The sequence below is a fragment of the Pararge aegeria genome, chromosome 14 (genome assembly GCF_905163445.1).
Source record: "Pararge aegeria chromosome 14, ilParAegt1.1, whole genome shotgun sequence".
NCBI classification, from domain to species: domain Eukaryota; kingdom Metazoa; phylum Arthropoda; class Insecta; order Lepidoptera; family Nymphalidae; genus Pararge; species Pararge aegeria.
Window position 1 is genome coordinate 6,180,443 of NC_053193.1, and position 288,358 is coordinate 6,468,800.

Here is a 288,358-nt window from a genome sequence, read left to right on the forward strand (position 1 = left end):
ATTACTCTCTGTGTAAAAAACAAGCTTTACACTAATCATATGGTACTGTAATACTTTCTAACCTACATTAAATTGAAAAAGTAAAAAATAATTATTCGCGGCAGGCGATGGAAAGAGCTATGCTCGTAATATCTCTACGTAATCATATTAAGAATGAAGAGATCTGTAGAAGAAAGAAACAGAGTTACCGACAAAGCTTAAAATGTCCAACGATAAAGTGGCAATTTGCAGGGCGCATAGCTCAGAGAACCGATGGACGTTAGGGTCCCGAGCACCAGACCTTGCTATAACTCCCTACCAAAGAACTATGTCCATCAGTTGACGTCAATCAGTTGATATGCTAATGATTATTCGATATTAGCCCCAGTAAAAATGCATTGCTTTAAATTTATACTTCCCCTTCTTTATTCGGAAGTCGGTTTAAAAGATTATATCTACTTTATATGGCATTGTTGCGAATCAATGTTGCGGAATTTAAAGCATTACCCAATTTTCCGCCGACTGCTTCTTCGGATCGACAAAATAATATTATAACGACAAGTTAAAAAAAGGATCTTTCGAAAAACGCTGTAGGAAAGGAAAAATGTTATCTTGCGATATCTTGTACGTTCGTGTTAAACCAATGGCGCGGAATTTAAATTACTACCCAATTTTCTTGTGATGCCTTCTTTATAAAAGAGAATGTAAAGGGTTAATTTATAAGCGTTTCTTTGCGTTGCTGTGCCCTAAGTAGATCGTACTGTGTTAATTTATGTCCTGTAGATGACACTGCTTTTTCAAAAAAGTTATAATAATACGCGCGTATTATTGAATGCTACGTTATGCCAAACAAAGCAGTTAGAGAAAATCTTTGGAAAATCTTTGAAATTTATTACCGACAAATGAACGCTAATAAACATTTTTATAAAATATTATCTTTCTAATAGATAAAAAATATAGATAAGTTCCGTGACCTGTTTCTATATGAAATACAAATATTAACACACAAGTTTGTAAAGTTTTATAAGAATGGATCAGAATGTACAGGGGCAGATATTAAGAAAACCTTGTCGTAACTCTCTGTATAGAAGCAAGCACAAAAGGCTGACAAATGGCTTAATTTTATAAAGATTGGACTTTTATATACTGCACTGTACATATTTGTCATGTACAAGTACATGCTAATATTCAAAATGTGCACAGTTTACAACACTAGGAATAGAAATAAATAATAAATAATAGTTTAAAAAAAACTTTAAAAACACGCTTTTTATAGAAAACCGAACTAAAAAATAGAAAATAAATTTTAATAAATTTAAATTAATAATAGTGTAAATAAAAAAAAAAATTATTGTAAAAAAGCGTGGTAAAAAAATTAAGTATTCAGTATCGGTAAGCCTTAAATGAGGAGTTCTTTCCTCTATCTCCAAATACATTCAGATCTACACAAAGTTATTTAAATCGGTTATAATTTGTCGGAGTTATGGTGTAAAATCGTCAAACACTTTTATCCCGTCGCCCAAAGGAGCCCAGCTTAATGTCGGTATAAAAAGTATACCTATATTACTTCTAACACTTCCAAGAATATGTGTACAAAGTTTCATGAGGATCGGTTAAGTAGTTTTTGCGTGAAAGCGTAACAAACAAACTTACATTGACATTTATAATATTAGTAGGAATAGGGATAGGGATAGGGATATATATTTTGCAATATACTGTTACTATTACTGTTGTTATATGGAATACCGCATGGAGTTCCGAGTTGGTTTTGGCGGACTATAAAATGTTTGACTGGGTCATTGTGGCCATATAAAATATACATAAAGAACTAAAATAATGTGGCTTCAAAAAATAAGTGGCCCTTCTATGCCACTTCTCCCTTCCCTTCTCTCATACTTTGGCAATTATCTAAGTCCAAATGTCAACTAGTCGTAACCCTTTACAAGATATTGCTTTTCCCGAGGGCGGGGTGTTAATGTTAGAGGGGTTCTCCCAGCACTTCACCATCAGCTTTGTTATTGTGACGAGCAAATAGTGATTTTTGAACGAATAGTGTCAATAACATTTGAAGATTTTTCTAGGACCCCCAATTATTCGTCACCAAATTAAGATGAAACCACCTCTGAAGTATAAATTACCAAACAAAAATGTATGATCAAAATCAAGTATACAAAAAATACATACAGTCTAATTGAGAGAATCTCCTCTTTTTTTAAGTCAGTAAAAAGTAGTTTAACTACTACATCCGTGTGAAAAAAATCACAGATATCTGTTGCTTGCTCTTTGCTGCGTGAACGAAGGATAAACCGACTTACCTAAACTTAACCCACTTTCTTTTTCTCAATCTTTGATGGATTTGAATAGAATTTACTTTAAAATTCTGAGACAGAATATACAGTTTTCAAAGCAGATTCGCTGCTTAGTATTTACTACTTTTAAAGAAACTGAACTTCGAGTGTGCACTAGACCAAAACGCCTGTTCAACAGGTATTGTACCGTTGGCCAAACGAAACGCTGCCTTACAAAGGTTCTGTGAAGCTTGTATGAAGTGTTCCATTTGAACTTTTACTTTGCATGTTTATGCACAAAATAGCGCATAGAATTATAACCTGACAATGAATGCACTCTGCTTAACCTACTTACGGTGACGTTGGAGTTTTTAGGACAGTGCGAGGCTTTTTAGCCTAGTGGTTAGGCTTGAGCCTCGCATTCGGGGTCCGAGTTCGATTCCCGGCATGCAGCTTTTTGGCGCAGTGAGCAGCGACCCTGCTTTCTGAGTCCAAGGCCGTGGGTTCGATTCCCACAACTGGAAAATGTTTGTGTGATGAGCATTAAGTGTTTTTCAGTGTCTGGGTGTTTATATGTATTTTCTAAGTATTTATGTATATATAATTCATAAAAATATTCATCAGTCATCTTAGTACCCATAACACAAGCTACGCTTACTTTGGGGCTAGGTGGCGATGTGTGTATTGTCGTAGTATATTTATTTATTTATTTATTATTATTTAGCTTTAGCTTTTTTTTTATTCTTCTACAAGTTAGCCATTGACTGCAATCTCACCTGGTGGCCAGTGATAATGCAGTCTTTTTTGTGTTTTTAATCTATGCAATTAAATATTAAGGTGAAAGAAAAACATCGTGTGAAATCGTTCTCGAAAGGAGTATGAAGCCTGCCAAATGCTTGGCGGGCTTAGGCCCCTAAGCCTGTGCGGCTTAGGGGCCTAAGCCCGCCAAGCACGGTTTGGTGAGCGGAAAGAAGACCCGTGCCCACAAGTGGGCTGGTAATGGATTTGTCATAATAGTGACAGTTTCATTATTACGTGCAGTAACTGGAGCCAATTCCGCAGTACATGCTCCGGAATTGGCTTACTTCTAGGCAACTCTGTAAACATAACTTAATTGGCAGTAGTCCTGTTTTTTGCCATGGATACAGTGAAAAAATAAGGTAGGTACTACTGTCCCCCTGTCGATTTAGTTTAAAGATACACATGCGTACGTAAATCTGAATAGAATATCCTTATTTTCCAGAATGTGGGTACTTTGGTCTTATAATTATTTGTGTTCCCCATGTACTATCGTTTTTATCGTTCGCTGCATTCAACTTATTTATGCAAAAACATTTACAATTGAATAAAAAACAATGAAATTTAGTACTTACAAAAGCATTTTTATGTAATTATTATAATTCACAAAACGTCTTGGAAAAATATTCAAATGAATTACTAGATAATAAGAAATAAAAATAAATTTAATACATGAATGTCAAAAATTATAAAGGTTTGTCCAGTCTAAGTGTTTCATAGTTCTTTAAGCCTTATTACAATTTTTGAAAGTGAAATCTTCCTCTTAATTTAAGCTTTTTGGTTGTTCTTGGTGTTTTTATTTTCCAACTATAATCATTTTAATACATGTCTGTCATATTGTTAATAATTATTAGTTTTTTTTTCATCAATCAAATAAAACAATCACATTAAAATGGTTAGTATAAAAGCACCGAAAAAACCGCAGAGGTTTGTCCTCGGTGCCTATCTGCAACGATTACTATTATTAATAAAAAACCAGCTGTGGGAAAAACATACTGTTACATTGTAGAACGATAGGAACTAAGTAAGCGTGTAAATTTTAATTTTTAATAGTAGTAAGTACCAAAATTAATGAATATAAACTATACTAGATACAAAAGAGTCAGCAAACTAACTTCGCTAAAAAGTATTCTTTGAGTTTACGCTTAAAGTTTTTAATAATTACATTTTTGTCAACATTGAAGGTAGTTCATTCATGAAAGGTAATAAGTTATGTTTACATGTTCATTCATTTGCTTTTTTTCTTCACTTCACTGCTGCAATAAATTATACAGCAGTGATGTGAAAATACGGCAATAACAGGAGATCTCGCCATTCCTCAATGCGTCAGTGCTGCATACTTAATAATAATCAAAATTCATAATATTTTTTCTAGCAGGCCTACAGTATAAGCACTTTTGAAACGTCAAGTATGTCTGTTTGTAGTGACTCTACCACCGGTTCGGATTCAGCAGATTCTACCGAGAAGAGCCAGCAAGAAATCCAGTAATTGCGCTTTTTACAGGGTGAATTAATCATAAGACATAAGTCGGTATAAATAAAAATATCCTAGCCACTAGGATATTAACGATCCACACTAAGGGAAAGTAGGTAAATCTCTTTCACTATATTTGAGGGTATCTTACTAATTTACAACCTTACAACCTTACGCACTGAATGTAGCGGCCATTATTATTAGTCCCTACGGGGCAGAACCAAACCTCAATTTGGATAATGGCCTGGGCCGACTAATGTCTGAATACGTCCTTAATGATTTATGAATAGGCAACGACGTTGACGTGAAGTCCTTTAAGGTTGAAGGCACATGGATTTAAAGGTGAACGGTGCTTTAAGTTTCGAGTTACAAAGCCGCAATTTCGTGCGTTTAAAATTTTTGTTTCTTTTAAACAAGATAATTTCTCAGAGTAACTTATCAGCACTACTTATCCTTCTACACGTGTAACCGAATTATGAAATACATAATTCGGTTACACGTGTAATAAGTATATTTATTTCATAAGGAATCATCATATTTATTTTTCCAGACAAACGAATTCAAAACATTCTATGTGTTTACTTATGACAACCCTATTGAAGATAAAAGACCGACACGCGCATAGTAACTACGCTACTATGCGCGTGTACGCTACGCGACGCGTATGTATAATAACTTTATTAGCTAGGTAAGTTACGGGACTCACTTGATTTTAATTGTGCATTTGTTGTTAGAGCTGTATTAGATTTCTTTCAGTTAAAACTGTTGCAGTGGTTTACTGAAAAACTATAAGGTTTTCACTTTAACAGCTAAGTCTCAGAGACAGTACATAATGTACCTCTAAAGCCTGTGAAGTAATATTTCGGTTTTCATGTAGACGTTGAATACTTACATAATCTTATGAAAATTGGTAACAAAGTAAGACCTCAGACCCTTAGTTCTTTTTGAAGCGCACGCAGAGATTTGCGTCTTCATTTACTTTGTCCCTTCAAAAATCTGTTTCAATATTTTTGATATTTTGTTTCAGAATTGTGATTCTTAGTACGGGTAGTAGAAATTCCAAATAAACTGTAATTTTAAAATAATACTGCTTTTAACTATGTTAATAAGCTCCTTTTACTAGGTGAGATTGTACCAATTGACCATAAAGTAAAAACAAAAGGCAATAATTTAAATATAAAATAAAAATTAAGGTGATACAAATTAACCCAGACTTCATAAAATAAAGTTAGAACTTGTATAATAATTTCGCTCTAGCGTTTCGTTCACGAAACCACTTCAGCCGAGCACTCTTCATCTAGTCGAATGTTGACCTAGCTCCTTTCGGAGTAATCCATTATCGAGGCAAACCTGAGAAAATATTGTTTCACAGAATCTTTCCCCGTTTACTAGGTTAGCTAATGTATACTCAGATCCATCCTACGAGTATTAGTACAAAGCTTAAGAGATTATTACTTTATATAAATAATAGAAGTTCCCTGCGGCTTCGCCCGCGTAATTTTGGCATTTTTTCAGAAACAGTTTTTTATCTTACGTAATTTTTTTTTCAATGAAAAGTATACTTTATTATTTTTAATACCTCCAAGAATATGTATAAAAAGTTTCATGAAGATCGGTTCTGTAGTTTTCGCGTGAAAGCGTAACAAACAAACTTACGAGTACATTCACAGTTATAATATTATTAGGGATATTCGGGAACATGCTATAGGCAACAAAGAACAGCATATAAGCTCTACATCCTTTTTTCCTACGATAGAAGAGGTATTTGCTCAGTAGTGGGACAATAAGAGACTAAGCATATTGACAATAATAATAATAGGATAAAGATAATGACTAAAGAATGATTATAAGCAAAACAATATCGCGTTGAGAGCCATAGTTAATAGATATAAACATGTTGTATGTAGGACTAAAGACACGGCTTTACGCCTTACCATGAGTTCGAGAATATTGAACACTAAAGTCATGGCTTTCTGACTTACAATCAAATAAGACATGATTATTAAACACTGAAGGCATGGCTGTACGGTTATATACCTTTACCTTTTCCCTATGGGAAAGAATGAAGAAAAAATAAACATGTGGCTACCCAACGTGACGTAGCATAAGGGACGGAAGATAACTTGAAAAACAACCGACTTTCAATACACCAACCAACCACCAACTTTTATCCCCTATTTTAAGCAAAATATTTTATTACGACTTAGTTTTTTTTTATAGTTATAATTAACGGAAAAAGCAAATGGCCCACCCGATGGTAAGTTGAAAACCATCGCCTATCAACTCTTCGCAAGGCATGTCAGGAACACGTCCTGCAACGTGCCGCCCTGTGTCCATCAACCTGAGGCGTAGGTTCTAAGCCTCATGTTCCCGCACTTCAGAGCGGATCGCAGCATTACAACAATGTTGCTTAGCGGCAGAAATAAGAATGGTGATGGAAAGGCAGAAGTTCTCCTTGCCTAAAAAGTAGCCTACATTACTCTCCTCCTAGCCTTATAAAAAAACAAACAAATCCATTTTCGCAATAATTATATCAGTAAGAATAGCAGGTTTAACTCTCGTGAAAAATCAACCAACAAGTCAAGGTCAAACGTAAAGCGGCAACGATAAAAAATACAAAATAATGAACCTAAATAAAATACAGCTCTTGTGGGTTCAAAGGAGGGTGAACAAACGTTAACGTTTAAAATCGAGCGGGGACTGCAATCAAACGATTTGCACTTGGTTTGCACCAATCACGTAGAACTTTCCGATGGCTAAATTGTTATATACTGCAAATAGAAGTCACCGGAGCGAGAGAAAATGCTTCGGTAAAATTTCGACCGATTCAAAGTGAATTTTGCTTTGAAATTATTATATAAATTTAAAGCGTGATTTTAAAATATAACATTTTCAGATGTGACTAAGCTACTAGTTCAGTGGTTACCATGGTTCAAAGGCTGGGCTGAAATACTAAAGGGCGGACTAAATCCCACCCATTTTATATGCAGTGTACTATTTTCTGAAGGCACTAGTGTCATGTCACTAGTTTCATAAAAAGTCAAAAGAAGTATGTATCTTACAATAGGCAGCTTTATCGCTAGAAAGTGATCTCTAACAGGCAACCTACCAGAGGGCATGATATTTAAGAAATCGTGTCTTATTCTCTTAGTTAGCATAGAACCATGCCTACCAGATTAATAATATTTTTTTTCCGAGAAGAAGAAAAAGATACCTAAAGTTTTTGATTGTAGAAAGGTACTCTGTACATCTATAATTTAAGTTGTTGTTGTTGTAAACATGCAAAATGGAAATTTAATATTTACCTACCTAAGGAACTATATTTTACCATTTTATGATTAAAATAAGACCTCACGTGACCTAATTTCGCAATAAATGATTGATGATAAAGCTAGAATCAGATTATTATAATAGTTACAACGAAGTTAAGCGTAGGCGCTATTACTCAGCCAAGGCCGTAAATCATAACGATAGAGGTTGCGCTGACGAGTGATGGGTGTGAAACACTGAATCTGACAAAACCACTTCGTCAGGTGTGGTTCGTCATCTAATCTTTTTGTGTTAAATCATTCGAACGTCGGTACAAACAATACTTTTTTTATTACTACCCTCACTTTAGTAGACACGGATGCCAAAGAAATTATCACCGATATTTTCACCGATTCAAAATTATTGAGGATGATAAATGTCCATGTGACGATTCAAACATACAGACTCTTGAGGACCTAGGAATTTCCCGCGATTTGCTCGCAAGAGATTTGAATATGTTATGCTCTGTGAAAATTCAAAGTTCCGTCACCATTTATCATTACCGGACTGCTAAAAAAGCAACAGGCACTCGAATCGTTTGATGCGCTGTCAAAATATATCATAATGCAGCTTAATAACACAAACCCTGGCGATTGCCGCTTATAGGAATGCTTGCTTGCTTTAAATTTTTAATAATTATTATTCCTCTCTATAATATCAAATAAGTAGAGTAAGTATCAAATAGCGATAAAGGCATGTTTTGAAATTAATCAATGTGTTACAGAATATACATTTCAGTCTATGGGGAATATTGTGGAACAACGAATACGAATAAAAAAACCCTTACTCTAGTTCATTCAATACCATAAATCATGAAACGAAGTGTCAAGCTAAACATTGTTTTAGAAGTCTGCTAGTATAAAATCACTGCCAGATTGTTTAGGATAATATTTATTGACAACTGGCATACATACTCGTATAATAAACTTCGTAAATAAAACTAACAACAGTAGTCATTACACTCACTCTAGGGCAGCCAAAGCCATAAATCAAGTGAAATACTGTATCTAACAAAAACATTCCATGGAATTTGATTAATCTTTCGGTGTTAACTCACTTATGTACATACTAGCTTTTGCCCGTGGCTTCACTTACGTTAAGTTCAATTTTTGATTTGGTAAATTTTAACTACAAAGGTTTCAAAAATGTCTTGCTGCTAATAGAAAAATAATAAATTTCTGAAAAATTAAAAAAAATCCTTTCTAAGCGGATGCCTAGATTGTAATAACTATCTGTATGCAAAAATTCAGCCTGATCAGTCAAGTGATTTGAGCTGTGCGTTGATAGTCAGTCAGTCACCTTTGCCTTTTATACATATATAGATAAGCAAAAATAATGTTTTCTCAAACTATCATTAATACTAATATAAAATACTCAAATAAAATCAATAGTCACCACACTCACGTTACTCGAAGCCAACCGTCCTTTGAGTAAAGAGTAAATATCAAGGGAACCACTCGACTGTATCTAACAAGAACATTCCGTCTGATAAGAAAATAATAATATTATCAGTTATTCGGTCATTAATATCAATAACTTTCTCAACTAACTCTTACAGCAATAGTCACCACACTCTCTCTAGGTCAGCCAAAGCCATAAATCAAGGTTCGCTAACGCCATTTATGGTCAAGTCTTGCGAAATGTTGACCGTTTGGTACAAAATCACTTGTACGAATGCTATTTTTACGGATATACGTATCTACTTACTTTTTAAATGAAATCCACAGCAGTGTTGGTGGTGAAACAATTTCAACAGGTTCGTTTCGTTTTCTTTCATTTAACCGGTAAGGTATATTTTTGTTCACATCGAAACATTATAAGAATCTAAAATATAAGGAAATGAAGAGAATAGTTTTCGAGTAATGAAAGGAACTTAATTTCCACGTTCTGGTTCCTCAATTGTTTTAAAACTTTCCACACTAATTAAGTTTCTGATAGAAATTTCCGCTTACTTTTGATGCAAAGTAAAAGTTATTTCTATTCAAACTAACTAAGAACTGAGTTAAAATTGGCTTAATGAACAATCTCTACTTGTTCCTGTTTTCTTGTGGTTTGCCTTTTTTCAGTAACATTATGTTCGATAGAATTTTATGGAACTTAATGGTTGAACGCAAAAGCGCATTTGAGTGTATCTTCTTTATCTTCTTCACCTTATCCAACGTCATATTATGGGTTTAGTACAACATATTGTCTTCTGTCAAATTTAGAACAGCTTGCTATGAAATTTGTTAATACTAGAGCAATCAGCAAAAGATAATGGTTGTTAATTAAACTTAACATTATTCCTGCCTTATCGACTATAGATTAAAATTACGTAAATTAACAAAAAATCTTATTTTTCTAATTGAAAAACGGAATAATCTTATCGAATTAGTGTATTGTCATCGTACTCCAGTATATCTACAAAGTTTGAACGACTTCAGGCAATTTGAAGAGGGTCAAATTTAAGTTCAAAAGAGTCAGTTACAAACATACAAACAAACACGAAGCGTGTGAAAATTAGGTTACCTACATTTTTTTTTGAGTGGCAAATCTATAGCCAGCGCCGAATATGTATTCAATTAAATAATAGTAAATTATATATTTTAACCTAAGCTTATACATGTTAAACTTATTTAATATAAAATAATAACTAAATAAATTTTTAAGATTTACATGAGACATTTATTTATTTATTAGTTTTTCCAGGGAAACAAACAGTATTATTACACATAAGACTAATGCCGTAACTAAAATTCAAAATTAATTTATTTCAGTAAGCCTAATATAAGCACTTTTGAAACGTCAAGTCTGTCTGTGTGTAGTGACTCTACCACCGGTTCGGAAGGCAGATTCTACCGAGAAGAAGCCGGCAAAAAACTCAGCAGTTGCTCTTTTCCAATATCAACAATTTACATTTTACATTTTAAAATTCATTTTTCTATCTTGTGAGAGATGAAAGCGGAGCTGAATGCTTCCAAGCATGTCAGTCAGCCAAAATTAATTATAATTTCATTAATCTAATAATAGAATCATATTATAAAAGCGTATACTCAATCCCAAATGACTTCTGTACCTTTCGCAGACAATATGCAGATGTCACTAAATTATGACCATTTCTTGTAAGTCGACTGTTTATATCTGCTTTCTGTTTATATAGACTAACATGTTGTCTTATCACATAAACCAATGAAGTTTCCACAACTTAGTTATACATAAACGATAACATTAATCACAATTCCTTAGGGATTAAGTACAAAGGGAAAATTATACAACAAAACTAAATAAAAAACAAAAATTTAACAGCTTAGAACACATATTTTGCCATAATTATATTCCTACAAATGCCAATGTTGACGTTAAAAATGTCCGCCTCACAAGTCATGTTTGTAGACGCCTCTACGAATACTCAGGTATAAGCTTGCTTTTGATGCAGTTCCGGGGTCAATTGAACTGCGTACTGCGCTCTTTGTGAGATAATACGATTAATGTTCATGGGAATTACTTTCTTTAATATGATCTGCATTCATGGAGAGTCCTAAGTCTCTCTCTCTCTATCGCTCCTACAGAAGAAACCTTGTCCAGAAGTGAGAAATAAATATATTGATAGCGATAATAAATGGGGATACAAGATAAAGAGACAGTTTGTGCTTCTTAAATTGTGTGATGTTTTATGAACGTACATAAAATTAGATAGTTTTGATATTTGAAATTACTGCATTTTATTGGAAGTGTCACAACAAGCGGCTTTTATATTTTATATTTAAAATTTAGGTTTTGCAAAGAATTTTGATCATAGTGTAGTTGAATCGGTATTGACCCAAAACTAAATATTTTTTTGTATGATGAAAAATTAGAACAATTTCACTTGAGCTACTACCAAGCTTTGATATAATATAGTAAAAATGCAATATAGTTGTTTTAACATTTCATCACTATGTCTCTTTCGTGTTAATAGAATAATTAAACTCGCAAATTAGATAGGTAGGTACAAAAGTAAATAAACACAAATAACAAATGAACCGTTCTACATCCCGCTCCCGAGTGAATAGCGGAAAAATCGATATTGCAAGTTTCAACAGGTTTCAGCATGGCGCTTTTACAAAAGCTATTTTACCCGAAATTATTATTATACCTTACAGTGATACCTTATAACAATTTATATACCTGTAGTTTGCCTTGCGTGGTAAGGAAAATAATTAATCTTTTAGATACCTAAGCGTCGCATTATCTTTTGGTATATAAATGTTTAACATGTAGAAACAACTTTTACCATGAATAATCGTATTTATATGAAACATCTAATGGCGCGCCTGGGAAGTGAAATCTAGTCGTCAAAGCACCACGGTACACGGCAAGACGTTCTCTTATGCCGTCATGCCACTGCTTGGATCAGTCAACTATGAAATATCACTTTGCTAACGACGAGCTCTGTCATCGGTTCAAAATTATTTACCCTTTTTGCAACACATTTTAACTACGCTATGCATGCTATCTAAATATAAAATTATGAAAACATAGGGGGTGTTTTCATAATTTTATATTTAGACACCATGGAGCTGGACATTCGAATATCAAATCCTCAACAAGAAAAACTAGTTAAGAACTCGTACCTATGTTTAATTTATTTCTCGGAGGATTTACGTTGATTTATCAGCAGTTTTTCTTCCACTTTTCCGCCTTGTCGGGCAATGAATAGGGCAGAAAAAATCAATTAGAACGATCGCTCCATCTTTATTTTGTGACAATGCGGTTTTTTATATGTCCCGAGAAAGCACTGATAAAATTACGCTTTTTTATGGCAAATATGGGTTTGGATTTTGGTATCAAATGAAAAATAATCTATCCCTAATGTTATTTAAAAAAGAGTAAAATTGGCAAATAAAGTTACGCAGTAGTTAGTAAATAGGCACCTATGTCTATTGTTAAGTAGTTAATATATCTATCAACATCCTCTGGAATTGTAAGAAGGTATTAGTGGCCATTTCTATTAACTCCGTCTACATTTCCCATTATAGTGGTTAAGGTATTAGACGAGCACACAAAGCAAATGTACAATGGTCTCTTGAGCTTGATGTAGGGTTTACTGGCAAACCACAATTTGTAGGTATACTAATGTTACCCACTTATATTAATAAAATAAAATTAAACGTTTTATTTTTCTTTAAATAGTATCCGCGGACGCCTCCTAAACCACGTAATGGATTTTGATACGGTTTTCACCATCGTTTAATATTTATCAGTTTTCACATATGGCTATATATCTATAATAAAGCCTACTTCGGATTTCGGCAAGTAGAAAAAAAAATATTTTGCAAACAAGTCGCCCAAAATTAATTGGTATTGATAAAGATTTTATTATTTAGATTATAATGGCACGGATGAAGCTGCAAAAGTAATAAATCTGTGCTGCATCTATCGTTGCCCACAGTGGCGTGCATTACATACAAGCGATAAAGCGCTTCCTACCCTTAACATTTTATATAACTTTTACCGTAAGATTTCATCACGTACTGGATTTTTCAATTTTAAAGCATTTTTTACCTACCATGGGCCAAAATGCTAGTTACGTCATGTCTGAGAGTATGAGTGCGTATGTGCGTTATATTTGATTGTATGGTGATGTTTAACGAGAACTCTCTTATTTCCCGGGATAAAAGATAGCCCATGTTGTTTCCCATGTTAAAAGCTACATGCATGCCATATTTCATCCAAATCCGTTCAGCCGTTTTTGCGTGATTGAGTAACAAACATAACACTTTCACATGTATAATATTAGTAGGATAGGATTTTATGGGTTTAAAAAATAAACGAGTAGACCTCTTAAAAGAAATAACAAAAATATTTCGGTTCAGGAACTAAATGACCTAAACTAAACTTCATTTTGGTACTTTTTTTTTGTTGATTAGCTCAGAACTTTGTCATTTATACACCGATTTCAAAAATTTCGGCTGCTTCTGAAAACAAAACTCGAGATTTAACAACGCAAGTAGCTTTTACGTGCTTGTTTCTATAACATCTTCGTTTAACATTCGTGTAAGTAGTTTCATGCACTTGAAGGTCGACTTTTGAGTTCTAAAGTTTAACCATTCGCTTATCTAAATTTTAGTTGGGTTAACCTATCCCAGAATGGGCAGAGAGGGACTTACTAGAAGGGATAACAATAATTAACGTCTATCTTAAATTAAACTATGCGTGCCCACAATTTTATACATTTGATTAATAATGACACAGTATAAAAACGCATATTTTACGGACCAATGAAATATTTCAATTAATTTTTTAACGCCAACGCAAAAACGAGGGGTGTTTATTTGTTTGAAAGGTAAATTAGTAAAAAGTGTTATTAGCTAGCTTTCGTGAAAATCGGTTCAAAATGGCCGCCCTAAACAAAATGGCTTACATATATTTTCACCATTGTCTCAATATGGGTATCAAATGCATGTTCATTTGATACTAGGTACTCGACTAGTAGAAAAATATACACGATATTGAAGATCGGGGGTTTTTTAAATTTTAAATTAATTATTTATTCATATTTTAGAACCGACCATCAGTAGTACAGTCATCGTCATAATAAGTACTCACAAAAAGGACTTTTCTGATCGTCTCATCGAAACCCTTGGTTCGATACCGGAGTCGGCCCGAAAATAGACACTAATATATTCCTAAAAAAAAACGGTACCAGCCAGAGATAGTAAACTCGCGTTGCTCGTGCATCTTGCTTGTGCGTGCGTGCTCATTTGTAAATTATGCCAGCATGCGTCAGACACAGTTAGCATCACCAACAAGTGGCAGTAGGTAAACGTAACGAAGAAAAACACCGTGAGGAAACCTGAATGCCTGAGAGTTATCTATAGTTCTGCCATACCCCTTAAAAATTACACCGTTGCCATCTTGCAGTCCAGGGCTAACTTGTAGTGGAATAAAAAATAAAAAGATTCTTGGACTGTTCGAAAACACAATAGGACCCGGTAGGAGACGCTTTAGTTGGTATGACCCCAAATTTGATTAATATTGGTCCAGTTGCTAAATAAATTATCCGTTAAATTTAAAAAATTCTCCTCATCATTAATTAATACCCCGATTCTTGATGAAGATTATGGCTATTTATTCTCACGACGCTATTTATGACACGAGTCAGCAGAAGGTGTGCGGTGCGATGAGGCGCGTAATATAATGAAAGATTGTTTTAATAAAAAACATATCCTTCGGTTAATGTTCTTTAAGATTTGATTTTGTATTATTATATTCGTAGCAACTTATAAAGGCAACAGTTTGTCAAAGAGGGAACAAACTACCGTTGCCCACTCACAAAAGTTACACAATACAATGCCAAGGGTCAGGTTTGAGTTTCCGGAAACCAGAGACTTCATGCTTTCAACGTAACTACTTTGTTTTCGGTTAATATAGCCACAGGTTCATTTACATAAACTAACCACGTCTATGTGGAGCTTTTTTAAAACTTACGAGTTTTAAAATACAACATTTCAGATTTTCTGCCGTTTTCATTTAACTTACAACAAGTCTGAACTTGTTCGTGCCTTAGGAAATTTTAATGAGAGCCTTTACGGCCATTTCAGCTTTACTTTTACTTGTTGCTCGGGGAAAAGATTGAAGTTCTCGGTGACCCGTGCTGGCTCTATTTTTTGCCCTAGACATTTACCTAGTCGTGGTTTCTTTTTTTTTATGAACCTACCATTCTTTGACCTAGTATCTACGTAGATTCTGAAACACTGTAGAGTGACTGAAAATAAGGAACTAAAATTACTTCTCGTATGTCACATGTGGCGCTCCAAATGGGGACAAAATAATAGGCTGTCATTTATAGGTATAGATATTGTGCCGTGTGGTGACGGCAGATAAGAATACAGATGTCACAACCCTTCCTTTTCTTCCGAGGGTGACATACAATGCGATTAAGGGAATACACTACTAATACCATCTATTGCGACAACCAATCTGCCCAGCGTTAGGATTTTGGTCAAACCCTTCCGTGGGGTTTAGCCCAGCAGAAATATTAACTTAAATAGTAAAAATAGTATTTATTTCCAGTGGACTGTTAGGGGCTATTGATAATGTTTTGCAGCTGTGTTAATATATAGGACGGAGAAAATAATTTTAAACGCCATCATTTAAACTAATGCTTTGACAGTTTTATTATCAGCATATCGTTATCCCACATTTATCAGGTAGCCAATTAGTTATTAAGCTTATAACAATTTATATCAAGCTAAATGGTAACATTTATTATGAAATGCTGTGTCATGATGTGAAGCTGTTCTCCAACAAAGGCCCTTGTTCACAATAATTACGAGACTAGAATATTAATGAGTCGAGCTCAAAGTATAGACTTCCCAGCTTCCTAACTGTAGCGTAAGTACAAATTACTAACACGACATTTAAGACCATAGATTTTACAGTTAAGATGCTGCACTCCGAAACTTGAGCTTAGAACGTTTTACACCAAAACAGTTTAAATAATGCAAAGAAAAATTCCCGCGCGTTTTACTAAAAAAAATAAACGTTATACTTTAAGTTCATACATTAAAGGTGGTTATAGCTTGAGTCAATGAGAATACAATAATAACCAGCCACCTACGTGTCTCGAGTTATTATGATAGGGGCATCCATATTTATTGATAAAATACAATGGGTACCATATACTAAGTATATATCCTCATTGGTACTTTCTACGGATGAGGATACCACGTCCTATTATCTTTATATAAGCGGCCGCCAGCAAATTCGTACGCACCCAATTTCTGATTAGTAACCCTGGCAAACTTTTTAACGCTATCTTTCACAATAACTAGCCCGTCTGCCTTACTCAAGAAATGGGCTAAAATGTAGGTACTCTAATTTCTTATAACAACTTTTTTAGAAAGGGCCAAATATTTAATCTAGAATGCATTTAAAAAATTGTAACGTCATTGCAATTTGTCATACTCATATCCCTTACCCGCCAACACAAAGGCATTGAATCACGATCTTTTAGACTAAATGTAGATTGTTTTTACTTAATGATCGTAAAGTGAAAATGGAAATTACCCGCTCGGCGTGCCACACCAATTGTATCATCGATCAATTATTCTATAATCTGATATTTCTCCTATGATTTATCAGTTGACGTCACAGAGGACTGAGGACGTCACTACATTAACAACGACATTTTCGTACTGTAACAAACTTTGTGGTGTATTAAACTATTTTTTTTTGTAATAAATTAATATAAATAACTAAAATGAGTCAGACTAGAAAAAATCAGATATTAACAGATATTAGTCGTGTATCTAGATAAACTAAACCTAATTCTATACTTTCCAAAAACCGCACGCAGTAGGATTATACGGGCGGCAGACCCGCAAATATTGAAACTTGTTTTAAATCCGGGACCCTCGCAAACAACGCTAAGGGTCAGATCAGTAGGTATATTAAGAGTTTTTTTATAAGACTACTAGCTAAACCCAACCGCGCCTTGTACTTAAACCATAAGCCAAACCAAAGCTTAGAATTTCCCGTTCCGATGATATCTCAGGGATATCTATACTTATAATAAAACTGTAACTGGAAGATTTCTGTACATTTAATATATTTTGAAAATTTTGACTGGGGGATACTTAATAATTGATACTGAGTCCAAAACAGTTTTTATTTAATTTTGTCTGTCTGTCTGTCTGTCCGGGCATCACGAGAAAACTACTGAACGGATTTAAATAAAATTTGGTGTAGTGGTAGTTGATATTCTGGTTCAACATATAGGATTCTTTGTATACCGATAAACAAAGTTTTCTCCAGGAAATGGAATAATTTTTTTTATCAATTATACTTACTTTATAGCTCCGTTAAATTTGAACCGATTTTAATAATTATTTTTTTACTTAAAAGTGCATACTATCAAGCATGTATGGTCTTATTTTAACAAGGATCTGATAAATATTGTCGGAGATAAAGAACATAACTCTTCACAAATTGCTGTCAGTCGCAAGGCATATGGGACAACGATTAAATGCATGCGTACCATCCTACTAATATTATCAATGCGAAAGTTTGTGAGGATGAATGTATGTATGTATTTATCAACTAAAATAATGACAACTTACTAACTCAGTATACCACGTAAAATAATAGTAGGTACACAGCTAGCCACGATGATTATGATGTTAGCGTCAGATATAGTCCGCTACTTAATTATAAAGTTATAGATAGCGTTTTCTTGTAGTTGTAGTAGCAGAGCTATTCTTGACAGAGCTCGTCCGGGGAAGTAGTGCCGCTATGCTTATTTCTGTAGCCAAGCAGTATTGCTGTGTACCTATATAACACCTATGCCTCAAGTTGACAGGGCAACACTTTTTACGACGTGTCCCTGCATAGTGTTGTTCTTTTTATAGGCGATGGGTATCCACTTACCATCAGGTGGGCCATCTGCTTGGCCCGTCAATTATTACCTGCTATAAAACAACATTGAAGCGGTGATAGCCTAGTGGGTAAGGCTTCGGCTTTCCTTTCGTAGAGACCGAGTTCGAGCCCCGGCACCTACCACTGAATTCTTAGAGTTATGTGCGTTTTAATTTAAGCAATTTAAATATCATTTGTTTTGAACGGTGAAGGAAAACATGCATGCCTGAGAGTTCTCTATTATGTTCTCAGCGGCGTGTGAAGTCTACCAATTCGCACATGGCCAGCGTAGTAGACTACGGCCTAAACCTTTTTCATTCTGAGATTAGAACTGTGCCCTGTGACCTAATGCCAGTAATTGGTTGATGGTGATGATTTTATAAAACATCTGCAGACACTTTTAGGTCCTATTTTACTATTCCCACGCCACAATATTGTCTATGGTTATTGTCTATGGTTAATGATCAATGTACTATTTAGTATTATCTTAATATATATAAATCTCCTGTCACGATGTTTGTCCGCGATGGACTCCTAAACTACTTAACCGATTTTAAATTAAATTGGCACACCGTGAGCAGTCTGGTCCAACTTAAGAGATGGGATTACTTAGATCTTTAATTATAGTCGCAATTTTATTTTATTGCAAATAAATTGTCCATAATTAATTGACAGTCACAATTATCTGTCAACTCCAAAAGATTCTAACAGATGTCGATACTTTTCAACTGGATTGAGTAAGTAATCAATAGATGGCACTGCTATGGTAACGTGTCATAATATAAGCTAGCTATTTGTTATTATATTATATATATTATAATTATAAATGTCAATGTAAGTTTGTTTGTTACGCTTTCACGCAAAAACTACTTAACCGATCCTCATGAAACTTTGTACACATATTCTTGGAAGTGTTAGAAGTAATATAGGATACTTTTTATCCCGACATTTAGCCCAGTTCCTTTGGGAGAGGGGATGAGTGTTTGCCGATTTTACACCATAACTCCGACAAATTATAAGCGATTTAAATAATTATTTTAGTACTATAGAGGTTATAATACGTGTTAAATTTTGCCATTTGCAAACTGTGGGTGGAGATAGAGGACAGAACTCTTCAGCGAAAACATCAAACGCAGACGAAGTCGCGGGCAACAGCTAGTCATATTATAATTATCTAGGTACCTATTTACTCGATATTTTTCCAATGATATTCTTTCAAGAAACAGATAGATGAAAATTCTTTAATACAAAAATCGAACTAGAAATGGGTCTCTATTTTCGTGAGATCATGATCAGCTGGTGCTCGATCGAGTTAAGAATCGTAATTTCCGGTTTTACGAGCACACGATCCGTTCTCGTATAATGGATTCATAGCCCTGCTGTTCTCTACCTCCGCCCTTAATGAGGCGAAGGGTTGCAAGTGAATTATTTCTTCGAAAGAAAAGATTTCGTTCGAGGTGATGTTGGATCGAGTTAAGTGTTCTAATTTATCGAGGATGATTATAATGCATGTCACCACCATCAGCGGCTTATTGTGATCTAATACACACATATTAGTAGTCGCGTCAGCAAAGTTTTAGCTTTAGTAGGTCAATACAGAATACCCATATTTCTGTGAATACAAAAGCTAACTCAGGACACATTAATAACAAAGCATTTATTTGTTACTACCTGACCCGCGCAACTTCGTCTGCACCTAGAAAAAAAACCTAGAAACTAATTGCAGCGCTACCTACCAGGTGGGCCTGTTTTATTTCCAAACTACGTTACTCGCGGCCGTACGTGTTATTCTATACCCGTCGCAACTTCTAAGCGATAGGTTCAATTTAAATATTATAAAACTGAATTTGCAGGTATACAAAGAAACTTAATATTTATATTACTTTTATTCTTTCGCATTTACAATATTAGTATTTACTCGGATGATACGCATGCATTCGATCGTTGTCCCATATGCCTCGCGACTTGCTGTTATCTGTGAAGATTTATGTCCTTGATCTCCGATAATATTTATCAGATCCACATTAAAATTATACAGAACATGCTTGATAGTATACACGCTTGTATACACTTTCACATAAAAAAAGAATTATAAAAATTGGTCGAAATTTAACGGAGCTATGAAGATTGATAAAAAATTTCATCCCATTTCCCGGAGGAAACTTATTGTTTATCGGGATAAAAAAATGTCCTATATTGTTGTTTATGTTGACCCGGGATATCAGCTACCACTATACCAATTTTTTTTTAAATCCGTTCAGTAGTTTTCACGTGATGCACGTGATGCGTAAAAAGCAGTAAGATATTTTTTAAGTGTAAAACATTACTGGTATTCTGCTTGCCACGATATAGAAGGGAACAAGAAGTATATGCCCTATACCTAGTGATTTTCAACGTTTTACTTGGCACCAAAATGCTGTAGAAAATGTTTACGCTTTTCAGTGGCTAGATTGGCAATTAAGTTATTAATTTTTGAAGAGTTCTCTCACCTAGTCGATAAGTGGCAAGTGATGAAGCGGTCTAAGATAGTATATTAAACCCATAGGTACCCCTAATCCATCGTCGTACCAGAACGCTAAATAGCTTAGTGACACATCTTTGTCGGTAAGGTGGTAACAACCCACGGCGGTTTCCTCCCACCAGACCAGACTTGCCGAAATTCGGAAATTATGAATGACCAAGTTTTCCCTACCATGAACCCATACCATCGCACCCTAGACCTCCCACATAAAATACACAAATATTGCAATATTTTATTATTAATTAATGCAGGGCAGGTCAGTGGCAAGTGATGAAGCGGTCTAAGATAGTATATTAAACCCATAGGTACCCCTAATCCATCGTCGTACCAGAACGCTAAATAGCTTAGCGACACATCTTTGTCGGTAAGGTGGTAACAACCCACGGCGGTTTCCTCCCACCAGACCAGACTTGCCGAAATTCGGAAATTATGAATGACCAAGTTTTCCCTACCATGAACCCATACCATCGCACCCTAGACCTCCCACATAAAATACACAAATATTGCAATATTTTATTATTAATTAAATATTGCAATATTTTTTTTAATTTATAAAATAGTTCATAATATCATTGTTACAAGCTATGGAATTGTATCCGATATAAACGTTATTTTTATTATTATTATAACAATATTTTAAAAGAGCCAATTTGTATTTTCTTTTTTAGTATTAATGTTATTCACTGATACCGAGATTTTGACTTAAACAAACCTTGTTTATATAGATTCCAGCTATTTCATACTTTAAAGGTTTCTGTGAGAAAAAGGTAATAAAACTAACTAGGAAATAATGAATAAAACTCATCCCAAATTTATTCTGAACATCATCTAATCATCTCAACCGCTAGACATTCAGGTGTGTACACATTTTTTGTACTTTTGGAATTCCCAATCTAGTCTTGTGCTTTGTTCTGCCCAGTGGCTCCCTGCTGCTTGCTGAATGTTGTTTATGTTGTTAGGATACCTCATACCTTGCAGAATCGCTTGGTATAGAATCACCACTTCCACCGATCCGCACCTTGAGTCCCATCATTTCCGAGAATATTATTCTTTAGTTATATCAAAATGCACTGCTATTACATCAGGAGTTCTAAGAATTGCTGACACCATTTTGACATTTGCAGGTGTTGTGAGATCAGTAACTAATATTTCAGAGCCATTTGGATTCCACCCAGAGAATGTTGCATCAAGAGTTGACTGTTCATATGTCAGAATTTTACATGGTGTGCCTAAAAATTTTGAAAAATTATAATCATACACAGTGTTATAGACATTAATAAAAATAATTTATTCACTACAATTGTGGGTCATAACCAGTTTTATAAAATTTATTACAAAGCAGTGTGCAAATATTTTCTTGATTAAATTATTTACTAAAAACCTATTTAAATAACAGTATCACACGTGATTTTGATTAAATCAATATACTTTATAGGCTAGTCAACAAGTTCATCTCATCATCGTCTTCATCTCAACAACCCAGTACCAGCCTCCTACAGGACACAGGTCTCTTCCCACAATGAGATAGGGTTAATGCTGTAGTCCACCACTCTGGCCCAGTGCAGATTGGCGGACTCCACACACCTTCGAGAACAACATTATAGAGATATCAGTCATGCAGGTTTCCTCACTATGTTCTCCATCACTGTTCAAGCAAGTGATATTTTTATTGCTTAAACATAACTTAGAAAAGTTAGTTATTTTACCTTTCAAATTGATTATTGCTTGGAGAAAAGACTCCCGCAATTCAAACCTTGCTTCTTGATCTGACGTTAATTCATTTTCAGAAGTCATTATCATTATGCTAGAACCAAATAAAAGTGTTAATGTATTGATTTGATTTAGGTTCCTCATCAACACCCTCCATTCTATTAAAGTCCCACTGTTGTGCACAGGCCTCCTCTCTCTTAAGAGAGCTGTTTAAGAGCATAGACCACCCCACAATTATAAGTTGACTTCTATTGAAAGTCTGTTTTAGTTATTAAAATATTTAAAAATAATAGTTTGTTTTATTTTAAGATTTTACAGCTTTAAAACATCTGGGATACATTAAGGCTCATTGCTGATTGTATTTCTTTTGGGAAACAGGAATTTTCTAACTCCGCTTGCAAGGTCAGGGTAGCTAAGTCGCTAAAAAGTACTATTAACTGAAGTTATATGAGTCTATGAGTGCCGGTGGTGAGTGCTATATGATAACCTGTGGACTATGGTATCCCTACTAAAGCAGACTGTGCTGTCGAAGCTTTTAAACGTGGGTGGTTCGATTCCCACAACTGGAAAACGTTTGTGTAATGAACATTAATGTTTTGCAGTGGCTGGGTGTTTATCTATATACCATAAGAATCTATATAATGTATATTATCCAAAAAAAATCTTCAGTCATCTTAGCACCAATAACACAAGCTACGCTTACTTTGGGTCTAGATAGCGATGAGTGTGTCGTAGTATCTATTTTATATAACATTTTAAGCTCCCTGTTTCACATGCTAAAAATACCTTTTTGAATCTTAGTACTCAAGCACCGCCCTGGTATCTTTTTCCGGGATAGAGACCTTTTATCTCACTTTTTCAAATACTCCCAGTTTTGTAATTTTATTTTTTGACAGAAGTGCTTCGGCTACATTTTTGCAGACCAACTCTGGCAGAAACATACTCTATGGGACCACAATTAGTTATGCTGTGTAGACCTAGCTTTATTGGAATTTTGTAGCATTATCATTTTGTCTTCTTTTCAGAGTACGGTTTTATTCCATAGGTTTTATGTATGGAGGGTAGAGGTAAGGAGAGTCATCTGTGTATATGAAAAAGTGTCGTCAAAATGTATTAAAATAGGTTGGCGCCACATTTGCATCAGGGTAACTCTTAAAAGAAGCGCCAAATATAAATATTGTTAGAGTAGGCTTGAAAAATAAACAAGGAAGTATGGAGATACAAGGAAGTAAGGTTATATTTACCACAATATTTTGTACAACGTAAGTTGTTGAAATTCTCAATAATTAACTACTTTAGTCGATAATGACATTAAATTTTTTAACTCTGCATATTTCAATTCATCTACGATTGCTACATTCATACCATACCCTGTGCATCCACCAGCGCCATTGTGGAGGATTTTTGAACTGTTATTTAGCGCAACAACTGGACACTTTTTCAACTTTTCTCCCATATAAGATAACTCTCCTTACCTCTACCCTCCATAGTTTTATGCGTAAACGTGCACAGAGCACAAATATCACTTGCTTTGTCTTTATATCTTAATACATAATACACTAATAATAAATTAGTCGAATAAAACAATGCCTTAATGAGAATTGTCTAGTCTAAGGCGGTTCCTAGCTACGTTTTACCAATTGATTTCCACTTATTTTCTGTAATGACAAGATTATTAACATCTTTTTGGACTATTACCAAATTAAACTAGAAATTTGGACCCGAAACCGTCCTAGCCCAATTTGTAAAAAAAATTAGCGCCCAGGTGCCTCGTTCGATAATGAAGCATACAGATTTATAAGTAAGAAAAATAAAATCAAGTGTGTTACGAGTTCCCTAAGATTTACGATCCGCCGAAGCCCGAATCGGTACCGTAACTTTAGACGACCGACGTTAATTTTTAGTGATTTTTTTTTCTCTAGATATTATCCTAAGTCAAAGTCAAAGTTAAAGTCAAAAATATCTTTATTCAAATAGGCTCATAGATGGCACTTTTGATATACATGAGAAATGTGTACGCGGTATTGAGATGATGGCGATAACCATTTTCGTAAACTTAAATCTAAAGCTTCGAGGGTTCCAAACGCGTCCTGGTCAACGAAGAAGCTCGCAACAAACATAGCGGGGTGATTTTTTTGGTTAGAGCACAAATTCATACTCAAGCTTTTGTTATCGATTACTTAGCCCTATAATCCAATTTAGGCGTTCCCTATTTTTTGTGTAAAGGAACATTAGGCTTCCTAAGTTTCAACGACAATAGTGTTGATTCAGTACCTGGATGTTCGAGACTTTAGTAACTGTAAGTAATAAGTTGTCTATGGCAACAAAATCAAAAATGGCTGATCTCATTTTGTGGTCTTGATATTTGCTAATTTGTTTCAAATGTTTAATTATTTAAAATTATTTGAACATACATTCAAAAACTTCTTTTTAACTTCACAGGTTGTCTAAGAAAGTAATTGTGTAGTTATTTTTTTGTGTTACTGTGTATTTAACAATGGCTGTGTTAGCGGCGGCACAGTTGTTAGACGAGCTGATGGGCAGACATCGTAATACTAATCCAAACGAAAAGATAAGAAAACCCAACTGGGAAGATCCAGAAGTAAGTTACTATTAATTTCAAACTTTAAAGCTAAACTTTAAAGCACTTATTATAACCTAAAAGTGACAATAAAAATTGGATGCATCTTTCATACCATACACACACGCTAACATAATCATTTTTAAACCGTACGTAGGTACAGTCGTACCTTACCAATCAATCTTACCAATGTGGTTGTTCATCTGTGTCTCATATTTATTTGAGGCACAACCAAACACAATAATCAGCCAAAACCTCGAAAACTTGTTTAGTTACGGCCGAAACCGACTATGCAGTATGTATACAGTTTATAAAGTAAGAATTTACTTGAGTTTTCAGACTCATTAAATTAATGTAAAAAAACTAACAATCTCATCGCCTGTTCGAGTTTAGCATCAAGAACTCCCCAATGCCAAACACTTGTTTTCGCCAACATTGGGTATGACCAAAACTGACATGACTATTTAAAATTATCATTATATTTTGTCTGATAAATTCGTTCATCATGAAGATTACAATATAATTTATATTAATAGTGTTACTATTTTTAGTTTTTGAAATTTATATTGTTTTGCAGTACTGTAAATACTACATGGTCAAATTCTGTCCTCATGACTTGTTTGTAAATACAAGGGCGGACCTTGGAGCCTGTCCCAAAGTACATGATGATGAAGTCAAGGATCTGTTTGAAAGAGCAGAGTCTTCGTATAAGAAAGCTCAATATGTTGAAGAATTTCTGCGGTTCTGCCGTCACATGATTAATGATGTTGAAAGTAAGATGTTCTATAATAACTTCAAAGCATTTTAGAGTGTTGTTACTATTATATGACAAATTGTTAAATTATTTTCTATTTTAGGAAAGATTCAAAAAGGGAAGCAAAGACTGGAACTCATGAATTCCAAACCAGAGGGTCCACCAATGACTCAAGCTCAAACAGAGAAAAATCAGGAGCAGGTAACTACTGTTTCTTTTTTATATCCAAATAGAGAATCAGAGTTACACATTCAGATTTGGTCTATTATTAAATAGAAAAAGCTTAAGAATTGGATAATCACAGTTCTCAACTGTTCTATTTAAAATCTGTACAACTCAAATGTTGCATAGAATGTTCAATCAATATTGTGTATTTAGTATTGATTCTGTGCTACATTTTTATGCTTAAGGTTAAAAAGTTACAACTAATATATAACACAACTTATAAAACAACTCATAATCAGATGTTCATGAGTTGTCTTATTTGAGTTTATTTATTAACAGACAATTTACCAACACATTCAGCATAAATATATGTTTCTTGCAATATTATGGAATTGTGGAATTGCTGTACAATTTCTATCTGCATACATAACTTACAGGTACAACTGCTATCAGAAAAGATCACAGCCTTAGTACAAGAAGCAGAGGAAGCTGGTACTTGTGGTAATGTAGAACAGGCCCAAGGGCTCATGAAACTCTGTGATCGACTGAAAGAGGAAAAGGATCAGCTCTTAAAACAACAAGAAAACAGGTTACTACTTTATTTACTGTATAAAAAAATAGGGTCTTTTAAATAAGTGAAGTCTTCATTTTCTTTGATTTTTGATCACATTCGCTCATCAACACACCAATAACATAGTTATATTGTTGATGTTGAATTCCTTAAGTTGTTGCAAATCAAATTTCAATAAACCCCGCCAATGTGAGCCGTTTTCTATGGATATCTTCCATCCTGCCAGAACAATGGAAAACTGCTTCTTATGGCGCTTTTATAACTCAAAAGCTCTGGCTACTTGAAAAAAAAAACAAGCACAACACCATTTATATTCTTTTATTTATTTATTTTCAGCCACTGGTCAATGACAGCAGAACTAGCAGCTGCCCAAGAGAAGCAAATGGAAGTGTGTCCTGTCTGTGGGGCCTTTTTGATTGTTGGTGATGCACAACAAAGAATAGATGATCATTTGTCTGGGAAACAACATGTTGGGTCAGTGAGATGTTATGATCATTTTTAATGAGAATATAAGAGAATCCATCCTGTCAAGTAGGTGGTGAGCTAATATCCTAGTTTTGTCTTCATATGACTGTTGCAATGAATATTTCAAAGCCAAGTCATCTTTAAACGCAATTCATTATTTTTTTATTCAAGGTGTTATACAATGTGTTAATGAAAACTGAATAACTGCACAGGCTTTAGAGGCATTAGTATTTACAGTCTCTAAGACTTATGTTTGAAACCCAAAAGCTACTAAAGGTTTAAGTTAACCACTACCATAGTTTGTACTGAATAAAAACATACAGCCCCTAACATCACATGCAAAATTAAAATCAAGTGTCTCCTGTCATTTATTTAATCTATTGTTAAGGTACTCGTTGCGTAGGTACGTAGGTAGTATGCATAAGGTAAAATAAAACATTCAAACAATTAATTTTAACTGATCTCCACTTAGACGCAGATTAGAGTGCGAAATGTCGAAAGTGTACACATCACTGGCATTGGTATAATTTTCAGTTGCTAATTAGATTATTTGTCTTGCCAAGGTTCAATTGAACTTTAGAAGCTGTCTTGTTACTTCTAAAACTACATACATATACATTTGTTTTAATACATATTTATTCATATGTTATCTGAATACAGGTATTTTAAACTACGTCAAGCATATGAAGAAATGAACGAAGCCCGAGAGAAGGAGCAACAAGAGAAGGAGCGAAAACGACGGGAAGAGAGAGAAAAAGAGCGCAGCGCCCGCGGCGGTGGTCTCGGTTCGGACAGGCGAGATAGAGAGAGAATGGAGAGAGACCGCGAGCGGGACCGTGACAAGGATAGGAGTGATAGAGGAGACAATACAGATAAAGAGAAGGAGCGTCAACGGTAAGCTTTTTGGTCTTAACATTATTAATACTGGTTAGGTCTGGGAGGCATGGCAGATAAAGAATTGAGATTGTGTGGACATTGGACATTGTTAAGAGTGAAAGCTGCTGCTTTTGCAAGGAACTATTATTAAAAAGGCCCAATACCTATGATCCATGAAACATTATAGAGATATTAATTGAGGAAATGAGGAAAAAAGAGTGAAACTTGTCATTAATTTCGTACTTCATGATATTACTTTATATTATTGTATAGACCAAGCAACCCGTACAATATTTTTATTCAAAGGGGTATAGTTGTAGATATTTGGTTTTTCAGTCTGATTTCATTTAAAGTCAAACTTTTTACTATGATAAAATTCGAAGTACGACTTTTTACGATAATGAAAGGATGTCTCGCTTTGGTTCCTCAACTCCTCAAGTAAATTGTGATGTTGATATGTTGTTTAAATCTGTAACATAAATTCCGAAAGGTCGAGTCGTGAGGTGCGGGGCGGCCGTAACGAAGAGCGCGAGGGGCGTGAAAAGGAAAGGGAAAGAAGCGATCGGGACCGTGAACGTGACACTAAGGAACGCGATACCAAAGAACGCGACATCAAGGATCGAGATACCAAGGAACGCGACCCCAAGGAACGTGATACCAAGGAGCGTGACACCAAGGAGCGTGACAGAGATCGCGACCGTGACACCAAGGATCGGGACCGGGATCGCGATCGCAAGCACCGCAGGGAGAGAAGTGAGTAGATGCAAGTCTATAACTACTATCATGACAGCTATGAAGGCTTTATTAGTAAATATGATAACGACGGAGTAGTTTAGTAGGCGCCCGAGCATTAACCTACCTAAAGATTTTAAACTAAGATTTTGGTGGTTTATAAACATTTCTTACATATAGTTCAACGGATACATACCACGATAATATTTTTGGATGAGTCCCGTCGTGACTACAATCCATACAACTGGGTCGAATTATCGACAGATCCTAAAATATTATCGTTAGATAGGCAAAATATACACAAAAAATATAGATCCACATTATAAAACCAGCTAACAAATGCAATGGCTGAGCTTAGTGATCTCCACAAATTTTTCACAAGCCATAATCCTCGTGGCGTATTTCTGTTCTTTTTATGTCACCCTAAAGCGCCGCGGAGCCAACGTTGGGAAGCCCTGACATAGACCAATAAAGTTTCCACAGCTTAGTCTATTGATAACAAGATCCTGTTCTTTTATAAGGATCGTCGCATGAGCGTGGGTCTCGGCGGCGCTCCCGTGAACGTCACTAGTGATTGACTGAGGTATCACAAAAGCCCCTCGAAACGGTAAGCATACAAAAACATTGCATACAATACTACAAAAAATTACACAAAAAAACTCACCTTACATGATCAAACCACACCGTGCCACACTAACCAGTGTTATAGCATCACCTTAACCACTTCATACACAATCACATCTCCAAAAATGTTGATACAATGATGAAGTAATAAATTTTGAACACTGTTATTTTACAGCTTTAGTAACATACCAAAATAAAACTTCGGTTTATGGCAAACATATGGGGAGTAATGCCCCATTGCACTCTCGATTCGGTAGTTGTCGTCACACCGACGGACTTGGCAGGTATTTGATACGTAATTATGAATAGCTGCTGGAGGCCGACAACGAAAGGCTTTTTGGTAAATCGCTTTAATTTCACATGAGATGTAAAAGAACTAAGCGATTTACCAATAAGATAATAGATGAGCTGTCCGCATAAACAACGTCTTGTTTGAGGTATTTTTTATGTATGTTTCGTCGTTGACAATCTCCAGTTACCAGTTGGGACGGTGTACGGTGCAGATTGAATGTCAGGTATTTGTTAGGTTTCGAAACTATTGCTAGGCTCTGAAGAAGAATAACGATCATTTTCGGTTCTTGATTTCGGTTATTTAAATGAAACATATCGTCTAATCGCCTTATTTTTTTTAAATCGAGTATAAATAGGAACTTCAGAAGAGATATGTCACCTTCGTTGTTTTAAACATCTACATCCCATACATTCACGAGTATTGGAGGTGTGCGTTTTTCATACGCTTCTTCTTTCACATAAAGGAGTGCTGTTTATACATCTACTGTGCATTTGCAGGTACCTTGATTATGGCATAAAGTTTGTGTTATTAATTATTTACTTAATTTTCCATATCTACACAAGGCAGAGCAAAAGTATTTTATAATACATGCTTGATGCCATTTAAAACTTTGTGTAAAATACCCTCTATCCCAGATAGAAAAATATATAAATAAAAATGATTGATGATGTGCAAATACAACATTATGTTTTCTATGAATATTATTTTGTATATAAAACAAACCGGTGGTAACATTCTCGTTTTTAGCAAATCGATGGACTTTTCAGTTGCAAAACCATATACGAAGATCCACATCGATGGAGGCGACTCAACCATAGACAATGAGGTACTTTTGCAATTAAGAGAACAGCAGCCAACGAAGAGGTGGAAGCATCGACTATTATTGCCGTCTCTTTGGACATCGGTACCGAGGTGACCTAGCATATTTTACGCGTTTAATGATTTTTTTAATAATTCCACGTGACGTTAAGGCAAATGCATGTATGCGTTACAAATAATTATACTTGTTAAAATCGTTTAGAATGTAAGTTCATGTAAAATGTAGCTCAGCAAAAATTTATCCATAAGGAGTTATTTTCTGTAAACCAGATTCGTCAAAGGAGTGACCTTCAGGTATTTATCGATCTTTTATTTCGCTAAATAAGATTGTATTAATTATTTGTGTATGAGTTAATAGTGAGAATACTAGGGATTTTACTATAATAAAAAATTAAATATTTTATTAATGGTTTTATTTTATACAGAAATGCTGCAACTGTTTTGTAAAAATTCTGCTTTCTCACTCTATAAAGTATATAGAGAACTCCACCGTTTTATTTTTATAAGAAAAGTCCCATCGAGTTTTCAATTATAGAAAGCAATATGTTGGAGTGATAGCCCACTTGAAAATTGGAGATGGAGACCGATCTCTTAACGTTTCGTAGATATGTGCGTTTTTAATTTGACCGATTATAATGTTTAGCTTTAGCTGTAAAGGAAAAAAATCGTGAGTTATCGTGCATGCCAGAGAGTTCTCAATATCGTTCATAAAGGCGTGTGTGAAGTAAACCAATCAGCAATATCATGGATAATGCTATATCCATGTAAAGAACCATCGTGCATCGCTAAATTTATGCGTTCATTGCTACTGCTGATGTCTAAAAATACTACTAGGAAACAATTTCAAATTTCAATTAAAACGCAGAATGAAGAACATACTGAAACCGTGTATCGGTACAACTAATACTGAAGCATCAAAAACCACTCCATAAATGGGAAAAGTTCGAGCTAGCATTTTAGGTGAGACGTACACGGGGCGTTTTGCGCTGCCTGCATAGATTGAGGGTATGGAGGGTAGAGGTAAGGAGAGTCATCTTATATGGGAGAAAAGTTGAAAAAGTGTCCAGTGTATGCGCTAAATAACAGTTCAAAAATCCTCCACAATGGCGCTGGTGGATGCACAGGGTATGGTATGAATGTAGCAATCGTAGATGAATTGAAGTATGCAGAGTTAAAAAATTTAATGTCAATATCGACTAAAGTAGTTAATTATTGAGAATTTCAACAACTTACGTTGTACAAAATATTGTGGTAAATATAACCTTACTTCCTTGTTTATTTTTCAAGCCTACTCTAACAATATTTGGTTTGGCGCTTCTTTTAAGAGTTACCTTGATGCAAATGTGGCGCAATCCTAATTTAATACATTTTGACGACACTTTTTCATATACACAGATGATCCTCCTTACCTCTACCCTCCATAATTGAGGATTATGTTTGTTCCTTATTCTGTGTTTAAAAAACAGCTTCCATAGCCTTTAATATCCTCGCATTTATAAAAATACCTAGTGTTTATATCCTCAATGGATTCAGTACAGAATGCGATCTATTTTAGCAGAAAGAAGTTCCTACTATTTTCGTCTACGATTACAATAATTTAACGTCGTGAAAATAACTCCAATGAAATTATATATTTGAAACATAGAAGCTTGGCAAAACAATCTAGTAACAGAAAACTTTTTTTACTTCTTGCAACAAGAGCCATATTAATGAGATCAGCAGAAAGACATTTGCCGCTCTAGGCTCTTTGCGTCGTCTTCGGTATTTACTTCCTATAGTTCCTAACCTACCAAAATTATGCTCGCACAGACCCTACTCCTTCCCATTCTTGACTACGCTGACACAAGCTATGTTAACTTAACTGAAGATCAGTTAAATAAACTTGAGAGACTCTAGAATTCTAGCATTCGTTTCATATTTGGGTTGCGCAAATAGTATCATATTTCTCAATTTCGGTCTCGTCTCAAGACTTCGCCGGACTTTGCACATTTTTTCTATTCTGTACTGTGTTTTATTTCATCCTTCTACTCCTCTTTACCTGCAAGAGAGGTTTCAATTTGTAAGACTCCCAGACGAACTTCGGTCTCGAGGAAGTTAATCTTGAAGGTTCCTGGTCACAAATACTCCTTCAACGGATCATTTACGGTTCAGGCTATTAAAATATGGAACGCCCTGCCGTTAGATATACGTGAGGCACAATCGAACCTTCTAGAAACTAGTGAAGGATCATTATTTGTCTCTATCAGCCGAACATCGCTGAAGCGGATCATTTTAAGTGTGTAATTTTAATTATTTATGTTATATATTTACATATTTATATATATTGTATATGATTGTTAGTAGTTTACATTAATTATGGGTTGTTTCATGTATGTTTATAATTTATTTGTATTTATATATAAATATAACTATATATATATTATTTATATATTTGTATAATTTTAAATCTTATTTATTCCACCACCTACCTCTTTTCTATGTTTTTTCCCTTTACGCCATTGGTTGCCTGGAAGAAATTGCTATGTAGCGATAAGGCCACCAAATGGTACTCTCACCAAATAAGTAGTTACAGAGATATAAATACATATCAAATGTATTTATATCTCTGTAACTACTTTTTTTTCCTTTGGTGTACAATAAAAGTGTATTCATTCATTCATTCACGAGGTGTTTATCATAATAGATCATTTATCTGATTGTTTAAGCGGAAGTGTCAGTGTCACTACAGCCGTAGAGAGCACAGACCAGTAAATAAAATATAGAGTAGAGAGCTAGTATTTCAAGAACTAAAAGGCGGGACATGATATTTTACTTATATACTAGACAGTAGTAGTCAGTATCGAACAGGGTTTGATTTTGCAGTATAACACTATATGTGGTATAATTTCCTGATGGGTAGCACGTAAAATCACAACGCTACGATATAACTCAAAACTAATATTATTTTACCTCGAAGAGTCATTTTCGGTATGTGATTATGACTTATGACGTGGCCTTCAGGGACAAGGGGAAATCCGTTCAATAGGCTAATGAGAGATATCGCTTCTATTAGGTACACAATAGTATCAATTAATTCCAACGGCCTTTTCTATTTTAATCGCAAGACGCAATATTTAGTTACCACCCTAAGTAATCTGTTCAAGACAGCATGAATAATTGTCTGAAAGAGTGGTTATTACTCTTTGTCTTAAACACAGGTCTGAAAACTATGTACTTCGTCTGTGCTTAGTAATTTTCTTATTTACTTTTTTAGTTACACTTATTGAAATCATAATAAAATATAAATGACTGTACTTTTACGAATATCATAAATAGTGTCATACTCATTCTTTATGTAATGTTTCGCGTACATGCGTACTTAATACTGTGATAGTGATTTGATATACAAACTTACGGTTCTCGTCAGATTAGGGTAAGCAAAATGGGTGGATTATTTAGCAAGACCAAAAAGCCTGTAAGTAGAGTAACAGAGCAGGATAAAGCCGTTTTACAGCTAAAACAACAAAGAGATAAGTTAAAACAGTATCAAAAGAAAATAGAGCTTAATCTCGAAAGAGACAGACAGCTGGCGAAGAAACTTTTATCGGAAGACAAACGCGATAAGGCGAAATTACTTTTGAAAAAGAAAAAATATCAAGAAAACCTTTTGCAGAATACTGATATACAATTAGAAAAGTTAGAACAACTTACACATGATTTGGAGTTCACGCAAATTGAAGTACAGGTAATTTTTTTAAATATTGTTGTATAGACTGAATAACCGTTGGTATTCCGCTTGTAGCAAACAATACACTGGTTCTATTCTTGAGTCTGACTTGCTTTGTCTTGCCTTAGTCTGGTTTTAGTAGGCAGGTCTACCAACACTTAAGTATGGTGTAGATAGGTACACCACTTTCGCACTTTGGGAGTGCAATGCTTACAGTGGAGTAGGGCACATGTTAAGCTCTGTTGCAGCTCCCACATCAAAGGATCTTTAGCTTTCAGCAATTAGGAACCCACCATGCTGATATATTGACATTCTTAATGTTATACACCCTTTATGAAATTGCAGAATTATTCTCATTGTAAATGTATACTCTTTACTCATGTGATTTTATATTTTTTAAGGTTTAATGACAATTTTGTGGCAATAATAATTATTATCATATAATTATAATGTAACTTTTGAAATTCCTTTCTATTCTGTTAGGTTTGTATGGGCACCTTTTTAATACATCTATTTTCAGGTGCTCGATGGATTGAAGATTGGAAATGTTGCTTTAAAGAAAGTTCATGATATCCTCAACATTGATGAAATAGAAAAGATATTAGATGAAACTAAGGAGGGTATTGAAAAACAGAGAGAAATAGATGAGCTCATTTCAGGACAGTTAAGTGAAGAAGATGATGAAGCAATTGAAGCCGAGCTTGAAACAATGCTTGATGTTGAGGATCAACTACCTGAGGTTCCTACTGATAAATTGCCTGATGTTGTTGAGGAAAAGACCCCAGAGAGGCCTTTAAGAGTAAAATCTAGTTCAAAGAAAATTGCTGTTGAGGCTTAAATATTTTTTTGTATTGTTTCAAATTGTAATTAATATATTATATTTTATTAATGCTTGTTTTGTTCTTATTTCTATATAAATCATAAATTCAAATGACAATCAATGATATTGGCAGTCGTAACAACATATGAAATCAATGGATATTTTAATAATTTTAGCAATATTGACACTATCCCTGCACAACACTTCTTTATCTTGTGTCAATGTATTGACATTAGTATTGGGTACTTTCAGCAGGTATGAATTTAAAAAAAATTGTGTGTATATGTGCAGTATGGAGGGTAGAGGTAAGGAGAGTCATCTGTGTATATGAAAAAGTGTCGTCAAAATGTATTAAATTAGGGTGGCGCCACATTTGCATCAGGGTAACTCTCAAAAGAAGCGCCAAATATAAATACCGTACTATTTACTGTTTACGAAATAAAATCACTCTAAACGCACGTTTGGTTATAATAAATCTGTAAGGTTATATTTACCACAATATTTTGTACAACGTAAGTTGTTGAAATTCTCAATAATTAACTACTTTAGTCGATAATGACATTAAATTTTTTAACTCGGCATACTTCAATTCATCTACGATTGCTACATTCATACCATACCCTGTGCATCCACCAGCGCCATTGTGGAGGATTTTTGAACTGTTATTTAGCGCATACAACTGGACACTTTTTCAACTTTTCTCCCATATAAGATGACTCTCCTTACCTCTACCCTCCATAATCTGCAGGTCAGATTCGATGTTAACTAACTAAAACTTTTTTTAATCCTCGACAGGTTGTCCACTCCAAAATGATATTATTTAGACAATTTTTTTATGATTTTCAATCCAAAGATATTTTTAGGAACCAAAAATAAGAGCACAGATGAAATCTCGGACAACAGCTAGTCCATTTTTTAACGTTAAGCAGATAAATGTAAACATTAAAACCAAATTTAAGAACTCATTAATTGATCAACAAGAGATTGCAGTATAGTCAGGATATCGTGCTTAGCAGAAACCACCCCAATGACATATGACATTTTTCTTTTCTAAATGTTATCCAAGAAAATATATGGTATAAGAAAAGCTATTCTAATGTTGCTGTGCTACACTAGTTAATTTTAAAATTCCATAACAGTTTAGCCCATGTCTTCAATCCCACTTGGTAGCAAGTGATGATGCAGTCTGTATTGCAGTGATTGCAAGTTGGTAGCAGACTAAGATGATACCACAAAATTGTTGTATTCTTTGGTCAAAAGTTGAACTTATTCAATAAGCTTATAAAAACAGTGATTTAGCGCCCATATACAACAGTAGCTGGAAACTACAGCAACTTCTGTCTATCATCTTAAATATTAAAGTTCTGTTGCCTCAGAAAGTAGATCTAAACCAATAGTAATTGCATTTTTCTGCATTTACATTGTACATGATAGTCATGCAGTCCTGTAAAGGTGCGGTTATATTAAATAGTTAACAGTTTTGACTTCCACTATGGCTGCAGAAAGGAGATAAGGAAACGGAATAAATAAAAAGGAGAATTTCCATTTATTTTTTAATCTCATTCATACCAAATTACCGAACATAATTTAAGTTTTAGTATAATTCTATTGTCTATGAAAATTTAAGTTCTACTAACAAAATAGTGGCACCATTACATATTTAATACCATTTAAACGGTGCCGTCACAGAAGACTTTTATAAAATGAAATAAAACTTGAACACCTGACGATTCAAAATCGTTTTATTCCAAGTATAATATATACATATCTCATGATTCAGCAAAATTACATAAATGATATAGTTAACCTTAGTAATATTACATACAACTATAGTCAATGTTAATTATGTACAAGTATATAAGCTATAGACTTTCACAAGCTGTTACATATATCATTGAAGTGATTATAACACCACTTCATACATGGTGGGTTGGCTAAGCTAAGCGTTCAGCCACCAGTGTAACATCCATATAAATTTAACCTATACATAATAAAGATTTATCACACTTGTACTGTACACATAAATGGCATAGGATAGCTATAAATGAAAAAACTACTTTAAAACTTACAAAATAATAATTAAATAAATATTGTGAGGGAAATATTTAGGGTAATGTAAGAATATATGTATTTTTTAATAATTTTCTCGATTCCTGGTCCCTCATCCATATTAATTGGGAGAACATATCACTAAAATTATAATTTGGCAGAATATATTAGCACAATACTATACTTACTGGCACCAAGAGTAGAGACGAAAATATGTTTGACTCCTCCTTGGTATATAGGGAGATTTTAGGTGAAATTAACATAGCAGGATTGGATAGTTCACATGTTGATGTAATTTCTACAAATTTCTGGGAAAGGATTGGGACAAAAGTTGTTCTGTAGGAATGTAAGATTATAAATTAGTAAGTATAATATGCCACAGATTCTTTTGAATTCCTTTACAATTGATTAATATACGAGGATTGAAAATAAATAATTCCTTGTACTTAAACATGAATGGATGAACTGAACCTACCGCAGGTATGCTATATATTATAACAATTTCAATTCAAATATATAATCTATAACTATAATAAATCACATAGTAGCTGTGTTTATTAATAATATACATTATCATCAGACTATTTAGTATAAATAAAAAATATTTATTAATGTAAATGTATATTACACTTTATTTTACATATTTAACAACCTATTGAAGATAATTTATTTTAAAAATATAAAATTTCCTCTTGCTTATGATTTCTTTAGAATAATAACATTATATTAGTCATACTGTTTATTGCTTATATTTGTACTTCTTTGTGCATTTTATAACCTATTTACATAGTATTAAGAATTATTGTAAACTGAACATTAACTGGACACAAGAATACTGAACTAAGTTTAAATGGCCGACCATACATACATTATGCTTAGTAAATTATTCTTCGTCATAATTCTTGGTTATCGCTTTTAATAGCTGACATAGATAGTATTTTTTATTTTTTTTTTAATCTTACGCAAATAATGCTTTACGATAAAATGTGTGAATAAATGCAGAGTAATTCTCCAGATGTTTCATAACAATAGACTATGACATCTCAAACATCTATCGAGGTCTTACTACCTAAGTATAAAATATAATCATCATCAAGTTAGGTTGTTATGCCTTTCCAATGATGTGGGCCTAAAGATAAGAATATCTTCTAATTTTCTCATCTTATCTCAGGAATAAAAATAGGATGAACAAATATATACTCATCCACTATGTTTATTTCCAAGACAATATTACAAGTACCAATTTGAATGTTTTCGATCGAGTTCTGCGCTTGCCTTAAGGCCGATTTACACAAACGAGCGAATGCTCATACTATCCCGACTCTTAATAAATTATTTTAGTGTTAACACACTTTTACTTTTGTCTTTACTTTAATTTGATGTAAAGCATTATGTAGTTGTTCTGTCTACGTTCGCGTTGCACCTTTATCGTCCGCATTTTCACTTTGAAACCAATCAGACCCTATTTTGGTAAATTCAACAACCCTATTATTCACACTATATTTCTGGTAAATATATAAATTTAAAATGCATTTATTTGATTACCTCTATACAGGTAAAAACAATGAAATAAAAATATAGCATGAATTCTTCTGGCTGATACAAAGTCAGTTTACAATATTGAAATAGTACACACCTGACATCCCCATAGGAGGAAATCTCAATGAAGATGCAACTGTCGCTGGCACACAAGAGTTAAGTATAAAGATTTCTGCCAACTGGTCAGTTAGCAATTTGTTGAAGTAGTGGTCTTTTACACATGCATTTATAGGTGTTAATTATGTTGGACATAAATCACAAAACTAAACGAAATTGTTACTTTTAGACCAGTCAATGAAGTATAGTTTAGGGACTTATACATTTTTTTTTGTTTCATAATTGTCTTGTATCTGCACTGCACAAAAATAACTGAACAAATATAAACAGTAAACACTTAGATAAATCCATAATATCTTCTATACAGAGCAATAGCAGCTATACAAGATTATCAAATGAGTGATCAGTACCTCAATATATGATTTGCCTGCACACAATCATAGTAATTTTTGAGTATGTAAACCTTATAACCTGGACCAAAACTTCCTCATTATAGAGGCCCATATCCTGCATTACTGAATTTTAATTTTAAATATTTTGCTAGGAGATTTACGGTTTGTGTGTGGATAAACATTAGATTATAATAGAGATAGATTCGATTTTACTATAGATGTTACACTAACAGAGATCATGCAAATTTTATACTGAGGGTAGTGACTCAAATGGTTCTGGAACTGGATCAATTGTATCTGCACTGTATGAATAGTCAACTAGCAATATGTTCTCTTCTAAACAAAGTCAGGGATAATATAACTATTATTTGACTATACATGGATTTCTCCAGTAAGTTCTCCTTTACACGCGAATAATTCCTTAGAAGATCCATTACAATCCATATTTTGAATGGTGAAATATAATAACTCAACAAAGGCCGAAAAAAAAGATAATTAATTTAAACTTTGACATTATTAGCATGCATGCCAAAAGACACTGTGTTCTTTTCTGTCGCTCGTAAATTTAACGTTAAATTCTATTTGCATTCTCTTTTCATCGACTTTTGTTTAGACGTTTTTATTTACACGGAATAACGTCGATTTTTCCAACGCATTGCAACACTGTTTCACTTTACGCTTTGTCTCTGCTATAGACATCCCCTAAACGCACACTAATATCCAATTCATCATACAGTGGCCTATCAGCTCTGCATGAAGAGTATCATCGGATCTGTTTCCGGCGTGGTGGGTGTATGCTAGTAGTTCACGGTTACGGGATGGTGGGCAATGGTCGTGCCAGCGTGGTGCTGGTTGCTGGCCGTGTGTGTAAACGTGCCGGCCGCAACGCTCGCCGCGCTCGAAACCGCACCTGCTCTAACTGGTTGCTGGAAAGAGAAAATCATATTTCAATTAAGGGTGCCCAATCATAAAACAAAGTGGAGAAGTAACTTGGACGATGGAAGCGGTGATAGCTTAGTCTACCCGCATGACTGAAGCCTCGCTATTGGGGGGCAGACTTCGATCCCTGGCCCACCAAAACTTCGGAGTTGCGCTTTAAGTAATTAAATATCACTAGCTAAGCGGGAAAGGAAAGTATAGTGAGAAAACTGGCATGCATGACAATTTTCTATAACGTTTTCAGAGACGCGTGAGATCTACCAATCCGCAATTGGCTAATAAGGAAAAGTGACAGTAAAAATATTTATGTATTCCTTTCATTCTATATATAAACAAGAAGAAGACAGTAGAATGAAACGGCATTATCAGAAGCTTGCTGATACTGTTACTTAAGCTCTGTCAATGCTGAAACAATGTTTGCTTACGGATCTTACAGTCAACCATCAAGTTAGATAAGTGAAATGATTTATGAAGCTACTCACTTGGCTTGTTATTTGCATAACAGTACTCAGCTGAGTTTGCGTCCCAGTGTTGTCATTACTTTTGTTATCTATTGTGGCTCTGCAATGAAAAAAATTATCATAATGAATCATAAAAAATACGAAACAGTGTTAAGGAGAATTCTCACTCCACTTTATATACCCATAGAGAAAAAGAAAATAAAAAATAAATAAAAGGATCTGCTACAAACCATAATTCAGTTTAGACCGGACCACTAACCACCGGAGCAATATTGCTTAGCTAGCCTAGTGGTTAGGACTTCAGCCTCCCTTTCGATAGGGAGCGTGTTCGACCCCCAGCACGATCCTCTCATTTCTCGAAGTTGTGCGTTTTCAATTTAAGCAATTATATTATCGCTTACTTTACAGGGGAAAGAAAACTAGAGCTCTCTATAACGTTTCCAAAGCCGTGTGAAGTCGACCAATCAGAAATTGGCAAGCGTGGTGGACTACGGTCTACCTTTCATTTTGAAAGGAGATCCGTTGCGTGTGATGCCTGCCAGCGGAGGCGATGCGGCTACACTTATATTATAAATACGCGTGATGCGATTTGTTCCGTGGCCAGCACAGCCGCTATTGGTCTGGACGCCTAGAAGTTTTGCATATGGAAGAAGCTACTACTAACCGGATATCGTGTTTCCTCTCGGGCATTTCAGTGGTATCTTCACACTTGGCGTAATCACCGCATTCCTCGTTCTCGGCAGTCGGTTCGGAATTCGTCCCACCATCGCCCCCGTCCGAATGCGTTCGTCGATGGGACACCAAGTGACCTAAGAAATATTTTTCTGTTAAAGCCATGTATGAGTTTTCACGGACGTTACAGAAAAAAAATAGGACCTATAACATTCCCCAATAAATTGGCACGAAAATATAAACGTTAAATTGGAGGACTTGAGTTCAGCACAGTCTATGTAAACATAAAAACAACCTCCAAGTTTATATAATTAGTACCGATTATGTTTCGTTTAGTGTGGTACTACAGAAATAAGGTTCAATTTGCTATGCAGGCAGTTTATAGTCGGACAGAAATAAGTTGCAATCTGTGGGTGAAAAAAGTCAAGTCCAATGGTGATATTTTTACATTTGAGGCCCTAGTATAACATAACAAGTAAAAAAATTGCCAAATAATGATGTTGAGTTGTCTATATAAAACGATGTGACGTTTGTATGAAAACTTACAGTAATTGACTGACTAAGTAATATCATGTGCTTTGTAACAGAACTTACCTTTACACATGAACTCCTTAGAGCAGATTTCGCAGCGGAATTGTTTCGTGTTGCCACTTTTGTGTGACCGTTCGTGAAATAGTAGGTTGCCTTTCAACGGGAACGATTTCCCGCATTCACCGCAACTGTACGGTCGGTCGCCGCAACTGTGTGATCTGTAAAATTCAAAAATCACCATCATTATCAACCTTTTACCGGCCCACTACAGAGGCCAAAGGGAGCTTTACCAATTCAGAAACAATCTTAAGTCTCGTATCCAATTGCAGAATTACATGACTGGTTTGTTGATAAATGCTATTACTTGTAAGTTCATTAACTATGAAAGATAATGATACAAGAGAGATAATGAAATATAATTTATTTAGGTACTAATTTAATTTATATGCTATTTTTTAATTGACATTCCATAATTATAAATTTATTATTCCATACCGTAAAATTAATTACATTTTTATCATATTCAGCAGATATATTTTGATTATTTTGATGTTTTTGTTATTATATAGATGAATTTGTGTAAATAAAGATTTGCATGTCATAGATTTTGACTAAACATGTATGTCTACAAGGTTTTATGCAAATAAAAATAATAGAATTACCTCATATGAGTAACAAGATGCTCCTTTCTGGTGAAATGCTTGGAGCACACTTTACACGCGTGTGGCGTGTCACCTGTGTGCTGTTTCATGTGATTTGTGAGGTGTTCTTTGCGTGTGAACGTCTTTTGACAAAACTCGCACCTGTGCGGAGATTCACCCGTGTGTATCCTGTTGGAATTAGGCAGAGATAAGTTTAAATGTGCATAAATGTGTCAAAAAGTAAATTCTTAAATAATCCTGCAATTAATGAGCAGTGCCACTGCTGGTAACGTATGCGCGTGACGTAAACTTGCCGTTCTGAATTTCCATCTTTCTCAAATAGCATCGTATTTATATGAGTGTGCTTTTACGCATGCGTTTGGTTGCAATTTTAGACTAAGTCATAGTGGAAAATATACGTTAAACGATCAATACTATTAGTACATACATAACTAGCAAGAGTATACGCTTTTCGAGAATCCAGACATTATTATGTGGCAAAAAAAAACCTTATCGCTAATCTTATTAGTCAGTTTTGTTTTAATCACAGCAATTCGTAACGTTATTTTAACTTTATTAAGGTTATTAGAACTTAACAAAATTAATGCAATAATCATGCTCTTCATAAAACAGCTTTCACAAAAAAAAGTTGACTGATTGATATTGTCTTGTTTTTTATAACCTCGCTCAACGAATGTCCACACTAATACGATTTGTAATACAGAAGGAAATCATGCAAGATACATCATGCTCGAATTTATAAATAAAACAGCTGTTATATCATGCAGTAACTTAATTTTCTGAACTTTATTAATCCAAACCCAAATCTAACAATGAAAAATGTGAAAAACATTGAAATTAATGAAATGAATTTAACTAAGATTAGTTTTAGTTAGAAGTAGTAATACAAAAGATTACTTTAATGATCAGGAAGACTAGTTTTGAATTAAATAAAGTGCACTCACCGAACATGGTTTGTTAAATGTTCCCTTCTGGAGAATGTCTTAGTGCAGAAAGGACATTTGTGTGGAGTTTCCCCAGTGTGAAGGTGGACGTGGTTTGTGAGGTGTTCCTTTCTTGAGAAGGACTTTGCACAGTATGGGCATTTGAATGGTGTCTCCCCAGTGTGTTGCCTGCACCAAGACAACAATTTTTAATTACCCTGCATAAGTCCATCAGCGAAAAATATATTTGAATAGCAAGCATTACAAGGCTATGCTTATGTGAATTTGTGCACGACAATATTTAAGGAGAACGCGGAAGTACTTTTGAAGTATGACATGTTCAATTCTTTATGTTAAAGATTTATATTTGATATATTTATTTGAATATATATTTGAAGAATCGAGAACCCGACTTAAGAGTAACAGAAGATTGATGTTTCATGTAGAATATAAAATAAAGAATATAACAAATGATACCATAAAATCCAAAAAGATAAGTTTTAAATATAAAATATAAGTTGTCCAGCAGTTTTATACCGGAAGATTACCTTGACATGTGCATCGTAGGGATTCGCATCGATCGCTAACATAAATTGACTGTTATGATTCCATCATATGAACATTAAAGTGCGCGTGCCTAGAAGACGCCTAGTTAATATTAATTTGAAAGGACCCATATTGGTATTGGGGAAGAAGGATTAAAGTACGAGAACTTTCGATGCTACGCAGTTTGATGGCAGTGACTCATCCAATAGACACCACTAAACGGAGAAGCATGTTTGTGTGCATGTGCCACCTACGCGACCATACTTACCTACGTATTAGTTGATAAATTCCCGATAAAAGTTGATGAGTCGCGGGAGTTCGCTCGCGAACTAAAAGTTTAATGTTTCTAGTGATAGTAGATTATAATTATTTGAAATTTACACACACATCACATCCTGTACTTTTAAAAGTGTGCCTTCTGTGCAGACTGTCCTCTATATTCGTTGATCAATTCTCGGTAATAATTCATAGGAGTGCCTCCTCGCGGGCAAACGTGTACTTGTAGAAACTGAATAAATACAGCCATTCGACACATACCAAAATGTGGTCTTGCTGCAGTTATTAAATGTGTGCGAAATATGTATAGTGTAAGTTTATAATTGGCGCTATTTGAAGTGCCCCTGGTGGTAGAAAGCGCGCGGGCAAATCGAGTGCCTGTGGGAACTTAATACAGAGGACACATTCCGAAATCGGATAAGAAAATGCGTTTTGCATATGAACTTCTCTCTCCAGTATGTGTTGACTATCCTCTATATTCGTTGATGAATTCTCGGTAATAGTTCATAGGTGTGCCGCTGGCGGACAACACTTTTACTGTTGCGAACTTAATACACATTGACACTCTACACATACCGAACATGAGTAACTAGATGCTCCTTCCTGGTAAAGGTCTTGCTGCAGTATGTGCAGGTGTGCGGCATGTTATCCGTTTTAGTTGGTATTAGGTGTTATTTGAATTCCCCTCGCGGGAGAAGGCGCGCAGACAATACGTTTGCTGGTGGGAACATGATACACTGACACATACCGAAATCGGATAAGAAAGGGCTTTTTACATATAAACTTTTCGCTCCAGTATGTGTTGACTATCCTCTATACTCGTTGATGATTTCTCGGTAATAGTTTGAAGGTGTGCCGCTGGCGGGCAAGACGTGTACTAGTGGGAACTTAATACACATTGACACTCGACACATACCGAACATGAGTAACTAGATGCTCCTTCCTGGTAAAGGTCTTGCTGCAGTATGTGCAGGTGTGCGGCATGTCCCCGGTGTGTTGCCTGATGTGTTGATTCAGATGCTCCTTCCGGGAGAACGCGCGCGGGCAATACGTGCACTTGTGGGGAGTCTCCCCCGTATGCTGTCTGCACAACAAAGTACATTCCGATTGAAATACTTGCAAAGCTGTTAGCACTTATATACAGATTCAAGAGGAAGAGGAAGTGTTAGCTTGGGGGAGGTCCAAATCGGAATGCACAATGCTGTGCTATGTGCTAGGGCATGGAAACTTCCCACAAATGGGGTTTGGACTATCACAAAACAATATCATACTGACTAATGAAACCTTACCTTGGAAATAGGTTTTTTTAGTTTTATTTTATTTCATGCAATGGACATCATGCCTCTAAGATAATTATTATAGTTTACAATTTCAACTAGCTAATAGCACAGCATTGTCATTATAAATAATCTTAAAGAAATTACATGCACATGCGAGTTTCAAATAAAAAGAGCATGTTGTTTTAATTTTATTGGCAATTTGTATTTTTATGATGCCTTATTGTTTATATGGTGTAAGCTGTTTTAGAAAGAGATGAAGTTACTACATTATTTACATTATCATTTGCAAAGAACAGAAATGTATTGTTAGTTTGATATCAACTTTAAAATAATATACAACTATATACTGAAACTGCACTTAATAGGTATAAGAACACAGCTCAAGTATCAAGTGAATGTTTTTGAAATTTGCTGTATGTATAAAATGCCAAAAATACGACTATAAGATTTCAAGAAGCATTTCAGTCTCGAGGTGATGTATTGGTACAACAGCCACAACATTTAACTTACCTAATATGATTGGTAAGATGTTCCTTTCTTGTGAATGACTTAGAGCAGTAGGTACATCGATGTGGTGACTCCCCGGTATGTTGGCGTACGTGATTGGTCAGATGCTCTTTGCGTGTAAAGGACTTCGTACAGTATGAACACTTGTGTGGGGATTCCCCGGTGTGTTGACGGACGTGGTTCACTGGAACAAAAAAAGATACACAATTCTTAAATTTGTGCCATTATTATTTAGAAGAATTAGAATTCTTTCACTTAAATGAATGATGTATCATATTTTTACAGCTCTAGGAGTAATTATCTCATAATGCAAGTAAAAATCGAATAATTTACGTATTCATATTCCAGGAGGGCTAGCATGCGCACCACAAGATAGTTATCTCTACCTACTCGTATATATATAATACTCTCGTGGCGCACTTCCAAGCCCTACTAGCCATATTATATAAGGCTGTTAATTTTCAATTATAGTATTTTTAGAACATTTTGTGTATTATGGCAACACCTATGGACACAGGGCAGCACTTTTATTTATTTTTATTTATTTATTATTTATGTACCATACATTTTGATTGTGAACATAAGATACATGAAGTGCACTACACTTTGTTGGATGTGTTACTTGCATGCTCTACAAAAGGTTGATTTCTTTATGGGCAGTTAACGGACAAAAATAGAAAGAGAGGAACATACAGGCAGTCCGATGATATTAAAAAACAGTTTTTAGAAGTAAGTAACGTTTTTGTTTGGATCAATGTGGACATACTAGTTTTTTATAAACTGTAAGAAATCTGTAAATCAGTAATAAAGGCAAATTATTAATATATATAAATATATATATATATATATATATACTTACCGAGATGATCCTTTCTGGTGAAGGCTTTGGGGCAGTAGCCACACTGGAAGGGCGTTTCCCCGGTATGCTGTCGGACGTGGTTCACGAGATGTTCGCGACGCGTAAATGACTTCGCGCAGAAGTTGCACCGGTGCGGCGATTCCCCGGTGTGTTGACGCACGTGGTTGAGTAAATGTTCCTTGCGTGTGAAGGTCTTTGAACAGAAGTCGCAGCGATGGGGTGTTTCACCTGTGAACAAAATTTTTGCTTAGTGTTTTTATACTACCATCACACCTATCAATCCTAGCTGTATGGCTTGTATGATTTATTCCACGCAATTTTTGGAATACTAAAAGGCTTTAGTTTTCTTTCTTAGTAATAATTGACGGACCAAGCAGATGGCTCACCGGATGGTAAGTAAATTATTACTCATAGTAAGTTTACCTACCTTCATTTTAATGTAATTTGTTAAGTTTATTTTAATTGTAATGGAAGAGCGGAGTCTTCTGACACAGGTGTAGTAACACTACTCTTAATAGAAGGCTTCAGCGAAATATTGATACCACTTTGTTTCTTACCAGATGCCATGCTTATTCATATAACAAAAGTAGTTTTACAATGCACTGCTGCATTGATATGCTGATGCATAAGTATGAAATATGATAAGCAAAAATCATCCGTAATACAAAAAAACAAAAATTACCGAAATAAACTATTTTTATTTTATTATTTTATTTAGTAAAAAAACCGTCGCCTATAAACAAAGCATCACTTGACAGGGCATGCAAAAAGCACGTCCTGCAACACGCCGCCCCGTGTCCATCAATTTGAGACGTAGGTGTTGAGACCGATGAGCCTGTAACTACACTGACAACCACGCCCTTCAGACCGGAACACAGCATTGCAACAATGCTACTTGGCGGCAGAAATAAGCAACAGCTTTGTCACAATAATATCTCCTACTAAAAAAGTACTATTACTAACTAGCTACGAAGACTTAGATCGAAGTTTAAAAGTAGTGTTACCCTTTTCCTGCACTTGCCTGTCGATAACTCTACTATAACTTTAATATTTGAATTAGATTGATCGTTATATAACCAACCAAATGCACCATGGTTCACTAAGATAACAGAACTTCACCAGCATCTCAATATAACAACAAAAAAGGAAGAAGTTGAGCACAGATCAAATAGCTATAAAGAGCGAACTAACTCATACTAACCAACTGGCTACTCCTCTCAGTGTCCCAATGGAGATTAGAAGGCTTAAACGTGCTTAATACGTACTTAAACGTATAAAAAATAAGACTCAGAGCCATTGATGGATGGCCGGCCTCACATGTCACAAAACATACGGAGAAAATCTGCTTATAGCTGCTTCAGCTGATCGCATGATGGAATAAAAAAATATATATATATTGATCGTTATCTTCGGACGTAAGCTTGTCAACACACGGCGAAAATTATATATTTGTATCTGAGCGCATATTTTTTAATATAATAATAATCAAGCCAGTGTTTATTTATTCGTACGTGTTTATATTTGGTATGTATCTTTTGTCCTAAAAATCCATACCAGTAATATTTTGTTAGACGCGCGATACCGCTAGTCTGTCAGTATAACTCTCCATAGAAATAACAAACACAACGGAAATATTACACGTTTTCCTTTAAAGTATTTGTACAGACAAACATGGAAAATTATGGACAGATAGATAGGCTACACAGGCGTAGACTAAAACCGCCATATGACGATTGGTGGTCCTTATATAACACAAAAGTGATGTCTGTTTACGGGATAACTTACAGAAAGATGTTCTGTGATTATGCCTAGGTTCAGATGCCATGCTTATTCATATAACAAAAGTAGTTCTACCATGCACTGCTGCATATCAGCATAAGTATGAAATATGATAAGCAAAAATCATCCGTAATACAACAAAACAAAAGTTACAGTATTTCTAGAAATCCAAGCCTGCCACCATTATTATAAAGAACAAATTTTTAATTTCTTGCCTTATTAATAGTATTTCCCTGTGAAATAAACTGATGGATTTTTATACATAATTGCGTTGTAAAAGCATTCAGTACTAACCCGTATGCCACAATATGTGATTGGTGAAGTGCTCCTTCCTGGTGAAGGACTTGCTGCACAGTTCGCATTTAAACGGTGTATCATTTGTATGGGATCGCATATGGTTCACTAAATGCTCCTTCCTAGTATACTTCTTTCCACATATTTGACAATGGTGCGGCGTTTCACCTATTTATGTGGGGCAGAAAATATATAAGTTAACAATCAATGATGCAACTATGTTACGCGACGTAACGTATGCGTGTTATATTAAAATTTTACCAATAAGTGATTGTGTAATGGCATTTCCTTGTTAGTATGAACGTTTCCACATTATCCTTTCTTTTAATTGGATACATGTAAAATGTAATATATCAAACCAAACAATGGAGAAGGCAATTCGTACATTTCGTAGACTTTCAGTGCCACAATATAGGATCGGCGACCGGTACCGATATGTGATTAGATTATGTGAAAACGCTGCGAAGATATATGCTTGATAACATTTTTCAATGAAAACATTCAGGTATATTCAAAGATTGTAAATGCGAAAGTCAAAAAATTTACGTGTAAATTCATTTTGTTTTGATAAATTGATAGTTCAACACTCATGTCTAATATGTAAACCATAATTTGATGTCTTAATAGTAAAATTTAATTTAAGTTATAGCTATTTTTGTAAATCACTCGGATATTAAGTTTTATCACCGGTAAATTGTTGTTCAAAGTTTTGTTATATTATATAAACATATAATACTTCATGGATGATTGTTTCGAACAGTTATCATTTAAGCACTTTTGAAAAGTCAAGTCCTTTCCGGTCCGTCTGTTTGCAGTAAATCCACCAACAGCAGAATTATGACAATTATATAAATATATAATTAGTATTATATATATCAGTCTTTTATAAAATAATTGTTTTACGCCGTTTGAAGATGAATACCCGATTGCTCCTAAAGAAAATGTTTTCGTGCAAGGCCTATTTTTCGATTATGTGTATAAGTCTTATTTATTGTATAATTTATAAACAATACAGTGAATAGTTGAATCATTCAATTGTCCTATTTTCTGCACCACTGGTACTAACCGCTGGTGGTGTTGGTGCAAGCTTGGGGATTCCATAAACCTTATAGGCACGTAGACAAGGCAAGTGTACTGTTAAAATATTAAGTATTGGCACTACGCTACAATAATAACAGCGAAAATAATGGTTATAAAAAAAAATGTGTAGTCATGCTAAATTAACATTTTAATATGTATTTGAATATTTTGATAATTCAATGAATCAAAATAATTACTCAAAAATAATTCATCGAAAGATGTTAAAAATAAACTTATTCTAATAATACTCTAGGCATTAGAAAAAAGCTTGCAAGAGTACAGAAGCTCGGATAATATAAATCTAGGTAGATAGATGATTATCATATATAGCCTATAAAATAGTTAAAATGGTTTTTTTCTGAATCATGCCATTCTCTTGCTAGCTGAATGATCTTGTGTAATATTTATATAGTAGAATTATCCACAGAATTATGACAGTAATAAAGGTAGCCTTTCAAAGCAGCATTAATAATTTCGGGGTTAAGATCCAATGTTATTTGAGTTAATTTTACACTTAGTAAAAGCTAAGGTAAAAAAAAATTGTGTACAAATTTTGTACAACAGCGTACGGAGGTTGGTTGGTGTAGTCCGTAATAAAACATTTTTGTTAATATATATAATAATGCTACAGTGAAAATACTTAGATGATTTTTGTTTTTAGATTAATAAGTGATATTCTCGCATTCCAGACACTGGCATGGTATTACCTTAACGTTTGTGAAAATTCGTTATGTGCCTATTGCAGAGAAGAACCTCCCCTATTGGCCACCGCCACGTAAACTTACGATCTGAGCTACATATGAGCCAAATCTTGGCACCATTTAAGTTTAATTCTTCTATCTCACCAACATTATTTTATTTTAATTTATTACACTTCTTCTATTTTGTAAGAAAGAAGAAGGATTTCAACCGATGCTTCGGTGATGGTCGATTTATGAGCTGGTTACTGTAAGCGTCTGGTGACTGTTCGCCAGTACCACGCACGCATAATTACACTCCTTTTCAAATATCGAAACAGTGTAAAGTCAGAGTAAAATGAACCTTACTTCTTTTTACTTAAAGCATAATTTTATCTGCAATGACTATAACTAGTACTCGTTATGTAATAAAGAATCTGTGGTACAGAATGTACGACTTGCGACGACGCAAATTTGCACGCCAATGTTTGGTCACATTAGTTTGGCCTGTTCTTTGCTTGCGAGTACAAGTACTAAAATTATCGTATCTGTAGTATATAGTACTGGACTTAATAGTACTACGAATACCCTGTACTTTTGAATTGTAGGCTTGCTGATAATAATAAGAATGTATGATGATATTATTAGTTCTCTGCACATGTATGGATAACTCTATTTGATCAAAGTGTGTGTCAACGCACCGGTATGCCACATGACGTGATTCATAAAGTGCTCCTTGCGCGTGAAGCTCTTCTTGCAGATCTCGCAGCGGTGTGGCGTCTCGCCCGTGTGTTTCCGCACGTGGTTGACCATGTGCTCCTTGCGAGTGAACGTCTTCGAGCAGTACTGACACCTGGAACAATCATGCATGGTGCTATAATATTTGAAACTTTATTACATATAACTATTTATACTTTTTTCAAATAAGAATAGAACTATTTTCAAATATGTGCTAATAACAATCAAAGACGCGTCGCAAAGCTGAAGTGGCAATGGGTGGGCACATAGCTCGGAGAACCGATGGACGTTGGGGTTCCTCGGTGTAGGAATGGCGACCCCGCACTAGTAAACGGAGCTTGGACGACCCCCAACGAGGTCAAACGAGTCGCTCGCTTCACACAAGTGGCTCAAAATCGTGGATTTTGAACCCCCTTCTATCTATATCTGGCAGTGGACGTCAATCGCTTGAAGTGATGATGATGATGAATAATCAAAGAGTTTTAAACAACTAGGTTTTTTTTCTGAGCCTCTAATCATTGTTCAAATGGTGATCCAAGAGTTTATGTGCACTTTATTTTTTCTGGGGGTTTAACATTTAAATTATTGGAGCTAATTAAAGTGAACTTAGCAGTGTTTAACAATATTTATAACGTGTAACAGACATAGTTGAAACACTGCTACACTTTATGTACAGTATAGGACTATCAACAAACAACTTGATTATTGGCATGTTTGTTAAAAGGACGGAGAGTAACATAGGCTACTTTTGCCCTGGAAAACGAACGGCTCGCGAGGAATAAAAAAAAATCCTAATAAACGCGTACAAAAATTGCGATCGAGTATTGTAATTTTTATTGTTTTCCTAACTATAATACTAACTTAAAAGCGATAACATAATAGGTATTACATAATCTACTATTCATAGATCGTAAATTATATATTTACCTGTATGGCGTCTCTCCGGTGTGACTCCGAACGTGATTATCGAGATGCTCCTTCCGCGAGAATGTCTTGTGGCACGTGGAACAGGCATACGGTTTGTCTTGAGCCAATCTTTTTGCTTGACGCTCGGCTGGGTCACCCGCTATTGGAAAAAGTTCAATTATATTCATGTATGACGGTATGTATGTACCAGTTCCACAGGTATGCAGATGATATAAAATGAAGAAAATCTCCAGTAAGAGTTATGAAAAACTTAAAGATAGGCATTGTAAGAGTTATAAAAAGCCTACCCTTAAGTATTTTTAACTCTCATTGGCGATTATCTTCATTTTATATCATCTGCATACCCTGTGCACCCTCATACGTCATAAAGAAAGTGACGGGGAGTGGGTGAATGTGGAATCTTTAATGTTATTAACCATTTTTTTACTTTATATACTTGGAAAAATGGTCGTTTTCATTCGCCATTTTTCTGGAAATCTATAAAATCTAATGATTTATATTGGGGGCGATACTGTGTCACTTTTTGTACGCCTGTTGACAGAAAATCATCATCAATTGATAACTCAATTTCCTTTTGGCTTATTAACGAGACCTCGGCGTTGATGTTAATGATTGAAAACTTACATAAGAAACTGAAGACCCCAATAAATTCGTAGTCATGAAATATGTAAATATCTTGGACTTACCAAGGTGACATTTTCCGTGTTTTGATAATTCAACTGCATTGGCGAAAGCGGATCCACAAACTTGACACGTATAAGGTTTGCTCTCGCCGTGGTACCGTCTAAACAAAAAAGAAACATACAATTTTGAATTGGCTCGTTATAAATTGGTCGCTAACACAGCTAAATACTTCACGTGAATGTAAAGTATTAGCTTATATAGCTTCAGAAAGCATAACTTTCTCTTTGGCTTGAAATGTCACGACAATGAAACGAGCGCCAAACATCTGTTTGTTTTAATTATTGGTCCTTCGAGCTGGATCCACAGAAGTAGTTGTAAGAGTAAGTATGAAAGATTTATAATAAAATGGCATATTTTAATAGTCAAATAAATGAATTATTTCTAGATACCTGTGGACAATAAGCTGGTATCGAAACTGGAATATCTTTCCACAGATATCGCATGCGTGGTGTCCGGGAGAAGATTCAGCTTCGGACATAGCTGCACTGGTGCCAGCCACTTCCACATCTACGTCATTTATCACCTGTTGATATCATCATCAATATTAAAGCAATAAATTTGTTTATAATTTGTGTATTTGTGTGTAAAGGCAAATTTCTATTTTTGTAATTGGTAGAGATCGGTTTTTAGAGCCAAGGCCGCTTAGTTAAATTCTAAGTTATTATTCACTGTGAACTTCGTACCACATTAAGAACGCCATCTATTGAAAATAATCCGAAGAAGCATTTTCCCAACAGAAATTATCAATTTCTTTTATTTCTACTTTGCGGCTGTTTTCTTTTTTATGTTTCCTATATTTATTTACTTAACTACCAGAGGCGACAAAAAAACAAATAGGTCGAACCATTATCTAGTTTTTGCGCGACTAACGCTGGCTGGATGGCTTCTTTCAGTTCTAAACAGACTGTGAATTGGCTATTTTAGCTTTCAAGCTTAGTTGCTTAGGCGAAAATGCTGAAGCTCGTTCGCACTGGTGAATAGGAAAATCAGCTGTGTACCTTGCAAATAGATCGATCGATTAAAGACTAGTCACTCAAGTACAACTACTTTAAAAATAAGACAACTAGGTGCTCTTGTGGAAACCTACTATTCTAATGACGTTGTGACAAAAATTGTTTATCAACACATAGTTTATGTCTTTAGTTACAAATATTGTTTTTTATATATTATGCGTATATATTTAAGTAATGGAATATGTATTTTATGGGTATATGTATATATGCACCACCTAAATATTTTCTGTAACTGTTTATCATCGCCATTGGTTGCCTGGAAGAAATCGCTATGTAGCGATAAGGCCGCCAAATTGTATATGTTGTTTTGTTATACTTTTCTTTTTGTTCTATGTAATTTTTGAGGTGTGCAATAAAACTATATACATTCATTCATTCATAGTTAAAACACTACATCAAAGGACCAAATCACCTTAGCTTGCTGTTGTCCTTCAGCACTTAGTTTTCCAAACACTTCATGATATGCCAAGAGTTGGGACAAATCCTCCACATTCACTTTGTACATTGTGTGAAGATCATGCTCGGAGCCCGTTGAAATCTTTACCACCGCCCCTTCCATACCCATTGCGCTCTAAACAAACAGATAATTGAAATAAAAATTTTATTCTTTAAATATTAGGACAAATACATTTTCAGAATAATATCTTAGATATGAGACACCCAAACAATTATTTTTACTCAACAACAAGTATACTTTTATGTAGGTATTCAGTGATATTTTCTACTTTTGTAAATTAACAGCTTAAAAATTTAGGTTGAAATCATTGTAGCCTCTTATTTGTGGACATACGCGTTACCTTAAATTCAAATTTTCGCGTTACCTTATATTCATGTAGGCCTATCACAGGCACTTATAAAGCGTTCATACGTATATGTAAGGGGATGGTGATAACTTCGTACGCCAACTTAAACCTAAAGCTATGAGGGTTCCAAACGCGCCCTGGTCTAAGAAAAGTCCACAACAGACTTAGCCGGGTTTTTTTTTTGTTATCACCATCTCAAAGTTTATTTATATTAAGCTATGAAGCTAGAGCAATTCACACCCAAGCTTATTTAGCTTTTTTAAGTAATCCTTAATATTATAATAGGATTTTTCTGTAAGCTTATGTGTTATGTAAACTTTGAACTTATACAGAGACATCTCAATTGGTAATTTGTTATAAAATAATATACAATTGCCCTTGAATGAATTAGCAATTTTGTGTAGCCTAGTAAACTGCACAAAGAGTTTATTTTTGCTCCTAATATTAATATTGTTACAGTCCTTTTTCTTTTTAAATTTTTATTAAGTACGAATAGTTCCTGGGTCATGTTTTAACAACAAACAAACCTTTAAATCGATTCCTTTGATGTCCTTAATATCGGCGGGTATGGCGAACTGCGCAGAATCTATTTTAGCGACGCTTTTCTCATCTTTGACAAGTAGAGGATCTACGGCGCTGGTTTCTATAGATGTCGTGCCATCAGGATTCTGTGTCACGAGGATATTAGCCGGCTCGCCTGTGGCTTGCTCGATACGGACCACACTGTCGATGACCTATTTAAAAGATAAGGGGTGTAAAGGGGAGGACAATAATAGTAAGCCTCACAAATCGCCAACCTCACAAATGGTCGCCGACGTAGCTCAGCTGGTAATAAATAATTTCAAAAAATCTAAAGAGCTCTTGGGCTTTCTCATGGACATAATTTTACCACCCATTCCATGAGTTTCATTTAATTGCATTCAGTAACTTTATGAATCTTACTTACTTTATTATAAAGGTCGATCATACAGGCGAAAAAAAAACAAAAAAATTAAAAACGAACTTCCATAATGTGTAGTGATTTCTTGCGGAAAACCGCTGCGTAAGGACTTAGGATGCGGAAAACTACACAAAGATTTGCAAAATATAGGTTTCACCAATTCCTATCACAACTGGGTGTTTGTTACTCTGCATAAACTTCAAATTATGACGATTGATTATTGTGTCTATCGTTGGATATTTTGCATATGTATGAACATTTTTTTACAGAATAGCCGTGTGGTGGCGGCATATCAGGATACAGTTGTCACCCCTTCTCTTCACGCCGGTGACCGAAGACCAGCGTGGTGACTATGAGCAAACCCTCCCGTTGGGAGAGGCCTTGTGTCCAGCAGTAGATTTTTATGGACTATTTAAGAGGAAGAATGTAGAATTTTAAATGGATTATTTTCGAGAAATATTAAATATAAATTTAGATTTACTTCCTGGGTTACCTGATGATGCCCCACAATCTGTTGCAACTGGTGCACAGTAAGGGTGTGGTCTGTGGGCATCTTAATAGCTTCATGCAATTCTTCCTTGTCAACCAGTTTTCCACCACCCGGCTCCACCACCGTCACGATACCATCCTCGCTGACGGTCAGTTGGATCTAAAGGCGATTGCATAGATTAGTAAGCGTATCCCAGCATAGCTAGCGTGGAGAAATTTTTCTCCCCACAAAATTGTATCTTCTCCCACAGAATTATCAACTCTCCAAACTTGGGCGCAGGTGTGGAAATAATATGCAAATGATACAAGCTTAAACTTCTATTCCTTTTTATTCCCTGCCAGCAGGGCTAGCACGGGCGGGAGATAAAAATTATATCCCCTGACAAGGGATTTAATTAACGTGCCCACCTGATATATCACTGGAACATGGAATAGGAGAAGTTTACCCCCGTTGATTAATTAATACACATTGCTCTGAGAGTTAATAAAGCTGTGGGAGAAGATAAATTTATATCCTTTCCCCGGGGGTAAAAATTGTTTCCTGCCCCTTCTAGCCGTGCAGGGGCTATGATCGTGGATACAATTTTTGCCTCCTGTCCATGCTAACCATGCAGAGACGTGGAAATCTAATAACATTCTTCAGACTTTTTGGCGATACGAAAATATTGTCATGGTCATAAAGGAGTGGGAACGCCCTTAAAACGCTTTGACAATACGTCCAAACTGGTGCACTTTCTATTGTACAAAATTCTTTAAATTAAATTGATATGTCTTAAAGCAGTGCTATCTATCAGTTACCACGAAGAACATAGTGAAAGGAATAGCACTACATTTAGACTGCCAATTTTATAGTTCAGGATATTGTATACAACAAATAGGCACCATTATTAGATTGACATTACTGTTAATTTAATATTATGACTCTGACTAATTGCGTATTGGTAAATGAATTAGCATTAAATGAAGTGTATTGTTAAAACACCTGTCTCCATGTTTAATCAGGTTTTACAAATCACCTGTTTCTTTTCCATTAAACACATTAGGGTGAGGAAATTAACTGAAAGTATAATTGAGTTAGTTTAATTAGATTTCGTATAACGACAAAATATAAAACAGGAGGCAGATTCTGTATGATGTAGAAATCAAAACAAAAACCAACTAACTGCAGTTTGTGACTTAAATATCTTTATTTTTATTAGTATGAACAGATGTCAATATTGGACGTGAAAAAAAAAACAGTTATCGCATTACAAGTCTTCAAAGCCACGCGAACGTTTGAAGTCGTCGTTTGCTTTTTGTTCAAAAACTTTCTTACTATTTCAAATGATTCTTTGAAATCGCTGTTTACGGCCATTTAACTTTTAGTTAAGAATAGCTGAAGTGTTTTCTAAAGAGAAACTTTATGAGCACCCAAAGTAAAGAATAACATAATACCAGAACTTAGCAGAGAAATCGATTTACATAAACTACCTTGAAGGAACAGTACTAAACCATGTAAAAAACAATAAAGTTTACTAACTACGAGTGTATTTTTACTTACCTCGCTGACCTGATGGTTATTGAATTAAGCAGCACAAATAAAGAAATTGGTGTTTCAGATTATTTAATTATCCAACCATTCTATAACGACCATAATGTCTGTCACTGACAACTGAACATTTAAAAACCAAACAAATTTAGGCCTTGTTGATTTTCGATTGGATTCATAATGTACATTTGGAAAAGGGTTTCAAGGACACCGCTACAAACACATGATCTAGCTCTAATACTCGATATACAGTTAATAGAGACATTTATATTATATATTTACTTCTTTTTCTTCACAGAGACAGTGGGACGACATTATTTGCAAAAAAACTTTTGACACACTTTTAGACCAAATGCCATCTAAAAGAGACCGTGCTCGTCTTCTCGCTCTCTCTGCTAAGGAGTCCGGCTACTGGCTACATGCTCTCCCTTCAGCTAACCTGGGCACTATGTTAGACCACACCACTCTATCGGTGGTGATTGGTCTTAGGCTTGGCGCCTCTATAATTCAGCCTCATCGATGCCACTGCGGTGACAGCGTTGACACCTACGGTCACCATGGACTCTCCTGTTCAAGAAGCGCTGGTCGCTTCTCTCGCCATAGCACCATCAACGACATCATCCGACGTTCTCTAGCTACCGCTCACGTACCAGCTGTATTAGAACCTATTGGTTTGGCACGGAGCGATGGCAAGAGACCTGATGGTATGACGCTCATACCTTGGAGGCTTGGAAGGTCACTTCTGTGGGATGCAACTTGTGTTGATACCCTAGCTGCATCACACATCCAGGCTACTTCGTCAATGGTAGGTGCGGCTGCTTCCAGTGCCGAGCAGGCCAAGAGGCGTAAATATAAAAACCTGGATAGCAGCTTCATTTTTGTGCCTTTTGGAGTAGAGACTTTGGGACCGTGGGGTCCGGAGGCAAAAGCCCTTTTCAAAGAATTATCGAAAAGGGTTATCGAGTCTACCGGTGATCCTAGAGCGGGCAGTTACCTTGGCCAACGAATTAGTTTGGCCATCCAAAGGGGCAATGCTGCCAGCATCTTGGGAACTGTGCCTCGCTGCGGTGGTTTCGAGGACGTTTTAGATTTTATTTAGTTTTTAAATAGTTTATTTTAGGTTAAATTTATAATTTTGTATGTAATAATAAAAACTATATTAACAGACTAAAAAAAAAAAAAAAGTTAATAGAATAATAATTTTAAGGAGCATATATATTATCTAACCTAAAAAAATTATAATGAACTTGTAATGACTGCCACAACATTTTCACTTGGATGGACGAGTGAAAATGTCTAAATCAATGTTGTAGCATTATTAAAAGCACATTAATAGTTTTTCCGATGCCGTATATTAATATCTAGTAATCCCATTTGACCGTCAAAACATCAGCTATGTTTACATATAACTAATGGTTGTCACTGCGTAGTTTTTGATAAAACTTAATGTAATTATTTATCTTCTTCTAACTTTTTATAATAATATATATACTACGACTATACACACATCGCCATCTAGTCCAAGGTAAGCGTAGCTTGTGTTATTGGGTACTAAGATAACTGATGAATATTTTTATGAATAATATACATAAATACTTATAATATACAGATAAACACCCAGACACTGAAAAACATTAATGTTAATTACACAAACATTTTCCAGTTGTGGGAATCGAACTCACGGCCTTTGACGCGGAAAGCAGGATCGCTGCCCACTGCGCTATTCGGCCGTCGATAATTATGTATCCCCTATTTTTTTATAAAGAGCAGGAAAAGACTCATGCTCACCATAACTCAAGCCAAGACACAAATATCCGCATAAATGTTGGATAAAGGCAGGCTTTACTTTGCATAATTTTATTATACGCAATGAACATTAATCTGAATTTAAAATATTGTGATCGCGGATTAAAGAATAATATTCTTTTATATTTCCCGTAACCGAAACAATAACACCAGCAATATGCATAATGACGGGGAAAAAAACCCATCTTTATTAAAGTTACGATTTAGCCTCTGGGCCCGAAAGAAACAATATTATAATGTTGATTTTAATGTGACACTTGGATGATGATGATGGTCATTTAGTTCAAATCTTTTTATTATTGTCTTGCTCGCACTCATAAGCGCTTATGCGGCGATACAGCGAGAGGGGAACTTTATGTGTGGATAAAGGTACTTGGATGTTAACACCAATACTGTAAGAATGTATATTGAGGTAAATTTTTCCTACACTCCATTTATTCTAACTTGTCTTATAAAATAACCAGTCAATTTCTTACCAATCCTATAATGTAAAAAAATCATTTCATTGAGAAAATACAGAAAAAACAAGTACAATAAAATATGACTTTATTAACAATTTAAATAAAATTGACACTAAAATGCAACAAAAAGATTTTTCTACATTATAAGATTGTTAAGAAATTGTCTATAGTTGGTTGGTAGGTGGGTTCGATTCCCACAGCTGTAAGACACATGTTCATCACACAACCGTGTGATGAACATAAATGTTTTTCAGTGCCTCGGTGTTTATCTGTATATTATATTTATAAAAATAGTCATCAGTTTTCTTAGTACACATAACACCAGCTACGATTACTTTGAAGCTAGATGGCGATGTTTGTATTGTCGTAGAATATTTATTTATCTAATCTGTTTGATGGATTTTATTTACTATTCGTATCTTCTGTGGGTTTTTAATCAATTAATTAATAGAAGCAAATAAACAAACCTGCTGGTTGGCATGGTCCGGCCGAGCTGCTGCCATCAGCTGTTGCTGCAACAGATGCTGCTGGGAATGGTGACCCTGGATGTACAAAGAAAAAGCTTACAATGGGTTTCCCTACTTTTATTAATATTATGAATCTCAATTTTATTGTATTCTCTGTTTGAATCCATTACCATGGTGGGAGACCTTAGCCGGGACAGTTCATGCAAAAAAATTTAATCTTAAAATTTCGAAATACCACAAAGTAATTAGAAAGAAAAGTTATTAAAATAATAATTCAAATAAAATATTATTTTCTTTTGTGAAAGGAATGGACTCTCTCATTTCTGTTTTAAAGTTATGAAACCAACCAACCAAATATCTGTCCTGTTATATATAAAAAAAGGAGCATACAGGTAGCTTTAAAAAGTACAGTGTTAATTTTACGGAATAAAATTATAGATTATATAACATTGAAGATCATACTATCATGCAAATAATAATTATATAATCTATCTACTACTTCCTAAGTACAAAGATAATTTTGTAATGGCTACATGCAAAAAATTAGTATATTAATTAATTGTTGCCTTTAAAAAAATTTTTTTTTTCAATTAATGTTATGTTTGCATGGTTATTCTAGAGGCCTTGATTTCTAATTATTGATTTCCACCCACTAATATGTTTTTTCTGAGAGGTAGAAAGCTCAGAGTGACTCAGCAGGTGATGGAGAGAGCTATGTTTGGCGTATCTCCATGTGATCAAATCAGAAATGTGGAGATCCGTAGAAGAACCAGAGTTACCGACATAGCTCAACAAGTCGCGAAGCTGAAGTGGCCTTGGGCGGGGCATATAGTTCGGAGAAAGGATGGACGTTGGGATCCCAAGGTGCTGGAATCGCTGCCCCTCACTGGTGAGCGCAGCGTTGGTCGACCCCCAATGAAGTGGACAAACGACATTAAGCGCGTCGCAGGTAGCCGCTGGATCCAAGCAGCACAAAACCGTGGAGTTTGGAATTCTCTACAAAAGACTTATATCCAGCATTGGACATCTATTGGTTGATATGATGATGATGATGACGATGAATATATTTTTTCTGACATATTGTTATTTAAAAGTTTAAGTTCAATACAAACACATGCCACATACACTTCATATTTATCCAATTTCTACAATTCACAAACAACTTAATACACCAATATTTTCTGCCACACTTGAGCTAGCTTATCTATCTTTCTCTGATAGCAAATTATGCCTTCAAGTCAGTTTAATACAATTTATACATAAAGATTAATGCATACTCATATAGCATGCAAGACTTGCAGTTGGACTGCATTAAAAATAGTGTATTTGTCACGTGCACTTTGTTACGTAGCATAGCTTGCCGGAAATATTCTAAAATGTTGAATATTTAAATTTTCTTGTGGAATATTCATACATAACGATTATCAATTCATTTAATGAATATAGTGGGTGGAAACTTTTATCATGCACCAGTTCTAACCTATAATCTAAAATAAAATGAATCTCTATTGCTACACAGCAACATTTATGCATTCCTGCTATTAACAGAGTGTTACCACATGATTTACCATATCAATGTTATGGTGTTGTACAAATTCCACCCGGTTATTGGGTACCTGCTGGGAGGTCTGGCCTGCCACTGCCAGTTGTGCAGTGTTTGCTGAAGCATCTTGCTGCTGGCTGTGCCCCACCAGACCATCTGTGAAATTAAGTATTTTATACAAACATGCTTGGAAATATTTAAAATATAAAATTAGTTGACACATACACCACACTCAATTTTCTGTTTGTTTGTTCATTTGTCCTACAGATTTTTGGCATAGTTTGGTAAAATGATGGAGAGTAACATAGGCTACTTCTTAATATAGTAAAACAAATGGTTTTTAACTCTTTATTTGTACACCACTATGAAGTTAGGAAAATAAAAGAACAATAGATTCCATGTAATTTTTGAAGAACCATAATAAAAGCTGAACCACAATGCAGCCAACAGCTAGTAAATAATAAATGCTCCAGTAAAGTACTATGAAAATCTGTTAGGTATAACATAATAGAACATTAAGTAGGTTGATGATCATAACGATGATAAACTGCAAGAATATATAGTAAAAATAAAATAATTTTTAAATATTTACCATGGCCAGCCTGTGTAGCAATTATTTGAGAGACAGGAATTTGCTGGCCTCCCGCAGACACAGTGACTTGAGGCTGCCCAGCATGCCCCAGTATAATATTGGGGTCACCATTTAGTATACTAGCATGTGCTTGACCAAGGTCCTGCAAAACTTCCAACTATTAAAACAAACAACTTTATATGATCAAATTTACCAATAAACAGTAAATTTGTTATAGAAAGATTTAAAATTGGATGAATGCATGGTAATACTAATAGATATCACACAAGTTGATATGTTGTCAGGGTTGTCTGCCCTTATAAAATTAAGTGACAAACATATGACATTGCCATGTGGTGATGGTTCATTCCTTCTCATTGTGGAAGAAACCAGTGCTGTAGTGAGCCTGTAATGGGTTGATATGATAGGGCAGTTTATAATACAGTTGTCCCCACTCCTGCTAAGCTTATATGTAATTTGTTATCAATTTATATTTTGCATCTAAGAATATTTCATATACTTGGATTTGACGGCCGATCGGCACAGTGGGCAGCAACCCTGCTTTCTGAGTCCAAGGCCGAGGGTTCGATTCCCACAACTGGACAATATTTGTGTGATGAACATGAATGTTTTTCAATGTCTGGGTGTTTATCTATATATTATAAGTATTTAAGTATATTATTCATCAGTTATCTTAGTACCTATAACACAAGCTTACTTTGAGGCTAAATGGCAATGTGTGTATGGCCGTCGTATGTTTATATATATATTGGTATATACATATAGCAACATTGCAATTATCTGATATATGGTCTGCGAGTTGAATGATATTGGTTTTTTGAACTGATACATAGATATTGTACCTACATACAGCAAAATTGTAAATCAGACTAAATAAAATGAGCATCCAATTTATTGACCATACACTATAATTACTATTTTATGCTCATTAACAACTGTTTATATTTTGATCATGCGCAAAGTTAGATCGAAATGATTACTGATGGGAATAACTTCATACAGTAATATTATTTTTTACAAGATATTAACAGGTGAGAGCCTGTTAATATCTACATTCATAATATACATGCTCTTTTTTGTCTGGCTAAATCTTGTATTTCTTGTCTATTAATAAAAAAATAAAAAAAATAAAAAATAATATGAGCTTGGTTTAGAAGATGCCAGCAGTTTGGTGCACCTGCAATATCCATTCAATAAATTATATTTGTTTCATGCAGTAGAAAGGTTTGTTTAATAAGTAGGAAGGTACTTCATTGGAACAGCAGCTTCCAAATTTCTAAATGCAAAAATTTTAATTTTTTATCATTGCTTTCTTAAACATCGATTATTGTGAATATTACTTAGAGTTACTGTAGATAAGGTGGAATTACTGTTTATAACGATGATAGTTTTAAGAAAGGTAAAAAAATAACAAAACATTTGAATTTGTTCCTATAAGATTTGAACCTGATGTTAGTCCTATCAGTGCTAAACATGAGCACCAAGTTCCTAATGTAGGCACCACTGATGGACACAGCATAGAGGACTGATTTGTTTTGTTGTGCATAGACGGAATTCACAAGGGCTATGCCATATACATTATAGTTTTCCATTATTGTAATGCTACATTATTGCATCTTGACATCTTTGCCATGAAATGACTTATGTAACATATACAATATATATAAATAATGTACTTATAGTATATGCTGAGGTAAAATCAACATATTGAATTGCATAAGATACATTTTGTTTCATAATTTGGCATTTTGTAATTTTGTTTTATATATCTACCTTTGAATAAACCCAACTTATACTCTGTTCCTTTGGGTAATTAAGATTTTTTATGGCTTTTATTTAGTGTTGTTTAATGGAGAAAATTACACATCTGAGCAAAAAGGATGGCACATCTTTGGTTGAGGTCCAACTTATTTGAAAAGTAAGTAAAAATTTAGTTATTTGTGTACAAGTGAATTTATTACATTTTTAAGATTCAATGTCAATTAATTAGTAGATTAATAGACAAGTCCAGATTGCTTAAATATTGTAAATGATCAAAACCAACAGGACCTAACAATTAAAATTGAATGTGGAATTAAGTTGAAATAGTTACCCAGTGTTTTGTTATAAGCAGACATTTAATAGGTGCTTTCAGTTAAAGTGAGACAAACACTAATTAATTAACTATAACAGCATTATTCTACATTTTTAAAGGGCCACGTGACTTATTTGGGTTCATTTTGAAGATGTAAGCAGTGGCCAATCTTACAGTTTTTATTTCAAAATAAAATAAACACCATAGCTCTAATAATTCCAATAAGTTTTAAGTGTGTTTCAGAATGGGTAGAAACTAAAGAAAAAGATATTATATGAAATACCTATTACCTGAACTGGTTTTCCATTTTCAATCCTTGTGCCTGGTAAACCGTAGACTGAAACCTGCGGCAATGGGCCGGGAAAGAGGTTTGTAAACACCCAGTACTTGGCCACGCTTGACAAAGCTACGTTCACAGCTGCAGAGTTAACTCGTAAGTCGGTAGCAGATGTTGTTGGCGTCAAATTAGACTGTTGCTGCTGCTGTTGCTGCTGGGCAGACTGAACTCTCGCATTCTGAGACTGTAATTACGCAAAAAACGCTTTAGTCACTGCCTAATTGGATGGAATCCAGTAAAAAAACAACAAATGCGAACCTCCGAATTGGTTGGAGGCTGGCCACCACCCGTATTTATATTATGATGATCCTGATTCATTTTCAGTCCTTTACTAGTTTAATGTAATGCACTATTGAAAAACTATAACAACCACTGTTTTCATAAGTTCACGTCTCGGCATTGTCATAATTTGACTGTCATCGAAATGGAGGCGCGGGGGACGCGACGGGCCGCCATTATAAAACTTAGCACACAATAACATTTTCCCTATGTTCCTTATAAAACTGTTTCATTCAACACAAAATTATTCAAAGATGTCTCAATAGGTTACGAATATTCATATTTCAATATCACACGCCGCGATATGTTACTATAAAGCCTTTAAAATGTAGATATTAGACATTTTCGTCATTTTTCACACATATTCACCGTCGAAGAGGAATGAAAGTTTGTCATGGGCAATACTGCCAACAATGCAAACGAACGTTCAGTGTCATTACTTTTTTATTTTGAACGAACTAAATACAATAAAACTCAGAAGAATATGTATCCTAAAATGATTTTTAAGTCATATTTATTTGATATTATTATGCTCATGAACAAGTGTTAATACAACGTATCTAAAATATAAAATAAAAGTCTATATTTGATGTTAGACACGTTTCCTATCCTGTAGTGCTAAAAGTTTTACATAGATGGCTCTACTCTTTAAAAAAAAATGCAACCGTATAAAACAAAACAATAATTCGTGTTTGTATTCTCATTGGTGTCACAATCTGCCTACCGAGTACCGATCGCACAGTCAACACAGTGTATGTATGACATAGATTAATATTATATACAACTGAAAGCAATACTAAAAATTAAACCTGGCAGTTACCTAGCTAGTAACCAATGATGACGTGGAAGAATTACTATAATTCCATGTTTTAAACCGATGAATGATGATAGGTTTTATTAACATTCATTGGTTTCATAAAACTGACTGAATTCCTTTTCCTTCTCCTTACTCCCATGGGTAATATCCAGAGGTCGTGTCCCATTTAGTGATATTAATAGGTTGATAATGATGATGTCAGGTTATTAGAATGAACACCGCACCCTTTGTAAATAGGTAATTAATTAATTATTACTTTCGTAAATTCTGGGACTTTCCCGTAGTTGTTTGCCATCTGGCAACTGTAACTAGACTAGGCGCACGAACGAAGAATTTTGCGATAAAAATATTTGCAAAAGGAAAAAATAGCGGCCGAGCCTAAACGAGGCTTTGCATTTTTGATTGTAAAACCCTATGCTGGTGTGTCGATCTATTGTTTTAACGCAGTAGAGACAACAGAATTAAAATTCATGCATCTGCCTAAAATACAAGAAATTTCGAGGCAACAAAATCTGTAGGTAGCTATTATCTGAGACCTGAAGTTGGTTGACCTGGTATTGTACGTACATGAGATACCTATGTAGGTAAAATTTGTAGGTTTTAACTCTCATATATAATGCGATAATTATTTATATATAATCCAGCTGTTATAGTATCCTAAATGGTAGATAGAATTCAATAAAGAGGTTTCATTACAAAACCAAATAGTAGTAGTAGATCATGATCAAGAAAGCGAATATAGATGCTCTGTCTGTCTGCCTTTGTGGTAGATGTAAATAACGTAAAGGGTCAAAATCTGAATACGGAAAAATTCTTTTGTTATAGAAATACATTTTATAAGTAAATTTTGTATAATTTTTACACATTGACGTCTTTGCTTTGATAGCGAACTCGAAGCACTTTTCTAATTTGTTTTTCTGTGTGTACTAGGAGGTACTAGGCTAGTATTTTTTTTACTGACGCATCAGCTGACCGTGTAGTGTATAGACTATTACTCATTTGCGCCAGTGCTCCATAAAATATTGGTTACATCTATAAACTGTGAAACTTGTGACGAAGATGGAATTGATAATAGAATGATTGAAAATAATTGAAAAACGGATCAAAATGACTCAACGATTATAAAATATTGTTTTCAGTTTTTTATTATGTGTATATAATCTAATCGCCAAAATGGCCTCAAACAGAAGCCGATGGAGACAGTTTACCAGCGCGCAGTTAAGATCTCACCATCGTCAGTGATGAAGGATGGACCAGAGAGAGAGAGATATAATTTAAATTAGTTGGAGACCTAGTCTACTACCTAGTTTCCAAGTTTAAAATTAAGATTGACTAGCGGACCCGCGCGACTTCGTCCGCGAATGAGTCGACTTCAAAAAATAGTCGTATGTTGTCGCTGTTTTATAGAACTTTAAAAAAACAACAATTCCGACAATCCGATATACTTACTTCATACTTCCGTCGTTTGGCGTAACGTTTACCGTTCATGCATCGCACGGATCAGAATCTCTTAAAAAGGATATTTTTTGCAGTTTTTGTAACATTTCTCATTAATGATATTAGCGTGATGTTATACAGCCATAATTGTTACTACAAATCGAAAAAAAAAAATGAAAGACCATTTTCTGAGATTAGCGCGTTCAACCAAACAAAATTTAAAAGCCTTATAATATTTCAACGATTCCTATCAAAAAAACCACGTCCATCTAAAACTCCGTTGCACCGATTTTAAAAGACACATGCGGAAAAAATAGTGATGCTATCCTGTAGAAGCTGTTTGCTTTTCCGGGATAAAAAGAAGACTATGAGCTATTCCAGACTATATTGTAGGTATCTCTGCCAGATTTCAGCCAAATCGGTTCATTCGTTGTGGCGTTAAAGCGTAACAAATATCCATATATACATCCAACCATCCATGCATCTATCCTCACAAACTTTCGCATTTATAATATTAGTAGGATGGTACGCATGCATTCGATCGTTGTCCCATACGCCTTGCGACTTGCTGTTATCTGTGAAGAACTATGTCCTAGATCTCCGACTATATTCATCAGATCTTCATTTAAATTAGACAATACATGCTTGGTAGTATTCGAAAATTAATTAAATGTAATTATCACCTGAAACAAATAGATAATATGTGTCGTATGCAACATCCTAATATTTTTTAATGACTGAAGTCCTAAATTAGACAAAATAGTTTTGCTGAAAAAAGGATACAAAAACACAATAACAACAAACTTCACCAAACGACAACAGCACTGCAATGGAAAACCACAGGAACGCACAGTTATGTGTAAACAAGTACGGTGTAGGTAGAAAAAATTGACGGTATCATTTACTTTTTAATGTAGCGGCGAAAATATACGTGGTGCTAGGCTTATAAAATAGCTTGTAAATAAGTAGATAGGCAGTTTTTTGTAATCAATCGTCCTTAGTTAGGTCTCCTGTAAGTAAGGAAGATTGATTACAAAAAAAATTATTAATGTCGTACTATTAATATTTAGATCTCATACTATGAGCAAGCAGATTTTTTTAACAACAAAATTTTGAAACGAATTCATTTAACAGAGCCATATATTCAGGTTTTTACTTTTTTTTCCTATAAATATAGATTTTGAATTTTGATTATTATCTATACATTTAAATATGTACATGGAGATTTACTACGAAATGGTCCCGTTAACCCAATGCAGGCAGTTAAAAGGAACTAGGAGCAACTCCGCTCTATTCTACGGGTACGTTCTACGAACTACGGTCTTACGGAGCAAGTTTTGACTCAGTGCTAACTGTGAGGCTGTCGGGTTTGCGCGCCTCCACCTTCGTACGCCGCGTAAAGATTTACGTGAACTTCGGAAACTTTTGAATCACGACGAATTCTTCTGAAACTTCAGTGAAAGTGATTCTTCGTTAATTAACCGACTCTATAAAGTATTTTGACACATATTCTAACGCGAAATTGGACGTTTTAATAAAACTGGTGACATTTGTTTAGAAAACGCGCTCGCTAAGCGGTCATCATTTCGCAGGTTTGTGTTTATGTTTACTTACCGATAAATACATTGTCATTCAGATCGTTCGAAAATCCTCACGGCTAGAATTGGGGAATAGCCAATTTCTCTTGTAGCATAATAACTTACACGTAGGTAGAATACTAGAAAATATTGTGGTTATTAACCGCAAACATTTATAAGTATTGTCGTAAGCTTAGTGGGTTTGGAAATGTAATTGTATTTTAATGAATGTTCTCTTGATTGTTATGGAAGGTATAATGGAGTTTCTAACTCTGAAAACTAGGCACTATATTTTTTACTAAAATAAACAAAGTTAAGTATCGGTTTAAATTAGATCTAGACTTACCTATATTAAAAAAAACAACTTTAGTTCGTTAGAAATATAGATAGTTAGTTTATTACCATAATCTTAGGGCAAACACCTGCTCTTTCATGGGGGGAGGGTTTAAGAGCAATTGCCCACATCGCTGCTCCGATGTAGGTTGGTGAACTTTAAGGATTATTGAACATGTTTAGTAATAATAATAGGAAAGAAAACCCCGTTACAAATTTTTAGCACGACCCGGATGATAACTGGTGTTCATTGAGAGGTTCCGACGGCTCTTTTCGAAGATCTTCATTAGATCCTTACCAATTAAAATAAAACCAATAAATAATAATTATGACGGATACTAAGTGAAGGACGAACCCTTTGCAATACAAAACTCATGTGTGTGCTTTTGTAAGCACCTAAGAAATTATACTTTATCACAGTTGAATTTTTATACATTCAAATTTATTGTGTATAAAAAGTCTTGGTTAAAATATAGACGGCAGGAAATACTAGGAACCTACGAATATGATTTCAAAATTACTGACATTTAAAATAATTAACACTATTTTTCAATAAATAAATCATAATAAAAATAATTCTCCCTGTAGAAAAACTTGACCCTGTATTTCATTTACAAAAAAAAAATTCTAACTTGTAGACTTCGTACAACTTTAAGAACATTATGTAGAAGTATAAGGCATACACATTTTACGGTATATTCTATTCCCACCATTCCTTCACCTTAAAACAAATGATATTTTGTTGTTTAAACGGGCCTCCGTAAATATCCGAGGCTGGGGTCACAATTACCCCCCCGTAACGGAGACCAAAGTTCGAACCAGTAAGCGTCCAAGCATAAAAAAATCCTGATAGCATTTAATTTTCAAAATTCGACAAAAATGATCACAAAAAATACCATCAAAATGGGTTCGGATTTCACGTATTACTTGGCTTGGTATTGGCTACGAACGCCGGAGTTGATTTTTGAATTCCGGGGTAAGTAATATCACTAGAGTCGGTAGTCTGTAGTCTACTTTGATGTCGTAGAACCATTTACATGAAAAAAAAAAATTAAATAAATAATAGCATTAAAATTGAATAAGATATGGAGTGACGTCGTACGCGTTGAATTAATAGGTCTGTGTGCATTCGCATCGACATTATAAGTTAAGTAAATTTAATAATCGGTAACCGTTACCTAAATTGTTGCACTAAAAAGGACCCGATGCTTCAATTTCATAAACAACATAAAAACCTGGGTATATCCTGGGTAAGTAAATTACTGAGATGGTAGTCTTTTATTTTTAAATAACCATAGTAGAAGATAAAAAAATCAATAATTTCGGCCTGTTTTATGTCTCTCAGGGAATCCCGAACAATATTGATAAAAAAAAAAGATTTGCACAGTACTTATTCATTATTTATTTATTACCCTAAGGTTGCCTGGCAAAGATCGCTACTAAGCTATAAGGCCTCCTTTTCAATACTGCTTCTGTCTGTGTTTTTTTTTCTTCTTCTGCATTTTTTGTGTGCAAATAAAGCAAAAAAATTTCTTCCGCTCTGACAAAGGCTTTATGGTGTTCATGCTGCGTCCAATCACAAATATTAATTAATTGTACGTAGTTACACAAAAATAATCCAGCTCAGTTTTAGTTAGGAAAATTTATGCCTTACAAATAACCGGGTCATAACGTCAGAACTTTGTCACTTGAAATGTAACAAAACACTGCATTACTTATTATGTGTCAAAACTACATCAATATAGGTTGGATCGTTTTGATTAGCTACATCGAATTAGCTGACCTGAGGCTTAAAGAAAAAAAATCCTTTCTATACACTTATTTATAAAGTCTTCCAAAAATGGTATCTATAGAACATCTGTTACGATGCATCATGGGTTAGCGTCATAATGAGTTCTCCATAGCTTACTTTTAACAACTGTAATAAGTTAATTATACCCAGTCTATAGTAATTAACTAATTAATAATACAACTGATGGATCTTCTATATATGGGTTTCTTGCCAATACTTAATCCATTAAGAGAGGTCAAAACTTGTGACATTTTAGGTTCCAGCCTATCCTTTTTCTGCTGCACTATTTTCAGCTATTAATTTATAATTCCGCAATTACCTACTTTCTATTTTGAATTTATTTACTAAGCAATTTCCATATTGTTACATTTCATAATAATATATTTTAGGTAAATTTCATTGTTTAATGTAGCATAATATGAATTCCCAGTGTACTCGTACCAATTTTATCATTAGGTATATAAAATATATAGTTGTAGTATATAATATATATTATCTATAATCTAGCATGAGTTATAGGGAAACCGATTTTGTTTTAAATGGTCTCCAGTATCGAAGAAATCAATTAGGTACCTACTGTGTAAACTTAATCATTACTCAATCAGATATATTGTATTCTTCGTATACCTGGTATGTATTTCGTAGTCTGACAAATGGTTGTAGACACAGGTTGTAGACTTTTATAGAAAAAAGCATATTATGAACTAAAATATTAAGAGTATGGAGCGATTTATTTATTTTTTCCTTTGGGGATTACTATTATATATTAACTATATCGAAAATAATCGGTTTGGCGGACTTTTTGTGATTTTGATAATATTTACCTCGATAGCTTACAGTCTAGGTACGGACACAGCGGGTATAATTCATGCATGCAATCATGCATACATGAGTCTAAACTAAACTAAATATGCAGAACTAAAATAGTTTTATCCTCTTCTACAGCGTACCTACATTGCTAAAAGGATAGCGTTATTTTAGACCTACCAATTTAGTTTAGAGATTTGCGTAAGCTAAATTAGCACCATTATCTGAATCCCCAAGGGCAATCAAAAATTCCACACAGGCTAAGTCGCAAGAATAACTAGTGCCTAATGCCTATACAAGGTCATTTTTTTATCGTCTCACATCTCTGATATTCTAATCTATTCTACCTAAAGTATAACAAATGACTTTATTACTGTAACAATAAAACTTATTACTAGACGAAAAACTGTAAACGTCATTCAGGCCCGCGTGAAATGGTGCCATGAAACTGGCTACATTTCCGCGCTGAACAGCCAGGCTGATTCTTTGCTCAAAAATTGAGCCAGCCCTTCTATCACCAGATGAGGCAATAAACCGCGGTGTCTCGCAAGAATAAAGTACTTCGTAGGCAATAAGCATTAATTTATTTTTTTCACTTTACTATGCATAAGGTAGTAGAATAATTGCAGTTTAGACAGCAGATTAAATTTTGAAACTTAATAATTGTTTCGCTTCCAGTGTATGTTCGTAAAATACACCCCACGCCACCGTAACGTCGTCGTTGCGTCGCTTGCACTTGCTTTAGAGTGTTTTTTTAATGCATTAATTAAATATTTGCTAAAAAAAGGGATACCTTTCAGGCAACTTTTAAATACCCTTGATTTCATTTTTTGAATAGTAGACATTAGATACATTCACTGGACCATAAAAAATCACGAAACATGTTTAAAGTAATGAAGCTTTTTCTATTCTTTTATTTACCAACTAACTCACCGTATCTTAAGTGGAAACAGAGTACAAACATATGCGAAGAATATAAATGCCTCTCAACAATTACGTCAAATATTTCTATTCAAAGGAAACGTTACTATGCAAAGTAAAGCAGCGAGGATGTTATTGTAAACAATCGTTGGCTATCTATTTGTCATCTTATATGTAAACAGCTGTTGATGTTTTATTTACTTCCTTCCATTAAATTTGTTTGAATATAATATAAGTAACGGGAAGATCACTTTTTTTTAACGTGCCCGCAAACCAATTAGGTGGCCAGGGTAATTGGAAAACCATCACCTATAAACACCAACACTTCGCAGGGCAAAGGCCGATCTTTGTCCATCAACCTAAGGTATAGGTGTTAAGGCTCATGTGCCTTTAAATACCCGACTCTACTACTACACACAACCCCAATAAAAATGCCTCACCTGAACCCAGGAATCGAATCCAGGACTTTGTGATCCGTGGCTGAGCATACTCATAACTACTAGACCAACGAGGTACTTATTATTAAAAATCTCATATATTTCTCCAGTTTATTATGCAACGAAGGTTACGATATTTACACAGTTTGACATAGCATTAGTTGGCCTAATGAGTATTTGGCCGATCGTAAGCCATTATCGTTTCAGTTCTAACTTTTACATAATCCTAAACTTGTAACAAGTTGTAGCCCACCTGCCTAGATTGAAACACTCTAACAAACATATAAATAAGGATTATATTGCTGAAACAGTTCGCGTCACCCACCGTAAAACCGGTTTGAAATGCGGTTGTAACTTGTAAACATGCTCTGTTTATAAATTGCATTACTGCATATTTCGTGATTGGTCAATACAATTTGATTGTTCTAATTATTATGAATTTTCTTTGTTAAACCAATCTGTTATCGCATTACTGCATTTTTGCTTTCATTGCCTACGATATGTACCTGCCAACTACGAAGTATACCTACTATAGGTATTTATAGAGTGATAGACTATTATCTATATTTTTAAATACTTCTACTTTCTTTCTTTTTTACCATTCTGTAGGTACACACAGTGAGTCGCTTCCTATGGGCCTAATAATAATAAAGTTCAGGGTCACCCAGCGGACGATGAAGAGTGCTATACATGGACTGAGAAGATTCGTGGGAGAACCAGAATTACCGACAAATCACAACTAACCACGATCACACTGTGGCAAACGGTGCGGCACATAAGTTGGTCCCAAATTTCTGGAATGGTTACGCAGTGTTGGTAGTTCTCCAACTAGGTTCAAATGCGACACCAAAGCGTAGGCTAGACGCAAGCGGCTCAATCCTTGGAACTTTCTCCAGACCTATCCTATATTGTATAAATATAAGTGGACTGGACAACAAATAGTGTGTGACACTGATAATATACTTTTTTTCACCAAGGAGTCCATAAAGTTTAGGTTTTATTTAATTAAAGATACAGATTTTAAAGAGCACATTAAGGCGCTTGTCGTTGTGGATAAGTTGAAGCACCGAGATAGGTCTATTTTCTAGTTGAGATGATCTATATAGAGTAGACCAGTGCCCAGTATTTATTGCGACCTTAAAAAGATGACGATAATGATACATTTTATTAAAACACCAAACTATCACAATTTATACACCAATGCGCAATGCAAACGGAAGTCCGTCTTGATTGAAATTCCAACTAATATCTATAACTGCTGTAACAGTACCAAAGAAACTTAAACAACATTGTTCACAGTAGGTATATTCCATAAACTTAGAAACTTTACTATTGTCTACGTAGTTCGCCTGATCGTGGATGGGAAGTGCAAATCTTCGACGAATTAATATTTGACCTGTGATGTCTAGAAGTTAACCGATTTCTTGAGTTTTGCTCAAAGTTTGTTATAATAGCAGTTTGTCTTTTAAGTCTTTGAGTCATTGAGTATTTATTGAGGTAAAGTTCCGTAGTAGTACGTAATTTATATTATTAAAAAATTTACGACGTAAGTGCCGCCATTGCTGGGGAAATGACATGTCAAACGTAGGCTAAAATAAAATTTGAATAAGTATTCTTTTTTAGGTTTCTTTTAATCATCTTTAAAATTGTTATAAAGTAATACAAATAAAACGACTTAGGTATAAGTTGATAAAATGTAAGAAGATGTTCTAAGGTAATAGCTATGTACACTAATAAGAAAATATGATTGTAAAATCATTCAAGTTCTTTCTAGGAAAATGGTAATATTGCATATAACCTGTGATAAACCCTGTAAAAACTCTGATTCCGTTAAAATTAAATGTTTAATTGCTATAATGTACGATAAAAAAACAGAAAAAATACAATTATGTTTAAATAAATATAAGCAGATAAATGAATTAAATAAAAAGAGTTGAATAATAAGATGTATGCATTTTTTTTTATATTTAAAAACTAACTGGAAATATGTTAAAAGATAGTTTATAATATAAGGCAGTTAAGAAAAAATTGTCCATAATATCGTTATTATGATTCATTCATCCATTTCCATCGATGTCGTCATCGAGACAGAAGGACGGCCTCTCGATTTGTTGCAATATGCTAGAGCGTAAATTCAATCAATTCAGCAAGAAATCCTTGATAATAAATAAAAATATTTGAACTTAACATTGACTTTATTTCTACAAGTATAAAGCCTTTTACATATTCATTATTACTGTTAACGAAGCAATTTCAAACATATAGGACCCAGAACATATATTTAATTTATACAATATTAATTTAAAATGAGGACCTTATTAGCTATCTTAAATCTGGCATTTATCGTGCTCAAAGATTTGTTAGTTATGGCCATTCAAAGGAACGTTTAGGCCTGCATCCTGGACTACGAGTATGTCTCGGAGCGTAAGAATTTAATTTGTTTTATCAGATTTTTTTTTAATGTCTGTGTCGTTTAATATAATTATCAGGTCCATTTTTTCCAACCAGTTTGAACTAGCTAATTCCAAATTCAAATTCAAATTCAATAATCATTTATAAGTACGCCTAGTTTATAAGCACTTCTGAAACGTCAAGTCAGTTCGTTTGTAGAGACCACCGGTTCGAAAGGCATAATTTCATAGAATTTTAAATGCATAGTTTAACCTTTTATCCTTTGATCCTTCATTAGATACAAAAGTTGTATAAGCTCATCTGATTAATTAAATCCTAAACCTGCGTAGTATGTAGGTGGCTTTTTAACATCAGTGCGTCATGCCCATTGTTTTATATACTTACCTAATGTAAAGTTGATAAAAGTCAATAAATATTCATTATAACAACAGCTCTGTGGTAAAACAAATATAAACGTATTCATTTTCATATAATTATATGAATATCAGTGCGATTTCATATATATTAATTATCCACTAGTACATTAAGCATAATCCACACAAATATCTTTGTTTAAGTCTTTATTTAGTCTTGCCGTTTCATTACTAAATCCCGATAGGCCATTCTGAGGAGAGATCCGTGTCCTGCGGGCTGATAATGAGTTGATTTCGATTTAATGATGATGAAAAGTATCCTATATCCTACGCCAGGAAGCAAAACGGTCCTATCTAAATTGCACCGGCATCTGTACCTACCGTTGTTCAGGCGGCGAAAGGTAAAGGTGATAAACACAAAGTCTTATTAGTTACTAATATTAGTATCGATATTCGTAATAAACGTAGGTAGGCCTATTAAGTAATATTTATGGCGGTGGTAGTTTTAAGCCTTTTTGTAGGTCATCAAGAGCTATCTACATATGTAATCACTTGATTATAAAAGGGCACGGTTCTATAAAAGAGAACTCCGAAAAAGTTACAAAGTTAGTTGCGTTAGTGTGAACGAACATTTCCAAGACATGTTTTGGTATAATATGTACAGAATAACCCTAGAGGTAGGAAAATACTCACTTTCGTAAACTTTGCCGTACTACAAAGTATCCTAATCCCTATTTAGCGCAACTAAGTCTTAACAGAGTTCCAATCACATATAACGATCTGAGGAATCTTCCTGTTGGTTTTCACAAATGGTGTTTTGCGTAAAGTCGAATAAATAGCTGCATTATATAAGAATAATATTAAACTTTATTTTCGTTGACATAACATATAATAACTTTCATCAGATCATTTATTTAGTAACTAATCTACTTGTAATACCTAATACCAACCTTGATTTATGTTTGTGTTGCCTTCAATAGAGCAATGGAGTCATGTGATTTTTTTTTGCAGAGAGATAGTTTTATGGCCTGGAGAGTGTTACCCTGGAGTTTCTTAAGCACAACTAAATGATGACATATTAATTTAATTTAATAAGCTTAAACTTGGACATTGATGTAAATTTTTTTTTTTCATTTAATTGTTAATTTAATTCCTAATTTAATTAGAATTTTAATTTTAATTCTATTTATATTTTTAACATTTTTAAATAGTAAAATATTTTTAGACATTTATTTTGTAATGCAGTTATATATAAAATATAATTAATTTTTAAATTATTTGTAAACGTTGTGAAAACCTGTAATAAGCTGAACATTCACTTAGCTCGCAACGTAAAAACTTGGACAAGAAAAAATGTATTAGCGGTTGGTTTTCCTAAATAAATAAATAAAATAAAATGACAGAACTGATTTTAATGGATTTTTTTATTAATATTAAGTCTAGGAATTATACACTGTATAATTGAATAATGTAGTTAGGTAGCCGTTGAAGATAGGTCTGGTTCTATTCGTATACATAATAAAGAGCTTACTAACTAATAAGATGTTTTCGCAAATAATGACTTACTAGTATACATATTTATTTGAAGTAATCGTTCCCATTTAATTACTTGGGAAAAAAATTGTACGGATAGTATGGAATAACAAAAAGGAAATATATCGGTACAATTAAGATAGTTTTTAAGTAAGTGGTCGTACCAAACTTTGCAATATCCCGAGCGTTCGGATACCGACATTGTATGATCTCTTCCATTATTACCTATGGAATATTGATAAGTTAAGGTGAATCTTAAAAGTTAACGCAATCGACGCAACCTTACTTTTTATACACGGAATATATTTTTATAGCTATAACACGCCTAGTGTTATGCTTTTTGTTTAAATAACAAATGTCATTTCAAAATACAAAATAGTTTTTTTTTATTAAATTGTAAACATGCACTTCAGTTCGGCCTATAATAAATCCCAAATAGGTAATAAGAGTTTATCCAGGAAGGGTTACGGAGCGTTCAGGCTTAACCCTAGTCCCTCACACAGTCCAAAAGACAACCCAAATCCCAAGCCGAGGTCCAGACCATATACCTAAAGGTCCTATATGGTTTGGAAGTCCTCCTTTTGTCCCCTACCCCCGATTATATGCACTGTAAAGGAATACAATTTACTTGCCCATAAAGGCTCAGCAAAAATGAAAAGCAGGAGTTTATCCCCGTTTGATTTGCATGCGGTTGGTTATCAGATACAAACCTTCGAATCAATGTTTAATTTACAGTTGTCATTAATGAATAGATGCACTAGGGGTAATAGGTCTAATACGGTACTATACTATTATAATTTATGGCATATAAACATAGCTGATTTATCATGTTTTGCTTTCAATGAAAATTGTGGTGTGACGATCTTCCATATAATTAGTTTCAGTGGGTATATGAACTAAGTAGAGAGTGACACGGTGTAATACGTTCTGGGCTTGTCATGAAACGTAATTATATGTTATTCGATTGACATGCCTCGTCTATAATACAGCATATTCCGTTATGCATTTTTTTATTTTCTATAATTATAGTATAAGAGAAGGCTACTTTTTAATGATACATCTGGATTTTGGCGTCACGGGTTTATGCAACGGAAACACGATTAAGGATCTAGAAAATCTTGAAACAATCATTCAAAAACACGTTCATATTGATGTCTAGTTAACGATTAGTTCTTCTCGCCTAGGATGTTCGTATGTCACTACACATATATCTATGATAGAGGTAAACAATTTTATTTATTTTTATTATTAGATGTGTTATATGTATTCTTGTTTATAATTTAGTGTGTACTATGTAGTACTTCGTATGCATGTTTTTAATAGTACAAAAAGGTGGAACTTTTTATATTCTTTTAGTTTTCTTATAGCTAAGGTTGCCTGGCAGAGATCACTACTTAGCGATAAAGTCGCCTTCTGTATCTTATTACTTTAAGAGTCTTCTTTTCTTTGGTGTTCTTAACATGTTATGGTGAAGAAATAAAAAGTATAAATAGATAAGATCAAATATAATTAAGATTAAATTATCCGTAGCCTGAAATTTTAATCCTTTTATGAATCAAATATATATATAGACATACATAGAAGACTGCAATCCCCAGAATTTCTTAAATTTCCTGACATTCTTCTTGTTTAAATGCAGCTTCCTAATCAAGAAAGGACACACAGTGGCTCAATACAAAAAGCTTTGCTTTATCTAATTATCTCCTCAAACTATACAAATAAAGATAATGGGTACATAACACGGTTATACAACTGTTTTGCTAAATATAAAATCATTGATTGCATGGACTTTGATTAGGTTTTAAATTTTGTGGTCACGGTCAACTGCGTAAATTACTATTGAGGTAGCGAAATATTAAGAATGCCTACCTATTGCTGAAACTGCGTAGATAGCGGTATTTCTTTACAATTCACTGTTTAATAGATTATGTCACTGTTTAATACTGTCAAAGAGTGGCATAATTTTTAATGTACCGACCTGTTCAGTCTAAAGATTTGCGATATTTAAGTTTAGTCGATCTGTCTTGTCTTAACACTCATTTTGCCTAAGTTAAGTCAAAGTAGGCTAAAGATCTCAGCCTCAAAGATTACGTTCTCGGTTTAAATTCTTTGCTATGGCTTTATTCGCGTTGGTTCCCCATCTAATTAATACATCCAGTCCGAGTTAAGCCGTTACGAATTACTCAATCAGGGAAATAATTAAAGAAACATGCAATCTCTCCTAATTCTCTACGCGTTTTAAAAAAAGCACCGTTGCAAATGAATTGTCTACCGAGTTTAACGTATGAAGAATAATTAATTGGATTGGAATAGTTTTTGCCGCAGCCACTGAACTCATTATTGTATCGCGTGGATTAAATGGGATACAAGTCCCATTTTGCAGGTAGTTTACTACACTATGGCCCCTATTCTTAAAAAGTTAAAGACTATACAGCATGCATTAGTAAGTTTGAAATAGTCCGTGTTTGTTTTCCTATTATGTTGCTGTGACTGCATTTACATAACAATGAGTTTGTATGTTAGTCACTCGGTTAATAAGATGTTTTAGGTCAGGAATACCAATGCGTTTATCTATTGCGTACAGATTATGACCGAAGATATTATTACTTCAGTCTAAGTAATAACTATTTACACAAGAAGTATACCCCACATTTCGACGACTCTCGTCCTTTGCGACTTGAAATCACCTAAACTAAGACATGTTATAATTAATTTCTTCGAACTTTTCTCATGAAATTTTTTACCAAATAAAATCGACTTTGAATTAATTTTTATTAAATACCAACAAAAAAATATATAAATAAAGGTTGAATGGTATTTATTTATTCATAAGATACGCCAGCAATTAATTGTAAATACATTCATAAAAAAAAATGTACAGTACAGTAAGTGCTACAGCTAGCTTTCAGACGCGAAAAAATATGCAACTACTACTTAGTTTTATAGAAAATTGTGTACCTACCCGATATACTGAATACATCGGTAATCTTTTCGAAATTACTGGCGCTATTTTATGTTGCAATTCCGCAAAAAAACAATTAATGGAAAAGCAACAATCGTGGTTGGTTTTTTTGAAGAGTCTGTCTCCGATGATATTCATCAGATCCATAAGAATTTTACATGGGCCATTTCGAAATAAACACACTTTCGCATTAACATAGAATTCTGAAAGAAGAGATAATATAATAGATAGAATAGATAGAATTAACTGTGTGTTAATCTATACTAATATTATAAATATTAGTATCTATAGATTAATACTGTGAGCTACTAATAGAGGTCAGAGGTAATATGCATCTTTAAGCCAACTGACGGACAAACATACTACTGATTCATTTGTTATTTGGATCATGCTCGTACGAACTATTTGCACAACCATTTGTTCAGTAGGCGTATAATATAAAGTTCACAAATACAAAGTAGAAGGTAGTTATAATTCTATAAGGGTTGCGATTTTCTATTATGAGGTTCCCAGAAAACACCCACGGACCTATTATATGTTTTCGTACCATTATTACGGGCCTGTAATAACTACCTTCTGCTGTACGTACTTACTAAATGTGAACTTAACTGAACAAATAGTTGTGCAAATAATACGTAAGAGTATATATTCCGAATAACATTTGAATTAAAACATAAAAGTTTCCTTAACCGCTATTTTTATTTCAACAGTCTTCTGAGTATGATGAAGGATCTGAACATGGCGCGTGCTTTGTGCATGTACACTCCATTTTTTTCTAACTTGTCTTATGATGTAATTGTTTACATCATGAGACAAGTTAGAAAAAAATCAACATTACATTAAAAAGCTTTACATTAAAAAGTAACTAAATGATTGTTCATTTAGTTACTTTTTAATGTAAGTTTTAAGTACGTTTTTCTTATATATTTTTTTATTACTTAGGTTTACTTACTGGTATTTCCTCCATGTGTAGATAAAATTATAACTCTACTTTTTTATATTTTTTTTAGAATAGACTTTGTTACATTGACTAAACTAATTAAAAAATTGGTATGATGCCAAGAATGCTGGCTACACTTCCGCCAGGATGATCCCTATTCCTTTGCGAAAAAAATGAGCCAGCCCTTATGTCAACAGAAGAGGCAATAAACCGCGGTTTAATGTCACGCAAGATTTTTTTTCTTTTTCTTGATTCCTAGAAATCATGAATGAAATAATGAATGAATACACTTTTATTGTACACCACATAAACATATAGAAAAATTGTAAATAAAAATTTAACAGAAAGTATACAATTTAGCGGCAAATCATTAAATATTACAAATAAAATACTAAACTATCATCCGGTCAAATGTCAAGCTAATGAGCATTTTAATTAAGCATACATGCATATTAAAATAGAAAAAAAATTGAAACAACTCTAACAATGTTCATCGAGATTAGAATCCTCAATGGTTTGTCTATATGTGTATTATACTAAATAAATAATTCAATAGAATTCAATGCATATACTGTTTTAATGCCGGAAAAACAAGAATCGTGCGTAGTTAGAGTTCGTTCACATTGTACCCAACTATATGTTAATAACGTCTCGAAATCTTTCTAGACTTATTCGTTTATTTTGAAGTTTATGTACAGATTATATTATAGATGGATTAACTGACGCAAAAGGTCACTGTTTTATTAAGAAGTAGCTTGGTATTGTATGTTTCTAATGCAAAAATAACACGTTTTACGAATTCATATGAAAGTATTTATTCTTTTACTTATATGATTATGAAAGTATTTACTTATATGATTATTTCAAAATTTCTGTCGGTCTGTTTGTTCCTGCTAATCTCAAAAACAGCTGGACCAACTCTGTGGGAACTTTAACAGGCAGGTAGCGGAATAGGTACACGGGGCAGCAGAATTTTTTTTTATTTCCGAAATCTACTTTCAAAATGGGGGTTGAAAAAAAGTAATGACAGTCGAGGGAAACCGCTAGTATATTAATAAAGCCAATTCACGTAAGGCGATGTTACAGTTACGAGTATGATAAAAATAGACTGTATCATATAATTTCGTATGACTTTGTTTACACTTTGATCATGTGTTTGATATTTTTGAGCGCTTACATAAAATCTGTCGTTGATGTTTATTTTGTTTTTACGTGCCAGCTTACCTAGCTATTTGTTTTTTTCATGTCTGCTATATTGGATTTGATGACATATTGAATAGAAGAAGGCGTTATTTTGCGGAATTCCATGATATACACCGAAAATCAAGTTTAATTTGTGATAAATAGAGTTAGTCAAAAGGACGGAGCGTAGGTCGCAAAGGATACAACAGATTAATGGAAAGGCACACAACGTTGTTTACACTTATAGTGCACTTTTCTGTATACATGGTCGGTATCTTATTCCTCCTGGCAAAGTTTTCCAAATTACCTAACACGCAGGCAATGCTGCGGGTAAAAGCTACTATCATAACATTATGAAAAGGTTCGATTACATACAATAATTGTTATAAGGATTTGTGTTTTAATGTCAAAAAAATCTTAGTCCGAGCACGAAGGACTTAGGCGCTGTGCATCCCCATGCCTTATAGAGCAAGTTATTCCGTCAATTATTTTTTACCTAGTTCGAGTGCATACTTAGAGCTTTTATTACATCTTTACTAAGCTAATGTTTTGTTTGCTTATTTATATTTTAATTTGTTTCTTGGTATGCAATCAAATATTCTTTCTTTCCTATGAGCCTGAAGCCTGAAACCCACTAAAGGGAAAAAGCCCAGATAGATTTTTTTGTCACAATTTAGCGTTAAAGATTAAACCATAGCCAATTTCTTAAACTGAACTCAACTTGTATGACCTCAGCCTGAGGTTTACCATTTGCACGGCTGGAATAGGGATATTTCAGGGCGTGACGCATATAGCAGGGGCGCCTTTTTGAATGAACATAAAAATGAAAACCATGATTTGGTGTTAGGGTATTATATCCCATGACATGGGATATAATTAAGTAATTAACGTGTCCACCTGTTAAAGTACGGGAACATGGAATAGGAGAGGTTTACCCCTGTTAATTATTACACATATATTATTTGGATATTATTTCCACTTGTGCGCCAATGCTCTGAGAGTTGATAAAGCTGTGGGCGAAGATACATTTTTATACTTTCCCCGGATAGATTATTGTCTCCTGCCCATGCTAGCCGTGCTGGTGTGAAAATATTGAATGGAAACACTCACCCATATAAATCAGTCCCTCCATACTCGCTATTTGTCAGTCCGGACACGGGGTCATTTGGAGACAATTGATTCATCGAGACGTGGCAAATGCCGCTGGCTGTTTGTCGACCTATCTCCCGTGTACATCTGTGCCGTGCCTCTATCACTTTTGGTGCACGGGACTATAAATTTGGCTAATTTAGTTAAAGAAAAAATCATCACATTCTTTTTTTAAACATATAATAACCTTTGGAATGGACTGGTATTGCGTACGTACAAGTTTTCCATTTTTTTTGTTAGCTCTTGACTGCAATTTCTCCTGGTGTTATGTTATGATGCAGTCTAATATGGTATGGGACTAACCTGTTAGATAGTATGGCAGTTATATTAAATCCATACCCCTAATCTACGCGACATCGTACCGGAACGCAAAACGCTGAATAGCCACGGCCGATACCTCCTACCCGACCAGACCAGAGAAAATTCAGAAATTATAAATTCCCAAACTATCGATTGTCTACTAAAGGCGTTGCCACCGATTAGCAACTGGTAGAAATGCTACTGAATAGATTTTACTGTTCTACTCCACACTTAAGTTACGAAACCAGAACTACAGCAGAGACATTGTCTGTGCTAATTTCGCCATACCCAAACAAACAATGAAGGATCTTCAAATACAAAGCTGTACAGGAGAGCTGTTTAAAATTAAAAAGTAACATAAAATGATTAATCTTAGGATTAGAACCATGAGTTATTCATTTTTTTAATTTATTTTATCAAATAAAACAGTCAGCAATTTTCAGATGGATGTTTAATTTCTAGGGTGTTAATACTCGACTTCTAGGGACGCCCGCGTTTTGACGGCCCGTTAATGTATTTGTTTCTGGGTTCCCTACAAAATTTGTGGCATACGGTGGTCTAGGGTCCCTATGGTTAGACCACAAAATAAATTTTAATGTCTTTGTTGCACGAATGGCTAAAGACAGGATAGGCTCTTTGTACTCTGACACATGCTCGTGGTAATATTGTTATCATTTGAATTTAAATGATATTGCTAGCTTGCGGAAGTCCATGATATATTACAGTTTGCTACAATCCGCGACAACCAGACAAATCTGTACGCTACGCTGTGATTTATGTTTTTTTTTAAATATTTTTTATACCGTAAAATATTTTTTATAGGCGATGTCCACGTGATGTGATGCTATCTTGGTCCGTCAATTCTTTCTTTCCTTTTTAGTGTAAAGCTTACTAGCGTGGTGGACGACGGCCTGCATCCTTCTTATTCTGAGAGGAAACCCGCGCTGGTAACGGGTTGATTACAATGTATAGCCTGCACAAAAAAAATAATCTTCACCTTTATTACTAGTCTTACTGTTTACATAGACTGAGTAGGAGACAGGCAAGATACGCCAAAGCGGCCATAACAGGACACTTCGGCACAGGGTCCATGCTGCTCAAAATGGGCATAATTGATGACCCTACATGTAGGGCCTGCAACGAGGACGTCGAGTCCATGGAGCATTTACTTTGTGAATGCGACGGATTGGCTAGAAAGCGGTTGGACCTCTTGGGAGTGGCCTATCCACAACCAGAGGATTACTGTGCCTCCAACCTAAAAGTTTCAATCAAACTCTTAGAGTGGATATTTGAAGCTATTTAGGATGAGGGGATACAAGGACGGGGCGAGCACAAAAGATCCTGGAGGGTCGAAGTGCATCCGCTGAAGCGGGCCTCTTTACAAGATAGATAGATAGATACTGTTTACATAATAAGACGAGCAGGCAGAAATAGAGTATAAGAAAGAGTAATTGGGTAGATCTGTGTGGCGTCAAAAACATTAAAAAATATAGCTAAGTTAACGTCATTTTACACATTTGTCCAGTTGCGGAGAATAGCAAATTAATATTAACTATTACAACAGTAAAGACCATGTCAAATATTACAAAATCCACTTGAAAAGGTCAGCTGGTCATAATACTTAGAGCTTGTTAAACGTACTTTAACAAGCTCTAAGTATTATCAAATACCAAACAGGTATAAACTTCCAAAGTGAAAGTAAACCTACTTCCTAGTAATATCTGCCGGCGAGCTAACCTTGACTGGCTCATGCTTTTTGTATCATTGTTGATTCTTTAAATACGTAGCCAAAGTTAGTCTTCGTCGGATAATCTTATAAATAGAACATAGATGAATTGAAGAGTAACTGCCTCGTTGTGCGAGTGGTTAGCCTGTTTGATTGCCGTTTCGGGCCAAGATTTGAAAAGTACCTACTTAATAATTTTTTTACAACTCGTGTTCGGAAAAAAACACGACATTACCAGGGCAGGTGTTAAAGTTATTCTAAAAGAAATCCCGTCGGTCGTATTTTAAATAAAAAAAAATGATAATTCCTTCTAGTGTAGGTAAAAACACTAATAAAAAGATAATAATAATAAAATATCGTTAATATTGCTGAACGTCTGACAGCTAGAATGCCCATCACCTTCGTTGCGTAGGTAAACGAAACCATATCATTACATACGGTAAATTGCTAATTAGATTTAAATACAGCGTCATTATTTCTTGAAGTGACTGTAGAACTGTGTCATACTGTTTCGTACTTTGTATCATTACTAGTTCATGCCAGCAACTTTGTCCACGTAAAATTTAATTTCATCAAAGAATTTTAAATTTAAAATGCATATAATATTTTTATAATTTTTATTAGTGTTTTTACCTACACCCTGAGGAATTATCAATTTTATCAATTTAAAATGCATATACATAGTTTCGAACCCGACAGGATTTGAACCTGCGACTCTCTGGCAATTGCGGCCTGAGCGCGTCTTATAGCAACTGCAGCGCCATCTAGTAAGAAACGTTGCATCAAAGAAGTTTAAAAAACCTTGCCTTAAAAGTACTCTTATCTAGGTCCAACTCCAGTGTACTACCAATCTCTGTAGTCAGTACTTAATTTTATCAAGGCTATTATGATTGATATTATAGAAACCACATAGGTACTTATTGTTAGTGATATAAACATATCGTGTTCCCCGATGCCTGTTGATGGCCAATAGGTAGGTAAGTAGGTAAGTCCAATTCTCTAACTCGGATTTGGTGGTGCTGGTACCATAGCGTTAAGGACTATTAAGACTGTACTTGGAATTCCTAAACAAAAAAAAACCAACGGGAAACGGAACGTAAGGGAAGGGAACTTAATCCAATATCTAGACTATAGATATCTCTACTTTACTTATCTCTTTTTATTTTTTTTCATTCCGCTGCAAGTAAGCCTAGGTTAGCGTTAGGAATCTCCCATGTGGTGATACAGTCTAAGGTGGTAGTGGGCTGTCCTGTTCTTCTTCTTCTTCTTTCTCTGGGCTTGTCTCCGCACTTGGTCGGTCGGAACGTTCCGTTGTACGTAGTGCCACTGGTAAGGCTCCCCACTGGGTCACACCAGCCAGACGAGCTCACTCCAGAAGCTTAGCAGGGCGCCCAGGTCGCCAAGTGTGGCTGTCCTGTTATTGGTATGTCAGTTATTTTGTACTCGTATACATGATCGGTTTCTACTCGGTATGGTACCGGAACGCTATATCGCTTGGTGCCCGGTTTTCCGGTAGCATGGCATGGCATGGCATCTTAGTTAATTCAAAAAGGACAAATTCTCTTTTCCGTGAAACTTCCAAAAACAGACCGCTCACAACTGCGTCGGGGAGGTAGACGGTAGACCTTTAGACCATCGAGGCAGTTGACAGAATTTATCCAATTCCCCAACTAGAGTGTTCTCTACGCACGCATTAGTGGCGCAAGCGTGGAAGTCCCGCCAAAGGTTGGACTTAACCTTTGCTGGATGACTTATAATAAACTTACTGGCCCAGTAGTACTCACCAACATATATATCCATCCAGCTAGACGTCAAGGTCATCACTGTATTTCCAGAAAAACTTAGGTACGCAAAATTTGTAAATATATTTTTTTGTCATGTTTCGAAATGTCAAGTTTGTCTCTAGTGTGGTAACTCCATAACCGGTTTGGATGTTATTTTACAGAAGGAACAAGCCCACTAGAAACTGAGCAATTAAAAATTAAGTATTTTACAATCGAAAAAATCTAAATCTAAATGATAAGAATCATTTAGATTGAAAAAGGGTAAGTTTGCAAGCATGCAAACCATAAACGAAGTGTTTAGATTGTACTAATAGGTTGCTTAGAAATATATACACGAAGAAAGGAGAAACTTAAAAAGCGGCCATAAATTATTTTCTATACGCGAGTTCTATAGCTAAAACCAGCTGAAACATTCACAAATAGTTCAGCACTGAACATGCATTTAGTTTCAATACATATTGCCAAATCGATTAGTTTTCTTCACTAATATCTATTTATTGTTGCTCTTTGTAGTTCACAGCTGCATTATATTCATTTACACCCAAATGAGCAACGAACAAAAATAGCCTGAGTATGGGTATGTATTTATGTATTATTTTTGGTGTTTTTTTGTTTAATTTAATCAATAACCTATACTTAGCAATCTTCTGGTGGATTAAAGGCCTCTCTCCCCAACGAGAGGATTTGCTCATAATAATCTCGCTGGTCAGACGGTTTATTATTATTTTTAAATTCATTATTGCACGTACAAAAAAAAAAATGTAACAAAACAAAAGATAAGTAAATATATATGCGGAAAGGCGCCCTTATCGCTTGAAGCGAACTCCTTCATACAACCTTTGGTTGAGAAAGCATGTTTGGTACGATAAACGGGATAGTACAACATTTAATTTCAAAAAGAATAATTGCTAAACAAAGTTAGATTTCTATCTATTTATCTATCTATCTATCTATCTATCTATCTATCTATCTATCTATCATCTATCTATCTATCTATCTATCTATCTATATAACTTTGGTCTGATCCGGAAATCAAATCTAGGGCCTCATGATCAGTAGTTGAACATGCCAACTAATGCATACTAATGTGTCTTTATATTATTTGATAATATAATAATGGCGCACATTGCAGAAACATGATTGAAACGGAAGTGAAGATATAATATAATAGTACAAATGTATAATTTACTTTGATAAAAAGTTAGAAAACCTTGTTAGAGGACTGACGAGGTCAAATTTTGACGTAACTTTCATGGTCGCCTATTTCATGATAGCCCACTCCCTTCAAACATACCTATAGGTATATTGGAGAAAGCGCTTAGGCCGCGATTGAGAGAGAGTCGCAGGTTCAAATCCTGTCGGTTCCGAAAAGTTTTATATGCATTTTAAATAAAAAAAATTAATAAAATTGATAATTCCTCCAAGGTATGTTTGAAGGGAACTATAAATTAACACAAAAACTGCCCAGTATCTAAGGGAACTTTGTGTGGTTTTACTTTTGTTATTAGGATGTTGTGAGGCTCAATAGCTTTCTTAGTAAGACTTCGGGCTCCCTTTCGAGAGGCCAAGTACAAGCCCTGGTTACTATTAGAATTCTACAAAGTTAGCATCGTGAGAAAACATTCGTGCCTGAGAGTTCTCTATAATGTCTCGGCTTGTGAATCTACCAAACCGTATTTAGGCAGCATGGTGGACTATGGCCTAAACTCTTTCAATTCTGAGAGGAAGCCCGTTCCCTGTACTTATTGAGTGGAAAAGTACGAGCAAGTACGAATTCATACAAAATGTATACAAGTTTTTTGTTTTTTTTTTGTTTTGTTGTGATACTTTTTACTTTGACTTTGAAATATATATAGGACTTCCGTAAAGTGACGAAAAAATTTCAGATAAGTATTGCACATTATTCATAACATGTATGTCCATGCAACACTCATAATGAACACGCAATTTCTCCAATCAGTGATTATATTGGCTCAGTGTGCCGCTGTTGTGTGCTCTGATGACACAGTGGCCAATCAATTTTACTGATGCACTTCATAGTGCGTACTACAGGGCTGGCAGTAGATTGTAATAAGAAATATTTTCTAATGTCAATGTGAGATGGTGATAACAAAAAGAACACCCGGCTAAGTTTGTTGTGGGCTTCTTGTTAGACCAGAGCGCGATTGGAACCCTTGTAGCTTTAGTTTTAAGCTTACTATTGTAGTTATTGCCATCACTACTTACTGCTATGTACACATTTTGTATATAATAACACATCAAAAGTGCCATCTATGTGCCTATTTGAATAAAGAAATATTTGACTTTGACTTGACTTTGACTTTGAATGAAATAAATATATTCAAATAAATACTTATAACACACGAAAGTGAAAATCAACAAAAAGTGTGTGCGTATCACCTTCACGCGCGATTGATGTAAATGTTTTATTATTATTTATTGATGAAAGAATGAATGTTCCTGGGTCTCCGCTATTTCATTTAATATTCACTATTTCATTTAATATTCACTATTTCATTTTATATTCTATTTAAAATTCATTAATATCACTTTCACATTTAATAACTATTTTCATTTGTTAAATAGAATAATTTTCCGAAATGCTGTATTTTTTGTATGGTTCAAGCACGCGATGGTGCCTTCATAGCCGGTGAGACATCCATTTGCATTTTATTGGCTATGTTTATCAGTGCAAAAAATCCATTGTCACTTTTCGGTATTATAATCAGAATAGAATGAAGATTGATGTTTCTTTTTATTATTTTGCAATAATGGTCGTATAGTTGACGGAAAAACTAACTTTCTAATTCATAAAACTAATATGAATACCTAGAGATTATTTATGGTCCAAGAGTTTACCCAGCTGTGACGCAAAGGACAAATTAGAGCAAAATGATTGAGAAACTAAAGTTATGAGTAACCCCGACTTAAAACCTTGGTGAGGATGATGGTGTTATTATCAGAGCCCGTAGAGTAACTTTTATAAATTAAATAAAAAAAGTATCTTTAAAAATACAGTGACAGTTGCGTAATGTTAATGTAACGAACAAAGGTGGCAATAAACAAATAAATAAGCAAACAAACACACTTTCGCATTCGTACTATACTAGCTGTTGCCCGCTTTTATTTCGGGTTTAAAAATACCGCAGGAAACCTTTATTTCTCGGGATAGAATGTATTCTATGGTCGTCTCCGGGATACATAACTTTTCCTATGCAAAGTTTTTCAAAGATAAGTGAAGCAATCAAGACAAGCATAGAGAACAAGAGCTATTTTTCTATCTCCAGAATGAAAGCACATGACGGCAAATTTTATCAAGATCGGTTTCACAGTTGAGCCAATCACACAAACAAACAAACAAACAAACAAACAGACAATATAGAGTATGTATAATCTTATTATGAATTAGTATTAGTTTGGAAGTGCGTAGAATTCGATTTTTAAAAGGATACGCGACAACCATTATTTTGAATCGCACCGATTGAAACCAGCTCTACAACTTTCGCGATTCGTCCCAAATGCAAGTGAACTATTGCGTCACATTGCCCGGCTGATATTACAGTAGGTAACAAAAGAAATAACAGTGTTATAATAGATTATTGCAAAACTACAATGAGTTTTAAATACTTACTAGAGGTTTAAAATTTTTAAGAAACTGTAATGCCTTGGTGTAATTTTTATGTAGGTAAACTAAAGTCACATTGACGTTACGGTGTCATCACATCAATCGATTGACGTACATTGCTGGCCATAGGTCTTTTTAAAGATCGAAACGAGTTTCAAAGTCAGCAGTCGTTGACAACTGTTGACAATGGTTACATAAAAAAATGAAAACAATAAGTGTTAACTGAGTTGCAGTAATCATCGCTCTCCAAAAAATAAGGCGAGTGTATGTGAGAGCGTAATTATTAATATATTAAATAAATTTACCCCAAAGTTAAGTTTGTTTGCCCTCTTGTTAAATTAGTAAAATAATTGATTCCAACAGGCCATGACGTCTTAACTTTTCGCCCGGAGGTGTAATAAAGCCGATTTTCTTACTTCCGGCCAGTTAAAAATAAATAAAATATACAACATGTAAATGGAAACCGAAACAATACTTAAGTGGCTTTAGAGGAACATTATTTAGTGTTGACTGTCTCTGAGATTTATCTGTGAAACCGAAACGCTAATAGTTTTCTAGGAAACCATAGTTTTTACTGAAAGAAATAAGATGCAGCCCTTGCAACAGTAAAATCAAGTGACTTTATTATTTTGTCTTTTAGCTTCAATAGGGTTGTCATAAGTAAATACTTGAATGTTTTGAATTCGTTTATATGGAAAAGTAAATATGCTTCTTTTGATTTAAGATGGTGATTCCTTATGAAATATACTTATGCACATGCAACAGTATTTCGTAATTCCGATAAACGTTGTATACTTCGGTCTACGGCACAAGCATCGCAAGCCCCAAAGTTAGCGTATTTTGTGTTATAGGTACAGGAATGACTGTAAATACACATACATACTTATAATATACAGATAAACACCCAGGCAGAAACAATATACTCCAGTTGTGGGAATTGAATCCACACTCAGAAAGCAGGGTCGCTGCCCACTACCACACGGATAGTATGGATAACTCTATTTTAGTAATACGTACAAAATCATTTAATAAATTCGTATGTATTAAGAAAGTTGCTTCCAAATTTGATTGAAATGGCTGATTTTATTATAGCCCAGACTTAAAATTTCTCTTAAGTAGGTATAACCTGTTTTATATCATTTGAATGAAATCGAATTTGCTACGATTGGATAATATACAACCACTGACCAGTTCATTTCAATATTTTCCCAAGTGTATCCACTTATTTGCATTTTATTAATTACGATCCTTGAATATCACTAAAATTAACGAGGTTGCATTCTAATGCCTACCTACTCTTTCACTTTTAACCTTCGGATGGACCTTAACTGTATCAGGTGTCTATCAATTCTTCACATTTTATATCTACAACGAAACGGAAACCGACATTTCCGTTTCGTTAAAGTATATTTTTGTTAGTATTTTTCTAAAATTGAGACGATTATATTTCGTTCTTTTTTTAATTAATCAGGTTGGTAGGTTTAGTACTACCAAATTCTAATTTTCGCCGCAGCAGCTAAATACCTAGGCTTACAGATTGATGGACACAGGGCGGCACCTTGCAGGACTTGCATGCCCTGAAAAGTGTTGCTTTAACTTGTTGTGTTGTATATAGGCGACTAATGAGGTAGGTTTTTTTATAACCATAAAAAAACCTACCTCATTAGGTTCTCCAGGTTTTAGGCCATCCGGTGGAATTGCGGAAGCTTGTTCATCGTTGATATTTTAATTATTTAAATTTTAAGTAGGTAGCTCATAGTTAACATATTTACATAAATGGTAGAATTTTAATATAGTAAAAACGAATCAAAATTAATAAAGGTTTGTAACGATTAGCTTTAGAGAATCATCAACGTAGCTCATCAAGATGCAGAGTTTAAGTGTCTCCAGGCAGGGCACATAGCTCGCTGGATTGATGTTGGTCCCATGGTGCTGGAGTGGCGATCCCGTACCGGAAAAGAGTAGCGTTTGTAGAATTTTAATTAAATGTCGAAAGAAATCTCTGTAATTGAAATGCCCAGAAGTGGACGTCTACCAATTGAGACGACAACGAAAATAAATAATTTATTTAAAATTCATTTGGTGCCTAATTATCTCAAGTTAAAAGCATATTTTCTTGTAGTAAAAGTACAAGAAAGGCAATGTTGTTGTTAAAACATCAATACTGGCTTATGTAGATGGCGAATCTCGTCATGTATTTACGTCACTATCTTTTAACTACTACGGGTATAAAAGGTTACAGAGGTATTTTGCAAACATATTAAAGTTAAGCAAATGATTTCGTATGACTATGATTATTGCTTGTACAAAGTTTATTAACCTGATTGTCTGGGCCATAAAGTTGATAACCTACTTCTGGGATCGTACTGATATTTTTCAGCTATTTAAAGTGATTCACGACCGGGGGACAGTTTAGTAAGGAGTTATTCAAGACGCTTCCATACGCAAACAACTCGTGCATTGTAGATTTTTTTGTATCAAACTGTGCTATGTTTGTATTTACACGCTAAATCCTGGAACACATATCCAGGTGCAATTGTTCCAATTTATTTTTATAAATAAATTTACTACCACAATACACACATCGCCATCTAGTCCCAAAGTAAGCGTAACTTGTGTTATTGGTACTAAGATGACTATTGTTATTAATAATAGATATAAATAATTACAATATAAGTACAGATAAACATCCAGACACTGAAAAACATTCACTCACCACACAAACATTTTCCAGTATTGGAAATCGAACCCACAGCCTTTTAATCAGAAAGCTGGGTCTCTGCCCACTGCGCCGTCTATCATTGACCATGAATGTCTGGTTTTTGATGGCGGCTTACCACAATATTGGAACCGTCAACATTATGCACCCATTACCACTGCACGGGTCTTTTCGTAGTATGAGAAGGGTTTAGGCGTAGTCCACCCGCTGAACAGGTCTGGATGATAGACTTCTGAGTTTCAAATAACTCAAAACTTTGTCTAATGTCTGTTGCATTTCTTGGATCCCGATTATACCAAGAGTAAATCGGTGAGATAGCGGCAAATAAAGTTATTTTAACAGTGTAAGCAGTTAGCGTTATCTCAATCAGTTTCACACCAGTAATGCGATGGGGATATGAAGTCAAGAATGCCAGGCCAGCTGACGTCGCTGGCACCACGCCAACCGGGCCGTCAATACTTTCTGTATTTTGAGATTTTTAGAGAAAAACTAAAGGAAAGTGTAATTTCTGGTAAAACTAAATTATCGTGAGATTATTATTGGTCTGTGAGAACATCTAGGTTATTAATATAATACGATTAACAGTTTGTTATAAATACCTAATATGATGATGATCTTTTCATCATCATCGCTACAGTCATATAAGGGTTGGGACCGTTCAGTTCAGTTCAGTCGGCTTCTTTACTTATTTATATGCATCAAGGCTTTTCATTATGAAAACTCCGTCTATCCAACAGTTCGATCAATAATCAGGGATCAGGGACAGAGAACATTACTCTTCTTCCCTGGGTATGTTCGACCCATCGAGTCCCATCGCCCGTCCTTGTTGTTCCTTCCGTCTTGTTTATTTACTCCTAAAGATCGTAGCGTGATAATAATTTGCTTACTTAAAGATTTATAATCGGGTTATATTGTAGCCAAGGGCTAACTTTTAGTGAAATAATAATAGATAGCCGCTTGGCGCAGTGGGCAGCGACCCTGCTTTCTGCGTCCAAGGCCGTGGGTTCGATTCCCACAACTGGAAAAATGTTTGTGTGTTCAACATTAATGTTTTTCAGTGTCTGGGTGTTTAAGTGTATTTTAGAAATATTTATGTGTACTATATATATTCATAAAAATATTCGTCAGCTATCTTAGTACCCTTATGGGTACGCTACGCTTTCTTTGTAGCTAGATGGAAATGTGTGTATTGTCGTAGTACGAGTATATTTATTCATATTTATTTAATAATAATATAATAAGTAAACATACATGCACAAAAGGAGCATGACGGCATGAGAGTGACGGTATACGAGTCTTTTACTTCAATATAGGAGCATCTAAATAAAAATTGAAAATTTACCTTTTAGCAGAACAACAACTGACATGTAATAAAAATCATCCTTAATTACAAATCCAAGGTGCCAAGCGCTATTTCCTTCCGTTTTTTGTTTTTATTTTATAGTTCATAAGGTTAGTTATTGTTCTGTGTACTGTGATTTTATATTCTAGTAAAGTAGTTTATATTAACTTGATATCGCAACTTGGAAATAAAGAAGGAAATTTTTAAATTTTCTTTCTTTGTTTCCAAGTTGCGCCGATAGATGTTTCATTTCGAAAACGGTTTTTCCTACTTCCCCCATATCCGAAGGTCACGTGAACTTCCAGGCAACCTTGCCCCACGGACGGGCGACATTCGCTCTCGTAATAGCCCGCGCGAGGCAAAGCGTGGGTGCGCTGCTCACGCGCCGATCTCTTTACAATTTTGAATTTCGCTTTACAATTTCGTTCGAATTCTCTCCTATTACACCACCGCACCGCTATGCGTTTGTGATTATTGTGATTAAATAGTGCTACGTGATTGTGATGCGGTATATACAGTTCTGTGTGGTGATGCTGTACAGGTAATTTTACTGTAAGAGTTGAAGATCACCATAATTTAGGGCATGGTGCTGTGTTACATTGTTTTCGTAACGTTACTGAGACATCACAGTTTGCTTTACCAACTTTCGGATATGAGCAGACAGCGTTAGTTTTCGAGTAAACAAACGTGATATCGGAGTGTCGTCAATCTGCCAAATTTGTATCGTGTTATCAAATTACTATTATCGGCCATCGATATAGTAAATGTTAGTTTACAAAATGCCGATGGTAATAAGCTAGAAAGCCAAGATAAGTTGCTTACAACTCGAAAGAGCGGACATTGACATCGTGAAATAAAAAAAATAGTATAGCGAACCATTTCGCATTGGTATAATATTATACTAGAAAAAAAAACCGAAGTTATTACCAAAATTATTATTAGGCGATTTAGATTTAAAATGTTTTTGCCTCTATTTATTATATAGGTATTTAAACTATCTGTGAAAAAGTATCTTTGGAATAGAAAAAAAGCATCAAAGTCTTTTGCGTTGTTCAGGCGGAGTGAGCGGAAAATCAGACAAACGCGGTATTTTAATACTATGAAGAAAAGTATCGACTTGTTAACATTATACTTAAGGAACAAAATGTATTTATTATTTAGTACTCGAAGGCTGTATCTCTGGGCATGTCTGAAACACAATACCTGAACATTTTTAACCCAACCTTGGAATCTCGTAATTTTAGTCCAATATATAATAATTATAAAAACAAAAAAAAGTGTGTGCGTGTAACCTTTACGTTGAATTATAACTTTTATTATTATTTATTGATGAAAGAGTAAAATGTTCCTGGGACTCTGCCATTTCATTTAAAATTCACTAAGTATTTCATATTCTATTTAAAATTTTCATTAATATCAATTTCACATTTTATAAAAATTTTCATTTGTTAAAAATAGAATAGAGTAAATAAACAAGTATATTAAGAAATTTTCAAAAATATTGCAATTTAAAGTATTTTTTTTTACACTTTTTAAAAATATTTATTCACTTTGCTATTCACAATTCAAACGTTTGAAAATATTAAAAATAAATAATCCTAATTGATTATGATATTTGCCACTAGCTGGCGTATAAGTCAAGAAGCGTAGAGTATATGACATATACTTACCACCAATACAAAATATTATTTTTAAATTGCGGAAATTACACAGACGTCTGACTTAAGCGTTACTTCCGTCAGAAAAAAAGCTGAGTTACTACCCTTAGTCGCGCCCAAAGAAGTTTTACTTCAAAAACATTGTTAATAATTTGTAAAAGAACTAATTATTTATAAACATTATCTAAGTATATATTAATACGTGTAGCAAAAACTTTGTACCCCTTATTACGAAACTTGCGCGTACGGAGGAGTATGAAATTGTCTACACTTAGTTTATTTCGAAAAGTAGTGCAGAATGATAATACTTTTTTAATTACGCGTTAAACAAATACAAATATATTGAATCAATAAAAAAAAAACATCGCACGCAGTACTACGTATTTGACACAAACACGCTACATAATATGTGTGTCAATTATTCTTTTTTAATATTTTTTTAAATTATCATTTGTTTGAAAGCCAAATCAACCGTGTAACCTTAGCAATATCTGTGATTAAAACTTAGAAGTCTTTGATAATATGACCTTAATAATGTTCAAACCTAACAACAATGGTTTCAAACTAACAATTGGACCATCAATTTTGACCACGGCGGCGGCCACTTGTTATTATTAATTAACTACTAAACTAACGTGACAGTTTCAAAACCGAACGAATTATTAAATGAACTCATTGCTAATTCAACTATAACCGGTTATTAAAAACCTACTTACAAATAAATCATAAAAACATATTAGCTAACTAAACCGCAGAATATATCATTCTGACCGCTAGGCCGCCGCGGGTTTTTCAGTATCAATAATTTATCTCATTCTATTATCAACATTTCCTTATAATTTTTTTTTCGATGATAAATTAATAATTGACTGCATTCTTACTAATAAACTTTTTAAAGCGGTTGCATAGTTTCGGTATTCTTAGAGTTACGTAATGTTTTGTCTTCTCTGACTACCTATTAACTGTAGCTACAGCAGTAATATAGTAAATAGGTAGGTTTATCGATCAAATAGCGATAATAGCGCCAAATTATATAGGCTGTGTTGTATTTGTTATTCTGTTAAAATGTATTCGAAACTTAATATTTGATGAAACATAGAGTATCGACTACTTCGCTTAAACCAGGTTTAATAAAGATGTGAAAATCGCTTCGCCAAAGTATCGATCATATTTAATGTTGATATTACGTAGTAGTATCAAACTGTTGTTGGAAGTACTACAAGTTATCACCATGCTTATTTCTGCCGTAAAGCAACATTGTTGCAATGCTGTGTACCGTATTTGAAGGGCGTGATTGCCGTTGTAATCATAGGCACATGCAGCTTAACACCTCAGGTTTATAAGTCAGAACAAAAAATATATATCCTATGCCAAGTACATACATATATCTGCCTATATCTATCTCCACATTGGGACAGCGTGAACTTTATCTGGGAAATAGAGATACACGGCTGTGAGAAGGAGGTCCGTTCTTAACTGTGTGTGGTCTATAAAATATTTATTCGGAAAGAAGTTTATCAATTCTCGTGTAGGTCATATCCAAAATGACCTAAATGCCAAAAAACCGGCAAGCAGATATGACGCAACTTTTTATTAAGCTTTAAAAAAAACGTCAACGAATTGCATGAATACAATAAAACATATCGCTGTTCGCGCTCCACTGAACAGCCGGGTGCTATGAAATCGAAAACAGAAAACTCCGTCATAATTACATGTGAAAATTCGAAATAAAAAATTATGTTGCATATTGCACACTGATTTTGTGAGAATAAGGATTGTTTAAGGTGACTTTTATGATGTTTCAACCGGTACTATATGGCGCACGCTGGTCTTTTAAACCTGTCTCCGACCTTGGCGCATGAATAACTGGCCGTAAACCGGTATCAGTCTTATTGTAGGTTATATTAAAACTGAGCCGGTACTAGTGACGCTGATATCAACAGAATGATAATTGTACGTGACATTTCTATGTTACGAGAAAACAGGTAGTTACGAGTATGAGCGCAAGCACAATAACTTCTAAGAATACTGAAATGAAAGGGAATTTTACTTTATTATTTATTTATTTTACCTTAAATTGGAAAACCGACAGCTGTAAATACAAAAGTAGTTTATAAATTGGTTTACGAAAAACGATTAACAGGTTTTCACAGATAAACTCATACTACTTATATTATAAATGCGAAAGTAACTCTAAGTCTGTTTGTTATCTTTCACGGCTAAATGGATTTTAATGAAACTCGGCAAGGATATAGATTATACCATGGAGATGGACATAGGCTATCTTTTGTCTCAATAAATAATCTTGAAAGGGATGAATTTTACTCAAAGGCATAACAAATCTTATAAATAACTAGTGAAAAAACATAATGACATGTCCTTACACCGAACTCGGTCTCCACGAAAGGGAGTCCGAAGCTCTAGCTACTAGGCTATCGCTTCAAATACACAAATATCATTAACTATATATTATATTGCTTAATGATATTGGTGCCACGTATAGTTCTTATACACAACAATTATAATAAGATGACTGTTGTAAAAATTATAATCATTACCGTGTTCATACAAAATTGTTAACAACTTATTTGAATTTTTATTAGAATTCCGAAACATGTAATGTACAAATGTTATGGTATAAACAAACGAGTTATGCAGTGTTTTGTCACACTTCAACTGAGAGCACCTTTCAAATGGATACTACATAGTCGTAGAGATTTAAAAAAAAAAAAATTCAATTCAAAATTCATTTATTTCAAGTAGGCCCCATATAAGCACTTTTGAAACGTCAAGTCTGTCCGTTTGTAGTGACTCTACCACCGGTTCGGAAGGCAGATTCTACCGAGAAGAAGCCGGCAAGAAACTCAGCAGTTGCTCTTTCCCAACATCAATAATTACATTTTACATTTTAACATTCATTTTTCTATCTTGTGAGAGCTGAAAGCGGAGCCGGATGCTTCCAAGCAACCTTGTCATTAATAAGTTCATCAATTCTATTGTAACCTCGCTGTAATAAATGTGTTTTAACAGATTCCTTAAACTTATGCATTGGTAGGTCCAAAATCACCTTAAGAATCATATTTTGTGACAGACCTCGTCCGGGGAAGTTTTACTGCGATGCTAGATTCTGCTGCCAAGACGCATTGCATAGTATTGCTGGGTTCCAGTCTGAAGGGACTGGTTGCCCGTTGTAGTAATTACAGCCCTCGCCTCAGGTTAATGGACACAGGGCAGCACTTTGAAGGACACCTTTTCTTTTTTTTTTCAATTGTGTTCTTTTTTTTATTGCTTTATATTTGGTGTACAATAAAGTGTATTTGATTTGATTTGACGTGTTTTTCCATGCCCTGCGAGGTGTTGCTATATTTATTAATCCGAAAACTATCACTATAAAAAAAGAGTAACCATCCCGAGTTTTGTTCACGTTTATTTGCAAGGCTTATAATTTTTTTCAGAATATACTTTGGTATTTAACCGCACGGAAGGAAATGTGAGAAAGATTATTACGAGACAAACTTATATTTGCGGTTAACCTCGGTTAGTCTCATGGTGCGGTAAGGCTACGAAGAGAGTGTTTCACAATTGGTTTGTCGTATTTAAATTTTCAAATGGCAACCAAACAAACTCCTGTCTCGGAATTAAGGATGTGGGATTCGGAAGCTGTTGATTTCAAAAGAAAAGCGACTGCTTGGTCTTTATGGTAAAAAAAAGTCAAAAATGATAAAAATTAAACAACAATGCAGAAGGTCAAAAGTTTAAGTTTAAGTTTAAGTTCTCAGTTTTTTTTTTAATACTATAGATAAATACTTATCAACACCCAGACACTGAAAAACATTCATGCTCATCACACAAACATTTTCCAGTAACCGGAATCGAACTCACGACCTTGGACTCAGAAAGCAGGGTCGCTGCAAACTGCGCCAATCAGCCGTCAAAAAATTTAAACTTAACTTAATATTTTACATAATGAAGAAAACAACACGCAATTAAAATACACGGTAGACGATTCAAATTTCTAACTTTATTAGTAAAAAGTTAATGATACCCTTTATTTATAATTGACAACTTTATTTGGATATTTAATTTAATGTAGCAACAGAAGCTTCGTCAATTAGGGGGAAGTTTTGTCAGTTACCCGAGTTTCTGTTTGATTTTACGTTTTTGCTCTAATGACCGATACTGCCACCGCCCTACCTCCTTAACGGTTCTTGATGCCTGGTATTTATTCCAAATTATTGACATTTTAATATTGGTTATTCGATATTTATCGTGATTACCAATTTGATAACATTGGACATCTTATTGAACTGACTTTTAAGAAAGGAGTTTATAACCAAACACGTAAGGTACATACATTTTAGGTTTTTTGAATCTCGCCGCTTCGTTTGTTGAGTTTGTTAACTTTGGTATGTTTTTTGCTATCACCATCTCACAGTCAACTAACATTTAGCTATGAAGTTAGAGCAATTTACAACCAAGCTTTTTTATCGTAAGTAATCCTGAAATAAGAAGATTTTTTCTACAAGCTTACGTTTTATATGAACTTTGAACTTGTTCTAAATGGTAGGTAAGCAATTTATGCTCGTCACAATAAAAGGAGCTGATGGTAAAGTGCCGTGAAAACTCCTCAAGCACCGGCTTCGGGAAAGCAATATTTTGTAAAAGGTTATGAACAGTTGACATTCGGCTACTATTAATATTTAGATCATCATCAATATAATATACCTACTCGTATCAACCGATCAACTGCTGCTCTTTTGAATGGAGTTTAAAATTCCACGGTTTTGTGTCGCGAGTCGTTGTTTCCAGCTGCTTCCTGCGACGCTCTTGTCGTCTGTCCACTTCGTTGGGGTCAACTTACAGTGCGCTTACCAGGTTACTTACGGGGTCGCCACTCCAGCACGTCGGGATCCCAACGTCCATCCGTTCCCCGAGCTATGAAACCAGCCCATTGCGATCGCAGCTTCGAAACTTCGATATGTCAGTAACTCTGGTTCTTCTACGGATCACCTCATTTCTGATTTGATCACGTACAATACTCTGACTCTCTCCATCGCCTGCTGAGTGACTTTGAGCTTTTTCTGTGTCTGTAATTGGGTAATCCCTATTGCCTCAATCCGAACTGGTATTGAGAATTACGTGCTTGCCGTTTATTTTATGATCCGTCGAACGTTCTAACCACATTTAACAGTTTTAAGGCATTCACAGGACTAACGAAGTATTTAGGTTCATATATTCTAGTTATGGTTCTTTCTAGAACTATTAAATATTCCTTGGTTATGGCCCTTAATATTATGATTCTCCTTAAATATGGTGTACTAATTGCCTATAAAATTTTCTGAGAACAGCGTTCGTACATTAACTCGCAAAGGTTTCTTTAAGGTACTAGATATTTTAACGAACATGTAGTTACTTAGATCCTTAGCCTTTTGCCTTTAAAACATATAATAATGATGATAATATTTATATAAAACGCTCAGAAAATAATATAAAATATTCGATGAATACCTGTACATCTAAAAACAATAAATAATTACTGCACTAGAAAATAAATAACGAATAACGTCTAAGTAAGCAGAACCAAAAATTAAAAAAATATCGTAATTGTTAATGAAAACAAAAAGTGTTTTTTATTTCTGGGATGTAAACTATCTCTATACTAAATTTTATCACATACACTTGTACAGTGGTTAAATAGAGCATTCCAATAATTGAACAGGCCCATTGCGACATTTAAAATATCTAATATTATATATAGTTGGGTATTTTTAGATGGGCGAAAGCAATTTAAATATCACTTGCTTTAACGGTGAAGGAAAACATCGTAAGGAAACCTGCATGCCTGAGAGTTCTCCATAATGTTCTCAACGGAGTGTGAAGTCCAGCATGGTATACTACGGCCTAAACCCTTGTCATTCTAAGAAGAGACCAGTGCCCTGTAGTAGGCAGGTAATAGGTTGAATATGACGGTCAGGATAGTAAGATATAATACGGGACACTTTCGGAAAGAAGCGTCAGGTAATTTAGTAGACCAAAGCGATTCACGGTTTGGTCTTATACAAATTGTCCTAATTATCTAATTAGGACAATTTGTATACCTACCTATTATTTATCACTCATCCATTACAATTCAAACAATTTATATTCATGCATTAAGGGATTCAATTCAAACGGCGTCGCATCCGCGTTATTTCAAGGATTTGAGAATCTATCTACATTTTGTTTTCTATTGTATAATATTGTATGTATAATATAAATTTTTGTGATGATGGAGTTTAGATTTAATTTATTTGGTTACCTAATTAGTATCGACCCTTTCTGATTCACTTCCACATAATATAGGTTTATTGCAAGTTTAACGTTGCCTATACAAAGACCATAAAGTAAAGTGAATATGCCATTAGCTTGCTTCATTTAATTGGAGCGATCCCGAATAGGGTATTAAGGAAATATAAAGATTGAGAGAGGCTTTAAATTCATATAGACAAATAACATCAAATCTGAGTACCAAAGTGATTAAAATCATTTTGGTAAAATCTGCAGAAGAATCAGAGTTATCCTTTTAGCTTTAAGAGTTGTGAAGCTAAAGTAGCAACGAGACAGCTTAATAAACTAGGATAGACATTATGAATATTTGGCTTAATTTTTTATACTCCGCGCAAAGCAGGAGAATCTGCATGGTGGTAGTTTATAATTTCTTCAATCCTTATACTCAACACCAAACAGATCTTCAGCAATGTACCCTCTACGCACGTTTCCTGAGGATGCTTCGAGGAGATGTTGACTTTACAATGAATAATTGTTAAGTCTGCTTCTATCCAATATCTAGGATAGATAGGCTAAGTTAAACGAATGGACACAAGTGGCACATATAATTATAGTCCAATTTAAAATATTCATTTATTCGTTATAACTATAACTGGTTTATTGAGAAAGATTGTAGGCTATAGCATCTAAATTATTGGACAGGTTCCTAAAAATACAATTAACACGTGATATTTGTAATGGCTGCCGACTGATGCTATAAACTCAAGTTTTAGATGACTTCTTCTTATTCATAATTCTATCGAAAATAGTTAATTTATTTTTTAGTTTAAACTAAAACTCTAGGAAAAGGAATCGAGTTTTGATGATGGGAACACGAAATAAGAGCCGAAGCACGTAAAAGAGTGGAAAGAAATGGAGGTAGCCTAAGCCAAAGTTGAGCAAACAGACCGGTATCGGTGTCTTAGACTCAACAAATCGTAATTATAAGTTTTAAATTGTAAAGTAGTGAATAAGGCCTATAATATTATGATCATTATTAAAACCCGACACGACAGTTACACCAGCATTTTAATTTAAATATGTTAAATATTATATACTTCGTTATTGTATTCAAATACAAAACGGTATTAATTGATTCTGGTTTTTGTTAATTTTCGCAGCATCCCAAAGACATTTGTTGGCCAAAGCATGTAAATTGTTATGTTATTTTTTTTGCAATAATCTCCAAAGGTCAATGTCTTTAAACTTGTCTTGACCTTGTAAGTATTGTCGGTTAAGTTGCCTTATAAACGATTGATATTGTGAACGCTTTGCAAAACTTACACTAGCACAACGTTTCAGAAACGCTATTTAAGCCCCATTGGAGTAGCCTATTGGTGCTACATCATCATCTATCTATATACTTACAATTAAACTGTAACTGGAAGATTTCTGTATATTTAATATATTTTGATTCGGTAATGCTTTATAATCGATACTGAGCCCGAAACAGATTTCTATTTAATTTTTGTCTGTCTGTCCCGGCATCACGTGACAACTACTGAACGGATTTAAATAAAATTTTGATATAATGGTAGCTGATATTCCGGGTCAACGTATAGAATACTTTTTATCACGATAAATAATAACTTTCCTCCGGGAAACGGGATGATAATTTTTATCAATTTTACTTCATAGCTTCGTTAAATTTGAACCGACTTTAATAATTCTTCTTTTATTTGAAAGTGTATACTATCAAGCATGTGTTGTCTAATTTTAATGAAGATCCGATAAATATTATCGTAGATAAGGGAAGTAACTCTTCAAAAATAACAGCAAGTCGAAAGGCATATCGGAAAATGAGGAATGAATGCATTCCGTCCTACTAATAAGCGAAATTTTGTGAGGATGGATGTATGGATGGATTTATGTATGTATGTATCAACTTATATATATTAACTTAATAACTCAGTATACCACGTAAAATAATAATAGGCACATAGCTAGCCACGATGATTATTATGTTAGCATCAGATCTATTCTAGCTTCTCGATTGACTCATACGCGGACGAATTCGCGAGGGTCCGCTAGTATATAGCCAGTCCACTGCTCGACTTAACGACTCTCCCAACGGAAGGGTTTGCCCCTAATCACTCTGACCAGGTGCGTTGGCGATCGTAATAGATAGTAGTAGTAGCACACAGGATGCCAGTAAGAGGAGGGACACATGTCTGAATTGCCGTCACCTGCACAATCTAAATTTCTTCTACAAGAGTAGTGTGACATCATGCTGATGGTGATAAAAAAACTTGTACTGCTAATGTGCACATAATTTATTAAATAAAATTAGCTTGTCTAAAATAGTTCAAGTTCTATGTTAAAACGCATAGCAATACGTTATGGGCTGCCATTTTTAAGTAAGCATAATATTACTAATATTGTCGTATTCTTGTTTCTATTCGAATAGATAAGCAAAATTATTGTATTTCTCATTTTTACTTAAAACTTGGTGACTCTGTGAACTTCGTAAAACGTAGAACACTTTTGGAAGTAATGTGAAGTGTCAATTGCATAAAATATTTTTAAAATTTTTACCTTTAGATTTTTGCCTATTCAAGTCGGTCCAGCTATTTTTTATATAGGTTCATTAGTATTGAACAACGCATTTAATATATAGGTACCTCTTAAGGAAAATGATTATGGTTATTTTCCTGTATAGGCGGCGAAGACTGTTCTAACATTTTATTTAAGTATGATATTAATGTATCTAAATCAAGAACCGGTCAGTTGAGCACACGCTTGTAAGTATTTAAAATATAGCTACGGTTTTAAAGTACATTTATAGCCCTTGTAGGTGTTGTGGTTGTAGTCCACCGATCTGCACCAGGCTAGTAGCGTGGTGAACTATGGCCTACACTCTTATCATTCCGGGAGACCCGTGCCCTGTAATAGACCGGCAATGGTTTGCTTATAATGATATTTGATACTTGCTGTAATACCGTGTACAAGTAACTCCGTATGCTGTGCGGTTTCGCAGCTTTTGTAGTAGGTAGCCGGTAAGTTGTCCACGGTAGTCTGCTAAAAAATGTCAAGAAGCTTCACTTATAGCATCAGCTGTTACATTATATACAAGAGAAAACACAAGAAGTATATTTTTTTTATACTGTGTAAAAATGGAGGGGAGAGGTGATTCATAGTGGTTAGCACTTTGACTTCCCTTACGGGAGTTTGAAGCGATTAAATATCACTTGCTTTCCGGTGAAGAAAAGCATAGTGAGGAAACCAGAGAGCCTCCAGCCTGAGAGCCTGAGAGTTCTCCATAATGTTCTCAAAGGCGTGTGAAGTCTACCAATCCATACTTGGCTAGTGTAGACTATGGCTCTATTGTTACGACAGCAAAATTGATAAAACTTATAGACTTTTTTTCTTTTATTACAGAAATTTGGGTGCTGCACTACTCTATTGCTTCAGGTAATTAAAATGTACTTACTTCATTTAAAATACCATATTAGTAGGTACGATTGTGTATTCTGTGACCACAAAAGGCAAGTGTGTACATGTAGTTCGACCAGCATCCAGGATAAATGTTTAAAGTAAAGCGCAAAATATATACTGTATAACCAACTATATATCCAACACTGGTTTGAGTCCTTTTGTTATTTTATAGATAAGATTCCTACTATGTCCGCCCGCTTGTTTCTGGCACTATTAATTTTTTTTATTACAAAAAAAGTATATTATTGATTTTATAACAAATAATAGAGGTAAATACAATAGGTACATTGATTTATTGTAACTTAATTAGAGCTTTACAATCGATCTTACTTTTGCACATGCTCATTAAGGAAGGGGCCGTTTTATGGTGTACAATGACACAATATGTTAAAATACTGAATAGAAATACTGTAAGCATAATAGCTATACCTAGAATGAGTCTATGTAGGTAAGTATAGCTATTTTTGACACGTAGATTCTCATAAAACGGAATCTCAAATGGTGCTTAGTCTTTAATCTTCGTCGATGTGATCTCGCCACCCATCACTATATTAATTTTAACTTTATTACAGAAAAAACGTATATTATTGATATTATAATAAATAATAGAGGTAAATATAATAGGTACATTGATTTGTTATAACTTGACTAGAGCGTAATCAATCGATCTTACTATTTCACATGCTCATTAAGATAGGGGCCGTTTTATAGTGAACAATGATTTGTAGGTCGATCTCACGACAGTCCCGGTTAACTCACCGTGTGATAGTTACGCGACGAGCATCAGTTAGAATGGAAAGAAAGAGATCATTTCATTTGAGGTAACTGCCTCGTTGGTCTAATGGTTAGCATGATCAACTACAGATAACAAGGTCCTGGGTTTGAATCCCAGTGATTTTTCTTCTTTATCGTACCACTCTTGCCAGAGTGGTCGTGGTCATCACGTTGAGACACCGTTTATGGCAGTTGTTACTCGTCTCAACTTCTCCCCATTCTGGGGAGAACGGTCTGGTACATTCATGCAATGGACACTGCATAATTTGAATAATTTGATCGGCCTATCGGATGCGTGACCTACCGCGGACTCTAGTGCCTTCTCCATAGTATAGTATATATTTTCTGTTAAAGAATTTTCAATACCAGCTCGGAAATAGGCGGAGTCAACCCTCGTGTCTCGGAGAGCAAGTTAAGCTGTCGGCTCCGGTTATTATTACTAACTTTTGATAATAGTAGTTAAAGCCCACCAACATGAATTAAAGCAGCGTGGTGCGTCTATGCTCTAAAACTGTCTCAACTGTGTGAAACGAGGTCTGTGTACAGAAGTGGGATGTTTAAAGCTGCGGATGATGATGATTGCTAAAACGTAGCAGTGACGGACCATTATTCTGACAGTTTTAAGCGACCTTATGTAGACCATGAGACTATAATATCTTAACAATTATTCATTGTAAAGTCAGCATCTCCTGAAGATGCTCCGGTTTCGGAACGAAACGTGCGTAGAGGGTATATTGCCGAAGATCTGTTTGGTGTGGAGTATAAGGATTGAAGAAATTATAAATTACACCATACAGATTCTCTTGCTGTTTGCGGAGTACAGCAAATTAAGGTTAATTTTCATAATATCCAGGGACCACTTACTACTGTACAATGACATAATATGTTAAAATAACTAAATAGAAATTCCGTAAGCATAATAGCTTTATCTAGAAAGAGTCTAGGTAGGTAAGTATAGCTATTTCTAACACGTGTAGATACTCATATAGCGGCATCTCGAATGGTGCTTAGTCTTTAATCGTCGTCGATGTGACCTCGCCACCCATCGCGACACTTTAAAAACTGCTATGAACTTGTATAACAAATTGCAATGTAAGCAACAAGACACAAATTAAGTCCCGATATTTTCGTTAATGCGTTAGTGTCTGCTCTCTTTGGAAAAACCCTCAAAAAATCACAAGTCAAGAAGATTCAAACAATGATTTTTGATGTGTTTATTTTAATTCTTATGTAATCGAAACAGCTTGAAGCGGTTTTATTTAAATATACAATAATAATAGGGACTTCAAGGAGTTCATGTAATACTGTGATTTTCAAATAATACCGTTTTAAGCAATGGTAGTAAGACCGCAGGTGTATGTTTACTTAAAGACGTAACACCGGGGGGCGCTCTGGGGCTTTAATGTGACTTTTCAAGTTGTTAATAACCATATTGTTGATAACCATATTCGTAATCTTAAAACTAAAGATACGAGGGTTCCAAACGCGTCCTGGTCTAAGAAGAAGCCCACAACAAACTTAGCCGGGTGTTCTTCTTCTTTTGTTATCACCATCTCACATTGTCATTTAAAATTATCAAAAGAGCAACATTAAAACAGCGCCTTCCGGTATAAGAGCCGTCTAGCTTTGTGACTGATTGTGCTATGTCGATGAGGTATATACTTAGGTTCTCAATATTTCTGAATCGATAGACGTTACTATTGTTGAAGGTACAATCAGAGTGTTCTTTATCCTTATGGCAATGAAATAATAATAAACAAAACCGACTTCAGTGTGTAAGATACTAATGGTTGAAAATTATATAAACCAACGTTTTACTAGAGTAAACCACTAATTGCGAGTTTTTTTTGTTTGTTGAAAGTTTTACCGTCCTTCGTCTCCATTACATCTTAACCTTCGCCAATTCTAAAGGCACAAGCAATCATTGAGAAAATAATTGATAGTATTATTAGTTTACCTAAAAGATCCATATAGACGTCGAACGTTTAAACATACCGAATTAAGAATGTGGGGGTTCTTATTGAAGTCAGTTAAAAAGAAAATATAACTTCGAAATTTCCAGCTGCAATTTACCAAGGTCAGTCATTAACACAATTTGTTGTACCCTTATTAAATTCATTAACCAGTCATTTTCATAGAACAGTGGTTGGAACTAAACAGTACCGTTTGTTACAGCAAATTGCCCTACTGTTGTCGTTAGAAAGTAAATGATTACATGTACGAGTGCACTTGGCTCATTGCCTTCACTGTCACTTTAAAGTGCTTTCTATGGTAAATATGTGGGACGTCTCCACTAAGCTGGATAGAGATATTCCAAATTGCGCATACTTAGGTAAGCGTGTTCATGCAAAACGAAAGAATGGAAAGTATGAGGATGAGTGGAAAAATCCTCGATATAAAATCATTCCCTTTCAATAAAGTGTACCTACATTATTCTACGAGTGAAACCCTTTTATTTCATACCCGTAATGAGGGAAAAAATCAAATGTTAAACGCCATTTTGTGGAGGCAGCCATCTTGGATATGAAATTTATTATAGACTATTCAAGTCAACCACTTGTTATTTGATACCCATATTGAGGGAGTAGAGAAAAAATATGCAGTGGCGACCATCTTGACGCGGTGATAGCCCAGTGGGTAGGACTTCACTTTCGGAGCGGCAGAGTTTTGTACGTTTTATGTAATTAAAATATCACTAGCTTCAACTGTGAAGGAAAACATCGTAAGAAAACCTGCATGCCTGAGAGTTTCACATAATGTTCTCAAAGGAGTGTCGAGTCCACCAAACTGCACTGGGCCAGCGTGGTGGATTACGGCCTTAACCCCTTTTCATAGTGGGAGGAGACCCGTACTCTGAGTGGGCCGGTAATGGGTTTATATAATGACCATCTTGACCCGACTTTAATCAAGCATTGCTAAAAACACACTTATTTACCTTTCAAACAAAAAAAAAAAACTAAATTGGTTCATCCGTTCGGGAGCTACGATGCCACAGCCAGACACACGTCAAACTTATAAAATCCGTCATTCTTGCGTCGGGGGTCAAAAATATAACCGGCTTGAATGACTCTGGTCTTACTGAATTGGTGATAATAGGAAATCATCTCAAGAGTTATACCCTTCCAAGATATAGAATAATTTTCGAAATCGGGGTACTAAATTGACGGAGTACCTACCATAAATAAAGTTATATATAGTCGAATATAGAACCTCCAACTTTTTTAAACCCGTTAAAAAGCGAACTCTGCGAAACTCTGTGAATTTCGAGGAAAATAACCTCATCTGTGAAATACATTTAGATAGACAGTGCCATTTCTGTTGTAGGTACACAAATTCTTAAAATAAACTTGGTTTTGAATTACCGTCACTCTTTTCACTGTATTCTTAGTGGCAAAGGATAAAACTAGTAGCCCTATCACTTCAGGGTAACTAAGATATTTGTGTTCAACAGAATCGGCACCAATGTCGTAAATTTGAGCAAATAAAACCGTTCTTAATTCTTGAATCAATCAAGATAAGATTTTAGCTTATTTTTCTCCCAGTGGATCCTTTCATCGCGTTTGCAAATATTTCAACCGACAAATACGAATAAACGCGCTATATTCATAACACAACACATCCATAGGTGATATTATTTATTAATTATAGTAATTAAACGGGTAGTCTCCATTATAAAGAAGTTAGCTGAGTGCATACTCGTAACATCGCGTGCGCCTGAGCATCTGTTCCGCTTCCTATGCGTTAACATTAACAGCCGTACGATTGTGTCGAGTAGCATAAGTTATTTTATTAAGATATCGGGTCTTTAGTCGCTCATTTTAAAAATAATGTTTTAGTAATTGTAGTGTTGGGCATTTTATAATTTTAAATTTCTGGTGTTCGTCATAGTTAGAAAGATTTGGCTTTCCTAAACCGACCCGGGAATACTCAAACCCGGGCGAGAAGCAAGGTCAAATTATCGCCTCGCTGATTTAGAGATTGTCACTCCAAAACATTGGACTACTCAGAGAGAAATCTTTAAATTATGCAAGTTTTAAATCGTCGGTGACTTCTCGTAAACCTTGTTTATCGAAACTAATCAAATTCATACACCGTATTATTTCTTGCCCACCAAGCGTATAAACTACGATTTCACGGTGACACATAAAACTGAATTTATAGCCCTTACCATTGCCTGCATTTTGCTTTTATATTTTATGGCGCTTTTATTTTTTTTACAAGAAATCTGTTGTTGCATAAATACCTAAACATGCCTACCTACATGTGTAACAGCAAACTCTTATGACCGGGTGAAATAAAGCTGAAGTGGCAAGAGGTAGAGCACATATGAGCTCGTAGCTCGAAGAACCGATTGTCTTTTGCACTTGGCTGATTTGGAGCATTCACGCTCTGACGTAATAAGAAATTACGTCGTTGCATTTACGTAAAATTGTATACAAGCAATAATGTCTTATCAAGTCAATTTAAGCCTCAATAGGGCTGGGCACAGGCCTCCTCTCTCATTGAAGAGAGTGAACTAGACGAATGAGAGCATAGACCCACTACGCTCTTTCATAGCCGGTTTGCGGGCTTTAAAGATTGCCGACGGCCGATTGGCGCAGTGGGCAGCGACCCTGCTTTCTGAGTCCAAGGCCGTGGGTTCGTTTCCCACTACTTGAAAATGTTTGTGTGATGAACATGAATGTTTTTTAGTGTCTGGGTGTTTATCTGTATATTAAAAGTATTTATGTGTATTATATTCATAAAAAAAAAATTCATCAGCTATCTTAGCATATACTCATAACACAAGCTACGCTTACTTTGGGGCTAGATGACGACGTGTGTATTGTCGTAGTATATTTATTTATTTATTTATAAAAACTGAGACCGACGTCATGTTGTCGTACACGCACGTTGACAGCGCTAATTTCTAAGCACCTAAAACCCAATACGCTTAGGTATTACGGTCAACCTGAACCATATATTAAATCTAGGATCTCATGATCCGCAGTCGCTACCACTCTACCAATGAAGCTGTAAATAATATATACGGTACATAAAATAAACGTCAGAATCATTAGTCAAGTCAGACGTATGACGTAGCTAGATAGAAAAACATCACAAAGTGTGACTCGATATTTGATTTAGCTATTGTTTCACGTAAATGATCGCACGCCACTTATAGCCACGAATGTTTGACGTGGGTAGCCCATTAATGTGTTGTGTTTGCCATGTTATGGCTCACTCAGAACGCAGTAGTACAATCTCAATATTGTTTTACTTCGATTCCAATATATAATATATAATAATATATAAAACGATGCTGTGATCGGAATATTCTGTTTATTTTCCAGTTTAGGTTAAGTAACACTAAGAAAAAATAATGCGCCACATTTACAACGTTACTACTAAGTGCGCATTTCATAATAATGACAGGTCAAAGGACATTGTCATGACGTAACGTGATAACGGATAAACCACTAAATTGCCGCATCCGAGAACCACCCAACAAGCATTAACTCTATTAAGGCGCTATCAACACTATCCTAGTTTCACTACGTTTCAAATGGTCCAATAAGATCGGTATATTTTTATGTTAGCTGATGACCGAGACTTCTTCTGCGTGGAATTTAGGTTTCGCGTGTAACTAATACTGTAATAGTTATATTTATATATATATATATATATTTAATTTATATATTTGTATAATTTTAATCTTATTTATTGCACCACCTACCTCTTTTCTATGTTTTTTCCTTTTACGCCATTGGTTGCCTGGAAGAAATCGCTATGTAGCGATAAGGCCACCAAATTGTGCTCTCTTTATATGTATTTATATCTTTGTAACTACTTTTTTTTCTTTGGTGTACAATAAAAGTGTATTCATTCATTCATTCATTTAATACTGTATTACTAAGGTATGTCTACAGTACCTATGACTTCAATATTATGGTATTCCAAAAACACGAAATCCATGAGTAACTTTTTCCCTCAAAAGCATCAAACTCAGAGCTTAATGAGTAAGCTCTGAATTTGATACTTTTAATTCTTAAGAAACTGTCTTCCACCGTACTATAAAAATTAAATCCTTATTTAATTTTTAAAGGAGGGTGAATTTTAAAAACGAGATTAATTTTTATTTGTACTCCTAAACTAAGTAACATTATTTCGAAATTTTAAGTTCAATAATAACTGGAAGCATGCCGATTGTCCGTTCTGTATGTTTCTAGGTTTCCCTAGCCTGCAAGTATATATAAACCTCTTAATCGGGTGAATACAAACGGTACAGGACGAAGTTCGGAATATACTCTCAGGATGCGTGTGAGGGATTTGAGCTGCCCTCTAATGTATCTGCGAATTTGATACAAACTTTGTGATATTCGGAGTCTTAACTTTACTTACTATTGGGACGAGACCGAGATATTTGATTTGCAAATAAAGCATTATAGCAGCAATTGAGTAGTCGCTATAATAGGTACGTTTCTTGAAATAGAAATCGATATTTTTGATCGTTGTTAGGGTGTCATAAGGTATGAAATATGAATAGCGACGCGTCGGGGCGTCGACACCTGTAGGCAGCCGCGCCAAATTTCTTATGATATATATACATACCTTACGTTAATAAATAATTGTAATGATAATATCACACTATTTAATATTTGTTTAATGATTATGATTATGTCAATGATTATGCCAGTCCCTAGGTTATGTCAACTTTATAACAAGTTTAATATTGTAGATATACATTGTGCTTCTCTAGCCGAATCACGGAGATCAATGGAATTAGCTTTAAGTAAAGTATAATAATTTAATTTATTTTTTCCTTCCTACACTGTATACAACTCCATCTTGTTTGTGTAGTTGTAAGCTAGTTTAACGCTATTTATTGCATGCGGTGTTTACCTGTAAGTAGATTTACATTTTGTCTTCATACAGTATAAGCTAGTTTAAATTGTTATTTTGAAATGTAAAGCTGTTGGTGAACCAAATAAAACAAATAAAAAAAAATGTCACTGCAACTAATGTTGCATATAAAATGTAATAGTAAATTTTTTGTACCTGTACCCATGAAAACTTTAAAGGCTCTTTTGAGATGACTCGCTCGTAAATGCCTTATCACAAGATCTAAATTTAATAAGGCCATATTACTTACAAAATGTTAAGTAAACATTACATTAATAAGGCTTAGTGGGCCTGCGATGTTGTACTAAAATCTATCACACCTTTTGATGTTGTGATTTTAATTCACATCTCGCACCTAAAAAAAATCTGTAATACCAGCTTCATTCGCGTTTATTAGTTTTTTACAAACCCCGTGAAAACTGTTGGTTTTACTGGGATAAAAAATAGCCTTCACTGACGGTGGTAGCCTCTGTAACTCTCTTTGCAACTTATCAATACACACGGAATAATTTGGGAAATGCTTCCTTTTTGAAGTCAGTTAGACTATGAAATAACCAAACCTCAATGGATCAATAGTTGCAGGTTTTAATCAAATAAACAGTAACACGTGTTAAGGAATAACACTTTACAAAGCTTCAAGTTACTATAGCAACCAGTACAATAATCGATGGCCACTCGAGAAAACGATAGATGTTTTATTTTCGCCGAATTTGTCTACCTTTCGGTCGTCATAACGTATGAGAAGCGTCCGCAACGGGGCGACGACACATGCGGCCGTGCGTGCCAATTTCCAAATATACCTACTTGAATATATCGCTTGATTGCACACCAAATTACCTTCAGAAATAGACTGAACTATCGACTACAATTATCGATAGTCACTTGATAAAAATATTGTTAATTTTACCGATTGCTTATGGTCGCATAACGGATGCAAAGCTACCGCAACGGGGCGACGACACCTGTTGCTCTATGCTTGCCGTGCGTGCCAATTCCAAATATCTGCTTGGACATTTCTCTGCATTGATGGCAAACACGATTTTTTTTTCTTTACCAAAAGTTCCCCCTTTATGATGACTGACTCTACCATTGGTGCGATAGGCTGATTCTTACGAAACGATATGTTTATTAAGTGTCGAACCAAATTTATTATTTTTAAACTGCCTATTTACTTAAAATTTTTATAAAATATTTTGTAGCCGCTTCATTTCCCAAAGTTAGAGACCACTTTAGCGACGTATTTTTGTACTTAAATTAATGATCGAAGCTCGGAATAGTAAAATATCCGCTTCCATTACGACTGACTTAGGTTCATAGTATTTATTTATTGTATGACTAGTGGACCCCAGCGCCATCTGTCGGGCTGATTTGTGAATCTAAACCATCCAGAGTGCCAGCTAAACGCATACCAAAAAATTCATTCAAATCGGTCCAGTCGTTTAGGAGGAGTTCAGTGACATACACACGCACACATGAAACATATATATAAAGATTTAAACACAAACCTGTCATTCCATATTTTATTAAACTTTCTATTGCGGTATCACTTATTATGAATATTTATTTAAACTTGCCATTGTTATAATATATATATATTGAATTATTCATTAGTATTTTTTGTATGTTATATAATTATTATGTACTTATTATTATACTGTAAAAACTTAAAATTTTAGAGATATTTTTTCCCATTCGCTTTTTCGTTATTTAATAGGTGTAGGTACAGTTATAAGACTTGTTCGAAAATTAAAAAAAACTTGGCTTAAGGAGCAAATACGTCAAAATAGGCATATTAATGGTTACAAGGTGTTCCAGTAGTAGTCGTTATTCTACCTTATCATAAATTTCGGTTTTGTCAAATACTTTTTGGTATTTTTATATTCCTTATACAATACTAATTAGCCTTTGACTGCAGTCTCACTTGGTGTTATGTGCGGGCTAATCTGTTAGAAGTATGTTTTTTATGTTTACGTTTTACGTTTTTTTTAAATAAATATACTACGACAATACACACGTCGCCATCTAGCCCCAAAGTAAGCGTAGCTTGTGTTATGGGTACTAAGATAGCTGATGAATATTTTTTTATGAATATAATACACAAAAATAATATTAAGAACGAAATAAAAGAATAGAGTAATAAAAAAGTTATAAGCGTTTAACATTTATGAAGAGGGAAATTTTTGCGCAGTTGCTCGCGAAACGGAAAATTCTAAGGAGCTACTTTGTCGTTATAAAACCATAAAAGATCCTCTTTTATTGCTATCGCTGTCTAATCAGCAATTTAAAAATGGTCGAAAGCACTCTTCGACCGAGCATGCCGCGGTCTCATAGTGTTTACTTCGGTGAAATTGTAGTTTGTCCATCGGTCAGAACTTGGTAATTTCTGTAACTACCTGAACTCAGTAACTTTTAAAACATAAACAATATTAAAATCTGCATTATGCCGTGTGGTGGCGGCCTATATATATTATATATATTTACATAGATGTTTTTAGAGGTATTGTGTCCGAGTTTGCGTTAATTTGATAAGTTCAGTATTCTGGAAATCCGTATAATCTGTTGATAGTCTTTTATAAAGCTTTTTTTTCTTTTTAACTCGAGGTCATTCGGTACAAACAATATTATTCAATAAAAATTTAAAAATAGTCCCATAGCCTCATTGTATAGCTTCACGCTGTTATGAAACGTAATTACATATGAAATAAATATAGTGACATTCGTTACGGGCACGTACGTTTGTACGTCAATAGATACCTGAATAGGCAGTATTCTCGAGATGCTGAGCCGTAAAAAGACTTCATAGTCACGTATTATATAGTCTAGTTTTACATTTTTAAACGTTTGTCTTTATTGCAATTTTAATAATTTGACTTATTTAATCGTTTTAAATGTAGGTATTTAAACATAACAATTTTAATGATGACAAATATCTTCTTCTGCTCTTTGTCTTTTAGGTGTGTCAAATCAGCGCATTGTACTTTGTCAATGTCTTATTTTTATCTGTATATATATATTTATGTATATATATTTATGTATAGTATTTATGCATAGTAATGATAAAAATATTGATCATTAATCTTAGTAACACAAACGCTTACTTTGGGTCTAGATGGCTATGTGTGTATTGTCATAGTATATTTATATTTTACTAGCGTACCCAGCCCGCTTCGCCGGGCTAGATTTTGCTTTATTTTATTCAAAAAATAAACTTACATAATTACATTTTTAATTTAAGTCTCATAATAAATTAAATCATTTTTTCAACAATAGAATATCATCATAGTAAAAAAAGCTGTATTTGACAGTTTGACCGTTCAAAAATAGGAGTGCTCCGATCGTCACCAAACTTAACAGGATTACTCGCCAGGTCAATCCGGAGATTCCCTGAAAGTTTCATTGAAATCGGTCCAGCCGTTTCGGAGCCTATACGTAACATACCCACACACTTTGTCTTTTATATATATAGATATTTATAATGTCTGTATGTAAAGAATATTGTTAAAAAAATACACGGCGTAATACTTTTTATTTAATCTAGTATTCCAAAAGTAGGTTTACGTAATAAGCATGGACTGCAGTTCGTACTATAACTCAAACCAAATTTATATTATGAATTGCGATAAAATATTAAGAGCTTAATTTCCTACCATCATGCTTATTTCTGCCGCTAAGCAGTATTGTTGCAATGATCTCGGCTCTGAAGGGCGTGGTTGCCGGTGTTATAACAAGAACATTAGGCTAAGGACCTATGCCTTAAGTTCATGGACACAGGGCGGCACGTTGCAAGAATGTGTCCGAAGCGAATTAGACTCTCGTTCAGGGCTCACTTTAATCTTGATTTGCGGGAACTGTAATGTACCACTGTTTTGGCGCATCCATTATCTAAGGTTGCCAGAAAACTTTATGACACATATAATGTGTCCATTAAGCGTCGGCAGTAATGCATATCATTTGAGTCGCTCCGATGAGGGCGGCATGTTCAGAATTGAAGAACCCCTCCATTAAAAAATTAAGAAAAAAAAAAAATGTTGCTCTATTTATAGGTGATGTTTTACCACTTACCATCAGGTGGACCATATGCTTAGTCCGTCAATTATAACAATAATAAAAAAAATACGGATCAAGTAGAGGGCCTCATGGTAAGTTAAACACCATCGCCTGTAAACAGAGCAACACTTCGCAGCAGTGGCGTGCACAAGGTTTTTGACCAGGGTATGCATAAAGAAGACCATAAAATGGAAAAATCCTTCGCTTTTTTGAGTTATACAAAAATTTAAGGGTAGGCAGAGCTTTTGCGCATGTACTCGTATGAAGTGCACGCCACTGCTTCGCAGGGCGCTCTCCTACTTCTACTCCGCCACCTACCCTTCAGACTGGTTCATAGCAATGCGGTACTTCTTAGCGGTAGTACTTCATCGGGCTGCCACAAAAAGCTTTATAACTTACTTACTACAAAAAATTTATTTGCTTGTTTATTGTACTATAAACTACATTCTCTAGAAAAAAGAAAGGCAGGTCAACAAACATCAAGTAAACATCCCGAATTGAATAGGTACAACATCAGGCAATTCTCGAATAACGCGCGTGTCTGCGCAAACACACGTATCTATTTGTTGCAAAAGTGTGAGAGCGAGATTATTCTGTGAATTTAAATTGCACGATCTCATTTTGGGTGTTTTCTCTAAATTCCCTTAGCGTGACATTGATAAAGATCGCTGTTTTACATGGCCATGTCCGTGAAAATGGAAGTGATGCTTTGTATGCAACGGGCGACGCAAGCTGCATGCCTTATTAACCGTCTGGCACAAATGTTGATAGTGCAAACAATTTGAAGCCGGAAACTATAATGATTCACGTGATTTCACTTTTGTACTTTATTCTCCTCGAACTTTCATAGGGTTCCCTACCTAAAGGGTACTACGACTTCACTGTCTGTCACCAAGCTGTTACCGTGACAGTTAGATAGTTGAAATTTTGACGGAGATGTATTTCTGTTGCCGCTTTAACAATTAATACTAAAAACAGAAAAATTATTTTAATTAATATTACTCGATATTGATAAACCCTGAGGTTTATTCAAGGGGCTCCAATCCAAATCTGATTTTGTAAGCTCGCTTATGCAGACAGACGATTGAAATATTTTCACAATATTTACTTATATATTTACTTTAAAAATAAATAATTAAATAAAAAATAGAAAAAAGATTTAAGTGGGGCAATAAACTTAAAACCCTATACAACATAACATGATTTTCTGTCGTTTTCTTAGTTAATGGTACAGAATTCTTAGTGTGCGAGTACGTCTCGCACTTGGCCGGTTTTTTATGCATGACGATGGATAAAGCGCTATTAAGGGGTAATCTTCAGTTGAATAGTCCATTGTCTACGTGTAGACGATAGCATACTAAACGAATAAGTTAATACAAATCAATTCAACCATCAAAATGTCCAAGAAACCAAGGACCCGACTTCTCGAAGCGAGGCGCTCTCTCCGACTCCGAGGACGAGATGGACCTTGGGACCTGCAACGTTGGAGCGCAGACCCCTGCAGACCTAATAGCAACAATAGACACTGGGGTCAGACACCAGCTACCATCAATCAATCCAATCTCCCGCCAAAGCCCCTCTCATCAGAGCACCGAAGAGAAATGGACCCGAGGTTCCACAAAAGACCAACAAGAAACCTAAGGCATACGAGCCACAACCCTGGGCCTAGGCCTCCATGGATGGACAAAAAAGATTAGAGAACCAGATGGCGACACTGAGTGAGGATCTACGAGAGAATACCCGTAGAATGGATGACCTAAAAACTGTTGTTACATCTGAGATGGCCACCTTGGAGGAGACTACTGGCACTCAGACGACCTCCAATCAAGCAGCCATACCCAACATACGGGCTTTAATCTGTTCTTTTCTTTAGAAGTAACAATTATAAAACCTCGAATGTAAAAACAGAACTTTCTAAACACATGTCGTATATAGCTGAATTTCGAATCATGATGAAACGTTGTGCTAACTCGGTTCAAAAAAGTTTTAAATATATATTAATGCAAATACAGAATACTAGAACTGGTTGTTACATTTATTGGATCAGCTAATAATATGACTTCGAATATAACGTAATGTCATAACAATATCGGTTTCTAATAGGCAATTGCGAAAGTGTTGAGCTAACGAACCTTAATGTTAACTTTGTTATCACGTAGTTGTTTGAAGGATTTTAGTTTGTTAAAAGATATGACTTTGATACGGTCATTGTCATTTTTTTGTCACCCAATTTAACTTGCACAATGTATGGTCTATTTAGTAGTCGGTACGTCCAAAACATTTTTACTAACGTAATGGAGAGAATTTTCAAATATATTTTCAAGAAACTTTCAGTACTACCCCGATGTTTGGAAATTGGCATTATTCCTGTGCTTTAGACATGTTAAACAGTTGTCCTGCGGTGATAGACCTAGTTGGATCCCTCTAACTTTTTTATCAAATACCACTTGCTTTAACAGCGAAGGAAAACGTCTTGAGGAAACTTTCATGTCTGAGAGTTTACAATAATATTCTCAAAGGCATGTGTACTCAAAGACCGAGTAGCGCATTCTGAGAAGAGACTTGTTCCTATAGCTAACACGTTTATATGAAGGGGATTTTTTTTTTGTATGAAGGGTTAAAGCACTTACATCTCTTGTTGCTTTATTGCTCTAACTTTATAGCTAAACGTTAACTCGGCTGTGAGATGGTTATAACAAAAAAAAACCTGGCTAAGTTTGTTGGGGGCTGTTCTTAGACCAGGGCGCGTTTGGAACCCTCCTAGCTTTAGTTTTAAGTTAACAAATGCAGTTATTACCATCACTAACATTAGTGTTAACATGTTAAATCTACGAACGCTTCATAAGTATCTGTGATAAGGTCTACATGAATAAAACATTTTTGAATTTAAATTTTGAACATCTCTCTCTCTCTCTCTCTTATGGAGGAAGAGGCTTTAGGTTAAATAAAGATGGTGGAAAACTCCATGAAGCGGGCTTTTTTTATTTTATAATTCCATTAGTTAGTTAACGTACTTTTTTTTCGCTCTGTAAACTTCACTCAAGTGCATAAAAAAAAAGGGATTTAAAATGAAATTCATTCATTTTATGATTCTAATTGCATAAAATGAAACCTAGCTTACCAAGCGTACTTGGACTTCTAAATCAGTCACTCAAAGACTGGAATGAGCTAACGTTGAAAGAACCTCATTTCCGGCCACGACTTTTTCAATACATTTCATTTAAATACTTTCTTCAAGTGCTCTGAGTGGTGACTGAGTGGTTTTAATTTCTCACATTGGCTTCTCATGTGGGGTAAGACATGGAAATGCTTTTATTCTATCTTTAAATAAAGCTCTTCCGATGAAGAATTACCGCCATTCTTATTTCTGACACAAAACCAGCATTGGTGGGTTCCGGTCTTAAGGGCGTGGTTGTTGGTGTCATAACGGGTACATATATGGCTTAATGCCTCAGATCAATAGACACAGGGTGGCACTATGCAGGACACCTGCACTGCGAAGTCTTGCTCTGGGCTTCCGCTAACAACCAGGGATAAAATTTCGTAGGCATTTGTTACACCCGTCTTCAGCCCGTGTCTGAATTGCATAGAGGCTGGTTGAATTTGGAGCCCTTCGATACTTTATATACAGCGTGTAAGTGAATTACGAAATACTGTTGAAGGATGCACAAGTATACTTAATAAGGAATGTAAAAATATCAAATCAAAAGAAGCATATTTTTTTTCCATACAAACTAATTCAAATCATTTTAAGTGCTTACTTATGACAACCCTATTCAATATAAAAGACCGGCACGGGCGTAGTACCTACACCTAGACCTATACGAGCGGGAGTCCCTCAGGGCTCCGCGCTCTCCCCACTTCTATACGCGCTCTTCACGAGTGACATTCCCCGCGACCTACCGGCGACGGTCAAACTGGCCCAATTCGCCGACGATACCGCTCTCTTTGCGACCGATCCCAAAAAGAGCAACATTGCAAGTCGACTCCAAAAGGCGCTCCACCTGCTGGGCAAGTGGTTCCGCCTCTGGAGGATCGAGGTTAACCCCGAGAAGAGCGCAGCGGTGCTCTTCACGGGCAAACCGAGAGGCCGCTTCACGGTAAATCCCGCAGAGGTCACCCTCTACGGGCGTCCCATACCCTGGCAAGACAAGGCCAAATACCTGGGAGTAACGTTCGATCATAGAATGAGCTTCACCGCACACATTCGCAAGGCCCGCAACAAGGCTGCGTATGTGATGGGTCGTCTCTATCCGATGATTTGCCGCAAAAGCAAATTATCCCTCCGTCACAAGGTAACCTTGTATAAAACGTGCATACGTCCCATTATGACATACGCCAGCGTCGTATTCGCCCATCGCCCTCACAGCTCCTACAGGAGCTTTCAAGTCCTGCAGAACAAATTTATGCGTATGACCACGGACAGTCCGTGGTTCATGCGCAACGTAGATCTCCACCGAGACCTCGATCTTCCCACCATAGCCCAGTACATGAAAACATTATCAAAGACCTACTTTGAAAATGCAGTCCGACACCCCAACCCCCTAGTGGTCGAGGCGTCCACTTATACCCCCGTCCCCGACGTCGAACCAAAGCGGCGACGTCCGAAGCATGTCCTTGACGACCCTGACGACAAAATAACTACCGACAACGTGTCCCAACAACACACACACACGCAACATTCACAGCGTCTTCGCCGGCGAAGACGAGGGCCCCGATTTCTGACGTCATCCGGACGTGGATCCTTACCACGGTCACGGGGGCGTTCGGACTAAACAATGATTAGTCCAAAAGTCCACCAACAGTCAGATTAACGTCGAACCGAGCCGAGGTCCGAGTCCTCGCAGGAGGCACCCTCGGGTCGACGTCTCCCATACTCCCCCGATGTCGTCGAGCCCTGGGGCTCTTCTCATGGCGAGCTTTCGCGCTCGCCCCACTCCCCCGGTGACGCCGTAGCAACCCCTTAGGTGGTTATCGGCAAGTGTCCTTCCGAAAAAGCGTAGTACCTACACTACGTGACGCGTACCTAATAAAGTAACACGAGCCATTTGATTTTACTTTTGCATGTGTTGTTAGGGCTGTATCTGATTTCTTTCAGTTACAACTATGGCAATGGTTTACTCAAGAACTATTAGCGTTTCAGTATCACAGATAAGTCTCAAAGGAAGTATATAATGTACCTCTAAATCCTCTGAAGTATTATTTTGGTTTTCATATACACATAGATAAGTTGTCAGCAATCAAGTGACCGTGAAAAATAAGATCTCATACAAGATTTGATATATTCGCCATTGTGCTACTGAAAAAAGAAATAAAAGCGACAGAATGTCATATTTTTTGTGTGCATACGTTCAACAATACATACCACGTACATAACTAGTATTTTAAGTTTTGTATGGGCATACACATATATAGTTTTTACAGTATTATTGTTCGAAGTTTGAATCTCTTTTCTCATACGAGGAACGGTTTGTGTAGGTACTCTTATTTATTTCTGTAAGCCCTTGACAGCAGTCTAAGATGGTAGTAAGCTTACCTTTTAGGTATATTGCAGTAATATTAAAACCATACCTCTAATGGGTAAAGCAGTAACAAATAATGGAAAAACCTCCCACTAGATAAGAATCTAGATCGAATCCTCCCACTTCCCTCACCTCAGCACTCGCCACTGTGCCACGGAGGTCTTCCGTATGAGCCCAGGAGTGACTTGCTAACACCAACCGTGAATTACATCGATTCTTCATAATCATAAACATCATTTTAAAATGCAGGAAGATTGATATGACAACAAAAGAATACTTTGTCAAATTCATTCCTTGTTATGTCGTTGCAACATGGCGACACTCAACGACCATAGTCATAAAGCAATTGCAGCTCCCGAAATTGATCTATTCAAACACATACATCGAGACGTCCGAGGTCGCGAGATATTTAAACAAGAATAGTTTCCTTTTGCGAAATCCCGCGGTAATTTTTGTTGTCCGAGTAGCTTTGTACTATTTGTTTTAATTATGTGTTTTATATTCCATTACAAGTGTCTGTTATAATCCATTACAAGTGAATTGCAATCTCACTGGTGGACACTGGAGAGTAATAATGCAGTCTAAGACGCGGAAGAAGCGGGCAAATTTGTCACACATTGAAACATTAAAACATTTTTTATCTTGTGTTTTCATTTCACTTCCTATTTTTAGTTTATCTATTACATTACATATTTTTAGTATTAGATATATTTGTAATGAACAATAGGTTAAGAGGATGTAGTGTTTGTATTATCTTTGTTATTTACCGATAGCCTACCCAATGAGTATACAAGCACTACATCAGACTATGCTGCTGCCAGTCCTTGGTAGGTACCTACTGCCATGGTGCTACAGCACAAAGCTGAGAAATTGACCCATTAACCACAAGGACGCAACGTAGATTTTAATTGTTTATATGTTTTCCTTTTCTTTCACTTTGTCTTCTTTGTAATTGTATATATATTATTATTTTTATGTTTATTATTGTGTTTATAGTTAATAAAGCCTTTTATCATTTTGATAAACTGACTGGGAAGCATATCGTTCGATCTAATTTGAGAGGTTTTTGATGACTATCTGTTACCATACCGAAGTTGACTAAGTGTAACCACTGCACTTGGTCAGTGTTGGGGGGCCTAAATATCAAATAATATACAGCCTAAGGTTGATGATCGTTACATAACCCTTTTACTTTGTCCGATTATACCTACATACGTCATATATGTCATTAAAACAATTCAGCCCAATGCCGGATAAAGCACGGCAATTTAGTTATTAGCTATCTTGTAGGCAGGTAATTTGTGTCCTTCCGGTCTGTCATTTGAGCCAATTTAGTTGTTACACTAATAATTCTGTAAATAATTACAATTAACTGCGGTTTAGATTTATACATTTTATTACACTTTATATTTTCGTTCGATACAACATTTGAAATTTTACTTCATCGCTTCAGAATCATTCACAACGACTGGACGTCCAACTAAAAACAGCTAAAGGATTCGGAAAAGAAGGAGATTTATTTCGGAAGGGGGTTAAATGAGGGATTGGAAGGCTTTATGAGATTATTAAGTTCTTCCAGTGCATTCAAGTTTAAGGTTTACCTGTCGACAAATCATGTAAGGGAAAATGTTCTATATTAGGTACAAATTGTCGGTACGGAAGTTATGACCAACCGATATTTTGTAATATTAGTATTTTAATATTACTGATATCTTAAGATCGTTGTGTGTCATAATATAAGAAACATAAACAGCGTATACGTAGCTAAGTATGAGCAGCAACATGAATAAAAATTACAGTAAATAAATAATAATGATTACCTGCTTATACGGTTTGAATGCTGCACAAAGTATATCATACACAACATTATGCATTACTTTTACGAAGTTTAATAAAAGTATATGCATTTCATTATAGAATCGTAAACCAAAATGTTCTCATTACCTTTTAATAGACTCTTAAATTAATATAACAATAACAATTATAGATTTATTAGGTAATAATTCGGAGGTTTCTAGGTTTTTAATTAACCTACTTTCTGTTCCTTAAAATGATAAAGATCTAAAACTCCCTATTATGGTCACAAGATTCATTCATAAGCTTAATATTACGTATCTATTTATTCGCTTTCAAGGATCTTATAATAATTTTGTCTAAAATTATTGATTTAAAAAATCCTATTATAATATTAAGGATTACATGTATGTTATAATATTAAGGATTACATGTAACTTCAGAGCTCAATATAAACTAGACTGTGAGATGGGCATAACAAAAAACAAATCTGGCTAAGTTTGTTGTGGGCTCTTCTCTGGTAATACTAACATTATTGCAACAATGCTGCTTTCCGGCAGAAATAAGCATGATGGTAGGTACTTTCCCGGACAAAAAGCTCTTCTACTACTGCAAACACACAACAAAAATACAAAATAAAATATATCGATCAGCAAAGTTATACAATGATGTTATTTTTGCTTTTTCAATTAAAGCAGCAGCTTTCATTTCGTGCTGATTCGGTTGTATCTCATAAATGTTATGTAATCTACAAACCTAATTGAATGTGATATCCTTTTCACACTGCTATTTAAACCTGCCACTATAGAGATCAGCACAATAAATTTTAATTGCATATTAAATTCTCTAGCCTCTATGTATTATATAACTCTTATACACACTAACAATAGCCTTTTACTTCTTAAAATTAGGGCTATGCTTTAATCTCAAATTCTACTCAACAGATTTTTTATAAAATAGCGCATGCAGCGTACGTTCAATATTCTTAGCAATTGCAATTTGCAATGATTTCGTTCTCTCAGTGATGGTAGTAATTCCAATAACTCTTATAAATTTCTATTGCAATTCTATAATAGCAAATGCTAAAACATATTTTTATATGATTTAAAATGTGCAATTTCAAGACGGTAAATTTTTAACTCTAACCTTTGCTAAAACACTGAGCGCGACCTTAAACTCTATCACTATTGTTTCTCGTGTAGAAACAAATTAAGTGTAAGTTTGCCATTAGGTCTTTGTAGTCTTTAAGCGAGGCTTTATAGCATGCTTTTTAGAATTCTAAATAGAGTACTTAAATTATTTTATGATAGTAGACCACTCTACTTTATGATAGTAGTAGTAAGTATAGCCCGCACCATTAAAGAATAGATGTAAATTTTATAAATTTAAAATGCATATAAAAATTTTTTCGGAACACAGGAAAAAATATTTGCATTTAAAATTTATAAAATTGATAATTCCTCCAAGTGTAGGTAAAAACACTTATAAAATTATATAAAAATAGATGTAAATGCCGATGTCGAGGAATCGCAATCGTAATAAATATATTCACACTTCTGTGTTATGTGCGAATAAAATGGCACGACATCATCGGCATTTTATAAATTTATTCTTTAAGGACGCAGATTATACCTACTTTTATTTTACGAAGTGACGCGTACTTTACTTGTGTGTTACCAGAGTTGTACATGTATGTCTAAGCGTGGGCGTTCAGTATGCTTCCTGAGATAAAAGTACTATTTAGTAAACTATTTTACGAATAGACGTGGTCGGACGTGTTGCTATATTCTGTAATTCGAGGACAGCGTGGCTAGCGCAAGCTTAATATGTAGGTACCATAAAATGTTGTTATTTTGTCTATGTGAAAACTTTAAATATCATTAAATATGAAACAAAGTGTTTACGTGTATTAAATAATGCTATTGTTACAAACGGAAAGATACCGTCGTTATGAGTATAAAGGCGTTCATTATGCGAAAAAATGTCCTATTTCACAGTGATTTCTATGTTATTGTTTAGATTTTCTTTATCTGCGTATATTATTACATATGCGATTTTATTTAAGTAAACAAGAAATGTGACTTACTTTTCTCTTGACATAAAGACATTGTAGAATCCGTGTAAATTTAGTCAAATCCAAATCTATCTATAGCAATATTCAGTAAGCACGCAGCAACTTTCGCATTTACTAAGTAGAGAAGTAGGGATAAATCACCAAGACACATTCAAGACGGAAGTGTTTTCCATAGGCGGACAGTGATCGCAGTAGATAAAAGCACAGAGGACGCTGGTGCTCGTAATATTCCCTTAGTCGCTTCGTACGATTCCCGTGAGTAGACTAGTGGTGGTGACTATAGTATTCTGATTTGCTGTCACCACACGGCACAATAGTAGGGACACAGTAAACATGAATAGTGTCGAAGCTAAAACTAGACCTGTTGCGTCTAAATGGAGTTACAATTGTGATAGTTGGAATTATTAATTTTTTTTTTTAGTATATCAGATATACCTAAACGTTGTTTGTAATCACGAAATTATAATTTACGAAATCGTGTCGGAGTACCTGTTTCCTTTCTAAATGACTTTGTATACGTACGCATGATTATAGTTCACGTACGTATTTGTTGTTTGCACAATGTGCAGTTCACCTGTCGTTGCCCGTATGCACCCATGCATTAATGTCATTGAGCGCCCCCAGCGGTTTCGTCATCGCAAACCAAGGCCCCACTGGCCCCACCCGTTCAACTTCAATTGTGCAAGCGGTTTTTACAAATTTGGTATTGATGTTGTTAATATAATCGTTGTGTTATCTGCAACAGATCTTGTGTGTAATGTAACTGTATCAGTGCTATTGTTTTGTAACTACATACATATACAAGGATTACAATTTGGATAGGGGATAATATGCCAATGTGCTATTTCACTTTACGGTGTTCATTATCATTGTCATCATCAACTCTCTACAGCGCACTCATAATAAGAAAGCCTTAGGCAGTAGTCTAGCTGGCCAAATACAGAATATTAAACTTCTCACACAATTGACAACATTATGGAGAACTCTCAGGCAGGTTCTCCACTGTCTAATCCTTCACCATTGAAGCAAATTATATTTAATTGCTTTAAAGACACGTTACTCCGAAAAGATAGAAATGCGAGCTGGGGATCGAAATCCCCTCCCTAATATTTATTTATTTATTTTATTTAAACTCTTTTTTTGTACACCACTACACAGTTAGGAAAATAAAGGACGAATAGAGAGAAACACAAAAAACTGGAGTAGAATACAAAAGGCGGCCTTATCGCTTAAAAGCGATCTCTGCCAGGGAACTTTAGGATTAGGAGACAACAAGAGCGAGAACAAATAGGTGGTGTAAAAATATTATAAACCTACATTCAAATAACTACATACGAATACATAAACAAAATATACACAAATAATAACATAAAATAAAATATTTATAAATATTTAAATAATATAATTAATAATAATAACTAATAGTTAGTTGATAGGTTTTTAACATTCAATTTTAACATTCATAATAATAACGCCTTTCTAAAACAAATGAATAAGAACCAAAGAATTTTATAGGTAATTATATATTCTACAGTGTGAGTAACTAACCTTCTAAGATTTAGGTTACCAAGTTCAAGGATTGCTTGCCACACGTACTACACTAGCATTTTATGATTTTTACGGTTAATTAGATGAAATAATATTATGTCATCGTAAGTTGTCTGCATTTTGGTGACGTGGTTAGCTCGTTCGCCAACGGCTCAAGAAGCTATTGGCCAGATCAGCCTGGAGTAAGGAAATTTTCGCTATTCACCGCTATGCTAAAACGCCGCCCGCAAGGAGCAACTCTTATTACCTCTCTCCTGAGAGAGAGCAAGTCTGTGCCCAACAGTGGAACATTAATAGGCTGCTGGGGCTTATGTTGTAAACTGAGTCAACGTGGTATAGCCTACGTCCTACGTTACTTGTCATGATCACTTCAACCGATTGATGACCACTGCTTCAAAATGCACGGACCTGGGCCGCTTGTTTCCCGCGGCTCCCAACACTGCGTTTATTGGTGCGGGGTTGCAATTCCAGCACCTTGGGGCCCCAACGTCCATCAGTTTTGCCATGTAGTACTAAGTATACAAATGACTATGACTTCACTAAGTCATCTGTCGATTCCATAGTGCACTTTGGCATACAAAGTAATGACTAAGTATTAGATTGGTTTAAAATTTATTTTTATTCTTACTTTTGTATTTCATTGTTGATTCGTTACGCGAGCATTGAGCAAACGAGCTCCCGTAGATCTTACTCTACAATAGAAAACATAACAAAAGATATCCGAGAAATAAACATATGATGTAGTTGGATATGTAGAGACCAGAGGAACATAAGCGCTAGGAGCACGCAATGATCACTTTAGTCATTGAGGAGATAAACAATGGTAGAACTACTGCTATTATATAGCTAACATCTTGATCACATACATTATCCTAATACATAGTGAGTTCTTTCTGTTATAAAGGATGATCCATTGAGTATCTAAAACTAAACAAAAAGATGATAAGAATACTAAGGAAATTATTAAAAAGAAATAATACTGAACACAAACTATCTTATTAATATGTTCGTTTTAGAGAGGGCAAAATTGAATGGGAAAAAGATTCCATACTTATATGTAAATACATAAAAGTCAAGCTAGGTACGGAATGTTAAAAATAGATGTTACTAAAACGGGGTAAACTTAATTTCATTGCCTGTAATGAATTGTGAAACAACTTAAAGATAAAAGTTATAAGATTAATTAAAATTTTGCTTGGGTAACTTGCAAATGTCGTCGTGCCAGATGTCAACGTCGGAATTATTATTGGCAAAGTTGTAGTTAATACAGATTCTATATGTCACGTTATATTTTTATCTCACGTTGTTTATGTATCTATTATATCACGTTCTTGTCTGACCTGACCTTCTTTCTGATTCTTGAATGATATTTAGTTATTATAAAAACCGTCCTGCGCAAAAATTCGTAAAAAAAATCTATACTAATTTCTGAGACAAAATCTAACTATTATGGTTGCCGATAGTTTGGTAATTTAGTAGTTATAATGTCAGCCACATAAACTAAGCCTGTATATAAATAGATATATATAATACTTCCTGATATCCCTAATAATAATTAAATGCGAAAGTGAGTTTGCTGGGTTTTCTTCTTTGCACGACGCAATATTGCTAAATGGTAGCCCAGTATTAAGGACAGCTAGGTGTTAGGTTCAGCCTATTTTTGGAGAGATTTTGGAGATTACAGGTTCGATCCTCGCAAGAACCTCTAACTTTTTCAAGTTGCGTGCGTTTTGAGAAGAAAGGTGTCCGAAGGAAAACATCGTGAAGAATCCTGCATGACAGCATGCGCCATATTCTGTAAGTTGTCTGTCTACCCGCAATAATTATCCAGCACAAATTCTTCTCATTCTGAGAGGAATCAGTTTCCTGCTCTGGGTTGGTTATAAATTATTGATGACGTTGACTGTAACTTTGTATTAAAAGCATTGGTTAGGTAGTAGGGCGTTAAAGCTGTTGGCTGATTTAAATGAATAAAGTGTACGCACTAAATATCCAAGACAGTTATTTCATGCACCTACACATTCTAAGTAATGGATACTTGTGTAAATAAATGGAGCATTAATTAAAATATTCACTGATGTATTCATTATTACAAACTGAATGAAGAATTCAATATAGCGACCGGTTGTCCGGAACCGGCGTGGTGTCATCATCATTATTAGCATGCGAACGATTTGAATTTAATATAACACCGTACCTAAGTTAGAACTTCAATCATTGTTATGTTTTAATTAGCTTTGTACAAAATTATTTAATACGGCTTTCTGTTCACGCCATAAACTACGAGTAACATGACATACCAAGAGTCGCGTTGTCGTTATTATTCACTGTTCTATGACAATTGCGGCGACATCCAATTTTTCCATAGCACTAATTAACCTGTTTCAAGTTACCTACGAACTTATATAAATTAACGAGGGTACCGTATGCGCAAATTGGATAATTGGAGTCTTTTTGTGCAACGCTATCATACTCATATGCGAGTCTGAAGCGTCTCACTACCGTGAATTTGAACATCGACTACTAGTTGTTTCAAACTCGATTGTATTGATTTTGTTACGTCATTATTTCTCTAGTAGTTTGCATGTACTAATTAATAAGTACTTTCTCGCTACTATATTATATAGGGAACGGTATACAAAGTTTATACTTAGTCATTTTATTTTACTTGCACTTACCTAAAATTGTTGTACAAAATATTTATTTCTTGCTTTTTACTTGTTTCAAAGTCGTTTTTTTCGGTTTCTTTTAAATAAGGCTACGCAAATCTCCTATAGGTATAAGCGTTGTATACTTACGTCGATACGTAGCGGTCGCGCAGATTTATAGTTAATGCAACGCGACACTTGATGATTGCCTCAGAGTTAATACAATCTTGATATACAATTCAAACTATTTTTAATTTTAGCTAATTGTTTTCACCGAAAGAAAATAAATCGTAGTAAAGTTTTGATACACTTCACATCATGATTAGCAAAAAGTAGCACCTACAAGAAAGTATCACTACTAAAAAGTACCATATTAAAAAAAAATATCTAACCTGATAAATTAATGCCTTTTTAGAATACTCTTTGAACTTTTAAATATACAAAGAAGGATATTTCTCCACCTCAGTATAAAATTTAATATAAAATAATTGATACGCCATCTTGATAATCGCTACAACTTTTTCTGCGACAATCTTGGCCAGCAAATATCGCGCGAATAGTATCGGGGATTAATGCACATAATGTGGGTCGCCGACTTTGTAAAAACCTCTATGAATTTGTTCTGCGGTAGTCGCTTCGAGACTAAAATTATCGGGTATCGAAGATTTACGTAGCCTTGTGTACGAAGGGCCTAAAAGTCACATGCGTTAGAAATGTGTAACTGTTAACCAATAGTAGGGCTCCAGATTTATAACGTAGCTTTTTTGTCGTCGTATATTGTTTTGGATTGCGAACAGATAAATCAATTTCGTTCTTTTTTCGATCGCAAACTGATGTTACAAACTGTTATTTTTGTTTTTTTCCGTTTGGGTTGCATTTAGAAATATGACAGGCAAATCTGGTTTTGATTATTCGTACCTATCTACCTATCACTTCTCGATGTCTTTATTCGTATGTTCTCGACGATGACTTAACTCATATGTTGTCGAAAAATGTGCTTTATATTTTTTTAGGGTTATCTTATCATCAGATGATACGACTTTATGTCAGTAGTAACATTTCCTAACAATTTATCATGCGTTTCAACATCTTTAGAAAACCACTTACGAAAATCTTTTTAACGGTAAGTGAAAAACATATTTGCGTCAGAAAGCAAGGTCTGGAAAACACCATTACCTTGCCAACCGCTTTAAATGAAAATTAGGCGTGTTAGAAGATTATGGGAAGAAATTATTATTGTAGAGTAGGTATTCTATCTTGTCACAAAATTTGTTTGCATTGACAGAAATAAATTGTAATTATATTGTGATTTTATTATCCTTACTAATATTTTAATTTCGAAATATTGTCTATCTGTTTATACCTATTTTCGTAGAGATGCGCATTATAGAGATGGGCATAGGGAATAGCTTTTTATCTTGATAAAACACTTAAGAACCGTTCTTTCGCGATAAAAAAAATTGTTTTGTTGTTTATGTATTGCTTAGAATTTTGCATTAAGATACCTTTCATCCCGGTGATATTTTTAGCAGATAATGAAATAATATAAATTTAATCATTTGTAAATTGAGATAGGCACTGAAATCAACGAAATTATTATTATCATTTATCATCTTGAATCTATCGACCTTTCACGTGACATGAGACGAATCTCACTTGGTATCATCTCTGCCTTTAAACATTCAGTCCTGAATGTTTTTCCCAAACAAACATGGCTTTTTTAGAGCGTGTTTTTTACCTCAGAACGCTCCAATATTATTATATGTTCGTGTTTACATCTGATGCCGTACAGTGGTTTAGGTAAAATTCTTTTCAAAGGTAACATTTTAGTGTTTTACATCTATCTCTATTGTTAACGTGGTCCTTGTAGTGTTTTACCTTAGAAGGATCTAATTTTCGACGAAAATGCGAAGGTTCCGCGGACGTTTTTTCAGATCCACGATAAAGTCCGACATTTTTTTGGTTTTTATACTCTTATGATCACCGCACTCGAAAAGCAGTTCTCTTAATTTTACCAAAATAAAATATACTCTATGTTACAATTACTCTCTATGTTACTTTTTGGTAAAATAAATTTGTGATCGCTGAAGTATTTAATAAAATCATTTAATAGTTTACGGAGTTTGTCGCTTTTTATTAATCTACTACAAGTTAGCTCTTTTACCTGATGGTAAATGATTATGCAGGTAGAGATGGCAGGATATGGTAGTTATATTTAACTCATTTATTCATTCATTTATCGGTTTCTAATACGTATCGTATAACCAGTAGCGTGCACTTCATACATGCACAAAAGCACTGCATACCCAAATTATTTTATATAAGTCGTATTGGAGGGGAATTTTTCCATTCCATGTAATGTACCTGCTTTATGCATACCCTGGTCACAAACCCTGTGCACGCCACTGCGTATAACCTGAAAGTATAAAAGTGCACGGCTTTTTCGGTAGAACGGTAACTGTAATATGGATTCACGAGATCCTCCCACAAACATTAGGCTAGCATATGTCACTGCGTCAGGGGGTCAACAAAAGCAAATAAATCTTTCCTCTTTTTAATATTAGTGTAGATTGATCTCATCGATACCCGCTTGAATTGCCATCTCTTTCTAGATGTACGAAAATTAATGAAGCTATCATTCTCACATATTGCGTCAAAGGTTAGTATACCGAACGATTTCTTGGACAGCACGTTTATCAATTTTACAATGTTGCAAACTTACTCGTGTCAATTTAATCTACATGCGCTGAGCCTGTGTTTTTGAATGCTACTAGCAGGTGTTCAGAACCTTGTGGCCGCAGGCATCATACCGCAAATCGAGCAGTTATCCGAAAGCCTTCCGGTGTTCTAAACAGAAACCAAAGCTTATTATAGTTAGAGAAAGTTGGGGGTACATGGAGGACAGCACAATATAGTCTGTTTTCTATACTAGTAAAAGTAATATTATAAATGGTTAAGTGTCTGTTTGTTACTTATGGTCGACGCAACTAATATTTAATCATGACAACATTTCGGCGCAACCACAGGCAGCTGCCAAAATAAGACAATTTCGGGAGACAAACGTAGGACTTTTATTTCAAAAATGCGACTGCAGACCGGCACGATGGATTAACATAGAACGTACACAGTCACAGAGTTAACAGCAAAACCTATCTTGACAACATTCGAATAGATTTAGATTTGATTTTAGTTCGTTGTATCCTAGAGCAGCCCGGGAAAGTAAACGGTTTTTGCGGGATTCTTAAAAACCAGAATAAAAGCGGACCAAGTCGCGGGCACCATCTAATAAAAAAAATATAATGTTGTTCATAATATAAAATTGCTGACCCGATGTTTGGAAAATAAAAGCCATTCTTGGCTTTGACTTCCCTTGGAGAGAAACTTGGGAGGATTGTTCCTATACTAAATAAACGTGGAGGAGGTATTCTTAGTTATTAAGCTTATCCCGTAAGTCTTGTATTACACTACTCAGTTAAGCGATAATTTTAATTATGAGTCAGTATGGCCAGCACAAACACTGCCGCAAAGTAATACAATATTTTATTGTTATGTTCCTTTTGATTTAATATTTTTACAGGGTAATTCCTTATGAAATATACTTATATAACAGTATTCCGTAATTCCATATAGTGCCCATTAAGATTGATGACTGAAAACGAAAAGTGTTGAATACCCCTGGATTGAATATCTGCTAGCTACATCAGTTATTTTACACTCGGTTAGTTACGCAGAATAGTAGCGATCCTATTTCTTTGTGTCAGCAAATTAAACTTGTGTCAACAATACCTATTACAGCTCAACTTACCTACTCGGGCTGCGATAACGTACCTATTTGTGCTAATTTCTAAAACGACGGTTCTTATTTGAACTGTATGTAAAATATTCTATTTTTTCATTGTGGTAAAACTTTATGGCTATTTCCGTTCTGTGGAACCACTGGCCCAGGACCGGACGAATTTCCTCTATGGGGCGTTTGCCATAGACATCCGCCGGGCTCGGCTCTCCAGCAGGCTTTCTTCTCTAACATGATGCGTCTAAGGGTGCGCCGTCGTTTCCGTCTAAAGCTACAAGGAGGAGTTCCTGCCAAGACGCAGGCAGTTGCAAAGACAAAAGGAGGCCCGGCAGCTCCGGTTGGCCACCAAACTTTGTAGCCCCTGCCGAAGGGCGTTTGTTCACCCCAGGATTTCGCCGCGCCAAAACCGTAACATCGCTATGCTCATTACAACTCCTAATAAAAGACGGCATGGGGCTCCAGGGCCCGCCGACAGGAGCCACCAACCCGTTCCACCAAAAAGAACAGCCTCCTCTTAGGGAGGGCCACTTTGAGCCTCGATATATATATGTACCTACGTACTTATATTTATGTTCCATATCTATAAATCTAGTAAAGCCTTTATTGGGAAATTCACCCAGACGAGAGAGGAATCACTGCGACTGAGGTATCACAAACACTACACACGCCTTTGTAAAACTATCGAAGAATATGTTCTAAAATCAAAAGTGACGGCCAAGATGGTTGCTTATCACATATTATAAATTAGGCGATTCCTTAATGCCACCGTTTGGTTTTCCTAAATCTATGGGAATTACAAGTGAGTAAAGCCGAAGGCAATAACTGGTTACAGCATAAAACGTCCTGCAGTTGTAATTACACAATGAACAGACCCAAGTCGTTACTCTCTCTTGCATAATCGGTTAACCTCGTGATCGTGAGTAAACGTTAGTGAACTCTGTAATAGCGGTTCAAACGACATAGTATTTCTTATGAATTGCCCTTTGTAGTGTACCTACTGGTTACCTACAAGATGGTAAATCTACTGCGGGGCATTGTGGGTAAGAGCCTGAAACAACTTGGCACCAAATAATTTTTTGTCACTTTTAGAACAGAAATTGGAGCAAGAAGGTTAATCTTATAGGTTTAGAGCCTAGTCCACCACGCTGGTCCAGTGCGGCTTAGTGGACCCCACACACCTTTGAGGACATAATGGAGAGCTCTTAGACATACAGGTGTCCTCACGATGTTCTACTTTATCGTTAAAGAAAGTCATATTTTAGTTGCTTAAACTCACATAACTTAGAGAAAAGTTAGAGGTACGTGCTGTGAACTCGGCACCCCAAACGTGCTGTGATTCAAACCCCGAAAGTGAAACCAAAGCCATCAAATCACTAGGCTATCCACGCTTCAGTTAATAATTAATATTATTGACAACAATAATTACAAAAGGTTTAATACCATTTACTTAATTGAGTATGAATATAACAATACCGAGAATCTCTTATTTGTCATTAGGATTTTGGTACCTAGGAACAATTATCGAAAACAACAGTAAGCTTCACTATCTAATCTCGTGTACATAGACAGTTGTTTTGGATTTAGTTATCGCGTCTGCGTTTACCATCAATCACCTCGGTACCCTTAGCACACATTTCGTACGCTCGAAATTATGAGTCGTTTTCGATTATCGAATCACTGTAGCAGCCGAGTAAAATTGAACTTCGAAAATCAAATTCGTCTACACTTTTACACCGAAGGTTCTTGGCGGAACGGTTGTAAAATAAAAATTAGTAGCTCAAAACTTGAACTAATGGGAAATTAGGTTTATTTTTACAATGACGTTATAGTGTAAAGATACCCGAAAACAACTCTACAATTGTGATCGTGCAAAGCTTATACAAATAGGGTTAGAAGTTGACAAGACCGGACTGAGGTAAATCCAGAGGGATTTTTTTGTATATGCGCAAATAACTCCGGGAGCTAACGTCACACCGGCCAAGTCAAGTTATATCAAGCGACCGTGCTAAGGGTACCCGTACTCTTAGTACAACTTTTGTACGCTCGCAATAATGTAGTCGTTTTCGAATATCGAAACGTTATTAGGTACATTAAAGTTTAGTGGACCTTATTCAATTGAAGTTATTAAATCTGTTAGCTCTGCACAGAGAGCTGCCTGAACAACTAATGTGTAAAAATTTGAGTTGAGTTACAACTCATGGTCCACTTCACTGTGTTATCCGTTTATGTGTTATGTGTGTACCAACGTTCTTGGTGGAACGATTGTAAACTAAAAAAATGTAGTATAGAATTTTCGACTCTAATACTAGTGTCATTAGTTTTATTTTTCTTTGAAGTTATATTGTTTTGATGCTTGAAAACGTGTCTATGTTGGTGAGCATATAAATCCTATACTAAGGGTATTATTTGCCTGATAAGGTGAATTTTGTTGCAGTGCGAACGGGTGGGCTGTACGGTGGCGACGGTGGCGTGGGCCATGCGCGCGCGCAGCTAAGCGCTCGCCGACCCCCGAGAATGAGCGTGCGCTTGCGGGCAGTGCGCCTGCGCAACGCCGCTCGACCGCGCGCACCATGCTCAACATGAAGCTAAAAGAGCGCCTCGCGCTAGCTCTCAGCGCCTTCCTCGTTCTCTTCACACTGATGCTCGTAGTCGACCTACAGATGGACTATGGAATATCCGGACACAGAATCCCGTTGCATGGGAGGGTCAAAATCGGAGACGACACGGACAAAGGACGATCTGCGTACATTGAATTTCGAAAAAGGTTCCTTCAGAAAAGGTGAGAGTGCCGTGGTTTTTGTTTAAGTTTAATATAGTGTTTGTGTTTGGATATTTTTGGACGAATTGCGGTATGTATTTTTTATTTAGTAGTTACTTATTATAATATACATATTTAAAGTTTGACTGACTATGTATTCGGCGTATATTTCTGAAATTGTCAGTTATTCCTTGTTTTGAATCGTCTATCTTATCAGAAATACGTTGGCCTTTGATATCGGTCACAGTTAAATAATTAAGAATGGCATTTCTCTAAGAAATAATAAGTAGGTACATCTTACCTAATAGTGAATCGTTAATAATTATAATGGACGAAATCAAACGACTTTGAAATGTTCCAAAATTACTTTGACTGGGATTTCGATATTTCTTGTTTAATTAATTATATTTGTTGCGAATAACAATAAATTAATTCTGGATTCTAGTCTTGAATTTTTGTGGTACTTAGTAGGTTACCTTAACCTATATGTGAGGGTAATATCGTGCCGTTATCATATTATGTTTGTGTGTTTGACAGCATCTCCTGAGATACTAAATTTAGGTAGGTAGGTACATACTTAGATATGTTTGCGTAGAACATTATTTGTCGCAAGTAATACTGATTATTAGTGGATTCTGGTCTAGAATTGTTTCTGTTTATAATATTAGTGGGCATTATCTTCCTGTTATCATATGTTTGCGTATTTCACAGCGTCTCCCGAGATAGTAAAACGTACATAAGTAGCGTAGCTACTTAGTTATGTTTTCGTAGAACATATTTTAATGACCTTAATTTGTAATTACTTAATTGTGCGTACCTATTAATATAATCAAAAAACCTTATAGCCTAATGGTTAGGATTTCAGGCTGCTTTTCGCGTAGACCGAGTTCGATCCCCGGCAAGTACTTCTAACTTTTCAAAGTTATGTGTGTTTCAGTCAATCGGATATCGCTTGCTTTAATACCTACCTATAATTTAAAAAAAAAAATGAAAAATAAATAACCGACTTTGTTGTACATCAAAAAAGAAAAAAGTTGATAATGAGAATAAAACGAAAAGTTTATTGAACACCAACAGTACAACTTGTTTTAATACATACATTAGGTAGGTATTGTCATTAGTCACAACAGAATTAATCGCCAGCGAACACACTAAGCTGAGTTTGTTTTGGTGCTAGCTAGATAGTCTTGATATGTCTGTTCTTTATACCGAAAAATCTCAAATGATATTGACGATAGTGTTACATTATAAGTATTACCTGTCGCTTAGTCAAGTCTACAACATTTTTAAGTCGGTGCCGAGTAAAATGTAGAAAATTGCGAGATATATATAGGTCATATACTTAAATAAATAATAATAAATGGATATACTACGACAATACACACATCGCCATATAGCCCCAAAGTAAGCTTGTGTTATGGGTACTAAGATAACTGATGAATATTTTTATGAATAATGTATATAAATTCTTATAATATACAAATAAACACCCAGACACTGAAAAACATTCATGTTCATCAAACAAACATTTTCCAATTGTGGGAATCGAACCCACAGCCTGTACTCAAGAACCAGGGACGCTGCCCACTGCGCCAATCGGCCGTCAAAAATATAGTTGCAATGAAAGTACCTACAAGTAATTTTCTATATTTTACTTGATATTCACATAACCTCCTTCTTTTTGTAAATAATAAATAAATAATATTAAGGTGTTTTTTTTTGCAATATCAAAATAGCAGATTTTTACTATTTGCATAATAAAATGTTTGTCGGTCTGTTACGACTAATCTCCAGAACGGTAGGTCCGGTTTTGAGGGGGCATTCACATGCAGGTAGGAGGATTAAACAGCATAGGAGGGAAATGGGGTTTGAAAGACTGTGAGAGTCCAAAGTTTTCCAAAGTTATCGACATTAAGTTCTTAAGTGTAACCGTAAAAGGATGCCGTCGTACTGACAAGATGTAAAATAAATAAATAAAACACTTTTACCCCCTCTCCCAAAAATTCGTGGTACAGACAGAAAGACAAAAATAAAAGAAATTACAGTTTTGGCTTCAGTATAGATATAAAGTGCCCTTAAAAAAATATTTAAAAAATATCTTCAAAGTTCATAATTCGATCCTTTACAGTTTTAATATATGTTTCGATAGAAGATTTAGAAAGAGTAGGTCTAAACCTTAAAAGGCGTGCATTCTTATGTTTTTCGATATTTCTTAGTAGATTTGCAGTATGGCAAACACGAATAGAGGTTCCATTAAAATTTTCCATTTCCATTTAACTAAACGTAGGTATCAACTTTAGTCTATTTTTAAACCAAACAAGTTATTAGGAATATTTTGTTATTGTAGTAAAAAACCACAATAAATAGATCTTATAAAAATAACTCGAAATAGATCTTATAAAAATAAATCCCTTCCCTTCTATGAATTCTTCAATAACGTTGTTTTATATGCCCATTCGATTAGTTGTAGTTATATAATACCAAAAATAGCATGGCATTTAAAGTCGAGTTTTAAACGACTATATTCTTTTACGATTTTATTAAGTACGAACGTCCCATCTATATTCCTTTTAACTTTATTTTAGATGAAAAGTAATGTAGATAAATAATAAATACTCGAAGCTAAGCATTTTCTACCTGCATATGTTTGTAGTTCGGTCTTTTTGTCCTTTAATCTCTCAAAGTATATTGCATAAATATTAACAACTTCTACATAAGGTAAGTATGCATACCTACTTAAGTCAAAGTCAAAGTCAAAAATATCTTTATTCAAGTAGGCCCACAGGTGGCACTTTTGATGCGTACATAAGAATTACACGGTAGTGAGATGATGGCGATAACCACATTCGTAAACTTAAAACTAAAGCTACGAGGGTTCCAAACGCGTCCCGGTCTAAGAAGAAGCCCACAACAAACTTAGCCGGGTGTTTTTTTTTTTTTTTGTTATCGCCATCTCACAATGTAATTTTAAATTATTAGAAGAGCAACCTGGTTAGAGCAATAATTTACACCCAAGCTTTTTTATCGTTTACGTAGTCCTTTATACTATAATAGGACTTTTCTATAAGCTTACGTTTAATACAAACTTTGAACTTTTTAAGAGACATCTCCAAGATGTCAATTGGTAGTTTATTGTAGAATTGTATGCAATTTCCTTTAAACGAATTATGAATTTTATGTAACCTAGTATATTGCACTGTAAGTTTATTCTTACTTCTAATGTTTAAATTATTGCAGTCACATTTTTTTTTAAATTTAGAAATGTTTTTATGGACGTACATTAAATTTTCAAATATGTACTGACTATACACTGTCATTATTTTAAAATCTTTAAATTTATCTCTCAATGACTCTCTCGGACCCATTTTGTAGATAGAACGAACAGCCCTCTTCTGCAGCACGAAAATAGTGCTAATATCAGCAGCATTACCCCAAAGTAAAATTCCATATGACATAATGCTGTGAAAGTAACTAAAATATACCAGTCTAGCAGTTTCTACGTCGGTCATATGGCGTATCTTCTTTACCGCATAGGCAGCAGAACTAAGCCTGTTCGATAAATTATTTACATGAGGGCCCCATTGAAGTTTAGAATCTAACGTTATTCCTAGAAAAACTGTCGTATCCTCCAGTTTCAGTTCCTCATTATTAAGTAGTACAGTGGTTTTCACGTGTTTAACATTAGGTAAAGTGAATTTTATACACTTGGTTTTTTTTCCGTTAAGAACCAAATTATTAGCTTCAAACCACTGTACCACTTTAGCGAGAGAGTTGTTTACGTCGTCAAAAGCTAGTTCACGTCGATGTCGTCTTATGTATTCGGACTAAACGAAATCGTTTTAGTTAAACTTCTGAACAACGGAAATTCGGCCACTTTAACCTTATCGGCCGTTTGTCACAATCTAAATGAACCTATATCAGAAATTATCTTCATAACATTTATTTTTATCTTCCGTAAACATAGCCTAGTTTGTATAATTTTCTTTCGTAAATAATATAATAGGTATGCCTATAAAAGATTAGGACTGCTCACTGCATATACATTCCACTAAAAATATAAAGATATATACATTTATGTTAGTGTACTCGTATATATAACTGTATATCTTTTTTTTAAAAACAAGAGCAGTGTGTCTCGAAACGTGTGGGGTGGGTATTTTGTTGACTGTATAAAAAGACTCTTCAAAATATTAAACAGTAATTTGTGGGCCGCGACACTTCCGCATGCATTTTTTATGCCTCCGAATTAAAAGGATATAAGTAAATTAAACCTCAGGTGCCTAAAAATTAGTTGATTAAATTATATGAACTCGTAAAGGATGTAGGAAGAGATCTGTCGATGTGGTGACACCTACGTCCCTTTAATCTCCAAGTGCTGGCATATGTTTTGTTTATTGGGAGGCTTCGGCCGGGGCTAGTTGCCATCCTATCGGAAAAGACATCCCACCGATCGTATTCCCGTTCCGGTACGATTCCGCGTAGAAACCGAAGGTTATGGGTATATATATATATATCTAACTACCATACCCCTTACAGGTTATCTCGCTACAATTTTCGACTACATTATTAGATACTTAATAGTACGGATGAGATTGCAGTCAGCGGCGTGCACCTTATATATACCGTACCACTGCGTAACTAAAAGTATAAGATAAGTAATTTCTATCACTCGTATACGAAATAGATTTTCTATTTTGAACCAACTTCAAAATGGAGGAGAAAGGAGAAAAAGAAATCAATTCAGACGTTTTGTTTGTGTTTGTTCAAACATAATTCAATCTGGTCGGTGTCTGGTCTGGTGGGAGGCTATGGCCGTGGCTAGTTACCACATTACCGACATAAACGTGCCGCTAAGCGATTTAGTGTTCCGGTGCGATGTTGCGTAAGATCGATTAAGGATATGACTAACATACTCCCTAACAGGTTAGCCCGCTACCATCTTAGACTGCATCATCACTTACCACCAGTTGAGATTGCAGTCAAAGGCTAACTTGTAGTGGAATAAAAAAAAATAACACCACCATATTGTTTGTATAGATGGATTTGCAAAATTATTTTTTAATGCAAAAGGAGTTTATTCAAAAATAGTTCAATTTAAATTTCAAATAGATCTGATGAATAGTTTCGGGGACAGGTAACGGATTTCTTCAAATTATGACAGCAAATCACTATTGCTAATATCTCATATAATATGCATTGTGTACGTAATCACAAAACATTACTCGAATGGGTTACGCAGATATATTCAGTATATCGGGGCACACCTACATTTTCTATCAAAGTTAGTAGTAGAAGCTAGTTGTAGCTCATAGTATCCAAGCTTTATCATCATCATCATCACCTCCCATTACCGGCCTACTACAGAGCACGGGTCTCCTCCCAAAATGAGAAGCGGTTAGAGCCGTAGTCCACTGCGCTGGCCCAGTGCGGATTGGTGGACTCCACACACCTTCGAGAACTTTATGTAGAGCTCTCAGGCATGCAGGTTTCCTCACGATGTTTTCCTTCACCGTTGTTGCAAGTGATATTTTAATTACTTAAAACGCATATAACTTAGAAAAGTGCTGGGATTAGAACTCGGCCCCTCGGAAGTTAAGTCAAGCTCCTACCCAATGCGGCACCGCTTCAAGCTTTATACAAAAATGTTTTTATTTCAGTTGATATAAATTTCTTATCCTAAGTCGGTTTTTTTGTTAAAAATTGTTCTTGTTTGTCATGTGCTTTATTAATGCGTAACCCGGTCGAACACTCTATGCACGACACCGAGTGGAGTCCCTTTGACTCCACTCGGTGTCGTGCATAACGTATAGTTTAACGTGTTAACGTATAGTTGAAAAAACCTCCCTACACAACAAAAGCATTAGGAGTACTTTGTCAACGTTAAAGCATCAATTACATTTTCAGAGTTTTTACAGAAGGTCTACCCACAGCTTTATATTCATGATATAAAAGTGACAGCTTTTGTAGTAGAACAATATAAAGGAACAATACAATAATTAATTTGTCACCTCGGCTGGGCAAACACGTAGAGTACCTAAACGAAATATGAGTTTGCCACTCAATGCTTTTATGCCATAGAACAATGGCTGAGTACAATCAAAATGTCGTATCTTTACAATGGACTTGCAAACAAAAATCTCAAGAATTATAAATGCAAGGACGGACTTTATTGTTAGAATCAACGATTCCCTAAAAGATTATAAATATTTAAAAAAAAAATTGTTATATGTTATCTATCACTTTTGTGGCTCCCGCGACTTCCTCCGTGTACAATTTCTGATAAGTAAATTTTTTCCATATATTTCCGCTAATCTTCAACAAACCGCGTCGCATCGCCCCCGCATTTTATATCTTCAGTTTCGCTTATCGTTTAGTCGGACTTTTTTTACTGCCGGCCCCTAAAGATCCTAGCGTGATGTTATTAAAGAAGTCTCTTCTAAGAACTGAACTAATAAATTAGCGAAAAGTTGTTTTTTAATTCTATAGTTCTAGAAAGCGTTCAAGGAAACAAACGAAAAACACAAACTCTGAAGCTTTACGTCTTATTCATTAATAAAACTTTGTACAGAAAAAACATTTCCAATATCTAAGATCGTAACGATACTCATTTGACCGATTTTAAATAAAGAGCACGTTCTCAATGTCAATCACATAATATAAAGTCAGTTTTTGAAAATTTAATTAAATTAATTGCTTTCTTATTTTCTTATATTGTAGTAACATACTAAATTCATCTTCAACATTTCCCTTTTTTTTGCTTCAAGATGTATCAAATTAATACTTTACTTTAAAAGCACTTCATGATATACAAATAAGTATTTCATATTTCCATAGTGCATACTAAACTAAAATTAAGTAGACCTTGTAACATCGCTGTAACACTGAAACTTTTAGCTTTTAGGTAGGTACGTAACCTTTGAAATTATGTTATTTTTATAGGTTTACCTCTTGCACTTTGCAAGGTACGATATAATGTACAATATTGTGTATTAAAAAACGAGACACTGATAGAGCGAGTTAGTATATTCTGTTTAAAACAACTTCCTTTGATAAATTTTTGTTTTATTTTGCCGAAACTTTATAATATTCGATATTGAAGTACTGTTCCCAATTATGGTACGGCTCTGCCAAGTATCAGCTTGATGCCCTGAATTCGGTGGATCACCGTGCTAGAAGGCTCATCGGTGACATAATATGCTTCAGTATTTTGAGGAATAGAAGCCTATTACTTTTCACGGTTTAATTAGATGTAGTTTAATTATTATTTAATAAATACTTTACAAATTTACAAATAATCTCAATTTTATTTGAGATTATGAGGCGTGCAATTTTGGATTTTTCAACTATTAATTAATGTTTTTAGCTGAACCATACAATTTGATAAAATAATGAAAATAATATTGTTTCTGAATTCCAAAAAATCATATTTATCTTTGGCCGTCAGAGTTACAATAAAAAGCATAAAGTATTCAATTTATTACTAAATAAAGTTATAGGTTTATCTATTCAAAGTAACATGCAAGTAATTAACACTGAAAAGTCTAAACAAGATCTGTTTCTCCACAGCAATGGCAGCAATGGCTCAAGAGAATACGAGCAGTCAGCTCCGAGTGAAACCAGTGGTAGTGAGGCTGAACCTAGAACACCTGCAACCCCTACTGATCATTTCGAGGACTTACAAAGGATACTTGCACTCCAGCTGCAAGGAAAAGCTGACGATAATCCTGTCGTAGTACCCCCGCATCGAGACTTAAACGTCTTGAGACCGGAAAATCCTACAATCGGTGAAATGGAGGACTTAGAACCTAGGTAAATAAAATAATTTATTTTCTTTACAAAATAATGCTCAATATTTATTTTTTCAATTTGGCCACACCGAGTCGGACTTTGTCGTCGGAGTTTTTTCGCCGCCGTTCTATAGCGACTTTTCCCAAGATTTTATAGCTTTGGATTAGTGTTTGGTAAGGTAGTATCTATATTAAACGGCACATAATTAACTTAAGTTTATATAAAAAAGACCTGTGATTGAAAACTATCAAAAGGTTAAAAACCACTTCCTGTTTGTTTCAAAATATACTACTACTGTTTACTGTTGACTTTATGACGAATTGATTTTCGGATAAGAAAAACAATATTTTAATTAAACAGCCCGAGAAAGGAATTTATTTTCGTTATTAAGGTAGCCTTAATATCGAAAAAAAAATCCTTTGGAGGCTGCATCCTGACAGAGCATGTTTAACTCAACTTGCTAAACGCAATCTGAACAAAAAAAAGAGCTGTAATTGTATAACTCAATGGCTGTTATGATAGATTAAATGGATTTAGGTTAGGAATAGGAGGTCGTTTAGGCAGGCTAGAGCAACACTAGGCGTGTTATATACGACCAAAACCCTAATTTGCGACGTAAAGAAACGGGGACGTCATAAAATAAGAAAATGATAAAACGAATATTACTATATGCATTAGATCAAATAGTTCGCCTGTAATATGTAACACAGAGTGATAATTTGACCAGTGTGTTGAAGAAAAATGAAATTGTATATCTTTTGTACTTTTCAAATGAAAATTCTGTTTTCTATATCTTTATAATTTTTAACGTTTCGCTTCTTTGACTTGAACAATAAAATTCGATGTTTGATGGACCTAAACCATCTATAGTTTAATTTGGTGATGGATGTAAGAAAACCCACTTGGTTGTTCAACGATGACTTTGGATGTCTACATAAAAAAATACAGACAGATTAACAATAACTTCCAACTCCCATAAGAAATGTTTGATGTTGACATCGAATCTTGAAAATTATTTGAAAATCTTTGAATGTAAGTTATTATAGTTTATATTAATAATTAATAATATTTCCTTCTAAAACAAAAATCTATCTTGAATACTCAAACGAAACAATGATTGAATTTAAAAGGCTTAGCCGAATATTTGTAAGGAGTTTTTCAGTGAACTAATTGGCTTAAACCTGTTGAAGTCTTCTTAAGAATCTAAAGAGGAGATACTTCTTGTGTTTAGCAATTATAAAGGAGTTTGTTATTTATTATAGCTATTGTTGCCTGTTGTAGCACAATTTGCACAGAGTAGAGTATTAACGTAAGAGTGGGTTGTAGAGTTGCAAATTTATGAGATTTATTATTTAATGAAAATAGATAAAACCCTATAAAATATTCCGCTAATAGGTTTGTACAAAAATCATTATAATCATCTCGAGCCCATTTTCCACTGCTGACTACATGCCTCATATCTTAAAGGAGGAAGGGATTTGAAGCTTAAGCTCGCCACTTAACGCTAATGCGGGCAGTCGGGCATTTTTATGAAGATTATCACAAGTTAGTGATGATGAACGACAGTTTAACAAATCCGATAACTGGGCTGGAAAAGGGTTGATGATGATAATTATTAATAAGCGTAGATATCAAAGTGGTGTCAAAATTATTCAAACAGGCACTTTTAAAAACTTTTCTCATCGAGCCCCATTTAATGGGCCATTGAGTGGAATATTCCAAAATATAGATACAGTAAAGCTGACTTTAGAACCGTTAAGAAATATTAATTAAAATTGTTCTGCGAAAAACGACTCCAAAAGGACATTACAAGGAAAATTTCGGAAAGTTGTCGACAGCTGACATCCACAAGTAGAATTTATGGAGCGCGGCAAGTCGCCGAATTAAATTGTTAGTTACTTCGTTATTGCTGCAATTAAACTTTGATAAAATGAAAATTGCACTTTAACAGTCAACCGCCCTGTTTCATATGTATTAATTTATATCTTCGACTACTGATAGCCAGCAGCTTCATCTGCTTAGAAATTGTGATATCAAGTAAGACTTTGTGACACACCCGCGATGGATATGTTCGTCCCCAGTAAGCAGTCTAAATACAAGCATAGCTGAAGTAAAAAAGTCTAAATACCTATATATAATTTGAAGAATGAAAATCTATAGTATTTTCTTTCCTTCGGTGGGAGAATTAAAAAAATAATATTTAAAAAAAAATCGCAAAACTTCAACTCCCCACGTATTTAAGTCGCTCGGACCGTGGGTCGTCTGTCAGTCAGCCAGGATAAAGCCTTAATATTTAAAGAAGATAGAAGACAAATAGGCGCGTGCTAAGATCTAATCTTGTCTGATGGAAATCAATGATGACGATGATATATGGGTGCGCGCGCACCTACCACAAAGTATCTAAAATCCTAAGTTATATGAGGCAGGAAATAGACGCCAGAACAGCGCTCCACAACAAAACTTAGTGTTTTGCATCAGAACTGTTAATAAAAATATTAACTAATCTTTGAATGTAAAAATCATGTTCAACATCTATAGAATGTCATACTACAAATAACACATTATTTGGATAAGCCAGAAATAATCGGGAAATCATCATTGCACAAACAAATATAACTTTAATGTCGTCGGGGTCACTTTATATTTTTATTATTATTGTAGAAATAAAAAATATAATTGTGTCTTGGTATGTAACGGAGAAGGCATTATTATTGAAGATATTGAAGTGTCAATTGCAATGAGTTTCAAACTATGGAATAAAGAAAAGCCCTTTTCTAAATTTTTCTAATTTGAATTAACTTTAAATTTTCATTCTATATTTCATCTTCATATTTTATCATTGTGTTAAACTATTAAAAGGTTTGTGAAATAATGAAGAGTTTTTATTAAATTTAGAAGGGTTGCTGATAATTTTAACTATATTAACATTATAAAGATATGTATGTTTTTTAGTACTAGATATCGCATTTATTGAAAAGGTTTATCCGTATCCCTATCCCTACTAATATTATAAATGTCAATGTAAGTTTGTTTGTTACGCTTTCACGCAAAAACTACTTAACCGATCCTCATAAAACTTTGTACACATATTCTTGGAAGTGTTACAAGTAATAGAGGATACTTTTTATCCCCACATTAAGCTCGGTTCCTTTGGGAGAGGGGATGAAAGTGTTTGACGATTTTACATCATAACTCCGACAAATTATAACCGATTTAAATAATTATTTCAGTTCTTATTTCTTTCTTTGTGTAGAGCTGATTTGACAAATCAAACGCAGACGAAGTCGCGGGCGACAGCTAGTATGCTATAAATATGCGTTGGTTTAAAACCCGGGTCGAAGCTAGTCTGTGATGAAATTATAATGCTCTATATATGCTCTGTCCGAAATACAAATTATTTATTTAAGTTGTAGAGCTTGTTTCGAAGTGCTTTGTTATTTTTGCCTGGGATACAATACAAGTATTTCAGTCAGTCATTCTTTATTTTATCAGTTCATTCATCAAAACAACAATAGTATAAATATACTACTTGATCCAATCTGAATTTCATAGGCAATTAATATTGCGAAAGTGAGTTAAATTTGTTCGGTTCAACCGTTCAACCGCTCTTCATGAAATTTGGTATACAAGTAACTTGCGTCCTAGACGGGCATAGGATAATATTGATTCCAGTAAAAATGCAAAGTTACCCGCAAGATTTAATTTGTTTGTTTGTGATAAGTTACTGCATGCATTAATGCATGGGTTTTCCGCTTAGCTTATATTATTGGTGATTTTTTGTATAAAAATTGTTTGTCTCCCATGGCCATCCTGGAGATTCAGTTTAATCTTCATGATCATAAAGGGATCAAAATAAACGCGGATGAAGTCGCGGGCAACAGTCAGTGAATAACAAAAAAAAACTTTTTTTTTTAGCTGAGCAGGGAATTTATGGCCTGTTACGAAGTCAGAAGTATCATTAGCCAACGAAGCATTTTCATAGACTTCAGCCCTTCGCCTTTAGCTTGTGTTAGTATGCGAAACTAAAAATGAAATATCCTACCGTGTTCAATATTGTAAGAATATGAGATTATGTTCGTACTTCCTAAAAGCTGCAGCTTTTCATCCACGAATAACCGTCCCCGAGTACTGAAGTATGCATCAAAACCAAACAGGTTGGTCGCTCAGTAGTTGACGTAATTTCACCAAAGTAAATATTAGACCAAATCTCATAGGACCACGGAGAATGGAATGAAAAAACACCACATACTCGTTCGCTGTTATTCTTTTCTTTGACGGTTTTATTTATAAAATGTATTCGTCATACTAAAGCAAATTTCTGGAAATCTCAATTAATATCCTGGACAACATTTAAATTTATTTCCAATTTAATAATATATAAACAGAAAGAAGATCACTGTATCGTAGTATAGTTGCACGATTGAAATTTATGGGAATTCATAAACTTGATTAATGAGGTCGATAACTTTGATATTCAATAAATTATGTTAAAAAGGGGGTACTAAGCCAATAGGGTTTCATATAATTTATTATAGAGAAAAACTTGTGTGCCATATCTTTTTCTAAAGTTATTACTTTTCGAAAATTTTGTGTACAAAGTTTTCCTTAATCTAAAGGATTTCTCCGCATTTTAATGTATTTTTGTGGATAATCATAATATACAAACTCCTTTGAAAAGTATATTAATTCATGTTTACGATTTGGTTTTACTATGACAATGTTTTTTAAATCTTAATATATACTCATAAACATCAACTTCTTGGAAGGATAAAAAGTTATTCTCCTCATATTTGGGACAAAAATAATAATACATCTTTGTATTAAAAACTAATTTAGTTTTTTTAACCAAAATTCATTAATTATGTATATATTGTTACCGATGAGTTGCCGGGAAATTCCATATTACCTTAATGTTGGGTTTTGCCTACGTTGAGAAACTAAGTATGACGCTGGGTCAAAGATATAGGGATAAAGTTTCGATATTACTATAAAAACGATCATAATATCTCTTACGATGGACTGGTTCTATAATGTAGCAGACAGGGCGACCTTTTTTATCTTGTAAAGCGAATTTCACCAGATTTGCTAGGAATCTTATTTAAAATCCAGTTACGGGGTCGCGTCGAGATAGGCGCGGGCCTTTGACAATAAAACTAAATGGAATGAATGCATGAAGCCATCCTCAAACGTTGCTCAAGATATGACAGGATGTTAAAGCTAAATTCATGTGTTCACAAAAAAGGGTTACTTTTGATATATGAATAAATTTCGGCCATATTCTTGGCTCGTCTAAAGCGAAGTGAAATGGAATGCGCACATTTTTTGCGTTGTTATCTTTTACTGTAAATTTGGCAGATAATTCGACAAATGTTTAGTCTAAATCGTGCAGGATTACTATTTAATCCTTGTGTCATTAATATTAGTTAGTTACTTACGGGTGGAGTTATCTTCAGAAGGTAATCTAAGTCATCGTATAATGTTTAAATTTTTCGTTCATTTCATGTCTTTTTACAAGTTATTTTGTATGGTACAAACTCTCTTCTTCGCGTATGCATTTTTATATACAGATAAAATGTCTGGCGCATACCATTCCGTTGAAGGAAACTGAGTATACATGTGGGGCTTGCAACCAGTAAAAACTATTTATTCCTTGAAAGACCTATAAAGGAAGAATACGGGATTTACTTGCGTATTCACCGCCCCGTCTCATAGTTTTGACCCCTAATCCATGTGTCCCATCGTCAATGGCCTGGTCGCTGCCGAATACTCCTGGGAGGCAAACGCTTACACGACACGCCGCCTTTTCAGACCTGTCATGAGATGGTCACTAACTTCCCGTTAAATTCACCACATGCCTAACCAAAGTAATGGGTATTTTTAAATCACGTTTGGTAACTAGGCACTGTTTTTATTATAGGTCGCTACATTAACCATTACGTTGTTATTCTAATTACGTTTTTAATATTCCTTTGTATTCTTTATGCCAAAGAAATTACATGATTTGAAAAAAAAAACATTTTCTATATCTAGCATAGTATTTTAGAAAACCAGCAACCCCAAAAACTTACTTATGAAGTTCCGTCTTATCGATAAACCAAACTAATTGCCTATTTATTCGTCTCCTTCCAAGGTACAGCACACTCGATGCAAGAGACTGACTTGCAATTTGCTAAGACTAGCATTTGGATTTTATTACTTATATCATTCTAGACTTCTACTCTAGTTCTGAAAATCGAATACACAACAAATTCACCTGCATCCGTATTCAGACAACAATTTGTGTGCCTCGCGATATAGGCCCTAATCCCCAATCGCAGTGCGAGATACAAGCACTAAATTGTGCCCAAAAAATGTAAACTATTACCCGGATCGAGTAAAAGTTGCTACACAATCTATCAAGTTAGCCATTCAGTATTCTAAACGATCATTTGTACTAAATCGAACCCAACGTTTTGAGCTCCCATCCGACACGGAACACAATTCACGCTGAAAGAGAGTCAATAAATTTTATAGCAGCGGCTTGATTTCTAAATGCAGGTTATCGGGGCATGCCACAAATCGAGAATGCTACACGTAGAGACTCCTTAGTATTCAGTTCTGCCCTGCGTCGCGTCGCCTAGAGTCTCACCAGCCTCTGGCAACCAAATCACGTCCACTTATGTGTTCCACGCAGCCAAAACCAACATGCCGCCGGAAAATCTTCCATGTAAATCTCGACATTAACGATCAGGTTTAAGAGAGTGTGCGGGAAATTTAAAGTAGCTTATAGATATTCCGGTGTCCTGTTGAACTGGTTACTTCAATTTTATCAGTTCTTGGTTTGATTTTTTCTAGAATGTTTTTATTGCGTTGTTTATTATTATAAAATTTTACATGCTTTTCATATCACGCCATCTCCGATTGTTTATGGTACGATATCTTTTACCGTGCATGTCTATCTACGCGTTTTTCTGCTTGTCCAGGCCAATCTTTGGTATCCTGAAACGATTTTCGACTGGCCTTTCGTAAGAGGTAGACTTTCGTAGACTTTTTACTGCAGCAGACTGAACTGTTTGCAACGTAACTTTTAAGGAAGACAGGTCTTTTCAAGGGGTGAGACTACTTTATTTCGCGGTAAACGGGATAATAGCAATTCATAGCGCAAACTGCAACTACCTTATTAAAAATGCTAATAATATTTATTAGCATTTTTGCTATGCAGGAATAGAGTAGGTACTATAATAAAAGTTAAAATGAATTTGTAAGCGAACACGTAAATTATAAATACCGTATATTTTGAAGTCGATAACTTTGTGATATAAGAAGACAGGGCAACATTTTTAGAATACCTACCATACCGTACTATTCGTAATATATTTTATTCTTAAGTTAATATTTAATTAAAAGCAAGTTACTCTTGATTTATTTATATCGTCGATAATATGTCAGACCTAATGTAAAAAATTGGTACTGACCCATTTAGGTTAGTGTCAAGGTTATCAATTTGTTATCATAGGCACATACCGCATTACAAATGCGCGAGCGTTGTTGACCAATTTTCTCGCGGACATTTAAATAGTACTCGTAGGTACCTAGATACTTTGGTGAACGAGCTTTCTTGCTCGCTGTCTTTTTCCGTTCTATTTTATATGCAAACATTATAAATAATACATATTTTTGTCCTAATCATATTATAGCGAAAACAATTACTAGAAATATTAATACAAATCCAAAAAGAAAAGAATGTCCTTTCCAAGATTTTCCTCATCAATTGCGTTAATAATTAGATTATATAGTATGTGAGATATTTGAAGACTACCGGGAAAAAGGATATATGTATAAAAATTTAAAATTTTCTTGGTATCGTATCTCCGTCACGAAGATGCAAGCTATCTCTTTGCTTTGCAAGATCGGTTTAGTTGTGCAACCATGTATTTGCCGCAAAGGTTATACTTAAAACGCCTGAGGAACGTTACCCTGGTGCTGTTTTGGAACAAAAAAAAAGCCGGCAAAGTGCGAGTCGGACTCGCGCACGTAGGTTTCTGTACCATTATCGTTTATATAATTCGTTTTCCGTTGTATGGGAGCCCCCATAAAATAATAGGGGCAACTGAAATACATCTTCTGTGAAAATTTAAACCTACTAACACAGTTTTCGAGTTAAGAGATAGACAGACAGATAGATGGACAGACTGTAGTCTTAGTATCAGGGTCCCGTTTTACCCGTTGGGTACGAAAAACTTAAAATGAAAGAAAGTTGTTCCTCTGTCGCCTTTTAAGCCATATCGTGCCAAATTTCCAGCGGTCTTTATTAAAGAAGAAGGAGAAGAAACACTTTATTGCACGTATAACATACAGGAAAGTAAACAGTAAGGAGTATACAGTACACAATATAGACATGCAAAGGCGGCCTTATTGCTGCAAGCAATCTCTTACAGGAAACCTTTGTAGACAGGACTCACAGCAAGAGAACGGCATAGTGCCAAGAGTGTTGACAGATATACATAAATACCAAAATGTATAGATAAAAATACATAGATAATTGAAATAAAAATACATAATATATAAATATAAAAAAAACATGAGTAGATTTATTGAGTGCATTGGTTGAGTCGAACAAACAGACACACTTTCGAGTTAGATAAAAAAAAACTTAGAGCAAAATTTAATTATGCTTGGCTTACGGCTTCACCCTCGATAGCAAGCATTTGACTCTCGGTTTACTCTAAACCATATCGTAACTTTTGTTTTTGTTTCAGTGTAAATGCATCAAATCTGGAGAAGTTCCAGCTGAAAATAGCTCAACACGAGCTGTATGAAGATGGGGAGCTTCTAGTTGGAGCTGTACTCCATGACATGGCCACTGCACCTATATTACACGTAGGTATGTATAAAGAATTATAAGAATTTTATCTATTTTTTGCTTACAAATGGGAAATTCTCACTCAACTCAGACTCAGAAAAAACTAGTTTTATTAAACGGTCGATGTATGCCTAGGAATCTCCTTAGATTACGCGTTATTTAATAAGGCAGTGTGCAAGGTATGCACAGAGTATGCAGATGATATAAAATGATAAAAATCTCCAGCACGAGTCAAATAAAAGTCAGAGTCAGAGTTATAATAAGCCTACCCTTAATTTTTTACTTGTACTGGACATTTTCTTCATTTTATATCATCAGAATATCCTCTATGCACGCGACTGTTAAGGCATAACCTTGTTCATCGTTACTGAAACGGGCATTAGTGTCATCCTATCAATCGCATTAGGCTCAGTCTGTAAAGAGATATTTATTTTGAAGTGTCACGACAAAGTCGCCATTTAAACATCTTGTGGGATCCGATGGATTTCCTGGGCTGAAAGTATTCTTTGTCCGTCTAAAGAAACAGAAGTTATATCAGAAACCCCTTGCAAATGCATCTCGGTATAAAAATTATCCTTTGTCTTAGGGATATAAGCTATCTTATGCCATATTTTATCAATGCCGTTCGAGTCGAAGATAGGTCACAAACAATCTAACAAATAAACCGACAAATCGACACTGTCGAAGTTATAATATTAAGTACCTATAGATTTATAAATTTCATAACGTGTTACTGTTACTATATAGTTATGCAAAATTGCAAAATGTAACAATCACCTAGTAAAACGAGTTATCCAGTTTGTATTAAAATATATCTTTAGATTGTGATACATTGCTGAACTAAATACCAAATGTCACCCACTTGGTAGGGTTTTGGGCACAAAATGTAACGTTTCATATTTCTTGTCTACAAGTAGGCCTGGTATGGTAACAATTTGAAACGCCGGTTATTTTTGTCATCTCCTTCCTTTTACAAGCGGTTTCGAGTGACTCCGTCCACGTGCTTCTTATAAGTAAACGTTTCCCATATAAACTCTAATCCGCCGCAGCCATCCTTACAAAAATCGCGTCACATCTTCTTTTACTCACTTCTCTTACCCATACACATACCAATTAGCAGTTGACAGTATTTTTTTTTACTGCTAATGTTCAAAGGCGTTCACCATAAAATTTAAAAATATTCTGAGCTAGCAACATTCCGCGGGTGCAAAGTGAGACGTGCGCGGGGCGTTTTCACTGTTTTTGGACACAATGCACTGTTTACAATAATGGCTGATTTTATTTATTTATTTATGCACTTTATTTGTACACCACAAATAGAAAAAAAAAACAATGGACACAACGAAAAAAAACTTAAAAAGTAGGATACAAAGGGCGGCCTTATCGCTTAATGAGGATTCTGTATGTTCTTAATTCAATGGCTTTACTTATGGCTAATTTCTTGACTCTAGGCTGGTTGAGTAGGAACTTTTCCAGGCCTAGCAGAATTTTTGCTCGACTCGGTACTTTGTGAGCCGTATTTGAACATGCTCACCACTAGAGCAACGAGACAGTCTACGACCAAACATTAAACTTAATTTCCCTTACAAAAGGCGTATTTCAAATTTCACCAGCCACAATACACCGTCCACCTGCGTGTATACAAAAGCTTAAGCAGGCAGCGAATGTATATTAAATGAAGTTGGGTCTGCAATCAGTAGGGTTAGCCGGGACAATAGTGGCGCACCAATCTCGCCCTTTACTTTCAATTGGAATTTAATATTTAAACCACTTAAATGGATTTCATTGTTAAAACCTCTATCATAGTGAGCCCTATTTTTAGCTGGCCGAGGCAACTAATTATTCTTTAACCGACCAGGCCTATTGAGTTTTCTTAGACAACTTTCGAGTATAGCCTTATTTGTAAATTCATTTGTTGTGAAGGTCGTGCTATAGTAATTTTAATTAATTGTTATTTATCGATTTCATGGCTTGTAAGGTCTCGCTAAGTATATAGTTCGTTCGCTCAAATAGTTACCACCGGCTCATGGAACAAGACAGGTGTCGGCTACTTCAAAGATTAAGAAACGTACCCAATGTACAGTCGTAGTATACATTAGTACGTTGAGATGATGCGTATGTTGGATGGTTCCAGTATTGCCATTATTGAATTTGATGTACTAAATTAGAATTTACCTGTTCTTTTTGGGAGCAAACTCGAATAGTATAGATGAACTATAAGTTTTACGCGGTATTCGTCTGCATCTGGGCTATTCTCTCATCTCATTACTGATCTTAGATATGATATATCTGACTAATGTTTCTGATTAGGTATGACATAAATATATTGTCAGTGACGTAGACGACAAAAATGCAATTTAGGTTTATTGGTTAGCATTGTAAAAAATAACTAGAATATTTAATATGCTCTATTAAAAAAAAAATTGCATTTGCGACAAATAATGAAATATCCCTTGTCATACCCAACCAGCAGTGGAGCAATCATCGAACGCATTGCATTGGGATATGATGGCTGGTCTAAGCTCTATATTCATCTTTCCTATGACAAAGAGAACCTGTTTGTGCTGAGTACATAAGATAATATGATGATTTTGCACTATTATTTGTGTAATAACTGTGTATGTTTTAACTATCGTGTATTAAACTATATAAATATTGTGTTAACAGTTCTTATATTATGTAACTAAACACGGAAATTATTAAAAAAAAATCATGTTCTGAATAATGTGCAGTCTTGTACAATAGATTGAAATAAATCAAAACTATACTAACGGAAGTTTCTGATATCATTCTATAGATTTTAGTTTCTAAACTTCTTTTACGTAAAAAATAATTCATCATTGTATACGCCAAGCAAATTGTACTACAAGTATCATACAAGTGTATTAAACTATACAACGTGTAAATGAGAACCGAAATAATACTTCACAGGCTTTAGAGGTACATTATATACGGTCTCTGAGACTTATCTGTGAAACCGAAAAACTAATCGTTTTTGAGTAAACCATTGCCGAAGTTCCTCCTCCTCTCACTTTATTAGGTAGGTACGCGTCGCGTAACGTAGGTACTGTGCGCGTGTCGGTCTTTTATCTAGAATAGGGTTGTCGTAAGTAAACACTTAGAATATTTTGAATTCGTTAGTATGGAAAAATAAATATACTACTTTTGATTTAATATTTTTATAGGGCAATCACCCTGTAAAAATATTAAATGAAATGTATCTACCTATGCAACCTTAAACATTATTTCCTGATTCCGTTAAACGTTGTATATATTTTAACTAATGCTGTATGTTTTGTTTTAACAGAGCAGAAAGAAGGAGGCACTCAATTGAAGCTCATTATCGACTACCCAAACGGTGTTCAAGCTTTGTTCAAGCCAATGAGGTAAGAGAACTAAAAATAATGCAATTAAATAGTAGATTGTTTAAGCACAACTTGTAATCTTCAAAAAATATTATATATCAAAGTTAAACCCGCGTTAGGTACGTTAATAATCAAAACATGAGCACAGACAGAAGAATATTAAAAATAAAAACTATATCCATCGTAATTTTTAACTAGCGTACCTAAATTAGTTCCTTTTTTGTTGTTGTTTTAACTAATTTAGTCAATTTGTTTATATCAATCAATATCGATGCAGGTGTACGCCATCCTATTTATTTTAGTTTTTAATCTTATAGTTTCTTAAAGAATATTACCTACACACGGAAATTATTAAAAAAATAAAGGTAACTATAACTACGAAAGGTTCTAATATCATTCAATAGATTTTAGCTTCTTAACTTCTTTCACGTAGAAAATAATCCATCGCTGTATACGCCAAGCACATTGTACTACAAGTTTCATACAAGTATGTAAGTTTCGAGTGCTTGTTTCTGAACGACTTGTAGAACTTCTGTCACCTTGTTCAGAGTATGCGTTGGTTCCATTCACCGAACTTCGAGAAGGTTCTTTCGCATGATCGGCTTAGACTTAGAGGCTTGCCACTCTATACTGAACTACGAGAGTTATTGAAGTAAGTGGGGAGTTTTTTCAAAGTTCTTCGTTGAAGCATTGTTCCCGTAATATTGTTGGAACTGGAGCTACAAGTGTGAGGTTGCTTCGCTCCTTCTTATAGAAACTTTAATCGTATTGAAACGTGGAGTAAATAGAAATATTACCTGAAACATAAATGAGCTTTTGAATGTTTTGTATGATACACAGGTATCTTTTCTATAATTTTTATATGGCCTACTCGTAACCACAAGATTTCTTCCTTTCTCACATGAAATTTCACTTCTAGTCACAGAGCTCTTAAGGACCCTGGCAACCAAGGTTGATAGACATGGGTTAAAAAATGTTGCATGCCTTGTGAAGTTAAAGGCGTCTTATCCACTTAACTGCACGTGGGCCAACTGCTTAGTCCGTAAATTTTACTATAAAAAAAATGGAGAGCATACATCCACCACGTTCCAATAAGGGTTAGCGGGTAACGAATTGACAACTCTTACTCGTAGGTAACTATAATTATCGGGTTCTAACTATATTAATAGTGACAGCTTAAAAAAGCTCTAGAGCACAGAGGGTTAAGTTTATATCCAGATTCGAACATCCAAATTTAATCGCTTATCGAACACCTATCACGACTTATAACAGAATGCGTTCATATTATATCATCATCATCAATCATCATCAATTCAACCATTTGACGTCCACAACTGGACATAGGTCTTTTGTAGGGAGTTCCACAATCCACGTTCTCAAGCTCCCAGCGACTCGCTAGATGTCGCCTGTCCACCTCCTCCATATACATAATATATGTTTACTTAATTATGTTAACATATACTTAATATGTTATAGTGTAGATGGGTCATAAAAAAAAAAAGAAATTATATATTTTTATATAATTATCAATAATGGTACATTCGCCAACTTAACCCTAAAGCTAGGAGGATTCCAAATTCGCCCTGGTTTAAGAAGAGCCCACAACAAACTTGGCCGGGATTTTTTTTTTACATTAACAAAAAACCCGACTAGATAGTTAGCGAACACAGCTATCACCGTCACCTCACAATCATTGACACACATGATGTGTATGATCGCTTCATAAGTGGATGTGATAGGCCTACATGAATAAAGAATTTTCGATTGATATATATATAGATATTGTTTTTGAGATTTCTAATAATTCCATAATAAAGGCAACGTTTTTTAGCGCAACAAATCAAGTAAGCTTAAACTCAACATGACCGGTAAATCTAATTGATCGGTCAAGGTCAAGGTTCCGAATGAATATTCATCACAATTTGGTAATAACTGGCTTCAAGCCGGCAATTACGTCCGTGTAAGATTATTTTCTTGCATTACCTTTGAGCCGCTTCACGTCACAATTCAAATAATAAGTATGTGCATGATTCAAATTTTGTTTTTTTTTTTTTTTACTTCAAGTTAGCCCTTGAATGCTGGTAAGTGATTATGCAGTCTAAGATGGTATCCTGTGGCTAACCTGTTAAGGGTATGGCAGTTATAAACCCTATCTAATTGGTTTCTACGCGACATCGTAGCGGAACGTTAAATCGGTAGGGTAGGCCAGTGGATCTTACCAGAGAAAATTAAGTAATTACAAATTCCCAAATTGCGCCTGCCCAGGATCGAACCCGTGACCTCCTTCTTAATACCATAGCACTACCGCAGCGCCGGGGAGGTCATTATAAATATGTGAAGTTTTTTAAATTTTTGAATATTAAAACATTATTTATAACTGTATCACGAAATTTAACACACAGATATCATTGAAAAAGTGTCCTTGACGTCATAAAATATGTGTTACCAAAGAGCTGTTAGAGTAACTATAAACAGATGAACTATGCGTTCAAAATGTGCTTTTAAAGTAGTTTGAATAAAAAAATAAAAATTAAATATAATTTTTTATTAAGTCCAACGAAATAACAGGAATTTCACGCGCACTATATGTTCCGAATGGGAAATTTGTATTTCTAATACCTTACCTTACCTACCATCGCCTTAAAAAAATCGTTTGTAAATGTGAGAAGAGAATTACGACAGAAATTCTAATTTATTTATTGAAACTGATTGACCAGAAAAATGTTGCCCTGTCAAAATTAGTCCATGGTATAAGTTCACACAAAATCCCATGGTAAATCAGTTACTCAATCGAAACGAATAGCATTTTTCTTCCGAGAAAGGAGATTTTTGTGATTTAGATTAGGAAAGTACACCGAAGAGGATGTGGAAAACATTGTAAAGATTAGAAAGTAGCACTGTCGGTATTCGCACACAATAATAAGAGCTATTACCAAGTGACGAACTGACAGACAAAATTATGTGAAAACTTGGTAAAGTAACAGGAACTTTCTGTTGAGAATTTTCACTTATAATTTTCAATTTGATGTTGATAGAAATTCTCTTAAGAATTCTAAAACCTTTCCAAATGGTTAGGGATTGGATAGCAATACCTTTCAACGACTATTAACACTTAGAGTTGGTAACAAAAAAGTATTATTTTAAATTGAAATTAATATCAGGTTAAAAAGGTGCGTCAAAGTCAAAGTTAAAAATATCTTTATTCAAGTAGGCCCATAGGTGGCACTTTTGATGCGTACATTAAATAAGAATAACACGGTAGTGAGATGACGGCGATAACCATATTGGTGAACTTAAAACTAAACCTACGGGGGTTCCAAACACGTCCTGATCTAAGAAGAAGCCCGCAACAAACTTAGCCGGGTGTTTTAAAGGAGGGAGGTAAGTAACTAGCCACGGCCGAATCCTACCAGATGAGACCAGGGAAAATTCCGAATTTCCGAAATTCCCTCCATCCGACCACACATTAAAAAGAAGCCGCAACTATGAGAGGGTTGGCCTCTCATAGTCGGGGCTTCTTTTTACTCACCCAACCTTAAAGACACTGTCACAGAGAATATGAGGAGGCCTAAGCATTCTTCACGACCTTGACGATCAGATCACTACCGACCAAGCTCTCTATCAGTACACGCAACCAACCATTGCACAGCGTCTTCGCGGGCAACAACGAGATTCCCGACTTCTGACGTCATCCGGACGTGAGCACACCACGGCCTCGGAGGCCTGCGTTTTTACCGTCCCAAACCCGGTCGCTGACTGACGATCTGACTTCTTCGAGCTCTAGAGGTCAAACTCTTCCTGGCAGAACCTTACAACGAGGCTCGCAACAAACCCGCGTTACGCTGTTGACACCATTAGGGTTATAGAACTAAGCACAATCCGAAAAAAACAAATTGCCCCTACTGGGGATTAAATTCGGATCTTTCCAGTTATAAGATGATAGCACTCACTACTGCGCCAGGGAGGTCTACAAAACTAGGTAGATAATACTTTGTAACCAATTGGGTTTTTTATGAATTAACTAAGGGTATTGCTAAAAATAAAACATCCAATTTGCTTTCCCGCCAAGTGTAACATGCTAAGATTTATAACAAAAATAATATACTCATGGGTGATCCGGGTGACACCCGCACTATCCGCTATGGGACGATAAATTGCACTTGATAGTAACCCTTCTCTGTGATAGGTTTATAGGTCAAGAGTTTATCGGGGTGTGTGATTACTTAGGGCTGTACTTGGGGTTTCTTTCTTCAAACCATTGTATTGTCGGCCCGTTTCCAATTAATCTTCTGAGGACAAGTCGTTTGAATGCGGTATTTTATTGTTTGAGAAGTAGAGAAAAACAATACTGAGGGAAGTCTCCATACATATTATGATAAAAGGTTTCAATATTTATATTTAGCGAATATTACATACTAGCTGTCCCCGCGAACTTCGTATGTTTTTTTTTTGATGAATGTTATATTTTAATACTTATTATCCTGTTCCAGTCTAATAGGAATCCAAAAAATCAAATGTCATAAAAATTGGTCCAGCCGTTCTTGAGTTATAAATGGTGTAACTAACACAACTTTCTTTTATATACGAGTATATAGATATTAATTAAAGATGAGCTTTGAAAAATCCACGCCGATAATGACACGAATTTTGTTGTGATCAAAGTTCTTAGCTAAACTCTAAGGATAAAAATTAGTTCCGTATTAAATTGTCAAGTTTTAATATATAGCTATCTCTTTCACTGTTTCATTAGTGGAAAAGGACAGCACTTTTAGACTGTAATGAAAAATACTTTTTATGATTGTATGATTAGGTACTCACAATTTTTTTACTACATAAAACTGAATGTTGTAAGGTTTCATTGTTTTCTTATACTACTAAAAGTTAGCCATTGACTGCATTCTTACCAGTATGAATGGTATGACAGTTATAATATAATCGGTTTCTAGTTTCTACGCGGCATCGTACCGGAACGCTAAATCGCTTGGCGGCTCGTCTCTATGATCTATGAGTAGATAGCTATCCACTGCCAACGCCAACCACTAGACCAGACCAGAGAGAATTCAGAAATTATAAATTCCCAAACTTGCCACACCCGTACCCGAGACCTCCCACTTATAATACTTATAGTATATAGCATTCTTTTTATTTTACTGTAATTTACGAAGTTGTAAATTTGTAATTAATTTTATAGTTTAAAAGCTAACCTACATTTTAATATTATACTTCTGCATTCATATGTATTAACGTTAATATGACTAAATGTTTGTATACTCGGTGTATTGGATAGTATAGAGACGTGGTTCATCTTATCACAGATGTCTCACTAATGGACGGAACCGAAAGGATATTAATGTACTGGAGGCGAGATTGTATAAATATGTCGTTGCAATACAATCTTGGTTTATATTATATTATATGTAAACAATTATGATTGTGTTTGCATGTTTTGTAATGCATACTCGTGTCCATCTTCATCTGCGACTTTATTTGACTTTATTTGTCGTGTACTAGGGATAGATTAATAATATTAGAAAAACCATCACATAAAATGTCACGTCGATATGATAATGAAGATGATGAAACAGTATATTATATGTGAATCTCATTCAAAGAGTATGAATTTGAACAAAGTTACCATTTTTATAAATTTAAAATGCATATTAAAATTTTCGGAACCGACAGGATTTGAACCTGCGACTCTCAACAATTAAGCTACGGCTCTCCTACCGTCGATGGTGAAATTAGTATATGCCTTTCACATCAGTCTTATAGCGTCTGTAGCGTCATCTAGTAGGAAACGTTGCAGTCTACAGTCGCTAAAATTGATAATTCCTCCAAGTGTAGGTAAAAACACTAATAACAATTATAAAAAAAGTCTCCATTGTTCGTTAATACAAGCTATTTAAACTTTATTCATGAAGTATATTAGCTCTAATATCTCCCTTTTCATCATTAAGGACTCCTCTCTCTAATAGAATATTAGAGCATAGACTTGCTTTGTGTTGATCGATTATTAAATGAAAAGCCATTATAATACAATAATCTAAATATATAAATAAGAATACTACAACAATACCCACATCGCCATCTAGTCCCAAAGTAAGCGTAGCTTGTGTTTTGGGTACAAAGATGAATAGTATTATGAATAATATACATAAATACTTATAAACACCCAGACACTGATAAACATCCATGTTCATCACACAAACACTTTCCAGTTGCGGGAATCGAACCCACGGCCTTGGACTCAGAAAGCAGTCGACCGTCAAATATTTTAGTGACTGCTGAGTTTAGTTGCTATCCCACCCATCTTTCTATCTTAATACTATATTCCATACATTTAAAGGTTTGTATTCGGTTTTAGAATAGGTAAATTTGCAAATCATTCGACTTTAAACACAAAAGGTGATATAAAAGTAAGATCGAATGAAGCTTTATAAATCGGATGACACCTGTGGCTATATTTCACGTGAATCGCTGCTATCTAACCAGCTTCACGATTTAAGTGCCCTTTTAAACGTTTCGCTTCCGACCTGTTGATAAAGTACATCGTTGAAATTTAGAAGTAACACTATTATATTATTTTGGCGACACCTTTGTTATTTGTGTTGGAATTCTAGGTATAACTTTCTTTATTGTTGTTTTATACATGTATGAATGTAAGTTAATACATCCAGGGACAGAATAAAAACTTTTTTGGTAAAAAACACGGTTTAATACATAAACAGTGATCGTTTCCAACTAGGCTTCAGGCTTGGCAGATTTTGAAGGATAACTCTAACTTACACTTAAATATATAAAGCTGAAGAATATTTTTGTTTATTTATCGCGATGATCTCAGGAACTACTTGTCCGATTTGAAAAATTCTCTCAGTTTTCTTTTGCAACCCAAAAGAGCATAGCATTAATGAAGAATGTTTCAAAATCGGGGTTTTTCTAACTTTTTAGAGTTTCCCGCTAAGTAAACGGTGAAGGAGTCGATAAAAAAATAAGTATGACAAAGTGGTTCCCATTTTAAAGTCCAAAAAAACATTGGGACAGAGTATATCTTTTTTTTAAGGTTGACTTATACGTATACAAAGTCGCGAAGGACCGTTAGTAGAATATATGTACGCGCTAACATCTAATCTGATTCCAAACGATATTGCACAAAATGACTGAATTAATAAAAAAAACATACTACCAATGTTTTTTTAGAGCGAGTTATAACTAGCCGCTGTCGAAGCTGTTTAGCCACTACAGGTAAGCATTTGACTGCAATCTCCTGGTGGTATTTGGTGATGCAGTCTAAGATGGTAGCGGGCCTGTTAGTGTATGGCTACGCTTGGATCACAAAATCATATGGTTGCATGGTAACTAGCCACCGCCAAAGCTAAACTTGCCGCCACCGCCAAAGCTTCCTAACATACTGGACCAAAGAATACTCAGAAATTATTAAAATTCAAAATTGCCTCTGCCGGAGCCCGAACCAACCCAATAATAAGACTGTTGTCTTATTATATTTGCGCTCATAAAACGGCCATAGACATTATTAATACTAGAGCGAATTCATACATTTTAAATTGGCAACTTGACCTTAGCCGGGAATCAAACCCGACATAAATATTAGATAGACGCAGGCGTAACATTGCGGAAATCCATGATATAGTAGTAAATTTTGCTATACTCAGCAAAAAGCAGGAGAATCTGTATGGTGTATTTATATAGAATTCTTCATTGCATTAATGTTATTAACAATTATTCATTGTGAAGTCAACATCTCCTGAGGATGCTCCGGTTTCGAAACGAAACCTACGTAGAGGGTACATTTCCGAAGATCTGTTGGGTGTGGAGTATAAGGATTGAAGAAATTATAAATTAGGTACACCATACAGATTCTCCTACTTTTCGCAGAGTATAGAAAATTAAGCTTAATTTTCTTTTATTTCATAATAAACCCGACAAGCTCCCACCAATGCGCCAGCGAGGTCGTCCTATTATTTTTAGGTACATTTCTTAAATAACTAAGGGCGTTCGGTTAGATTATAAATTCTGCCATATAACGTTAGTAGAAGGTTGAGCTATCGTATTATGAAATTCAACAAGACAATGAGATCTTGCATTTTCTAAAAGGATATTGGATACCGTTCTCTATTTTACTACGTATCAATTTCTCTTTAACATGAACAATATTCGAGTAGCCGAGTAGCATTTTGGGTTACCCTTATAAATGTAAATATGGAACAATATATTTTGGGTTATTTGGGGGATGTTTTCATAAAATCACGACGCAATGATCTTGTCGAAAGCTTTTTATTTTTGTGTCTGATTACGAGTATGATATCTTTAAGTAAAAGAAACCTCATAGTGATAACTCATATCGTACAACGATTAATCGTTTTAGTATCTCTTATTACAACTTAGCACATTATTAACTCAAACATCAATCTATCTGAACTTATAGCACACTTTATTAACTACAAAGAGATAACTTCTTCAATCTTCCCTTGACACTTCTGTCTATACTTTTCTGTACCTCTATTTTTCCCGCCAATTTATATAACCTTTTTGCTCTGGGTTCCTGTCATTTTGAATTCCTACTCCAACTTATACCGACCACAGATTATGCATATTTTAACCAGCCTGAACGAAGATACCTGTTTATCTTTAACCCAATGTACATACAAAGGTAGATTTGCTAACATAAGTTATATCAATATACCTAAGTTTTATTTTATCGTGTGTAATTTTCAGTCATGGTTTTTCCATAATCACATTGCTTATTTTTTATTATTACTATACATTCAGTGGCGTGCATATAGGTGAAATTATTTTTTTATTTGAAAGCGTATAACTTCTATCAAACGTATACATCTGTATACCCTGTGCATACCCTCTATGCACGCCACTGTATATATTATATTAGTGTTAAAAGTTACGGGAGTAGTAGCTATGAAGTCGTTAAGCACGTTTCACTAGATTATCGCGTTTGATATAATAAAATCTATATGCGATCGCAACAGCCGTGCCTTATCTTGTAATCTTTTACTTTTAGGGCTCGTTAAATGATCGATTATCTTTTTTTTTTTGTAGCTAAAATTCTTAAACAGTAGTAGGTATACGATTACAAGATTCTTAAATTATTATCACTTATTACATCATATTTATTATGTTACTGTCGCGTTCGAAAATTTGATAAGGCATAAAAATTCCAAATAATGCGCGAGGGACAAAAGTAAGGCTCGACAAAAAATTAACATTTAAAATTCGTAAACTTTAATGCAGTAGACAGACGGACAAACTACCTATTTTAATTTGAAATGTTTATTTGGCTTATAATTTTATTTATTTGAGAACGATGTTGAAATTTTCATATTATTAAAGCTAGGTATGTTTTAATATAAAATCTTTGTTTTGTTGACAGATTTGCGAGGGATGTACAAACATTGCCGAACCACTTCTATTTTTCGGATTACGAGCGGCATAATGCTGAAATTGCAGCGTTCCATCTCGACAGGTAGCCTTTATTTAAGAAATTTTACAAGACTCTTGCTGTTGCCTGCGACTTCCTCCGGTTTTAGTTAGTTTTTTAACACATCCCGTGGAAAAATTTCGTTTTTACATAATAAAAACTATCTTCGCAAAATCTGCCTCTGTGCAAAATTTTGCTGTAAAGCCGTGCCGTTTAATAGGTAACGAAGGCGTTTAAAAACCCCGGTCATATTACCCCTGTGTCTTTCTGGTTTTATACCAGAGTGTACATTCACACTGTAAAGGATGCAAGCTTTATTCGTGATTCGTTTTACACAGTTAACAACCAAATAACCAAAAATAAACTCACTTGCTCTTCCCGCGGGTTTGTACGAGGCGACTAAGGAATATAACGGAGACCGGGCAGCAGCGTCCTCTATACTTCTACTAAACCTATCGACTGTGATTACCAATCTATCTGTACAGCGTGGTTATAGACAAAGCCTCCCGTTCGGAGAGGTCTTCAGTCCAGCAATGGATTGTTATAGACTATTGACCATGGCACTTTGTCTATGGTCAGTTATTTTGTTGCCTTAAGTATATTTCTATTACAATATAATACGTTAAAGGTAACTGTAATTGTAAACAAATAATTAAATATTTAAAATCCCAAATTATTTTGTAAATGTGAAAGTTCGTGTTTGTGGAGTGGAGTGTATTTAGCATTTAAGTATTGGCTTAGAAGAAAGGCAAAGAAAACATCTTGAGAAAACCTGCATGACTGGAAGGACTCCACAATATTCAACAGCGTGAAAATTCCACCAATCCGCGCTTAAACGGCGTGATAAATTACGGTTTAACCCATTTAATTGTTGTGGGCCATAAACCCATGCTCTGTAGTGGGCCAGTAACAGGTATAGATTTTATAATGATGTCTTGTGTATCTGGACGTTTGATTTCTTCTCGCCACTTTTCCCCTAGGGAATTCTACGCAGATGAAGTCGCTAGAAAAACCTACTACAACAATAAATAACCGCTTGGAAAAGCCATAGATCAAGCAATGAAGTGAAAACTCACTCCACATAACATGTTATTCAAGACTTAACGCTCGAAAAATCTCTTAATGCTCTAAATAAATCGTGAAGTTACGAAACATCAGGTTACCGATTGTTACGGTGTTTAGCACTTAATTAATAAGTAATGTTCCACACGATGTAATAACATACTGCTGACAAACGCGTAGCCAATTATAAGCAGACATCTTAAACTAATTAGGGTTGTCCCATATCTACCATGATTACGCATTTAATGAGCTAGCTTATTAACTTTGGGAAGCAATTTAGATGTGGATAAGGGATACTTAAAATGGACACCTAATTGTTTTTGAAATATCCCTTAAGTTTGTTTATTTAGTAGCTAGATTACATAACATAATTATATTAAAGTTCTGAGCTTGTTTAAGTGGCATATAACCACATACAAAGTCAAAAAGTCAAAGTCAAATATTTATTTATTTAAATAGGCACATAGATGGCACTTTTGATGCGTACATTACATGTTAAATATGACATAGAAGTGAGTTGATAGCGATAACTAAATTCGTCAACTTAAAACTAAAGCTACGAGGGTTCCAGACGCGTCCTGGTCTAAGAAGAAGCCTGCAAGAAACTTAGCCGGTTGTTTTTATTTGTTATCATCATCTCACATTTAAAACTACAGCATCATTTGTTAAGTTTTTTAATGAAGAGATTAAATCCTGGTTGGGCCATATTAATTGTTGGTTATTATAATAGGATCAATGGTTTAACGTGCTCTCTGAACCTCGGAGTGGACAACGTCAAATTCCGACGACGACTACGATTTCCGGTACCAAAAATAACTTCAGGCAAATACCTATTAAAATATTTTCACGGAAAGAATTCAATACCCATAATTTTTAGGCCCAACCAGAGAATCGCACTCAATCCGCTTCGTAGATTCAAATTCTTTACTAAAAAATTGTATTGTTACACCAACGAGACAATTGTTTACAACACAGAGTCTATCAAAAATCTAATACCTACATTGTGTCAATCGTCATAACTATGAATCATACAAATTACTCCGTTCTACGTGACACAAGGTTAAATGGTCCGGATGTAAAGAATTACAACACACTCTTAAATCAGGATACTGGGCTTCCGTCGAGCGATGCCGGTCGTGGGCCGGGTCGTGAATATGACTACCGAGATCTACGACGTCACTGAGGGCGACATCTTGAAGACGTTCTTCGTATCGCCAGCAAACAACTTCTGCTTCCACGGCAAATGCTCGTACTACTGTGATACTGGACACGCAATTTGTGGCAGCCCTGACATGCTGGAGGGAAGTTTTGCCGCATTCTTGCCGACCGCAGATTTGGCTGAGCGTAAGGTGAGATAATCTTAGCTAATGATTATTTTACGGGAGATTCGTTCAAAACAATTCAAAAATCTTTTATTTCTTGTACTGTTAAGAGCTTTACAGAATCTTTTGACACTGTGTCCCTACTGTGTATGTTTGCGCCTTGTTTCTCCCTGTCTGCACTTCACGCCACAGAAATAAGTTCCATTCCAATATTCTGGTTGCCTGGTATTCTTCTACAACTCGCAAAAACAGATAATTTCGGCCTGCAAATTGTGACAATCTCCCATCTAATGGGTTCCCTCAACACTACAATTTGGAGTGTTGCAAAAACTGGTAAACAAATTCCTAGAAATCCTGCAACCCATTTGTAGCTCCTCTGGTGCTGCAGTTATGCTGCATCACTTGAATCAATAACCAACAATTTTCCTGGGGAAATGGCGAAATAATAATAAACGAAGAACGAACGTCATGTAGTGTTGAGTCGACCGTTATTGTTCCGATAGTCGTTACAGTCAATGGTCTTCTCGCAAAAAGCGTCGAGCAACATCTTCAGAAGCTTTCGCTTGGTTGATGGATCAAGGGTCGGATACAGAAGGCAGTAGTCTTTGAAACGACGCGTATTGTAAGGAGGTTCCTCACTCTGGAGCCCTGACCGCCTGCTGCTTAGGCATTCAAAAGCCCCGCAATAAGATGGTGGATGTTTTTTTATTATAAGTAAGCATTGTTAAGAATTTAAAAGCAAAAGAAAGTCAATAAAAAATAGAAAAACAAAAACGAATATTCTTACAGGTGTGGAGACATCCCTGGAGACGGTCGTATCACAAAAGAAGAAAAGCTCAGTGGGAGCTACAATCTGATTATTGTGACACGGTAAGCTTTAATTATTAAAACTAGTAACTCGAAATGAACTTTTAAACCGACAGAAAAAAAGGCGGGGTTTTATTATATAATATATTATATATTTATATTAGTATTTATCTGTTTTTTGGGACGGTATACTTCCCATGGGATCCATTCCCATTTTCATAATGTCAAAATTTGTTTCTGTTTTTGCATTTATCACAAAATATTTTAAATTTTGGAACTTCACTATAATAAGTATTACATTGGTTGCGCTTAGATTTCTTCTTATTCGGGGTTTTGCCAGTATGGCTAATATACAACACGAGATAATTCGGGTACAGAACTCTGAATGTTTAAGTGAATAAAGATACTACTTACATTGAAATTAGTGAGTTGAGTTTTAAGGAACCGAACATACAGCCTAAGCCATTTAAGTCCACTAGCGCTAAGAAAGAAAATAGTAATAAGCCAAACAGATTACACAACATAAGTGCCGCATTAGTGTGTATAGTAAAAAAGTTTAAGTTATAGGGATAAAAATGTAATGTATTTTTATAAATCTCTTATTTTAGGTACGCACTACCCCACCCTATGATTCGGGTCGTCGTTTGCTGGACCTGATGGATATGTCTATATTTGATTTTCTTACTGGAAACATGGATAGGCATCATTATGAGACGTTCAAGTTAGTACAATATTTGATTACGTAGATTTCTTTTTCATAAATTTAATTTATGTGCTAATAAAATCATCACTGCACACACCCACACATGCACTCAGAATGTGAAGGGTCTAGGCCGCAGGTAGTCCACCACACTGGCTAAGACCAGATTGGTAGACGCCATACGCCTTAAAAAATGTTATGGAGAACTCTCAAGTTCTCTAACCTGCATGCAGGTTTCCTTCAACAACTTGTTGAATAGACACTAAAATAACATATTTTTTGTATTACAGAATGTTCGGCAACGATACATTCACATTGCACTTGGATCAAGGACGCGCTTTTGGAAAAGCCTTTCACGATGAATTGAGTATACTTGCGCCATTGCTACAATGTTGTCTTGTAAGGCACACTACGCTGGCCGTATTATTAAAGTAAGAAATGTTATTACATTGACTATTTTTTTTTTTAAAGAATCATAAAAGGCAGCCTTATCTCCTAGTTGCGATATCTGCCAGGATTCGGAAAATATGATAAAACATAAAAGGTTATCTTGAATTATTATAAACATACATTCGAATAACTACGTATGAATACTTACACAGCAATTTATCACTATGAAAAGAATAACCTATTAAAATGGCCGCATGAAATATGAAATTTATTTAACACCGACAGCAGAGAACCCAGTAAATCCAATCGTGTTTTTAAACCTTTCAGGAACACACTGAAATATACGCACAGAATTTCATCCAACACGGTCAAGCAGTTTAGATAACCAATATACGTACCGAAGATTTATATTCATCAAGATTTTATATCTATTATATACCACTAGTAAATAGTTTAAAATAATAAGTTATACATATAAGTTACACTTTACTTGAAGAATTATATTATTCTCCTTAACTACTGTTCTGTTCCACAGGTTCCACAACGGTGTTCCTCTTTCGAAAGTTCTACAGGAATCACTGAAATATGATCCCGTGGCCCCCATCCTCTGGGAGCCGCATCTTTCAGCAATAGACAGACGAATAGTTACAGTGTTGGACGCCATTAGAAAATGTATAGAGAAATCAGAAACCCCATTGCAAAATGAGGTAAATGATTTTATATGACCGTAAATCGTGATTGAACTTTTTGAGGATCGAAATATTGAAGAACGTGATAACAATGTGATATGCAGTGTTATGGGGTGTCCTAGAATAAGGGAAGGTGCAATTTGTAATCATGACTTACTAGTCCAACTCTCTTGTATTCCTGCCTTAGATAAGAGAGATGTAAATGCAACGGTTGCAGGTCTTTGGTTCAGAAAGACTATTAGAATTAAGATTTTGTGCCAAAGATTGTCCAAATGAAATCTTGAAATGTATTCAGCAATTATAACCATTCCACTGAATTATATCGAGCCATGATGTATGCCAAAAAAAAGTAAAAAAAAATGTTTGTACAAATCAGTTAAACCGTCAGTATAACAGATTAAGTGTGTGCTTATTCGTAAGTTTAGTTTTAATTTATTTTGTGTATATTTTGAAAGTCTCATGTAGCAATCAGATTACTTGGCTTATTAAGTCTTGGCTTTGTTTCAGCAGCAGAAATGCGTTTGTTTCTGATTAAATATTATATCTGCTGTTGCTTATGTCAATTATCTTTAACTTGTTGCCTTAGCTGGACTAAGAGGCATTGTATTTTAGAAATCGTGGGCTTATATTAAAAACACGCACTGTTTGTAAAAGTAATAGTACTCTTAATAAATGACCAGTACATTTGTGAACTTTGTGATTTGTCCTATTAACTGCAGTTTTAGAATTTTCTCGATCAGTATTTGAAACAATCGAGATTCTTTAGGTTTTATTTTAGGGTTTTGTTACACAAGGCCTTTTAAGTGACTTACAGTCTTTTCAACATGTATGGCGTCAAAAGTTTCTTGCAATGTTCCTGCTGTACTAATAATAATCATTGTTTATTAAGGTACAATAAAGTCGGTATCCCCTTGATATGTAGTGATAATTTTTGTATTCGTTCTGTCAGAACAATAAAGTCATAAGATTTTTCTTGTTTATGTAATATTATAAAGGATTTTTCAGTAAGATTGCTTACATTAAATAAAAACTTTAAACTTATCAAAATACTTTTAAATTAATACTTATTTTACTAAGCAAAGTAATTTATATTATGATAGTAATATTAAATTAAACATCAACTACGTTAATTCACACAGCGTTGCAATTAAACTCAATTTAGATTAAATCTGTCATATGCCGTAAAATTGAGCTTTGATAAAAACTTAAAAGGTCTTTAAAATTCAGGACTATTAACTTGTTTCCATAGAAAGTGCAAAACGAATCTGTAAATAATAAGTAAAATGCAATTATATTTAGTTATAATATTTAAGTTTAAGGCAATCCACTTTTCGTTGTGAATCTGTTACCATAGCTCGAAGCTCAAGAAGACACATATCATATAGTTGAGCAGTAATAACTGCAAGTGATATTTATATATAGATACCTTCAAGGTAAAAACAGATAGCTCCTATGTACGCATTAATTGTAGCGCTTTATGGCTTAAACAGACACTTATAGTATGCTCACTCATACATTCCGCGTTGCGTCATCCTGCTATTCCATAATTCCAGGACCTTATTCGGTAACTTTTTGCTTTGTAATTCTAAAAAACTACCGTAACCACGTATATTTTGTACGTGGCAACGGTTCTATCTGGTTTGGTTTGACTACCTGTCAAAAAAGTTACATAAATCTTACTGATAACCTTGAAATGGTACAGAGGATCTTTTTTGCTCCTCGATCGCATAAGTAGCGTAGTTAAGAACTCACTTGGACACTAGTGAAACGGTCGTCCATAGGTGGATAAAAATGTACACGCTCTAGTAGCAATGTTTTTAAACTCTTCGATGGAAAAATCAATAATCAATCAAAAGCGCTAGTAGACTATATACTAGCGCTTCCCCATGATTTAGCTCGTGTACAATTTCTGATACATATATATTTTTCCCATTCAAACTTTCATCCGCTCGTCTACACAAATGTACCCCGACCCACTGTGTGCTGTTTCTTCGCTTGCTTGGCTCCTAGTACTAAGGAGCGTAGCGAAGTTATGTTAATAGTTAATATTTAAACTTTCTCTAGAATTGGGCTATCTAATTAAACAAAAGAAACCTTGAAGTCGAAAGATAAGCGCATTGAAACAAGAAAACAAAGTTTTCTGCTTGTGTTCTTGTAGATAGATATTGAAGTTTGTATATTAAAAGACATCAGTAGTAAAGTTATGGATAGGGATACATCGTGTGATATTTTGGACTCTGGTCTGATTACTGATTATAGTTGCGATATAAAATGAGTTTAAATTAATTAAGTAACATAATATATTAATGGAGTGCATTGCTCTGCATACTTTGCGTACATATCGTGCATAGGACCAGTCTGTCATAACCTGCATTGTCCATCTATGTTGTGTTAATTTTATACCTAAGTTTTAATATTAATGCGACCATTATCGTTCCTGTTTCTGGAATTATCTTTATTTATATTAATATTTTGTTTTAAAGTATATGTTTCTCGCAGCTGATCTCAGGAAGAATCGCTTATCATTTTGGATTATTATTTATTACAGATATTTTTTAAATATATATTCAAAAGTTTTTCACATAATATATTGATAATGCTTGTATACCTATTTACATTTCAAATGACTTTGGTAATATTTACTTAAATTAAATACTTGATTTAAATTACGTATAAAGCGTGGCTGGGCAGTAGTTGTGAGGCTTGTGTATTGCAACATTTTGAAAATTGATTACTTGCCAAAGATGTGTTAAAGAAAATGTTGTATAGGATAATTTGTCGCTACTGTAACGCGTGTTTCTGTTGATTGTTAATAAATTGTAAGAAATTTAATATTATCGTTTTATTTATTTGTATGTATTCAGCATCTATCATCATCCGTAGCTTTTAAACGTTCCACTGCTGGGTGCAGGCCTCGTCTCTCATAGAAGGAACGGTTTTGAGCCTATACCTCGCGCTGATCCAATGAGGGTTGGTTTTAACGACTATTATCACGAACAAGTGGTAATAACAGGGACCGATGGCTTAAAAAGCTTGACATAAAAATTCTACAGAAAATACACAAATACCGAAATTTGTGGTCCGAACCGGGATTAGAACCCAGGAGTTGGACATGCTAACCACTAGATCAACGAGGGCGTATTTGTATGTATTAGCATAGAACAAAAAAAGGAGAACTACTGTACCGTTTGACGACTGATTACGCGGTAAATGCTGACTTCGTTCGACAGCGAACTGAATCCTAGACGGCGTTATGAAGGTGCATAGGTCAGTAACTACCGAGGCCAGTAAGAATCGTAACTCCCCCTTAAATTGCTTATTCTTGGCGGCTTCGTCAGACTTTTGTCTATGCTATTAGTTTTTTCTCGAATAGCTATTTCATCATCATCATCGGCCAATGAATAACCGGACTGACTTAGTTCATCATATAAATCCATTACGAGTCCACTACAGGGCACGGGTCTCCAATCCAAATAAGAAGGGTTTAGGCTGTAGTTCACCACGCTGGCTAAATGCTTATTACGCGACTTCACACGAACGTGAGAGCATTCAGGCATACAGGTTTTATCATGATATTTACCTTCAGCGACAAAGCAAGTGATATTTAATAACTTAAAACCCACGTAACTTAAAAAAATGAGAGTTGCGTGCCGCCGGACTCCAAGCGAAAGGAAAGCTGAAGTCCTCACCTAGGCTATCATCGCCTTTTTTTTCTTACACATGTAGGTTTGGACCTACACATTTAATAGTCCTGGGTGAATGGAATTTGAGATCACAAGTGGTCTGAGTGGGGGATTTAACGGTTGATTCTTCATTTTTCTATCTGGCGCCGGGAAGTCAGCAGCTTGATGTGGCCTAGGCGAAACTGGCTCACAGCGAGCGTTCTCCCGGGACGTTGCACACGCTGATTCTTTGGACAGCTAATCGAGAGCTCTACCATCTGAGACTTTATCATTACTTGTTACCAGGTGAGATTGCGTTCGATGGCTAACTTGTGCAGGATAAAAAAAAGCTTATAAGATAAAATATGTAAAACAAAGGCTTTTCGCGGGTTACGCATCCCCTTGACGTAATCTCATAAAGGTCATATAAAACTGAAGAAACACAAAGATATGGCGACCGCCATAAAAACGAATATAAATTGCTGAATATTTGCTATCAACTTTTATGCTATGTTGCATATTCATAAAATTATTTTCTGTTTATTTTTACTGCTTAGGCTGAAATAGCTATTGTTTGTTTATATTTTTTTACACAATTTACATTTTTTTTAGCCTGAAGCAGCAACTGATATCCGTACTAATATCATAAATGCGAATGTGTCTCTGTTTGTTTGTTTGTTGCCCATGTCGGGCTCAAACATTAAACTTATCATGATGAAATTATGAAAATTAAGCTTAATTTACTTTGCGGAAATCCATAATATATTATGAAAATTAAGCTTAATTTTCATAATATATTATGGATTTCCGCAAAGTAACGCCTGCTTCTATCCAATGATGAAAATTGGCACACATGTTGTTCTGCCGCAAAGAAGCAGCACTGTTCGCGGAATATAGCAAATTAAGCTTAATTTTCATAATATATTATGGATTTCCGAAAACTAACGCCTGCTTCTATCCAATGATGAAAAATAGCACACATGTTGTTCTGCCGCAAAGACGCAGCACTGTTCGCGGAGTATAGCAAATTAAGCTCAATTTTCATAATAAATAAATAAATAAATATACTGCGACAATACACACATCGCCATCTAGCCCCAAAGTAAGCGTAGCTTGTGTTATGAGTACTGAGATAGCTGATGAATATTTTTTTATGAATATAATACACATAAATACTTATAATATACAGATAAACACCCAGACACTGAAAAACATTCATGTTCATCACACAATCATTTTCCAGTTGTGGTAATCGAACCCACGACCTTGGACTCAGAAAGCAGGGTCGTTGCCCACTGCGCCACTCGGCCGTCTATATATAATGGAATATATTATGGATTTCCGCAAAGTAACGCCTGCTTCTATCCAATGATGAAAATTGGCATACATGTTGTTCTGCCGCAAAGAAGCAGCACTGTTCGTGGAGTATAGCAAAATAAGCTTAATTTTCATAATATATTATGGATTTCCGCAAAGTAACGCCTGCTTCTATCCAATGATGAAAACTGGCACACATGTTGTTCTGCCGCAAAGGAGCATTGCTGTTGCCCAGCAATATTGTTGTGCTCCGTTCTCAGGAGTTGTCGGTGTGATTACAGGCCCATGAGGCTTAACACCTACGCCTCAGGTTGATGGGCATGGTGGCACTATGTAGGACGTGTTTCTTGCATGCCCTCCAAAGAGTTGTGTTTATAGGCGATAGTTCGACGTCGTCGTTCTGCGTTCGTCAATTATCTATACTTATAATAAAACTGTAACTGGAAGATTTCTATACATTCAATATATTTTGTAAATTTTGACCGGGGGATGCTTTATAATCGATACCGAGTCCAAAATAGATTTTTATTTAATTTTTGTCTGTCTGTCTCAAACAAAATAATGGTAGTTGATATTCCGCTTAAACATATAGGCTTCTTTTTATTCCTATAGAAATTTTTATCATATTTAATATTATCGTTTTATTTATTTGTATGTATTCAGCATCTATCATCATCCGTAGCTTTTAAACGTTCCACTGCTGGGTGCAGGCCTCGTCTCTCATAGAAGGAACGGTTTTGAGCCTATACCTCGCGCTGATCCAATGAGGGTTGGTTTTAACGACTATTATCACGAACAAGTGGTAATAACAGGGACCGATGGCTTAAAAAGCTTGACATAAAAATTCTACAGAAAATACACAAATACCGAAATTTGTGGTCCGAACCGGGATTAGAACCCAGGAGTTGGACATGCTAACCACTAGATCAACGAGGGCGTATTTGTATGTATTAGCATAGAACAAAAAAAGGAGAACTACTGTACCGTTTGACGACTGATTACGCGGTAAATGCTGACTTCGTTCGACAGCGAACTGAATCCTAGACGGCGTTATGAAGGTGCATAGGTCAGTAACTACCGAGGCCAGTAAGAATCGTAACTCCCCCTTAAATTGCTTATTCTTGGCGGCTTCGTCAGACTTTTGTCTATGCTATTAGTTTTTTCTCGAATAGCTATTTCATCATCATCATCGGCCAATGAATAACCGGACTGACTTAGTTCATCATATAAATCCATTACGAGTCCACTACAGGGCACGGGTCTCCAATCCAAATAAGAAGGGTTTAGGCTGTAGTTCACCACGCTGGCTAAATGCTTATTACGCGACTTCACACGAACGTGAGAGCATTCAGGCATACAGGTTTTATCATGATATTTACCTTCAGCGACAAAGCAAGTGATATTTAATAACTTAAAACCCACGTAACTTAAAAAAATGAGAGTTGCGTGCCGCCGGACTCCAAGCGAAAGGAAAGCTGAAGTCCTCACCTAGGCTATCATCGCCTTTTTTTTCTTACACATGTAGGTTTGGACCTACACATTTAATAGTCCTGGGTGAATGGAATTTGAGATCACAAGTGGTCTGAGTGGGGGATTTAACGGTTGATTCTTCATTTTTCTATCTGGCGCCGGGAAGTCAGCAGCTTGATGTGGCCTAGGCGAAACTGGCTCACAGCGAGCGTTCTCCCGGGACGTTGCACACGCTGATTCTTTGGACAGCTAATCGAGAGCTCTACCATCTGAGACTTTATCATTACTTGTTACCAGGTGAGATTGCGTTCGATGGCTAACTTGTGCAGGATAAAAAAAAGCTTATAAGATAAAATATGTAAAACAAAGGCTTTTCGCGGGTTACGCATCCCCTTGACGTAATCTCATAAAGGTCATATAAAACTGAAGAAACACAAAGATATGGCGACCGCCATAAAAACGAATATAAATTGCTGAATATTTGCTATCAACTTTTATGCTATGTTGCATATTCATAAAATTATTTTCTGTTTATTTTTACTGCTTAGGCTGAAATAGCTATTGTTTGTTTATATTTTTTTACACAATTTACATTTTTTTTAGCCTGAAGCAGCAACTGATATCCGTACTAATATCATAAATGCGAATGTGTCTCTGTTTGTTTGTTTGTTGCCCATGTCGGGCTCAAACATTAAACTTATCATGATGAAATTATGAAAATTAAGCTTAATTTACTTTGCGGAAATCCATAATATATTATGAAAATTAAGCTTAATTTTCATAATATATTATGGATTTCCGCAAAGTAACGCCTGCTTCTATCCAATGATGAAAATTGGCACACATGTTGTTCTGCCGCAAAGAAGCAGCACTGTTCGCGGAATATAGCAAATTAAGCTTAATTTTCATAATATATTATGGATTTCCGAAAACTAACGCCTGCTTCTATCCAATGATGAAAAATAGCACACATGTTGTTCTGCCGCAAAGACGCAGCACTGTTCGCGGAGTATAGCAAATTAAGCTCAATTTTCATAATAAATAAATAAATAAATATACTGCGACAATACACACATCGCCATCTAGCCCCAAAGTAAGCGTAGCTTGTGTTATGAGTACTGAGATAGCTGATGAATATTTTTTTATGAATATAATACACATAAATACTTATAATATACAGATAAACACCCAGACACTGAAAAACATTCATGTTCATCACACAATCATTTTCCAGTTGTGGTAATCGAACCCACGACCTTGGACTCAGAAAGCAGGGTCGTTGCCCACTGCGCCACTCGGCCGTCTATATATAATGGAATATATTATGGATTTCCGCAAAGTAACGCCTGCTTCTATCCAATGATGAAAATTGGCATACATGTTGTTCTGCCGCAAAGAAGCAGCACTGTTCGTGGAGTATAGCAAAATAAGCTTAATTTTCATAATATATTATGGATTTCCGCAAAGTAACGCCTGCTTCTATCCAATGATGAAAACTGGCACACATGTTGTTCTGCCGCAAAGGAGCATTGCTGTTGCCCAGCAATATTGTTGTGCTCCGTTCTCAGGAGTTGTCGGTGTGATTACAGGCCCATGAGGCTTAACACCTACGCCTCAGGTTGATGGGCATGGTGGCACTATGTAGGACGTGTTTCTTGCATGCCCTCCAAAGAGTTGTGTTTATAGGCGATAGTTCGACGTCGTCGTTCTGCGTTCGTCAATTATCTATACTTATAATAAAACTGTAACTGGAAGATTTCTATACATTCAATATATTTTGTAAATTTTGACCGGGGGATGCTTTATAATCGATACCGAGTCCAAAATAGATTTTTATTTAATTTTTGTCTGTCTGTCTCAAACAAAATAATGGTAGTTGATATTCCGCTTAAACATATAGGCTTCTTTTTATTCCTATAGAAATTTTTATCATATTTAATATTATCGTTTTATTTATTTGTATGTATTCAGCATCTATCATCATCCGTAGCTTTTAAACGTTCCACTGCTGGGTGCAGGCCTCGTCTCTCATAGAAGGAACGGTTTTGAGCCTATACCTCGCGCTGATCCAATGAGGGTTGGTTTTAACGACTATTATCACGAACAAGTGGTAATAACAGGGACCGATGGCTTAAAAAGCTTGACATAAAAATTCTACAGAAAATACACAAATACCGAAATTTGTGGTCCGAACCGGGATTAGAACCCAGGAGTTGGACATGCTAACCACTAGATCAACGAGGGCGTATTTGTATGTATTAGCATAGAACAAAAAAAGGAGAACTACTGTACCGTTTGACGACTGATTACGCGGTAAATGCTGACTTCGTTCGACAGCGAACTGAATCCTAGACGGCGTTATGAAGGTGCATAGGTCAGTAACTACCGAGGCCAGTAAGAATCGTAACTCCCCCTTAAATTGCTTATTCTTGGCGGCTTCGTCAGACTTTTGTCTATGCTATTAGTTTTTTCTCGAATAGCTATTTCATCATCATCATCGGCCAATGAATAACCGGACTGACTTAGTTCATCATATAAATCCATTACGAGTCCACTACAGGGCACGGGTCTCCAATCCAAATAAGAAGGGTTTAGGCTGTAGTTCACCACGCTGGCTAAATGCTTATTACGCGACTTCACACGAACGTGAGAGCATTCAGGCATACAGGTTTTATCATGATATTTACCTTCAGCGACAAAGCAAGTGATATTTAATAACTTAAAACCCACGTAACTTAAAAAAATGAGAGTTGCGTGCCGCCGGACTCCAAGCGAAAGGAAAGCTGAAGTCCTCACCTAGGCTATCATCGCCTTTTTTTTCTTACACATGTAGGTTTGGACCTACACATTTAATAGTCCTGGGTGAATGGAATTTGAGATCACAAGTGGTCTGAGTGGGGGATTTAACGGTTGATTCTTCATTTTTCTATCTGGCGCCGGGAAGTCAGCAGCTTGATGTGGCCTAGGCGAAACTGGCTCACAGCGAGCGTTCTCCCGGGACGTTGCACACGCTGATTCTTTGGACAGCTAATCGAGAGCTCTACCATCTGAGACTTTATCATTACTTGTTACCAGGTGAGATTGCGTTCGATGGCTAACTTGTGCAGGATAAAAAAAAGCTTATAAGATAAAATATGTAAAACAAAGGCTTTTCGCGGGTTACGCATCCCCTTGACGTAATCTCATAAAGGTCATATAAAACTGAAGAAACACAAAGATATGGCGACCGCCATAAAAACGAATATAAATTGCTGAATATTTGCTATCAACTTTTATGCTATGTTGCATATTCATAAAATTATTTTCTGTTTATTTTTACTGCTTAGGCTGAAATAGCTATTGTTTGTTTATATTTTTTTACACAATTTACTTTTTTTTTAGCCTGAAGCAGCAACTGATATCCGTACTAATATCATAAATGCGAATGTGTCTCTGTTTGTTTGTTTGTTGCCCATGTCGGGCTCAAACATTAAACTTATCATGATGAAATTATGAAAATTAAGCTTAATTTACTTTGCGGAAATCCATAATATATTATGAAAATTAAGCTTAATTTTCATAATATATTATGGATTTCCGCAAAGTAACGCCTGCTTCTATCCAATGATGAAAATTGGCACACATGTTGTTCTGCCGCAAAGAAGCAGCACTGTTCGCGGAATATAGCAAATTAAGCTTAATTTTCATAATATATTATGGATTTCCGAAAACTAACGCCTGCTTCTATCCAATGATGAAAAATAGCACACATGTTGTTCTGCCGCAAAGACGCAGCACTGTTCGCGGAGTATAGCAAATTAAGCTCAATTTTCATAATAAATAAATAAATAAATATACTGCGACAATACACACATCGCCATCTAGCCCCAAAGTAAGCGTAGCTTGTGTTATGAGTACTGAGATAGCTGATGAATATTTTTTTATGAATATAATACACATAAATACTTATAATATACAGATAAACACCCAGACACTGAAAAACATTCATGTTCATCACACAATCATTTTCCAGTTGTGGTAATCGAACCCACGACCTTGGACTCAGAAAGCAGGGTCGTTGCCCACTGCGCCACTCGGCCGTCTATATATAATGGAATATATTATGGATTTCCGCAAAGTAACGCCTGCTTCTATCCAATGATGAAAATTGGCATACATGTTGTTCTGCCGCAAAGAAGCAGCACTGTTCGTGGAGTATAGCAAAATAAGCTTAATTTTCATAATATATTATGGATTTCCGCAAAGTAACGCCTGCTTCTATCCAATGATGAAAACTGGCACACATGTTGTTCTGCCGCAAAGGAGCATTGCTGTTGCCCAGCAATATTGTTGTGCTCCGTTCTCAGGAGTTGTCGGTGTGATTACAGGCCCATGAGGCTTAACACCTACGCCTCAGGTTGATGGGCATGGTGGCACTATGTAGGACGTGTTTCTTGCATGCCCTCCAAAGAGTTGTGTTTATAGGCGATAGTTCGACGTCGTCGTTCTGCGTTCGTCAATTATCTATACTTATAATAAAACTGTAACTGGAAGATTTCTATACATTCAATATATTTTGTAAATTTTGACCGGGGGATGCTTTATAATCGATACCGAGTCCAAAATAGATTTTTATTTAATTTTTGTCTGTCTGTCTCAAACAAAATAATGGTAGTTGATATTCCGCTTAAACATATAGGCTTCTTTTTATTCCTATAGAAATTTTTATCAATTTTACATCATAGCGCCGTTAAATTTGAATCGATTTTAATATTTTTTTCTTTTATTTGAAAGTGTTTACTATCAAGCATGTATTGTCTTATTTTTATAAAGATCTGATAAATATTGTCGGAGATAAAGAACATAACTCCTCACAAATAACTGTTAGTCGCACCGGCATATGGGACAACGATCGAATGCATGCGTACCTACTAATATTATAAATGCGAAAGTCTGTGAGTATGGATGTATGGATGAATGTATATATGTATCAACTAAAATTCCACGTAAAATAAGGTACATAGCTACTTACGATGATTATGATGTAAGCATAAGATATATTCTAGCTTCTCGATTGACTCATACGCGGAAGAAGTCGCGGGGGTCCGCTAGTCAAGTAATAAAAACATAACTCTAAAAAGTTAAACATACCTGAGCCGGGACCTAACTCGAAGAGAAGGTTGGCCAAAGTTTTAGTAACTTAGCTATCAATGCTTTTAGGCTGTTAAGACTTAAAACAGATATCTTAAAATAATATTAACACATTGAGGTAATTATTGTAATTAAAATTCGATTTCGTCCCTATCTAAGGGAAATCGGGGTAAAACTTAAGAAAACAAGAGGTAATCTGGAAAACTTCATTTAAATTTGTAGGTAATTACAGAGATAGGGTTGTAAGTTTTCAATGTAAGTTATAGGTATAATATGTAGCTTCAATACGGACGAAGATAGGTTATTTTTTCATTAAAAAAAAAGTTTCGAACACTAATTCAAAATAGGCCTAAATGGCAAATCGAATAGAATAAGGAATAAAATAATCAACGAGAAGAATTTAATTCCTGTTTAGTGAGAACCGGATATAAATTTTTTAAACGAGCTTAAATTTTCTACTTACCTGTCAAAGTCAAAGTCAAATATTTCTTTATTTAAATAGGCACATATATGGCACTGTTGATGCGTACATTACATGTAACATAGAAGTGAGTTGATGGCGATAACTAAAACTTGAAGACTTTAGTTTATCACATTTTGTCACAACAGGTTATAAGTCAGGTGGTTCGGATCCGTCCATTAATGACATGATGTTTTTTAGCAACTTTTTAACTTCTTCTTTCTTTACTGGCTAGTGGCTATACTTAGAAATTTAACCATGGGCGAACATTTTTTTATCTGTTTAATATTTTTTATTAATACGATTGTATCATTAGTTTAGCTGTGCCCAAACGTGTTATTTGAAAGTATGATGAATATTATAAAGAACAGAGTTCGTCAGCAGATAGCAGTAATCTGCGACATAAATATTTGCTTTATTTATTAATCATTATAACTATAGAATAGAATAGTAATACTTTATTGAATCACAACACAATAGGAGACATACATGGAAAACAGTAATAGTACTGAGTGTTAGGGTGCAAAGGCGGCCTTATCACTAAAAGTGATCTTTTAAATGCAACCCGAGCATACGAAGCCGATAAAAAAGTGGAAAGTGGATGGTGCATAAAGTATGTTACAAAAAAATAAAATAAACTTACATGAACATACTACATTTAAATATTAACTAGACAAATACTGATATAAATTTGTAAATACTATAATAGATATTTTTAATATATATTTATGTTATTATAAACTTACATAATACTCTATTAAAGATTATTAATTAGGTACTTACCATCTTTGATTTAATTAATTAAAACTATACCATTGCTAAGTTAAAATTGCGAGTAATTGTTAGTAAGTAAAGTACTAAGTCAAAACATCTGTCGTCGAGTTTCACAATAATTCGCTTTGCCCAAATTTGGGTGGCGCCTTTCAATTATTAAAATATTCCCTTTAATAAAGTGTTTTAATGCAAAGAAATTCTCGAGTCGGTGATGTTTGTTCGTAATTAGAAAATCTGATTTGCTTATTCTGTAAGAGAACGGATTATTAAAATACGGTAACAAAGAAATTGAATTTAATTTATTTTCGTTTATTACTTTCAGTTTCGCTAAAATAAAGAGGATTTGGAGTTGGACAATAGAAGAAATCTTACAGTATCTGCTTACTTCGTTTTTATACGTTTTATTACTATTGATTGTTGTTGTATTTTTAATTGTAATTACCTATGAAACAGCAGACTTGCAGCTTGTCAAGATTTGAATACACATATTGAACTACAGCTGTTTCCCGCAACTTCGTCTGCGTTTTTTTTACCGGAAGATCGGTGAATATTGAGCCAAACACAGATAACAAAACAAACACAGAGGACAAACATTCCTTCACAATCAACTTTGTCATGTAATCAACTTTTAATATTTTGTTTTAGTTTGCCTAATAAATAATAAATAAATAAAATAAATATACTTCGGCAATACACACATCGCCATGTAGCCCCAAATTAAGCGTAAGTAAGATCTCTGATGAATATTTTTATGAATAATATACACAAATACTTATAATAAATATATAAACACCAATAAACAAGTTTTCTTAAGAAATAGGAAGGCAATAAAGAACTAAGTATTTAAAATAAAAGTAGCTTACGTATCACTTCTTCGTAGTGTATTATGAAACAAAGAGAAAAAAAAATCGTATCCATTTGATCCTAAGGCCAGTTCAAAAGAAAATCCGGTGCCCGTCGCTCAAAAACCGCACTGGCACCGATCATGTACTTAACTATTTACGCTATCCTGACCCAGTTAGTTCCTATAAGACTGTCTGTCTAATCTATCTGCCCATCTAATACATACTTCGAAGTGCTTGTACCAAACGGGGAGCCTGTTTACCTTTAATTGGGGAATAGCATTCAGTGTTTGCAAATGCCCATAGCTTCCAACAATTTGACTAATGAGAATGATGAGATGAACGTTGATAGGTTAGTAAAGATTGATATACTATCACACTATATGCAAAAAAGACCGATATAAATAAAGTCTTACCGATATAAATAAATGGTAAATTGTACGAAAAGCATAAAACAATTTATTCGAGATGTTCATTCGCTCGTAGGGGCAGGTAGATTTTGAAGTCTGATTAAGTGGCATATATATTTAGACTTGGTTTTTCACTATAATTACAAGGAAATGTAACTATTAAAACCTCAAACAAGGTAAGACTCTTTTTTTAGGTCATAAAACCTTTGTAACTACACAGTTTATGCAAATAAATTAATTATGGAAAATATTGCGAAACTCTTAGTTAATTCTGTTCTACCGTTTTATAAGGTAGGTACGCAGCGTAACAAACTTCTCTTGTGGATTCTTACGGGTCTCGCAGCAACCCGCGATTTACTTAACACACTAATGCCCATTTTCACTAATCCTAGGCATCACCTAAATCGAATGCCTAATGAATAAGATATAGACATCTATAGAAAAAAGAGTTACAAGAACTCTCAGGTAGTACCTAGCTATTGGTGAACGGTTGATATATGCCTAGAAATCACCTTAGATCAGGCGTTACATATTTAGGCATTGCCTTGTTCGTCGTTTGTAAAAATGGACGTGAGACTTTTTTCAATCTTAAATAAGATTAATTCACTATTTTTTTTTACGCTAAAGTTTCACGCTACCTAGTATCGGAAGGAAAATTTAATTACCCGTGGTAAAAAACTCCCGCGAAACTACCAGAGGGCCAACGGTATTAAGAATATATATACGGTTATATCAAAGTTAGCAACAATCTAATTTCTAAGTTATTATATTTAAGTAAACATAATATTGTACTTAGTAAATACCAGCCTAATTTGGTTAGAGGCTTACAATTATTTACCGCATTTCTAAAGTGGCTTATAGAAGAATAAATAATTCCTATACTAATGTGAAGTGCGACATTCATAAATCATTGTTTTGATATATGATTGTCAATTTTCAAGTAATATCTATCAGTAAATTATATTAATGGAAGAGTAATTTTAACAAAAGTAATTTTTGACAACTTAATTCTATGTAAAGGTATAGGTAAAAATTATAGGCAATATAAAATTTCTAGTTAAGCCGAACTATAGAGAGTTATTACATCGTATAGCTATGCCTATTTAATTTTGATCTCGTAAATTAAGCAAAGGCAAAACATATAAAATAAAATGGCAACTTAATTCAAATTTATATTAATCATGTTTGTCTAAAAATATTTTTCTTTGTTATGTCAGAGCTTTTTACTAATTCATTTGGTAGCCGAAACATTAATTTAAAAATATCTAGTTGCATTTTAGATAGACTGAAACTTTGGACTCTATAGGACTATAAGGACCAAACGAATTTCGCTTATTTTTATTTTATGCTTTATAAGGTAAACATATAGTTCAGACTAAGCTCTAAAATCAACTGCAGTTTAAGTGAAATATTATATATGTGTGTAATTTTTAAATTGTTCTTTTACAATTTGCACCTCGCCGCGACTGTATGTACTTGTAGATATACAGTAAATTTTTATAGTTTATGCATTGATGTTCAAACCTACCTATCCCATTATTATTCTGAGAATGGTTTTCCGCGCCGTCGTTTGAAATTCATGAAGATTGTGTGAGTATACAAATTTACAGACAGGCTAAGAATAAATATCAGACAAACGTTGATTCAATTTCAAAATCGAGTAGATATTTAGGATATTCGAATGAAATAGAACTTATATTCCCGCGATTAAATCATCCTAGGTCTATATCCTGATCTCTATACGGAAAAGTACAATAGATAGCATAAAAATCGGCACAGAGTTTCGTAAGAAAAATGGTCTAGATCATAGTGAAAATTATTGTTTAATTGCATACGTAGAGCATAAAAGTGTATATAGGCCCGAATTATTAACGGCATCGATCTAAGGTTTCAAGTATCGGTCAATCTATACATAAGACCGGCCTCAGTTAATCAATCCGTTTGAGCGATACGATTTTATCCCTAGGTCCACAGATATAGAGACAAACTTCGGGGTTTAATAATATTGATGTGCAGTGTGTACCTCTCGGAATTCAATCATTTACCCACCACGCTACTCCGATGCAAGTGAATAGGCTTTCACGATTATTATCACACGTTAGTGATAAGAACCGGGACTGAAGATAATAACAGAATATTATCATAACAGTCTTGGCTTTCTTATTACATACAGCTTCTCGCACAATATAGCACATCAATATCATTATCTAATAAATCTATATACTATGTATACAAGAAAACTTAAAATTAAACCTAAAACTCTATATAAAATTCTATATTAAGAGCAAAATAAATACGTCCCGCACCAGACAATCGTTGGGCATTCGTTTACTTTAATTGTGCGCATGTTTTAGCTGCCAGTTTAGTTACGTTTTACTTATCTAGGGTGTTTATTTTTTAACGAGGCTTCTTCCTTGGTGCACAAGATTCAGGTCAAAAAATTCCCAAAAATTGGTCTAGACGTCTGGTGGCCCAATGGCTAAGTTTAGCAATTCAAACAAGCCCTAGAATTTTGGGTACCATGCCATAAGTAAACAGTAAACAAAACTATAAGCCTAGATGGCTTATATTTTTGTAAACATTAATGTTAGTTTGAAATAATTATTATTTTAGTCAAATTATTGTTGATAGAGTGGTATTTTAATAAATTAAATAAAAATATAGGCATAATTTGCGAAAACATTTTCGTTATAATATTTTATATATTATACAAGTTAAAACCCTGGAACAAATCTATTTCCTCAACACCCTATTCCTACTGTGTTATTGCTTTAATTGTGTCATAGGAGATCATATTATTAACATCTAAATTAGCAGAATTATCGCGCAAACAATTTAGTTCAATTAATTGAACTTCATTTGAACTTCAATACCTGAAATAGGCATTATCATCCGTTTGACAGAAGGACCCATGCAATTAGACTGATGTGCTCCCAAATCTATCTATTGAATCCATCTGCACTGCACTCAATAATTACGGATAGTAGGAAATAGAAACAGTAAATATATTATAATGCGGAGCTTTGTGAACATTCACAAGAGTGAGCAGTCAATTTGGACGTAGGCTACCATTTCAATGCATTTATTTCTTTCTCTTGCCCTTTGTATTTATTCATAGGTAAGAAACTTAAACCTCAAAGTTTTGTACATCTCTTTCTCTGTATGGTAGCAAAAAAATGTTTTAGCTCTTGTTGGGAAAAAAAGATTACATATTGTGCAGTCTTACATGCAATTGGCTTTCGTACCCATTCGCGAATGTACCATTTTCGGCGAATTCAACAATAAAAAAGAAAGATCTTCTTTAGAATTTATGCTTTTATTATACTAACAACATACATTTACCTAAAAAGTAACGAAAAAACCTGTTTTTAAATAAAGCAATGTCATCATTGAATTCCAAAACTATACCTGTCCACACTGACTTATTTCGGTACCTACGGCTAAGCTAAGTCTAAGCTACTCACTGTAGAAGAGGTACCTAAGTTTAAAAATTTCAATTTTATCGAGAATCATATGAATAACTGACGCCACCGCTATATTACAGATTCTACATTTACATTTCAAATAAAACACATCTCGACAAGTCTAGAACTGTTTACTATGAATAAAAAATTAGTTAGCCCCAAACTGCCAAATATGATTCGCCTTTAAATGAAAAGTATGGTCACATAAGTAAAATGACTCTGGCTTCTTTAATTGTCTTTAGGTACTCAAGAATTTTTCCATTTTAATAAGTCATTATAACTGACTTAATTGTATATCTTAAAATTGTACTTTAGGATCGGATGAGCCCTTTTTTTTTTTTTTTTTAAAATAACCAATACCAGTAGTTGAGATAAAGTACAGCACTTTACCCAATAAGTTAGTAGTGCACAGAAGAGTTGTTAACTCCCTTTGTGTGTTCTACTCGTATCGACTCTATAATGGAGTGAGTGTTCTGAAGAGTTGTTTGCATTGATACCTACTTCCCTGTTCTCTGACCGCACGTCACGTCGTAGAAATAAATTCCACCCTTATCATCTGGATGCCTGGTATTCTCCTACCAGATAATTACAACCGCACACTTGCAAATTGTGGTATAATCTCCCATTTGATGTGTTTCCTCAAAAATACAATCTAGGGTTATTCAAGGGGCGGATATACAAATTCCTTAAAAGCGTGGTGGTGGCTCCTTTGGTGCTGCAGATGTTTATGGGCGGCGGTGATCACTTAACATCACATAACCCACTTGCTCGTTTTCCCGCTATTAATATTACACAAAAAGGGTAAGTAATAAGCGCGTTTGATGAATACTAAAACTCCTTTTCGAAAAGTCAACCGTGGTTTTCTATTCCGGGACTTAGAGATTTTCGAGTCGTTAAAAAGCCCTAAACACCGTTGATATTTTTTCTATCTTATCCTGCTTGTTTTTTGCTTACTTTGGTCTAGCATCAAATTATATTCGCAACTAATACAAAGGTCCAAGAAAATTCAATGTTATTCGTGTATCAGACTACGCGCAATATCTTCCTATGGCCTCGCAATCCGCAACCTCATAATTATTGTATATTACCCATAAAATTGGTGAAATAACAATCATTCATTATCAGGCACATACGAGGGTTCTTTGAAAGATCTTCTTTGTTAATGCCAAGTGGGTACTAGCTACTAGGCATTTATAACATGGCACAGAAGCATACATCGTACCGAGTAAACAATACGACAACGCCGCGCGTGTTCCCGTCAAATGCCAAATGACGTTCGTTTGAATTGTTGTGCCTGTGACTCCTATTCGAGCATCGGCCATAAATCGTGAAAAACAATAGGCCAGTAGCGTCTAGCGCCGAGCTATTCGACACTCATAAATCTGTAAAGTTCGCTAGCAGACCGTGTTGTATGGACAAATTTTTGGCGATCTCTGCATTTTTTGTGGATACTGTGCAAATACCTGCATAGCAGGCTTAGTTTTTGGTTAATAGAATTTCTGCTGAACTGTGCAGTTGCAAAATTATATGAATGTCCTATTTAAAGATTGAATTACAGTCAGAAGGATCGCGGAACTGAAAAACAGCTAAGCATGATATTATTTTTCGTAAACATGGATTGTAAACGTATGCTACTTTTTACATGAAAAATGTGACACCCTTATGGGATATATCTGAAGCACAATTCTATTTCTGGTCTGGTTTTTGACGATTTAGTATTAAGCCCTGAAATACGCAGTATATTTTACTTACAGGATACAGAAAAAACCTACAAGTATTTTAAATGCTAAAGTGAATTGGTTTGAATGTCCTGCTATCACCCGCCAAGAATTTAGACGACGACTCTAGGGCAGACGTGAGGGCTGTTCCTCAAAAAGTGGGATGCCCCAGCAAGGCTAGCACGGGCGGGAGATAAAAATTATATCCCTCGATTATATCCTCTGACAAGGGGTATAATTAACGTGCCCACCTGGTAAATCACTGGAACATGGAATAGGAGAAGTTTACCCCCGTTTTTTTATACACATTTATTATTTAGATATTATTTTCACTTGTGCACCAGTACTCTGAGAGTGGATAAAGCTGTAGGAAAAGATAAATTTACATCCTTTCCCCGTGGATATAATTGTCTCCTGCCCATGCTAGCCGTGCTGATTCCGTGCAATTTGGGGATATATCATTTCCAAATTTTTTCTGTACTGATCTGCTGGAAGATTTCGGTTGGGGCCAATTACTCTGTCTTTTATTAGCCTTTAGACGAAGCAATTTAGCACGAGTCTTCGTAAAAAGTAATACTTTTTGCTTTCATAAGTGACGGACTAAACAAGTGGCCTACCTGATTGAAACTATCGCCTATAAACAGGGCAACACTAACCAGGGCATGTAAGGAACACATCCGGGAAAGTGCCGCCCTGTGTCGATCAACCTAGGGCGAAGGTGGTACGTAATGTGCCTGTAATGACATCGGCAACCTCGCCCTTTAGATCGAAACACAGCATTGCAACAACGCTGCTTTGAAATAAGCATGGCGGTAATACTTCTACGCACGAGCTCTATATATTGATATAGATTAGGGTATGGGTTTAATATAGCTGCCATAATTCTTGCAGGTTAGCCCGCTACCATCTTAGGCTGCGTCATACTGCACTGCACCACCGGGTGTGGTTTCAGCCATTGGCTAACTTGTAATAAAAAAGATACGTCCTTTCGCTTTATCACATTAGTACAAATACGCTTATTTATTTATACCTTTATAACGCTTGTTTTCCCAGATTGATTAAACTGCTAATTTATTTATTTTTTATTTGGATTCACAACCAACAACACATTATCACATTACACAATTGATATGGTGTATATAAATACTCACTGTGGCGTCAATTGCGTAAACCACATATTCAAAACCTAATTTAACAATTTCTACAGAAATACAAACAAAAAAAATGTTGGAAGGAAATCTTATAGTTATTTATCAATATATTGAGGTCGCAAAACTTTATCTGTAACAGTAATTGATTATATTATCTGGAATACTAGTATGTAAATTCAATTAAAAAACGACATTAATCGATCTATAACCAACTTCTTAAAGGCGCGATTCGCGTAGTGTCTCTATTCTAAAGTCTATATTATTAAAGTTCTCGTTATATGATAACGGAGAATGCTGTATTGGTACGAGACTTTGTAGTAACAAGAAGCTGATGCATTCGATTATTTCGTACAAACATGAAACACTGTAGAAGCTTAAACAGGAATATTGAATTCAGGGGTTTTTCTAGGTAATAAATAATTGCTACGGTTCGATTTGTTGATTTATGGTTATTAAAGATACGTCGCCCAGATAACACGCACCACGAGTTTCATTTGCATGGAAATGTGTCTCTCTGTTACATGTAATAGGTATTTCGTATGGGAAATGTAATGAGGGGTCCAGAGTCGATTTATTATAATAAGTAATAACTAAAGGTATCAAATATGTAAACTCTTAAGTGTTTCGCATGAGTATGAAATAGATGTACGACAACCGTGTCAATTTTTACGTTTGTTTTGGTCTAGTTCCCGTACGATTGTTAAGTATAAAATTCTATATAAATCTATTTTTTTTTAATTTATTCTGAATTAAAAATAGATAGAATGGAAGATAGTAAGTTACCTAGTTAGTTCCTAGTTCCTAACCTAACCTAGTTCTTCCACAAACATTATTTAAACCATAGCTCTGAAATCTGAAGTTGCTTGAGACTAAAACTCTTGTTCAGTCTGGATTATCTGTCAGTTAGATTGAATTAATTCGTTATGTGGCTTTATATTATATAGCAATATATCAATGGTGATGTAAAAATTTTCGTGCACTGTTAAAACTTTCATGTCAGAGAATAGGGGCCTTTAAGTAAAAACTTTCCGAATGTTTAAAGATAAATATAATTTTATTCAAATATCCACTCAAACGTTAGAAAATAATTAAATATTAACAGAATTTAGCACTTAACTTATTAACACTTCAGTAAATTAAGTAATTTGAAAAAAAACTTTAAAGTCAATCTAAATTTGTAACGTTTAATACAAAAATGCATTTAGGTACAAGTTATAATAAAGTACATTTTAGAACATTTTCTTTATTCAAAATGTAATATTTTGTCTTGTGTATCAATCGTATCGGTTTTCATTAAAATTTACATATTCGTACGAATCTAAGCTTATCGTCTACTGCAATATGTATTTGCAAACAAAATTTTTGGTATTGTATCTCATTATTTCAAAGTTCAAAGCAGAGACTTTGATATCTACTTCTCCATAACTTCTCGATGTTTACTCTTGTATCTCTTCAAAATGATCTCCAAACAAAACACAAAGCCGCTTACAAAGTACATGATTATAAGACCGTAAAAACATGAACTTAGTGTTTTTATGTCCAGTGGTTTCACAGTATTAGTGGTATGTTCCAAACCGTGTAATAACAACCATTCGTTTGTAATGTCCTTCCATATTTTGACAATTAATCCCGAATCTACCATTCGACCGATAAGGTGACTAATTTCCGGTGCAGCTGGCCACCGAGGTCGCATGTGAATACAAGCCGGCACACTTGTCACACGCTCCTCTAAAATTTGAAGTTTGTGCCGATAGTATTTCACTTGCACCATATCAACTGCGAGCAAATATCTCCTTCCAGCTCCCACTTCCTTCATGTAATTCGGAAGTTCTCGTAATTTTATTTGATTGTATTTATGTTCAATAGATGTATTTTTGTACAATTCAATAAATGTTGGCATTCCACCAATACCGTCAACAACTTCTATTGCTTCAGCTAATGTTTTTGTAGGTGGCTCTAAAATTGTATTCCGTAGGCCATCTATGAGTTTGCCTTGATATGATATACGAACAATTAGACTAAACCAAATCCAAAATATAAACATAATATTAATCAATCTGTACTTAGAGTTTATGTTTACTTGTTGACCAAGGAATATTCCAAGCATTTCAAATAAATTACCTTTGTTACACTTGTCCTTTACTTTTCCAATTCTTTTTACCACTTTGATAATAACAATGATAAAAAAACTTGCTAATATAATCAAAGGCGTAGACATGTTTATAAAAGGAAGTATAGCATTTACCCACTGGTATATTTCTCTGCGATTAGGCATGCACCAAACGATTTTTACAGTGTAAAAAACGTAAGATATCTGAGATACAGCGTACCTTATGGGTACTATAATGAAAGAAGGTGCCATAATATCTGCTATGTTATACACCAAGTCGTTAAAAGTACCCACTCTTGTACCGTTCACGCAAGTGCTAATCACTCCATGACTGTTGGCCGACATTATGTCCATCGTAGAATTTAAAACTTCTATTATTAATTTCAGTAAATTGCCGTCTAAACCACCAATAGCTACTGCGGTATCGTTTTCTATTTTTAATTTTACATAGGGAATGAATTCCAGAAGAGATGCTCTTATAGGGCAGCCATTAAAATTTCGGAATTTTGGTTTAAAATACTTTGTTGTGCCGGAATTTAAATGAACAGGGGTGTAGTTACCACATCCACCGTTGTCATACGGAAAGTATGTTATCAATTCAATTGTCTCGTTAATGTTTCCCATCACTACTATACTACCAACATCATTATCCCAAGCTGTTTTAGTAAATTCTGCAGCAAAATCGGTTGATAACTCACGATTAGCAATCACTATAATTACCTTGATAGGAACGACAATTATACGATTTATAACTTTTAAGAAATATTCAAACTCCGCTGCATCTACTGCAAAGAAAACTGTCTGTTGATACAGAACATTTTTATGAAAATCAATTTTATTTGAATCAAAATCTTTATTTATTTCGACTGTAACAACAGATCCTTCATATAGTTGTAAGAAATTTGTCACTACGATATCATCACAATGCTTCCAAACAACTGAGGTCAAATATTTTTTCTGATAAACGTTATTTGCAATAGACACTGCCTTTTTAATTAATTTTAAAGTTTCTGATAATTCTATAAGACTTGAAACAATAACAAACATAAATATGATCATTTTCATTGTAATAACTTCTTTATACTTAATTTTACGTCGCACTGAACATGAACGTGTTTCCATATTGGTTTATGATGCTTAGTTTTTTTTAACTTTCCATATCATTACATTTTATGTCAACAGTGACCTAATGCAATGTTTACTACTGTGTGAAACATTGATCGCTAAAAGCACGACGTGGAGTTATGTTTAATATTGATTACGTTTACAAATAAGTGATTTTTAGTTGTTATATAGACACATCAAAGTAGAAGAAGAAACCTAACACTTAAGAGCTTGGCAAATAAACGTAGCATACACAGTGTGTTTTCACATTCTGACATTTGATGGTATTGTCATTTGAAGTGTGACATAACTCTGCATAACTATTCCGTCGTTTTGCCATGCTGTCAATACATTGATATGCAAATTATAACTGCCGCCTTCAAGGTAGTGGTTTTTGTAGTTGTTATTAATATAATAACTAGCTGTTGCCCGCAACTTAACTGCTTTGATTAAAGTTTTTAGAAAATCCCGCGGGAAGTATTTATCTTTATCTTCCGGGATACTACAGGATGGTATGTATATTCTTGCCAAATTTGATCGAAATCTGTTAAGCGGTTTTGGCGCCAACAAACCAACAGAGTTACTTTAGGATTCCCCTTGAGGAATAAACCATAGATAAAAATAAGGTTCCTAGGTTTTTTTTAATAAAGTAAATGAAAAATCACGCTAATATTAAATTATTTATTTAAAACAGATCAAAAATTGGATGGTGGTATATAGTTATAAAAATGCAATTTCTTCTTAAATTATTTCAACTTTTTATATTCTGTGACAAAAGGTAAATTTGTGCTTTAATGTAATATATTTAATAAAATTTGCGTAATATTAAATTATTTTAAAACTTTCCGCTGTGTTGCATCGCACCTGGACACCTTCCTTCGACATTTTCATAATTAAAACTAACAAGAACCGTTTTAGATATATTCAAGCAAAAAAAAATTTACAGTCTTCTTTATTTGATACATGAAAAATGATCGTTCTATTTTTAAATCAATATGATTTCTTTTCGTTAACAAAAAAATATAAAAGAACAATCGTATATTTTTATTAGGACTATATCCAGTACAACAGCGGAATGTGGAAGTAATGTTATATTAACATTATCATATAAATATATTATGTAGAATACAGAATTTCTGGAATTTAGGTTTGCATTTAAGGCGGGCGGGTACTTTTTGACTAGTGCGCAACATAATAAACAATTGACAATAAAAAACAAAAATGTAACAAAACCATTTGCTTAGCCTATTTGTTTGCCCTAAATCAAAACTTAAATGAAAACTTGTTGTTTTTTTTTTGATACCATGGCGGTATTGACATAGTAATCTTATAGTACTTTTCGAAATATTAAATGCCAAAATTTTAAATGCGAAGAAAAATATCAAACTTGTTAACTTGTTATTGTAGGTTTTGACTTTGGGCTAACTAACTATATTTATGGACGAAAATACTATCAAATTCAGTACTTAAACTTAACTCTTTCTGTCGAATATTTAATGATAACAAGTTCATTCAGGATTTATTTTGTATGCCACAAACAACTTTACAACAACTAAAAAAATTAGTATCCTTTTTAATTCAATTATGTGGTGATCCTGCACTTATTGTTAAAGTAATTTTTAGACTCAATGGAAATCTTTTAGAAGTGCTGCAACAATGTTTAAGTATAAAATTTCCTCTGCGGTGCCTAAATCTAAACATATAAAGCCTTTTCCAAAATAGATATGAAACCTACTTTAATATCATCAAAAAGCAGAAAAATATTAAATACCGTTTTTCATAGTCTATACGTGGAAACGAGTCGTATACGTAGGCGATTGTTTCTTTGTTACAAAACAAACTTATTTAAAACCTTTCATAGCTACGTTCTAGAATTTGAATTTCGTTTCTAAGGCCTTTATTCTCTACGGCATTAAAATCCCAACAGAAATACAAAAATGACGTTAACATTGATAACTCTTCATATACTCAACTCAACTCTTCCTATCTCATAAATTTTCACTTATCTAAGATAGGCTTTGAGAATCAGGGCCTGATAAACTAAATTACATACATACTTTAGTTATAAAGGAATATTATGAAAACTACTCCACATGTAACAAAAAAATTGTTTTGAATTTGCCGATTTGATTTATTCATCTAGTAAAACAAATTTACTAATAAAAAAATAACTTTTTCATCAGTGATATATTTAAAAACTTAATAAAACCTCCAGTAAATTTAAGAAATGGAAGGACACACAAACTTGATTTTTTGTACGTTTTATCGTAATTTTTTATCAGCAGACATCGTAGTTTTGTCAACAGTAAAAGCTTAAATTTGTTTAAGTTTACCTTACATTAAAAAAAAAATCGCATAAGGATGCTCAATGTTTCCACCATGCCATTTGTACAATAAATTACATAGCCTATTAGCCCGTGAGACGATCGTCTGTGGCAAAGTGGTAGGTAAATGGCACTGAAATCTTAATTGCGCACGAAATGTATGTTGTGATTATGGAGGGTAGAGGTAAGGAGGATCATCTGTGTATATGAAAAAGTGTCGTCAAAATGTATTAAATTAGGATGGCGCCACATTTGCATCAAGGTAACTCTTAAAAGAAGCGCCAAATATAAATATTGTTAGAGAAGGCTTGAAAAATAAACAAGGAAGTAAGGTTATATTTACCACAATATTTTGTACAACGTAAGTTGTTGAAATTCTCAATAATTAACTACTTTAGTCGATAATGGGATTACATTTTTTAACTCGGCATACTTCAATTCATCTACGATTGCTACATTCATACCATACCCTGTGCATCCACCAGCGCCATTGTGGAGGATTTTTGAACTGTTATTTAGCGCATACAACTGGACACTTTTTCAACTTTTCTCCCATATAAGATGACTCTCCTTACCTCTACCCTCCATAGTTGTGATAATTTTGTGACGTAAATCGATGAAGTCTTTTAAAAAAAATAGTTCAAAGACTGTATATTTTCTAGTCTTTAATTGAGGTTAAGAATGTGTTACAATTAAAATGTAGGTATAAAAAAAACGATGTACCTAATCAGGGATTTCAGTAACAACTTTTATAAAAATACTAAGAAACTTGAAATTTTAACGATTTTATATGACAGCAGTAGGTATAATATCTTGTATAGCCATTATAAAGCTCCTGTAGAGTTTTACCTTTTACTATAAAACCTACGTATCGTGAGAGGATATTATAATAGTCTAGATATTCGTCTCTTGTACCTCTGTATATGTGATATTAAATTACTTAATCTTAAAATATAAAAGCTATATTTCATAAAAATCTGTGGAGAAATATATAAAAAGCGCCGTCTATCCGCCACGCTGTGTCAACACGGCGTCTATGAGTAAGACAGCTCCGTTGATGATCGACAAAGAAGCCTTCGCTAGGTTCTTGTTTGTGTAATCCGATTTAGAAGTGTTTTGGAATCTGGAAACAAAGTTTAAAGTAGTTAATTACGTATTTGTTCACTAATTTAATATAGATAGCGTTTTGCTGATATTATCAATGCTGCTGCCTAAGTTGGATAGGCCATCACCTTTATTATCTATTAAAGATGGCAGGGAATCAGAAGCTCGAAGAATATTCCAAGGCGATGTCTATGAGAAGCGTGGAATCGAAGAACATCTAACATTTACCAATGAGATACGGTGCAGATCCTTAGCATGCAGCCTTGCGGCCAGCATTATGATAATATAGAAGATAGGAAAGTGAGGGTGTAACTAAATATTTGTTGTTTATAACTCCTTAATCACGAAACGGATTTAAATACTGTTTTCTACTCGTTAAGATATTTAATTACATATGTTATATATTCCCATATAATAAAGCCTAATTAAGCTTTTTTTTGTAACAATAAAAAAGAGTATTTTGTAACCAAGTCGCCGATAAATACGATGTACATAAATTTCGAGTAGTAGTTCTTATCCTAAATTCTAAAGATATTATACTAAAAATAGCTATTTAGCTAACTAATAGCTTTATTAACTAATTATCCAAATCATATTGATAGGATGTACTATGTACTGAAAATTTGTTGTACCTATGTATGTTATTATAATTGTTGTAATTATATTTAACTCTGATAAAAAGTTAAGAAGAAGTCATAAAAGCAACCGAAAAAATAATTCAAGGACTAGAATCGCTCGTCCGTATATTTTGTTCGTATTGTGTGTGTAACGAACGAGCGCTGTAAACATTTTCTATAAGGAAATGCTTTAATCATATAGGCAGTAACTTCACGTATTTTTCTAATTTAAATCCGTGCAAAGCCGGGTCAGTCACCAGTAACAAAATGAATAACTGATGAAAGAGCAGGGCTAGTATTATTCATGCGCCCTACGTATGTTTTTTTTATTATTCTACTACAATTTAGTCCTTGACTACGATTTCACCTGGACGTAAGTGATGCAGTCTAAGATGGAAGTCATACCCCTAGACATAGGTTTCATCGCACCGGAACACTTAATCGCTTACCGGCCCGTCTTTATCGGTAGGATGGTAACTAGCCGCAGCCAACCCTCCCACCAGACCAGACCAGAGCAAAATTCAGAATTTATAAATTCTCGAATTGCCCCTGCTGGGTATCAAATCCGGGTAGGTATATGTATCTGGGATTTTTTTCTCCCATTACTTATCAATAAGCTTTCAGTAAGCGGTGATAGCGCAGTGGGTAGGAGCTCGACTTCACTTTCGGGGGACCAAATCGAATCACGCACCTCTAACTTTTCTAAGTTATGTGACTGTTCGCAAGTATATATTTTAATGAATATTCAACTACTTAATCTAAATGTATATCATTTAGACAATCTTAATAAAACAGTGGTATTTTTGCACTGGTAGCTAAAAAATGTCTTTTACATTTCCTTAAAAATACATGTTTTTATTCGTTTAAACATTGCAAAGCGGGTGGGAGATCTTCAAATATTTTGTATTTATAATTCCTTTTTCCGAACACATTATGTGTTTTCGGTAGAATAAACTTTTATAATTAGGCAGTTTCCGAAAATTAACTTCTCGCTCTTTACGTCTAAGATGTTGTCTATTACTAAATTCTTCCTTGAGTACGTCTAATACTGGCAATAATTTATGATATGTGAATAATTCATGGCATTAATTTGTATATTTTAGTTTGATTCTTTAGGTTCTATGGTTTTTATCATTTTTAGTTGTAAGTTGTATATTCGGGTAATAAATGTTTTATATTTTCTACCACAACTATTCAGACCGTATCCAATTATTGATTCTGCCAGTGCAAAGTACAGTACTCTCAGCAGATTTAAAATGTCACTTGCTTCAACAATGAAGTAAATCATCGTCAGGAAACCTGCATGCCTGAGAGTTCTACATAATGTTCTCAAAGGTGGTTGGAGGTCCATCAATCCGCACTGGGCCAGCGTGGTGGACTACGGCGTTAACCCCTTCTCATTGTGGGAGGAGATCCGTGCCCTGTAGTGGGCCAATGAGGGGTTGATATGATGAAGCTTCCATTTAATTGTGTTTTTATACTTATGTGACATTATTAGTGTTTTTATACTTATCAAACGATAAGTATAAAAACACTAATAATGTCACATATATGTTAACCAACCTTAACGAACTTCAGTCTAAAATATCATAACTTTATCAGCAGGGAAGGATCTGGCATGGCATCTATGTAAGTTGTAATCATAAACTTGCCATGTTGTGTACTGACTACTGTAGGTTTGTGATTACAACTTAACTAAAATAAATCAATACCATCATGCCTCCTCACATAAACCCAGTGTTGTTTGAGACGAGGCGATTTACCTAGATTTTACTTTCAGTTGTCTTTTCAATAAAGTTAAGTAGGTAATTTAAGTTTTTGTCTCATCAATAAATTCAAATACAAATTCAAAATTGTAGACCTTATGAAAGGCACTTAGGAAGCTTTCATTCATTTAACGTGTTACCACCCCATTTGTTAACTTAAAACTAGAGCTACGAGGGTTCCAAACGCACCCTAATCTAAGAAGACCCCACAACAAACTTAGCCAGGTCTTTTTTTACCACAATCTCACATTAGAGTTAATATTTCCTATGAAGTTAGAGCAAAGCTTTTTTTATCATCCTTAATATTATAATAGGATTTTTCGATAAGCTTACGTTTTATATAAACTTTCTTCTAATTGAGAGACATCTTAAGGATTTCATCTGGTGGTTTGTTATAAAATGATATGAACAAATTATATGAAAAGCGTAAAATGAGGACGAAACCAAAGCGATTATTGTCCCAAATGTAACCATCAAAATTTGTTGTAATATATCTTTGCTTAATAGGTGTTAGGTACCTGTCAATTAAGACCGCTCCACTGGCGACGAACAAGGCCACGCCCACGAGCGAATAGAAGATGTCGATGCGTTGGTGGGACGGCGTCTGCATTAAGTAACCTGGAAGGTAAGAAGGGAAATATTTCAACTTAAGATCGAGATATTAAGACCGGATTCAATTGCAGTATATTTTTATTCCACTACAAGTTAGCCCTTGGCTGCAACCTCATTTTAACGTCCAGTCTAAGATGGGCTAACTAACGGGCTGATAGGTTAGCAGTTATATTAAAGCTACTATAGATTGCTACGTTACATCGTATCGCTTTGCGGCACATCTTTACCGTTGCAGTCTAAGATGGTAGCGGGCTAACCTGTTAGGGAGTATGGTAGTCATACCCCTAGACTTAGGTTTCTACGCGACATCGCACCAGAACACGAAATCACATACCGGCACGTTTTTGTCGGTAGGATGGTAACTAGCCCTGACAGAAGCCTCCCACCAGACCAGACCAGACAAATTTCGTAAATTATAAATACCAAATAGCCCCTGCCGGGGATCGAACCCGGGACCTCCACTCGTTAGAAACTACGCTCACCACTGCGCCGAGGTGGTCGCCAAAGGAGTTTACATCGGTTTAGATACTTTTTGCGTTCTAATAGTGATCGACTTCACCTATTAAATTTTATATTTTTAATAAAATGTTCTTACCCACTCTTGGAGCAAAAATTATTATAAATTAGAAACCCCATTTCACACGCTTTAAATTTTCGGAACATAATTGGCTACGAATAATCCAAAACCTAATCGCGGTGAAAATCCAGTTAAAATCGGTTAAGCAATTCCAAAGATCAGCCTCTACAAACAGACAAATATTATAGATACCTATGTTTGTGTTGTGCGGCCAAATAAATAATCATAAAGATAAGCTAATCGCGACAAGCCTTATTTTTGAACGATAGCAAAACCCAAACTATAAAACTATATATAGCAGTCAACAATGCAGGTGTAACTCCGGCAGGGAGATAACGTATCTTGCAACATGCGTAAATCATGCAATCACTGCTGTCAAACGTCACTTTTCCAAAAATAAATTTCAACACTTTCATATTTATAACATTAGTAAGTATTACATTCAATTTGTACAAGCTCATTGAGTTGTCTCGAGATATATATAACAAGTTAAGTTTGACGTTTAATATGAATGTTGAGTTCCGCAAAGTAACGCGTGCTTCTGGCCAAGGAATCATAACTTACCAGCAGCTGCTCCTGCAAATATAATGAGGAAACCGACGTAAGTCCCGGTGACGAGCATGCCTATATCAGCTTCACCATTGTAGCTGTGGTAGTGCAATGCCACACAGGAGCAGGTCAGCGCCTGGAAACGAGATAAAGCTAAATTAATAAGACCTGTGGTAACCAGCGCAGAAGCTCAGTTTGTAAATGTTTTTAAATGCCCAATTTAACTTTCTTCTGCTTATGTATTTCATTATTTTGTATAAAATGTGTGTGTGCAATGTAGTATTCGAAAAAACAAACAAAGTATAAAGAGCTGTACCTCTTTATACATTGTTCGACGCCTCTGATCTAGTTGAACATGCAGACATCTTCTAAACGGTGTTTAGAGGCTAATTAAAACCCGTACTGCTGAGGACCGTAAGGGTTCTTGCCACGCACCGCACTTTGCAAATTCTCTGATGAGACTGCTTCGTTAAGCCTCCGTATAACTATAGTATAGTATATAATTTAGCTGTGAAAGCAGTCACCGTGTGCTCACTGCTTTGATTCATCAACATTATCATATCTATTCGATTACTGACCAACTGCTGAGCTAAGGTCTCTTCAGGAGAGCTGTTTCCCGCAAGGTCATGCACAGTTTGATCGTTTTTTGTGTATCCCGCGGGAACTGTCATTTTCTTTAGATTATAAGTATAATGTCCATCTCCAAGGTGCAAACTATACCAAGAACAGTGCAGCGGTTAAGCTGAACATAGGTAGCACACAACCATACACACTAATATTAGTAGATATGGATAAATCTCATAAATTTGGTAGCTTACTGTGACTTTTTTTAACGTTCAGTAGTTTCTAGAACTGGATGATTCCTCCAAATATTCTTCTCTTCCTAATATTGGATAAACACAATTAAAGAAAAAGATAGATACATAATTTGCGGCATTTATTTAAAAAAGACAAGGTTGGAATTGCGTAATGTATTTTTACCCGTCCAATGAAGGTGATTCATTACACACGCGGTCGCGAATGCAATACAGTTGGTATCCTTCTATACGAGGTTATCGAGGTGATGGACCTTGTCTCAATTATTAGTTTACATCGGGGATTTGAGACTATATAATGTAGAAGCACACGCGCCTACATTTTTTTGTGATTTGTTTACAAATGCCGCGAGCATCGTTGCTTTCGTTAGCTAAAAATGTCACCAGGATCAAAACAGTACACTCTTATGTCTACTAATTAGTAAACCTCATAAAACACGTTAGTCAGTACTCACTATATAATACCTACCTAATACCTATATACCTACCTAAGCCTTGTAAAGCGATCATCCACGACCTCCGCACGTACATAAGGTGGGTACGCGTTTTACATTTTAATTAATCAGTGAACAGTAGGTGTATGTCCTCAATCCAAGTATAGTAAGTAGGAAAGCAAAAGAAAACTAACATCAATGTATTATAAAATTTCTCTTTGCGATTTACGTAAGATATTTCACAGTTTAAGCTGTTATAATAGTGGCCCTCATTTTATGGTATTATAAAATTTACTATTTTACTATACATCTCTTTTGAAATGTTAAAACAAGCCTTAAATCTTATAACTACTTAATACGTGGGTATCTAATAAAAATTCAACTATAGTATGTCCGTTAAGGTAACAAGCAGAACGTAAACAATCTTGACATGCTTTTTTTACTAAATGAATTTCTTGCATTTTTGTAATGTTACCTTAGATAAGGGAGAATACCATCGAAGAATGTTACGAATATCAGATTGAGCTAAACAGAAGGGCGGTAAGGATGAATATGAAAAGTAATTAAAAAAATAACAAAGTTCGTAAGTACTGACTTACGAATCATTGGGCAGTTATAATTTAAGGTATTATAAAGTAGTGTTCGCACTTTGTATCTTCATTCCGTGACATTACCTATATATATTCTGTGGTTACAAAGACAACAACACCTTTCATGAAGATTTGACCATGTCTTAAATTTAATTTTGCTATTCCTAATATATATTAATAGGTGTTAACATGAGGACTGGAGAATATTTAAGTGGGTATTGTGAAGCCTTGCTGTGGCAGAGCAAATCAATCGATTAAGGTACGGTATTAGGCACACAACTGAGAAATGATAGAGGTACGTGTTGGAATTCGAAAGTAAAGTCGAAGTCCTACCCACCGGGCTATCATTACAAGCTTTATACCCAATAACAGAATCAAATATTAATTTAAATTAACCTCGATATAAACTAAAACTTTTTTCCATCACGGGGCCTTCGTCATGCTCTATGGAACACAGATATCATTCTGATGAGTCTAATCACGCTATAGCTGTTATTTGCTCAGACAGCTGATATTCTTGATGCTGCAGCATTGGTTGGAGGTTACCATATCTTGGAAACACCGATGTAAGAGTTGGTACAAAATTTCATATTATTGTGATTGTTTTGGTGAAGCTCTGCGCTCAGACCTAATTATAGTTTATAACCAGCTTGTAACTATTACGATCATGTCGGCTTTTATACAATTAAAACTGCATCAAAAGCTAATCGGTCTATTCGTTGAAATAGAATGCCATAGATAGATACACAGATACACGCGTTAAACTCTTTTCGCGTTGAGTGATAAATGTTAATTTATAATTTTCTTTTTAGCTATTGAGCCTGTCATATATCTATGTTATGAATGACTCGATTATTATTATGGGTCTGTATTGTGTAACATTCTATGGTCATTGATTAAACCAAGCTAGAAATGGTTACCAGTGTTTTATTATAAAGTGAAGAATATAACACAGAGCCTATGTTTATAGAATAGACTTATGTGTAATTTCCATACAAAATTATGGATTTTTGGGACATCCACTGCTATGCCAATACTTATAAATGAAGATAAATGTAAAAAAATACTTTATGATGAAAAATTCAAGAATAGGAAGACGTGGGTTTTAATTCTAAGGGGAAGACACATGCCTTACTTATTTCGGCGTTAAGTAATTTTAATTTTAACGTGACACCTACCTCAAGCCGTTTCTTAGGAAAGTCCCTAAAACCTTTGACCGATAAACAGACAGATGAACTTTGTTATAAATTTGCAGTTACGAATTTGCAGTGTGATTTTGTTTTAACGTTTTAAAATAGTAATATTTAAAAAAAAATCTATACAAAAACAAGACGCGATCGTATTTCGATAGCTGCTTGAAATAAAACGAATCAATTTTATTGGGGTGTGTCGATAACTAATTATTATTTTACAGATTTATTATGACACAGATAAAGCCAATGACCTCGAATGGAACTCTTTTGTCAATAGTCTTAATTTGAACGTACCTTAATCGTTAGGTCAGTATTATAGTTATTATAAAGATATTTTTATTTTCTAATTAGGCACAACATTTTGAAGAAGTTAATGTGCGGAAAACGGCCCAGTTACCAAGATTAATGTATAATGAACCTAGGTATAATGAAGTCATATTTTTTATATAAAAACACAATGACTCACCGTTGTGCGTAGTTTTGGTATCGACGAGTAAAGTCTGCTCTATGGTTTGTTAGTATAATTTCGATTATAGTAGTTTATATTATTTATAAATACTTGAATTATCGCAAGTAATGTTTTAAAAAATACAACTAGGTTATTTATTTATACGTTTACGCATAGGTAAATTTTTCTCGAAAATTATGGCAGAGATTAATAAATAAACTTGGCTTCTTAAACTAGCACGAGCTAGTAACATGCGTTGCTTCTTGCTGTAGCTTTTAATTTGATTAATAGAATATATCATAGATTAAATAGGTACTTATAGTAAGATCTTCTAAAGAATAAAGACAATATTTTTTATTTCTGATTTTGATAATATCGTATAATTCATTTAGGTACCTATATATAGTAAATTAATAAATACTAAGACGACGAATGTACGTGAGTGAAACGTAATGTGAAATTTCTCTCCATTTTTGGAGAGACCTGCTCAGACACTTAATGCTCCACTAAATGCACTAAATGTTGGTAGATAAACATTACAATTTTAAGTTATACACATTAAAAAATTGTTATGTTACAAATGTAAACAAAAACAAGGTATTCACAACTAGCCACACCGATTTTTTACTTCGCAAACCAAGCGTATACACAGTCTTCCATTCCCTACCATAGCCTCGAATATTGTAACTCAAACTCACCAGTTCCAGGAATTTGATAATAGATAATCTGCTGATTGCCATTTTGTCACGGGAATTTATAAATTCTTCACAAATTTGTTTACACTGGGACGCGGGCGGCGATGTAAACGCACGGCGTATAGACTGCGCGAGTACCGAAATCGAATGCGGGCGGTGAATGACGAAGTTGAGTATGACATCATAATCGTAAGGCCATGATGACGAATAAATTGAGACTTTCAGGTAGGTACAAGTACCTTTGCTGAATAAGATATTCATTTCCCTGCCTCGATAATCATCTGTTTTCGTTGCATCGTTCTAATTCAGTTCAATTTAAAAATTTTGCTTCTCTACATAACTTCTAACGTAGAAACTGTTTGATTCGTATTTTTGATATAGACCTCTTATGGATCACATTAGCCATTATGATCCCATTAGCCATGCTACTATGGAAAGGACCGTGTTTATCAAATTAGAAAATTTATATTGGCCTACATAAATTAGGTTCAGTTCCTTAACATATATAATCAAAACTAATTTTTTTTTTAGGTTTTTGTTTTTTACGTTTGTACAATTAAATGAAAGCTTACATCCAGGATATGGGCATAGATTATTATAATATAGATTATTTACTACAAAAAGTGCCAGGGTAAATTTTTAGGGGGATTTAAAAACATAGACTATACAATATGCCTGGATTCACAGCTTAAACAACCATAGCCATATTTTGCATAGAAATTGCTTGCAAATAATGCATTGGTTTCTTAATTACCTAAGGAAATAGTTTCCGCGGAATTTGCAAAAACCAAAAACACGCAGACGTAGTCGGGGGAAATAGCTAGCTATAAATAAACTCTCACGTAACGTCATGCAAAGAAAGAAAGTTTATTAAACTTCTGAATTCGATATGCATTTTAACCGGTGTAGATACCATAACCTTAGCCCTTGACCTAGTCAGACTGTCTACAAGAGGTGAGCCGTCATGGGGTCCCTACGGGAAGCGATTACCCTCTATCTTTGAGCATGACATCAAACTTGCCGAGCGGGTCTGAGGCAACTGGCTAACGTATTCACTCACTAAATACAATGCATTCATTGGATTGTAGAGGAAGTTGCCTGTTGCGTGTTGAAGCAGTGTTAACGATGAAAACTATTTTTAAATACTTACTCAGATTTATCTGTCAATAAACCCAATTGCGCAAGGTCGGAGAATTGTTTTCAGCTTTATAGTCCAATTCACGATGTAACCTGTTTTATGTACATAATAATTTAGATTCAGAATCAGTGTTTTCAAGTCTTTATAAAACATAGATGTATACTCCTATTTTCAAAAAGGCTAAAGGTTTTTTCAAAAATGCTTATAATATAAGCACTTTTAAAAAGTGAAGAGTTTTGTATTTATATATTGTTATATTAGGTACTAGCTGTTGCCCGCGAATTCGTCTGCGTTTGATTTTGTTTTTTGTTGTGGCAAATTTAGTTGTAGATCTAATAAAAATTAAAGTATTTAGTATTGCTAAGCCTTAAATGAAGGGTTTACTGCTGTCCGCTGACGAGTTTCGTCCTCTATCTCCAACCACAGTTTGGGCAAAATTAAACTCTTCATAACCTCTATAGTACAAAAATAATTATTTAAATCGGTTATAATTTGTCGGAGTTATGGTGTAAAATCGTCAAACACTCATCCCCTCTCCCAAATGAACCGAGCTGAATGTCGGGATTAAAATTTTCCTATATTACTTCTAACACTTCCAAGAATATGTGTAAAAAGTTTCATGAGTAGTTTTTGCGTGAAAGCGTAACAAACAAACTTAAATTGACATTTATAATATTAGTAGGGATTAGTAGGGATGCTAAATAACTTAGCTTAGCTTTTGAGGTTTATTGAAGAATTTAAACATTTCATTGACGTCAAACTCATGGTTAGTCTATTTTATCTATCAAATCTTAGCCGCTATCGAGAATATTATTTAAGGATTCAAATTTGGGCCCGTTAAATATATGTAATTTAATTTTGAACCACTAGTAAAATAAGCTGCAATCAATGATTTGTAATGACGGCCGACTGGCGCAGTGGGCAGCGACCCTGCTTTCTGAGTCCTAGGCCGTGGGTTCGATTCCCACAACTGGAAAATGTTTGTGTGATGAACATGATTGTTTTTCAGTGTATGGGTGTTTATCTGTATATTATAAGTATTTATATGTATTATATTCATAAAAATATTCAACAGCTATCTTAGTACCCATAACACAAGCTACGCTTACTTTGGGGCTAGATGGTGATGTGTGTACTGTCGTAGTATATTAATTTATTATTTATTTATTTAATGATTAAATTCATCGAAAAGTACAATATATAAAAAAAACATTATAGTAAACTTTTTTTTTATAATACGTGCTATCTGATGATTGGTATATATAGAAAGTACATTCCCAAACTGGAAATACTTTGTGCTATTAAATAAATTGCTGTATTTTTTTTTATATTCCACCCACATTGAATCTTTTTTATATTTACCCTATTCTATCAACGCTTTTAGGCACGTTTTCTTAATATACCTACCTTAAAAGCTACATAACAACTCTGAAATAATCTCTACATTGTATTTTTCTTTCTTTTCATTATATATTCTTAATGCAAAGAAGGACGTTTTAAAATAGAAAAAACAACAGGGTTAAAATAGATAAATTACCTTTTATTTCGGGATTTCCCCGGAAGGTAATGGAGAACATCGTGAGGAAACCATGCCTGAGAGCTCTCCATAATGTTTTCAAAAGCTGTGTGAAGTTTGAAATCCGTACTTGGCCAGCAGCGTGGTGGACTACATTCTAAACTCTTCGTATTCTAAATGCTCTGTTTTATGATATATATAATATCATATTTGCATAAACAACATATTAGGTTAAATGTCTTTGGCTATCAAAGTTGAAACATATAATTTGCGAAACAAATAAATGACGTAAGTATGCCTAACCGTATGACATCACGAATGACTTCACTGCCAAGTTATATTTACCTACTTAGTTGTATCATACCAACCTAAGATTGGATCATAGCTATTTGTAGTGTATGTCACTCCATTAGGGAATGACAGAATGGTTAAGTTATTGGTCCTTGTTATGATAACGAAAGTGACAATCGTATAAGCCCACCAACCTGCATTGGAGAAGCATGGTGAGAGGAGGCCTGTGCTCAACAGTGTGTCATTATTAGGCTGATGAAAATGAAGTGTATAATACGAGTAAGGATTCGTTCAGCCAGACCAGCTCAGAGAAAAGAGCACATTTTGACCGTATTCAAAATAGAGTATTAGATCATCGAAATTAGGTACGTTAATTCTTAGATTCCATCCATTTATTATTTGATGACAATACGATGCTCGGGGATGCGCAAAACTGCTCGCATTGTGTGTGGCACAAACTTTATTCAATGACCTAAGACTCAAAACGATAAAAATGTGCTCTCTGAGCCAGTCAGTTTGAATAGAACCAAAGTGGCAGTTATCAGTCTACTCTCTTTTCATTAAGGTTATTAAAATACAGTTTAATGACTGTAATCGTACTCGAGACTCATGTTTCGTAAAATACGATAAGAATTAATGTTTCTTAAAAGCGAACGATAAGACGATTATGATCTAGACCTACAGCTAAATGGAAGAGGTTTTTGTAAATGATATTGAATATCATTTCAGAAAAACAAACGGACAAGTGCGAGTCGGACTCGCCAACCGAGAAACTTCGTAAAAAGTACGTTACGGTGCGGTACGGTACGTACGTTACATACGTAGTAAAAAGTAGACAATATAAATAGTGGAATACTATTTTTTAATGATTTAATTACAAATGTATGTATTCAGATTTTAACAAGTACTTGTAGTAAGTTGGTATAGGATATTACGTGCTAAATTTCATAGTTCTAGGTTAATGAAATGTACACACACACATTTCGATTTACGTCGGAGACTCGTACAGTGTCGGGTTACGTTTCTTTTATGCTTCTTCTTTTTTACGAACTTAGAAGTTTAATTTTTAAGATTGTTGTGTAGATTTTACTATATGGTTGTTTTTTTTTGTTTCTTTTCGTTTCCGAAAACAAAGTGGTACGGAACTCTAAAATACGTGAGAACTCTGTCCCATCGATTTGATCAGCTTTTGTATAGACAACAATAGTTAAAGGACCAAGCCGATGGCTCAGATCAATCAAGTAGAAAACCGTCACCCATAAACACATCAACAATTCGAAGTTCATGCAAGAAACATGTCCTGCAAAGTGCCGCGCTTTGTGATCCGTATTTCGTGTCTCAGATTCCTACCCGCCCCCGTCCAACCTTCGTATGTTTGATGTTTTACTGTCTATTACGCACACCAAGGTTTTGAGGTACAATATGAATCAAATAGTACATCTAACTAAAACTGCCTCGTTAGTCTTGTCGTAGTGGTTAGAAGGTTGAAATACGGATCGCTAGGTCCTGGGTTTGATTCCGGGATCACCGCAGTCGGGCTATAATGTTAAATATTGAGAGTAACTGTCAAGAAATTTACAGTAGGTACTAACTAAAAGCCATATTTGACAAGGTTGCTTAGAAGCATCCGGCTCCGCTTTCATCTCTCACAAGATAGAAAAATGAATTTTAAAATGTAAAATGTAAATTGTTGATATTGGAAAAGAGCAACTGCTGAGTTTCTTGCCGGCTTCTTCTCGGTAGAATCTGCCTTCCGAACCGGTGGCAGAGTCAATAGACACAGGCAGACTTGACGTTTCAAAAGTGCTTATATTAGGCCTACTTGAAATAAATGAATTTTGAATTTTCAATTAATAGGAGCCTATTGAAAAGCTGTCGGTACCGGTTTTGATAACCTGCCATCCCTTATTAGGGTATCGTGATAGATAGGTAACTCTATATCCCTCTCTGCTATGAGAGAAGAGGCCTGTGGTCGTCATAACAAACACCGTATATTTAAAAGTGAGGTTGTTCTTTGGACTTTATTTAGGTAATATATGTACTTACATTACAGGGTCAAATAAAAAATACCAGAAACACCTCGACCTTGTAGTTTCTATCATAAAAAGTAACAACTTTTGTTCTAAGACTTTTCAAAATTCAGTATTAATCATGTTATTCCTATACAGTGGCATTACACTGTGAAGCAAAATACCTACATGTCCCTGTTACCAAACCGAGCACAACAAACCGAACACATACCGAACACGCACATAGAGTAGTGTTTCGTGTGCTATTGCTCATGCTACATTACAGAGTAGTTACAAGTAGGTAGTCTCTATGTAAAATGTTGAATATTGAATATTTCACAAACTTTCGAGTTAAAAAGAAGTCGTAGAGCAAAAGTTGTTAGTTTTAATGTAAACAACTAAAGACCGACAGCATTCTGGTATTTTTTATTACAATATACAATACAATACAATATACAAACAATACAATGTGTTAGCAAACTACGAAATACTGTTGAAGTGTGCATGAGTATATAAAATAAGGAATCATCCTATAAAATATTTAATCAAAAGAAAAATATTTATTTTTCCATTAAATCGAATTCAAAACATTCTAAGTGTTTATTTATGACAGCCCTATTAAAGATATAACACATGGTACCTTGACTTTAGTTTCGCATGTGATGGCAGTGGCTGTATCTGATTTCTTTTAGTAAAAATTATGGCAGTGATCTACTCAAAAACTAATAGCGTTTCGGTTTGACCGATACTCGTAAGTCTCAGAGTCAGTACATAACGCACCTGTAAAGCCTGTGAGGTATTATTTCGGTTTTTATATACACGTCGTATAGATAAAAAGATATGCTGATGAGGATGGTAATAGTGAAGTAAATATAATTCGCACTCACCCAACAATAGTTTGAGCCTAAATTAACTCACTCGTCTTACGCAATCCTCTAATCAAAATGTCCTTCACACATTCAACCTATTCGAATGAAATAAGCTGTTACCTACTATGCCTCTTACACAATAATTAACAGGTTAGGTTATTAGTGTACATATCGCAAATATTAAGAACGCTAACAAAGAGCGAGATCTCTATTAATTAGGTATCCTGGTAGCAGTTGTAGCTTTAGTTTTAAGTTTACGAATATGGTTGTCGCCATAATCTCACTACCACGTAAACATTTTCATGTAATGTACGCATCAGAAGTGTAATATGGGCCTAGTACTTGAATAAAGATATTTTTGATTTAACACAAAAGATTTAATCAGTTTGGCATTGGTTTTAGGTAATAAGGTTGTTTGTCTGAAGGCCAGTTACCGATTTTTTTTTTGCATTCCTCTACATAAAGCCCTGAACTGTAAATCTGGTAGTAAGTGAAGATGCAGTCTTAAGATAGGTAGTAGCGGGCTTACCTATTAGGATATGACAGTTGTATTTCACCTGCCTAATTTTTAGGTACTTACCCCTTAATCGATTTCTACGCGCCTGATGGAACGTTAAATCGCTTGGCGGCACGTTGATTACTAGCCAAGGCCAAAACATCCCACCAGACAATTTTTTTTCCGAAAAAAATACTTTATCTATTTTGATGTAGTTTTTTTGCGTTCAGTCTAAAAACATCCTTAGAAATATTACACGGGAGCTCTGCCAACGTAGGTTCTGTTTATTTTTTTATCGCCTCGTTGATAAAGGGATGAACATGTTCGACTGCAGATCACGAGGCCCAAACCCGGAGTTTGGAAATTCGGTGCTTTAGGTACCCCCGGATTTCGTAGAGCACGCGGTCCTGCTCATGCACAAAAGTGGTAATCTGTCTTGTGCTTGCATACCTTTAACACTTGCAACTTGACTTCTATTGCTTTTACAATAAGGGATGTCTTCAAGAACTTCCCTTATTTCCAGTACAATTTTTGATCAATTTCATTTCGGTTACGTAAATCTTAACATAGGTACACTTAACTCCAATAAAGCGAATTCTTGATCAGAAGTCGATAATAAGCTGATTAACTGAAGTTAGACCACAAAGTACTCTCACTTAATGGTCTTGAGATTACTGGTTATACCACTAGTATTAGTTTTCATAATTGCCAAGCTCCACCTATTGCAATTTTAAAGAAATTCTTTTTACCTAGACTCCGAACTTACCTTTTGTGTATTAAGGCAACTTTTTGCGATTTGGTTTATCGCTACTTCGATAGATGGCATTGAATGTTGAGTGCGCAAGCATGGTCGAGCATATCCTAGGCTTACTAAATAATTGTAAATTGTAATTGCTGCAAGCATTACAATTAACATATTTTGTGTGTTTCAACTTTGCACTCTGGTATCTAAAAGGAACAGTGAACAAGACAAACTAACCACAAATTTGACAATTGGGAAACACGACCAGTGTTGGTACTTTTTGGGTAGAGAACCATAAAAAGAGGACCTTAATAAAAAGTCTGATTTTTTTGACGATCTTAACCTACTTTTTAAATATTTTTTTCATTTAGACTTAAACTAGGCAGGGCAAATTAGTTTTAAAGTTGACAAATATGGGTATTTTCATTTATTTACAAATATTATAGATATTAGGGACTTCATCGTTTAGACTTAAAACGGACACTGCCTTCATCTCTGTGGGCGGAACTCAACGCTAATAAAGCGTCAATTGTGAGCAAAGCAGCGGTTGCCAATGCACAGATGGCAGCCGCGTGTGCGTTGTTGCGTCGAGGGCATTGCGGGATGTTTTTCCAAGAGTGGAGTGTAAGGCCGCCACAGGCTCCAAACAGCAAGCCACCAGCAGCTGACCACCATGCATCGACGTAAGCGTCCGCTGCCGCCGATACCGCTTCACCTTTTTATTAGAATATAATATAGGCAACGTACGTTATGTTGTGTGGTTGGTATGTTAATGAAAAAAATACAGGAGTGTATGGAATGTTGTATGTTGTGCCAGGCGCAAATTTTTGACACCTCCTTAAAAAAATTGAGGATGGTGCCAAGAAACCGAAGACTGTTAGGAAACAAGTTAAAAATTGTGACAAATCTTTTCAGGTTCAAAGCTCGTTAGAAATATAGTTAAGTAAATAAAATAATTATTTTGCATTAGGTACAAAGTTTTGCTATCGTCTAAAGTAGCCTATGTCACTATCCCATAAACTGTCTATCCCCTAAAATGATTTATCTGTTGCTGTATGAAAGAAGTACAAACCAGAAAACACACTTTTGCAGTCAGTAGGCTTGACAGCTCTATTAATCGTACTAAAACCCAAAACCTCGACACTATATAATAAAAAAACGAATCACCTCACACGCTAGCTTCATCGTCAAACTGTTCGCTGTCCAAATACGCCAAGGTCAGATCAAACAGCATCACCAAAGCGTTGAGGACAGTCAGAGATCCGGTAATAAGAGCAATGGTATTGTCTCCTGTCCTTGGATATATGCTGGTCTTAGTTCTCGCACTAAGGATTAGTCCACCGCTAACGGAGAACAGAACTACTCCCAGTATTCCGAAGTACATATCTTGGACGAGATCCAGAGGCGCAAAAATCATCTCTCCTAAAAGCATATATATTAATTAAGGCGCTTTGATTACTTGTAATAATCTATAGCTATAAATGGCTTTGTCTTGGCTTACTGACGAACGACCTGAAGCATAAACAGCTATATATAGAATATTTGAAATTCTGGGCAAATATTCTTTAAGAGGTGCGCTAAGAAAAAAGGGATGAAAGTAAAAAAAAAGAAAGCAAAGTTTTAATTTAAGTTATATCCATGAAACTTGGTATGGTGTGGGCATATCTTTGGAAGATAAGAAACATGTGTTTCACAGTTTAGGAAAATACTACCAAATAGGCAATGAAAAAGACTATTTGTTGTTTTGGCTGTAATTTGCTTCCAGCTATGCTCGTAGCTTTATTTCTGGAGACTGGCAGAAATTCTACAACGACGGATAATTTGCTGGCATCCAATATTAAATACAATATGTTATAACACGAAAGATAGTTTGTTAGTTTGTTTTCTTCTTTTATGCAGCAATAGAACAATTAATGAACTTTCTTCTTTGCAAATATAAACTACTTTATGAGCCGTAAAGTGACCTAGGTAACTTTAAACAAGACTACCCAAAAAGGATGTAGCATTATTCAGGATTCCTATATATATGTGAGCTTCTTTATTCGGCCTTATGACGGAAGAAGCAGATGCCCTTAAGAGTGTAGTTCTTTCGACTCTTGTTACATTTTATCACATTGGAATGTAGGCACTGATAACAATGTAACTGTAGTTCAGATTCAGGTTGTATCTATATTCATGCTTACCAACTATTTCTCCAGAGAGCACAACGACATAACCGACGTACGTTCCGGAACATAGCATCAATGTGGGGATATCTGTCAAGTCGTAGCTGTATTGGTGCAGAGTGAGGCAGGTTATTGCTAGCATCTGAATTCAATTATATATTTGTTTCGTTAGCAAGACCAACAGCTGTATAATTTTTAACCCATTACCGGTCCACTGCAGAGCATGAATCTCCTCTCAGAATGAGATGGATTTAGGCCTTCGTCGACCATACCTACTGATCAAGTGCTGATTGATAGACTTTGAGAACAATATGGAGAGCTCTTAGGTTTCCTTATGATGATTTCCTTTACCGTTAAAGGAAGTGTTAACTCTGAATAGTCATAGGTGCGTCGACCGGGGATCGAACTCAGTTTCTCCGAAAGGGAAGTTAGGTTTAAACCACTATGTGTTGCTTATTAGTTATGTAATCAGGGAAAATACCGTATTATTTCCCAACAGAAAGTCAATTATTTCAATTCAGTATCAACACATATTAATTGGGTGTTAAAGAGCCTATTTAAAATGATTGCAATGGTGCAATGGAACAGCTACTGATAGTTTAATTAATTTAAAACCGGTACTAACTCTTAGCAATTGATAAATTATGATGATAGAAAAGCGGTTGTGAAAGCTGCGTTGATTTGATGATATCAGCATTCTGTATTGAAATATCGCAGGGCGGTTGATTTGAAATAATAGCTCGAGTATTAAAACAATAGCTTTTAATTCATTGTTCGTTGGTGCGAGAGCAAATTAGGGGTGTACCAAACCAGATATGAATTTTGGTTAGTCAGAGTTCAGAGATTATCCAGAGTATAACCGTTATACACATATTACTATTTACGTCGTAACCTACGAAATGGGGGTTGAAAGATTCTATGATAGATTATATTGGTAAGATATCTAAGATTCCTATCTATCTATGAGATTGTATACGAACGAAGTCGCTGCCAATCGCTAGTAAATAAAAGTGTCCCATAATTGTGAAATAACTATGCTCATAATATAACGATTTGAACGATAACCATAATACCTTGATTACTAAAAATTTGATTGCTAAACCAGATGGAAAACACCCCATTTCATTCATAAAATTACATATATTTATATTCATAAAATTACATATATTTATATTCATAAAATTACATATATTTATATTCATAAAATTACATAAATTACATAAATTTAATTTAAACCATAAGTTTAACCATTAAGTTGTCTATGTTGTATGAGTTTGTATATTTATTAACATTATCAGCCCACGTTTAATAAGTAAACATAGATTGTCTATTAAAAAAAATATACGACTGAATGGGCTGTATGGTCAATGATCTTTGCCCGTCCTAAATGGTACAAATGACAAAAAACAACATACAAGAGATAGTAAAGTATGAGACGATTGGCTGTTCTGACTTCTCTTTCAGAATATTTTCCCGGCGCGGCGGTTTTAAAGTAATGAGGTTTTTCCACTGCTTTAGATAAAGATCGCTAATTTTCCGAACATGGGATATGAAAAATAAATTCGGTTTGCCTTCAGCTAGCCCTTTTCTTAGGGACGGCTACGGCTGCTTTGATTTTGAGGAAGGTAGGTAAATAACTTTCGAAGGCGTAGGTATCTATTCTCCTTTTAAAAGCGGGAAAAACTAGACGGATTTAATAGTCGTATCAATCAAATAGAAAGAGGTCAAGGGAGTTGCAAAGATTGTTGTTGTCTTTATAACAAAATTAGATAAACAGAAAACCCTATTGCGACAATCGCAACACGTCATAATCACAAGTTACATAACAGGGGCTGGAGTCGTGACAAGCCTTTAACAATAATTCCTAGGATATTACATCTTAGCTTAGCTTAGTCCTATTTCCGCGAGTAAACGTACCTTAGGTACTTGTAAGACGTAATATCTTATACTCAGGGTACATCATCAATAATATTAAGTAATTGGTACACTTGTCAACGTCACTTATTTAACCATATATCACGTAATTTATGGGAGACCATTTTGTGAAAGTAAGCCGAGCGGCAAATTGAAATTAGATGATAGAATTATAATCGCGTTATGTCATTATTAAAGTTATGTGGCGAGGTTTTTGCATTAAAATCAGTTGGTACATTTTGTTCTTAGATTAGGCTTTGTTGCGCTTCGAATATATACCGACTACTAGTCCATATTGAAAAACATAGGAGAAGGGCATAGCCATATGAACTTTTTTTTAATGCAGAGTTTTTAACAGTAGTTTTTATAAATCCTTTGCTATATTAGTTCTAGAGATTAGATCGTCAAACAATTAAATAACCAAATCTTCAGCTTAATCCCCAGTTTTGTTATTATTAGTAGCGGTGATAGCCTGATGGTTAGAGCTTCAGCTTCACATTTGGCACCTCTAACTTTTCGGAGTTATGTGCGTTCTCAATTTAAGCAATTTAAAATATCACAAGAAAACATAGTGAGGATACCTGAATGCCTGAGAGTTCTCCATAACGTTCTCAAAGGTGTGTGAAGTCTACTAATCCGCTCTTGGCCAGCGTGGTGGACTACGGCCTAAACTCCTCATTATAAGAGGCCCGTGCATTGTAATTGACCACTCCCAGTTATGCTTTGATAAAAATGATGATGATAATGATAATGGTAGATCTGGTATAGATAGTAAGATACAGTAAGCTTACAAATAGTAACAATAAATCAATGGATAAATAACACCAATCTTACCAGTTCCAACAGTTTGATAACGCAGGTGGGTATTAGCATTTTGTTACCGTTTATAGATCAACAAGTAAATAATTAAATTTATTTTCGCCAAAAACTTTTTACATGACTTCCAAAAATAGCACAATAACTTGTCATTGATCGATGTGATAATCCAAAATGTGTCTTTAATATTTTCGTCTTCCTACATTGTCTATTGTTTCTTGGAAAAAGTATTCACAAGAAGGTATGTAGTAAAGTAGGTAAATTAAATTGGAACGTTTGTACTTAATTTGGAAAATTATGCCTCGTATTAAACTCTAATAAAAAAATTATAAAAAGTAACAGTTTTTAAAGAAAAACTCTACTATTAGTGGAGCTTTTTGTGACAGAGTTCGTTCTGCAAAATACTACCATGCTTATTTCTGGCGGCAAGCAGCATTGCTGTATACCGGTCGCTGTTTTCACAGGAACATGAGGCTTCACCTCCGACTCAGGTTGATGGGAACAGGCCGGCTCTTTATGGGCGCGTTCCTTGCATGCACTGCAAAGTTGATTAGGAAGGCCATCTGCTCGCTTCATGAATTACTAGCTGACCCGTGCAACTTCGTCTGCACCAAATCGGCTATTACCGGAAAACACGAATAAAATGACATTTTCTAAAAATGAATCCTAGCTAGATTTTTTTTTTATAGTGAGAAATTTTTTATTGCACACAATTAAGGGATAAAGATAATATAAATAAAATATACCTATATAACCTAGCTAGATCGATTTATCGCCTCCGAAATCCCCTGTATACTAAATTTCATGAAAATCGTTGGAGCCGATTCCGAGTTTACAATTATATGTATATACAAGAATTGCTCGTTTAAAGATACAAGATAACAATATCAAAAAATCTCTTAATAATATGTGCCACCTATATGTAACATGTGGAAGTTTAACTACTATTCTTAACTATATTGTCGTATTTATTTCAGTTGAATAATTAATGTAGTAAAAGTTAATTATCAAGTAAGCATCTCTGTGGGTCAAAACCATTAGGGTTTTCTAAAAGTATAATTGACCAATTAAAATTTACATGCATAAAGGAAACTGTTGCGCTGCCGACGAGGAACCAACATCTTGATAAATAGATAACCTACCTATTTTTTATTACTAACACTACAATAACGTTTCATAGCGTAATACCAGAACCGTGGGGCTTGCTACCATCGCTTAAAGCAGTATTATATTTTATCAGAAATTATTATAAGTTTATTCGATAATACCTACTTTGATAACTCTAAATTAAATAATGATTAAACACTTCTGCGCGATGGAACCTAGTAGCCCAGAGATCAATCATTTATCCTTCTTTAAAGCAATAACGGAGCGTAGAGAGCATAGGAACTGATTGCATTGATATTTGATAGCACTGTGATTTTTAAAATATACTGAGTAAAACATTAAGTTTTTTTTTTTTTCTTTGTCGTTACACTTGACAGAGTGGTCGTGGTCATCATGAAGCGTCTTTGAGGGCAAATGTCACACGCCCCACGAGCATACGCCACTTCTCTCGGCTGGCGGTTGGGGTCCCAAGGTGCTGGAATGGCAGCCCCGTACTGGTAAGCGCAGCGTTGGTCGACCCCCAACGAGGTGGACAGACGACATTAAGCGCGTCGCAGGTAGCCGCTGGATCCAAGCGGCTCAGAATCGTGGAACTTGGAACTCCCTACAAAAGACCTATGTCCAGCAGTGGACGTCTATCGGTTGATGTGAAGATGATGATGACTGAGTAAAACATTAAGTTTTTTTTTTTTTCTTTGTCGTTAAACTTGACAGAGTGGTCGTGGTCATCATGAAGCGTCTTTGAGGGCAAATGTCACACGCCCCACGAGCATACGCCACTTCTCTCGGCTGGCCGAAATCCTGGTGCACTCGTGCAAAGATCCACCAACAGCAGACTTAATCTGATCGGTCCATAGCATGGGTGACCTTCCTCGCCCTCTAGTGCCCTCCACCTTGCCTTGCACGACAAGACGCTCTATGGAGTCACTCTCACGCCAGGAGACGTGCCCGAAGAATTTTAAGATACGACTCTGTACTAAAGAAGCCACGCCGAAAGACGTTTTTTAATGCCGATTTCTTGGAGTAGAGAGATGTTGGTACGAAATTCGGTCCATGACACTCCCAGCATTCGTGTCCAGCACCACATCTCCAGAGCATCAATTTTCTTCTTCTCGACTAGTCGCAAAGTCCACGTCTCTGCAGCGTATAAAAATATGGGGAAAACAAGTGTTTGAACAAGCCGGATCTTAGTAGCTTTTGTTATGTTCCTGTCACCATGAAAAACATTAAGTATAGTTATATTAGTACTGAAGTATAGTTATCAACAGTATATAGTTTTAACTCAATCGTGATGGTAATTAAACGAACCCAAAGAAACCTGTACCTTAACGTTTGTAAAGATATTCTAGTTTTCTTAAATAAATATTCGGTGCTGCAATCACTCATAATTTTTTTAACTAAATCTTGTTATGTTGAGATCAAAACTCTTAACAAGTTTCGTATTTTATGTAGGTAATGAGTTTTACGGAGCAGTAAAAGCTAAATGGGCATAAACCGCGAGTCCAAAGATTTATTAGTTTAACATTTAATGTTAGTATCACATAAAGTGAAGGTTAGGTTAAATATCTATTTATTCTACGTTAAGTATATTGTATAAATTAAAATTACCTCTAAGTCAATATAAACAAAGTAGTGTCTATTGCAAACAATATTAATTGTTATACCAAATTTTATAGCCAAATAATAATATTTCTTTAGTTTAAGCATCTAGGCTCATTTTTTTAAATTATTTATCCATAAGTAGGTACATACATATATATATAAGTATGTGATAAAATTATTATCATTTATTCAAATGGTTTAGAGACTTAACTTGTCTTCAATGTTTTTGTCCCAGATAAACATCAGTGTACCCTTTTTCCATAGTTTTTTGTTAATAGATTCAGAAGCAGATTTTATATTCCACTGTAAAATATAATTTTATCTTTCTATTAATTTATTTAGAAAACTTTATGCACATACATGGAAACAATACAAGATACACATAAGAAGAAGAAAAATATACAAATACAGTTGTGCGAAGATGCGGTCTCATTGCAAAAGCAATCTCTTATAAACAACCCTGTATAGCTATATAAGTAAATATATATAAAGACGCCGATTATAAAATTATATAGATAAACCTTTATGTGCTATATTAAAATGTTATGAAATCGAGTGACAGACCTTGGTATATAAATTCCATTTTAAAATAATCATTTGACCTGCCGCTTTAGTGCCGCTCGCGATTTTGAAAGTCGTTCATGATAAAATTATTATTTTCTTATTGTCTACAATACTATATTGCAAAAATTAGTAGTTATACTTTTTAAAACAAGATTTTATGTAACTTCCTTCGTATTACTCGTTCAAGTTTAATCTTTGGAAACTATTTTCCAAGTATTTGTATCGCAGTATTAATAGCTTACCCATCGCAATTGACAATTTTTTGCTGCTGCTACTGCTACACATCTAAGCATAAAAACTGTTCCTACTGGATGATTTAAAGGAAGTCGCGGGCAGAAGCTAGTCATATTAAGATTAATGCGAGAACTTGAGCCCCTAGTATAACGGTGGATGTTTTAAATATGCAATTTTCTATTACGTCCATAAAAATTTGATGACCGCAGCTAAGTGCTTGCAAAATTGACATAACAAAAGTAAATCACTCCTTAACTTTGTATTAAAATCTGAAGTTCTATTAACTAGTTAGGCAAGTTTACGGATTCGTTAAAGCTATTATTTTTAATATAGTTGTAAACGCTAGTAGAGTAAGTATACAGATAATTAAAATCTATACATATAATAAAATAGTAGACCAGCCGTGTCTGTACATTAAATATGTTTGCAAATAGGTAAATGGGAGACGTTAGAAATAAGGAATAGAACGAAAAAATGCTCTGTTTGTCTGTGAGTCTGTTAGTTTGTGCCCGCATCACGCAAAAACTACAGAACAGGTTTGAATGCAATTTGGTACATTTAAAGCTAATTCTTGGAATTTAAATAAAAACTACTTTTCATCTCGAAAAACAATAGGGTTCATTCGGGATACGCGATGTAAGTTTTCGTGGATTTTACTTCATAACTCCACTATACCGTAACCGATTTTCATAATCCCTATTCCACCAGAAAGGCTGTATTTTTAGTTTAATATTGCCAAAATTTAATGATCTGGTGAATATTATTGTTGGTAGAGGAAATAACTCCTTAGCAGCGAACTCGTCACTTGAGAATAAGCGAAATATTATGAGAAAACTATTGTTTATATATAGAATGATTGAAGAACTAAATAATTATTATGAATAAGCTACAATAAAGTCAGGGAAGAAGTATTTCTAACTATCATACAAATATAATATAATGTCACAATAGCAGTTTTTACTTTTATATTCCAAAATTTTATTAGATCGCCAGTAGAAACAAAAGTGGATTACATTTGTAACGCGATATTCTTTTACAATAAATAGTTTTACAATGAAGGATATTTATTTAGCCGCAAAAGCCTTTTTAATTCATTATTATGGGACATTTAAGTAAGAAGTTACAAAAATTCCGTAGCTTTTTTTTTTTTTGAGATATGAAACGTTGATAAGATTCGCCTTATCAACGTTTCATATCTCATTTCCATATATCTATCTACATTTATAATAAAGCTTTTGTTAGTTTTTTTGTTCAAACGCTCTAATCGGTTTCAAAATTCATTGATGGAAATCTTGTAGAAGAAAATTATGTCTAACATGACTCCTAGAAACCTAACAAACGAATTAAAAAAGCGGGGGAGTGGTTCGACGATGTGGGTCGGGATTTGTAGTGTAGAATAACGGATGATAAAAAAATTACATATGAGAGTCATATACCTACGGAGGCAAAATCGCGGGAAGTCGTCAAAAAACACTCAAAATAATGTCTTACTGAACGACTTTTTAATAATGTTCTTTCAGACGAAAAGTTCTGTAAAATAACTAAAATATAATAGATTTTGAGAGTCAACATGTTCGTGGGATATTAGGTTTTTAATACATTTGCATAGAAAATACGAACATGTTTCGTTTATTCCATTTTATTTTTAGAATAGAATAAGTTAAAGGCTACTTCTGCATAGTTCAATCTGTTTGATCAGATTTCCAATCCTCAAAAGGTTTCATGGAAATATGGAAAAACTATAATACAATCTATTTTCGGCAAAACAGGCCCCTAAGCTGCCTTTGGGCGTTTGGAAGTTTGAACCAATCAAATGTACGACTAGCATAGAGCACCTACCAAGTATTTTTTTAGCAACTGGGATACATATCTTAGTTTACGTAAGTAGGTATTTTTGGGTTATGCGGACGGCGGATTGGCGCAGTTTCTGCTTTCTGAGTCAAAGGCCGTGGGTTCGATTCCCACAACTGGAAAAGGTTTGTGTGATGCGCATGAATGTTTTTCAGTGTCTGGGTGTTTATATGTATATATTGATCAGTCATCCAGTACTCATAACAAAAGCTACGCTTACTTTGTGGCTAGATGGCGATGTGTGCGTTGTCGTAGTGTATGTGTATGTGTATATACTTACTGACTACCTCACTAGAGCTGTGGTGAGCGCTATGCCCTAATAAGGCTCCGGATTCTTACCCCTTAAGGGGATATTTGGGAATTTTATAATTTCCGTATTTTCTCTGGTCTGATCTGGTCTGCTGCGAGGTTGTTACGCCGTGTCCGTAACCACCCTTCCGACAAAGACTGGCAAAATTATTCAGCATTCCGGTACGGTTTATTTTATTTATTATTTATTTATTTATTTTAATTCAATCAGTACGGTTAACACCAATTACACTAATTAAATACATAGTAAATTAAATTATACAAATTAAAACAACAATGGTGGTGGTACTTTCTTTATTTACGCCATTGGTTTACTGGAAAAGATCGCTATGTAGCGATAAGGTCACCAAATTGTATCGATTGCGTTGACTTGATACTTGATTTAAACAAAAAAAACGACGGTATTTTTATGTGTGTAGGTAAAATAAACCTGTATTAAATATAAGAACTTTTAAAACCCCAAGTCTCTCTGTTGGTAGTGAATCTACCAACGGTTCAGGAGGCAGATTCTACAGAAAAGAAGCCGGCAAGAAACTCACCAGTTACTCTGTTCATTCATACATACTTTCTCGGACGAGCTCTGTTTCATAAAACTCTACTGCTACTGTCATAAAAAGTTCTACTGTTACTTACTCATTGTTCGCATAATGTCTTTCAAACGGTTAAAAAATTATTCTAAATGCGAATGCATTACAGAGTGATTCGCTAATAGTGAAATAGAGTCACATTGGTAATGTCTGGTTTCCTGATTGGATTCCTGCATTGTTCCGCACATTCCTAACCCATCGTGAGAGAGTTTAGGCGTGATCGTGTTTCGTGAAATATTAGGTTCATGACGGAATAGCGCCGGTTCGAGGCTGAGACTTAGTTATAACACCACTAGTATTTTTCGGTGTCTTTAGAAGTGGGCTTAATTTGATAACTTTTCTATTTCCAGCTTCCTAACCTATGGTAGCCTAGTAACTTCAACCGCATTTTAAGTATGGTTTTCGGAGTTAAGTGTTTTTTTAAAGAAACACAATTTGCTCTAACTTTGAAGGAAAAAAATCGTTAGGAAACCTGTATTCTTGAAAGCTTTCCATAATGTTAATCAAATAAGTAATGATAATGAAAATGTGCAGACCACGGTCGAGACTGAAAGTGCTAGGGGTGTAGGCCGTGGTCCGGAGCTCTGTAGTAGACCCGGTCATAACTTGATAAGTTTGGCCCGACCTGTTAATCGAGCTCCGGACCTCGTGCTCCGTAGTTGAACACGGTAACCAGTAGACCAACGCGGCAGTTAAAGGCAATGAAATATATTAAATAAAAGGATATGGTAAGATTGAAATATTTAGATGGATCTAAATAGAGAGGGCGTGTCTTAGAGATTTTGTAATCAAATGTTACAAATAATCCGTCTAATAAAGCTATTGTATTGAACAAAGGTTGTATTCAGGTAAAAGGTCAGACAACTGTTTTTTATAGATCATCATCATTATCCTGAGCTTGTTAATATCTCTCTGGTACAGGTCTCAGGTTCTCAAAGGGATTTAAAGCTTCAATCCCACCACGCTGTTTTATTGTCAGTTTGTGGGAATTTAGCGATGATTATTACATGTTACTTAACGAAAGCTCTCCGACGCAAGGCGTTGGTCAATAAAGAGGTATAGGTACATAAGTTATTAACTGGTTCCTTAACTAATCTCAATTTTGAATCATATTCGAAAACAATTTTGGGAAATCTAAAAAATTGGACCCCACGATACAGGTCACCTTGTGTGGGGTTCGCCGTTACAAATATGGGAAATAATATCAGTATTTATATTAATATGGAATCTGTTTAGTGATCTTAATGCCGTTATGAACATAATATGTTACAGTTTGATAGATAAGTCACACATTTTATTTGTATATAAGCTTACTGCCATATAAAACTGAAATGTAACTAATAACTGAAACTGTATAAATACTAAACAAATACAATTGTTGTTTCTTATTATTGTTTATATTTTATGTTTATGACTTAAAATCAACAGCATTTAAAATAATAATAATAAAAAAGGCCTATACTTATTTCCCCCTGACTTTAAAATACGTAAAAAAATGATTTTTTAAATAATTAATGGTCTTACGAGGTCAGTTATTGTTGTTATTATAAAAGTTTCGCATTAATTTTAATCGACATTGCGTATAGGTACCTACCTAAGTACCTACCTGTCTTCATTAAATTACCTGCTCCGTTTCTTACCTAAAAAAGAATTACCGGTAAAAAGACTTACATTACATTAATAGTCTGTAACAGTCCACTGCTGAACTATAGGCCTCTTCCAAGGAAGGGTTTGCCCATTATCACCACGCTGGACAGACGGGATGGTGGTAATAGTAGCATAGGGGACCCTACTTCCTGTTCTCTGCTATATTTTCTTAGTCGACCCGTACGACTACCACGGGAGGAGGGGTACTGGCATCTCTATTCTGATCTGCCATCACCACATGTCATTTTATCCTTGTGTACTTATATTATACAGATTTTTGGCTCAACCTCTCCACCAGTTTTGCCAAAATTTGGTTCAGAGACAGCACCTGAGGACTAGCTATTCAGTAATAGCGTCTTATGTTTTGAAGGAGACATTAATATTTTGTGCCTAACCCACATATAGTTAACGTGACGTTACGTTCTATCCTTGGCCTTCAATAAAAAAATAAAAAAAAAATATATACTACGACATTACACACATCGCCACATAGCCCCAAAGTAAGCGTAGCTTGTGTTATGGGTACTAAGATGACTGATGAATATTTCTATAAATATAATACACATAATTACTTATAATATACAGATAAACACCCAGACACTGAAAAACATTCATGTTCATCACACAAACATTTTCCAGTTGTGGGAATCGAACCCACGGCCACGGCTCAGAAAGCAGGTTCGCTGCCCACTGCGCCAGTCGGCCGTCAATATCTTATCACTGTTATCTACTTTAAATGAATTATAACGCTTCATGACCACATATGGGAACCCGCAGGCTATGAGCATTATGAAGATGTTAATAAAATAAAAATAACTTGATACAATAAAAATATCAAGGGACATATTTATTGTAATTCGAAAAGAAGATCTATTGTAAGTATATGCGAAGCTTATCTATATAATATTGTACTAGAAGTTCTGCACTAAATATTAATTATTTTATTAGAGGAAAATCATTATATTTAATGTTATTGGGGTTGGGGTTTCGTGCCAAACTGACAAAAACTGTTCCATACCGACGGATGACTACTGTTCCGTAACCCTGAGATGCTACTTTGTCCATCTGTCTATGCTAGGCTTTAAACTTGAAATTGTTAAATTAGTCAAACGTAAAAGTATACGTTATTTGAAAAATCTCCATTTAAATAAATGAATAGAAGTATAGAAGTATATTTTTTGTTCCACTCAAGTAAGCCCTTGATACCTGGTGGCAAATAATTATGCAATCTAAAATGGTTGCGGGCTAACCTGTTAAGGATATGGCAGTTATATAAAACCCATGCCCCGGTTACCCAAAATCGGTATCTACGCGGCATCGTAACGGAACGTTTATTATAACTAGCCACGGCGGAAGCCACTCACCTGACCAAACCAGTGAATATTCAGAAATAAAAAAACATTGGGACGCCTGGCAGATGTGAAATATCGAAATTGTTTTCTGTAAGTTATTGCAGATATTGCATAATGAAAAGATTAAGCATTACAAATTTGTTCCACAAATAAAAAAAAATACAACTAAATGGATAAGTAAGTCCTCCTTTTTGTAAGTCGGTTAATAATGACTGTTTTATTACAAAATTAATATTCATTTTTATTGTTAAATACGAAATACAAAAATTCAATCATATATCGTGGCGACGAATCGCCATGCCAACAATCAGGTTTATTTACCCTTCGCCTATAGATATTTCACATCAATAAATTCCTAAATTTTTCCTTCGGGGGATCAAACCCGAGACTTCCCACTTATAATATAGCGTCATCATCAAGTATTTTGAATCACAGATCTTCTCTCTCATAAATATATGGAGAGAGAAGCTCTGTGCTCTACTGTGAACGTTAATGATCATTTTATTTAGATGATGATCATGATTTTGATTAATGATTAGGGGTATAGGTTTCGTGCAAACACCGGAGCATCCTCAGGTCATGTTCACTCTACAAAGTACACTAACAAAGTCTATATACTTATGTCAAGTTATATTTTATTATTGATCTCAGTAAAGGTAAAGATGACATGAAAGGTACGCCAGCATTCCCTTCGGTCACGGACGTGAACTTCAGCTATGCGACATTTAGTGTATTCTATCATTTACTTGTTACGAGTGTATGAACAGGATATAAATTATATCGACTGTCTACGATTAGGTAATCTGGGTTATTACTTATTACATTCTTTATGGGAAAATATACTTATGCTATGTTTTCAATAAGGCAATGCCTAAGTTACTAAGTAAAGCCTGATCAAAGAAGATTCCTAGCCATACCTATCACCAATCAATTTTCATCAGACAACTCATAAGTCATATAGGTAACCTTATTTGTCTATGATTTTAGCCACAAGGTGTGATATTTTGTTTTTGTATTATCACACTTTTCAATTTTCGTATGGACTTAAGGTTATTGAAAAACGTTTTTATTCTACGCATCAGCCAAAAGATATATCCGATTTAAACGTTTCCTAGGTTTAGTGAAAACGGACTTTAATCTTTTTTCTCTACATAGTGAAGTCTTACTGTTGTGCACTGTGATACACATATGAGCCGTTAGAGTTACCTATACAATCCTAGTTGACTGGTATTCCTCTCCAAGGCGTTCTCTAAGTACAGGGTACCTTACTCATAGACTTTCCCCCGCGGCAGGCTTTAATGTAACATTTCGTTACAATTAGCTTGTACCTTATACTTGTCCAGATTTACATGATATTTTTAAATTTTAGGAATTTTTAGGATAGGAAGACCATACACGAGGTGGGAGAATGATATTAAGAAGACCGCAGGAACAAACTGGTTACAAATAGCTAAAAAATAGACCAAAATGGAAATTCTTGGAGGAGGCCTTCACCTGAGAGGGGTCCTTGCAAATTAAATATGAAAATCAATAATAAATTAATTCTTAAATATAATAAAAGAAAAAAAAAAGTAAACTTTATAGATACTATTTTTTATTTCATTTTCTTTTTACCATAAAAGGCTTTTTTATTTTATTTTTTAATTTATAAATTTTACAGATAGAGGGGCTAGTATACGAACTAACTGCAATATCACCCAAAAGAATTCTCTCAAGTCTTCTTTGAAAATTACATATCAAATAGTTAACGCAGCTGTATTAATTTATGCACCAGGCGATTTATGATGCCGTATCACCATTACTAATCACTACAAAATAGCGTATTATAATTTAATAACATAGAAGTACTTTGAACGTCGTGATGTATTTATCATCAGTCATAGAGACCTTTCCTCGATGTTACCCGAGGGCAGAACCTATCACCCTATGTAACACATAATATTGTAATCTTGTCCGCGAAAGTATACCTGATGTATCAGCTTAGACAGGACCGGTTGAATACCCAAAGTATATATCATAATATCAGTGGCGTGCATTGGGTTTCTTACCTGGGGATGTATACTCCTATACGAGTTATAATATCAATGTTAGGAGTATCATGTATGGAGTGCACGCCACTGCATAATATGGGTATCTATCAGGAACGTTTTTCTTCATTAATCTAAGGTGTAGTATTTTCTGTTAGTGGTCGAACTTTTTGTGAGTAAGCACGTCCAGGAAAGTTAGTCCGCCATGCTAATTTCTGCTGCCAAGCAAAATTGATGAGTTTGCTGTGTACAGGCCCATTGTGCTAAACACCAACGTTGGTGATGGGCACAGGACACTTTATAAAAACAAAAAAATACTTTCAATACTAATTAAAAAAATGCGAAAGTACGTCTGTTTGTTATCTAAGTTCGGCTCAACCTCTGGTCTGACATTGAAGAAATTCGGGGCACATATAGCTTATATCTTGGAAATGGACACTTATTATTCCGGAAAACACCTGTCAACGTTACCACGGGAATTAAAAAAATAGCCTTTGTTCGGATTTACTGCTAAAACGAGCTTATTGAACATAGAATACTTTTATCCCGGAAAAGTACCTAGGTACCATTTCTACGGTATTAAAATTACTTTGTTACCTATATACGAGTGACAGCAAAACTGATCGTTGGCATCCTGAAGAGATATATTTATATGTGGGATATTTTGCGTCCAGGGAAAGTTAAAGTTTGGCGCAGTACTTTTTTTATATTTAAGAGCTATATAATAACCGCAGACAAAGTTGCTTTCAACACCTATCGATCAAATAAACGTGAGTATAGTACCTAAGCGCAATTTATTTCATAGTATAGATGCATACAAAATAATGTTAATAATGTAAAATGATCGCTTCTTTGTCCCTACACCGAAGAGGTAACAGATCCAATCATTTTTCAGCGCATAATGATGAATTTGATCTTATTGCCCTTTAATCCAATCTAAATTAAAAGTCGTAAACGTAATGCTACGCTATTCGAAAAGCCCTATTATTCAGTATTAGGTAGTTTTAAGGAGGATGATAATCATCAGCAGCCCATGAAATGTCTACTGAAGGGCACAGGCTTTCCTTCCTCACAAGAGAGAGGGTTTTAGAGAGAGCCACCAAGCTGTTCCAATGCGAGTTGGTGGGCTTAAACGGTTATCATCACATGTTAGTGATAATAACCGAGTCCGACAGCTCAAAGCACTCTTAAGTCCGACTGAAAAAAAATCATAATTTATTTTTTTCAACTTTGCCTACGTTGAATCTACCACCGGCCCCCAAGTTAGATTCCAACGAGAAAAAGCCAAAACTAGTTCTTTTCCAACATCATTTGACAGTTTAACAAACAGTTTTTTACATTGCGAGAGATGAATTCAGAGTGGCTTGCTTATAAGCAAACTAGAAGTTCAATTGTGTAGTAACCACGATTTAGCAAACTATGAAGAGAACCTTACCAAGGTGCACTATTAAACAGTATTAACATTATAAAGATCAATCAAAAAATACAAAGATATCACGCTTCTTGTACGCGCAACCCTTTAATTTTCAACAATTTTTTAATAATTTTTTTGTTATAGGAGAAATAGGCGTACTATGAAATTTCGATTCTTTACCATTTACATTTCATGAGATAGAACCTGCTGACAGACATACGGACGGAAGGACAGACAGACTGCGGAAGCTAAGTAACAAGGTTCAATTATTATAAAATATGAACCTACTTTGACGAACGCGACATTTCTTGATAAGATAAATTTCAAATTCATTTTTTAGTAGTAGTTTTACATGTAGTAGACTTACATGTTCCACAAATATTTATACAGACAAATGCTACAGTATGATACTAAAAGTGTTGTTTAGCTTAAGAAAGTATCAATTTAAATAAAAACTCAACTTTTACATTTGAATGACCTAATGTGAAAAGTTGAACCACTACAATTCCGCCAATTGCTTATTTTATTTTTTGCTATGTGAATAAAAAAAAATTTCACTTTCAATTTAACTTATAAATTTGATTTCTGTGGTTACTTATTCATTTTCAGTGAATGTAGAAACATACAATAATATAAGTTTTTAAGCCTGATAAGTCTGATTGCGTAGTGCATTATAGACCACGATATATAAGGACAATGGCAATTTCGAGCCAGTTTTTTTTTTTTTAAACTATTATTTTTGCTCGAACAGGCAATCGAATCATGGACGTCGTAAAAACATATTTAAATATGTAATCCACTAAGCAAACGCAAAGCAGGCTCTACGAACGTTGTATTTAACATACGAGTATGTAACCCTAACATGCAAATAAGGCCGCCTAATTATCCGCAGCCTGCTAACGTCCCACTGCTGGGCACAGGCTTTGTCTTTCATAAGAAAAACGGTTTTAGAGCGTGGACCTACCACGTTGCTCCACTAATGTTTTTTTTTTTAAATAATAAAAAATCATTTATTCACACGATTATTAAATAGTGACAGAAATCATAACTATGTTTGGTTGAATCACTGGTACCTAAACTGAGTAAAAACTCGTACTATAGATATCAGTGCTCTCCCCTATGTAATTATTTTTGATACAAAAACATAGGACTACGACAAGTATATTTTATTTTTGATTTGCATGTTGCATGTTAGTTAATAATATGCAACATGCAAAAATATTAAAGAAAAATAAATAAAATGTTTATTATTAGAGATTGGATAATTAAATGGTGATTTAAATGATTTAACAGGGTAATGAAGTAAGTGGATGTATGTGCGTACGGGTGTGTGTGTATGTGTGTGCGTATGTGTGTACGTATGTGCGTGCGTGTGGGTGTCTGCGTGCGGGTCTGGTTGGTGGGCTGTAAAGACTATAATCAAATGTGTGATAAAAACTTTTTTAACAGAAAATACGTAACAATTCTTGCCCAGACAAGGGATTCGAACCCAGAACCTCATATTCCGTAGTTGAACATGCAGTCGGCAATTGTGCATGTTTAATTATTTTGTTATATTATTAGGTACAATCAAATAGGTACACTTTATTTTTTACCAAAGCTCTGCTGAAACTTCGACGTTCTTAAAATTATTGTCATCGTCGGCCGATTGGCGCAGTGGGCAGCGACCCTGCTTTCTGAGTCTAAGGCCGTGGGTTCGATTCCCACAACAGAAAAATGTTTGTGTGATGAACATGAATGTTTTTCAGTGTCTGGGTGTTTATATGTATATTATAAGTTTTTGTGTATGTTATTCATAAAAATATTCATCAGCCACCTCAGTACCCATAACACAAGCTACGCTTACTTTTGGGCTAGATGGCGATGTGTGTATTGTCGTAGTTTATTTATTTATTATTACTTTTACAATATATTTTTACCCTCGTAAGAATTAAGTTTGCATTTTTATTTTATTTTTTATGAATTCCGTGAAGTTCAAAATAGTCCTGAGGCGGACCCGAAGCGCGGATCCACCGATATAGCACCACGCACAAGGTGAGGTAACCGCGAAAGGGCAAATCGGAGCAATATAAAACGAGGCACATCTTCGCTAACTGTATTCTGCAAACAACTGAACGAAGAGTGCCTGCCTTGTACAAAATAAACAGAATCACATTAACCCAACATGACTTCTTTAACGGTGAGTGAAAAGCAATTAGCCAAACACTAAACAGCTTTAAAGAGACATAGAAAACGGAATGTTTGTTTTCTGTTGGATTTGCGCTAAATTTCTTTCAGGAAAACTACTAACCCTATAAGACGTTTAAAAGCCATTCCTATATGTTTTAAAATCACCCCATTACGGGGATAAAATTGAGCATTCAAGAACGGAGCAATTTAATAAATGTGTTTGTATGTAATATACATATGCATTTATTAAATTGGGTATTTTGTCTGTTTGTTACCATCTTACATATAAAAATCTGAACAGATCTTTAGGAAATTTGGCGTTAACCTATAGCTTTATTTCTAAAAGCGCGCATACGATACCCAGAAAATAGTACGAGGACGAAGTCGCGGGCATTGGCTTGTAGTTAAGATACCAGTACCAGTAGCACCTACGGCATTTTAACCGTCAGTCTCGTTTGTAATTTTGTTCACAGGGAATTTTAGGCATAATATTCTTTCTGTAATACGAGCTTTTCACTGAAGTGTGTGTATAGGATTTCATTCTCGTTACCCTTTTCAGTTTTCGCTGAGACACTGATAAGCTTCGTTTAAAGGTTTCCAAGGACTCTGTAGTTTTTGAGAAAGGTGCATTTGTGATGATTCGTGAAAATCGTGGATTTTGATTGTATAAGTCATAAGCGCAGGTGTTCGCGGACGAAGTCGTAATTTGTAATATGTACAATTTTCCCATACAAACTTTTCCCTTTCATTAAAACTTTGAGGTTTGGTTAAAGAAAAACGATTTTTTAAGCTTTTAATGTAAATGCCCCTTCAAAAACGTTCCATGTTTTTATAGAATATTTCCACATTTAAGGGGTATTTCTAAGAAACTCTTTATTTGTTTCTTAGAAATATCGTTTTCCCGCAAGGAACCTACCTTCTAAATTTAAATGTTCCTTGAAAAGCTTGGGACTCTCATACAAGCGATCGAACCTTATTGTAACCCTTAAGGGAAGCTTATTTTATCTGTGAATCCTACATCGTGAAAATCCCGTTAAAACCGAAGCATCCGTTTCGAATCTTAGGCGAGACATACACAGACATAAATAAGAAGAAAATAAAATACTGTAATTTTATACGTATAAACGTTAAGTTTTTATTAATATATGTAAATGGCTCATTCTTTTATATATTATGGTATCCGAGGTAGTATTAACAAATAATATATACGCCAAAGGGTCATGGTATCCCAAACACTGGCAGAATAAAGAGGCATCTTTGTTTTGAGAGATTCAGCCGTTAGACCAAATAATAACTCTTGGGTCACTAGAGCCATTTTAGGTACCAGACGGTTACTTATTTACAACATCTAAGATCCTACTAATATTTAATTATATTAAGGTTTTTAACGCATTCTATTTCTTATTCTGTAACGTTCTGCGACTCTATATGTCAATAAATGGTAATATATAGAGTCGCGGAAATAAACTAGTAAGAAAAGCGACTACCGTTCACGTATACCTCATTACAAAGTTGATTCGTGAAGAAGTTTCTTGAATCCTGTTTACTTCATTATGCCATATCACGACTTCGGAAAATCTATCCCGCGATGATATTAAATCCTAACTAAACTTTAGGTCCATTACACAGCTATATACCGTTCACAATAATATTACTGCTAAATATACAAATTCTAAATTATCGATCTCACATCTTTATGTTCGCAATATGGTACTAAGCAGTAATAGCTTAGTGGTTAGTACTTCAGCCTCACTGTCGGGGCAACCGAGGTCGATCCCTAGAACGAACCTCAAACTTTTCAACGTTAAGTTAGCAATTATATAATATCACTTGCTCCGAGTACAACTATGAATGAAAACATCTTGAGCAAACTTGCATGCCGGAGCGGTCTTTGTATTAATCTCAAAATTATGTTAATATGGGAAAAACTATTACCGCATTATCCCCTCGCGATCTAGTATGTAGGGTATCTTAAATACTTAAGTTACCGTTTTTTACTGAAAGGACAAAGAGAAGAAAGTAAACAATAACGATATCCTTGGCACAAGCCAGGGAAAATGAATTAATATTATCGTCATTACGTTCTACAAAACGATTTGTAGAACGTTATCACAGGAACCCTTTGATACAACAATCCTAGCTTAGGTACATACAACCTGAACTAAATTATAGCAATAAACCGCGACTACCGCGCAAATCGATACGCAGTAATTTACATAATTATATTTATTTCTTCAAAAGTAACAAAGATCCTCCTAATTACGCTTACGCTTTTCGCTCTGAACCCATGAAAATGCAAATAGACTTTGCAAGTTTTGTTTATAATGTCCTTGGCTGCCGCAAAGTATGGCCTGCTTCTATACAATACTCGATACATACACTGTATACACACGCATACTAATATTACTAACGCGAAAGTGTGTCTGTTTGTTATCTATGTTTGGCTCAACCAGAACACCGATCTTGGCGTAATTTGAGTACGACACCTAGCACTACCACAAGTAACTTGGAAGGAAACCTACACAGAATGCCGAGGAATTGAAATCCCGAGCAAAGCGGATGAAATGGTGGGCAATAGATATAAAGTAAATAATATTTGGTTCACAGTTAACATTGCTGACAGCGCTAATAGCGCTGGCGTCGTGTGGCCGCCTCGAACCACAATACCTGCCTCCGAGGCTGGGAGGTGGTAACGGGGGACTGGGAGGAGCTGGAGGATCTGGCGGGGGAGGCGGAGGAAACGCAGGACTTGGAGGAGGATCTTTTGGCGGCGGAAGCAGCAGTTTCGGAGGCAGTTCAGGCGGATCAGGAGCAAACATACCTATCCTTCGATATGAGAACGAAAACAACGGAGATGGCACATATAAGTTCAGGTAATATTTTTATACCTATATTCACTATGAACGCTTTATTGTCATCAAAATACTTTTTTTTTACCCTGGACCTTTATTATCCGCTATAAGATGGTAACGGGCTAAACTGTTAAGGGTATGGCAGTTACAGATAACCCATACGTCTGTGTTATCTTTGGGTGATAGCTAGCCATCGCCGAAGCCAAACCCGGCCGGTGTGCGCTCACCATCACACCGGCAGGACGTTAAAGGTCCTTATAAAATGACCCACTGGTGTTTAAAACTTAGTGGTCTTAGCTCTAAATTCATTGCTGCGACATGTTGGGGTAGATTTAAACGATTGTTGACAGTGATAATTACTGAGACTGACGTTTGAACTTGCTCCGCGATGCACGGCGCTGAGATGCCAGTATCAACTCCAGGTTTAGTCAGGTACTAAAAGTTTCTTGATCGTCACTTAAGAACTTTTAGCAGACCCGGGAATCGAACCTCGTTATCCTTAGTGAAAAGGGTAACCAACAGTTACCCTATACCAACATGGTAGGTTTATTACAGTGCCCAAGAGCTCGATAAAGATTTGTACCCGTCGCTTATAAAACATTGTATAGTATGTGAAGTTAACAAGTCGGTGCTTAAAAGGTTTAAGATGCTCTTCGTATACTGCTCATAGGATGGTATCATAACAACAGGTGCAAATCTCTTCGTTAAAACCACACCTACTATGTAATTAGTACAGAAAAAATAGGATCAAGACGGAAACCGTGTGGTAATGGCAAACCAAAATACAGTAGTCACCACCCCTCCTCTTCCCGCGGGTGTCGTACGAGGCGACTAAGACTGCGGAAATCTAACAGAGACCGAGCAGTAGCGTTCTCAGTTTTACTACTACCATCTAATGCAATCACCAAACCCTCTGTCCAGTTTGGCGATAAATCCTACCGATGGGAGAGGCTTTCCAGAAATGAACTGTTATTAGCTGTTTATGATGATAATGAGGATATAAACAAGTATTTTTGGAGATGCAGTTATCTAGTACTAAGTAATGTTTTAATATGTAAACATTTACAGTTTGTTGAACTGCTAATGAAAATCAATTACACCCGGTAGTCCGGTTTAAATAAAGGTGGTTCAAAACCGGGATGAACTGTCCACACATATCAAATCATATTGAAAATTAGACATAAGATATCCAGCCTATATCCAGCTAGTCAGAGCATTCTGCTGCTACTATAGATTCTTGTGTACAGCTCCCACGCTTTTTTTACCTAACACGGAGCAGTTTAATTTTATTGAAAGACACTGAATTGTTCTAGATTCCCAACAAGATATCAATTATTTCGCCACTCCTTCGATCACAATAGGGCATTGTGCATCAAGTACAAACATTTGAAAGTTGAATGTCGTGGTTTGTCCCTTTGCTTGTTAGGCGATCACGCTGCGAGCATTTAAGTGACCCAATTAAAGTCGATTCTCAAGACAGTTTGAAGTACGACGGTAAATATTTAATTCGTTCTAATAACTGCCTCTTCGGTCAAGTGGTTTGCATTTTCATCATGAAATTCTGGATTACCGTGTCAAGATTTCGGATTTTTTTCTGACGAGAAATTCTCACTACCTTTCCTATTCTCAGTAGCTTCCTGAATAGAAATACAGCATCTATCCTGTGCCTCATGGAGAATGCTGAGCCATTGATCCTGGTTATTATTGTCATCATCATTTGATAAATATCTACCATCTCGCCAGAGCGGCATAGAGGATCTGAATCATAGCCTGAGGAGGCCTGTGCCCATCCGCATGAAATTGATAGACCGAGGAGGACTGTGATAAATATTTTTTTCGTAAAAGAATCTGTTACTGGCTTTCCTTAACAATGAACCAATAACACGACTTCTCCGTAATATTCCTAAGTTTATAAGTAGCGTTTTTGAGCCTAAATTGTGATATCAGAAGCAAAAACTGACATACTAAACCAATTAGAATTGTCATATTGTTTTTCCTCGTTATAAGAGCATTGGATGCTTCTTATTGCAGTTAAAGTTTCTTTTTAATATGAATGATAGCAATCCATATTGGGTTTTAATGATTAAGATCATTATCTGAATCTCATTTTTGCAACTTAAAATTGCATTGATGGATCGATTGATACAATAAAATAGCTTATACTCATCACTGTAAGAAATGTATACCAAGTAATGATACGTGTGCACCTAACTCATCCATTTATACGGATCTAAATACCTAAGTACTCAACAGAGTAGTCAAATTAACGCACACTTTTTTCATGGAAAGGTTTAGACTTCTTATTAGAATTTATAGTAGATTTCAAGACAACCAAAAATTCTCCATGGCTATGAAAGGTGCGTAAATTACACATTCCTACAAATAATCATTACTGCCAAATGAAAGATAAATGTCTCGGAATCAGTCTGATCTTTTGACCCGCCCAAGCCTGCGTGAATACTTAGGGCTAACGATATTATAGTGCGTTGGTCACGAACCAATATATTGCATTTCGTAACAGTTACCCAATATGAAGCAGATATTGCACTTAGGTACTAAACAGTTCCCATACGACATTATACAATAATTTATAGTCACCTATATCTTTTTAAGATTACATATTATTTTTTTACCGCAACTGGTAGCTTTTACTACGATCCTTTCTGATTGTAGCTATATGACCAGTTCCCATACAATATCGTACTGGGATTAATAGTTACCTCTACCTTTTTAAGATTCCATATTAGTTTTTTACGAAGCTGTTAGGTTTTACTACAATCCCTCGTGATTGTATATGACGGTGCTGATGGAAACACGCTCCAAATCTGCTTTTATATTAAAATGGTCGATCATTGACATTATAACAAAAACGTGTCTTAACTTTAATAAAATATTTAGAATAAAATTTTGATCCATTTTCCAAGGCCGTGGGTTCGATTCCCGCAACTGGAAAATATATGTGTGATGAAAATATGTAATAAAAAAAATCATCAGTCATCTTAGTACCCATAAACAAGCTAAGCTTACTTTGGGGCTAGATGGCTATGTGTGTATTGTCGCAGTGGTAATAGTATATTTTTAAAAATACAGTAAAAAACATTAGCTTGCTGGTGCATGCTTATCATTCATTCATTGCTTAAAAGTTATGGTAACCCAGTGAAGTAAACACAACTAGAGTGGATACCTACGATAATAGGCTTGCCTTTGTTCCAACGTAGGTAGATAATATTTGTTAGAAATTATCGCCGTTATTGTTTCGCTATCAAAGTGCTCCTTTATAAACGTCACCTGTCAGTACAGATAGTTTACAAAACACGGTTTTTATCTGTAATTGCATTATTTCGTATTATGTAGACAATTGAATAAGCAGCCAAGTTTCGAAGATATTGATTCAAAATAGCAATTGTTACTGCATGATCTTTAACTAGTGTGTTCGTCGTTAATTTTATTTAACAGCGTCATTAGTATAAGATTAAAATCTATTCGTAATAGATTTGAGTAAAATATTTGCTTTCAAACCGCTTAAGTGTCATAATATTCTATATTTAAATCACAGGCGATCATTCCATTATAAATATCAAATTTTATAACCACAGAAGAATTATATCTGAGCTAACAAGAATATTAGAGTTTTTTAATAAAAAATGTTATGGGATTAACAGATTTAAATCAAATGAAATTAATACTTTTCTTTAAAACAGCTTATCTAATACAAGTGGTACTTTGATTGAATTTAAACTAAATGGGCAACGCCGAAGATAGTTTCGTCACTTTAATTGCCTTGATAAGAAAACTTAAAGATTTGAAATAGATGCTAAAATATTACATTATAAGTCGATATTAAAGCACAATGATTGAATGAATATTTTGTGATGACCGGTAGCATTGGTGAGCGCTGTGGTCTTATAAGTGGAGGTCCCGGTTTCGGTTACCATTGATGCGTTTTTTTTTTATTTATAATTTCGGAGTTTACCATCCGCTCAGCGGGTTTTATCGATTCAGAAAACTAAACACGGTTTAAAGATTAAAGTTATGGTCCTAACATAAACTGCCATACCATCTGCCATGACTACATAACAATTGGAATGTATCATAACTTCCACCACCACCAGAAGGGATATTAGTCGGGCTAAATTGTAGTTGAATAAAAACAATGGGTTACAAAACTGAAGGTTCGAGACACTACTAAATCATTTCTTAATATATTAATTCCTTTTTCCAGCTATGAAACTGGCAATGGCATATCAGCCCAAGAGAGCGGTGCTCCACGTGCTCCCGGCCCCGAGGGTCCAGCGGTAACTGCAGAAGGCGCCTTCTCCTACCGCACTCCTGATGGCCAACAAATTTCCCTGACATACACCGCCGACGAGAACGGCTTCCATCCTGTTGGTGCCCACCTTCCCACTCCTCCCCCCATTCCTGATGCCATCCTGCAGTCACTTGAGTTCAACAGACGCAACCCATCTTCGTAAGTTCCATTTTTTTAACATTACAGTTATGGTTGAATAAACGTAGATACTTGTAATTAAATTATAATTCTTAATCATAACCTTTGAAACCTCGTCTTTACATTAAATGTTGGATTTATCTTATCACAATAGCCACAATAAATAGGTTTCTTAATGTTTTTATAAGTAACAAAAATTTCTTTCAAATAATTGTTTTATAAATATAACCTAAAATAAACGATTTAAAACTAAATAAAATCCAAAACGTCTTCGAAACCACCGCCGCGAGGTACAGTTCCTAAGATGCTGGCAGCATTACCCCTTTGGATGGCCAAAATTATTCGTTGGCCAAGGTAACTGCCCGCTCTAGGATCACCGGTAGACTCGATAACTCTTTTCGATAGTTCTTTGAAAAGAGCTCGTGCCTCCGGACCCCACGGTCCCAAAGTCTCTACTCCAAAAGGCGCAAAAATGAAGCTGCTATCCAGGTTTTCATATTTACGCCTCTTGGCCTGCTCGGCCTTAGACTCAGTAGACTTAACACGCCCTTGAGACATTATGAAAAACCCAAAAATGTTGGTTTCTGCACGGTGTTTTCCTTCGCCTTTTAAGCACATGATATTTAATTGCTTACATTAAAAAACCACGACAACAAAACACGATAACGTGTACGTGTACGTGCCGGGGATCAAAGTCGGTCCCCGTGAAAAGGAAGCCGAACCACTATTTCATTTTTGTGCCGTTAAGATTTCAATTCCATAGAGGAGATTCCATAGGAATATGGACAGTCCCGTGTCCTGATTAGGTTCTTGTTAGACGGCATCAATACCATACGTTTTTTCGATAATATCAAAAGTGTGGAAAGCAGAATAATGCAATCCAAATACGTTACTATTAGAGGGTACAAAAGTGCCGTCAATGTGGAGTGAAATTTCATAAAGAATACCTATTCTTTACACCTTGCAACTCGTTGTTTTCAGTGGAGAGGGATCTTACAATGAAGGATCATACGGTGGATCGGGCAGCGGCAGCGGCAGCGGTGGTGGCAGTGGTGGTGGAAGCAGCAGTGGCAGATTTGGCGGCGGTGGTGGCGCTGGCTCAGGAGGCAGTGGCGCAGGGGGCTATCACTATTGATCTCATTCAATCACGATTACACTAAGAATCGCTGCTGAACCGTTGTTGAAATGTGGCTTGTATTCGGAATTTAGTTTTAAGGTTCTATACAACCGCAAATACTTCATAACCTCTAACATCTTTAGGAAAATTGTTAGGTAACTTCAATAGTCACTTATACATTCCAAACGTTCTTATTTCTATTTTCCTCCCATCTAAATTTGATGTAGACCCTTAGTAGTCAAATTTAACTTTCCATCCAAACTCCCAATCAGTTTATCTCCAAATCAAAACTACTAAATCCCTCATATTCCTCTCCAACATATACTTTGATAGGTACAATTTAAATTTTTATTGTTTACATTTTTTTAAATATTTTTCTCATTTCATAGCTTTTAAAAAAAAAAAAACATTTTAAAAATAAACTCAACGTAATTATTTCTTTAATATTATGTACTGTCGACGGACACGTTTTACCACGTTTCAGTATCCTTTTCTTAGTTCTAATGACTTATAGATGTAATAATTTTTTAAAGGCTTTATTGTACTCGTGTTATTTTGCGTATTTTGCTATGCTTAATCGTAGTTGTAATTAGATAATGTAATTAATGATTTATTTAACCATTGCATAAAGTTAAATATATTTTTATTTAAGAATTTTGAGGTTTCACGACCTCGTTTGTACAAGGACTGTGATACCACGAAACAGACAAGCACTCGATAATTTATTTAAGCCCTTATGTACTTATTATACCTATGTAAATAGGCTTGTGAATAAATGTGAATGATTTAAAACCTGTTCTTTTACTCAACAATATTGTAGAGCGGCTTTGTTAATCCTGACTATTATAAATTAGAGTAGAATGGTTTGGTTCCGTACAAAATTTATTCTGACCGATAAAGATAAGTCAGAATTAGTTTAAATCAAGGGATATTTGTCCCGAAAAAGCTGTCGGTAAAAGCTACTCGCGGGACTAAAAAAACATTTGCAACCTAGAGCTTGGTGGTAATAATGGTTTGTTTTTTTTTTTAAATAAACGTAAATTCAAACAATTTTTAAATATAAACTACGAGTACATGCGAACACCCACACACTACACATACAGTCAGTTATATTATTATTCATGTATGTAAACGGAAGCAAGGTATTCAATCGATAATGATTAAGACGTTAAAAATTTCCTCTCGCTCTCATACAAGTTTTACAAAAAAAGTAAATTATTCCTCGGAGAAAGTATGAATTTTACTTTTATGAAAGCGTGTATACAGATTTAAATTTTAAATCCACCAATGTTTAACTTCATGTTTCTCAAATTGCAATCACTGCAATAATTGCAAGTCTCTAAATGTGCTTTGATATATTTATTACTTTTCAAATTATGAAGTCCTTATCGTCATCATCATCAACCCACTACTGGGCACGAAACTCCTCTTATAGTAAGACTTTACTACGCTGACAAAGTGTAAATTGGTAGACTTCACGCGCTCCTGGAGAACATTATAGAGAACTCTCAGAGAAGATTTAGGTATGGCTAATTTTATATAGAGAAAGTAGCCCTGGCTGTTCAGGGTGGAAATGCTGTCCACGCCGGTATATTTATTAAATAGTATAGCTGAAGGTACTGGCAAATTAGAATGTGGTGATAGCCTAGCGGGTAAGAATTCGGCGTCCCCTTCGAAGGGACGAAGTTCGATCACCTTCACGTACCTCTGAAGTTTCGGAGCTATGTACGTTCTTAATATAAACAATTAAATAGCACTTGCTTTAAACCGGCATGCCTGAAAGTTCCCCATAACGATCTCAAAGTCTTGCTATCCGAAATTAGCCAGCGTGGTGAACCACAGCCTACACCCTCGTCATTCTGAGAGGAGTTCCGTGCCCTATAGTGGGCCGGGTTTAGGTTGATATTGATGAATAACATATTCATATAATGATTTCATTCTATATAATGATTGACCTTAAGCTACTTCGTTGTTCTAATTCCAAACTCATTAAATTGAAAATAGAAAACTGGAGTAGCCTTTGTTGTCCAATAGACATACCTCAATATCTATAACAAACTAGACTGGCCGTCCCTTCACCGTTTATAGCCTAAAAGTTATCCCTTATTTGAAGCGCTACATTTGACATAAGACTGCACCTGGAACTTTGGTTATTAGTTCTAATTTTAGTTCCTTGGACACTAGTAACACAGTGTAACCACTTTTATAGCGCCGAAATGGCATCAATCAATTGGAGACAAAATTAAGTGACAGCGGCCAGCCCAGTTGTTTAATAGAGGTCAGTGCCAATAAAGAGCCGGTACCAGTTATCTTTACTTGGTAAAAAAAGGATATGTCAAAAGTCCCAATACTTATTCGCCTTGCATGTTACATATGTTGAAACGGTTACGATTTGCAAGTTCATCAACTTTATTTAAATTTATTTATTTTGACAAGTTTAGTAATTTCTAACGTTTCATTAACCTTCACTATCAACCCGTTACCGTCCTACTTCAGGGCAAGGGTATTATCAGGACGGCTAGTATGGGCAGGAGACAATTATATCCCCGTGGAAAGATAAAAAAATTTCTTCTCCCACAGCTTTATCAACTCTCAGAGCACTGGCGCACAAGTTGAAATAATATCAAAATAATATATGTGTTTATTACACGGGGGTTAACTTCTCCTATTCCATGTGAGCATATAATTTTTATCTCCTGCCCGTGCTAGCCTTGCTGAAGGCTAAGACCGTAGTCCACAACGCTGGTTCAGTGTGGATTGGTAGACTTTACATGTCTTTGTGAACATTTCACTAATTGAAACAACAACTCAGTTCAGGTCAAAGTTGTACTTTGACCTGAACTGAGTTCCTTCGTCGTTGAATTTCATCTATACCTGTATTAGTATAGAGTTATTCGTATGTAAAATCGTCAACACTTTCATCCCCTTTTCCAAAGGAACCGAGCTTAATGTCGGGATAAAAAGTATCCTAACACTTCCAAGAATATGTGTACAAAGTTTCATGAGAATCGGTTAAGTAGTTTTTGCGTGAAAGCGTGACAAACAAACTTACATTGACATTTATAATATTAGTAGGGATAGGGATAGGGAAGTAGGGATAGGGATATTCTCTACTGATCTATCAGTAGGCGCCAAAACTACCAAGCTACTGGATGAACTTACGCGTAAGCAAGCTACGTAGCTACGTAGTAGCCCATGTGAGAAGCAGTTTATTTCTCAATTCTATTTCCGCAATTTTGAAAGTGTGTCCTTGAGACTTGTTTATAGTCATTGCAAAACATACTTTGAGTGGTAACAGCAGCTTGTCAGTGCACTTCAGGATTTTCATACTGGTAGTAACTTGTCTGTGAATATCGGGATTTTTTCTTTGATTTTATTTGAGACACAGCTTGCAATGAGATTCAGGCTTAGTCAGGCTATATGTTTTTTCTGCTTTCTTTATTTGATTTTTTCTTGTGTAATAAGTATATCAAGCCCTACGTTTCTTTTAACTTTTTTTGATTATTGACGACGCAAATTCATCAGTGCTACCAATCTTAGTCAAAGAACTCTGGTAAAGTTTTACTGCACAATGAAGATGTGTAAGAGTCAGAGGCCACGCTCTAGAACAGGCATCTCCTGATCTTTCTCACTGCAAACTGATGACGTATCAGGTAAAGGACCGCACTCTCTGTCTCTGTCTGACTTCCTCAAGACCCTGCATTATTCCATTAAGTACTGAACACGTGCCAGGCGAACGATCATGCTCGTCTTTAGGTACCTCAACGATAGGAAAACAGGCATCAATATTGGATAAATCTTGGCTAAATCGTAATCGCCTTACTAGACCAGTCAGTCAGTCCGTCACCTTTGCCTATATAGATATACGAAGTTTAATTGACATTACTTAAAAAATCTGAAACTTCCATATAAATTTACATCCCCTATTTAATGTCTTTGGGGGTGGAATTTCTAAACACTTATTTCTTTATTTTCAATTGAAAACCTAAAATCAAAGTTTTATGGATGTAACTTGAAAAATAATGAAAAATATTAAATGAAGGATTAGGTGAGGATGAGGTTAGGATTTTATACAAACTTTCCTAACCTCTTTTACCCCCTCATTTGGAATTTTCAGAAATCCTTTCTTAGTGGATGCCTATGTTGTAATTACTATATATTTGTGCAAAACTTGAGCCGTTCCGTCAAGTGGTTAGAGCTGTGCGTTGATAGATCAGTCATTCAGTCAGTCACCTTTGCCTTTTATATACATAGATTACACTTTGGGTATCATCGCAATAAACATATTAGAATTGTACCTACGTACAAAGGAAAAAGGATTAGCACTTCTAGCGGAGGCTGATTATATTGTAAATATCGTGATAGTGATAGATCGTGATAATCAATATATTTATCTCACTAACTTGGAAAATAAATCCAAAATAAAACTATGGTTTGTAAGTAATAACTTTATTCACAAGTTATACACAATTGCATAAACAATAATAAGGTCAATCTAACAGGAACGAGTAAGTTCCCAGTTTATCACAGCGGGTAAATTGAGGTACACACGACAACCAGTTGAGAGATTGTTGGAGCCTAGTAGTAGTTGCGTTGACCGTTGTAAGAGCCCTCGTTCCTGAAAACAATGTAACACTCATAAATAAAAAATTAAACCACAAATAATGATGTTTTATAAGCTCTATTTAAAAGGTCACGTTGAGGATATAAGAATACGTCACAAATCCGTGCAGTTTTTTAAATAGCTACATGATAGATGTATAAGCAGGCTAAAATAATAATGTTATTATTTATTCGGTTTGCTTAAAGTTACAAGTCACGTTATAAAGGACGTACAGTAACTTCACTCGAAACAATATGTAGGTAAAAAATGTGCAAAGCGCAATGATTTAATTGTGCAAACAAATTGTTTTCAAAGAGATGCTGATGATTTCAGAAATTATAACAATAAAAGCCCCGGTTGAAACACCGTGCTCTCCAAACGTAAGTAAGATAACATGTTTCATAATATCCCGACTATTGTTTGTACACGGAAATGTTTCAGTTATGCAAATCCTATTTGTTACGTCAAGGCAAAGATGTTTCAAGAAGGCGCGCTTGCATCCTCGCATAATAATGAATACTTCGTCAACGTAAAACAAATTAAATTCGTAACGCAAGTTTTTATTACATGTCTAATGCTGCAGTACTGTAGGTACTGTGTCTGTATGTGAAATGAATTAGAATAAACTTTTTCTATACTCACTATTTCGATCAAGTAGGAGAAATAGGGCTTTGCGCACGCGAGTAACTGAATCCTTTTTATCATCATCATAAAGCAATTAACTGACTGACTGACTGTTTATACTGCCGTCCACCACGCTGGCAAAGTTCAGATTGGTGTGTTTTACACGGCCTTGATAATAATATGGAGAACTCTCAGGGATTCAGGTTTTACTTTATCGATTTTCATATATAAGGCGCCCGGTATGGGAAAAATGTGAGGAGTAAAATCTACTAATGAATGACTTCGTTACGTTTTCGCTTTGCGACGTTGCATGCCCGGCAACCGTGATGCGCAAACATGCAACGTCGCTTTCATTTAATTAACTTATTTTTCCTATTTAAGTTACCAAGGAAACCGAATAATATCTAGATAAAGAAACAAACACATAAATGTATAGGACAGAGTGAGATAGAAAACATAATACATTTTTCGATTACGAGTGTCTCTGGAACTAATTTTAAAGTATTTTGGTTATAAAAATTTTAGTTCCTCGGACGCTCGAATTACAGCGATACACTTAACGCCAAATTGCCGTTATTCAATTGGTGACGAAAAACAAAATTGACTGTAGCTGGCCCAGTCCCAGTGGTATTACTAATAGAGCTCAGTGCTTTATACGCTCGTCTCATCGAAGCATTATCAATTCGTTGACATTATAGTTGAGCTTTTTGTGACAAAGCTCAACCGGTGAAGTACTACCGCCATGTTTATTTCTGCGGCAGCACTGCTGTGTTGCTGTCTGAAAGCGTGGTTACCAGTGTTATAGGCTTAACACCTAAGCCTCGGGTTGATTGACAAAGGACGTAGGACGTGTTCCTTGCATGCCCTGCGAAGTATTGTTCCGTTTATAGACGATGGTTTCCCATTTATTAGGTTGTTTAAACTTATCAGGTGGGTCATATTCTTGATCCGTCAATCGTGGCTTAATATGAAAAAATTTACCTACTCAGTCTAAAGAAATTGTTAAGGCATTCGAACTTACGATGGATTTTGTCTGTTGTACTCAAGGGAGCGGAGAATAGCCTCTGGGATCGGTGGTGGTGTGGGCAGGTGGGAGCCTTGCGGGTGGAATCCATTCTCGTCTGCGGTGTACGTGAGGGAAATCTGCTGGCCATCAGGAGCGCGGTAGGAAAAACCTCCTTCTGCCGTTACGGCGGGACCTTCTGGGCCAGCAGCACGAGGTGCTCCGCTTTCGTGGGCTGATATACCCGTTGGCGTATCGTAACTTGGAAAGTAACATTTAAACTTTAATAACTACGACGAAATATTATTTTATATTATCCATACTAAAATTTTAAATGCAAAATTGTACGATTAATGTTTGTTTTTTCGTGAAATTTGGCGCATAGCTAGCTTGAATCCAACATTGGCGGTGCACACAAACACTGATAAATGTAAAGTCAGGTCATTACAATTAGTGAGGAATGACAAATTTTATTTAGGGTATTTTTATATGAAAAGTGAAATGTTATTGTATTGTAATTGAATCACTTGCTGACCCGTGCAACTTTGTTGCACCAAATCGGTTGTTACCGAAAAACACAAATAAAATGACATTTTCTAAAAATGAATCCTAGCTAGATCGATTTATCGCCCCCGAAACCCCCTGTATACTAAACTTCATGAAAATCGTTGGAGCCGTTTCCGAGATTCCAATTATATATATATATATATACCTACAAGAATTGCTCGTTTAAAGATTCCTGTAATTAGTAAGTATGAATGAATGAATGAATGAATACACTTTTATTGTACACCAAAGAAACAAAAAGTAGTTACAAAGATATAAATACAAATCAAGAGAGTACAATTTGGTGGCCTTATCGCTACATAGCGATTTCTACGTAAATAAGAAGTAAGTACTTTTTATAGGTTTCTTAGATATATTCAGTATGGGTTTTGGCGTAGTCCACCACGCTGGCCCAGTGCGGATTGGTGGACTCCACACACCTTTGAGAAAATTATGGAGGCATGCTGGTTTCCTCACGATGTTTTTCTTTACCATTAAAGTAAGTGATATTTAGATTTAAAACGCACATCATGTGAAAAGTAAGAGGTGCGTGTTGGGATTCGAACTTGGCCCCCCGAAAGTGAAGTCGAAGTCCTATCCACTGAATTATCACCGCTTAATCCGTATAAAACATGAATGCATACAGTCATTAACATTTAGTGAATAGATGCACGTTGCGATTTCAGTTTCACAGCGTTTATTTTACCAACGCTTCAGGCGATGATTTGAAACGAAATTATAACTCGCTCACGTGGTAAAATTTACCTGGGACTTTAACATAACTAACAAATACTAAGTTTGGTTATTAATAGCTACATTTTTTATATGATAAAAAAAGTTTTAAATCTTATACAATTTAGTTACAAACAGAAATCAAGTTTATTAGTTGATTTCTGTTTATAACTAAGAAAGGAAAAGGCTGACTGACTGTCTGATCTATCAAAGTACAGACGATTGGACTGATAGCTATAATGACGTAGGTATCCGCAATTGAAAGATTAAAAAAAAATATTTGTAAAAAAGCTGCTTGAAATTTTAAATTACCAATCAAAATCGTTCTTAACCTAACCGAAGCCGCGGACAAAAGGCTACTTTGCTAATTTATATATTTTTTACCCATTCAGGATGTGTAAAAAATATATATTCATGTTAATCAAACTTTATAGTACAAAATAATATTAAGTTAAAATATTATTACGGTAGATTATTTTTAGAATGCCAGTGTTCCAATAATCGAAATTGCACTTAAGGCACACCTCACGAGATTGGCCCATTATTCATAAACTGCAATTTAATATCTAACCTGAAGCGGTAACTCCCATCGCCGTTATTCACGTTTTCGAAACGGAAAGGCGCGGCGTTGCCTCCTCCATTGTAACCCTGCACCAAATGGTCCAGCCGAGCGCCACATACCATCGCCGTCGTCATAGAAATGAGAATGATCTGGAAGGTAATAAAGGATATAAAACATTTACAGGATTCTTTCAGAATTTTTTGATGTAGTTAACACTTTCATAAGTCATTCAATAGAACTTATACCTGGTAACCATTTCATAAGATTTTGTATAGATTCAAAGGATTTTAAAATTATACCTTGATAGATTTAATTTCAGTATGCAGCGCTGAAATTTTTGTTAATGTCTACATAATATTACTTTTTTTTAAATACTAAAAATTTCGTTATAAACCTTGTCATTTTTATTAAAAAAAATTACTGAATCCTTTCAACCTGATGTCTGAGGAACATAGTGAAGCATAACATATCTTTACAGCTGTAACAGCATCTCAGCACCTTAAGTATTTCTAAGCTATTTAAAAAGAGCAATTTTCAGCTTACTACTGAAATTTTTGATCGAATTAAAATAAATAATTTGAGTTTTTTTGCAAGAGAACAGTGATTGATATCTGCGGTACAGTATTTTTTAAACTAAAGAACGAAAGAACTTATTATATCTGTTTTTTTAAGTTGCATTAGGACCAGACAAGACGTTATTTTATGGTACAAAAAAAATTATAAAAATTTCTCCTGTTGTGATCATCAGATCATTTCATTTATGGGATACCTATCGCCTTATATTAAAACATTATCATATCACAATAGGTTCAAAGAGCAATGCAAATTAATATTTTCAGTGCTAGAAACTGTATGAATTTATTTGCTCTAATAACATCTATATTACACAGCTTACCAGTTTTGACATCATGTTTTTGTAGGATAAGATACTGGATGGTATATGATGCTATGAACTCTGGCGGTAGAATACATAGTTTACAGGGATGTTCACGTTTTATATCAGATGAATATGCCCTTTCGGCAGGTTGCCTCACCTTGCGTGCATTGTTGAAAAGTTTAGGAATGCTGTGGTGTAAATTCAGGCGGTTAGCGTAAAATGTTCAACACTTAAGCTTCCTTAGTTATTATATGTTTATGCATTTTCGGTAGACCTCCTTTAATGAGCTTATTAAAACAAATATATATATATTTATTATAAAACAAATATATATATATATATATATATATATATATATATATATATATATATATATATTTGTTTTAATATACTAAACGCATTAAGCAATTTAAATCGCGATCAACAATAACAACTTGAGGTTTCACTGCAGTATGAAGTTGTGCAACAGTACGTCTATACCGAGAACACCTCAAAAACTTGCAAAAAATACGAAGGAAATTTATTCACAGTGCATGGTATGTTAACGTACGTCAAATATAACTCACGAGACAAAAAATCACGCTTATATCCTCTGTCATCTAAGTTGAAGAACAACGAAGAATACGTGCAGTGGATTTCTGTCAGTTCATATAATTACGATGATCAAGTTTCAAAGTTACAAACAGTTCATCATCAAACTAATAATGTCACTCTCCCATCGGGGTTTTAAAGCATGCATTCACAGCATACAAGACGGAACGATTACGTATTATCTCATGTTTGTTATAATAACCGAGACCGATTGCTCAGCGAGGGTTGCACTCCGAAAATTTCCTTACATTAGGCTGGTACTTAGAATTTGTAACAGAAAAATTCATTCCCTAAGAATGCTTGACTTAACTCTGGTATCGAACCAAAGACCTCATGATTCGTAGTTTGAACATGCCTATCACTGTACCAACGAGGCAACTCATATATGTACAATCTTATTTTGGAAGAGTAGATGTCAAGGAGTATTGCTATAGGCATACCGCTGTATCTTGTGACTGGAATATTTTTTTCTCAGGGTGCATAGGATGCCCCGCCGCGCTCTGCTCTCCACGCCCACTGTACAAGGTGAAGATATAAACAACCACAATGAATGCCATTTTTATTTGATTCAGAAATCTTCGAATACTTTGAGGATGTATATAAACTGCTTAGGATAAATCAGTGTCATAATATATTAAATCGTTCAGAAAGCAGGACATATTATTATCTTTTCATCCTCTCTACGCACAACGTCTGTTTTTCGTCTACTTATTTGTATTCAGTGGCGTGTATAGAGGTAATGCAGATGATATAAAATTGAGAAAATTTCAAGAACGAGTTATAAAGAACTTAAGGATAGGCATTGTAAGAGTTATTATAAGCCCATCCTTAGTATTTATGACTAGTATTGGAGATTTTCTCATTTTGTATCATATGCATATCCTGTGCATACCCTCTATGCACGCCACTGTTTGTATTCAATGATAAAATTTAAAAAAAACATAAAGAAATTTAATTAATTTTTTGATGTTTAAGAAGCAAATGAGTGTCAGCGGCGCAGTACCAATTCACGTAAAATAATGAGCGAAATTCCGCGGCAAAGCTGAGAAGCCCAATATAGTAATTAGCTTGTACTCGAATTGTATCAATTGAAGCGAATCTTAACTTCGGTTGACACGGTATTGACGATAAGGCTTACCTATTGAATTCAAATGAACGCCATTGACGATTCAAAAGCTTGTAACTAACTATTTCAGTAATATTCAATTTACATTTGCATTGAAATTATAGTATCACAAAGCATCAATCGGTTGTACATAATCTAGTACATTCTATTATATTCTAAGAGACATAAGTAGTGAAAGAAGCGGTAATAGTCTTGTAGTTAGGGCTTCAGTCTTCTTCTTTCGGCGGGACCGAGTTCGATTCCTGGCACGCAACTATAACTTTTGGAACTCTTCTGAGAGGGGCCCTGTAGTAAGTTGGTAATGGGTTGTTAATTATGAAATAATTTAAATATAACTTCAACTATTGTTTTACTAGTAGCTCGAAAGGACACGGAAAAGAGAAGATTTATGAAAAAAAACAATAGATGCCAACGTATAGTTCCTCTTTATTTTAAACCCGACTTATATCTAATTTTATGTTATTTCTAATTTTTTTGAATGTTTGTGTGCAATAAAGTATTTCTTTTCCTCTTTTGCTTAGTTCTTATTTAAGGGCCGTCAAAATCTGTAATTTTAAAGTATTAATGCTTCATGCGATAGATAGTTGTTAGCCTGCTGGTAATACTTCTTCTTCTTCTTCTTCCGCTTGGGGCTCAGGTTTTCCTGGTCTTTACGATCTATTGTGACGCCGCTGTTGAGATCTCCCAGCAAGCATTGGTCAGCAACAGCAACAACAGCAGCACTTTCCGTACTGGAAGAAATTTAGCATCTTCTGGTTGTAATACTTACAACTGCCGCAAACTATACGCACGCAAATCGTTAAAGATTTACCAACAAGGAACTTACAAGTGATTGCATAACTGGAACACGTGCTGAGATACCCTTATATAGATCACATCAACTCTGGCGATAAATCATGGTTGAGAATGTCGGCTGATAAACGCTACGCATTCGGAATTTTTAACAAATGTAGAACATTCTGGCATTTCATTAATACTCAAGTTAGTGCTGACCCACATAGCACAATAGTTCCAAGGGGTAATTGAACTGGTCACAAACTTCAAATATACTGTGATTACAAAGCTATGTAACATTTTTCGATTCTAAAACTGCCATACCCCAACATGTTACTAAACTACACAAATTCATATCATTTATTGTAGGGCAATTGTATTTTATAACAAATTACCAAATGAAATCTTTGAGATGTCTCTCAATAAGTTCAAAGTTTATATAAAACGTACGCTTACAGAAAAATCCTATTATAATATTAATGATTACTTAAACGATAAAAAAGCTTGGGTGTGAATTGCACTAGTTTCATAGCGTCTTTATAACAATCTCACAGTAAACTTAATTTAATAAATTTACTGTGAGATGGTGATAACAAAAAAAAATTACCCGGCTAAGTTTGTTGTGGGCTCTTCTTAGACCAGAGCGCGTTTGGAACCCTCGTAGCTTTAGGTTTAAGCTGGCGAACGAAGTTATCACCATCCCCCTATTTATTTATTATTTATTTATTTAAACTCTTTATTTGTACACCACTACACAGTTAGGAAAATAAAGGACGAATAGAGAGAAACACAAAAAACTGGAGTAGAATACAAAAGGCGGCCTTATCGCTACAATTATGTAAACAAATATGTACGAACGGTTCATAAGTGCCTGTGATAGGCCTGCCTACATGAATAAAGAAATTTTGAATTTGAATTTGAATTTGTTAGCCCGCTACCGTCTTGGACTGCCTTGTAGTAAAATATGAAAAATAAAACGAAGAATCTGATCATTCGTATCCAGGCAACCAGAACAATCTTTACGATTTAGTTTATAATTTTTAAGCATAAGCATGCAGCACCACACTGATCCTTCAAATACTTTCGGTGCGCAGGTTTCTCCCTAATACTTACCTGCTTCAGCAGCTGTTGATTTTACAACGAGCAATTGTACAAACCAAAATATCTAAAAGCAATTAAAAAGCATGGGCTAGAGCCAGGTCTGGTAGAATACCGTCTTATCAGAAGTACTAGAACACTCGACAAAACTGTTGCTAGTATTTACATTTGCTGAACATTTTAAGCACTTGAGATTTTAATACAGCGCGATTAAAATTTTAATACTTCTCTAAAACACCGATTTCGAAATGGTGGTTCGGTTTGCACACATTATATTTAAACTGCAAGGGTGGTTTTGCAACGGCAAAAGGATCAATGGCCAGATAGAATTGGGAACCTCTACAAGACGTCATGTGAATTTGCAACTTCATAAGTGGATGCTTTATTTTCTAATTTGGCGTTATTTCTTTTTTCTAAAATAAATACTCACACATCCAAAGTTGTCAAGTCAACATCTCCAGATGATGCTATCCATACATAGAATGTGTATAAATGGCCAAATTTAATAGAAATGTCAAAAGTTCGCAAGTCATATACTTTACGAGTACAGTAAGTGGACTTAAACGCATATTGCCTACAATGTAGTACCAGATCACGTTTTACCAGTTATTATCGTATTTACAAGTTTAACATAATTGTACCCGATTTTTTATTATATTATACCTATCTATTTATTACTCATAACACCCTTTTTCCATTTTTTAATAATGTTTGCTTTTTGGAAAATAAGCTCTATGTTTTCTGTAATCATTTTTTTCTGGGGTGTGCAATAAAATGTAGAGAATTCATTCATTCAACATATGTAGTATAAATATCTGAGAATTTATTATTAATATTATGGGTAGCAAGCCTATTCTCACAAGTGAGTTGTAACTTTAGGGCAAGATTTTCTGGCTCGCAATCGAAGAGTCGTTTTCGAATATGTAATTACTTGAACATTGTAGTAAAATTGATCTTATTTGCATTGAATTGAAGCTCAAATTTTCATAAATTTAGCGAGGGCTTTTGTCAGATCGTAAGTAGAACAAAAATCATAAATACAGGATTTGCAACTCGAACATAAGAGACAATAGGTGCATTATACTTTGACGATACCGATTTTGATATGCGTAAAACGACTGCTCAATATATTAACTCTTTTCACCATCCTTACCGACTCAGTGGGCTATCTGTTTGTATTTTAAAGTAAGTATATTCAAATCCATCAAGATGAATATTCCTAATGGCCGACCTTTAAGAGTATATTATACACGAGATTTTGACGGTAAGTAATCCCAATAAAACCTTGTAAAATATTGCAATCTTCTGATAGCGTGTAGAATTAGGCACATTATGATCATTAATAACACATGTAATGAAATGGCTAATGATATAATATTCAAGAGATACTTTATAAGTTACCTCTAAAGGACAGGAGTGACATGGGAACTGACATTTTGGTAAGTAATAAAACGACCAGAATAACGGACCACCAGCGGCTTATACTGAGAGATTGCATGACTTATTAACATAATGCTAAAATATCAAAGCTGTGCTCATTATGCCTGTCTCTTGCGGGAGTAGTGTAATTTAATTACAACGTTATTAAAGTTGCGAAGATGTGATAGCCAAGCCGGCTTCGGCTTCATTTTCGCGGTACCCGAGTTCGATCCCCGGCACGCACCTTAACTTTTCAGAGTTATGGGTGTTTTAATAGGCATGATGAATAATTTTGAAAATCTGTCCTATAATGTTCAAAAATTTCTAGTACATCCAAAAAATATCTTATTTTTGCAGAAATTAAAAGTGTTGATACAAATTACAAATTTATATTTTTAAAAAAATATTTCCTTCCAAAACGCTCGCCGGGTGTGTGGCCGGACTCGTAATATTGCAGGCAAATTAGAGCTTAAGTAAGTCCTTCTCCTATAGCTAAAGATTATTGATTTTGATATTAATAACGAAAAACTTCGTAACTGATAGTTTGAAATCAGAAAATACTTAATATACGCAGTGATTTTCGAAGTTCAAGCGGTACAAAATTATGTTTTCATGGACGTAACGTCATCATTTTGTATTTGACGTTTCGCCTGTCATGGCGCGGGCGGATCGCTGGATTTTTTAATTTTGTTTATTGAAAATAAATACCAATCTAACTTCGAATATAAATAAAAATAAGTGTCTTGTTAATATGTATAAAGTAAACAAAACAATTTGAGGACAAGGCAATCCTCAATGTCTTCAATGTCCTCATGTCCTCAATGTCCTCAAAGTCCTCAATTTGGGAATGGCATTCGGGAATTTATAATTCCTCTATTTATGAACTTTCTCTTGTCTGGTCTGTTTGCAAGCTTGTTGTAAGGTATGGTGGTAAGCGGCCGTGGCTAGTTACCACCTTACCGACAAAGACGTGCCGCTAAGCTATTTAGCGTTCTGGTACGATATGGATTTAATATTGTTACCACTCTTAGGCTGCATCATAACTTAACCAGCAGGTGAGATTGCAGTCAAGGGTTTACTTATAGTAGAAAAAAAATCTTGGATTGGTTCAAATTGTATTATATTATGTGTGTTTTTTTACTTATTTACGAAACTCAATACATCTTTGCAGATTTAGCCTTATGCCATAAACAAGTACAACAATTCAATGCTTACTAATTCATGGAGTGATGTAATGGTTACTACGCTACACTTCGCCAAATAGATCATCATAATTACGTGTTATATCAGGAACCTCCCTACGGAAACGTATGACAGGAATAATAAAGTTTTTACGTGAACACACTCAACAAAAATGTAGGCACATATACTGTCCATTCATATACGTTTTGTTTAGACAATAAAACATTTTATATGCGCCATAAATTCAGTGAATGTGGGATTCTCTAAATTCTCAAATATAATCGCCTTTGGCACGGATAACGCATAAATGTTATTAGGAATTCAGCTCTCGAATGACTCCGCAAGTATTCGCGGCCAGTTAGAGGTAAACGTTCGTTTACGGATGATTTTTGTACCTTTGTTTGTGTCCTAAATAGTCGGATACCTTATTTTTCCAACTAACAGATTTCTTGTTCTGTCAACACTTCTTCTAAAAACTACTGCGAACAGCTGATGAGATTAAAGCAAGAATTTGAGAGAAAGCGGCTAGAATTAATCAACAGAAGGGGTGTGGTTTTTCATCATGATAACGCTAAACCTCACACATCTTTAGCCACTCAGAAAAAATTAAGAGGTGGCTGGGAGGTGTTAATGGATCCGCCGTATAGTCCTGACCTTGTACCTTCAGATTTCTACCTGTTTCGGTCTCTTCAGAATTCTTTAGGCAGTCTCAGGTTTACATCACGAGAGGACTGCCAAAACTACTTGTCGCGGTTTTTGATCAGAAGCCCCAAAATTTCCATAGCAATGGGATTTTGTCCCTACCTACAAGATGGCAAAAACTTATCGAACAAAATAGTACCTACATACTCTTATTAAATGTAAGTGAAGTATTTTAAAAAATATTTTGAATTTTCTTAAATAATGCGTTGAAACTTTTTCCCCAACCTAATACATTGATGTGGCTTGAATAATGGATTATAGTAATTAGTATAATGGGTCAAATAACCTTTTAAATTAAAACAAATTACTGCCTGTAGTTTAATAATAATTGTTTTTGTTTTGGTATAAATTGTGGGTTAGAGCAAGTTTATTGAAGACTATAATTTCTCGTCTTTCACCATTTTAATATGCTTTAATCGAAAAACAAAACGTCATATTAATGTGCTTTCTGTCTGTCAGACCGTATATCTTGGATACCTAGCCCATGGATGGAAATTTAATTAAATAACTTTTCAAGGGCTCAAGCTAAAATCGAATAGTAATTTTCTCACCTTACCATGTGGGGTTTCATTGCTTTACTTTATTCAATGTCAGTCATTGAAGAATAGACAAATACTTTTTGATATTCAAAACAAAGAACTGGGAAACGTCACAGTTTTCATTTTAGCCTCAGTTGTATTTAAAAAAACTGAACTACTCGTATTAGTAAAGTATAGTAGTTTATGTACCTATATTCTATAAATTACTAATACATATTCATAAAGTAGGCTTAAGCAGCGATCAAAGAAAACATTGGGTATAATTTTTAATTTGTACCTATATAGTGAAGAATCTAGCAAAACTGTGTCTGTTTGAGCTATGTCGATTGTGTGAACTTGCTATAATGACAACTAGCTGATCTCTACGGTTTCACTTTTTCACGACCTTTACATGAGTGGTAACGAAATCATATTAAAGCATAAGAACCGCGTGGGTTACCTGCTCATTGACGTAAACTCCCCTCCCTCGGCGCGATCACATGTTACTTAAATTTTAAAATAAGAAAATAAATCATAATATATAAAATGTTATCTCCTACATAATAAGCTGTAAAGGGCAAGTTTCATGTACGAAGGTGGTCTTGATAGTAACATTATTGTTTTTTGAGGGTTAGTTAATAGGCATACAAATATTAATGCTTGAATACCACCTTAATTTTTAGATTATTTTAGACGTAATGCGTTATTGTGGCTTATTTATATGGTATTGTGTTCTACTAACTTTTTAGAATTAATCCATTACGTACAATTAAACATAAAGCTAGATTATTTCTTCTTTAGTAATATTTGATATCATAACATGACATTTATCGTTACCATAAAACATTTCCACGCGAAAACCAAATCGAATTTTCATTTGCGATGTTTATGGAACACCAATATAGGAATTTTGTTTAAGCTCAAACGAATTCGAAACTTTAAAATAAATTCGTTCATGTGTGTTGATGAATTTCCGTAATTGCATCGCGATAAAAATAAAATAATCTATGAACTTTTATCACCATGAAGTTGCTATACAGATAAAATGATTCTCTACTAAATCAGAGCTGAATATCCCTCTTTAAATAAACAGTTAGTTAAGCTGTCAAATATGGGTTTATAACATTATGCAGAACGTGGTAAAGACGAGAACGTTTTTATATTAGAATATAAGAAAACTTTAAGTTCTGCGTTATATCGGTTGTAACGTAAACGCACCTCTGAAGTGATTTAAACAAATCACTTCACTACATGTGATGCGTTGTCCGGCAATCTGCCAAAACTGTACCGTATAATAAAATAACTAGTGTTGTACCAACATTTTCTGTTATAACCATCAGCAATATCTCATTATCATAACCCTTGTTCAAGCTAGGACAAGGTCACTGGGGTAAGAGAGCCTTGGGATAGGTATAGGCCAACCGCGCGGCTCCAGTATTGGTTGTTCTAATGTTGGCGCAACCCAGGATTTCAATTAAGGATGGCCACTGTGGACCACTTAGCCATTGTAAATCACTCAATTCGCGATCATCAATACAATTAACGTTCAATATAAAGCTGCAGTTTCTGAAAAAGGGTTTTGACACCCCCTCTGGAAATGCGAGGACTTTTTTTTTATTTATAGATGAGCGTTTGTTTGCAATCACACCTGATAATTAGTGATGATGCAGTCTAAGGTGGAGCGCGCATGCCTAGAAGATGCCTTTTCCCTCTTGATTTGATGGTACTCATGTTGTAGGTACTTGGGAACATGGAAGCTCGATCGGTTCGCACTATCAAATCTCCCTTTTTAAGATGATAAATACCTAACATTTGCGGGAGAAAAATCAAGCCATCTGTCTTTTTAAGAATTAATCAGAAGAATTACTTAAAATCGTAGTTATGTGAAGAAGTGATGACCTAAAATTCGGAGGCCGATTACTATTGCCGGCACGACCCTCTAACTTTTCGAAATTATCTGCGTCTCAAGCAAACAAATCCTAGAGATCATCGTGAGGAAACGTTCTCCATAATGTTCTGAAAACCGTGTGAATTTAACCAATCTGTACTGAGCCATCGTGGTGGACTACGACCTAAATAAACCCTTCTCATTCAATAGCCTAGCTAATAGAAACACTAAATTGGCCCGTAAAATATAATAGCAGTCTTTCCATTTAGGTAATGTCTACTTATATCGATTTTTAACCTTTTAAATAACAAAACTTTTGCAACAAAGCAGAGAGCACTCTCTAACTCTGGTAAATCGAAGCTTAGAGCATAAAAAACATACACACGATAAGACATCTCCTAGTGTCGTAAAGATCTGCGATATGCATCGTAGATAGCACGACACTTTGTTGTTTTGTTGTACTATGCACAGCAGCACGTTATTAGCACGATTTTGTTGATTTTTTTGTTCATATATCTATATATATTGGTTGTTCTAATGTTGGCGCAACCCAGGATTTCAATTAAGGATGTCCACTGTGGACCACTTAGCCATTGTAAATCACTCAGTTCGCGATCATCAATACAATTAACGTTCAATATAGTAGGACTTTTTTTTTATTTATATTTTTTTTTATTTTTGATTTCGTTTGTTTGCAATCACACTTGATAATTAGTGATGATGCAGTCTAAGGTGGAGCGGCAATAGTAATATATATTTATATATATATATTTTTCATATATTTTTTTTTTTTTGTTTATATATGTTTTTTTTGTATTTTTCTTTTTTATCCTGCACGAGAAACTGTTCTACTTGGAGTAGTAGGTACCTACTAAATAATACGTTTAGATATGTACCTGTGGGTATGTTATGACTATCAGTAAATAGGCCATCGAAAAAAGAAATGAAGAGCCGGGATATGATGAGCTACTAAGACTAATCCAACAGTTACTCTTTTCCAACCTCATTTTACAATTTAACAATATTTTTTTTATCTTGTGTGAGATGAAAGCGGAGCTTCCAAGCAATCTTGCCATTAAGAAATTTATCAATACTCTATTAACCTCGATGTATTAAATTTGTTCATCATAAATATTTTCAATGCAAAAGTATGTTTGTGCGTTTGTGTGTGTAGTTGGAAAAAATAACAATAATGAAGACGAAGGTAACGCACGGCTCTGCTTTCATCTGCATGCAATTTTTTTTTTTTTTTGGACTAATAATCAACGGACCACCACCTACAAACATAGCAACACCTCGCAGTTAATGGCAGGAACACGTCTTGCAAGATGCCTGAGGTCAACCTGAGACGTAAGTGTTAAGGCTCATGTGCCTGTAATTACACCGGCAACCACGCCCAGACTGGAACACAGCATTGCAACAATACTGATTTGCCGCAGAAATAAACATGTGGTACTTCCCCAGACAAGCTCTGTCACAGAAATCTTTAATTGTTTTAAAATATCTTCTTAACTTTACGTGTTCCAATTATTATTAAAAAAAATATTAAGGGTCGCTTAATGTATAAAAAAATGTCACATTATTTAGTAAGTATTAATAAAAGGCGTTGTTTAATTTAATTATGTTTCCTTGCTAACATATCCCATTATGGTAAAAAGCATCATGTGCCTATTGAAGAAATACAAAATTAATAAATAGCCATTAAGTTGTCTTTCGTCATAAATAAGATCATATATAACAGCAATAGAATAATATTATCACGTATTAGCAACGATCTGCAAACGCTTATGGTGTCCAGGAAGGTAAGTAGACTGCGAATGACAATCATTGAGCCTCATCAGGGTACTTTGGTGGTGGGGAGACACAATATGAACCTCTTTGGTTGCAACCTTGTTTCAAGTTAATACTATTTCCTTTATTGGATAGAAGCAGGTGTTACTTTGCGGAACTCCATAATATATTATGAAAATTAAGCTTAATTTGCTAAACTCAGCAGGAAAATCCGTATGGTGTAATTTATAATTACTTCAATCCGTATACTCCACACCATCAGATCCTCGGCAATTTACCCTCTACGCACGTTTCGCTCCGAAACCGGATATGAATAATTGTTAAGACAACTTCACAATTATTTATTGTAAAGTCAACATCTCCTAAGGAACTTAACAATTATTCATTGTAAAGTCAACATCTCCTGAGGATGCTCCGGTTTCGGAGCGAAACGTGCGTAGAGGGTACAATACATGTGGATTGCGCTCAACGCGCCTAAAGAAGTCTGCACTTAAAAAATAACAGCGCAGTATGGATTTAAATAATACGAGCTATATATCAATTTTAGGGAGGGCAGTGCTTATGCGAATGTACGAAGTGCACGCCACTGCAGTCCAAATGCGGATTATTAGACTTCACACGTCTTTATGGAGAACTCTCGATCATGGGGGTTATCTCACGATGTTTTCGTTTACCATAAAAACCAAAAATAAATTTGCTCAAACATTAAATTTTTGTATGTTGACGTAATGATGTTATGATAATAATTGTTTATTAGTAAATCATTAGTATATTCTTTAACAATTAATTTGTCATGTTTAAAATAACATAACCATTCGATCACACGCAACGCATGGAAAAGGCAATATTTTGACGACCTTACTTGTAAAAGCAAAAGAAACTCAACTGTATTCAGGAATAGGACATTATTAGTCTGAGCTGAGGATGATAATATTATCTCTAAATCGACGTCAATTAGATCCAATGTTGATTGGTTATTACAAAAATCAAATCTTTTGCCAGAGTCCCAGTAGTAATGGCGTCTTCTACAGGTTTAATGGCGTAAACAAACTGTATGAACAATTGTAAACATCCAGTCACATAGGACGCATTAGCCACAGCGGCGGCAAGGGAAAATTTCTGCGTCCGTGAAATTTATATCGATAGAACATAAACCGATAAAAAAACACGTTATGTTTATAGACGAGCGCTTGACTGCAATCACACCGGATGGTAAGCGATGATGCAGCCTAAGGTAGGCGCGCTTGCCTAGGTACTCATATTGTAGGTTTCTGGGGAAAAAGGAAGCTGGAAAGGCATTCCAGATCCTAGCGGTGCACATCAGAAACGAAGATGCGAAGCTCTTCGTACGCGTCCGCGTTATATCGACCACGTAAGGATGCAGATCCTTACGGTGCCTCGCGGTTCGATGGTAAAAAGGCGAGGCGGGAACTAGATCGAACAGTTCTTGAGCACACTCTCCGAAATATATCCAATAGAATACCAATAGGCAGGCAACCTTGCGACGATATTGTTCCAAACTATGAAGTATTTTATTGGCTAGGTATACAATAGTGTAAACAATTAATTGTAAAAATCACTAACATAAGACGCAGTAGCCACAGCGGCGGCACTGTATTTTTATTGCGTCCGTCATATCGACGTCGATGGAAAGCCAATCGATTGGAGTAACGTCAAATCGTTGCAAAGTATGTAGCAACGTAATCAATGTACTTATCAAAAAATACACTGTTTGATGCATTATATAAGTAGGTATAGCGTGTTATAATAGTTTACTAGTGTAAATAAATTGTATAAACAATTGAAAACATCACTAAAACAAGACGCAGTAGCCACAGCGGCGGCAATGGAAGTTTTCGCGTCCGTCAAATTTATATCGATGGAACATCAAACGATTGAAATTGATGATCGATTTAAATTGATATTGATGTGAGCATAAACCTTCGCGTGTTATTGTATTGCGCGGCTTATGTATATTTAACCCGCTTTGCTGAGGGAGAATTCTATGTTTAATGCATTTATATCGATATATTTTATATGCATTTGTTTGAAAGCTCACACAGTGCTATTATACCTACAAATACTTCGCAAACATTATTCTTGAAGGGTAAATAATCTACTGTTTGTATAATGAAACAGTGATTGGTGGAACAACAAGTTTTCTGAAGTGAAATTTTGGATTTTAAAAAAATACAACCGATTTGATAACCTCTTTTTTGTATGTCGGTTAAAAATAATCCTTGCTGTACTCCTCAATATTGGTTTCAAATTGCAATTGTATGTTACTTTAAAAATTATATATTTGTAGAGCGAAGTATAAACTTCGCTCTACAAATATAATAATAACTTTCAATGTTATCCCAAGTTCGCAATAAAGACTCTGAAATAATTTGAATTCATATCATATTTTCATATCTTTAATTTTTTTTTCAAATATCAAGATGTATTTCTTTATGCGTAAAAAAAAATTAAAGAAACTGGTCAACAGAATTTTAACTAAATCCTTAACAATTTTTAACCTATCTTTTTAGCCTATCTTCAATATCACAAATACTTTCTTGACTAGTCAAAAGTCAGCTTCTGTAGGTACTAAGAGTCTTATGAATGAAAATGGATATCGTTTAAGAGTTATGCAGTTTTTTTAACGCTCTGACATTTGAAAGTAGTTTCAGTTTGTAGTGTTTGAAAATAGTGCACAACGATTCCAACGTTATGCCACGTTACTTAGAGTTAGCGAAGGTATCTACGCTACAGTCTAAAACTGTAGATACGAGGGAATCCCAAGTGAATCCTCGATTATATACACTTATAAAAAAGTCTTACTCATAGTATATTGAAATCTGTATAGTCCATAAAAAATAAGTAGGTACTTATTGGATAGTAACATTATGTGTAGAGGCCGCTATGATTCGCTGTAGTGTGCTAAAACTAATATTTTGATAGGTGTTATCCAAATATTCTACCGACACGCTGTCCAGACTCCAGACTCTGCAAGGTACAGTCCAGTGAGAAACTTTAATGTTGTACTATGACATTGGTTTGAAATAAGTGGATTATAAAAGATACCAAGACTTTTTAATATGATGATTAAATTAAAATTAATAAAAACTTTCCTAAATGAATTTTAATTTAACCTTAATACGACCAGTAACTTGTTTTGGTAGGATAAGACAAGGTTCCATCGTTTTAGCCAGACTTTCCAAATACGAGGTGTTTATCTTGCAACTAGACTTCTAGAAAGAAGTGACCAACTTTCCATATAAATATAATTTATTGGTAATGTTAAGATAAAACTTATAACAATACTAATTACTGTTTAACTCATGAACGGTGCCAATAATGCTGGCTACATTTCCACGCTCAACAGCGAGACTGATCCTTTGCACAAAAAGTGATACAAATAATGAAAAAAATCATAATAAGCAATGTGTAAGCGACTGTCTCACAATCCGCAAACAACTTTACGCTAAGCTACCGTTATCAATTCTCGTAAGAGTAGGTATCGATATACAATACAGCTTACCCCTTGTTAAAAACAAATCGTAAATAATTATGTGAATCGTAGCGGTTTTCTTATATTTACGACCTGGAATACGTGCTCCGTACGTATATTATAACGTCGACTGTAGTTGAGCATTATATACAAAATTTAGGGTGTCTGTTCACCAGATATCTTTAAAGTTTCCTTAATTTAAATTGTAATTGAAAACCTGGAACATTAGGCCACTAGGTCTGGTGAACAGCAAAACGATAAGTATTCGAATGCTGACCAAATACTCGGAACATGTAATGAACCACACACGAGATATTTTATTACTCCCTGTCGTTTGTAAATAAAATTTGTATTACGTAAGTAAAATTCTTCATGTATTCAATACCCAGAATGTTACGGTACATGCTATAACAAAGAATTAACAATAAGAGTTTAAACTTTAAAAATTATATAGTGCGTATTATATACGAGAGCGTTAGTGCCATATATAATTTCTCAGTGCCTGAAGACCAAAGTCTTCAAATACCAAGTGTCTAGCAGTACTAAAAGCTTTTTATGCCCGAGCTCGTCTAGGGATCACTAGCGTGGTGCTTTTTATGCTGCCAATTGCCACGAAGCAGCATTGCTGTGTTGCGGTCTGAGGGGATGGGTATAACTATTAAAAATAATGCGAGCGAAAATAATTATTACTCTGACACATGGAACAACACTAACACAGATCACAGAACTAATTAAACACATTATCAAATAAAAAATGAGTCGATCTCTAGAAGAACCTGAGGCTCGGAGAACCTATAGACGTTGAGATCCCAAACAAAGTACAATTTGTAGCTCCATACGCCCTGACAAGATGGCCAGACGATACCAAAAAAGTTGCAAGCAACTGCTGAATACAAGCGGCAAAATCGTGGCATGTAAACAGTAGTGACTTTACAAATGAGCTATGTAAGTTTGAAAAGAAAAGGATGGTGAAAAAATCTTATTGTTTACTCTTCATTCTAGTAGGTTATTGTATAGTTGTTGACTCGATGATAAATATTTGACAGACGTTTTAATTAGTTAAAGAACTAGGTACAGGGTAGCTGATCATTGCTTTTACGATTGATCTAGTAATTTTTTTTCTTATTCTTTCATCTGAACGTGAGTCCAACTCAGTCGTTTCGGCTATGAGATGGTCGGACACTTAATATGTTAATTCGTCCCGTTCATCTGATAGTCCAGCGCAAAGCTTTAAATTTTATAGATTCCAAACCAGTCCACTAAAAACAGTCAAATTGACAGCCCATCGTTTTTGAAGTGGATTCCAGAACAGCAACAGGCCTGACTTCAGTTATCCCTTCAAAGTTTCGAGTACGTATATTACAGCCGCTTAATCATGATTAGTATTACATGTCCTAAATAAACGGTCTGGATATTCCAATGGTATTAAGGGATGACACTAAGCCGTATGTGGTTAAACCGACGCACAACGAGCTTACAAACATATACACTTCCGTACGCTTATCATCGAGGTAGCCAGATTAATGGCGTATGGTTTTGGCCGGGCTCCAGTAAAACAATCAAAACGATTTAAAGCATACAAACACGTACGAAATTTATGGAACCCAGACCGCCTTTTTAATATTTAGCTCTCACTTTATTTAATGTATAAACCATTTCTCGTACGGATTGTTTGCGTTCTGTGAACTTACGATCTTAGTTCTCTAAATTATCATGAACTTTAGATATTCTTTACACAGTTGATAGCTCTATCGCTCATTAAATATCTATCAAGGAATTACTCTTAGTACTGGATTTAATAAATGAATTCTTGTGTTTATATAAATATATTTCGCGTATCTCGGAGAAGCCTCCTACGATGTGGATATGAAATATTCAACTACTTAATAAATTATATTCCAGCAACAAGTCCACATTAATATCCTTCAAATAAGGTTCGTACTTACTAATTTATCAGTCGTAGTTTTCAGTCGCTCATAAATACATAATACTACCCTGCATATATTAGATTAATATGGATTAATAAGGAATGTACATTCCTTTCATCAAATTATAAATTATTTCAAAGATGGAATTATTCGACCTTTTTAAATAAACATAATATATTGTATCTTTATTTTGATTTGATATATACCTAGGTAGTTTAATAAATAATAGCCCTTATCACGAGAATCTAGAGGCCATGTCAGGTCAAGTCACTTACTGCTTTTTAAAATTACAAAGACTTTATTGACTGAAAATAATATACTATATATAATATTGAATTGAATATTTTATATACAAATATATAATAAATTGAATTGTGTGTCTGTGATTTTAAATGCAGTACCTAAACGACTTGCTGAGAGAGTTTGGAAACTAGCGGACCTCGGACTACTAGGATCCCCACAAAAGACAGTAGTTCAGTAGTGTCGCCAAACGATAATAGATGAGCATGAGTAGAAGAAGGCTAGATACATTACACCGGAAAAATAAAAAATATTCACGAACGAAGTCATGTAACTACCTAGCTGTTAATATAAGGCCACAATATTCATATAAGAATCAATAAACAATAATCCTCCGGATTGTTTACACAGAGTGAACTTTTCTTGGCTTATCGAAATGATCTCTGCGTTTGTAACAGAATTCCGTGCACCGATATCTATTCACGACGATCATGTTCTTACTGTTAAATGAAACTACTGTGCAGCTCACTGAATTCATGGAATTTATGGGCTACCAAGTGCCTCGTCTGTTGAGTGGTTGGCATGTTCAACTTTGGATCACGAGGTCCTGGAATTTATTCCTGGGTTAGTTAATTATCGGTGTCTTTTTTTTAAATTAGAGCACAAAAATATGTAATTTACTTCAACTGTGAAGTAAATTACATATTTTTGTTTGCGTTCTGTGAACTTACGATCTTAGTTCTCTAAATTATCATGAACTTTAGATATTCTTTACACAGTTGATAGCTCTATCGCTCATTAAATATCTATCAAGGAATTACTCTTAGTACTGGATTTAATAAATGAATTCTTGTGTTTATATAAATATATTTCGCGTATCTCGGAGAAGCCTCCTACGATGTGGATATGAAATATTCAACTACTTAATAAATTATATTCCAGCAACAAGTCCACATTAATATCCTTCAAATAAGGTTCGTACTTACTAATTTATCAGTCGTAGTTTTCAGTCGCTCATAAATACATAATACTACCCTGCATATATTAGATTAATATGGATTAATAAGGAATGTACATTCCTTTCATCAAATTATAAATTATTTCAAAGATGGAATTATTCGATCTTTTTAAGTAAACATAATATAATGTATCTTCATTTTGATTTGATTTATACCTAGGTAGTTTAATAAATAATAGCCCTTATCACGAGAATCTAGAGGCCATGTCAGGTCAAGTCACTTACTGCTTTTTAAAATTACAAAGACTTTATTGACTGAAAGTAATATACTATATATAATATTGAATTGAATATTTTATATACAAATATATAAAATTGAATTGTGTGTCTGTGATTTTAAATGCAGTACCTAAACGACTTGCTGAGAGAGTTTGGAAACTAGCGGACCTCGGACTACTAGGATCCCCACAAAAGACAGTAGTTCAGTAGTGTCGCCAAACGATAATAGATGAGCATGAGTAGAAGAAGGCTAGATACATTACACCGGAAAAATAAAAAATATTCACGAACGAAGTCATGTAACTACCTAGCTGTTAATATAAGGCCACAATATTCATATAAGAATCAATAAACAATAATCCTCCGGATTGTTTACACAGAGTGAACTTTTCTTGGCTTATCGAAATGATCTCTGCGTTTGTAACAGAATTCCGTGCACCGATATCTATTCACGACGATCATGTTCTTACTGTTAAATGAAACTACTGTGCAGCTCACTGAATTCATGGAATTTATGGGCTACCAAGTGCCTCGTCTGTTGAGTGGTTGGCATGTTCAACTTTGGATCACGAGGTCCTGGAATTTATTCCTGGGTTAGTTAATTATCGGTGTCTTTTTTTAAATTAGAGCACAAAAATATGTAATTTACTTCAACTGTGAAGGAAAACATCGTGGGAAAACCTGCATGCCTGAGTGTTCTCCAAAACGTTCTCAAAGGGTGTGAAGTCTACCGATCTGCGCTTGGCCAGCTTGGTGGACTGCAGCCTAAACATTCTTATTCTGAGAGGAGACCCGTGTTAATAGCTTGATAACGATAGTGTCTTTTTATAGATAGGTATGCCATTTTTTTTTAGATTAACTGAAACTCTCATGCTTTGGGCATGAGAGTTTCAATTAATCTGTTATCTTTATATATAAATCGTATTATATTATATTTTACTATATTACCACTAATTATACAATTGCAACATTTTATTTATTTATTATGTAATTAACAGTATTTTTGATTTATTATAATTTTTTAGTATAATCATAATTTTGCTGCTTTTATCACTTTTATTACCTACTTTAATAGGAATAACCTGTGCTTCACTTTATTTATTTATTTCATTATTTTTATTGATATATTTAGTTTGCCGTATCGTCACTCGGGTCTCAGTTGAAAATCAGCTTTTACTTTGGTACATTGCATAGCAATTGCTGAGCTGTACACCCTTTCTGTCTGGTGTTACACACAGACATTGTATGTTATATACTATGTTGTTACTTTATTATTATAAGATGTACTGTTTGTAGCACTTAACATGAATAAATGTTTTTTCTTTCTTTCTTTCGTTTCCTAAGGATTTAAAGGCATAAATAAAATAATTTTGAATTCGGAGAGCACGTTAAGCGGTCCCGGTCAGGGTCATTATCACTAACATGTATCACATAGTGGTTGCAGCCAACAAACCCCTAAGCTCCCCAATACACCAGCAGGCATTTACTCATTACAATGTCATTATAACATTTAACAGTGTGATGACGACAGATCAGAATACAGTTGTCACCACCCCTACTCAATTCGTGGGTACGAGGTGACTTAAAGGAATATAATGGAGTACACAGCAGTGTTCTCAATGGTACTACTACCATCTACTGCGTCACCAACCCGTCTGCCCAGCGTGATGAAACCCAAACCCTCCCATTGAGGGCCTTAGTCCAGCAGTGGACTGTTACAGGCTATTTATGATGATGACCTTTCGTTTTAAAAGACCTTCATAGTTATAACCATTTTTCATAACATCCAATGCGCGTTTTGATAATCAACGCAAGATGAAAGTCAAACGACATTGTCAAGGCCGTGGCGCCTGCGATGCCTCACTCCACGCAGCGTTGCTCATCCAATCGCGCCACATTAGTTGATAGTTTAAAATTGTAAGCTCTCTATTTTTGTATTTTTGAAATTGTATTCATACCTTTCATAGAAATAGATAACCTTGATCTCATTTTATGACATTTTTAATATTAACTTTTCTTTTTACCAAAAGTTAACCGTAGGAAACAAGAAAGAGTAGATATTAATAAACAAACCAACAAACAAACAAACAAGACCGTGAGCCGCTGCTGTAAATGGCTTTTTCCGATATGCGGTAATAAATACGTCGCTCTCATAAAATATTAAAATCAGTGCCGTTTTTCTTAGAGGACCTGGAACTATGGAGTCTTAGTGCCGCTAAAGTACAAGATTGTTACGTTACGTTTAACTGCTTTAAATGTGTACTGTACAACTGACATACAACAAGTCAGTGAAGAAAACGTCTTATAATCTTCCAAAGGATTATTAACAGATGATGACTTTGATCTGTTCATGTAGGTACTTTTTTGTGTATTTTTGTGGTGTGCAATAAAACATAAGCTTTTTAATTTGCTTGGAAGCTTTGGCTCAGAGGAAGTTAAAATAACAGTGTTTAAAGCTTATTGCATTAGTTTTCCACCTCGTATTCGTGGACTAACTTCACCATAGATCCTCGGCCACTCCTTGAGTCCAGTAGGCATCTAATATGTCGAACATGTTTGCGGACGCTGGTGTCGTCAGGGACATTTCTGATAATACACTGATTAAGTTGTCGCGCAGGAGTCATATTATCAGGACGATATGTTTTTCAAACACTAGCTAGAAATATTTCAGACCAGATACATCTTTAATATATAAGTAGTAATTTGGCTGTTGTTAACTTATTTTATAAATTTACGTTTTATTTTCGTTAAATTGACCTTTCTACAACTTTTACCTACGAAATAAAATTAATCCATTTATATTTTACATCTAAACTATATTTTGCGTAGAGTGAACTTTTTTACCTTTTCAAAACCTACTTGTGTAGTTGCGCAGCGCAACGAAAGTTACATAAGCGTCAGGCGAATGCGTTCTGTTGCGCAAACGCCGTGTCCGGGTACCGTAACAGCCGCGGGCATTCTGGAATGCCGAATGCCGCCGATTTGATGCGTGTTGCCTCATCACCGTCAAGTATACCTACCTGGGCCCTAATTCCCTATGACATATTGGAATGTAATGCATTTTATCGCGTAAATTGTAGACAACCTGTAAAGTAGGGCTGCCAAACTATGAATGTAATGGCACAGTATAAAGAAGAGCTACGGTATTTCGACGCCTTTGATATCGAGGTAAATGTCGACATCGTCTAGCGCCTTACTACTAGGGCAAATAAGGGTCCTTTCCCTAATAGTCAGGGTTCAATACAATTGGTGGGGGGTGGTGAGTGCTATGGTCTAATAAGTAGAACCGAAACCGGGACCGGTTTCGATCCCCTGCAGAAGAAATTTGGAAATTTCGAATTTCTGTATTTTGTCTGGTTTGGGTGGAGGCTTTGGCTGTGACTAGTTACTTGCCTGATGCAGTATAAGAGTATCGGAATGCTAAATCGCTTGGCGGTTTTTAGAAATTATAATTTTCAAAATTGTCACACAAAGGATAGAACCCGGAACGTCCTACTTAGTCCCTCAGTGCTCACCACTGTGTCACGGAAGTCGTCAAAACAATTAAATAATCTCCAGGAAAGGAATTACTGTACTTACTATTACTATTTCAGGCAATATTATTTATAACTGTCGCCATAAGATTGTTAAACCTTGCATGGCCGCTTCTTTATGAAAATGGAATTAAGCGTAAGTTGTATGCATTTTATAATTAAATTAATCGGCGTGTTCATCTGACAAAGGCACGTTTCGACCGGCGCACTGACGGCCGACTGGCGCAGTGGGCAGCGACCCTGCTGAGTCCAAGGTCGTGGGTTCGATTCCCACAACTGGAAAATGTTTGTGTGATGAGCATTAAGTGTTTTTCAGTGTCTGGGTGTTTATATGTATTTTCTAAGTATTTATGTATATATAATTCATAAAAATATTCATCAGTCATCTTAGTACCCATAACACAAGCTACGCTTACTTTGGGGCTAGGTGGCGATGTGTGTATTGTCGTAGTATATTTATTTATTTATTTATTTATTTATTATTTATGTTTCACTTTCAATTATATCAAATCCTCACATCCGCTATGGAATATACGTTAGCGCAATCCTGCGTAACCTCATTGATATAGACGGCCAACGAGGTTCAACTCATTACGCCAATGACTAACCAAGTCATTAGTCCAAAGTCCACTTTCGCTAATAAGAGACAATAAACACAATATCTGTTATTTTTATTAGGAGTTATGTTTAGATAATAAGAATAATAATATTCATTTTGCGTATATATATTAGTTACATTCCCAATGAGCCACAGATTTTTTTAATTTTCTGATCCGCTGGCAACCAGTCATCGTTACACAATACGCAAAATGTCCTCGCGGCGACTCATCACAAATTTTGTATGGAGATGATAGGTCGCCACTGGTACTGAGTATATTTTGAACAGAAAAACTCAATACCTAACAACGCCTGGCTCTGCCTGGGAATCGAAACCAGGACCCCGCTATCCGTAATTGAAAATGCTGATTAAGGCTATACCTAGCGTAAATTAACGAACGAAGAGACCGCCAGTAAACATATACAAATATAGCTATAACGATACATTTGTTGATATATAGTAAAAAGGTATTATAAGTTATGGGATCACCATGACGTGACGGTGCTTTTCTAGTACCGTTAATAGATTCTTAAGCCAGCATAATGTTCAAATTAGTCATCGTCCGTCCCGGTCTTACCATTACGCTATAACTTAAAAACTGTTATATAATATCGGCCTTGAATGTCAATTCGTACATACTTATATGAAGCCACTTTGAAGATACACCTTACAGATTCATTCTCATAAGTATTTGATACGTATTTAAAAAACACGAGTGCCATCATACAGACGCCATATTGAACTGTCTAGTAAGGAATTCCAAATTCCAGGATTTTGTGCCACTGTATCTCAGCGGCTAGCCGCAAAATGCCACCAATCCCCGTCTTTATGTCGCCCATCCACCTCATTGGAGGTCGACCAACGCTGTGCCGGGCCACTATTCGAGCGCCCTTCGAACCTCAGAGTCCATCTGTTCTCTGAGCTATGTGCCCCACCGATTACCACATTGATTTAAATTTTACCTTAAAAAAATGGCATTGAAGTAAATCTTTCCTTAATTAATTCCAGACATGAGCTTATTTCGAGGAAATAATTTCTTAATCCGATTCGATTACGTTACTCTAGTGAGAACTTCAAAAATAGCACGAGATAGGTAGGTATGCCATAATAATTAGAAATCCCTTACCATGTTACCTATACCGAGTGATTCAGTGTCTAAAAATAACTATTTATTCCTGCCCCCGGTAGGAAGACGTCAGCATTTCATCCAATTTACGCCCCAACGAAAATGCCCTACAACTTAACCTAATTACTTTATGCAACTTCCTCTTGCACGTGCACTCCCATTATTTATTCCTCGGTATTCTGAAACTGATGCTACGAAATAACAATAAGTTATTGCAAAGACTGAAACGAATATGGCTCTACATTGGCTCCAATAAATAACTTCCTATACTCACACAAATCTGATTACTAATGCCCGAATTTAATAAAAAATCTTTATCAATATATTGAATTGCAATTATTTTAATCTTCGATCTGAAGATTTCGGATTAGATCGGTTTTTTTTATGAACGTTGGACGTAAGTGTAAAACGATCAACCTAATAAAATATGATAATGATTATAGTTTTTCTTCTTTCTGTCTTAGACGCGTTACCTAAAGGCTACATTGTTATTGTTCTGATTTTAAAAAATGGAAAGATAATCAATAAGAAAAATCTTAAAATTTAAAAAGAAATATCAACACCTTGAATGAACCATTTTAGCCAAAAAATACTTTGAATTATCTAAAACATAATAAAAGTAATGCCAGACTATAAAGATTCAGATGTTAAAAGATGTAACGAATAAAATATATTACGTATCTTCAATGTTATTTCTATAAAAGCATATGAGTTCCTTGTAGAATAAACTCAGAATTCATAAAAGAATTACATAAAATCTCCATTTATACTTTGTATAAATACTTTAAAAAAGGAGAGTTTCAAATTTTACGTTTCAAAATATTTATTTATTTTAAATATAGATCAAAATGGCAGACCCGGCAGGAATTGATTATCAAAATCATACTCGACGAAAACCCCCTAGGCAATAAATTACAACGATATATTATGCAATGGATTTATATTTAAAGGTGTCAAAATAGCTTGTAATCGGCGGAAACCTGCCGTTTTACAACTCTTTAATCATCGATTTACATAATGAAATCTCAATCGATGGTTATAAATTACGCTGTTTCCGGAGCCGATTCTCCGGTGAAGCGGAAAAAACATTTCGTGTTAGACGTTCCCTAATTAAGACACGCGATCATCGGAAGCTGAGTATCGTAATCTTACGTTTATAGCCATAATGAAAATCAAATTTATCTTGCAATAATCTGCAACAGATAAATATTTTTCAAGAAATAAAAACACGTGTAGTCGTACACATCTTCCAAATACACTCTCTATGCACGTTTTGCTTTAACATCGGAGCATCCGGAAATCGGATATGAAATTTGGAATTAAGCTAATTTTTTATACTTACTTTACGTTTTATAAGCATTGTGCATTACAGACTTCCATTAAATTCATTCAATTCAAAGTATATTCAATTCATACCTAATAATTAGCCATAAATTCTAAACACAGCGAAATAACAGCGAACAGCAGCTGACTGTATCTTTCTTGCTCGGGTACACTGTGCGGTCAAGAGTTCACACGATCGAGCCTTTCACCTCGTGATCGTTCAGCCTAACTTACTAGTTACGGAAAACTCTATGTACGGTGCGCCAAAAGAAGTTTTCACTTCAAAACACGGTAAAATTTGGTTGAATGAACTTAGAAGGTAGGACCTAAGCGTTCCTCAATGCCGCTGGGCAGTGGGCTTATCCTTCTGTCATGGAATAGAGTCTCCGCTCTTTATCCCTCTGTCCCGACTATCAACGCTGCTTTAATGCAGATTGGTGAACTAAACGTTACCTAACACAAAACCTTGATTGAGATATGTCATCATCATAATCATGCCAACCGTCACCAAGTTCCAAAATCCACTTCCTGGGTCACGTGTTCCAGCGACTCAAAAGATGAAATTTTTCCACATCATTGGGGGTCAACCAACATCGTCACTCCAGCACCTTGGGACCCAACGTCCATCCATTTCCGAGCTGTGTGCACATAGCAAATACCTAGCACATTCCTTTTGTTACTTACAGATAAAAGAAAACTTAGAAACCTTAAAGTGGTTTGCGAAACAAAATTGAATTCAAGTATTTGATTTTATGTGAAGCGATTTTACAAATTCAGTTTTCAGCGACAACGTAAAAGGTTCACATTCCTCTTTTATTGGATTACGTATGGCTACGCCTTTCATTGTTATTCAATTAAATGGTATCAATAAATAATAAAGCGTACCTACAGGAAATACCAGAAATACATTTTGTGAGTATTTACCCTGCTGCAAATACATAAACTAGATTTATAAGCTGATATTGTCGCATAATGTTGACAAATAGATGTATACAGGATGCATAAAATTCACCTCAAAGATGTGTACTTGTACGATGAGGTATTCTGTTCGATCCCCGAATCGTGTCAATGGATAGTGCCTATTGAAATTATTATCCAGAGATTTTTAGCTTTTAACGACCTCCCGGGCTCAACGGTGAGCGCTGTGAATTTAAGTAGGAAGTCTGGGGTTCGAGATCTGGCAGGGGCAATTTGGAAATTTATAATTTCTAAATATTCTCTGGTCTAGTCTGGTTTGGCCGTGAACCCTACCGACAAAGACGTGCCGCTAAGCGATTTATTGTTCCTGTGTGATGTCGCGTAGAAACCGATTAGTGGTACGAGTATGACTACTGCTCCGTAACAGGTTAGCCCGCAGTCAAGGACTAACTTGTATTGAAAAAAAAAAAACTGGCCTGGAGCTTGGATATTGGCGTTGATTCTGCTGTCCGATTTCATGCTGTCCGTCTTGAGCCTGATCTATTCCATGTCGTGTCGGGGGTGCCGTCCGTCGGACTATGAGAGTGAGGAAATAGAGAATGCACCTGTTTGCGCACAAACTTATGCACTATAATATCTTCCGTGCAGTTGGAAAATCTCTCTGTAGATTGACGATTGGCCGTAATTTGTCGGGGAATCTGTGTTGGACTTACTCTAAGATTTTTGGCTTGATCTCATATTATCAATAGCATGGATACCAGTACACGAAATATGATTTATGCATTTAAAAGTAATATAAAATTAAAAACGGATGTGTACTTATCTACGCGCATTACTACGCTTATTCTACGTTTATAGAGAAAACGACACTAACAAAGGAAAAAAAAGGTATTTTTTATTTAAATATTTCAAAATTTCAAAATACATTGAACGTTTTATTATTACGCAATATCTAGTTGTCTCATTATCGGACCACCAACTTTCTCTGAACATTAATTGAATCAATTAAATCACCGGAATGAGCCCGCAGACTTTGACAATTGGAAGTCTACACTGTCAAACCTTTTTTTGAAAAACTAAAATGTCGACGTTGTGCGCGCGCATCTTAAAAAAGCTGGCGGCCGATATATTTTACTCTCTCACTCGGTTTCGCAACTACCTTCATCCTGTTAAAATCGTGTAACCACGTGCATTTCGTTACATCGTATAATTAATTTCATGATTTTCCTAACTCCGCTAAAGAAGTATAACTTCAAAAAAATGTGTAATAATTTAATATACCTAAATAATACATACAATATTTCAGCGAGTAGAATTATAGGTGTAACTCCTAGTTTGCCTTCATTACTTGCTCTGATATAGTTTAATAGGAATGCTATGGAAAGCTTTTTAGTTATGTCTGCCAGTTATTTACGCCTCCCGTGTATATTTTGACGCGCGTTACTTATAGAACAATATGTAATTTAATCTTCAGGCTTCAGTTGCATAAGTTATACAACTGTAATGTGATGTACAGTAGGCATTCGCATGTTGTGCAAGAGAGATATTTTAATATATTCATATTACATCAAAAGATTTTTTTGTTATTTTAAATGAGATTAGCGAGAAGTGAAAAACTTAATAGAACGAATGGAATTAAATGTATTTTTTTCTACAATGTTAGATTGTAGAAATAAAATAAATATAGGAATAGTTTACGCACACTTAATTGTTTATGTAATTTATCAAAGCAATAATAAATTTACAACAACTAACTCTTTATTTATAGAGCGGTGGTATAGTATACCTATAGTAAAGTTTTATTTTGAGAATATTCTTTATACCTTTATACTTTGACTTTAACTTTGACTATACCTATTGTAAAAGCCAATCTATTAAAATGGATACTTCGCATGAGTACTATAACTTTCAATCATTCTTAATCGCAAACTGTTTAAATTGTAGTGACATAACCGCTGGACTAAAAAGCGTCGACCCAAACAAAAAAAAAACAATCAAAAACAAAATTGCGCTAAAAACAGTTGCTTCCCACGAAATCTCGGCTAAATTACTTTTTCGTAGCGTAACGTCATTTGCGTATAAATCGCACTTTCTAAAACATTGTTTGCACAGAAACAATGCTGCGTGAACTCATGTACAAACGCGTGAACATATTTTAAGAATTGCAGCAATCGCAGTAATCACAGATCATGAGTCAGGACTCAGGGCATGGGACTAAACATCGGTTCACAGTAATCGTCTTCGGAAAAACGACTTATCGTACTAGCGTTTGTTTATTGCTTTTCTATATCTGACCAAAGCTAAAAGCTACAGCTCTGGGTGGGCCTTGGCTTAGATAACTTCTTCATCGGCGGTCAGAAACTGCTTCGTTGCAACTCTGAAGTCCCAAAACATGTCTCTACTCCATCACTCCACTGGTTTGTAGATAGATCTCGTCCTCCAATTTATTTTGAGGCTCTCGTATAGTCCCTGTGCAAGAACAGTGCATTTCCAACTTATCGCACTCTTAACAGTTTAAATGTTATGTTATTTCATCACTAACATGCACAGACAGTCTTTCGACCCGCTTTGGAGCATCGTGGTTGGTCCAATCTTTAAATCAGAGATCCACTATACGAGGAGAGAATAGGTCTTATACAAGCTTTATTGGGCTGATCGAAAAAGCGTTTACTAAATTTTGCATTAGATATAAAGGCGTAGATAAAACACATCTAAGTTTTATCATATATGATTCACGTTCCTCACGCGCTAGTATAATGTCGCTAATATCTATAGTGAAACAAGTTTTTATTACCGATTTGCGGTTAGCTACATGGCCGTGACTCATTGATATAGAAAGAGATCTTTACTGAACTGGTACCGAAGAGGAAATAAGAGGCTGGAAATATTTATGAGGCAAAAAAATAATCGTGTGCACCTTGATGATTCAACTAACAAGAACTTGAACTCTACAAATTTATTAACGTCTTTATTACGGAGAAACTGAATTTCTCGGGGATTAACATAAATTAATGATTTCAGATTCATTCATATCTGTGACGTGACTATTAGATTAAGTAAAAAAAAAGTTAATATGTATAGATCATATACTTCGTATTCTATTTTTGACAGTATGGAGTTAATTACCAATAATTTTCTACATTTTACTTGGAACTGACTAAGAAATGTTGCAGAAAACTTATTTCTTGAGTTTTAGTTGTGTAACAATGTCGGTTCGATTTTGTCCAAATATTTTTTCACGTTTTATAGTGGGTAGGTTTGCAGTCCTATCTAAGTTACAATAGCCAAATGTCAACTGCTTATAACCTTTTACAAGTTATTTCTTTTCTCGAAGCCGGGGCGCTAATACTTGAGGAGTTCTCCCGGCACTTCACTATCAGCTCCTTGACTTTAGTCAATGTTGCTTTAAAAAACACTCAAATCACTATAGGTGTCCCTATAATATTTGAAGAGTTCCCTTAATTTCTCCAGGATCCCTACAACAGATCAGATTGGCCTGATGAAAATGGGACAACATAGGAAGAATGCCGTCTCAAACAAAATAATAATTTTTCGAATCAGTTTGTAAATCACAGAGTTCTGAGCTAACAAACATAAAAAATAAAAGATACAACCTAATTAAAAAACCTCCTTTTTTGTAAGTCACTAATTAAAACACAAAAACGACTCAGAAACCTTAGCGATTCTTTTTCTCATCCTTAATTAGTTTAACTATGACAGTTATTGTGTATCGAAACTTTAGAAATTTGTCTCGTCTGTTTGAAAAACAAAACTAAATATAGTTTCAGTAAGTAAATATAATCCTACGAAACTAAAGTAGGATTATATTTACTGACTGAAAATGCGATATGCGGTCTGCCTTATTTTTTTGTTTCGAATATAAGTTCAAATGTAAGTAAAGTAGTGGTTAGTGATGATGCAGTCTAAAATAATTTCGGGCTATCCTGTTACTTTAAGGGGTATGGCAATTAGATTGAGCCCAAACTGGTAATCGACTACTACGCCGCATCGCACACACAGCTTTTTCAGTATAGTGCTAATTAGAAACAGCCCAGGCCTCCCACTAGACCGGACCAGAGAAAATTCAGAAATTTTAAAGTTCCAAATTACCCTTTGCCCTTGCTCCAATTCCGCCACCACTTCTCAACACTTCTCACCACTTCTAAGACCACAAAGCTTACCACTGAGCCAGGGTGGTCGATCTAAATCAGTTTTGTTATAGCGAGCGATACGACATGCTAGTTAACCAACCGAGACTGACAGCTTAACATACCCCTCGATTCACGTAAACTCGAAACTTTTAATTACTAGAATAAAGTCAGAAATATATAAATAATGTTTACCCGAGCAAACAAAAGGCAAGGTCTCAATGAAGAAATTAACGCAAACTTCCAACATCTTGCTAACAAATGAATCAAAAGCAAAGAAGGAAATACTGTTGCAATTAAAAGTTTTATCAAGCAACCGTGAAATTAGCGCGTGCCGTCCACGCACGACCATGAGTTTGTAAACACCGACACGTGACTCTGATACGTGCAAGCACATGCAGTTAAATCTAGTAAGTTGCCCTAATTTTTTGATTTTCCGGATTTGTTCCATATTTATATATGTTTTAGAGACTGGACTAAAGTTTCTTCTTATGTGGCGTACAAATAAAGTATATAAATAAATAAATAAATAAATAACCTGGTTTAAATAATTATAAAAAGGCAAAGATTTGCTTTGCCTCAGTCCATTCATTCCCATTTCCATAATAACTTTTTGGAGGGCAGAGACTCTAATTTTGTAAGTTTTAATATTCACGTGACATATTTAATACGTGACCATATTTTTTTTTTACAATGCATAGTATATATGTATGACAGACAATTTAGTCATCGGATGCAATTATAGCAATCTACACAATCTCTCATAAGACAGCGCTTTACTTATAACAATTTTATTTTAACATGTTAGTATTAATAACCAAGTCATCTAAATAAACATATAGAACTTTATATATAGTGAGTACCTGATAAATGATTAAGATTCGCGGGAAAACGATCTTCTACGAGAACCAAGTTGCGAGCGAAAGCTTTTTAAATTATATACCCCAACTAATATTCAAATTTAAAATTCATTTATTCCAAGTAGGCCTAATAATTTTTTTATAGTTTTATAATATAAGTGTACTACACTTAAAATTCAAAAGTACATAAATTATTTCATTCTCCACATTACTTATACTTAAAGGTAACGTGGAGAAATAAATAAATCATTCATTCATTCATATTTAAGCTGTTATTGTAAAGTTGCCTACTGAGCAGTAATGTCATAAGTGCTCTTTTGACGTGACACCTACACTATTATAGAACGGGTACACTTAAGGGACTTTCGACAATGTTGCAGTGCAGGACTTCTATACATATATGAGCAAGGTCATAAAACAGTACTCACCTTCTATTGAAATAATTCTCTCGATGTAATAAAATGTTCGCACGGGCTTACCTTTTATAGCCTTGCAAATTTTATTGTAGGCAGGTACGGTATCCCTACTTTCTTAACCAATAAACTGAATTTCGCATTAGTAGTATTTGTGCAGTTTTTGGGACTAAAAGGAGATGTCAGAGTATAAGTCGAAATCAAATATTACTTTATTCAAATAGGCTACTAAAACTTAAAATACTTTACGATTTAAGTTATGGCCATTATGTAACTACTGAATACTATATTCTATGTACCTACTCATCAAAAAGCCATATATGTGGCTTTTTTGCTCGTAAATGGTAGTTAGATTTATATACTAAGACAACGCACACATCGCCATCTAGCGCCGAAGTAAGCGTAGCTTGTGTTATTGGTACTGATAAATATTTTTATGAATAATATACATAAATACTTATAATATACATATAAAACACAGACACTGAGAAACATTCATGCTCATCACACAAACATTCCAGTTGTGGGAATTGAACCCACGGCCTTGGACTCAGAAAGCAGGGGCCGTCCAGATAGATGATAGCAATAACTAAATTCAGAAAGTTGTTTTAGTAGTAGTAGAAGTTTTTGTACTGAGCTCGTCCGGGAAAGTACTATCGCCATGCTTATTTCTGCCGCTAAGCAGCATTGTTGCAATGCTGTGTTCCGATCTGAAGGGCGTTGTTACCGGTGTAATAACAGGCACATGAAGTTTAAAACCTATGCCTCAAATCGATAGTCACAGGGCGGCATTTCCTGTGAAGTATTGCTCTGTTTATAGGCGATGGTTCTCCACTAACTAACACTAATAAATAAATATACTACGACAATACACACATCGCCATCTATCCCCAAAGTAAGCATAGCTTGTGTTATGGGTACTAAGATAACTGAAGAATACTTATATGAATAATATACGTAAATACTTATAATATATGGATAAACGCCCAGACACTGAAAACATTCATGTTGATCACACAAACATTGTCCAGTTGTGGGAATCGAACCCACGGTCTTGGCTCAGAAAGCAGGGTCGCTGCCCACTGCGCCAATCGGCCGTTAACTATCAGGTGGACCATCAGCTTGGTTCGTTAATGATTAGTATTAAAAAAAACTTAAAACTACGCGGGTTCCGAACGCGCCCCTGGTCTAAGAAGAAGCCCACAACACTCAGCCTGGTGTTTCTTGTGTTATTTGAAGACATAAAAAATCCATAATACTAAATTTTATCAGAATCGGTTTAAAAGGGACGTTTAAATTTTATGTAAGGAAACTAGCTGTTTCCCGCGACTTCGTCTGCGTTTGATTTTGTTTTTTGATGTAGCATTAAATTTAGTTGTAGGTCTAAAAAAAATAAAGTATTCAGTATAAGGCTAAGGCTACGCTAAGGCTTAAATGAGGTGTTTGTTGCTGTCCGCTGAGGAGTTTTGTCCTCTATCTCCAACCACAGTTTGGGCAAAATTAAACACATATTATAACCTCTATAGTACAAAAATAATTATTTAAATCGGTTATAGTTTGTCGTAGTGATGGTGTAAAATCGTCAAACACTCATCCCCTCTCCCAAAGGAACCGAGCTTAATGTCGGGATAAAAAGGATCCTGTATTACTTCTAACACTTCCAAGAATATGTGTACAAAGTTTCATGAGGATCGGTTAAGTAATTTTTGTGTGAAAGCGTAACAAACAACAAACAAACAAACCTACATTGGCATTTATAATATTAGTAGGGATAGGGAAGTAGGGATAATAAACATTGCCAGCACGTGTAACGACAAAATATAATTTCTAGTAAGTATCTTAAATACTTTGTAAGTAAAAATTTACATACAAAAGAAATTATGACATCAACGTACATGAAATATGTTGTTATATCAATATACATGAAAGATACAATTAAACATGTACAGTTCTACTGTTTTTTTTAAGACCAAGACGAGAATGCTTATTCATGATTACAATACTGTTTTTCCTTTCAAAATGAAAAATATTGCATACTTCTTACAAGGTCCTTTATATTATGAAAATGTGTTAAAGGGCTAATAAATATGTACAAGTATTATATTTAATTGAAATAATAAAAAATGAAGAATGAATGAATTAATACACTTTTATTTTACACCAAACAATAAAGAAGTAACAGAGATATACAGATAGAGCAAGAGAGTAGGTACAATTTAAATTTTCGGAGATATGAGCGCTTTTCATTTAAGGAATTAAAATTGAAATTGCTTTAAATGTGTAGGAAAACATCGCAAGCTCAAAAGCGTTATGGTTTGGCGTAGTGAGAACTACTGTGAATAGATCCGTGCCCTGTAGCGGGCCGATGACGGCTTAATATTTTTTTAAGTTTAAGTTTTTTTAAGTAAAACTTTTCTTTATTCAAAATCAGACTTTAAGTTATAAGTAATAATAATTACAATCTAAAATTAATATATATAAGCCGTCTAACTTATGTTTACTTATGGGCATAGTACCCAAAATGCTGGCGCTATTGCCCCATTGAATTGTCAGACTAAGCCGTTGGGCTAGATCTAGCAATATTTAAATACATTCAATGAACTTGCGAAACATATTTTTCTGTAGATTATACAAAATCTATCAATCGTTTCCCGTGCAAAAACACGTGCTGGTATAGCAGGTCGATACGCACGTGTCCACGCGCACAGCTGAATCGCGTGCGCGCGCGCACGATACCGATATGAGTGAATTGCTTATTAGTTGGACTGGTGAAGTCAAACTAACCAAAGTGACAAAAAGCTTCTTTGTTTTATTACACTACAAGTTAGCCCTTGATAGCAATCTTGGTACCTGGTAGTAAAGGGTGATGCAGTCTAAAATGGTAGCGGGCTAACCTGTGGGGAGTATGGCAGTTATATTTAACCCATACCGCTTATCAGTTTCTACGCTGCATCGTACCGGAACGCTACATCGCTTAGCGGCACGTCTTCGTGGGTAGGGTGATACCTAGCCAGGGCAAAAACCTCTCACCAGACCAGACCAGAGAAAATTCGGAAATAATAAATTCCCAATCTCGCCTGCCGGGAATCGTACCCGGGACCTCCAACTTGAAACCACAGCGCTCACCGCTGCGCCAGGGAGATCGACACTCGAGGAAGGCATTTATGTTTGCCTGTTACTTATACATTTTGACGACCTTACTAGCGCAGGGCCCGGGTTCAATCTCCGGCAGGGGCAATATGGGAATTTATAATGTTAAAATGTTCACTAATCTGGTCTGGTGGAAGGCTTCGGCCGCGGCCATTTACCGACAAAGATGTGTCAATAAGCGATATAGCGTTCCGGAAGGATTCCGCATATAAACCCATTTTGGGGTTTAATATCACTGCTATACCCATTAAGGTTAGCCCGCTACTTACCACCGTGTGAAATTGTGGTTACTTAATAAATTCAAACTAATTAGCATTACTAATGACATTTAAAAATATAAGTAAAGACAAAGACGTAAAATATTAATATGCGTGATGGTGCCACAATAAACTGCCGATACTAAACTATCTTACTGAATGTCACAGATAATTATCATATTAAATCATTGAAATGTCAAAAAAAAAATAAAGAGCTCTTTCCTTCAACTCCATCAGCCACTAAAACTCGTAATAACAAACATAAAAGGCGCCGAACGACATACCTGCAAAATTAATTAAAGTGAGAAAAACACAAGATGTTAACACTATACAACAGCCTGTTCATGTGGGTCAAACATTTAACGAGATTCCATCTAAATAAAATCCACACGAAGATTAAATCATAAAATTGCTATTAATTTAAAAAAAAAAACAATTAAAAACAAAAACGATTACAAAAACATTGTTATTTTAGATGCAAATTATGTATATCTAAGACCTTATAATGAATTGTTTTGACTTATGTTTTACTCCAATCTCAAAAAATGAAATAGATCGGGTTTTGTGGCCATTGGTGGCCTGGAAGAGGTCGCTATGTAGCGATAAGGCCGCCTAATTGTAAGCGCTGTGTGGTATTGATATTTCGATTATTTTCTGTAACTTTTAATAATGTAAAAGTGCAATCATTCCTTCATTCATTTATAGCTATTGCAATAAAGTTATCTGTTATATAACAAGTACGGCTCCATTTGCAAATAAAAGAAAACTGCCCTTGACCGGTATTTTTTATTAAAACGACTTGTTCAGGGAGCACATCCTTCTACTTACTTCTGATCATGAAGTAATAAAACTTTATTATGAAATATATCTTTGTACACAAGTAATCATTTATGGTATTGAATCGTCTCCATTGAATCACTCAGTCGAGTTTATTTATCATTAAATCAATTGATGTGGCCATACTTGTTTTGTACTATTTGTTTTTATTTGATATGTAGACATTGTTCCATTGTTTTATCGTTGCCGGACGTCATTTAATTCTTTCTATAATATTAATTTTTTTAATAATAAGTTTACCTACAGTATAAACCTACTAAAAATAGGTAAACTGTGTTATCTTCATCTTTTAATTGTAAGTTACTTCCATAAAAACAATTGATTGGATCCGTTATGTCTGTCCGCAAAATGCGTAATAAAATACCCACTGGTTTGTTATGCTAAGAAACTCGTGCTCTAAATCCAGTGCCCTCTTCTCCCAGTGTGAATCAGCGGTAAGATCGAATATGGGTGACAGACCAATTTAACAATTGAGGAAGTTCCAATAAGCACTTTAGCTTAGTTCCAAACTATACGCGCTGTTATTGATAGCGTAAGTGTGTCAGCAGTGATGTCCTCGACAGTGCTGGAAAGGAAAACGTTTCCTGCGTATTTCTACTTACGATTACAAATGTTTCGTCTCTTACCGATAATCTCGAAATCATTGCCAAGACGGTCGCTTGAAGTGGAAAAGAAAACATCTGATTTATCGTCGATCACGCTTAAGAGTTAGTAGTTAGACATAAAAAAGGTGGGAGGTTAAGCTAAAAAAACACTTAATTAAGAAATCAACTAAATATAAACGTATATTTAGTTCAATTCTTTTTTTCAAAAAATTATTCT

The 288,358-nt window shown here is 35.0% G+C and overlaps 9 protein-coding genes across 18 annotated transcripts; 4 read left to right on the top strand and 5 right to left on the bottom strand.

Moving 5' to 3' along the window:
* The first annotated feature begins 24,658 nt into the window (after positions 1 to 24,658).
* On the top strand, positions 24,659 to 30,738 carry LOC120629303 (luc7-like protein 3). Of its 2 annotated transcripts, none has more exons than XM_039898209.1 (10): positions 24,659 to 24,755; positions 24,899 to 25,058; positions 25,615 to 25,810; positions 25,895 to 25,992; positions 26,394 to 26,545; positions 26,864 to 27,001; positions 27,653 to 27,886; positions 28,359 to 28,621; positions 29,122 to 29,207; positions 30,284 to 30,738. In XM_039898209.1, exons 2-9 carry the CDS (start codon positions 24,954 to 24,956, stop codon positions 29,169 to 29,171), a joined length of 1,236 nt encoding a protein of 411 aa, XP_039754143.1. In that variant the 5' UTR covers positions 24,659 to 24,755; positions 24,899 to 24,953; the 3' UTR covers positions 29,172 to 29,207; positions 30,284 to 30,738. The 2 variants fall into 2 exon arrangements, with proteins under 2 accessions (XP_039754143.1, XP_039754144.1); XM_039898210.1 differs by lacking the exon at positions 24,659 to 24,755 and adding an exon at positions 24,796 to 24,811.
* Positions 30,739 to 33,513: 2,775 nt separating this feature from the next.
* Positions 33,514 to 34,932, top strand: LOC120629254 (charged multivesicular body protein 6-A). The gene is made up of 2 exons (XM_039898131.1): positions 33,514 to 34,059; positions 34,562 to 34,932. Exons 1-2 carry the CDS (start codon positions 33,757 to 33,759, stop codon positions 34,877 to 34,879), a joined length of 621 nt encoding a protein of 206 aa, XP_039754065.1. The 5' UTR covers positions 33,514 to 33,756; the 3' UTR covers positions 34,880 to 34,932.
* A 4,472-nt stretch (positions 34,933 to 39,404) lies between these two features.
* Positions 39,405 to 65,469, bottom strand: LOC120629155 (zinc finger protein 271-like). 8 transcript variants are annotated; one of them, XM_039897972.1, is made up of 23 exons: positions 65,045 to 65,469; positions 64,740 to 64,970; positions 62,376 to 62,517; positions 61,857 to 61,939; positions 60,241 to 60,315; positions 55,971 to 56,138; positions 55,077 to 55,283; positions 54,159 to 54,317; positions 53,123 to 53,256; positions 52,736 to 52,833; positions 52,050 to 52,188; positions 51,086 to 51,237; positions 48,628 to 48,795; positions 46,555 to 46,782; positions 45,699 to 45,879; positions 44,893 to 44,992; positions 44,485 to 44,552; positions 43,108 to 43,275; positions 42,164 to 42,331; positions 41,565 to 41,719; positions 40,963 to 41,107; positions 40,320 to 40,398; positions 39,405 to 39,824 (listed from the first exon to the last, which is right to left on the bottom strand). In XM_039897972.1, exons 1-23 carry the CDS (start codon positions 65,102 to 65,104, stop codon positions 39,696 to 39,698), a joined length of 3,237 nt encoding a protein of 1,078 aa, XP_039753906.1. In that variant the 5' UTR covers positions 65,105 to 65,469; the 3' UTR covers positions 39,405 to 39,695. The 8 variants fall into 8 exon arrangements, with proteins under 8 accessions (XP_039753906.1, XP_039753903.1, XP_039753905.1 ...); XM_039897969.1 differs by having other exon boundaries at positions 61,809 to 61,939; XM_039897971.1 differs by lacking the exon at positions 44,485 to 44,552 and having other exon boundaries at positions 44,825 to 44,992; positions 55,983 to 56,138; positions 61,809 to 61,939.
* Positions 65,470 to 68,685: 3,216 nt separating this feature from the next.
* On the top strand, positions 68,686 to 173,893 carry LOC120629085 (extracellular serine/threonine protein CG31145). 2 transcript variants are annotated; one of them, XM_039897829.1, is made up of 12 exons: positions 68,686 to 68,911; positions 106,556 to 106,588; positions 138,129 to 138,473; positions 146,019 to 146,261; positions 154,979 to 155,103; positions 158,390 to 158,468; positions 167,851 to 167,943; positions 170,066 to 170,309; positions 171,072 to 171,152; positions 171,698 to 171,810; positions 172,080 to 172,220; positions 172,715 to 173,893. In XM_039897829.1, the coding sequence occupies exons 3-12, from the start codon at positions 138,265 to 138,267 to the stop codon at positions 172,902 to 172,904; spliced, it is 1,518 nt and encodes a 505-aa protein (XP_039753763.1). In that variant the 5' UTR covers positions 68,686 to 68,911; positions 106,556 to 106,588; positions 138,129 to 138,264; the 3' UTR covers positions 172,905 to 173,893. The 2 variants fall into 2 exon arrangements, with proteins under 2 accessions (XP_039753763.1, XP_039753764.1); XM_039897830.1 differs by lacking the exon at positions 106,556 to 106,588.
* A 20,561-nt stretch (positions 173,894 to 194,454) lies between these two features.
* Positions 194,455 to 199,092, bottom strand: LOC120629311. Its single transcript, XM_039898219.1, has one exon. It carries the CDS (start codon positions 196,496 to 196,498, stop codon positions 194,678 to 194,680), a length of 1,821 nt encoding a protein of 606 aa, XP_039754153.1. The 5' UTR covers positions 196,499 to 199,092; the 3' UTR covers positions 194,455 to 194,677.
* Positions 199,093 to 199,359: 267 nt separating this feature from the next.
* Positions 199,360 to 208,352, bottom strand: LOC120629571. Its single transcript, XM_039898536.1, has 4 exons — positions 208,208 to 208,352; positions 204,045 to 204,165; positions 202,810 to 202,909; positions 199,360 to 199,927 (listed from the first exon to the last, which is right to left on the bottom strand). Exons 1-4 carry the CDS (start codon positions 208,247 to 208,249, stop codon positions 199,810 to 199,812), a joined length of 381 nt encoding a protein of 126 aa, XP_039754470.1. The 5' UTR covers positions 208,250 to 208,352; the 3' UTR covers positions 199,360 to 199,809.
* A 7,570-nt stretch (positions 208,353 to 215,922) lies between these two features.
* Positions 215,923 to 220,299, bottom strand: LOC120629535. The gene is made up of 4 exons (XM_039898491.1): positions 220,179 to 220,299; positions 217,449 to 217,572; positions 216,433 to 216,687; positions 215,923 to 215,980 (listed from the first exon to the last, which is right to left on the bottom strand). The coding sequence occupies exons 1-3, from the start codon at positions 220,215 to 220,217 to the stop codon at positions 216,434 to 216,436; spliced, it is 417 nt and encodes a 138-aa protein (XP_039754425.1). The 5' UTR covers positions 220,218 to 220,299; the 3' UTR covers positions 215,923 to 215,980; position 216,433.
* Positions 220,300 to 234,922: 14,623 nt separating this feature from the next.
* LOC120629296 (pupal cuticle protein 20-like) lies at positions 234,923 to 243,809 on the top strand. Its single transcript, XM_039898199.1, has 4 exons — positions 234,923 to 235,033; positions 237,631 to 237,896; positions 242,098 to 242,343; positions 243,304 to 243,809. Exons 1-4 carry the CDS (start codon positions 235,019 to 235,021, stop codon positions 243,455 to 243,457), a joined length of 681 nt encoding a protein of 226 aa, XP_039754133.1. The 5' UTR covers positions 234,923 to 235,018; the 3' UTR covers positions 243,458 to 243,809.
* A 4,208-nt stretch (positions 243,810 to 248,017) lies between these two features.
* LOC120629414 (pupal cuticle protein 20-like) lies at positions 248,018 to 252,419 on the bottom strand. The gene is made up of 4 exons (XM_039898354.1): positions 252,405 to 252,419; positions 251,519 to 251,658; positions 249,688 to 249,930; positions 248,018 to 248,057 (listed from the first exon to the last, which is right to left on the bottom strand). The coding sequence occupies exons 1-4, from the start codon at positions 252,417 to 252,419 to the stop codon at positions 248,018 to 248,020; spliced, it is 438 nt and encodes a 145-aa protein (XP_039754288.1).
* Between the last annotated feature and the right edge of the window lie 35,939 nt (positions 252,420 to 288,358).

Excerpts from the sequence above, each read along its gene's own strand:
- LOC120629303 (XM_039898209.1), top strand. The coding sequence starts at position 24,954 with ATGGCTGTGTTAGCGGCGGCACAGTTGTTAGACGAGCTGATGGGCAGA. Across the intron at positions 25,811-25,894 it reads CATGATTAATGATGTTGAAA|GAAAGATTCAAAAAGGGAAG; the intron begins GTAAGATGTTCT and ends TTTCTATTTTAG. Across the intron at positions 27,887-28,358 it reads AAAGAGAAGGAGCGTCAACG|GTCGAGTCGTGAGGTGCGGG; the intron begins GTAAGCTTTTTG and ends AAATTCCGAAAG.
- LOC120629254 (XM_039898131.1), top strand. The coding sequence starts at position 33,757 with ATGGGTGGATTATTTAGCAAGACCAAAAAGCCTGTAAGTAGAGTAACA. Across the intron at positions 34,060-34,561 it reads TCACGCAAATTGAAGTACAG|GTGCTCGATGGATTGAAGAT; the intron begins GTAATTTTTTTA and ends ATCTATTTTCAG.
- LOC120629155 (XM_039897969.1), bottom strand. The coding sequence starts at position 65,104 with ATGAATCAGGATCATCATAATATAAATACGGGTGGTGGCCAGCCTCCA. Across the intron at positions 62,518-64,739 it reads AAAATGGAAAACCAGTTCAG|GACCTTGGTCAAGCACATGC; the intron begins GTAATAGGTATT and ends GAAGTTTTGCAG. Across the intron at positions 43,276-44,484 it reads CATCTAGTTACTCATGTTCG|GCAACACACTGGGGAGACAC; the intron begins GTATGTGTAGAG and ends GTCTTGGTGCAG.
- LOC120629085 (XM_039897829.1), top strand. The coding sequence starts at position 138,265 with ATGCTCAACATGAAGCTAAAAGAGCGCCTCGCGCTAGCTCTCAGCGCC. Across the intron at positions 138,474-146,018 it reads AAAAGGTTCCTTCAGAAAAG|CAATGGCAGCAATGGCTCAA; the intron begins GTGAGAGTGCCG and ends GTTTCTCCACAG. Across the intron at positions 167,944-170,065 it reads GCAGCGTTCCATCTCGACAG|GATACTGGGCTTCCGTCGAG; the intron begins GTAGCCTTTATT and ends CTCTTAAATCAG.
- LOC120629311 (XM_039898219.1), bottom strand. The coding sequence starts at position 196,498 with ATGGAAACACGTTCATGTTCAGTGCGACGTAAAATTAAGTATAAAGAA.
- LOC120629571 (XM_039898536.1), bottom strand. The coding sequence starts at position 208,249 with ATGGCAATCAGCAGATTATCTATTATCAAATTCCTGGAACTG. Across the intron at positions 202,910-204,044 it reads ATTTGCAGGAGCAGCTGCTG|GTTACTTAATGCAGACGCCG; the intron begins GTAAGTTATGAT and ends CTTACCTTCCAG. Across the intron at positions 199,928-202,809 it reads GGAGCGGTCTTAATTGACAG|ATTCCAAAACACTTCTAAAT; the intron begins GTACCTAACACC and ends CTTTGTTTCCAG.
- LOC120629535 (XM_039898491.1), bottom strand. The coding sequence starts at position 220,217 with ATGCTAATACCCACCTGCGTTATCAAACTGTTGGAACTG. Across the intron at positions 217,573-220,178 it reads TTATCAAACTGTTGGAACTG|ATGCTAGCAATAACCTGCCT; the intron begins GTAAGATTGGTG and ends AATTGAATTCAG. Across the intron at positions 216,688-217,448 it reads GCTCTCTGGAGAAATAGTTG|GAGAGATGATTTTTGCGCCT; the intron begins GTAAGCATGAAT and ends ATATGCTTTTAG.
- LOC120629296 (XM_039898199.1), top strand. Across the intron at positions 237,897-242,097 it reads GATGGCACATATAAGTTCAG|CTATGAAACTGGCAATGGCA; the intron begins GTAATATTTTTA and ends TCCTTTTTCCAG. Across the intron at positions 242,344-243,303 it reads AACAGACGCAACCCATCTTC|TGGAGAGGGATCTTACAATG; the intron begins GTAAGTTCCATT and ends CGTTGTTTTCAG.
- LOC120629414 (XM_039898354.1), bottom strand. Across the intron at positions 249,931-251,518 it reads GATGGGAGTTACCGCTTCAG|TTACGATACGCCAACGGGTA; the intron begins GTTAGATATTAA and ends TTACTTTCCAAG. Across the intron at positions 248,058-249,687 it reads TACAACAGACAAAATCCATC|GAACGAGGGCTCTTACAACG; the intron begins GTAAGTTCGAAT and ends CATTGTTTTCAG.